This window comes from Mustela lutreola, chromosome 1 (genome assembly GCF_030435805.1).
Source record: "Mustela lutreola isolate mMusLut2 chromosome 1, mMusLut2.pri, whole genome shotgun sequence".
In the NCBI taxonomy this organism is placed as follows: Eukaryota; Metazoa; Chordata; class Mammalia; order Carnivora; family Mustelidae; genus Mustela; species Mustela lutreola.
Genome location: NC_081290.1, coordinates 62,556,283 through 62,844,640, shown reverse-complemented (window position 1 = coordinate 62,844,640; position 288,358 = coordinate 62,556,283). Strand labels below are relative to the sequence as shown.

General features: G+C 47.5%; 2 protein-coding genes across 3 annotated transcripts; one reads left to right on the top strand and one right to left on the bottom strand.

The window, feature by feature from the left end:
• Window positions 1-104,018: 104,018 nt before the first annotated feature.
• STX18 (syntaxin 18) lies at window positions 104,019-220,800 on the top strand. 2 transcript variants are annotated; one of them, XM_059165397.1, is made up of 11 exons: window positions 104,019-104,281; window positions 173,214-173,281; window positions 184,312-184,427; window positions 186,117-186,194; window positions 186,359-186,425; window positions 198,150-198,265; window positions 206,453-206,541; window positions 215,266-215,324; window positions 216,710-216,779; window positions 219,056-219,136; window positions 219,860-220,800. In XM_059165397.1, exons 1-11 carry the CDS (start codon window positions 104,114-104,116, stop codon window positions 219,953-219,955), a joined length of 1,008 nt encoding a protein of 335 aa, XP_059021380.1. In that variant the 5' UTR covers window positions 104,019-104,113; the 3' UTR covers window positions 219,956-220,800. The 2 variants fall into 2 exon arrangements, with proteins under 2 accessions (XP_059021380.1, XP_059021389.1); XM_059165406.1 differs by lacking the exon at window positions 104,019-104,281 and adding an exon at window positions 145,517-145,617.
• A 224-nt stretch (window positions 220,801-221,024) lies between these two features.
• NSG1 (neuronal vesicle trafficking associated 1) lies at window positions 221,025-251,758 on the bottom strand. Its single transcript, XM_059165419.1, has 5 exons — window positions 251,213-251,758; window positions 250,703-250,857; window positions 247,010-247,126; window positions 228,573-228,683; window positions 221,025-222,483 (listed from the first exon to the last, which is right to left on the bottom strand). The coding sequence occupies exons 2-5, from the start codon at window positions 250,829-250,831 to the stop codon at window positions 222,280-222,282; spliced, it is 561 nt and encodes a 186-aa protein (XP_059021402.1). The 5' UTR covers window positions 250,832-250,857; window positions 251,213-251,758; the 3' UTR covers window positions 221,025-222,279.
• Between the last annotated feature and the right edge of the window lie 36,600 nt (window positions 251,759-288,358).

Here is a 288,358-nt window from a genome sequence, read left to right as displayed (position 1 = left end):
CTCCCACATAAAGTGACTCCTAAGATGTGTCCCAGAACTAAATAAGGATTTAGTATGAGGTCAAGTGGGACACTCCAGACAGAGGAGACAGTATGGCCAAGTCTGGGGGTGAGACACAGAGAGGGAGCAAGTAGAAATGTGCAAATCGAGATACTGAAGAGAGCTCCATGTCTACACGATCTCCAGGCTGTCCCCCTGGAACATTTTTCATAAAGATTGTTGTGGTTTTGAGGCACCTTATTTAGTCCTTGTTTAAATGAAAGAGAAAAGGAACTAAGGCACTTACTCTTAATGAGAGTTTGATAGACAAGAACATCAGCCAGTGGGAAGAAAAGAGTCAGTTCCTACTACTTCCCACAATCAAAATGCATATGTCACGTTGGGAGAAGCAAACAGCTTCTCTATACCTCAGTGTTTCCATCTGTTGATGAGGCTGATTATATTTTATGTCTACTCACTTGCCAGGGACCAATAAAAACTTGGTTCCCAGGCAAAGTCACTTTCTGGCGAACGATCCCCTCCTTTCAAGGCCTTGGAGTTCCTCAGGATGAAAGAAAATGCATACATAAAATTCTATGATTCTCTAAGAACAAAGCGTGTTGACCAGTTTGTGGGCTTGTGAATAAACAGGTGGCTCACTGAAGGGGAAAGCAGAGCAGAGCCAGAAAGAAGAGCACACAGTGAAAATGAGGAGTTTATAACAGGAATAAGGGTGGGAAAATAAAGAACATCCCACACAACAGAATGTGCAGCCATCAATGAAATTGGCGTTAACAAAGCCTTTTTAACAATGTGTGAATATGGCCGACAGAATATGAAGAAAAGAGAAAAATAACAAGATACAAAATTGCTTGCATAGAGTCGTGAGAGTCACCCCAAGAAAATAGATGTGCAGGGGGAAAGGAGAGCAAAGAACTTTGTTTAAGGAAAGCATCCGGGTAGTGGAATCACAGCTCTGGATTTTGCACATGATTCTTCAAATTTGCTGAATTTTGTAGGGAGGGCATGCAATGCTTTGAAGTCAGAAAAGAGAAGTGTTTTGTGGCACCCGGGTGGCTCAGTCAGTTAAGCGTCTGCCGGAATGGAGGAGTATGCTGAAAGGACGAAATGCAGGCCACTTCCCCAAACACTGCAGTCCTCAAAGCCTGTGTTCCAGGCACAGCACAGACCCCATAGCCAACAGAAAATAATAGATGAAGACATGCTGTCCACAAAGCTTTGTTCTGGGGAGAGGCTGCACAGTAGAAGCCCATCTGGGTACTTGTGTTGTGTGTCCCCAAGGGGACACAAGGGCTGGAGGGAGATGAGGTCTAGGGAGATCCAGGAAGGCTTCCTGTAGGAGGCAACACTTGAGGCTGAATCTCGAATGAGTTCCAGAAGATAGCCTAATACAGGGAGGATGATGGGAAAGGGTGAGCAAGAGGAGACAGACATCCTTGAGAAGGTTAACTATTGGAGTTTGTCTCAAGAGACGGTCAAAAAGCATATCTTTCTAACTAGGCCAGCCAACATAGGGTCCCCAACATCAACCTGCACATCCTCATCTCTGTGAATTATGAGGTTTGTATTTTTAATCTCATCATATTTGAACAGTGTTTTATATTTTTATACATCATCTCATCTTGTGCTCTGACAAATTTCTCATACAAATAACATAACACTTATCCCTTTATATGGGATAAAATTAAGATGGAGAGAAAAGAGCCCTCGGGTAGGGGAGGGAGGGTGTAGGAACCTCAAATCTGGAGCACACTGGGAGCTGCTGTGAACTGGATTGTTCCCCCCAAATTCATATTGAGAAACCCTAACCCCAAACATAACTTTATTTGGAGATGGGGCATTTAAGGGGTCATTAAGTTTCAATGAGGTCATGAGTGTGGGACCCTGACCCAAGAGGACTAGTATCCTTAGAATAAGAGGAAGAGAGCCCAGCAGCAAGAGTGCTCAGAGACAAGCCAGGTGAGGACAGGGAGAGAACAGCCACCTGCATACCAAGGAGAGAGGCCTCAGCAGAAACCAGCCCTGCCCACACCTTGATCTTGGCCTTCCAGCCTCCAGAGCTGTGAGGACAGGCATTTCTGGTGTGTGAAGTCCCTGGCCTGAGGCACTTTGCCGCGGCAGCCCGAGCTGATGAGCACAGATTTCTAGACTAGCTCTGCCACTGTTCACTCTGTGACTTCAGACAAGGTTTGGAACCTCTCCGTGCCTCCGGTTCCTCCACCATCCAATGGGGACCAGAATGGTCTACAGCTGTTGTGAAGAGTACATGAGTTAATGTCTGTAAAGCATGCAAACACCTCTGGCACATTGTAGGCACTCCAGGAGCGTTACTGGCTTGGTGACTTGTCTGTGGTCACACAGCTGTCAATTTATGGAGCAGAAGCTGGAGACCCAAAGGCCGTCCCACCAGCCCCAGGGCCCTCCCCACCTCCCCTGAGGGAGGGGTCATTAAACCCTTCTGTCTTACAAATACAGAAGTTGAGTCAGATGTCAGGCAGGGCAGATGCCTGGCACACCCAGAAATAAATGCTCAGGCAGCCGGACATTTGGACAGCTACATGTTTCATCCATTTTCTCAGCACATCTCATTGAACATCTATGTGCCAGCCCCAGGGAGGGGTTGGTCAAAACAGTGAACAACACAGACACAGTGCTGTCCTCACGGAGCAGAGGGTCATAGGAATGACACACACTAATTCAAGAGTGACACATGTTAGCACAAAATCACATCACCAGAGCATCAAACACAGAGGACAGACTCATGGGCTCCATCAGCAAGGGGGCTCTGGTCCTGTTTCTTACACTCCCTCCTACCGGTCCTTTATCTCCTGCTGGTGAAAACCCCCATCATCCATCCAGGCCTTTTCTGCTCCCTCCTACCTAGTAGAAAGTTCCACCGCCCCTATAAGTCACAAACACGGTCTCAGTTCAGCACAAAGATCAAATCCCGGGTAATAACCCAACGTCGAGACTCACTGTAAACTTGGGACTTCTCCACTCCCCAGCCTGGGCAGGCTCCAGACCTGGCACCTGTCCTGGGAAGAGGGGGTTTCATAATCCTTTTCTGTCCCTCACTCGCTGACTCCCCTATTTGCTGGCTGCTGTTCCTGACCCCACCAGATCCGGAGCACTGAGAAGGAAGAATGGTAAGGGACAGGAGAACATCTTTCATCGTGAGTACCTCGGTCTCTGCCCCCTTGTGCACCTGGCCAGGACACCTGCTCTGTCGCCACAGGTCTCTTCAGCATCCTCTAGCAACAGCAAGTGCTGATGCTCTGTCCCAGTGATAGGGGCACATGGCAAGCCCTCTGGTGATCCTTAGGGTGACTTTTTACCAGGTTTGGGATTTGTAGGCAGCATTCTCTAATCTCTAGCCCCCGGAGCCAACATCTCTCTCCAAAAACATCTTCCAATTTCTACTCCCTTGACCCTATTAATGTCCTTGCCTTGGATTAAAGGTCCATTAGTTGGGATGCCTAGGTGGCTCATTTGGTTACATGTCTGCCTTCACCTCAGTTCATGATCCTGGGGGCCTGGGATAGAGCCCCATTCAGTGGGGAGTCTGCTTCTCCCTCTGCCCCTCCCTCTCCACATTCTCTCTCTCTCTTTCTCAAATAAAAAAATAAAAAAATAAACTTAAAAAATACATAAATAATGGTACCTAAATCATAGGATGGTGTGAGGATTGGATGAGTTCATATATGCACACCCCTTAGTGTACACATAAGTGTTAGTTATTATTATGCACTGAGCACCTACTGTATCCCAGGCTCTGAGCTGAGAGCCTTCCCTCTGCAACTGCTTCCTCTCTCAATAAACCTATCAGCCCATCTTATCAACTAGCTAAAATAGGTTAATTCATCCAATTCTCTCCATCTCTATTTCTTTTTTTTAAGATTTTAATTATTTATTTGAGAAAGAGAGAGTGAGTGTACCAGCAGTAAGGACAGGTAGAGGAAGAGGGAGAAGCAGGTTTCCTGCAGCAGGGAACCTGATGGGGGACTCCATCCCAGGACGCTGGGATCATGACCTGAGTCAAAGACAGACACTTAACTGTCTGAGCCACCCAGACACCCTCCATCTACATTTCTAACCCTGTCCAAAACCTGGAATGCTTTTCCTCCGGGACCCCTCCATATATTCCTCAGATCACAACTCAGACGTATCTCCAGAGACATTCCCCTAACTTCCTGCCCTCCTCTACTCCACCTATTCTCTATTTCTCACTTTCATGGCACCACATACCTGTCTACCAGAGCTCTATCAGTCAGTATAGGCCAGGCTCTGCTGCAGCAAAAACCAAGCCCCAAAGTTCAATGGTTTCCAAGAGCTTTCTCTCATAGTATGTTTTCACTATAGGCTGGTAGGGGGGAGGGGGCAGGGCTAGCTCCTCATGGTCACCCTGGGAGCCAGGCATCACAGAAGTTCTCCCTCCATCCATGCTCCCACATGGACCAGAGCAGTGGGGAGGGAATGTGGCAGATGGTTCACCAGCCCTCACAGCCCCCACTCATCACTCCTGAGCATGACTCATGCTCACATCTCATTGGCCAAAGCAATTCATGGCTGCATCTAACCTCAAAGGATATGGAGAAGTGCAGTCCTGCCATGTGTCTGACAAGGAATGAGGGAACGGATTCTGGAGAACATCACTGGTAACCCCCATAGTAGCACTTAACCTCCATCGTGAATTTACCTGCATTTCTATGACTGCTTTACATCAGCCTCTCCCCCTAGTTCCTGGGAAGAGGGTCCCTGTCTGGTTTTGCTCATCATTGCATCCCTGGTGCCTTGCACACAGTAGGCACTCAATAAATATTTGCTGAGTCCATTATTGGAAAGTGACTCTCCCAATGTCATTGTATGATAAAATCTGGATTTTACCCACAGCCATCTAACATAATGACTTGTATCTGAACCAATGTTTGAGTTCTATTTACTATAGCCTAAAGTTTGGCACCTTCTCTGGAATTAAGTTTTGTTCTTTTGTTTTGTTTTGTTTTGTTTATATTTCTGAAAGGGTTAAGGTAAGCATAATGTGATTAATTCATGGCTTGGTGGGAATGAATTCAATCTCATTGTCATTTCTCTCAAAGCCTGGCTTAGCTCTACTCTAGAAATTGAGTCTGGGGCAGAGGGTAAGGGCGGACATGGTTTTAATGAGATAAGAATGAACAGGAAGGAGGTACAGTTCGTGTTGGAACCTTTACCACCTGGTTACTTACATATTGAGATGGGATGGCAATCTTGGGCCATTTCCAAGTTTTGTCCACTGTGGACTCTGGCTGTGCAAATGATCCAAGGTTTTTGGACAGCACTGATTCCTTCCTTTGAAGGCTTTAAGAAATGAAACTAAGGAAAACAAACATACAAGGAAGACAAAAAAACGTACAGGAATATAACTTTCTCTCTTCTTAATTGTGGTCCGAAGTCATTTTGCCAAGAATAAGCAGGTCTGGATATGAAATACTTCTACTAAAATTTATCCCACACAACGCCCTGCAGTCCTCAGGGTTGTGTGCAGTGGGGTCCCAAAGCGCCCTCGTGTGTAGAACCTGAGAACTACCAGCCTGCCCTGGCCCTCAATGGCCAAACAACCCTATATCTTGCAAAGGGAGGTCTGGGTTTTGCAAAGTATGTTTCCTAAGACCTTCCCTTTTGTTTTCAGCGACACGCAAATCAAACTCAATTCACAATGGCTAAAAGACAGACATTAGCCTAGCCGTGGGCCTTTAGGAGGGCAGGAAGCGTGAGAAGAGAGCGCCAGAAACAGCTACAGGGCTAGGAATCCTGTATCCCCAGTAAGAAGCGATTCTGATGTTTTCGGTAATTACAAGTTTTCCCAATTGCCAGCTTGAGTTGCACAAATGGAAGAGGAGGAAGAATCTCTTGTTTTTAAGGAAAAGAGTAGATATACTTGGGAAGTGACCAAAGTTAGGGGCAGTGGGGTGGGCGGAGGGAGGGAGTGTTAATGCAGCACAGACATTTTTGCTCTAGAATCTAAAGAATTCAGCAAGGACTTTTTTCCTAGAGTAATAAGCATGTTGTAAAGTGACCTGTGATTTCCTCTCACATCTTCCTTCTCAAAAGCCTGAGTGAGAAGTGCCCTCAGGTAGGGCATTTACATTTTAGCCTGGGGATCTCCTGCCTGTGAAAATATATTTCTGCAGACTTTACTACTTGTGGCTCAGAAGCACTAATATGAATGCAAGAGGTTTTTTTAACCTCAAAGGCAAAACATCCCTGGCACGTCACTGGCTTCATTCTAGTGGCTGATTTAAATTTAAATATTCCCCCAGGAAAGCGCCCACATCCCAACGCCTGCTTGCACCCCAAGCAGAGGGGGAGACCCTCTCCTGCCAACAGTGTCTGCTGAAGGAGGTTCCCCGGCTGGAAATGCCAAGGAAATTCTTATCAAGCCAGAATTTCTTTCTGTGGGGAGGGAGGCCAGATGCTTGGAAAGACTTAAGACAGACAGATATGATCCTGCTCATAAAGAATCCACTACTACAAGGACCATTTATTTAAGAATGTAAGAATAAGAAAAGAGAGACAGAAAGAAGGAATTTTTAAAAAAAAAAACCACTAAAGAATAGAACACTTCTAAAATTAAACTGAGAAAGGATGAAAGACCAATGAGAAAGGTGCGACCATCCTCTGTGTGTACGCAGTTGTCTTTCTTTGGCACGGGGCCACCCTTTGGGAGGTTCCATTCCCGAGGACCACTGCAACATTTGTTATCCACAGTAGGCTGATAACTCCAGGAAAGAAGCAGTAGGCTGATAACTCCCTGGAGAAGCAGTGGTTGTGAGAATCTCTGAAGGTGCAGTGGACAGCCTTTCTGGAAAGTTCTGGAAATGTTTTGCTGTGGCAGTCTGTCCCCGGGGAGGTAAGTGGACGATGTGGGCTCTCTGAGGGCAAGCACTGACCCATCTTAGTCTCCAAAGTTCATTTGAAAAGAGAAAATTAAAATCAACTGCATTTTTTTTCCTTTTTTTCTTTTGGATTGTCAGGTACAAAAGAGTGAAACAGCTCCCGGAAAGCCGGGTGAGTACTTGGCAAAGGGAGCAATGGGAAGCAGTAAAGTCATGTTTCTAAAATACACATGCTCTGGGTGCAGCCTCCCGAAGCCAGACAGGGCACGATGGTCTCAAGGTCACCTGCCACCTGCGGCCATGTGTCACCAACAGAGGTAGGAGCCGGGAGCTCTCCAGGGTGGGTGGGAGCTGAGCGGGTGTGTGGACTCACAGCTGGTGTCCCAGGCTGGACCTCTTTAACGCTATTTCATCTTCGTCCTGAGCTAGATCTTAGAAAAGGACTTCTGTCCCAAGTTCCCACTGGACTGATAGGGCTCCGACGGGCGGTACCGCTCTCAGGTGGTGGGGCCACCTGCCCAAAGCCCGAGAGCCTTCCCCTCCCAGGGGATGTCAGGATCCAGCTGACAGGGTGCACAGACCTCCCTCAGTCTCTGGAAGTGTCTCTGTTCTAAGACGTGCGCAGCAACTCAATGACCGTGAACCTTTCTCTACAGTTTGTTTTTAGCTGGGAAACTAGTTTTTTAAAAGTCTCATTACTTGTTAAGCCCCCTCTGGGGCCGGCTTGTTATTGCTGACTTCATTTTAGATACCAATTAGACCTGATTCTAAAATGCCTTTTCTTTTTCCTCATTATTTATCCTGTTTATTTGAAAAGGACTCTCTTCCTGTGTCTATTTTAGAGTGGTTTCTAGGGAATTGATTGAGCTGTAAATATTTTGGTTTTCTATTCTTTCCTTGGAAATGTCCCCATACAATATGCCTGTCATTTACATTTACATGAAAACACAGAGGCGCCTGGATGGCTCAGTTGGTTAAGCAGTTAGGTGTCCTTCTTTGGCTCAGGTCCTAATGCTAGAGTCCTGGGATCCAGCCCTACATTGGGCTTCCCTGCTCAGTGGGGAGTCTGCTTCTTTCTTTACCTGCCACTACCCCTGCTTATATGCTCTCCCTTGCTGTCAAATAAATAAAATTTTAAAAATCTTAAAAAAAAAAAAAAAACATACACAAACACCTCCCATCTCTCCTTACAAAGTGGAACACTGCGGATATAAAACTAGCCCTAAATTTTGGTGAATGCCTCCTAATTCTCTTAGCTCTAGGCCCAAGGTGTTGTCTGCCAAGGGGAGATATTTCAAAGTTTAGGAACTCCTCTGCAGTGTGCCCCCTAACACCACGCTCCCTCCACCCCCTCCGCACCCCCCCACCCCCCCCCCCACACCAGGACCACAAGCAGCTGCCTCTAAGCCCCCAGCCTGATAAACAACAAAGGGAGGGCTGTACCTTGGTGAGGCTGAAAGCCCACATTAAGAAGTGAGCACAGTTTCCTAACGTACTGGAAGCTGGGCTGTGCCAGGAAGGAAGGACATTTAACCCCCACAGAACAGATTCAGTGGTGTAATTTCAAAAAGACTGGAGGCCAGGGTTAGGGAGTGAGGAGATGACTTAGAGCCCAAGAAAGCATTACCTTTCAGATGCCCCTGAAGGAATCAAGGACAGAGAGAAACATCCTTAGATATTTGTTCTCTTTCTATTCTGTTGTATTATAAACAAGTACATGAAAGCCCCAGGAAGTCAGAAGTAGAAATAATACAACGGGTGGGGAGACGGAAGGTTGGACAGCTGGATAAGTGGGGTGGATAGGCCAGTGGATGGGCAGGTGGACAGGTGGATAGGAGGGTGGACAGATGGACATGTAGGTGACTAGGTAAATGGAGGGAAGAAGAGCGTGTATGGGGAAGAGTGATAATCGGGTAAGTAGATAAATGCCTTTTCCTGTTTTGAAGTTAATCACAGCACCCCCTTCAATATTCACAGGTCTTTTATTTTGAAAATCGCCATCAAACGCTGCATGTAGTAACATAGGTACGGTATGCCCACTGCAAGGGGACAAACACGTTGTTATAACTTTTCCAGATGGTAAAGCTTATCAAGAATATTTAAAAGATTGGTGCACATTAGCGTTCAAAGCAGCGCTACACACGGTAGCCAAGAAGTGAACACAGCGCAAACGCCAATGCACGAATGGATAAATGAAATGTGGTCTATACATACAATGGGATATTCTGCCTTAAAAGGGGAGGAAATTCTTTTTTTTAAGATTATATATATTTTTAGATTATATTTATATTATATATTTTTTAGATTATATATATATATATATATTTTTAGATTTTATTTGAGAGATAAAGAGGGAACACAAGTAGAGGGAGGGGCAGAGCAGGGAGTCCAATGCCCCCCCATCATGACCTGAGCCAAAGGCAGACGCTTAACCGACTGAGCCACTCAGGCACCCCAGAAATTTTGAAAAAATTTTTTAATAATTCAACTGGAAACATAAGACTTGATCAGCTACTGATCTAAGGCTGACCTCTGGTCCTCCATATGTGAACACAGTGTAGCTGACAGAGAATTTTTTCCCCCAAGAATGGGCTTAGATTGGTCCTTTATCATTCCTCCTTGTTATCAAGACATTGCGTTCAGTTTCTGTCTTGTATTGTTTTGCCTTGCTTTGCTTTTCCAGCTTTACTGAAGTATAATTAACAAATAAAATTGTATGTATTTAAAGAGTACAACGTAACGATTTGATATACATTGCAAAATATTTCCAACAATCGAGTTAATTAGCCTATCAGCTTACATAGTTACTTTGTGTGTTGAGAACATAGAAGTTCTTACTCTCCTAGCAAGTTTCAAGTACACAGTACAGAATTATTAACTCCAGTCACCATGCTGTAGTCACCTTTTGGATCCTCAGACTTTATTTATCTTGTAATTAGAAGTCTATACCCAAGACCAACATTTCCCCATTTCTCCAAACCCCAGGCCCTGGCAACCACCATTCTACTCTCTATTTCTAGGAGTTTGCTTTTTTTTTTTTTTTCCCTTTTAGGTTCCACATATAAGTCACATCAAAAAGTATTTGTCTTTCTCTGTCTGATTTATGTCACTTAGCAAAATCCTTCTAGGTTCATCCGTATTATCATAAATAGCAAAATTCCTTCTTTTTTAATACTGAGAAATATTCCATTATGTGTGTGTGTGTATATATAGAGAGAAAGATATGATATATATATCACATCATTCTTATCCATTCATCTGTTTCTATACATTGGCAACTATGACTAACGCTGCAATGAACATGGGAGTGCAAATATCTGATACTCACTGATTTTATTTCCTTCAAATATATACCTAAAAGCGGAATTTCTGGATTTCAATGTTTGGATTGAATCATCTGGATTTGGTGATTTTGAGGAACCTCTATACTGTTTTCCGTAACAGTGGCATCAATCACGCTCCCACCAGTTGTATACAAGAGTTCCATATTCTTCACATAAGAGGGAGGGAATTCTAACACATGCTATGACATGAATGAACCTTGAAGATGTTATGCTAAATGAATTAAGCCAGCACAAAAGGACAAACACTATATGATTCGTTTACAGGAGGTCTCTAGAATAGTCAAACATGTACAGATACAAAGTATAATGGTGGGTACCAACTGTGGGGGAAATAGGAGTCGGTATTTGATGGACACAAAGTTTGAGTTTGGAAAGATGGGAAAACTATGGGTCATGGTGAAGATTGCATAATAATGGTACCTAATGCCATTGTAGTGTATACTTACCAACAATTATAATGGTAACTATCATATATATTTTACCACCATTGAAAAATAAAAAGGTTGGTGATCTTTCACTTTTGTATAGCTACTTAGTGCAATCCATCCTTAGGAAATATTTCAAAATACAGGCAAAGACTGATGCAGTTATATTCATCTGTTACAGGAAACAATTTAAATGCCCAAAATTTGAAGACTAGCTAAGAAATGATGGGACATCTGCAGCAGGGATTACTATGCATCCATTGAGAACAAGATTTATAAAATCATTATAAAGAAAAGGATAATATGTAAGATCATTTATTACAGATACAGGACACAAAATTGTATATGTAAACTACTACTAAGCTCATAAAGAAAAAAATACACTATTATAAAGAAAGAAGCCAGGGCACCTGAGTGGCACAGTCGTTAAGTGCCCTACTCTTGGTTTCAGTTGAGACTGTGACCTCGGGTCGTGGTCCGGAGCTCCCCATCCAGTTCTGTGTTCAGCGTGGAATCTGTTTGAGGCTCTCTCTCCCTGTCCCTCTGCCCCTCCTCACCCCACTCCCTCATGCTCTCTCTCTCTAAAATAAGTGAATAAACCTTCAAAAGAAAGGAAGAAAGAGAGAGAGAAGAAAGAAGCCAGGATGCTTGACTAACTCAGCAGCTAGAGCATGTAACTCATTATCATGGGGTCATGAGTTCAAGCCCCACCTTGTGGATAGAGATTACTTAAATAAAAATTTCTAAATATAATAATAAAGAAGGAAATAGTGGAATGAGGCATAGAAACTTCTTAGTGTTTTGGATTTTTAACATTCTCTCCCAGTTTCCTACAGTGTGCCTGTGTTTCTTTGATGATAGTGGGTAGAAGGCGGTAATGATGGGAGTAAGAAGTATGGGGAATCTGCTGTCTCCTCGGGCAAGCCATTTTCGGATTTATTTGTGGGTAAGGGAATTAGTCTAAATGGGCATCGGGATTTTGTATGCAGAAAAATACATCGAAGGTCCACGCCGGGAGTGGGAGCTAGTTAGTGGAAGATGAGATGGGCGTGGCCTAGAAGCGAAGGTGGGTCTGGTCAGAGCAGGTGATTTAAGCAGTGCTCCTAGGCAATCTTCAGAACAGAAATACTCCTACAGATTTCTTTGCCCTGGGATGAACCGGCTAGGCTGGATATTGAGGGAAAGTCGAAGAAAGGCCTCAGAGAGGAGATGGAGTCAATTAAGAGCTTTTCAGAACAGAAATAACCAGTGGGGCTTTTTATGCTGTAGAAATGGGGTTAGGACAGAGAGCAGATTTTCCAGGGATTGTTGGAAAGGGGAAGCACTGACATAAACGTTTTGGCCATGGAAACTACTCAAGAATTATTATTAATGTTACCTATTTGTTCAACAGCAGTCAAAGAGCAGCATTCAAATGATTCCAATGATAAAGGAGGGGCCTAATACTTGGAATATTGCCTAGAGCCTAATGGCGCACCAGCACATGGCAGGCACATGGCACACTTTGGCAGAATAAATCAGTGCGCTGAGCGGTGAATGAGTGCATTCACCAGTTACTGACAATCACTTGGAGGGTGGAAGGAAGGGGGTTCTAGAAAGACAACTGTACCAAGAAGAGGGGCTTGTCTGTCTGGGGACCTACTGTGTCCACGTAAGACCCCTCCCCCAACCCTGAACACTCAGAGTCACCTCAAAAGGTTACTGGCCCTGCCCACACTCCTTCATCTGTGTACAGGGAACCAGGGCTCATGTCCAGGTCTGTCTCCTCCTTCTATTCCCCTTCTTGGGTGTCCCTGTGGCACTCCTGAGCTGCCCCAAGTAACTGAACCCTCTCTCAGGAATCCAGATGTGTTTGTGGCAACAGTGGCCAACAGCGATGCCTCAGACTGGCCTTTTGTGCATCTTTAACTAACAAGACAGAAAGCCCTCCTAATTGTGTTTGTTTATGTGTTTCTACCTGGTCCTACAAGTTGTTGTCAGTAAATTCAAGGCCTGATGCAGTTCTGGGGGCTGACTAGGTTAAATCCCATCTTGGATGGAAGTCGATTAAGAGTGGCTTCGGGTCCTCCGGAGGGGGCTGCAACCCCCTACCCCAACCCTAAGGCGCTACACCATATCCCTGCTGTCAATTGTCAACGCTATTCTGCTTATAATGATGCTAATGGCTGGTGAGACTGTGCTGCTTGGAGCAACCGTAAATTAGGCCTGGAATTCTCAGGATAAACATCTTCAGGATTTATCACTGTAGCTGCTTTCATGAGGGCTGGTTTTAGATTAATCACAAGCCCCAAAGGAAATGGTCCTGTACATTTTTTTCCCTGGAGCCAGGATTTTGGGAGGAATCTACAGGCACCCTCCCCAGAGCTCACCAGAAAGAAAGGCGCCCTCCTGAATGGATGGAGACTTCTGGTCTGGGAGGGAGTTGGCTATGAGGGTGCAGGTGTGGGGGGTGTTCTCCTGGTCAAGCTCCCTGGCAAAGGTGTTACTTGGACCACTTCTGCTTCGGGACCTGGCTCTAGCCATGACCAATGCAATGCAAAGGGCCTGGGGTTTGGGAGTAGGAGATGGGCTCAGAAGGCCCCGGGAAGACACTGAGCAGGTTCCTCACCTCTCAGAACCACAAGGCCTTCATTTGTAAAATGTCAGCTCAATAAATGGGAAGTCAGCCTGCTCCTGTCTGTGGCTTGTATCAGTCCAATCAGGCTACCATATACAAATCCCAGACTAGAGGCTTAAACAACAGACATGTCTTCTCTCATAGTTTGGAGGCTGGAAGTCTGGGCTCACGGTGTGGGCAGGTTGGATTCCCCTGAGATCTCTTTCCTTGATGTGTAGATGGCCGTCTTCTCCCTATGTCCTCACATGTTCTTCTGTGTCCTGATCTCCTATAAGGATGCCCATCGGATTGGATTACAGCTCACACTAATGACCTCATATAACCTCAAATACCTCTTTAAACACCTTATCTTCAATTATAATCACATTTTTCGGGGTTGGGGGGTTAGGACTTCAACACATGGATTTAGGGGAACACACTCAGCCCACGGCAGGTGCTCATTGGATTGTCTCATCCAGTCTCCAGGATCTTAGACCATTCTTACTGAGCAGCCGCCCCCACCAGGTGTTCTGAAAGATGCACTTCCCAGGGAAAGGAAAGAGGAGCCACGTTTTTGAGCACCTACTGTGTGTCAGACTCTGTGCCATATGTGTTCATGTCTTTGAGTGGAACCCAGTGTGTTAAGAGGTTTCTCCCTTGTGTAATTTGTGGCCAGTGGGAGTGGAGAATGGAAATTTCCTCATAGGTTAGGAGCTCATTGTTGGTTTTTTTTTTTTTAAGATTTTATCCATTTATTTGACAGAGATCACAAGTAGGCAGAGAGACAGGCAGAGAGAGAGGAGGAAGCAGGCTCCCCGCTGAGCAGAGAGCCCTTTGTGGGGCTCAATCCCAGGACCCTGGGATCATGACCTGAGCCGAAGGCAGAGGCTTTAACCCACTGAGCCACCCAGGCGCCCCGAGCTCATTGTTTTTAAAGATTTTATTTATTTATTTGACAGAGAGAGAGTGAGAGAGCTCAAGCAGGGGGGAGCAGCAGAGGGAGAGGGAGAGGCAGGCTCCCCACTGAGCAGGGAGCCCCATTTGGGGCTCGATCCTGAGACCCTGAGATCAGGACCTGAGCCCAAAGCAGACACTTACCGACTGAGCCACCCAGGCACCCCTGGAGCTTGGTTTAGATGAACTCTCAGGCCCCTAGGGATCTGAGAAAATGGGCTTTGTTTAAATGTATTCATTCATCCAAGAAATATACATTGAGTTTCTACTATGGCCAGGATTGTTTTAGGCAAACAATGTGCAAAAATCCCTGGGGTGGAGATTGCATTATAGTGGAAGGAGACAGACAACCATAGGCGCAGTAAGTGAATTGCATAATATGGTAGAGGGAGCAGGTGCTAAGGAGGAAACTGAGCGGGTAAAGGAGATTGGCAGTGACTTCCAAGGTGGCTGGGGATACAGGGCAGATACAGGGCAGCTGAGGATGACTGCTGAGCAAGATTTGAGGCAGGGAGGGAGTTAGCCAAACAGATATTCAAAGGAAGAGAATTCCTGGCATAGGAAACATCCAGGGCCATGGCCCCCCGTGGCCAAGAAATGCCTAGTGTGATTGGGGTAAGGGCAGAAAGGGCAATGTGTCTGGATAGACAGAGCAAAGCTGAGTCATGGGAGGAGAGTACGGGGAGGCAGTGAGGCCTTCCACAGGTTGTGTTCTAGCAGACCTTTTACCTTTCCTCTCAGAGAATTGGGAAATACTGGAGGGTGAGGATTAATGAAAGGAAGAGTCAGAGTTGGTGAAATTCAGAAAAACAGGATGAAAATCCTATCAAGAGCTTCCCCACCATATAGACCATCTGCCAACAGATCACTGAGCAGTGCTTTCAATGTTAGGTTGCTAGCCCATTGCTGGGCCAGTTTAAAAACTGGAGTACCAGCATTTAAAATCTTTTCCAATTTAAAACAGTATCGGGGCACCTGCGTAGCTCAATCAGTTGAACGGCTGCCTTCAGCTTGGGTCATGATCCCAGAGTCCTGTGTTGTGCTCTCTGCCGAGCACAGAGCCTGCGTCGCTCTCTCCTTCTGCTCCAATCCCCTGCTCGTGCTCACTCTCTCTCTCTCTCAAATAAATAAATAAATAAAAATCTTTTTAAAAAAATAAGTAAAAAACAAAATAAAATAGACTATCAGGTGGTATCGGTGTGGATTAGCACAGAGAGCCCTGAAAAATCATTTACCAAAAAAAAAAAAAAGAAAAAGAAAAAAAGAAGGTCACAAAACAGCAGAGGCAAGCAGCACAGTAGTGGTTACATGTTGAGTTCTGGAAGCAGACTACCAGAATCTTAAGGCTTGTTGCTTGCCGTGTAACTCCATGCTACGTAACCCCATGCTACATAGCTTTGCACGCGCAATCTTATTTATAAACGTGAATTGATACACATGGGTACATCTCTAGGCATAGAACTAAAGATCGGGAAGGATGGTCACCGGACCAGGAAGGTGATCGTCTGGGGTGGAGGGGAACAGGACTATGTTGCCCTGGGGTCCCCTCTCCGTGGACTCCAGAGCCTTGCGACTAAAAGCCTCACTGTTCCTCAACACACTCGCACCCTCACTCCCCTGCCGCTCCCTTCCCCACCTCTTAGCCTCCCTCACCCACAGCCCACCCTCTGCAAACAGATAAGGAGACTGTGTTCACCTGGAGGGCAACGGGCAGTAAGCTGCTGATTTACAGGAAATCCTCCAGCTCCTCATCCCCAAGATCCATGCCAGGCTGCTAATCACGCCCATAGTGGGAAGCAGTCAATAGCGCCCTTGGCCCACGGGAATTGGACTTTTGGACAAAAAGTGTAAAATGGAATGGAGAATCAGCTCACACAAACTAGCTGATTCTCTGCATCTGGACCTAACCCCCCGGATAAACCAGTTTCCAGTGACTCACTTCAGACAGGAGCCACGGATCCTGGTATGTGACTCATATAGGGTTTCCACAAGCATTTGTATCAGTGGCCATGATGGGCTGAATTGTGTTCCCCCACCACCCACCCTGAGTTCACATACTGAAAAGCCTTAACTCTCAGTACCTCAAAAATGGGACTATATTTGAAGATAGAGTTTTTTAAAGAGGTATTTAAAGTTCAAAATTGGAAGTTGTTGGAGTACCTTGGGGGCTTGGTGGGTTAAGCCACCCACCGACTCTTGGTTTCGGCTCAGGTCATGATCTCAGGGTCCAGGGATCAAGCCCTGTGTGGGGCTCTGTGCTCAGCAGGGAGTCTGCTTGAAGATTTTCTTCCTCTGTCCCTTCCCCTACTCGCTTTCGCTCTTTAAAATAATAAATAAATAAGTTTTTTTGAAAATAAAAATAGGATGGGTGCCTGGGTGGTCATATGTCCCCGCTAACCCCATGTTAAGTACTTTGTATAGATTGTCTTATTTAATCCTCAAAACTACCCAGTGAAGGCTTGATATGATTCCCGTCTTTACAGATGACAACAAGACCTAATTGGTGAGCTGCCCAGCTGGCATCCCACAGCCTGGAAGTGAAAACAGTGACCCAAGGCCAAGTCTGTTGGACTTTCCCGCCATGTTCCCATTTGTGAAGAGATGGGCCTTTGATTTAAGGACATGGCCTGGGATGGGAGGCAGGAATCCGGGACCCTCTGTCTCAGGGAGGCTAAACTCTTAAGTTAATGGGGGTGCTCACGGGGCACCCGCCATCCATGAATAGACAGGACCAGGGCCTTGGGCTCCCCCTGGCATGTGGGTAGGGAGGATCAGATGCCATCAGGTATTGCCAACAGGAAAAGAGATCTTTGACTAAGGAAAGAGATCTTATTCTGTAGCCCCCAAGTAAGCAAAACACAAACCATAGGAAAAACCAACATTTAAAAAAAAAAAATTTTTAGAGAAATTTCAAGCCCTTTACACTGGGGCCTCTGTCTCCAAAAACTGGGCTCCCCCTCCTGCCTCGGGATCTCACCTCTGTGTGTGCAGAGAGACAGCGGGGGAGGGATGGGGGCAGAAACCAGAGCCTGGGTGTGGCCCAGGTGAGCCTCTCTCTGAGCCTTTGCCTCTCTTCTGCAAAACAGAGCTAGCCGCTCATGCCTGCCACGGCTCTGCCCAAGATCCCCTCTGATCCTGCCGTCGCTGAGGTCCACCTGAACCAAGATGCTGTGGTTTCTCTCATGGAAAGAGCCAAAGGGAGGGTTTGGGGAAGGACTGAAGGCCGAATGTCCCCATGGTCAACCAGGGACAAGACCAAGCATCCACTCCTGGCTCCCATGAGGAATCGGGAGGGCCTTACACCCATTTCTCAGAGTGAGGGTTCCTCTGTGGCTTGACAGGACCACCTGTCCCAGGCTCACCCTCAACTCGGCTTAAGCTCAGCACGGCCAGCCACCTGCACCCCTCAGAACCTGCCACTGCTTGGCCGGACCTCCTCCCTTCACCCACAACAATAACAATGACGGCAAGAGCTGTGAACATTTGCCGTGTGTTTGCTAGACCCCCATGTTAGGAGTCAGAACACTGAGGTGTGGCAAGTGTAAGTGACATGCCTGAGGTCACCCGATGGTGACGGCCAGGATTTGAACACAGACACCCGGGCTATAGTGCTGTCTTCTGCCTCATCGGCCTGCAGGCCCTTTAAGTTCAAGTTCTGTCCTCTCTCAGAAGCTTCTCACAGCCACCTCTAACCACAGCAAAATCTGAATCCATCCCTCTTTGTGCCACTTCTGCAGTCCCCAAGCATCGAGTGTCAACCACACACCAGGCGTTTGACATGCCACGTCACATCCCACCCCCAAAGTCTCCATTAGTATCCTCCCCATTTAATAGTAAGGACCTGTGATTTCAGCACATTTAAGGGGCTTGAGCAAGGCTGCAGAGCTAATCGATTCATCTTAGAGGCAGGATTCAAACTCAAGTCCACCTGACTCTCTAGCCCTTGGTTGGCCGCCATTACACACAGCGTGCCTCTCAAATGCACCAGCCATCACTTGTCACACGGAGCTACAACTTGCCTTTACAGGACTGCCTCTGGGGTGCGGCTCATGCCTGACACATCCCGGACACCAGGAGCCAGCGCTGGGCCTCGAAAGAGCCAACCCGGGAATCAGGGTGCCAGATGCCTGTAGCAAGGACGCTTCTCTTCCCTCACGGAGCTTGTATTCTCCTGGGCAGTCACCCAAACAAGACACAGCTCCATCAGCCGGGTGGTAATGAGCTCTCTAAAGGGATATAAGGCAGCAAGGTGTTAGGCACAGGAGCGGGGCTCACTGTTTCCTGTCAGGGTCAGGGATGGAGAGCATCCAGGGCACGTTTGAGCAGACTTGAAGGGAGTGAGAAATGGGAGGACCCAGGAGGGTCTGGCCAGGGAGCAGCAGTGAAAGGACATTTGAAGACGGAGCCCATGTTGGCCACTATAGGGTGGAGAAAGCAGGGGAGTTCCCAGTGAGGTGCATCAGCAAGGGGTTGGGGTAGGGGATGGGGGGGTGGTCAGAATGCCCCCAGAGCTGAGCCTGGAAATCACCAAGCCCAGACCCAGTGAGTCCCTTTTTCACCCGGGGATGTGTGGGATCCTTAACGGGCCTTGTTCCTTCTGCAGGCTCAGGGCTGGGACAGCACGCAGTGCTCCCGCATTTCTCTGATGCCTGAACCTTGGGAGCAGGAAAAGCAAATCCTGGAAAATACATTGTAAGGATGGAAAAGCTATGATCTGTGGGAGCTGTTTGCTGAGCTAGAAAGGAGGAGGCGGAGAGTTGCGGTCCTGGGGAAACCAGACCCGGTTGGCAGGGAGGCACACCTCCCGGCTTCCCCAGCGGCTGCCCTTGGAGGAGCTTGGAGGCCAAACAAAGCCTGTGAACATGAGCAAGGACCTCAACCTCCCCAAGCCTCAGGCTGAGAACACTTCCTTCACTGGTGTTTTGTGAGGCTCTGATGACTCAGCCTGGGGGAAGCTGTCGGGGAAACTAAGAGCTGAGCGAGTGTGAGTCAGTCCTGCCTGTCCTTGAGATATTAGCTTTCTCAGAATACATTTCCATTTTAACAGGGAATCTGGAAAGGCCAAACTTAAGGATACAAAATTGACCCGAAGGCAGTAATAATGATGAATAGTTAGAACATCAAATACAACAAACATGGGGTGCCCAGCTGGCTCACCCGGTAGAGCATGAGATTCTTGGCCTCAGGGTTGTGAGTTCAAGCCCCACGTTGGGCACAGAGATTACTAAATAAATAAATAAATAACAGCTTTTTACAAAGTGGTTCTTCACTTACCAGTAGTCTGCCTGGAGCCTTTACCGATATTATGTCCATTAGCAGTGACCCTGCGGGATAGACATTAGCGTCTTTATTTTACAGACGGGGCCAAGCCTCAGAGAAGTTAAGTAACCCCTCCAAGGACACACAACCGGCAAGAATGCCACTGGGAAGGTATCCATTCATTCAGGAAATATCTGCCCGCTGCTTTCCCTGACCTGTTCCAGATGTCCCCCAGAGACTGGCCCCACACTGCAGGGAAGTGGCACGCGGGATGATACTGAGATGCAGAAGGTGCTGAGGGGAAGGAGAGGAGAGCTGCCTGGAGGAGGCGAGACTGATGCTGAGCTTTGAAAATAAGTAATTCAGGAGGAGAGGGAGAAGGGCATCCCAGAGCAAAGGAATGGCTTTTGACACCCCGGGGTGAGGGGGACAGCAGTCTGGGTGCTTCGAGTCACACCCGTCTTCTGTCCTATAGCACCCCCATTGCTACAGCCTGGACAGTGAGGGGTCCCCGGAGAAAAATGGGCTCACTCTTCTCCTACCTTTGAAAATGGAGAGTAGGGCAAGCGCTGGACTAGAATTCTGGCTCCGTCTCAGCCACCCAGGAGCAATATAACCTCAGGGGGGGGGGGGGAATGGTTGTGCCTCAGTTTCCCCAGAGTGGGCGTGGGTTTTGGACAGTGGTTTTCAAATTGCAGGGCCCCAGTGCAGCATTGTGACCTGGGAGCTTATGGGAAAACACACGGCCAGGCCTCCCCCTAGGTCGGCTGTGCAATAGGAACTCTATTTTAACAAACCCTTGGGGGGATTCTGATGCCTGAGAGAGTTCCAGAACCACTGGATGCTTGCTACCCCTGAGGAGCCAAGGAGCAGAACTCTGGGACCAGCAGCACCCGCAAGGCCAGGGAGCCTATTAGAAGAAATGCAGAGTCCAGGCCCCCATTTTTCTACTCCTGCCCCCACCCCACTCCAGGGCTCCAGGAATCAGAATCTGCATTCTGGGTGGGACCCCAGAGGCTCCAGTGCAGATTAACATTTGAAAAGCGAGTCCCAGAACAGGATGATACCTCACAGCTGTAAAACAGGATCAGGCTCTCCTGGGAAAATCTCCCAACCTTTTATTTCTCTTTCTGCGCAAACTTTCAGGCAGGACGGAAGGGAAGGCCGTTGGGCTCAATTAGGGCCTGGGGTCCCTTTGATCCTTCCCAATCTCCTGATAAGAACTGGTGGGGGGGAGGGACACGCAAGGGGAGCAGGGGCAGCCCCCTCGCAGCGAGGGGAAAGTGCTTTCCTCTAGGAGGCAGGAAGCCCAACAGCACTTTTCTGCCATCTCGGCCCAGGAATGTCCCCTCACGGAGCCTCTGGAATTGGGAAGAAATTCTCGGCAAATTCCACGGCCATCCCAAGCCAGTGCGAAAACGCGAGAGCAGCCCGGGGTGGCTGGGCCGGGCTCAAAATCGAGTTCAAAACAATTACCAGCCAACATGTGTTTCCTATGAACGGTGCAAGTGTTAAAACGGATTTAATTTTCTTTTGTAAATAAAGAGGCCCATCCAGACCAGCCAGTTTATCTCCCTGGGAGAGATGAAAGTGTTTCATCTGCCAGTAGCCTCTGCCCGCTGCGGACGTGGGGGGCAACTCTCTGGACCCCATGTGTTCTCTATCTTGTAATCCAAAATCATCTTTCCCATGTGGGACTGACTGTTCGGGCATCGCCGGGTTCTTTCTCCCAGCCTTCGTCCGAGTAATCTAAAATGCTCCCCCCTTTCTTCCTTCCTTCCTTCTCTCTTTCCTTCTTTCTTTTTTTTCCCACCCCTTCAACATATTAGTGATTCATAAACAGTAAAATTAGTCTGCTAGGGGCTAGTGGAGGTATTCATCCTGGTGGCGCCTGCTTTCCTGGGTTAGTAGTTAAAATAAATCATTGCTGTCACAATGGAATTCAGGCCGAAAAATCACCTGTAGGAATCCCCACCCCCTCCCTCTCCACCTCCCCCCAGGCCCCCAGAGCATCCAGGATCAAAGCTACCTTCCCCACTCCAGCTGAGGGGGTAAGGGGGGGGGGGGGGGAGGAGGAGGCATAGGAGGAAAGCCCCAGCAGTTACACCAAACCAGGAAATTCATGTCTCTGCTCTGTTGTCGAAGCTAGAAGCACAAAAGTGTGAGGCCCATTGATAATACAAGTGTTTTGAAAGAGAAATACGATTAACCACTTCGTTATGTAAAATTACGTTTCCGCCTATCCTCCTTGTCCTGGCATCCACACGGTTGGGGCTGGTGTGTGTGTGTGTGTGTGTGTGTGTGAGCGCACGCTAGCACTTTTTTTTTTTTTTTTAACTGCAAATTTAATAAATTCCAACATGCCCAAACTTCCTGATTTCCACTGTCCACGGCTGGTATCTCTGGAAACCTCAGTAGTGGGAGATAACTCGTCCAGGCTGCTCTGCCTACCTTGGCGACCCATGCCGTAATCCGGGATCAGGCAAATAAGCTTTCATCTTCGGAGCACTTAAGTTAATTACATGGAGGCTGGCGGAGGCCCCGAGCCGGTTCTGCGCACAGCCCTCCCGAAGCAAACATCATAGGATCCAGATGCAAACCCTTGGCAGCTTAAGTCCAACAAATTTCCTTTGTCAAGAAATGCAAACAGCCAAACACTGCAGCAGAGGCTACTTCAGTGAGCGAGTGGGCCTCCTTCTGGGGCACTAGGCCTGCAGCACTGAGGCCAGACGCTCCGACCAGAAACCGGCACAGACTGGGAGCCCTCAGGGCCGAGCTGTTTCCTAGGTGGAGGAGGAGTTGCTGTATTTTGTTTGGGAGCAAAATGGCTTGGGTAGCCTTTAATCTGACCGAGGTATTTTGATGACTTGGGGATCCGTCCCAGGAGCGGGAACGCCAGGAGGACGCATGGGGGCTGTCTTGCCCAAGTCAGCTCCTGTACCTTTCTCCTCTTTCTGGCTCCTTCCAAACTGTCCTAACTTCAACAGGCACTTCGGATGAATGCCTCCCAACCTCGACCCGGTGCTCTCTCCCCCTCGACCTAGGGCGCGTTCTGCCGTCATCATTTGGGATCTTGTGTGTGGGGCAGCCTTCTTCCCTGATTTCACATTCTGTGCTCCACCAGAGAGACATCTGTGGTCCTCTCCATGCCCCTGTTCTCTGCAGGGTGGCTTGGACCAGGTGGGTGAATCTGCCGATTCTGGGGCAGCAAGAACAAGACGTGTTCACGAACACCACTCTTCTATGCCCCGGAGCTGTAATGGGACTCCAGAGGATACTCAAGTCCAGCTCAAGTGCAGAGCAGAAGGGCAAGCTTCATGAACTTCCTGCTGTGGGTTGCATTGTATTCCCCCCAAAAACGTGTGTCCAAACCCCAACCCCCAGGACCTGCGAACATGACCTCACCTATTACTCAGATATAAGGTATATGCAGATGTCATCAAGGTCAACCGAGAGCATTCGGCATTAGCCTGGGCTCTAACCCCAGCGACGGACGTCCTCAGAAAAAGAGCGAAGTTTGGGCACACAGGGAGAGGATCATGTGAAGATGGAGTTGGACAATAGACTGAAAAATCTACAAGCTGAGAGCACCAAACATTGCCAACAACCACCAAAACCTGGAAGAGGCAGCAAACCTCTTCCCTCAGAGCCTTGGGAGGGAGCGTGTCCCCAACCACACCTTGACTTTGGACTTCCAGCCTCCAGAATAAGGAATCAATATCTGCTGTTTTAAGCCATCGAATTTATGGCCATTTGTGACAGTGGCCCCAGGAAGCCAGGACATTTCCTAAAACCTCAAGATGAATCTCCTGTCTGTGCTCCCACCCAGACTGGGGGCACAGTGAAGCAGGCTGGCCAGCTCCCATCAGCTTTCAAGACTCAACCCAGTGCTCCCTTCTCCAAGGCTCCAGAAGATTCCTGACCCCCTGCATCCTGGCTCCAGGTGGAGGGGGAGGTACCTCCCTCTGTGTCCCCACAGCTCCTCCCTAGCGTGTCTGTCCCACCACTGTCATTGCCCACTTGCTCTGCCCAGCACCACCATTGTCCAAAGGCTTCGGGCATCACCCACCTCCCAGCACACAGTCTCTGCGTGTTGCGTGAATAATTGATTCGTGAACAGGTGGGTACGGTATGCTGGGCAAACATGTGCTGCCCAGGAAACTCAGCCTGCCCTCAAAGACCACAGCCCCAACCTAAGCACAGAAACAGGAAAGAAAACCACAGCATGGCCTGCTGTTGCCTAAAAGGGCAAAGATAAATAAAGACAGAAATGCTCGGAATTCGTTAAGTTGGCCCATTTAAGACTGACTTGAAACATACTGCTTAAGCCCTTGCTTTCAGAGTTTGGGAATATTCTCGCTGGCAGGACCAGAGATACAATTAATTAATTCCTTGAAGGCAATTAGCTTGAGAGGACCAAAGGGGACGCGTGCACTGGAGCACGTCATAGCATTGACACTGGGAGGAAAGTTCCAGATGCAGGTTGGTGTTTCATTTACAGAAGGAGATCTCTGAACCTTTTCTGAAATTTCAATAGCCACTAACTTAACATTTCCCTGTTGAGCACAAACCTTCAGAAGGTTGATATAAAAGTCCCACTTTCATCCTGAACTCTTGCTGAGCCTCAAATATGCGGCTCTCTGTTGTTCCTTTTGCCTGAAACCCCATTCCCGACCTGCCTTGGCCCTTCTGTAGGTCTCAGCTTAAATATGCCCTCCTCAGGGAGGGTCCCTAGGTGAAGTAAGGATATCTGTCCTAGCCACACACTGTACCCCAGCACATAGCACAGCCCCTGGCACAAAGGGATTCTCAATATCCCAAAAGATAAATAGGTTGGCCAGCTCCCCACAGCTCCTGTTTTAGTGATGGGCACAAACCAAGTATAACCAACCATTCAGGTCTGGAAGCTGTAGCAGAAACCCAGAATAATAGAAGCTTAATAAGATAGAGACTCATCTCTCTCTTATCAGGGATCCAAGCTCCCTCTTCTTGCTCTGCTTTAATAGGAAACTTCTACCTCATGGCCCAAAATGGTGTCCCTAGCTCCTGCACTCACACCACCCTCCAGCCAGTAAAAAGAAAGGAGACAAAGGAGGGTATGCTCCCACATTAAGGGCATGCCTTGGCAATTACACGCCTCACATCTGCTTGCATCCCATTGGCCAGAACTTGACCACATGGCTGTACTGGTCTACAAGGGAATCTGGGAAAGTAGTCACTGTGTGGTCACATACCCAGCTAAAAACTCAATTAGTATAGAAGAAGGTCAGAGTGGATCAGAGGGCCAATTCTGCCTCCCCTGAAATCGTCCTGAGCAACCTTCCTATCCTTGCCTCACAGACATTCCACTATCCTCTCTACACCCTTAACTTTTGGTTTTCACCTGCCAGATGTAATTTGCTCTGCTCACCTACCCACTATCCCTCAGCCGAAATGCTGCAGTGGCCTCCTCCCCTTCTCCAGTCCCTCCACTCTCTCCGTGGCCACACTTCCCTCCTCCTGTCCCCCATCTCACTTCCCTCCCCATCTGAGTGTCTGTCTGATAAAAGCCTGTGGTGGGCAGCCTGTAAGAATCTATCAAAAGAGAAAATTCATACCATCTTTCACCCCACAATTCTCTATCTGGGAATTGATCCTACCATCGTCTTCCTTTGCACTGGCTACAAATGAATACCATAAACAGAGAGATTTCTAAGCAATAGATATTTACTGCTCATCATTCTGGAGGTCGAAGTCTAAGATCAAGGTGCCGCACTGCTGGGTTCTGGGGTGAGGACCCTCTTCTGGGCTGCAGACAGCTGACTCCTTGCTGTGTCCTCACCTGGTGGAAGCCAGGGAGCTCTGGCGGGGGGAGGGGGGCCTCCTTTAGAAGGCACTAATGTCTGTCATGGGGGTTCCACCCTCCTGAACTAACTCCCCTCCCAAAGACCCCTCCTCCTTATACCATCCCCCAGGGTGTTCGGATTTCAACATGCAAATTTGGCGGGGGGCACCCAGTCAGACCACAGCCACCATATTGCTGGTGACTTCATCCCATGGTGTTGCTCAGGTAGGGGCAAAATGCTGTTATGCATCGCAGGACAATGTGATTCACTGCGAAGCTGCTTATAGTGGGGAATGATGGAAACACCCCAAAGCCGCCAGTCTGGCTTTGTGAATTAATTGTAGCACACTGGTACCTTGAAACCCCACACTCCTACTTAGAAAAGAGAAAGAGAAAGAGAGAGAGGGAGGAAGGATTTCATGTTCTGACATGGAAAGATCTCCAAGATAGACTATTAGAAAGTAGATTAATGATGGCTAGAGAGTTGAGAGTAGGAGGGTATAAGAGTGACTTTTAACTTGGGATTTCTTTTGGGGGTGACGAAAGTATTCTAGAATTGGACACCAGTCATGGTTGTACAACTACGTGAACAGAGTTGACTATTGAACAACACGGATTTAAACTGTGCAGGTCCATTTACGCACCAATTTTCTTCAATAAAGACCACACTCTAAATGTATTTTTTCTTTATGATTTCCTTTTTTAAACTTTCTTAATAACGTCTTTTCTCTAGCTTCCTTTATTGAGAGAATACAATATATAACATATGAAATATGTATTAATGTGTTCACGCTATCAGCAAGGCCTCTGGTCAGTGGTAAGCTAATAGTAGTAAGGCTTGGAGGGAGTCCTAAGTTATATGCAAACTTTCTACTGCACAGAGGGTCGGTGCCTCTCATCCCAGAATTGTTCGAGGCTCAGCAGTACATGAAAAACCCACTGAACTGTACACTTTATTTATTTATTTAAGTAGTCTCCATGCGTAGCATGGAGGCCAGGGCGGGACTTCAACTCAAGACCCTGGGATGAAGACCAGAGCCGAGATCAAGTGTCAGATGCTTAACCAAAGAAGCCACCCAGCTGCCCTCAAACTATATAGTTTAAAAGAGTGAATTTCTCAGTCTCCGGTGAAAAAAGCCAGGTATAGATCAATGCAAGAATATTTTGTGTGAAGAAGGAAAACAAGAACTTCTCTTCACAGTGGTCTGCCTGCCCTTAAACCAAGCAAGGCTGCACAGAACCTAACCCTAGAGATGGGTGGGGAAGGGGTGGGGCGCTTTGGACTTGGACTTCAGGGATGGCCTTGAACATGTCAGAAGTTTCGACTCCTCTGGGATGGAATGAATGCATTGTGCACAAGAGCAGGACGTGGATTTTGAGGGGCCGGATGTAATGCTATGGTCTGAATGTCTGTGTTCCCCAAAATCCGTATGTTGAAGCCCAAGCCCGTGGGACATGTAATAACTGCACGAAGATAGGAGGCGGGGGACAGGGGGATGGTTCTGGGGTGCTGGTTGCATGGGTGTATTCGAGCAGGGAAAACCCAGCCCGTTGCACATTACGGTCCGTGCACCTTCCAGTGTCTATTTCAATAAGAAATCTTTAAAAAAAAAAATAAATAAAGCCTGCATCTAGAACATGCTTACAAGTACTAAAATCCTAAGGTGGACGAGGAGACAGGTAGACAAGGAGAGGAAGGGGCTGTGATGGGGTGATGAAGTCATGGGTGTGGGGTTTCTTTTTACTATCCTTTTATACCACGAATTTCCCCCTACTTTTCCAGGGCTGGAGAAGTATGCCCAGGCTAGAAGCATGAGGGGCAGTGAGGAAGGAGCTAACCGCCTCTCCCTGCGTGGAGTGACTGAGCCGAGGGAGCGGACCTTTGCCAGGCCCGTGAGGTTCGGCGGTCATCTTGCTCACCTCGTCAAATTCTGTCCACAACACACTATAATGTGGTTAGCCCATTTTACAGAAGAGAACATTGAGGCTCAGAGAGAGAAAATAACTTTCCTAAGTTCCACAGCAAATGAGTGTGGCCCCCAGACTTCAAACCCAGGTCTGTCTGGCCCCCGGGCTGGGGCGCACTCCTGTAATTGAAAGCCACCCCACTCCATCCACCTCAGCCATCTCCTGTTCCTTTGTTCTGAGAAAGACACACGGAGAAGGGGACGGGACTTCTAAGGGTCACATGGCCCACTCATCAGCCAATGCCCACTTAGAGGACCCTGAGCCAGGAGCCTTCATTTGCTGCTCACCCAGTGGCAAATATTCACTCATCTCATTCAGCAAATATTTTGCATCTGTCCCAGGTGCTGCTGTAGACGCTTAGGGTACAAGATTGAATCTCACAGATGGGGCCCTGCTCTTGGGGTCTGCGATTCTAGCAAAGAGAGATGAACAGTGGGCAAGTGAGCGACCAGAACAGGCAACAAGAGAAACAGAAGGACAGCTTGGATGGAAAAATGGAGCAGGATTGGGAGGGATGGGGTATGGTTGTCTGTCAGGTGGCCAAAGAAGGCTCCTCCATGGCTATGACTTAGAGGAGGGGCCTCCACTGCAATAAGCAACATGGGTCTCTGGGAACCATCATTCCGGATGGATGGAAGGGTGTGTGCAAAGGCCCTGTGGCGAGAGTGGGTTTGGTGTGTTTGAGGAAGAGCAAAGAAGACAAGGAGGCCAGTGCAGAGTGGTAGGAGCTGAAAAAGAGAGGGAGCCAGTGTCTAAATTTTGTCACCCCGAGGCCATGGTCGGGATCTTGGAATTCATTATGTGAGATGCAAGCCATTGGGTTTTGGGCACAGGAATGACAAGCAATGAAAATTGCCTGAAGGGGAGTATATTACTTTCTGGGGCCAAAAATCCCAAATCAAGGTATTAGTAGTGTTCATTCCTTCTGAACCTTCTAGGAAGGATCTGTCCCACGCCTCTCTCCAGCTTCTGGTGGTTTCCTGTGATCTGTGGCATACCTTGGCATCCCTGCGATCTTGGCCCCCATCTCCACACAGACTTTCCCTCTGTGTGTCTTCCCCTTCTTTTCTATGGCTTTGGAGCACACCCAGGCAATCCAGGTGATCTCATCTCAAGAACCCTCTTCTTATTTCTTTTCTTTTCTTTTTTTAATTTTAAGTATGCTCCTCACCAACACAGGGCTTGAACTCATGACGTCAAGATCAAGGGTTGCATGCTCTACTGACAGAGCCAGCTAGGTGCCCCTCAAGGTCCTTAACTTAGTTACATTTGTAAAGGCCCTTTTTACAAATAAGTCCACATTCGCAGGTTCTGGGTAGACATACCTTTTGTCTGGGTAGACAAAAGGTATGTCTGGGGGGGGCATCATTCAAGCTGCTGCAGGGGGCTGGGGTGAACATAGGGAGGCCAGCTGAGAGGAATGGTGATGACCTGGACTAGTGGGGGGAAAGTAGAGTGGTGACAGATTTAAGAGGAATCAGGAGGCAGAATCCAAAGCAGGTAAGAACGACAGGTGCAGAGTTGGGCGGGGGGAATGTTAAGGAAGGATTTCAGGTTTTAGCTTACACAACTGAGTGGATCATGATTAAAAAAAAATTTTTTTAATCTAATTCTATACTGCAAAACTAACCCTTATCCCCAGACCCAATTACCCCAGTTCCAAAAAAGAATGAACCCAATCTCTTCAAAGCCAGGTCTTGTCCCCAAAGACATGTTTTTAAGGCTACGGAGCTTCAGGAAACACAAGAAGACCTTCATGTGATTGCTAAGTAATTGCTTTCCAACTATAAAAGTAATTAAGAAATGGCACCAATTTCCCTAAGTGTAATGTAATTAAATCCACTGGTTTGGAAAATCATTTGTGATAAACTGAAACAGCAAAAGATCAGGCCATGGGGAATTAGGGGACCATCTGACATGAGGGACAGAGTGTTCTCTGGGGCTTTTCCCCTGGAGCGGTGGCCTTGGTACTCTCAGAATGTGGCTGGCAAAGGAGGGAGGTGGAGGATGGGGAAAGCCAGACACTGGGCACGCTGCCCCCACTCCATGGTGCAGAGCCATAGTGTGTGACCTGTGGGAACTTGGGGGGTGGGGCATGGAAGCTCAGATGTCAGGCAGATGGGGAAGAAGTGTTACCCTTGGGGGTCAAGGGCAGCTCCAACTTTGGTCAAGAACACAGCTAAGGGAGCAGGATGGACGGTCAGGCTCAAGCAGGTGACATCAGGGTTAGGTTGGGCCAAGAAATCACAGACAGGTCAGGCCAAATAGTTCAAGAGTAGGACTTTGGCCAAAAGAAAGGGGTCAGAGGTCTCTTTTTAAAATGATTCTACCTGCAAGTAAGGAATCTGATGTTTATGGGGCTTGGAGGGCCCAATAGACAGATTCCGAATATATACTGAAACTAACACACATTTTCAGCAGTAAGAGAGAAATTAGAAAGGAATTTTGAGTTGGGCAGAGAGCTCTGGGTTCCAGTCCTGATTCCCCTACTTTGTTATCCTGAGCAGCTTGCTAATAAGCTCAGAGGCTCTGTTTCCTTTTCCATAAAAGAATAATCATCACTTCTAACGTGTGTGCTGTGAAGAGAGTGCGTACGTGATGGACACAATGTGCTTTAGAAACTGTCAAGGTCCGCATGCGGTCCACTGGGATTACTGACAAAGGGCCGTCCCTCCCCATTCCCTGCCACCTGCCTCCAGCTGCGTTGCCTCCTCCCTCACCACATCACCCTCCTCGAGCCCCTGGTCCCCTCCCCTTGACCAAGGCACCTACATTGGGACCCCTCGGTTTCCTCAAACATACGAAGACGAAAAGTAAGGCCCCTCCCTCATTGGGTATTGTAAGGATCAAAAAGGGGGAATCAAAGGGCTAAACATGACCTGTGAGGATGGGGTTTGGCATAGAGCTCCGTGAGTCTGGGGCAGGGCTACAGCTAGAATTATGATTTCAAATGGCAGGGGCCTGAGTGGCTCAGCCGGTTGAGCATCTGACTCTTGATTTAGGCACAGGTCATGATCTCAGGGTCGTAGGATCAAGCCCTGGGTCAGGCTCTGTACTCAGTGGGCAGTCTGACTGGGATTCTCTCTCTCCCGATGCCCACCCCCTCCCAGTTCTCTCTCAAATAAAGAGATAAATCTTTTTCTTTTGAAGATTTTATTTATTTATATATTTATTTATTTGAGAGAGAAAGAGTAGGGGGAGGAACAGAGGGAGAGAGACTAGAAGACTATGAGATGAGATGAGCCAGGAGCCCAATGCAGGGTGTGATCCCACAACCCTGAGATCACAACCTGAGCAGCAATCAAGAGCCAGACACTCAACCAACTGAGCCACCCAGTGTCCCTAAATATATCTTTAAAAAAATAAAAGAAAGGGGCGCCTGATGGCTCGGTGGGTTAAAGCCTCTGCCTTCGGCTCAGGTCATGATCCCAGGGTCCTGGGATCGAGTCCTGCGTCAGGCTCCCTGCTCTGCGGGGAGCCTGCTTCCCCCCCCTCTCTCTCTCTTCTGCCTACTTGTGATCTCTCTCTCTGTCAAATAAATAAATAAAATATTAAAAAAATTTTTAATTAAGAAAAAAGAAAAAGAAAAGAGCAAGCAAAAAAAAAGAGAGAGAGAGAGAGAAAGAGAGAAAGAAAGAAAGAAGGAAAAAAGAAATCACCCCTATATACTCCCACCTAGTAGTAACTATTGTTCACAATTGGGGAATAACATTTCTGGCTTTTAAAAAAGAAATATGCATGTAATTTTTTTTTCTTTTAATTTTCTGGAACTGATCCTATTGGGCACACTGTGTGGGGGGCCAAATTTTGTCAAATAATGGTATGCTGGGAGCGGCTTCACATGCTAGCACACTTTCTGGGACACCGTCCTTTTCCTGGCCACAGTTAGCCCTGGTACTATCACACCCCCGTCCCATCAGTTAGCTATCCCAAGGCTGGCTGGAAACGAGGGTCTCCGGACCTTCTCTCCAGCCAACTCCCACCCCCTTGCTCTGGCCCTGGCTCACCACTCTCCAGTTCTACCTACAGATCTCTGCAGGAGTTAAATACGGTCATAAAAACCTCAGGTCACCCTTGCACTCATACCCCTTCTGGGGCTCCCCAGCCCTTCACAAGGGAAACTGTATCTTCTCTCCCTGGCATTCAAAGCTCTTGAAGAAAATGTCTTTGCAAGTGGGCTTAGCTCCTAGATCTCTTTGTCCTACTCCACACGCCCCCAGAACACCCTCCTCACCCCTGTAGTCCCGGTCCTCACGTCCCCACGTTTCTCCAACCTGCCTGTCTTTCCAAACCCGACCCAAGTTTATTCCTTTCCTCAAAGCTGTGTCTGCTGTCCCATAGTGTCACTCAGGCTCACGTTCAACTAGGAGGAACCGGAACTCAATGTAAATAGCAGTGACCTCAGCAAGACAGAAGCTCGGTCTCCACGGCAGACAAGAGGGACCCAGCTGGGTGATGGAGGGCTAGTGACTTAGCTCTTCAGTCTGCAGCCAGAGGCTCATTCCAGCATCGTGTTGCCAATCCCAGGGGGTATGTTCACCCTCATGGTCCAAAGTGAGGACTAGAGCCCCAGGCATCCTGTGCACCCTCCCGACAGAAGGCTTCTGTAGGAGATGGGAAGAAGAGTGCATGCTCTCTTTCTCAGGAGGCTTTCTAGAAGGACCATACAAGACTTCTTGCATCCCAGTAGTCAGAGCGTGTTTGCTTGGGCGCCCGGGTGCAAACAAGGCTGTCAAATGTAGTGATGTGTCCATTCTGCAGAAGAAGGGACAATGGACACTGACAGACACTCCAGCCCCCCAGGCCAGGAAGGGTAGCTTTCTCTCCCCCTGCAACGCGCCCCCCACCCCCACCCTGCCAGCTCACCTTGTATCCCGTGAGCATCCCCCATAACATCCAGTGCTTACTCCAGGAGGCAGCATGGGATAATGAAAGACGCAGGCTTTGGAGTGAAACCGACCTGGATTTAGATCCTGGCTAGTTGTTCTCCAGCTGGATGATATAGGACAGTTGCTCAATCTCTGTGCCTCAGAGAGGAAGGGAGGGAGAAAGAGAGGGAGGGAGGAAATGGGAAGGGATAGGGGAGAGAGAAAAGCCCTGTGAAGAGGTTGTGGAACCCTAAGAGACAAATTGTCATGGGTTCCAGACCCTTCTGGTTTATACTGTCACCTACATCGTGCAACTTTGTCTTCTCCAAGCCCAGGTGCCCAGCAGATGGCAAGGGCCATTATTAATATTTGCTGCACCAGTTGAATCAACTTGGTCTGTCCCTTCTCTGGGGTTCTGTCTGACCCTGCCTTGGCCGGTAAACTCACAGCCACTGGGGTGCTGGGCGTGAGGCTGACTCAGCTGGTTTGGGAAATGGGGAACTCTTCATCTCCCTGGACTGGAGAATCACTGGTCCAGAAAGAAAGCTCCTTCTGCCTCAGACTCTATAAGCTCTTAACCCAGTGCTATGCATACAGCAAGGGCTCAATAAATTCTAGCTTTTATTGCCATGGTTGTTGTGCTTGCTCTAGCTACCATTGCTGAGTAACAGATGAACTCTTAAGTGTAACAGCATTAAACCACCATCTTACTAGATTCATGGTTCTGTGGGTTGGGAATGTGGGTGCAATTTGTCTGTTCCCAACATCTGGGTCACCACTGGGAGACTCAACAGGGGCTTGAAAGCGGGAATCATCTTGTTTGGCATCCAATGCTGCCTGTCGCTGAACTGTTGGCTGGGACACAGGGGCCTCTCCCCATAGACTGCGTTAGGCTTCCTGACAGCATGGCAGTTGGTTCTAAGAGGCTGTGCCCACGGTGTTCTCATGATCTAATGATCTAGCCTTGGAAGACACGTGGAATTGCGGGCACCACAGGCACCAGCCCACACAGGGTCGCAGCTAGGGAACTGAGACCCCACCGCTCAGCAGGAGGAATGTCAGAGTCACACTGTCAGGGTCTTTAGCTAATACTAGCCACCACTACAACACTGACCATAACAGCCCCTCCAACCACCAGCAGCGATAACAGCAGTCAGTAAGCAGGCGTAAGAATTCATTCCTCCCAAGACTGTCGTGGATCCAAGGGAGAGAACACACTGAGCTCCAGGGCCTGGTACTGATTTTCTGCTCAGTCGGGTGTCCCAGGGTGGGATGAGAGCCCCCCCTCCCTGCAGTCACTTCTGCACCCTCGGGAGACCCTCTGTCAGGGTCAGGGACCATGGGGCCCAGACGAGCAATATATCCTGGCCACCTTTTTTTAACAGACTCATCGTGGGCCTTTTAAACTTCAGCTTCCTGGATGACTGTCCTTTGAAGCTGCCCGCTATGATCTGAGTCTCTCTGGGAGACCATTTCGACTTGCCCCCAGGGAGGTATGTGGTCAGTGATAGGGCTGGAAAGATCCACAGGAGAGACATGTAATATCTTTCTTGCCTAACTTCCCAGTCCTCGAAGGAAAGGCCATGTTTGGTTTGAAAACAGAGCAGCTTTATCGCCAACCAGGACCCTGGACGAAATCTTTTCCCCTAACGCTGAATAAACAGTCCCAGATTCTGCTCACACCCACTTGGCTTATCTAGGCCCTGCCTTCTACCCTGGGCCTGTCCTGAACCCCAGAACAGCAGCTGGGGGACATGCATTCTGCTCCATTTCCTCCTTGTTGGAGGAAAAAGTGACTGGATTCAAGTATCTTCCTACCCTGAGCCTCAGTCTTCTGATCCATAAAGTGGGGACAATAGGGCTGGCTTAGCCTCACTGCCAGGGCCAAATGCCATTATTTGGCCCATAATGCATAGCAAGTGCTCAGGGAGCTTTGCCTTGGTGTGAAGAGAATAGGGCAGAGTGGGAGGCAGAGTCCACGTGGGTTCAAAACCCGTGACTACCACCACAACCAAGTACATGCTGGGTGACCTCGGGCAAGTTCATCAACCTCTGTGAGGCACAGCCTCTTCAGCCTGTAAATGATCTCGTGATAATGAGGTTGCCATGGAGATTCACACAGTGCTGAGCATTGTGCCTGATACCCAGGTCATTCATTAATGGTGGTTATTTGTTTTTATTATTTATTGATCCTTTACATTTCTAGGCAAGGACGAGGTATTATAATTCAAGTATTCTCAACATTTCCCATATACACCAGAAAGCTCCTCAATGGGTCTTTGGATGAAAGCCAATCATTTTTTGGTTCATTTCTAAATTTTAATTGAAATTGAAATTTGACTGAAATCATCGCAGGTTCCCACACAATTGTGCGGAATAACACAGAGAGATAACAATCACAAGGACATCGACTTTGATGTCATCAACCAATCTTATTCTGATTTTCCAGTGTTACTTGTGCTCATTTGAGAGAATGTGTGTGTGTTAAGTGGTGTATAATTTTATTACCCGTGTAGTTTTGTGTATCCACAACTACAGTCAAGATAACACTACGAGCCCCACTTGTATGGGGAGCCTATCATTTTAAAGCCAGAGAAACCCCTAGTTTGAATTTATGAGTCAATGTAGCATATAGATGAAGAGGAGTCCAGTGATCTGCCCACCTGGGTTCAAATCCCAGGCCTACAACTCACAGCTGTGTTGGGGGAGGGGTTAGGGAGAGGTGGGGAGGGGAGAGGAAAAGGAAAGGGGAGGAGTGCTCTTCTGTCTCAGTTTCCCCATCTGGAAAATGGGAAAACAACAGCCCCCAGAACTGGGCAAAAGATTCCTAACTCTAAGCTGTCATTGCAGCTTTCAGAAGTTGGTGATCAAGGCCCCAGAGGCAAAGCTACTTGACCAAGACCACATACCAAGCCAGAGGCACAGCTGAGCCGGCGGGGGGGGGGGGGGGGGCGGGGGGAGACAGGCAGCCCAGTTCTTCAAGGGGGTCAGGGGAACAAGAGTTCACACGGTCTGAAGGTATACCAGAGCCCTCCTTCCATGATTGATCATGCAGGCGGGCCACCTAGCCCAGAGGTCAAGCAGCAGGCTCTGGAGGGGCCTGTCAGGGCAAGGATCCCAGCTCAGGCTGAGACAAACAGCCCCAGTGTCCCCAGACTCACTTGAGCCTCATCTGCAGAGTGGGACGGGCAGCCAGGTTGCAGAGGGCTTCAGGGATGAAGGGGTTAACAGACTCAGCTCCAGGAAGGGTGAGGCTATGAAGGCTAGGCCAATTGCTTTACTAGGTAGTGGAATGTTTTCACTAAGTGTTGAAATCAGAATGGTCGCCCAGGACGGTGGGCTAGGATGGTAAGCGGAGCAAACATGTCGTGTCATAACATCAGATAAGGGAGTCATGGAACGGGACTGTGGAACGTGAGTATCTTCTCTTAGAACCTCAGTAAACACTGGAAACTGAAGAGCTTACCCAAAGGAAAAGGCCAACCCCGTCTCTGGCATTCACCAGGAGCCCCGCATCTCGTTCCTCCCTACAGAAAGCAGATTTCCTTCCTCTCATGGCTGGATTCACTCTTGAATACCAAACACTTCTATCCTCTAATCTGAGTCTGTTGTAAACATGTCATTTCCAAACAAACACAGGTTGCCATCTTTTCTTCTTTCTCTCTCTCTCTCTCTCTTTTTTTTCTTCTCCCTAAGATCAAAGAAGGCATTTGGGCCTTGAAGATAACATTCATCCTAAGAGAGATGGTAATATATGAGATTAATGAAAATTAACATAATCCCTATGAATAGAGGAGAGCTTGCGTTCAATCGTTTGTCCTGCTGTTAATTATGCGTTAGGCGGTGATAAATGCTTTAAATCAAGTGATGCCTTGAAAATCATTTAGATGATTTTCACCTAATTAGTTTCCCTGCCTTGTTCTGAGGCTGGGGGACCCCTCCCTGGCCTGCCCCCCTCCTTTGGCTATGTAACGTGCCAGGGGAGCAAGGAACCCTGAGCTCCAGAAGGAATGTTTTCTAGTTTCCATCGGTCCTGACCCACTCTGGTGGGCCCAGGGTTGAGATTTATTTTTTTCTTATTGGCTTTGCAGATCCAAGATCAAAAGGAAATTTATCAGTTTCTGTCTTCCTTCAGCCTACTCCAGCCAGACTTCATGACAAGACCCTATCAGCCTTAAAGTTGAGGAGGCCCCAGCACCGAGGGGAGCAGAGAGAGAAAGAGAAAGAGAGAAGGCCCCCGCCAACGGTCACTGCTAGATTAGGGGGCGGAAATTGCGGCATGGCACCCAGCCGGCCTCGGGAGGGCGGAGGGCAGAGCTGGACAGGAGGAATGTTGGTCTGTGTAGCTCAAAGCCCCAGGGGGCAGATTCAGAAAGGCTTCCCTACTCTGCCGCTCCCTCTGAAGTTGAAATACCATCTGAGTCTCTTCCAGAACCTATTAAACGGGAACTGGAAGCCCTGGGGAGGAAGGGTCAGGGTGGGGCCCGGAGGAAGAGCAAAACCTGCCAGAGAACCAGGTTCTGTCCCTGGAGGCACATGTGTGGACCCAGAGCTCTTCCCACCACAGTAGGAGCTTCTGAATCAAATGGCCTCCTCCTCCTGGAAGCCCCCAGGATTGGCATCCAGCCCATTCCAGCTCAGGGGAGCCCCATGTCTCCTCAGTCACCATCCCTCTCTCTCTTGCCAGGAAATAGGACGGTAGGTCTCAAGTTCCTTTGGAGGCTTGGCCCTCAGCAGTGGGGTGGCCCAGGGCAGGCCGCAGGACCTCCAGGAGCTCACTTTCCTCCTCGTGGTAAGAGGAGGGGCGCCCCTGGGAAATGCTGCCCTTGGGCTCCAGCGTGGCGTGAGTCTGAGATCCAAAGAGCACACCGATCAAGCGCCGGTATCCTCACCACATCCGCAGGGCCTTTCTGTATCCAACAGGCTGAAAAACCACAAGGGCGGTCCCTCCCACTGGATTGTAACCTCTTGCCCCCCACTCGGAAGCCAGAAGATACAAAAAGGAAAATGAAACAAAAGTACCTCCCATTGATCCCTCTTCTGACTTAAAAAAAAAAAAGGTGGGGGGCTGGGAAGCCAGTTCACATTTGAAGTTAGAATCTTGGTAGAGAAATCCCTCCTTTCATCCCGAACCGTCCTCCCCGTGTGTGCTGCAGAAGACTTCAGAACCCCTGGAGTTGCAATTATGTGGACATTTTTGGAACATGTCTGTTAATGATTTGTGATCCTGAGGACTTATTTTGAATTAATTCCTTTTTTAAAGAGCAGTTTGGTCTCCCAATAAGGGGCAGACCCGGAATGCCACAGCCTCCCCCTTTTGTGCTAAATGAACTTTTTAGAGGTTCCAGATGACGCCTGGCACCGGACAGAGGGAAGCCAGCCAGAGAGGTCAATGCTCTGGGACAAGTTCCCTGGATGATCCCGCCCTGTCCCTGTGGCAGGAAGTGGTGCCCTCCCGGGCGAGGCATTTCAGAAATGCCTTTGAGACAAGAGGCCCGGCCAGAGCTGGGCTCCCAGCAGGAGCAAGGCAGCAGAAGGCCAGAACCCGAGCTGTGTCCCTCCTGCTCATCAGACACCGCCCTCCGCTCCCTCACACACTCTGGCTGCAAAGCGAATCACGGTTTTTCCAAAAGGTCCTTCCTTAATCATTCTCTATCCCCTTCTTCATCGTGGTAAATTGCACGTAACGTAAAATTGACCGTTTTAACTACAAGTAGGTGACATTAAGCACATTCACACTGTTGTACAACCATCACTACCATCCATCGCCGGAATTCTTTGTCTTGGCAAAGCTGGAACTCTGTCGCTGTGAAACAGCTCCCCATTCCCCGCTACCACCAGCGCCTGGCGACCACCATTCTGTGCTCTTTTCTCTGGGAACTTGGCAACTCTCAAGAACTTGTGGACCCAGAGTCATACAGTGTGTGTCTTCTTGTGACTGGCTTATTTCACTTAGCATGATGTCCTCAGGGGTCATCCACAGCATAGTACATGACAGGATTTCCTTCCTTTCTGAGGTTGACTGACCAGCCACTGTATGGATGGACCACGTGGTCATCTGGTCATCTATCCATGGATGCAGGGGTCACTTCCGCCTTTTGGCTGTAATGTGGAAAGGTAATAAGCGAAGCAAAGTTTCGGGTGGAGAACACAGGTGAAATGTCCGAGTTAGGGACGCGTGTTAGAACTCGGGGGGATTAGCACGACCCACTGTCTTTACAGGAAAGGGAAGTTATGAGTGACAAACCAGCAGGAGAAAAAACTGAAAACAACGTGGGTTCGTTCCACAGTCGGACGAGTCTGGCTTTAATTCCTCCTTTGGCCCTCTGAACAAGTTACTTCCCTTCTCTGGGCCGCGGTGTCTTCACTTGTAAAAGCAGGCAGCTAGTAACTCCCAAAAAGGAAGGAAGCCATGAACTCACTGGAAGAACGGAATAAAATATCACACACCCGCAATCATGGATGCGGGGCACGTGGCCCTTGTTATTACCACTATTCTCAAAAAGCTTTAAACTCTGAAGTTCTGTAGGTAATCATCTCCGTCTATGTTAGCTACTTGTACAAAATACCATCCCCTGGGCAACTTGTAAATACTAAACATTGATTTCTCACAGTTCCGGAGGCTGTAAAGGACAAGATCAAGGTCCCAGCAGATTCTGTGTCTGATGAGATCTGCTTCCTTGTCTTTCCCTGTGTCCTTACATGGCAGAAGGGTGCTTGCTACCACTCACCTACCTCGTACATGATACATCATGGTGATTTTGGTCTACTATCTGCTTTCCTTTCCTGCCATTTCAATATAAGCACCTTCAGAAGTGAGACTTCTAATGTGTGATAGCCACTATTTCCCTAATATAGAGAACGGTTCCCAACATACAGTAATTTTTATTATTTTTTTTTAAATGGATGAAATAAAGATGGAGGAACCATTCGGGAAAGACTCTTGTCATCAGGCAGGCCATGGGCTGGGTTCCCTGGGAGCAAGGACACAGTAAAGCTATGGACTGACTCCGATGGAGCCTGACTCTGGTCAAAAGAACACCAGAAATCCATCCTCTGGGTGTGAACACATTGGGCCTCCTGGCATCTCTACCCCACTACCTGTGGCCGGTGAGCTTGGGTCCTGGGTCCATTGGAGGGCTCATCCCCAACTGATATGCTTCATTCTCATCTCTTATGGCATGAAAATAATGTCCCCAATGTGCTGAGTTGTCCTGTGACAAGCAAACTAGGTGGATGTTGTATTTGGACACAAATATGCTTGGAAGCATTATTTTACACTCTCTGCAACCCAAAAGGAGAAGAGCGAGGTACAAGAATCCAACACTTTCTGAGAAGAACGTGCAACATGGACACAGTGGTTGAGTCAAGTCTGGTGAGTCTCTTTACGATATGGAAGTAAACAAGCTTACATCTCTTATAATAAAATAGTAGCCTGATGTGTAAATAAGTACTTAATAAGTTCATGTGCAGTGATGGACACGATTCCAGACTGAAGGTGATGTTGTGACAAGATTTCATAGCGATTCTCTAACGATGATGAAGATCCAGAAAGAACTTGTAGTTCATTGTCTTTCCAGGAAGTTTTTGCTGCATCTCAAAAAACGGGGACAGGAGGGGCGCCTGGGTGGCTCAGTGGGTTAAGCCGCTGCCTTCGGCTCAGGTCATGATCTCAGAGTCCTGGGATCGAGTCCCACATCGGGCTCCCTGCTCGGCGGAGAGCCTGCTTCCCTCTCTCTCTCTCTGCCTGCCTCTCCATCTACTTGTGATTTCTCTCTGTCAAATAAATAAATAAAATCTTTAAAAAAAAAAAAAAAAAAAACGGGGACAGGAGGACTCTTAGAGAATTCAAGTTAAACTGGCCTTTTCCCTTCCTGTCTCAGAAAACTTTGTTTTCTGGCTTCCTTTGGCTGTTGGAATGTAAACAGGCTCACCCTTCAAAGCAAGACAGTGTGAAATGATCAAGTGTTCATCACGGTCAAATTCTGCTGTCCCCGATTTGTGCAATACGATTACGACACAGTTTCATTTCAGTTGAACCAGAGCTGAATCAAAGTGGTCCTAATTTCAGCTTATGCCTTTGAGAAGATCGTGATCACGTGTGCTGCAGCGTACAAAGTTAATCCTAAATGAGCCCAAGGGACAGGCTCCCTTAGCAACAGTACATGGATACGAAGCCTTTGTGATGGCCAGGACTTGACCAGCCTCCTGGAGCTCTCTCCTGCAGCACCGCATGTAATCCCCACAGGCTACGAAGGAAGCCAGGCAGGCGATGGCTCTGCACATTTTGCAATTATTAATTCAACGCAACTCATACTTATTGTACACCTACTTCATGAGCAGTTTGGTCAGGGTTTAGAGCAAAGAATGGCCAGTTGGTGCGAGCGAGAAAGAGTTCACAATTGCTGAGCGCTTGTCTGCACAGGCACTGTTCCAAGCGCCTGCACGTGTTATCTCATTTAATCCTCACAACGAATTTCCAAGCTGGGTTCTTTTAGGACCATCTCCCTGTGACTGCTAAAGAAAGAGTCTCTGTGAAGTCGCTAGTCAAGTTTTGGAAGTCAAATCTGGAGCCCATACTCTTTCCTACTCTAGCTGCACCTCTGACACAGGAAACACGGGTGGTATGACTTCTGAGAAAGCTGCTGCCCCAACCTGAGTGGGGAGGGGACAGGAAGGCAGGCTTTCTGGAGGTGGGAGTCTTGAGCAGAATGGAGTAGGAGTTAGTCAAGAGAAAAAAGGGATCCCGGGGTTGAGGAAGCAGACTATACAATGACAAGGAGGAAAGCTAGTAGGCAGAATCAATGGGAGATGGGAGACACACACACACACACCACTGAGGGAGTGAAAGAAGATTTATCTTGAGAAATTGGCAAGGGAGGCCGGTAAATCCCACTATCTCCCATCTGCAAGCTGGAAACCCAGTTCTCATCCAAAGGCATGAGAAGTAGGCAAGCCAACAGCATAAATCCTAGTCCGAGGGCGGAGAAGATGGGATGAGAGGTCCTAGCTCAATGAGCCAGGAGAAAAAGAAGGGGGTGAATTCTTTGTTTCCTCTGACTTTGGGTTTATCCAACCCCTCAGGGGATTAGATGACGCCCACTCACTCAGGGAGGGTAATCTGCTTTACTCAGAGTCCATCCACTCACATGCTAACCTCCTCTGGAAACACCCTCATAGACACACCCAGAAACAAGGTTTAATCCAGGCACCCAGTGGTCCTTTCAAAGTGACATTTGAAAGTAATCATCGAAGGGGTACCTGGGGGGCGCAGTTGGTTAGCATTCAGTTCTCCCTTTCGGCTCAGGTCATGATCTCAGGGTCCTCAGATGGAGCCCCTATTGGGCTCCATAGCAGGGAATCTTCTTGAGATGCTCTCTCACCCTTTCCCCCTGCCCGCTCATGTTTTTTTCTCTCTAAATAGATGAATAAAATTTTTAAAAGAAAGAAAGCAACCATCACAGCATCACTGTCACCCTTCTACTGTAAACCCTGCAGCTCAGAGGCAGAGGGGGCCGCGGGAGGAGAGCTTTGCCTGTGTCTGTTGGCCCAGGTCCCCGTCGGCCCAGGTCCCCGTCATTTATCCCCTTTACCTCCTCCTTAGTTATGCGACCTTGGGCTAATTACTTCATGACCTTGGATTACACAGCAGTTTCTTAGAGAGGACACCAAAAGCACAAGCCACCAAAGAAAAAAATAAGTGGACGCTACCAAAATGAAAATTTTTCTCTCAAGGGACACTAATGAGAAAGGGTAAAAAGAGGATGGGAGAAAATATTTGCAAATCATGGATGCGATAAGAGTCCCTCTCCATGGGCGCCTCCGTTAAGTGTCCCACTCTTGATTTCAGCTCAGGTCATGATCTCAGGGTCATGAGATCGAGACCCACATAGGGCTCAGTGCTCAGCAAGGAGTCCGTTTGGGATTCATTCTCTCTCTCTCTCTCTCCCCACCCCGGCTTGAAGGTGCTCTCTCTCTCTTTAAAAAAATATAAATACATACATACATGCATACATACATACATAAAAACTCCTGTGTCCAGAATACATAAAGAACTCTTTCAACTCAACAATGAAAAACAACTCAATTTAAAAATGGGTCAAGGATCTGAGTAGACTGTTTTCAAAGAAGATACAGGAATTGCCAAGAAGCCCAAGAAAAGACATTCAGGGTCACTAATCCCTAGAAATGCCAATCACATCTCAATGAGATACCAATTCATACCCACCAGGAGGGCTATACTCAAAAGGATAGATAGTAACCAGTTTCCACAAAGACTTGGTAAGTCCACATGGTCCTCCACTGTTGCTGGGAGCATGGAAGGCACAGCCTCAGTTAACTTGGAAAGGAAACACGGGTAACCTCGTGATTCAGAAATCCCACTCCTGTGTCTATACCAAGAGAACTGAAACATACTGAAACATAGGTCCATGCAGACACTTCTATTATGAATGTTCATGGCAGCTTTATTCCTAAGAGCCTTAGAGTGGAAACAACCCAAGTGTCCATCGATGGGTGAAAGGACAAACAGAATATTATCTTTATCTACATATGAGATCTATATATGATAGCATATATGATATCATATGTAAATATCTATCTCTACGCCATGGAATATTATTCAGCCATAAAAAAGGAAGGAGAGTCTGATTCTACAGCATGGATGAACCTTGAAGTCATACTAAGCAAAAGAGACAAGTCATAGGAAGGCACATACTGTGTGATTCCATGATAGGAAATGTTCAGAATAGGCAAATCAGAGACAGAAAGGGGTTGTTAGGGGCTGGAAGGGGGAGAAATTGGGAGAGACTAACAGGTACAGGGATTCTTTTCTGGGGCAATGGAAATGTTTTGAGTTAGACAGTCCCAATGGTAAATAAACTAATGAGCTTGCGTCACTGGCCAGCCTGCCCCCCCCACCCCCAAAACTCTGGAAACTTCTAGTAGAAGCTTCTGGCTAGCTGTCAATCTTACCTTTCAAAACAAAGTAACAGACTGCCGGGACATGAGGAGACACATGTGAGGAAGACACCTGCTCAGAGGAATCGGGAGTGCCTGATGGGCCAAACAGTTACCTCTGCTTTGTTATAGTGTTAAAATCCCCTTCTGAGTACTCATTCCAAACCCTACTAGGGAGTCAGGACTCTGGAGCTTGTTTCTCATATCCTATTTGCCAGGCAACTGCTCCAGGGTATTCTTTGTCTGTAATTCACCAGGTAGCAGACCCTCTGTAGTCTGGTAACAACAACACACTTTAAAAGGGTAAAGTTCAGGGCACCTGAGTGGCTCAGTGGGTTAAGCCTCTGCCGTCAGCTCAGGTCATGATTCCAGGGTCCTAGCATCAAGCCCTGCATCGGGCTCTCTGCTCAGTGGGAAGCTTGCCTGCCCTGTACCTGCCTCCCTGCCTACTTGTGATGTCTGTCAAATAAATAAATAAACATTTTAATAAAATTAAATAAAAGGGTGAAGTTCATGTTTTATGAATTCTATCTCAATAAAACTTACTCTAAAAACAAATATGAGCAACCAATAAGAGAGCCAGAGAATAAACAGGTCAGTGATGATACAGGGCAATCGTGGTAATGACAGCTCACACGGGAAGGGACAGCAAAGTGTAGGGTCAGCAAGAGGGCAGGGAGCCCGTCCTGAGTGGGAGATACCTGGAGTGAAGGCTGAAGGATGCGTAGGGGGTTGTTCGACAGTGGGGACAGCCCAAGCCAGGACGTGCCCAGCCGTTCAGAGTGGAGACAATGGGGAGGGTACACACCAGCTGAGACCAGAAATGTATCAAGCAGCCACTGGCCTATCCTCTTACTTGTGACTTATATTTAATTATGTGGGTAATTCTGCATCAGGGGGCTTCCTGCTGGACCGTCTGCTCCAGGAGGGTGGCAAATGGGTCCACCTGGCTCACCTCCCACAGCCCAGGAGCCAGTCTGGCACAGGCTGGGAGGAGGCTTCTAGAACTTACATTCATTGTCTGCGTAAACGTCATTTAGGTTCTGCCAATTGCTCTGCAGCCCTGGTCCTGCACAGGTCTGGATGTGCGGGAGGGAGCGTTGTTCAAGCCCCATCAAGTGGGATGCTCATTTAAATGCAGGAATCCAGCCTCAGATGCCCAGGGCTTCCAAAAGGAAGTGAAATTCAAATGAGATGCAATCACAATGCAGATGCAGAATCCTCTAATTCAAGGTCAAGATTACACTGTCCTGAGCCCTTATGGCCACCTCCTGCGCAGCCAGTTGCAGGGGGGAGGGCGGGCATCAAATATCCCAGACTTGTTCATGCAGAACAGATCTGTCTCCTAAACAAACACCAATCAGCAGAATAGCCCAAAGTCAAGTAGACTGACCTCACAACAAACTTAAAGAAATTACTGTGTTTGGGAATGTGGGTGGGGGACACTTCTCATGCTATTTCTTTCCAGAGGAAGAAGAGAAGACCCCAGAAGTTCCTGCCTTGCTGGATGCTTTGCCAAGGCCACCATCCGTACCCTGAACTTCTGGTTGAGGGACCTGGTGGGCTGATAGCTCAGGAGGGCCCCACCTCAAGCCTGGGGAGCAAGCCAGACACTGGGTTTGGTTCTGGAGAACAGCACGTTCACCTGCTTTAGCCCTTCCTGTCCTGCTCTAATGTCTTCAGGGCTGCTCAGTGTGGTCACATGTCTAAGATCGCGAGAATCTGGTCTTGTCCCTGTAACGCTTGGCCTTTGCTGGGGGCAGATGTAGGGGCCGGGGAAGAGTGTCCACGGGGGACCCAGGGCCATGCTGGGCTGCAGTGGAATTTGAGGAGAGAAAGGCTCAGGAATGAGGTGTAAGAGAAGTGGGGGGGTGTCCCCTCAGGGCACCCTAGCATCGCACAGAGACTTCACGTAATAACAGTAACTGTGATATTGGAAAGATGTGAGAGTTCAAAGCCAACGGCCAAGAAAGAATTCTTGAGACCTCTTTGGTGCAAAAAGGTGGTTTTATTAAAGTGTGGGGACAGGAACCGTGGGCAGAAAGAGGTGCATTTGGTGGTGAGGAGTGGTTCGTTATATGCTTTCCAAGTTGGGAGGGGGTTAGGGACAGTGTAAGTCTCTAAGAAATTGGGAAGCAAGGTGTCCAGGACCTCGAGGAGGCCAGCTGCTGTTAGGAAAAGGTCATTGTTCACTTTCCAATAAAACCTTAGTCATGAGACCCTTCAGATGCATATCACGGGGTCAGACGCTAGGGGGATGATTGCCAACATGTATCTTGGGTAGGAGTGGGAGGTAGAGATAAAGGAAGTTTCCAAAGGAAACTTCATTAATGTGATACCGCCTGCCCACATGGCCAACAGGCCTACTCTGCCTGGGCCCAGGGGAATTTCCAGGACCCAGGACCTTCAGTGCTAAAACTGGTTGTCGCAGGCAAACTGGATGGCAGTTCACTGTGGCAGTGAACCACGCAAGGAAGTCAGTGTCCTAATCCCTGGAAATGGTGAATGGCCAAAGGGACTTTGCTGATGAGATTAAGTTAGGGACCTTGAGATGGGGAGATTCTCCAAGATTTTCAGGGTGGACCCAATGGCATAGCAAGGGTCTTTATCATTGGGAGGCAAGAAGGTCAGTCAGAAAAAGGAGACAGTGCCACAGAAGCAGAGTGTAGAGGGATGTCATTGCTGGCTTTGATGGAGGGAGACCCTCAAGTCAAGGAATAGGGGTGGCTTCCAGAAGTTGGAAAAGGCAAGGAATGGCTTCTCCCCCTAGAGCCACCAGAAGGAAGGCAGGCCTGCCATCACCTTGACTTTAACCCAGTGAGACCCACGTTGGACTTCTGATATCCAGAACTATAAGAATAAATCTACGGTCATCTTTTTCAGCAGTAATAGGGAGCGAACTCTGCTGCCTTCAGGCACTGGCCACCGTATTTTATTTTCTGTTTCCAGGACAAGGGACAAATGTTTGCTGAGCATGTACAGGGCTCAGCTGGCCCAGGCACCCTGAACCCAACCCTACACCTTGGGGCCCTGCTACTCAAGGACCTATCTTGTTCCTTCATTCTTTTTTTTTCATTCATTCATTCATTCAGTGAACACCAAGAGAACAACTTCTGGGTGTCCGAACAGTCCCGGACACTGGCGATTCCGAGATGAACAGGACAGAAGCTTTGTCCACGAGAAGCTTACAGGGTAAGAGGCAGTTGGTCTCCAAAGTGGAAAAATGCATGGCAGGGGAAATGTAAGATGATGCATTGGGTGTGAAGAAATGCACAAGAATTTCTACCTTGATTTATTCTTATCTAACAGTTAGCAGGAGTTGGGAAATCAGGCTAGCCTGTGTTTGACGTGTGGGTTAATACTGGTGCCCAGGAGCTCACTGAGTCTGGCAAGTTGATGTGGGCCTCTGACTGGAGAAGTAGGAGTCCTCACACAGTGGGAGGGGAAGGGGTGTCCACACCTCCCCCAGCCTGTTTGGTGTCGTGTACGTCTCTCTCCCCCATAAACAACTTATCGCTCCTCCATAAAGTGGGTTTGCAACTTTTTGTCAGTGCACCATTTACCCAAACTCTCATGGACCCACAGTTGAACAAAATCCCTGCAAACAAACTGTGGATGGAAGATAATATTAAAGGTACAAACCTGAAGGAGAAAAAAACCCAGCAGATTTGGCATTTCTCCTCCTCCAAGTGCGAGCTCTTTGTAATCTCTTAGGTTAAAAACTCTGACATCTCATCAAAAGCAATGGCAATGAGAGAGAGAGAGAGAATTCATCAAGAAAAAATGAACTAAACATGGATTCACACCCACTAACATTAACAACAAACTTCCCTGAATGATTATATTATTGTGCCTGGAGATGTTAGCTATAGATTATATGAAGTTATCTTTTTTTTTTTTTTTTTTAAAGCACTCAAGGGGTGGGAGGTTGAGGGAACCAGGTGGTGGGTATTAGAGAGGGCACGGACTGCATAGAGCACTGGGTGTGATGCAAAAAATAATGAATACTGTTATGCTGAAAATAAATAAATAAAAATAAAAATTAAAAAGCACTCAAAAAATTATTAATAATTTTGGTCTTGGCACTGTGAGTGAATAAAACAATTTGGTTTAATATTTTTAAATGCCCCCTTTGAAATTTCTACTTTGTGTCAGGTTTATAGCATTTGCAACATATTTATGGTTGTTACACATATATAATCTGTAAGTAGACATATAGACGGCATGCTATATGCCTGTGGAGTACATTTTTTAGGGACTAAAGAGTAAAAAAGAGAGAGAGAGGCAACAGTGATAGGAGATGTCAACCATGGAGTTGATAGAACATTACAGCTGCCTCCTCTCTACCTGTCCTTTATTCGTTACTAAGACAATGCGTTTCTCTTTCCAGGTGACAATATGCCTGCTAAAGTCACATGCAGCCTACTGTGCAATTTGAGGTGAACATGTGACACCCTTCTGGCTGATGGCATGTGTTCTGGGCGTCTACTACTGAGCAAAAAACCAACCCCAAACCTCATGACTTAATGCAGCAACCATCATCTATTTGCTCTGTAATGGGGATCAGGCAGGGCTCATCTTGTTCTACCATGTATCCCTGGGGCGGCTCGGTGGGGCTGGAGGATCCATTTCCAAGATGGCTTCCGTCTGTGGCTGGCAAGCTGGTGCTGGCTGTGCCTGGCAACTGTAGGCTAGAGCCTTGTCCGCAGGATGATTTGCCTCCTCCCAGCATAGTGGTTCAGTTCCAAGAACAAGCGTTCCAAGAGAAAGGGAATAGAGCCGTCACCTCCTTAAAGCCTCAATCTGGAAACTTGCTCAGCACCATTTCTGCTGTATGGTGTTGCTCAGGTGGCCCTGAGCCCACCCAGAGTCAGGGTAAGAGGACACAGACCCTGCCCCTCAGTGAGGGCAGTGGCAAGGAATTCCTGGCCAGCTCTAATCTGCCATGATGTATGAGGAGAGCTGGCTAAGTATTCCTGGGAAAGCTTCTACATCCTTGTCTGCTGATGCTTTCTTCTCCCTCTTTTCCTGCATCTCAGGTGGGAGACTGGGGCTGGACCGCCCAGCCTGTAACCAGGAAGTGACCAGCCCATAACCAGGAAGTGACCTTGTGAACGAGGGCCATGCTCTAGAGACGTGGAGCAGAAAGGCAGAAGCCAGAGTACCAGGGAGCATCACTGAGCCACTGTACCAGTCGAGACCACATTTGCTAGATTCCCTGTGCTATGAAGAAACATAAACCTCTCCTTGGTTAAGGCCCTCTGGTGACATTCTGTTACAGAGAGCCGCATGCTGTTCCTAAGTCAGTGTTCAAGGCTGGAGCGGCACAGATGCAAAGAGATGTGTGAATCTGGAGAGGTAGCAAAGGTGGTCACAATTTCCAGAGCAGAAATCTCCATAGCTAGAGCTTCCCTACCTGCATGTGTGGCCCCGTGGCAGCCCCGTGACAGCCACCCATGAGGACCCCTCACTTCTCGGCCCCTGGAGACCCAGAGCCTGCATATCCACCGACAAAATGAAGCATCACCACCTTTGCTCACTTGGTCCCCTCCCCCACTTCTCTTCACACTCAGACTATTCCAGCAGGATGTGTACTGGACAAGGAGCCACTAGGGAAAGATAAGGATAGGAAAAAGGCATCTTCTGGGAACTAGGGCTTGGGCTCTGTGCTTCATGCTTGTTAACTCTTGAAACCACCCTGAGACAAGGACACATCTCCCCACCTCATAGGATGGGGGGGGACTGAGACTCAGAGAGGTGAGCAACATAACCAATGTTATATAGATTGTGAGGAAGGTAGCTGAGCATGAAGTTCAGGCCTCCCTATGTCCCTTCAAAGTGTGTGTTCAGTCCAGTCACCCATCTGCATCCAGGGGCCTTGAATCCAACTCCCAGCCCAGACGCCCACACTCTAGGTGGCTTAAATAATTTATTTCACTTCCTCGAGACTCAGTTAATGCATCCCTAAGATGAGAGGGTTCTGAGGGATGAAGAGGAGCTCTCAAAGGAGATTTCTATCTTTGAAATCCTTTGATCTTATGCAATTTCGGATAACATCAAGGTTTATAAAAACAAAACATCATCAAAATGAGCTTGTAATAAAATTGCAAAGCAATATGTCGGGGGCAAGGACTATAAATCCACAGGATGTCAGTTCCAAGTTGAATACAATTTACAAGAATATGGTTCAAATATCACAAGGTCAAAACAATTTTGAGCTTTCCAGTATTTACAAACATACCTCACTTCATAAACCTTTCCAATCCATGCTACACAATATATACAGGACGTTTTAAAATGACTCTATTTAATTTGATGTGGCTTTAAGTGAGGTCTGTTAGAAATGTGCTACTAATTTTGGACTTTTGTGTTTAGGGGAAAATGCGATTGAAGCTTAATCCAATTTTCTAACACCCGAAAACAGCTACAAGGAAATAGACAGGCATGAAGGAACAATGGCAGATTTTGCCTCAAAAAAACCTTGACTTGCCACTAACTTGCCCTGCTGAAATGTTCCGTACCAAAAAAAGGCTAGCCCTGCAGGCATGAAGGAAAGTTAAGCCATGAAGATAGCATAAAAGTCAGCTTGGCTTTAGAACTCCATTCGACTCCTGACTTGCTTGCCCAAGCAGAGCCAGAGGGGGCTGCAAGCTTCTATGAGAAGTTACGTGTTGCACATGGCGAAGCTATGCTATGGCGAAGCTACGCTTCCAACATGGCGGCCAAGGGCAACAGTGAAGCATGGGCAGAAGAAATGTCTAGATACACTAGTGTCTGGGCACTGCTCATTATCTATGATCAAGAGCATTCAAAGGTCCCCAGAAGCCCCGGCAAGGGGGAAGAGACCAAGGGAACGAATAGGAGCCCAAGACAGCAGGAAGGAGCCACACAACGCAGGATCTTTGAGAACAGAAGGCTAAGAGTCAAGGTCATTTGCCTTGAGTGCCCAGACAATGCCCCAGAAGGACAGCAGGGCCCAGATGCCCCTCATGAGATCCCACACAGGGACCAAATCAGACCAAACTGGACATGTCACCAGAGCCAAGCATGGGGTCATAGAAGCCTCACTTGGTCCTTGTGGATGCCAGGAGAGAAGGAGAAACCCTAACAGCTTAGGCACTTATTTGAAAGAGACTCTGTGACCCCTAAGGAGACTTTTTTTTTTTTTCTAAGATATATTTATTTATTAGAGAGATAGAGAGCAGAGAGGGGGCAGCGGGAGAGGGACCCTCAAGCAGACTCCCCACTGAGCACAGAGCTCGACAAGGGCCTCGATCCCACAACCCTGAGATCACGACCTGAGATGAGACCAAGCGTCAGACACCTAACTGACTGAGCCAGCCCCCCACCAAGTAGACTTTTAATTGTGGGAGAGAAACTGAGATGCCATGACTATCAAACTGTAGACTCCTCTCTCCTTTCTGTTAGTGCCCAACCACACAGGTTGGGGCATTCACAGAAAATGCAGAAGCTACATTCTCTTACCTGTTCGAGGGTGGGGCATAAAACGCAATCCTGCTCTGCTTGTTACTGTTCCATCTTATTATCTCTGTTCTGTTCAAAAGTCCTCTCTCCAAAAGGACAAGTCCTAAGAAAACTAATTTTATTTATTTATTTATTTATTTATTTATTTATTATTTTTTTATAAGTAGCTTCCATGCCTAGCACAGAGCCCAGTGGGGGGCTTGAACTCACAACACTGAGAACATGATCTGAGCAGAGATTCAGAATTAGACACTTGACCAACTGAGGCTCCCAGGTACCAGAAGACTCATTTTTATTTTTTATTTTATTTTTTTGAAGATTTTGTTTTTAACTAATCTCTACACCCAACATGGGGCTCGAACTCACAATTCCAAGATCAAGAGTTGCATGCTCTACCAACTGAGACAGCCAGGTGTCCCTTCCACTCCCCCACTGCCTGCCGAAAACTCATTTTTCAATGGAGGAACGAATTATAGCTGATAAGATGAATTTTCTCCCAAGACCAGTGGAACCTCATTGGTGTCTGAAGCAGGGGAATGGCTGCAGGGATTTGTGATTTAGGAAAATCTGGAGACAGCGAGGGGAAGGGACAAGAATTGAGGCCCAGAGCCAGGGATGTAAAATGGTCCAGAAGAATGACCGCCAGAATGCAGCTTTAGGCAGTGGCCCTGCAGGGAACGGTGAAGGTTAAGGTGAAGTCAAACACACATCCTGCCTCTCTCACTTATTTACACCTGCTCTGAGGCAGGAACCACATACGAATTTCTGTCTCTTCTTCTGTCCAGTGGGGGTAATAGCCCTACCCAAAGCTGCAGTGGCATTGAATGAGATCACAGCTAACGCATCTGACATGATGTGTTCCCTGCCACGACTACTGTCTCCCCCCACGACGTAAGGACCCACTTTCAAACGGCAGTACCCCTGCCTACAGCTGCCAGGAAGACAAACAAAATGCCTCCAACCTCCCGTTGGAGGCGGGATCATCTTTGAAAGGCCAAGCTGGGATCTACAAAGCACAAGAGAATTTCATTACCAGTCTATAAAAAGGCACTCTGGAAGAAAACCCTCCATACTAGCGGCCATGGCCAACCGCATCCAGATGTGTCGTGAGAACGTGCTCTGGGGGATTAGGCAAGACCCAACAGCACCACCGTACAACTAACTAGCTGAGTGACTTTAGCGAGTCACTGTACTTAACCTTTCCATCCAATTTCCCTCCCCACCTGTACAGTGTGGAGAGCACAGGCTCACCCAATGGTGAGAACTCATTGCAGTACAATGAGGAGGATCTTGGAACAGGTGTGCATGTGGCCTCTCTCTGGGTCTTACTTTTTCTTTGTAGGGGGTGGAGAGGGTCTACACAACCTGGCCCCCATCTCATTTCCTAATATTTCCCACCATTACAATCACTCCAAATCTAGTAACCTCAAGCTAGTCCCAGACTCCAATACTGCCAATACCTTGATCTCAGACTTCAAGCTTCCCAAACCATGAGAAAGTCCATTTCTTTTTTTTTTTTTTTTTTTTTTTTTTTTTAAAGATTTTATTTATTTTATTTGACAGAGAGAAATCACAAGTAGTCAGAGAGGCAGGCAGAGAGAGAGAGAGGAGGAAGCAGGCTCCCTGCTGAGCAGAGAGCCCGACGCGGGACTCGATCCCAGGACCCTGAGATCATGACCTGAGCCGAAGGCAGCGGCCTAATCCACTGAGCCACCCAGGTGCCCCGAGAAAGTCCATTTCTATTCAAAGTGCCAGACTGTGGCACTTTGTTATGGCAGCCCAAGCAAATTAATGTAAATCCACATATAGAACTTTTTAATTATTTTTTATGGCATTGCATAATTCGCATTACTGGCCAACTTGGAGGCGGTGTTCTGTATATTTGGTTTTTGTTTTTTACTTAGCCATGTATCAAGGACCAGACTCCAGATAAGTACATAGAAATCTAATTTTTAAAAGGTTGATGTTCCCAAAAGGCGGGGATTGGAACTTATTCAACCTTACTCCAGGCCTGACGGACTCTCCAACAGCTTCCGGGTTTTTGCCACCACAAACATGTGACAATAACATCCTGTTCTCATGGTCTTACATTTTAGGGCTTTCATTTCTGCAGGAGATTGCAGGATCAAAGGGAATGTGTGTTTCCACATGTTAATAGATCCTTACAGGTTACATTCCCAAGAAGCTTTGGCAATTCGTAGGGACCCAAATGTTAACTCCTGGCCCAGCAAACGAAATACAGTATCAGAAAAGACTTTCCTCCCCTTTGGTAGTTAGCGAGTGAGCCTGCTGTCTGGAGAGAAGAGCGCCTCCTCTGAGGTCAGCTGGTCAGGTTTCTGGACAGCATGGAAGCAGGCTGACGGGTCCTGATTCTCAGCTGAATGCCCACCGCAGGTCACTCAACCTTGCTGAGCCTGGTTCCTTGTCCATAAAGGACCCAATTATTGCCCAGCTCACTCCGCAAGCACTTGGCTGGAGAGGGCAGATACGGAAGGGCCATGTCCTGTATTAGGAAAAATCATCCAGCCCCCTGAGTTGGTCTGCCTGGCCAGACGGTTCTAGAGGCCTGCAGAGGCCATGTCTTGGTCCCCACTGAGGGCTTGGCACTGTAGGGGCTGGGCCCTCTCTTTCCTTCCCACCCCACTCCCTGGGCACATCCTGACCTTCTTGCAAGACCTAGGTCCTTCTGAGTCCTCCTGAGTCCTTCCCTTCTCCTGCCCCCTCTCCACCTGCCCCTCCTGAAATCCTCCTGAAACCTGGGCTCCCTCCATGAACATAGGTTTATACATACAAGCAAAACTGCTCTCCTCCTGGTTACAAAGTTAGAGATTCTGCCTCATTAGTTCAGCAAAATAATAATAAGCGCTCATCATTGTTGCATGCTTAGCAGGTGCTGAACGCTATGCTAAGCTCTTGAGCTTGGCGTGAATTTCTTATGTGCTCCCCACAATAACATAACCATTGATAACATATTTCACAGTCTTAGCACCAGGCTTGGGGTCCTTCACCTCCTGCTGCTTTGGTTAACATGCTGTGAATTTCACCAGCCCCCAGACCTGCTAAGCCCAGGCATCCATGTGCCTGGGGACTCACCTTGGTCCACATGGTGGGCCTGATGTTCCTGTTGACCAGGGGGCTCACTCCTTCTGTCCAGGTGGTTCCTCTCTGGCTCCCAAGTTCCAAACAGAATCAGTCAGCCATAGGTTCAACCACATCAGCAAAACATCCTCTGCCCGCTCACCTGTGCGTTGATTCAGCCATCACCAAGAGCGCCAACTACGTGTTGGGTGCTGGGGAAGCAGAGGTAGAGTTAAGCCAGGACCTGTCCCCAAAGGTGTCCAGAGATGTGGGCGATCAGAGCTTCAGGAGCTCAGAGGGGCCCTGGTCTCGCCCCAGAGCAGTCAGGGAAATCTTCCAAGGAAAGTGAGGCTCAAGAGACAAGGTTAATGGGAACGTTGTTCTTGGAAGAGGTGTGGTAAGAACAAAGGCCCAGAGATCCTCAGGAGAGGCCTGTGTCCACGTGGCTGCCCAGGACACACTACAAAGCCCTAAAGCTCTGAGAAGGGTGCTCTGATTCCTTGGTCCCGAACACTTCCCGCTCCTGGAGCCTGGAATTAGAATTACGGTCACGGCTGCGTCTGACATCTGCTCCAGCCAATTCATTATCATTAGGAAATGAATCCCTAATGAATTTCTGCCGCCATTAAGTCTGATTTACAGTAACGGTAATCACCCTTGGAAGCACACGCTTTATCCCTTTAATTAATAATCCCCACTTATCAGCAAACCTAATGATCATGGGACAAAAAATGGAAGAAAGCCTCCCAGCTCCAGCCTGGATTCCCCATGGCACCTTTGGGAAGGGGCGAAGGGGTCAGGTCCCTGGAGAGGGCCTGGGAGTCATGCTGCCAACCTGTGAGGGCATTCACGACCCCGATCCTCAAGCTGAAACTTTGCAGTCCTCCAGACAGTTGTGCTTGAACCCCAAGGTCTGAAGGTCTCAGCCAGCTTTCACCAGCCAGGCTCCTCATTTCTCTGCAGACTCACCCTTGCTGGGAAATATTCTTGCTGCATTCAGGGCTCCTGCCTAGACTTAAACAAATCTGAACCCCCTTTTCAAAACCTTGCAGGGGTACATGTGTGTGTCAAGGACAGTGCCCCAGCTCTCTGCACTCCCATTCCCCCTAAAAAGTCCCCCTGTACCTTCTGGCACAACTGGCACCCCTGCTCACTCTCTTCCTCTCCCAGATACTCTGGGCAGTCTTGTGCCACCTATTAGCCCTCTTCTGAAATGACCTTCCTTCCTATTGTCGCCTCACACATGCCTAGAGCCCTTCCCCCATCCCTCGGCTACGACCGGAAGCAGTGTGTACCCAAAGGATCTGTCTGGGCATCTGGGGAAGCAGGTGGACAAGTCAGTGAGTAGTTTGAACCTAACACAAGAAGGAGCCACCATCAACATGTGTGACCTACAGAGGGGACAGAGGGGAAGAGCCGGAGAACCTCTAAGATATATTAAGCATTCACAGGTGCTGGACTTATAGTATCTCTTGGAAATGTCACATCAGCGATGAGAGGTAAGTATCCTTACCCCCATTGTACAGTGAGAAGACTGAGGTTTGAGGACTTCCAATAAGCCTGAGGTTATATAGAATCTGTGAGTGGCAGAGCTGGGTCATGGTCCCTGAGTGTCTGTAACAAGGTGCACCCTTGTGACAGTACCAGATGGAATTTTAAGATAGTACTGTATCCCCCCCCCTATAGTCCCTTTTTCTCCCCAGCCCCCAAATAAACATCAAAATGACATGTCCTGAAATACTCCAGTTATGGCGAAGAAAGAGAATAGTCAGACCTATGGGTCATTCTCCTCCTTAAAACCCTGATTCAGGCCTTCCTTCAATTTCAGGAGGGTCTCCAAGTTCCTTAAGGCAGCATCTGCCCTGTCCCTCCTGCTGACCCTGCCCACTTCTCTGGATCACTCTCGTGATGCTCTCGACCACGATGCGGTCTAGCAATGCCCCACCCAGGTGGGCATACAGACGTGCACACACTGCATCGTTTCTAAGCTTGGGGACAGTGCTCACTGGTGCCCCCTCTCTTTCACCTGCCCTTGCTCCAGTTCCCCCTAAGCGTGCCCTTCTAAGAAGCGCTCTCTGGCCTTCCTAGACTGTGCATGGAGGTGGTCCTCCATGGGCTTCCACAGCCCCGTGCCGACCCCATGGTGCTAAACTCAGCCACTGTTCTCCACCGACCTCCCAGGGCAGTGGGTGTGCCCCCTGGCTTTCTCCCTGCTGGTGCGAGATGGTGGGCAAATGATCTGGACCTCTCCATACCTCTGGTGTCCCATCTGTGAGTGGGGACCCTGTTAGGATTATGTGGGCACACAGAGCACTGAGAACAGGGCCCCACATGCACCTGGTTGAAAGCTCACTATTTTTTATGACTCTGTACCCCCACTAATGTTCTCCTTAGATCCCTGTGCCCAGCACAGTGATTGAGACCTAGTAGGCACTCAATAAATACTTGAGCTGAATTACCTCCACAAAATGGAAACAGAGCTTGGCTCACAGAGGAGGCAATCACTCGTATTACATATTAGGCGATTTTTCCAGAGTGCATCATGCCAAATATTGTACATTCTTTATTATAGCGAGGGGGAGTGATGTTCATTAAAGGCCAGCACAGTTTCATTAGAAAACCTTACTTAAAAAAAAAAAAGAAAGAAAGAAAGAAAGAAAGAAAGAAAAAAAAAGAAACCCTTACTTTCAGAATTTTATAACTCAGCCACAAAAATTCACTCCAGGCAAAATGCTAACTTTCGTCTGGAAGTAAATGGGTTTATTTTATAAATTTTTATGCATTTTCCACACATAAACAAATGGCCAGATAAACCATTCTTTAAGGGAAGGATTGCAAGAGGAAAACTTGATATTCTGGCATATAAAAGACAAAGACTCAAAAAGACTAGCAAGACGGGGTGGAGAGGCTCGGGTTTGCTTGGCCAGGAAGGTGTCCTTTGCTGGGCGTTTACATAGGATCTTTCCTCTGAGTCTTTTCAAATGCTCCTTGCATTATAATGACCGCTTCTAGGAGGGCTTCATTGGGCCAGCTGTTTTCCTAAGTGTTTTACTTGTAATAACTAATTCCCTAAAATATATCTCCTTCTGAAGGAGGAGTGTATTGGTTGAATAAGTGGTCCCCAAAAGGTACGTCCACCCAGAACCTCCAAATGTGACTTTATTTCGGAAATAGGGACTTCGTAGATGCAATCAAGTTCAGTCAAGGCTGTATTAGATTAGCATGGGGTTGGGTATGGGGACACACGAAGGAGAGAAGGCCCCGCGATGGCGAAGGCAGAGGCTGGAGGGATGCTGAGGATTCCCAGACGCTGGGAGAGGCCGGGCAGAATTATCTGGAAACTTCAGAGGGATCACGGCTCTGTGGACACCTTGATTTGGGACTTCTCTCTTCCAGAACGGCAGGGGAAGAAATGTCTGTTGTTTAAGGCAGCCAGGTTTTTGGTTAATTTGTAACGGCAGCCCTGGGAACTCAAGGAGGACAGAGGTCAGGAAACGTGCCTAGTGCACTCACCGAGTAGGCAAAGCTGAGGTTTAAGGACCGGCAGTGGGCTCCTAGGGCGGACGTAAGCAATATTTGGGGCACTCTCAACCATAAGCGACATGTTTTCCAATGACTTCATCTCTTAATACCTCCCCAGGATCCCACAGGAAAAAATGGGGGAACAAGCACCCCCCTCCAAACTGTACACTTCAGGACGTGTAATTCATCATCCTGAGTTCTATCCAGTCGCCTAAAAACTATCTCTCCTTTGTTTCTACAACACTATTAGGAGATCTGATTAGGTTAACAATAGAGAGCCTTCCGCACATTCGACATCTAGGAAAACAGAAGTCACAGGAAAAAGTCATTTCATCCCAACCCATCCAGGGCTGGAGCCCTGCCCTTCAGCCTCCGCCAAGTGAACCTCCACCCTCTGACCTCACTCTCGGACGGGGTGTTCACGGAAGAGGTACCGGCCACAGGACAGCCATTTCGAATGCTGCTCTCGGTCCACAATTGGTCCACCCAATTGTGGGTGTGGAAGGATGTGTACAATACGTCATAAAGTGAAAAGGCAGCTTCCAAGACGCTGTGGTTTGCACCCATCTTCTCATAAAATACAAGCCTATATACAGACAAAGAGAAGCATGCATGAGAAGGGCAGGAAGGAAAGAGAGTCACAAGGCTAAGAATGAGTAGGGATGATGCCATTCAGGGTCGTTTTGCTACTTTGTGCCTTTACTCACTGTTTGAGTTGTTTTCAATGAATATCTATTAATTTTATAGTTATAAAAAAAGCCCCCTCATATCCAGGAAGGGTTGGAAGCCTGCAAACTCCAGGGTACTGTGTGGGACTTCTCCCCTGCAGGCCGGGCCCCGGAAGCTCCTGGGTCAGGGGGGTCTTGCGCAGCAGAACCCCAGTGGAAGAAAAGCTTCTGTTCCATGAGTGGGTGGCCCGGATCCCCAAGAGGAGCCATCAGCCACTCCCTGCCCGGCTCATGTAGCAGTCCCATGTCGGCAGCCCATTCCTATCCAAAATGCAGAGAAGTTTCTCCAAGTTAATTTGAACTGCCTGCCCTGGAGAAGCAACAGGAAAATGAAAAAATCAAAAATGGTCTACTAAAATCCAACAGGGACAGAGCATTTACATTGAGGGGACAGGCGCACCAGAGGGGATTCTGGTCAAACTGTGTGAGCGATTCACAACAGAGAAATGGTGCTGGGCAGTGACCTTCCAGAGGTGGAAAGGCCCAGTGCTCCTTTCCAGGTGCTTGAAAACAAGGGCCATTTATGCTCTCATAGGTCAGGAGGCCAGACATAAGAAATCAAGGTGTCATCACAGCCATACTTCCTCCCAAAATTCTAGGAGAAGATCCTTCCAGGCCTCCTCCGGCTTCTGGCTGCCCCTGGCATTCCTTAGATTGTGGCCACATCACTCCATCTGTCCACTATCTTCCCATAACACAGCCTTCTTCTCCCTGAACATCTGGGTGTCCTCTTCTTACCAGGACAGTGTCATTGGATTTTGGGTCCACCTTAATCCAGTATGAGTTTAACTTAACTACCTCGGCCAAGGTCCTACTTCTAAACAAGGACATGTTTTAGGTTCCAGGAGAACGTGAATGTGTAGGGTATACTATTCAAATCAATACAGTGGCATCCCCAAGTTCCTGGGACCATGGCTGCTCTCAGCACACACTGAGATGGCCCATCCCAAGTCCCACAACTTCACAGGAACTGGCATCTCACACAACCGTCCCTTTGAGCAACTGGTCACCCATTCAACAGTCAACAACCATCTATGGAATATGGCCAAAGAACAGCCTGGAGGAATTGGGGTTAGACTCCTGCATTCACATGTACTCACTGTGATGGCTGCTGTCATGTGTCAACTTGACTGGGCCACAGGGGGCCCAGATATTTGCATCTGTCCATGAGGGGTTTTGTGGGTGAAAGTGACACTTGAGACAGTACACTGAGGACAGCAGGGGGACCTTCCCAGTGGATGTGGGATACATGAAATCCAATGAGGGTCTGAAGGATACAAAAGGCTGAGTAAGAAAGAATTCTTTCGTTCTTCCTCATGGTATTCAAGCTGTAACATGGGTCTTCTGCCTTTGGACTTGGACTCAGGTGGAAACTTACACCATTAGCTCTCCTGGTTCTCAGGTTTTCAGATGTGGACTGGAAATACACCAGGAGGTCTCCTGGGTCTGGACTTCTCAGAGTCCATAACTGGGTGAGCCAATCCATATCTCTAGAGAGATATCTTTGGATATACAGATGGATAGATAGATCATTACTTCTGTTTCTCTGGAGAACCCTAATACACTCCAACATGAGGGAGACAGCCAAAGACCCTGACAATCTCTCTTTGTCAGAGAACAATGGCTAAAAACAAGATTTAAAAGAGAGGGAAGAAGAGAGAAAAAACCTATACAAAATTCAGACATAGTAAGTCTTTTTTTTTTTTTTTTTTAAGATTTTATTTATTTATTTGACAAAGAGAAATCACAAGCAGGCAGAGAGGCAGGCAGAGAGAGAGAGAGGAGGAAGCAGGCTCCCCGCTGAGCAGAGAGCCCGATGTGGGACTCGATCCCAGGACCCTGAGATCATGACCTGAGCCGAAGGCAGCGGCTTAACCCACTGAGCCACCCAGGCGCCCCCAGACATAGTAAGTCTTGCTTGCACATTTTTGAGGTAAAGTGATTGGCTGTTTTCTAACAAAGAAAGTCCTGGGGCACCATAATGGCTCAGTCCTTTAGGTGTCCAACATGTTTTTGGCTCAGGTCATGGTCTCAGGGTTGTGGGATCGAGCCCCTCATTGGGCTCCATACTGGGCCTGGAGCCTGCTTAAGATTCTCTCCATCCTTCTCCCTCAGCTGCCCTCCTCCCAAAAAGGAAGCCAGTCCCAGCTGTCTAGGCCTAAGTAGACAGACGAGGGGTGCCCAGCAAACCACCACATCAGCTGGGCTCTGGAGGTCTGGCTGGGAAGCACAGGCATTGGGCTGTCCTGCTTGTGGCCTCCTGCTCCGTACCTTCTGCCCATAATGGGTGAGCACGTTCTTCTCGCACCAGCTTCTACTCGATGATGGGCCAGGTGTTTGGACAGCACAGCACAGCCACCTCGGGTGCTTACCTTCTCACATCTGCCTGACATGCTCCCCCACTGCCCTCTTGTCCCAGGTGAACAGCGTTAGGAGACCAAGTCCTCCTCTCCACCCTCACATCCTGGGAGATGCGTGGTGGAAGCAGAGTGCCCTTTGGCTCCAGACTGAGCCGGCCCTGAGCCCCTGCAGTTGGGGGAGAAATCCCTGAGAAGTGACCTTGGATGAGATTAGCACATAGGTGACCGAGGCGTCCCGGCTGGAAGTCTCGGGTCCCGGGAAAGCTGTCAGAGCAAGTGTGCAGGAAGCCTGCTACGGGGGACAGGGATAGAATCGGGACTGGATGGGAAACTGAATTGCCATGCGGGCCCACCATGGCTTCAGACAACCCTGGGGGGCTGCTTTTGGAGCTGGGACTGCCCCTCAGCCATACCTGCAGGGCTTGGATGCCCCCACCTAGACCCATCAGATGCAGGCAACCCCGGGAAGGGCTGTGACCTTAGGTGAGGTAGCCCTCCTCTCTAAAGGGGCTGACAGTGTGCTGATAGCAGCTGGGGCCGCAGGCTTTCACTGAGGTGGGGGAGGGGTCAGGAGGCCCATCAGTGTCCATCCTGCTCTTACTAGCTGTGGGTCTTGGGCAGGTTATCCAACCTCTCTGAGCCCAGTTTCCCCAAGTGAACATCATTTACCCACCTCAAAGGGATGTAGAGAGGATAAATCTAAAATATATATATATATATATATGGAAAATGACTTCAGTCTAATGGGACCTCACCAATGGAATAATTTCTCTCACCTCTGCCTGGACCTAAAATGAAGCTGCAGACAGGCCCAGTTGTGCTAGTGTATCAGAATAATATTAGTAGCAGCAAAAGCTTCGGACCTGGTGCCGTTCTAAGCACTTTCCACATATTAGCACATTTGATCCTCAGAACAACCCTGGGAAGCAGGTCTATTATTACCCCCTTTCACAGACAAGGAAACTGAGGCTCACGGGCTCTCAGTAACTTGCTGACAGTTTGCAAGAGCAAGAGGAAACTTACTTTGAAGGTTTTTCTTTCAAGTGAAGGAACCTAGAGTAAAGCACCTCTGACTCAGAAGAATAAAAGCCAGACATCCATGAGAATATATAAAGAATATATAAAGCCATTAGAAGTCAGTAACAACAACAAAAACAACAAAAAAACCCTAATTTAAAAATGAGCAATGAGGGGCGCCTGGGTTGCTCAGTGGTTTGGGCTGCTGCCTTCGGCTCGGGTCATGATCTCAGGGTCCTGGGATCGAGCCCCGCATCAGGCTCCCTGCTCCGCAGGAAGCCTGCTTCCCTCTCTCTCTCTCTCTCTCTGCCTGCCTCTCTGCCTACTTGTGATCTCTGTCTGTCAAATAAATAAATAAAATCTTTAAAAAAAAATAAAAATAAAAATAAAAATGAGCAATGAGGCGGACACCTAGGTGGCTCAGTGGGTTCATTGTCCAACTCTTGATTTCGGCTCAGGTCTCGTTCTTGGGGTCCTGGGATCAAGTCCTGCATCGGGCTCTGTGCTCAGTGGGGAGTCTGCTTGATGTTCTCTCTCCCTCCCTCTGCCCCTCCACCCACTCACTCATACTCGTGCTCTTGAGCTCTCTCTCAAATAAATAAATAAATCTTTAAAAAATTACCAAAAAATGAGCAAAGGACTTGAATAGATATTTCTCCAAAGAAGATCTACAAAACCCCAACAAAAATATGAAAATAGACACAGCGTTATTAGTTATCAGTGACATGTGAATCCAAACCTCAATGTGATACTACTTCCCACCCACTGAGGATGGCTTTGAGTCTTAAAAAGTAGGAAATAGCAAGCGTTGGTGAGGACGAGGGGAAATCAGAGCCCTCATACGCTGACAGTGGGAATGCAAAATGGCACAACATGGTTGCGATAAACATTTTAACAGTTCTTTGAAAGTTAAGTGTTGAATCCCTTTCGGACTCAGCAATTCCACACTCCCAGGTGTATACCCCAAAGAACTGGAAACCAACAAGAATTGTTCCAGCAAAATGTTGCATGTGCCTATTTACAGCAGCACTCTTCACAATAGTCAAAAGATGGAAAAACCCATGTTTCTTTCACCAGGTGAACAGATAAACAAAATGCTTTCTGCCCATAGTGGGAGCATGAGCCACAAAAAGGAATGTTGTACTCACAAAGAGCATGTACTGTTTGATTCCACGTATCCAAAACATCCAGGATAGGTAAATCCATGGAGATAGGAAACAGATGAGCCGTTTCCCGGTACTAGAGGACAGGGAATGGGGAAAGGCTGCTTGATGGGTATAAGGTTTCCTGGGGGCATGGTGAAATGTGCCGGAACTAGCTGGAGGTCGAGTTTGCACAGCACCAAAAGGATTGAATGTCACTGAACTATACATTTAAGATAGCTAACTTCATTAAGTAAGTTACTTAATGAAAAAATTAAAGTCAAGCAGCAGATGCCAACTCTAGCTCTGACTCCTGGAGCGCCCACTGCCACCCCATGGGGTTAGAGGCGAATTGGAGGTGCCTTGTGTGGGGGAGCATTGGGAAGTCGGGAGTTAAACTGCAGAGAGAAAAGCATCTGGCTAACCCAAAGTCTCTCAGCCAGGGCCCATCATGGTTGTCCAAGCTGTGCACTGCACAATGAGGACCCCTCAGGAGACTGCAATCTAGACTACACTCCATCCCCAAGCCATATGCCCTGAGGGTAAAGCTGCACTGGCCCAGAGCAGTATGTTTCTTAATTCTCACAGAACTACCCTCTCACCTGTGGCAGACCTTCTTGAAGCTGGCTAAACCTTCCCTGCTTCCCCCTACCAGTCCCACAGAAAGAGCTCAGGCAACCTCCAGGGTGAATAGCCTGTGTTCTGAGCCCTTTGGCCTCCTCCATCTCCCACTCTTCATGTATCCAACCAGCTGTTTCTTGCCTCAACTGCCAGCCCAACCTCCCACTGGCCCTTCGGATCTGATAAATGGCCTTGTTCTCCTGGTACAGCCCCTCCACTCACCTCCCTGCTTACCCTCTACACCTGCCCTCAGCCTTTGCCAGCCCCCTGCAACCCAGGTTCCTGCTACTGTGTCTGGATCTAGCCCAGCTCTCTGCCAGCTCCTCACTGCAGCAGGGCAGGGAGCCCACTGCTGCTGTAAGGTAACTTGCAGTCTGCCCCGGCAAAGGCAAAGTGAGGTAACGGAGGTGATCAAGGACTTTGGAAGATCATCTGGGGAAGGAGCAAGGACAGGCCAAGAGGTAGGAGCAGAATCAGGGCTCCAGAGGGTCTCAGAAACAAAGACAAAAGTTTTAAGAAGGAACACTGTAACAAATAGACAAATGAGGAAGAGAACTAATTTTCTTTTGAAAAGATGATAAAGTGTGAAGATGACTAATATAGCTGGGGTCCAGATGGGACCCTCTACAGAGCTCCTCCTCTGGACTCAGGTGATCCAGACCGACACCACCATACGTCACATGAGCACCTGAGACAAGGCAATAATTTCCCTGTGTATTTCTCATCTTCGGATGAGGCGTATCTCTAGAAATTGCTACGTACGTGGTTTCAGCAGAAAGATGGGTTCTGTCTGCAGCCCCCATTTTCCCAATTGATGTTCCCTTTTGTTCGTGCCCACTTCGTCTTTGTGTGAACACTGAGCTCTCATTGAACAACCCCAAAAGAGGGATTGCATGGAGACTCAGCACAGTGGGCTGAAATGTCCCGGAGGGAATGCGCAATCATCTTCAGTGAGTAGAGGACAATGAGGAGGTGTCCTGTTACATAATTGAGGAGACAATGTCTTTTATACTCAGTCTGGTTCACTTTTCACACTAAATTAATCTCAATAAGCATCTGCTTTGAGTAAAGGAAGTTTTGTGATAATTCAACCATGACCTTTGTAAAAGTCCAGATAATTCCACGTTCATCCCTCAGCCCTTAGTCTCCTATTGAAATGGTCCGTCTTTATTTCATGATCATCAGCATGTTAACATGAGCTGATTAATCCCATCAACCTAACTACACAGATCGGACACAGCCCAGGGCGATGACATCATTAGCTTTGGGACGTGAGTGCACTAGATCTCAGGCTGGGCTGGTCCGCTGGTCCCACAGGTCATTTGATCCAGTCTCCTTGTTTCTGAGAATTAAAAGCAGATTCGCCTTCCAGTTTATTCTCTCGCTCCAAGATCCAGGTAAACTTGTCTCAACAAGGACGTCGCGGGAACCTCATCTATGGGCCCAAGGAGCCTGCATCCCTCATGGGAGTGCTTGTGGCCAAGCCACTGGATGCTCAGTCGGGACTTAGCACCTGCTACCATCTGTGGGGCTCAGTGACCAGCATGATCTCCGGTAGATCCTCTTTATCCTCCCATATTTCTGAACGCACTGCTCTCATGGACTGTGCCACACACTTTCTCTAGAGCAAAACCCCTAACTAATAACCTGGCCGCGTGTGCCCTGTCACCTAGCAGCCATGTCCCCCAGCTCCTGGATCACCATGACCTTTTAGAAATTTACTCTTCCCATCAGATATACGCGGTGTGGGAAGACAGTCAAGGAATTCTGCCTTCTCCTAGCCCAGCGGCTCTCCAAGTGTGATTCCGGGACCGCAGCGCCTGCCTCACCTTAGAATGTGTGAGAAATGCAAGTTCCCAGGCCCCTCTCCAGACCTGCTGACTGAGAGAGCCCGGGGCTAGAGCCCAGTGAGCTAGGGTTCAGCAAGCTCTCACACCTGCTCTAATGCACGCCAATGCATGAGGTAGGCACGTGACCCAAAGCTGGCCACCAAGTTCCCATGTACATTAGGGTCTGTCTTTGTGGTGCCCATCCTGTGGGATTTGACAAACGTATAAAGACACGCAGCCACCAATATTGTATCACACAGAGTAGTTTCGCCGTGGTAATGTGTTACAACAGTCACAGGAAACTCAAGCAGTCCCGGAGTGCAGACTGGAAAGGAGCAATGTGACAGGGCACAGGACTGGGGCCCACTAACCTCCTTAATGGGCCGGGACTCGCTTTCCGTCACTCCTTCGCCCTGCATCCCACAGGTGCTCTGATTCCTGCCCTCCCAGAGCCTGCTGTCAGCCTTCCTGTGGCCTCTGAAAGCCTCAACCATCGTCCCAGATGTAGCCTTTCTACGAAAGTGGGTCAGAGTTGGTTCCTAGTGCTTGTAACCGGAGGGCTGTGTCCCTTCCCTTCCAAAGCATAGGTTTGTGGAGAGGACCCACCAACAAATGGTGATCCCTTCATATGAATAAACCGATGTAGAGAAGAAACCACGGCCCAGGGAGGACGGGGGACAAGGCAAACACCAGCCAGCGTGCGCGGCAAGGTCAGAGGCAGAACACAGCCTGCCCAGAAGGTTCAGGAAGCTTTGTAACCACTACTCAGAGATCTCCTTTTTTTTTTCCATGGAAAGTTGTTAGCTTTGTGGCAGAATTGTTCCTCTATCCTGGAAACTGAAATACTTTTTCTTTTTCTTTTTTTTTTTTAACATTTTAAGGAACATTTAACTTTTTAAAATTTTAAATTAAAATTTGGATCTGAAGACATGAACTAATTTGGCTTTCCTTTCATTTGGGATGGGGGACTGGAAAACTATAGCCTTAGGTACAGAGACGCAGTCCAATTTTCCAAATTTACACACACACACACACACACCCCCACACTCCCCAGTGTCACAAGATGAAGTTGGGGTTGGGGGTAGAAATTCAGGAGGACAAGCAGATCGAGGACTGCCCAGGATGACCCTGTCTCCTGGCCTCACTACCTACAGGCCCTTTCAGAACGCCTCGAGCCCACTACATACACATGGCTTGGATTTCTCTTCCTCTGCCTGGTGCAGAGATTTAAACACAAATATCCTGTGAGAGGAAGTGAGTCGGTGCATACTCCCGGACTCACAGATTTGCTCCCCTTTCTCTGATTCTAGCAGGGAGTGAGGGAGTGGAAGAGGCCCACCCAGGTGTGGGGAGAAAACACTGAGCTCAGAGGCAGGAGGCTGGGCTGCAGCCACCAACTTGCTGTGTGATTAGGGGCAAACCTTTACCTTCTCTGGGCCTCCATTTTTACATTACAGAAGGAAAAACTGCATTGTACTGATAGGACATCCCACTTAACCTCTAGGTTTGCTCAGTAAGCTATTCACTGAGTGCCCACCATGGGATGCCCAGAGGCCCGAGACACATTCTTCCAACAAGGACTTATTTCGTAAGGGGAATCTCAGCTTCAGTCTCGGTTTTATCACAGACCATCATCTTGGGGAGCCCTGTTAGGGCTGAAGTATATGACCCCCCACACAACTTATATGTTGAAACCCTAATTCCAAAAAGTTCAGAATGGGATTGCATTTGGAGATAGGGCCATAAAGGATGTCATCAAAGCTAAATGAGGTCACAAGGGTGGGGCCCTTATCTGGTAGCAGGGTGTCCTTGTAAGAAGAGCAAGAGACACCAGAGAACTCACGCTCTCTCTAGGCACAGAGACGAAAGACCATGTGAGTATGTAACAATAAGGCAGCTGCCTAGAAGCTGGAAAAGAGGTCTCACCGGAAACCAGTCTAGATTCCAGACTTCCAAACTCCAGAGCTGTGAGGAACTCGGTTCCTCAAATTAGATCCCTGGATCTTTTTCCTTTTGTCTCCAGGACTCTCGAAGAACTGAATAAAAGCACAGATGGTGGTAGACACGATTGTTGCTTGCAATTTCCCCTACCCACTGAGGAACATCCACGAGAGGGTCCTGAACCCCAGCCGCTCTCTGTACTTCCTGCCTGTCTTACTCTTGCACGGCCCTGGGTTTCTGCACTGACACGGGACAGACACTCTCCCCTCTTCATTCTCAAATATCAACATCCTTATAAGGCAATTAGAACGATTGCATGCTTTGGGGAAAAAAAAAAAATCAAAGAATACTGGAATCTCCTCCTTACTGTCCAAACAGACCATTAACCCTTTTTCATCTGAGAACAGAGCCCACACTGAGTTAGAAATTTTCTGTATGTTCCATACAAAACTTAACTCAGATTTCTTCTGCTGCTGGTGGTAGAAAAGTAGCTGGTATCAGACTAAACTTCTCACTGAGAACAGCTACGAAAACTAAAAAAAAAAAAAAAATGTTTAAATGTTGTTTGAAGGTATGAAAAAAAAAAAAATTCCATGCAGGCCAGACTTGAGGGATCAAGACTGAGAGAAATACACTTAAGTGTGTGTTGCATTCTCAGCTGGTTTGAGCTCTCAGCATAGTTTTCACAGTGTAGGTCACAGAGTCCAGATGGAAAGCAGTGATCTAGAGCAGAATGCAATGTATTTCTGGGATCAGAAGGATAAAGGGAAAAAAAAATAACAACCTAGAGATTGGGGGTAACCAGTACCTATGAAGGAGGGGGACAATACTGGACAAAGGGGATCCACATAGAATAGGCAGTCGCATGGAAAGACTCAGAGAATCCAACTGGGATGCAACAGCTAGAAGGCTCAGTGCATAATTCAGAGCTTGGGAAGCAAAAACTGGTGTTCAGGGAAAATCAAGGATGAAGGTTCCTAATAAACACTTCAGGCTTTTAAGCTGAGATCGTAAAGGGACCAGACCCTAAGAATATGTGTAAATGGGAAACGGGCTCCATTAAAGACAAGTGGCCATGCTTTATCTGTCAATTAGGAGAAAATCAAATTCTTTCTGAAAGAATATGATGATATCATCCAGAAGCCCTAGTTTTTCGCATGTAATTCTCAGCACACATTAAATGTTAGTAAGAAGGTCAGACAACCAGATGAAATACTGAAAATCAAGAGAAAAGTAAAGAGTAAAACCAGGGCACAGAGGAACCAGATACTGGAGTTTTTGAACATAAACTCGAATATAACTGCAATTAATATGCCCAAGAAAATAGAGAAAATGATGGAGAAAAATTACCACAAAATAGCATCTATTTTATAAAGAATCAACTGGATATCCTAAAATTGAAAAATATGTATATATAGTAGAAAATGAAATTCTAATAGTTGGGTTAATAAATATATTAAAAGACAGGATTGGTCAACTGGAAAATAGAAGTATAAAAATATTCAAACTAAAGCTGAGAAAAAAAGAGAATAAAAAATATAAAAAATCAGCTGTGTAAGAGACCATGCAGAAAACGTTAAACAATTTGCAATTGGAGTCCCAAGAATAGAGGAGGGAAAGAAAATGGCATGTAATGGTTAACAGTATGTGTAACATGATTATAGTACAGTGACCCACTATTTGGCCAAACAGTGTCCAGGTATTTTATAGTCAGTTGACTTTGAGTAAAGGTGATTGCCCTACATAATGTGGGTAGGCCTCATCCAATCAGTTGAAGGCCTTTAGAGCAAAAACTAAGGTATCCTGAAGAAGAAGGAATTCTGCCTCAAAACTGCAACAAAGAAATTCTGTCTCCATTTTCAGCCTTTGGACTTAAGACTGTAACATCAACTCTTACCTGAATCTCCAGCCTGCTGGTTTGCCTTAAGAATTTTGGAGTCATCAGCCATCACATCATGTAAGATAATTCCTTACAATAAATCCCTTTAAATAAAACTATCTATCATCTTTCTTTCTTCTTTCTTTCTCTCTATGAAGAGAGATAATGAACACATATATATGAAAAACCTACCTGTTCTCACTAATCAAAAAAAAGAAAGAAAGAAAGAAAGAAAGAAAGAAAGGAATAGAAAAAATCCAAAGAAGATTTTTGTTTTTATAAAAAAGCTGTTACCATACTAATGTAGGTCTTTTTTTTTTTAAGATTTCATTTATTTATTTGACACAGAGAGAGATCACAAGTAGGCAGACAGAGAGAGAGGAGGAAGCAGGCTCCCCACTGAGCAGAGAGCCCAATGTGGGGCTCGATCCCAGGACCCTGAGATCATGAACTGAGCTGAAGGCAGAGGCTCCACCCACTGAGGCACCCAGGTGCCCCTGATGTAGGTCTTTCATAAAAGTGAAGTGACATAATATGAACTTTCAGAAGATAGGGTCTATTTTTCACTTTATGCCATTTTGGCCTATGAAAGGTTTCATAGAAACACTCTACTTTTGGATAGTTGGGGAAACTTGTAAATAACTAGGCATGTTTTATTCACCCTACAGATCTTGAATGGACCTCCCTCCTCCATCCCAACAACTACCCATCTACTTAAAATTCAGTTTGGATGTGGGCGCCTGGGTGGCTCAGTGGTTTGGGCTGCTGCCTTCGGCTCGGGTCATGATCTCAGGGTCCTGGGATCGAGGCCCGCATTGTGCTCTCTGCTCAGCGGGGAACTTGCTTCCTCCTCTCTCTCTGCCTGCCTCTCTGTCTGCTTGTGATCTCTCTCTGTCAAATAAATAAATAAAATCTTTAAAAAAAAAATTCAGTTTGGATGTTGAAACTAATGTTGTTACACATGCACCAATAGGATGGGGAAAAGTTTATTACTCACATAATGAGGCTTTCTGGGGACAGCAGGGCCAGTTCCCCCAAGCAGGTACAAAAAGAGATTGAAAGAGCCAGTTAAAAAGACTGGCTTGGGTTTTTATGGTGATTAGGGGACAGAGCTGAGATGAGGACTCCCACACATGACCCCAGCTTGTGTGATTTGAATTTCCCACTGGTACAAATGGAGGGAGCAGCCAGACTTTCTTAGCTTGCCCAGAGGTGGGGCAGCAGGGGCAGGAGGGGGTCTGGAGCTCAAAGGTTGTCACCATCAAACATCAAAACAAGGAGTCCGAGACTCTCGTACAGCAAATCACAGTCACACTGAACACTAAAGGCAAGGAGCATAAACCAAATAAGTAAAATAAACTTCTGAAAACTAAAGGACAAGAAACTTTATCTTCAAAGGAGCAACAGTGAGACTGACATCAGATTTCTCAACAGAAATGATGGAAGCCAGATAATGGAATGACATTTAAATAGTCATCTAGAATTCCATACCCAGTGAAAATACACCTACCTTCCTTCCTTCCTTCCTTCCTTCCTTCCTTCCTTTCTTTCTCAGAGATTTCACTTATTTATTTTAGAGAGAAAGGGAGCACGAGCAAATAAATAAATAAAATCTTTTAAAATAAATAAATAAATAAATAAATAAAAATGAAGGTGGAAGAGTGGCACCTGGGTGGCTCATTTAGTCAGGTTAGACTGGTTGTGGGCTCAGGTCATGGTCTCAGGGTTGTGAGAATAGGGCTCCATGTTATGTGTGGAGCCTGTTCAAGATTCTCTATCTTCCTGTCCCTTGCTCACACACTCTCTCTATAAATAATAATACTAGTAATAATAATAATAATAATAATAATAATAAAATGAAGATAGAAGAAAGACACTTCAGACAAACAGGAACTTAGAAAATTTGTGGCCAGAAGACCATCCCTACAAAAAATATTCAAGGAAAATGATCTGAAATCAAAGTACAAAGACAGAGGGAGGAAATGAGGGACAACGGGAAGAGTCATACATGGGTGAGTACAGTTGATCCTCGAACAATGCAGGTTTGAACTGTGTGGGTCCACTTCTACACAACTTTTTTTTTTTCCAAAAAGTACAGTATAGGACTGTAGATATATCTTCTCTTCCTCATAATTTTCTTAATATTTTCCATTCTCTAGCTTATTTTATTGGAAGAATGCAGTACACAGTAGATAGGACATACAAAATATGTGTTAATCAAGTGTTTCTGTTATCAGTAAGGCTTTCGATCAACAATAAGCTGTCAGTAGTTAAATTTGGGGGAATCAAAAGTTACATAGGGATTTTCATCTGTGCAGAGGGTCAGAGTCCGTAAGCCCCAGGTTGTTGAACGGTCAACCGTGTATGTGGAATGAAATACATGACAATGCAGAACAAAAAGCAAAGGGGATAAATGGGCTTAAAGTGTTGCCTTATCCAGAGAGTGGTAACTTCCAAAAGTAGATGCAGTCAATCAAAGGGTAGTGTTCTATCCTCTAGGGTAACCAGCATAGGAATGATAACAGAACTTATGACTACCAAGGCAGCAGAGCGAGGAGATGGAATACATTCCAACAAATTTATATTAATCCAAAATTGTCAGACATCTATAAAAGCAGGACTCAGTTATATCGTGATTGTAAGAAACATGTGCCTTACATATAAAGAGCCTAAAATACTAAAATTAGAAGAATAGGAAAAGCTGAGGTAACTCTATTAACATATAGTTAATGAGAATATAATTATGGCTATTATCTATACTGATGTGTAGACATATAAGTAGCTATATGTATTGAACATATGGTTAAAAAGACAATATATTCTTTTAAAAAAATGTTTAAAGGGGTGCCTTAGTGGCTCAGTGGGTTAAAGCTCTGACTTCAGCTCAGGTCCTGATCTCAAAGTCCTGGGATCGAGCCCTGCATCGGGCTCTCTGCTCAGCGGGGAGCCTGCTTCCCCCTCTCTCTCTATCTGCCTCTTTGCCTGCTTGTGATAGTTCTCTTTCTCTCTGTCAAATAAATAAATAAAATCTTTTAAAAAATAAAAAATAAAAAATGTTTTAAGAGAGAGAGAGCACATACATGTGCACAAGAGTTGGAGGGGAAGGACAGAGGGAAAGAGAGAATCTTAAGCAGGTTCCACACCCAGCAGGGAGCCCAGAGCCAACGTGGTGCTACATCTCCCAACTCTGAGATCATGACCTGAGCCGAAATCAAGAGTTGGACCAACTGAGCCACCCAGCTGCCTCAAAACAATATATTCTTTTTTTTTTTTTTAAAGATTTTATTTATCAGAGAGAGAGAGGGAGAGAGAGTGAGCACAAGGCAGAGAGAATGGCAGGCAGAGGCAGAGGGAGAAGCAGGCTCCCTACCGAGCAAGGAGCCCAATGTGGGACTCGATCCCAGAGTCCTGGGATCATGACCTGAGCTGAAGGCAGCTGCTTAACCAACTGAGCCACCCAGGCGTCCCAACAATATATTCTTTAAGACAAGATTTATTACTAGAACTATTTCACAATATTAAAGAAAATAACATAAAAAATATTCTTCTCATTGCCTGTTTTAAGGTTTCGCTTCTCTTGGAAGTTCTGCTAATTTAAAGTCAAGGGTTATTTCTTAGGGATGATAATGTGCCCTCACCCTGGTGTGTTAGGCTCAAGTTGTTGTTACCTTTTGTTTGAATTGTTTGGCTATTCTCATAATGAGCCCTTAGTGCTTCATAGAATAATATTTTATTTTCTCTGGAAAGTACTAGATGAAAGGTTTAATGTAGGGCAGAGCAGATATATAAAGGCAATGTAAACTTAAACAGGGTATGGCAGAGCAAGATTAAAATAAATTAGTGACATTTACTACCCTGCATGTCCAGCCCACTAGCTCACCTGGGTCATAGCATCTAATCCCTGTCACAACCCCAGGCTAGAATTTGGTACCCTTAGCACTCTAATGACCAATCTACAAAAGTTGACTTGGAATTAGCTATTGATTATTGTTCCATAACTGCAGCTGGCAAGGAGCATATCTATGATCCTCTTTATATATATAATCTTCTTACCCACTCATCCATCAGTAGACACTTAGGTTGCTTCCATATCTTTGCTTTTGTAAATGACACAGCAAGGACATGGTGATGTATATGTTTTTGAGTTAGTGTTTTCATTATCTTCAGAAAAATAGCCAGAAATGGAATTCTGTTTTTAATTTTTTGGTGAACCACCATACCAATTTCCCTAGTGGCTGCACCAATTTGCCTTCCCACCAATGGTGCATGAAGGTTCTTTTTGTTCCACTTCCTCACCAACATAGCCTCAAAATAATAAAACAAAAATTGAGAGAAAGGAGAAATAGGCAAATCTACGATCATAGTACAGATTTTAACTACCTCTGTTGGTTATCCGAAGAGAAATCAGAGGTCCCTGGGCGACTCGGTTGACTGGTTGATAGGCTCTTGATTTCTGTTCAGATCATGATCTTGGGGTCCTGGGATTGACCCACAAGCCAGGCTCCACACTCAGCAGAGCGTCTGCTCAATGGTTATCTCTCTCCTCTCCCTCTGTTCCTCTACCTGCTCGCACACACACACACACACACACACACACATGCTCTCTCTCAAATAAATAAATAAATCTTTAAAAAAAGAAAAAAGAAAGAAAGAGAAATCAGACAAAAATTCAGTAAAGCTAGAGAAAATGTGGACAACATGATTGATAAATATGAGTCAACAAAAGTAAAAAAGCACTGTAACAACAACAAAGCACTGTAACCAACAACTTCCTGGTAAATATTCTTTTCAAGAACACATGGAATATTCATAGAAAGAAACCACATACTGTGCAAAGAAGCAAGTCTCAGCGAATTTAAAAGGATTTTCATCATGCAGTTATATCCTCCAATCACAGTGAAATTAGAGTAGAAATCAATAATAACATAACTGGGAAAGTCTTAAATGTTTGGAAGTTAAGATATATCCTTCTAAACAATTCATGAGTCAAAACACAATGGAAATTTTTAAAATATATTGAACTAAATTATAACAAAAATGACACATTTGAAACTTGTAGGATACAACTAACATGGAATTTGTAGGGAAATTTATAAGGTCAAGGACAAATATCAGAAAAGAGAAAAGCAGAGGTGCCTGGGTGGCTTAGTCATTTAGACATTGGGCTCCCTGCTCAGTGGGGAGTCTGCTTCTCCCTCTGTATCTGCCTGCCACTCCCCCTGCTTGGTCTCTTTCCCTCTCTCATATAAATAAATACACAAATAATCTTTTAGAAAAAGGAAAAAGCACTAAAAATCAATGATCTGAGAGAGGAAACAATTAACAAACTTATAGTCCAACAGCCAAATCTACTCCCCTCTCCAATCTGGTTTATAAATAAAGTTTTATTGGAACAGAGCAAAATCACTTGTTTCTGCATTATCCATGTCTGCTTTTTACTATAATGCTACAATCGAATAATTGTACTGGAGTCTACATAGTCTTCAAAATCTAAAATACCTATTATCTGGCATCTTACTGAAAAAAATTTGCTGGCCTCTAATATGAGTTTTCAGATCCAAACCTGGAAAATGAACAGAAAAATAAACCTAAGGAAATTAAAAGAAAGAAAACAAAAAAGACAGAAGCAGAAATCAATTAAATGAAAAGCAAACTTAGGGGAGAAATCAACAAATCCTAAAGTCGATTTTTTAAGATTAATAATACTGATGAATATTGATGAGAAAAAAGAAGACACACATTCCCAATATCAGAAGGATAACAAGTCACTACTATGAGAGTATAAGGCAAGCTGTAGAATGGTAAGAAATACATATATTTTTAATATATATATATGGCCTATAAAATATTCATCTTCAAAAAATAGAGATAACATAAATTATTAAGAAAAAGTTTCATTTCTTTTAAATGGGGAAAAACTTGAATAAACATTTAGGAAGACATCCAAATGACCAGTATGCATATGTATAACTCTCAAAGTCATAGACCATTAGAGAAATGCAATTGAAACCAGTAGTTACCAGGATACTTCCTCCAGAATGGCTAAAATACAAAAACTGATAATACAAAGGGTTAACAGGGGTGTGGAGCAATTGAAATTCTCTTAAACAGCCTGTGGGGGTGTGAATTGGTATAAAAAGTTTGGGTAACTGTTGGGGCGCCTGGCTGACTCAGTCGGTTGAACATCCAGCCCTCCATTTCAGCTTAGGTAGTGATCTCAGAGTTGCGAGATCGAGTCCCACCTTGGGCTCCGTGCTGAGCATGGGGTATGCTTGGAATTCTCTCTCTCCTTCTCCCTCTCCCCTCCCCTTGCTTGCACATTGTCTCTCTCTCAAAGTAAACAAAATCTAATATTTATGGCCGCATTAACCATAGTAACCCCAAATGGAAACGAACCACACGTCTTTCAACTGGAGAAGAGATACACAAGTGGTGGTCTACCCAAGCAATGTAATATGGTGCAGTAGGAAGAAAGAATCAGTACTACTGTACACAGTAGGGAAGGAAGCCAGATGCAAAACGAGAATACACTGTATGTTTTCATGTCCATAAAATTCAAACGCTAACAAAACCAAACCCATGGTGACAGAAGTCCAAAGCGTGGTTTCCTTTAGTGGGACATAATAATTAGGAGCAGACATGAGGGAGACTTCCAGGCCTCAGTGACGCTCTGTATCTCAGTAGGAGTGGGGGGTTTCAAAAGGGTAGTCATCGTTTTGTAAAAAATTCGTAAAGCCATGCACTTAAGGTATGCAAAAATTGCTGGATATGTTTTTCTTCCATAAAAGTTTGCCAAAAAAGAAAAAGAAGCTTAATTCCTAGAAAGGTCAGGTAGTGCTTAAAGAGGCAGATAGGGAATGAGACAGCCTGCGTTCAAATTCTGGCTTGGCCATTTGCAACCTGTGTGTTCTTAGACTATGTCACCTGTCTGCATCCCAATTTCCTTATTTGTAAAATGGGACAATACTAGGATCTAAGCCTAAGGTTGTACTGAGGACTCATGAGTTGATCTATGCAAAATATTTATGATAGTGCTATATGTAGTAAGATCTCCATAAATGTTGCTTTTTTGTTGGTGGTGGTATTTTTATCTTTGCATCTCATCTGGAGGGCCACAAGAAATCAGGGTTAAAACCAAGAGTCTTGGGGTGCCTGGGTGGCTCAGTGGGTTAAGCCTCTGCCTTCAGCTCAGGTCATGATCTCAGGGTCCTGGGATCGAGCCCCACATCGGGCTCTCTGCTCAGTGGGGAGCCTGCTTCCTCCTCTTTCTCTGCCTGCCTCTCTGCCTACTTGTGATCTCTCTCTCTCTGTCAAATAAATAAATAAAATCTTAAAAAAAAAAAAACAAGAGTCTTATGCCCTTGGGCATTTGTTCCAGAAAAATGAAAATTTATGTTCACACAATCACCTGTACACAAATGTTTACAGCAGATTTATTCCTCATACGCAGAATCTGCAAACCAGATGAAAGCACATCCACCTTCAGTGGATGACGATGGAACTGTGGTACCCCCATACCACAGGATACCACTCCACAATGAATAGGAACAAAGCATGGTCATGCACAACAAACTGGGTGAACCTCAAGGAAATCGGGCTGAATGAAAAAAGCCAACCCCTAAAGCATATACATGCATGCTTCCATTCACAGAACATTCTTTTTTTTTTTTTCTTTTAAGATTTTATTTATTTGACAGACAGAGATCACAAGTAGGCAGAGAGAGGGTGGGGAAGCAGGCTCCCTGCTAAACACTGAGCCGAATGTGGGGCTCGATCCCAGGACTCTGGGATCATGACTGGAGCTGAAGACAGAGATTTTAACTCACTGAACCACCCAGGGACCTGCACAGAACATTCTTGAAGCAACAAAGCTAGAGAGATGGAGAATAGGATTAGTGGTTGCAGGGGTTAGGGATGGGGATGGGGTAGAGAAGGTGTGGTTATCTTTAGACAACAGGGAGGGTCCTTCTGGAGATGGAGCCCTTCTTTAGCTTCACTGGTGCTTAATGCACACACGTGCACATACGCTAAAATTGCACAGAACTACACACACACACACACACACACACACACACACAAAAGTATAAGTAGAACTGAGGAGATCTACATAAAATTGGTGGATGGTATCAATGTCAATATCCTGGTTGCAACACCATACAACGGTGGTGCAAGATATTACCCCTGGGGAAGATTGGATAAAGGGATCTCTCTGTATTATTTTTTACAACTGTTTATAAATCTACAATGATCTCTGATAACAGGCATCCAAGCTTTGATGTCCTGAATCTATCACGGACCAGCTGGGTGACTTTGGGCAGGAAGACTCCCTAGAGCCTCAGTTTCCCCATCTGCTAATTGGAGATGGTCATAGTTCCTACTCCCTAGCCTTGTTGTAAGGATGGAGTCATGAGCATAATGTCCCAAACAGCATGCATCCTCAATAAATGCCACCTTCAGGAAAATGATCATTGTAATAAATGAGAAGTTTATGGGAGTTGTGGGGTTGACAGATGAAGTGATTTGCCCCGGGTCCCCCCACAATGGGCCAGGATTCCACCCCTGAAGCTGGATTCTATTTGGTCAGATCAAAAGTGGGAAATCTGGGGGTGGGCATACTGGTTTTCTCCCCCTGACACCGTGTGTGTGTGTGTGTGTGTGTGTGTGTGTGTGTGTGTGTGTGTTGGGGGAGGGGAGAATTAGGATGGGAGGAGGTGCAGCAGGAGACAAAAGAGAAAGGGGTCAGAGAGCAGGCACCAAAAAATTGCTAAGAAAATCAAAGGGCCACTGGGAAACAATAGTTTAGGGGCTATTGTTCTCTTGCCCAAATCCTCACACCAGGACTGAATAGATTCCCTAGCCATGTCCTCCTCTCCCACCAGGGTGCATGCAGGGGTCAGCTGGGTTCAAGGATGTGACAGCTGCTCTGGGCAGCAAAAAAGCACTGCACGATGTTTGTTGTTGGTGATGATCATGGCCACAATGATTTTTGTAACCATTGGTCAAAAGGACCCCTTGGAATTGCTTCATAGTCTGTATCACCCTTGCTGGACTGGAGCTGGGCAATTCTTTATTTGTCATTCTTCTCATGTCTGCTGTCGCCCCAGCTCAAGGTCTGGCCCTTCAAGAGCAAGAAATGAGCCCAGAAGTCTTCCAGGTCCTTGCTACTCAAAGTAGGTCCAAAGTCTGGCAGGAGCAGCCATATCACCTGGGAGCTAGCTTATAAGATATGCAGACTCTCTGCCCTTGCCCCAGAAATCCTGAATCAGATGGCATTTTAACAGGATCCTCAGAGGATGTGTTCGAGAAGCCCTGCTTTAATCTAGCCTTCTGGTTTACTGCCAAGGACACAAAGGTGCAGAGAAGAGCAGGACTGCTCAGAGTCACTAATCATGTCTGCACCAGAGCTGAACAGGAACCTAGGCTTCAGGGCTCCAAGACATTTGCCTTTGGCCCGAAAGCTTGGGTTAAGATGGGTTGGTGTGAAAATGGGGATGAACTTCCTAAGTAAGGAGGAAAGTTCTCTGCCTTCTCTCCTGAAACCTGTCCTGGTGGGAAAGGTGACCTCATTCAGCTTGTGGTTTGGTTACAGGGAAGAAGAAAGTCCACCCAATTTGCAGACGTAAAATCCCTCCTCTTGCAGGAAAAGTTGTGTAGACTCATCACAGTAGGGTGCCTGTGTGGTACAGTCACTTGGTTTGAGCAACCCACTCTTGGTGGAGCAACCCACTCTGGTTTCCACTCAGGTCATCAATTCGGGATCGTGGGATCGAGCCTGCATCTGGCTACACGCTTAGCTTGAAGTCTGTTTGAGAGTCTCTCTTTTGGTTTGCCCCTCCACCAGTACTCTCTCTCTCTCTCCTCAAATAAATAAATAAATCTTTAAAAAAAAAAAAAAAAAAAGAATCACAGCAGCTGGCTTGTGGCTGCCACAAGATGGCTGCTTCCTCTCCACCTCTTTGTGCCTCAGTTTCCTCATCCTGAGAAGACCCCCTTCCGTGATGGCCATGCACTGAGTACCTGTCATGCATGAGGCTTGGCGCCCGGCTCTCAGTAAAAATCCACATGTGCTTACAGCCTGGGGGTCACGCGTGCCACAAGACACAGGCAGGTTGTCCATATCTGCTAAGGATCTAAGGAGGCAATAGAGGGATTGCACCCAGAAAAAATGCAGAAAATCACAAGACACTCCGGTTGCAACAACGACGGACCCCATTTGCCAAAGTCAAGTTTCGAGCCCTTGTTTCTCATGATGCTCATTCAGATGGACCCCAACTGCTTTCTCCGCAAACCCATATCTGCTTGGAGATACGGTAGCCTGAAAAGGACAACAGAATAGAAATCTCTTAGTCCGTCTTCATTTCCCACAACAGAGAGAGAGTCAGAGACCTCCTTGGGGACACACAAGATTGCTAGTCGCACTAGGACTCTCCACCCCTTTCCTGGTATACTGTGTACTGGATGTGCTTCCCCCGTTTCTATAATAAAATCACAATTCAGCCGATATTGACCAGTGTCCTCCCTCCATGGGGTCAGAGGGTAATTGAGATGTAGCTGCATTAGAACCTGCTCTGGAGAAGCTCAGAGCTTAGCAGGGGCTTGACCAAAGGAGGTTCTGTTTATTTAAAAGCCACAACACTAGAATGATGCGAGGTAAACCTTCCCAGTGTGGGGCAGGGGCTGGAGTGGGTGGGATCATTCTAGGAGCTAGCTACCCTCGGGGAGGTACAAGGACTCACAAGCCCCTAGGAAGGCTTTCCAACAAAAATTCTGGAGACCTGGGAAAGTAATTTTTGGCTCCACCATGAGAAATGCAAACGGCAAAGTCGAAACTAATAAATGTATAATTAAATGTCTACAGAAGGTAGCACCATGTCAACATCATTAAAATGTTAAATTAATTATTCTTTAAAGTTTCATTACATGACAAAATGATTTAGATTTTCTCACTTTGCAAGAATTTCCCGGTGTGCCCAATCAGTCGTAAGAAATAGCAACCACTGTAAATGAGGGCCTTGCAGCCAAGTAAAAGGGAAATTAAAATGATAAAAAAATCTCTCCAAAATAATGTAATAAAAAATCTATATGTAATGTTTGTGATGCTGCTCTTAAGAGTGTGCTATGATGGGACGCCTGGGTGGCTCAGTTGGTTAAGCAGCTGCCTTCGGCTCAGGTCATGATCCCAGCGTCCTGGGATTGAGTCCCACATCGGGCTCCTTGCTCCGCAGGGAGCCTGCTTCTCCCTCTGCCTCTGCCTGCCATTCTGTCTGCCTGTGCTCGCTCTCTCTCCCTCTCTCTGACAAATAAATAAAATCTTAAAAAAAAAAAAAAGAAGAAGAGTGTGCTATGATGAGGTCCGAATCCACCAAAACAGAAGAACTTAGCCCAAGCCCCTACACCTTACCACAACTTGGACCCTTAACTACCTCAGGACTGGTGTCAGACTTGCCAATCGGAAATCCTTGGACAAGTCACTTCAGCGACTAGTTCCCTTTGAACTTCAGCTTTTTTCCTTCTGAAATATCCCGGGGAGTCAGTAACCCCAGTGGCTGGGAGCTAGGGAGAACACCAAGGCCTCCAATGCCAGAGAGGAGTCCGTACTGGCTAGGCATGACCTTACTAGGTACAAAATTTAAGAGGGTGCAAAAAACTCCTCACTATCCAAGATAAATAATATTTTAATGCAATATGTTCTAAAAGGTTAAAAAAAAAAAAAAAAAAAAAGCAGAGGAGGAAAACACCAAATCGAAGGACCCTGGAGCCAGCCAGCCTAGGGGCACCACCCTCAGTCCGTGCCAGCATTTTTGAATCTGCACCCTGGGCCAAACCATCACCCGCCACCCCTACCACCCTGGCCTCCTTGAGGGGTTACGGGAGCCGGAAATGGGTTAACAGGAGCTAAGGGATTTAGAAGAGCGCCTAGCCATTAGGCGCTTTAAGTCATAATTACAGTGCAAAGAGACTGGGAACTTCTCACCTTGTAGGAGAAACCCAAGGTCGCAGTGTCATAAACAAAATTTCGCTTGGGCCAGAGCTGGGCAAAGGAGAGTTCGGGAGTGACCTGCGCGGCAATTTGCGGGACAGCGGACCCGGGGCCGGCGCCGGGGACTGGCGGGCCGAGAGGGACGCGGGGAGCCGGGGCACGGGGTACCAGGTGGGGCACCGGGGGCCGGGGCATCGGGGACTAGGTGGGGCGCGGGGTCAGGAGGGGAGCCGGGCGGGCTCCGGGGCGCGGGGTTGGCGCGGCTGCCGGAGACCCTGCCGCGCGCCAGTCTCCGCCTTTGTCGCGCCCCGCTCCGGGAGGCGGCCGAGCGCCCTTTGTCTGCCCTGCGGCGTCTCGGGGCGGCGCTGCCTCTTGATCCCGCGGCCCAGCACGCCCTTCACTAGGCCCCCGCCGCACTTCAAAGTGTGCGCAGCGGTCCGGCTCCGAAGGGGGCCGGGTTGGGATCCATCCCTGCCGCACCGCTCCCGACACCGAGGGGCCGCCGTTGACAGGGCGGTCGGTGGTGGGAGATGGGGGGACGCCTTCCCCAGAATGGCCAGCACTGAAACGCTCCATGTCCATTTCCGTCAAGCTGGGAGCGGGATTATCTTCCATCTCCTCTTTTCCGAAATTGAATAGAGCTCCCCCACCCCCAATCCCTCCCGCCGCCCTGGCTAATCTGAGGCCAGAGCAATCCTGAGGCTGAGGCTGACCAGGAAAAGCGACATAATGGGAGTCGCTTGTCCGGGCCTGGCTGGATTGGCGGGACCTCAGTGTCAGGACAGCCGATCTGTTTGTGTTGTATGTGTGTGCTATGTGTGGTGTGTGTTCTGTGTGGATAGAGTGTGTATATAGGATGGAGTGTGTGGTGTGTGTGTGGTCTGGGAGTGGGGATGATGTGTATGTTTGTGTGTGCTGGGTGTGGGGGGTGTGGTGTGTGGTATGTGTGTATGTTGTGTGTGGGGTGTGTATATGTGCCAGGGTGTGCGATGCGTGAGATGTGGTAGGTTCTAGGGTGAGCTATATATTGTTCTCTGTTTCTTTCCTAGGACCAGCACAGAACCACAATAAATCCTTAAATGTTTAAAACCAGCTAAGCATGAAAATAGTAGCAGAGGGAAAACTGAATAACTAAATGTGGGATCAAGGTTAGGGATAAGAAAGTTTCACAGAGTCAAACCCCTTCGAAGTGGAGGGATTTTATCAATTCTTGGAAAAGCATTCCAAGCAGAAGAAGGATCAGCATGTGCAGGGACAGAGAGGTGTGAGAAGGCAGGTTCTGGGAGTGGGGTCCTTTGAGCTCCAACATCAAATAGTAACTTGTGGAAACTTAGTAATGATGTAATGATTTCAGAGAGGACCAAAGAAATGAGTGCTTTTTGTTTTCTGCTCAGATTTCATTGTAGCCCTTGAAAAAGGCAGAGCTACAGACTATGAAAATAGGTACGACCTTCCAGAAGGAGGGAACTGAGCTGCCCCTGGATGCATTTGAGCTCCGTTCCTGGTTTTCAGTTGCTCAGTATGGCACACACTGTTTCGGGTGGCACAGGTACAAAGAATGGTGGTCTACCCCATTCCCCAGACCTGGCAGCCATGTGGGGGTACTAGGCCATTCAACCCTCAAGGCAGTGTGATGTTGCAGAGGGTGGACATGAGCCTCAATGGTGAGACAGCCTCTGTACTCTGTAGACCTCAGCAGAAGGAACGTGCACTGGAGTTCAGGCTCCAGCTCTTACTGTGTGCCCTTGCACACATGCAATGTGTGCATTGTACATGCACCTGCATCTGAACCCCAACAACCTTATAATCTGTACTGAGCATCGCCTGCATGCTGACCTTTTATTTCTAGGCACTTGGGATATAGTAGTGAATGAAGCAAAGACCCTTGTCCTCAAAATCCTGAATTCCTGTGAAAGAAAAATATAAGTATTATAAATAGGTAAAGCATATAATATATAAAAAAGCAATCCATTTAGGATGGCTATTACAAAAAGAGAGGGAAAGAAACTGAAAATATGACAGGTTGGGGAGGATGTAGGGTAATTGGAACCCCATGCATTATTGGCAGGAATGCAAAGTGGCGGAAAACAGTCTGGTAGTTCCTCAGAAAGTTCAGCAGAGACTTAGCATCTGATCCAGCAATTTCATTATGGGGTAAATACCTAAAATAATCCAAAGAGGGGATTCAGAAACATGTGAATAACCATGTTCATAGCAGCATTACTCATATACCCAAAAGATGGAGGCAAACCAATGTCCATAAATATATGAATGGATAAACAAAATATGGAATCTTATTCCACATATAGAGACAGGAAGTAGAACGATGATTGCCAGGGGCTGGGGGAGAGCAGAATGGAAAGTTAGCATTTAATAGGTTTCTTGAGGGATGGTGCTGATGGATGAATGTCCTTAAGGCTACTGCAGTGATGGATTTCAGAGCACAGCTGCTGGGTTGTCATCTCTTACACTGGTATCCTTGAAGATCTGTGAGGCCCACGCTCAAGGCTGCCACGCATTCCTTAAAATGCAGTAAGGCGTGGCCCAGTGTGGGATATAGAAACCCAAGGAGAGTGCTATATATGAAGGCTGCCCAGTGTGACTGTTGGAGTTCTGGCTGGATAAGAAAAGCCTCCACCAAAAGGGGCAGCTCTGTGCCAAGTGTTGGATACAGACTGTGGAGGGTAACCCTGAAGAGAGGTCAGAACCCAAGCAGGGGAAGGAGGCCATCCATATAGGGAGAATGCCTAGCACCAGGTAACAGAGCCTCAGTGGAGTAAGAAGAATCCTCATAAGGAGGGGACGACCATGGAAAGGAGGACTGTGTGTCCTCCTCACACACAAGGAAATTGATCAGATAAGCAGACATATTAAAGGGGAAAGATTTCTTGTTGTTGTAAAATCAAGTTATAATTATGGGAAGATTCCTATGGGTTAGATTACAACTGGAGGTGTTGATGTGACCTTATGGTTTTCAATAGCTACATACATAAAGAAATAATTAGTTGACCCTTGAGGAACACAAAGGTGAGGGCCCCTAACCTTCTGCCACTCTGCTTGGTTGAAAAATCTGTGTGTAACTTTTGACTTCCCTGAAACTTAATTACTAAGAGTCTACTGTTGACCAGAAGCCATACCAACAACATAAACAATTAACATATATGCTGTATGTTATATGTATTATACACTGTATTCTTATAGTAAAGTAAGCTAGAGAAAAAGAAAATGTTAAGGAAATCATAAGGAAAATACATTTATAAGTACTGTATTATCTTTATCCAAAAAAAAAAAAACTGCTATAAGTGGATCCTCGCAGTTCAAACTCATGTTATTCAAGGGTCAACAGTAAACATAGTAAAATATGTGTGTATATATGTGTGTTCATTACACATATATATTTCATATCACTAAGAGTACGTGAGAGTAATGATACTTCAAAAGCACACAAAGCACCCAGATTTCGGCTTCTAAATACCATTTCAACAAAAAGGAAGTAGGGACCCATGGAGAAATGGCTGGTCCGAGGGTTACAGAAGGATAAGTCTGGACTATCTTGGTGTTCAGAAATTAAGAGCTTGAACAGTGATGGGGACACATCAGAAGAACACAGAAGCCATTTGGCTATATCTAGAACAATTCAAACATTTAAAAAATGATAGTAATGAATTGTAGCCCATCGAATAAAATAGGAAACCGAGAGGCCACATTTGATGTTGTAGGACATGGAAGACCTAACCTCTGTTGATAGATTATTATCTACAGCATGCTAAAATTAAGTTTAAGTAATGTTGAGAACTAGAGTCTGATCAGGGTGTTCAAGTAACTTATCCTTCGTGCTTTTTTTTTTTTTTTTAACTTTAGGTCATTATTATTTTGCTGATAATCTATTAAATAATTCACCACCATGACCATAGCAATCACACTTACCACCTCATCTGGATGAGACCACAATAGTTTTCCAACACATTACAGCACAAGGAATTCTTTTGCAACCCAAATATGCTCCCGTTATTCCTCCAGGCCAGAATGAACCCTATCAGGGTCCCCCTGCTGCCTCCCAAGTCAAGCCCAAACCAGTCTCACATAAGGAATGCCCTGCCACAGTCTGACTCCTTTCAGGTTTCTGAAGCTGATACCCAGTTCCATCCTCCCCCAGGAAGTTGGCACATGTTGCTCCCTCCCACCCTCACCCCCAGGCATGTGGGGACACAGAGATGAACAAGACAAGTCCCCCAGTCCTCTGGGAGTTCTGTCTGGTCTAGTGGGGAAGATAGACAACTGCATAGATAAGGTTAACAAAGATTAATAAGCTGGAAACCAAAGCTGTACTGAGGCCCACAGGTGTCTAAGGAAGCCCTCCAACCCACATTTGAAAGGGGGGAAGGCATGATGGATTAGATCCTTACTCAGCAAATACTAGCTTTTCCTTCACTCCCTATGGGAGGGATCATCTTCCCTGTCAGACTTGGCCTTCTGACTGACATTGGGGTATGAGCAGTTGTGACGCAAGCGGAAGCTTTAAATGCGCTCATGCAGTTTGGTCCTGTGTTCTCCCACTCTGTCATGGGGAGAATATCTCTTAGGTAGCTACTGCTCCTCTGGGTAGGCCCCTGGAATGAGAAACATAAGGAGAGCTGAGCCTGTATCCTGGACCAGAGATACTGCAGCTGGTCTGCAGGCTTGTAAACAGGAAATAAACATTATTGCTATTTGGAAGTTTGTATTACTCAGAGTTCTCCAGACACCAGAATTAATAGAATATGTGGAGAGATAGATAAGAGGAGAATTATTTTATTATAGGGATTGGCTAATGTGAATTTGGAGGCTGAGAAGTCCCATAATTTGCTATCGGCAAGCTGGAGAACCAGGAAAGCTAGCGGTGTCATTCAGTCCAAGTCCAAAGGCCTGAGAACTTGGGAGCTGCTGGTATAAGTCCTGGAGTTCCAAAACCCAAGAATCAGGAGCTCCCATTTCCAAGAGCAGGAAAGATGGACATCACAACTCAATTAGAGAGGGTGCGAATTAATTCTTTGCTTTTTTGTTCTATTCAGGTCTTCAGTGGATTGGATGGTGCCTGCCCACATTGGTGAGAGCAGATCTTTACTCAACCAAATGGTAATTTCTTCCAGAGACACTCTCACAGATGCACCCAGACACAGTGTTTTACCAGCTATCTGGCCTCTCTGAGCCCAGCCAAACTGACAACATAAAATTAACCATCCCAGAGCTCTTTGTTACACAGCATAATCAATCACTGTGACTAGTACAGAAAACTTCCTAGGGAATGAGGGTATCAGGAAGCAATATTCAATAATAGGAAGGAGTGAGTGAGGAGGTTAAGAGAAAACCTGGTTTAGAGCAGGTACATTGGAGTACATTGGAGAATACTCATAACTGGCACCAAACCACCAATAACTCAGTACAAATGAAGGGCACAAGGATGGAGAAGCAGACTCAAGCTGGTAATGATCACTGTGGTAATCACTCTTAGTGTCTAAACACCGTACTTCCTCCTGGCCATGACTCATTGCTGGTATATCAGTCATGAGGATCCTGTCCCCTAGATTTGCAGCTAGGGAATAGTCATGTGATTCAGTCTGGCACTGGAGACTTATACAGAAAACTTTTCATGGGTTTCTGGGGGAAGCTCTCTCTTTCCCAGCCAAAGAGATCAGATGTGGTTAGCAGTCTTCTCCTTTCTCCTGGCTTGAGCAAGGATGCAACTGTTGGAATTATAGCAGCCTCCTTGCAACCACGAGGGAATAGCCAAAACATTTCAGAGACATTGGCCCCATCATCTTTGAGCTGCTGAACCGATGCCTGTGACTACTCTAGACATCTACTACATGAGGAAAATAACACCTGTCTCTGTTTAAGCTACCATAAGGAGGTTTTTGTGTTAAGAATTGTTCTGTATTAACTTAACTTTCTTAGCTAATAAATAGGTATAGATATCAAAAGCCTGGTACTGTGCTTAGAATTTTACAGTCATTAGGCAGCTTAATTTTTTTGACAATCCTATGAGAAAGTGGCATTAATACCACATTAGAATTTTCCCAAAGGCTTGATCTGCTAAAGCTCTTCTACCCAATTTTACCGAGACTCCTGCGGCACAAAGCTTAGTCCATTTGCTCTCACCCCAACACAAGAAAACATGAAGTTTTACTGTACCTGTGTATGGTCTGGACAAGAAAGTGCCTTGAGAAACAGATTTGAACCCAAGTCACCATCTTCCTCCAAGAACAAGGGAGAGAGTTTCAAGTTGAGGCCGGAGAAAGATCGGAGGGTCTTGGAGTTCTGAAGTCACCACTGCATTTCTTTTTTTTTTAATTTCAAGATTTTATTTAAATTCAAGCTCACGTATAGTGTAGTATTAGTTTCAGGGGTAGAATTTAGCGATTCATCAACTGCATGTAACACCAGTGCCCATTACATCCTGTGCCCTGCTTAATGCCCGTCACTCAATTTTACCACTGCCTTTCTAAGCTCAATGAAGTTTCCAGGTGAATAACTAGGATGAATGGAATGCACACTGAGGATTCTCTGAACATTTCTAGATCCTGAAGGTAGCCAGCCTCCTTCTCTAAGCAGCTTCAACAGAGAGGGTTACTTACGTATTGCCTTGAAAGGTCTCTTTGTCACAGTTAGCTGAATCATATAATTCAAAATAAATCTCCACTTACCATATAGCTATTACCGTATGGTATTTCACCAATAAGATTTTCACCTGTGTTAACAACCAGACACCCCAGGGGTAGTTAAGAGGGTGAAAACTATCAGTCATTCACTCCCTAGTGAGGATTAATTTGCTTCCATTTTCTTTCTAATACCTGGGCAAAAAATTTTCAGAGAAGGAAAGTTTTATTAGGGGATGTTGAATAAAGTTGCAGAGTGAATAAATTTGGGTCTGAATGAACTGTATTCACGGAGGAGTGTCCCAAATCCTATGGGTGGGCTTTTCAGAGCTGTAGACAGGAGGTGTGTGCATGCAAACACACACACACACACACACACACACTTTAACAGGAGATGCTGAGCTGTTGAGGTCTTCTTGGGTAACAGAAACAAGATTCAAAAGTTCAAGGAGCTAGAACAAGGGAACTAATGTAATAAGACCAAGTTTAATAAGGGCAGGTGTCGGGCGCTGAACATTTGTCCAAAAGTGCCGCACACGGGGAGGCGACGGGGGAGGCGAGGCTTAGCAGCAGCACATGGGATGAAGACAGGGCACCTGTGGCCGCCAGCTCCAGTGAGTCAGGAGTAGGGCCTGGCTGCCAAAAACATTAATGAGCTTCTGAGCCACTTTAATAAAAGAACGTTCTTTAGCATGGGAGACCCGAGAGGTGCATGAGCCAGACCACACCTGAAGTCGAGGGCTTGGTTCTGTGAAGAAACATGGACACACAGGCACACAGAGACTGAACAAAAAGCCACACAATAGGAGAGGGAACAGGGAAAGCAGGGCAGAGGCGGTGGCCTTGAAGAAGCAAGGAGGCGGGGCGCATTGGTGGCTCAGTCATTAAAGCCTCTGCCCTCAGTTTAGCTCATAATCCTGGTCCTGGGATCGAGCCCCGCATCGGGCTCCCTGCTTAGTTGGGAATCTGCTTCTCCATCATAAGCCTCCCCCACCTCATGCTCTCTCACTCTCTCTCAAATAAATAAATAAAACCTTAAAAAATAAGGGAGAGAGAGAGAGAGAAGCAAGAAGCCTGCAGCGGCTAGAGAGCAGCGAGCAGGTCTGATTCATCTCAGTCTTCCTGGTGCTTGGTACAGAGGAAGGAATACATTGGAGGTTCTGTAAATACTTGCTGAATGAACACATTGGAGCGTCCCCAAATGCAAAGGGATTTTCCAGAAAGGAGAGAGCTCATCATCCACAGGAGTATTTACATCCAACACAGACGGTCCCTGCTGAAGATTTTCTAAGGGAGACCCAGGCATCCAGTGAGGGCTTGGATACTGAACTCTAAGTCCTGAGAATTTTATCCCATTGGTCTCGGTGTTAAAGCCCTCACTGTATCCGCCTCTTAGACATATGTTTCTCTTTTATTACTGGTTTCCAAGGAGAAGGGAGGGAGAATAGGCAGAAAGAAGAAGAACGGAGAGAGGGGGGAGAAAAGAGTAACCTGTGCAAGGCTCATCAGCTCCTGAAGCCATATTTCTCTCTCTCCCCATCCAAGGAGATGCCCTACCACCTGCCTCTGCTCATCACTTCTTCAGAGCAGTCATGGCTTTATCCCAGACATGTTTGATGTCTCTCTTTCTGACACCTGTGTTCATTCCTTTTGTACCATTTTGCGCCAAACACTTGCAGGGTACTCACTGAACAATACCTAGCAATACACATTTGTTGAATGAATGAATGAGTGAGTGAGTGAGTAAATGAATGAATGAATGATTGAATTCAATCCTTTAGACTTGGTTGGGGCTGTGTTTTCCAAGCTGGCACATATTTCCTACAATATTCTAAGGTAGGGTTTGTGTTTATTACTCCCCTGGAGGAAAAAGGAAGGCAGACGGTGGGAGGAGGGATATTCTGGAGAAGTAAAAACTATCCTTGTGGGTTTCAGAAATGTCTGGGATATTATGCCTGCAGCTGAAACATCAGGTCCTACTTACTTTTTCTTTTCTATAAACAGTTGTAGATTTCCTAAAAAACAAACAACAAACAGCAAAACCTCTTGTGATTTTTGTGTGTGTGTGATGAAGTCACATGAGCATGTGTCTGAGATTCTGGGTCTTGATACCTTTTCTTATACTTGCTTTCATTTCCAAGGCTTAGAAAAACTGTATACTGATGTTGTACTTGGTGTGAACATTTTTATCTAGGAAAAGGCCCATAAGTACTTGAAGAAACTTCAGTGAGGGTAGGGCTATCCTACTCCCCAACTCAGTTCCTGGAGTAGCAACTGACATGTAGTAAATGCTCAATAAACACTTAGAGAATGAATAAAACAGTTGTTGCCTGCATCGATGACAGACGTCATCGAATGAACACATTATTTACAGTACTTCTTCATCTATGAACATCCCAGTGGCTGAAAGTGTGATTCTGATCTTAAAGACAAAGAAATAAGTTGAAGGAACTCATTGGTGTGGGTAACTGCGTGAGTCAGGGTGCCGAACCAGCAGCGCACGACTCCAAAGCCAGTGCTCGATCTTTGCCACCAGTTGCTCAGGGGACAGTGGCCTCTGGTCTTACTGAAGCTCATCTTGGGCATTTCCTGCTGCCTGCCCAACCCTTTCTTCCCTTCATTGTTCTTGCCTCCAGATCTCTGGCTACCTTTTTCAAGTGCTTTTGCAAACTGGGTAGGATAGGAGTATGTAACAGATGGGTGGATAGAGAATTAGCTAAGTGAAAGATGGAGGATGGGCAGTAAAACCAGTGGGTGGAGAGCTTATGGTATACAAACGTCGCATCCTCCTCCTGTCCGTACCTATGGTATCAGCCTGACAGTTTCAGTCCGGCAAAACTTCCTAACAGAGCCGATTGGGCTCTAACTGCCAATTCCACCCCCGCCTCCTACCCCACCCAGGATGATACATGCCCCGAGGTCTTGAAAGTGAAGTATACTTTTACACTGCAGTTTTTGCCCAGACCTCATTAATTCAGGAAGATGATACTTCAGCCAGGGAAAGATACCGAATGCGTGCAAAGACTCCTTAATTGTGGGTTTCCTTTTGCTGTCTGCTCCCTTAGTAAATTTGGAAACTCTTTTATGTAAATTACACATAGTTTATATGGGGCTATCATATTTTCCTGTTCCAGGAGCAGGGATGAGGCAGAGCAGACCAGAGGCAAACAACCACCTGGTGAAGATTCTCCTTCTATTGTAACTGCATCTGCTTTTTTACTCTACACCAAATCCCTCTTCAGGATGCTGTATATAAGCATGAGCTTTAGGATGCTGGTGGCAAAGGGAGCTGGAAGTCCAATGGGCAGGCAATGGAATAATGGTGAGGCGGGACTTTTGGCGCTGGAGTAACTCCAATAGCAGAAAGTGCAAACTGAGCCTGGAGATGTCAGGGTGGGATTTGATGGCTACAAAGCAGGGTGCATGGGCGAAAGTAAGTGAAATGGAGAAAAGGAGAGGATGCTGATCTAGAGCTGGAGGAGCAGCCCGGTGGGGAGGTCTAGCCAGGCCAGGAGCCCAAGACGGGGGCGGATAGCCCCCAAATCTGCCTCTGGGTCCCAAATTTCCTACAGCTGCTCTCCATTTCCGGCTGGCTGGCCCACAGACGCTCTTGGCATGACAGCTCTTTCCGTGGGAGGCATTTCAGACAGTGGAGTTGGGCTGCGTGAATTTCACTCTTGCTCGACTACTTGCTAGCTGTGTGACCTTAGGCAAGTGTCTTAACCATTCTGTACCTTGATTTCTCATACCCATAAAATGGGGAATAAGATTACATACCTCATAGGGTGGTGTGATTTACTGCCCATAGAGCACCTAAAATAGCGTTTGTAAGGAAGCCGATAAGTGATACATAAGGACTTACTATTGTTGTCATCACCACCCTCTGTCTCTAGTCATGTCAATTAGTTACTGAAGCCAGAAACTTCAGCTTATTGACTTCTGGGGAATGAATGTTCACCTCTGCTCCCACCCTCCATTTCCTGGAACCTACACCTCCCAAGGCTGAGACAAACAAAGGGACTACAACTCAATATGGAGGAGGAAGAAGACATTGGGTCTCTGGGTGCCTTGGTGGCTCAGTCCGTTGGGCATCCACTCTTGGTTTCGGCTCAGGTCCTAATCTCGGAGTCCTGGGATCGAGCCCCAAATTGAGCTCCAAGAGGCTCCTTCTCCCTCTTCCTCTGCCCCTACCTCCCACCTCCCGCTCCCCTGTATGCTCTCTGTCTAAAATCAATCAATCATTCAATCTTAAAAAGAAAAGGAGGCAGCAGAGCTTACACATGAAGCATGATCGCAAGGTCTGATTCATTTACACAATCAACAGCCCTCCCAGCTTAGACCTAGCGTGAGCAGCAGGTGTGGATATGAATGACAATCCAAGAAAGGGTAAGACCCTATGGGACCTCCAGGATTTCGCCAGACCCAGGAGTGGGGAGGGAAGGACTGAAGGAAAGTCTGAGGGGAGGACGTCTCTTTGCAGACCAGAGGGGCAGCCACAGTGGGATTCTGGGGAAGGGAGGGCTAAGGCCCCACGCTCTGGGATGATGGTGGGTGAAGCTGTTACCTTTGACACTCCTCCCTCTATCGGTCCTCTGTGGGGAGGAACCTGGAGTAAAGGACTACTTGCACATCTTTCTGGACTCTGTGGGGGGATTAACTGGATAAAAGTATGTTCTGTTATGGAAATCACGACTCCTTCATCTATAACAGAGGAAGGAGTGCTGGACTGGATTCATTCGTAGTCCCCAACAGTGTCCTCTTGGTCCACTGGAGGCATCCAACATATGAAAACCCTTTGGTCACAATTAGCTCATGGGGTGCCTGGGTGGCTCAGTGGGTTGGAACCTCTGCCTTTGGCTCAGGTCATGATCCCAGGGTCCTGGGATTGAGCCCCACACTGGACTCTCTGCTCAGCAGGGAGCCTACTTCCTCCTCTCTGTCTGCCTGCCTCTCTGCCTACTTGTGATCTTTGTCTGCCAAATAAATAAATAAAATCTTTAAAAAACAAAACAAAACATTTAGGGTGCTCATAAGTTAAATTAATAGATTGTGACATTTCCAACGAAACACTTTGGGGTCTTTGGTGGCATATTTGGTAGCCACTAAACAATTGATATGCAGGTTCTTTGTTAAAAACCCTGTGTAAGTTACAGCCACTCAACTTTAAATCTATTTTTTAAAAGATTATTTATTTATTTATTTATTTGACAGACAGAGATCACAAGTAGGCAGAGAGGCAGGCGGAGAGAGAGGAGGAAGCAGGCTCCCTGCTGAGCAGAGAGCCCAGCGAGGGGCGGATCCCAGGACCCTGGGATCATGACCTGAGCCAAAGGCAGAGGCTTTAACCCACTGAGACACCCAGGCGCTCCTTAAATCTATTTTTAAATAAACAAACCTAACCCACCACAAACTACTTTTTGGGGGGAAAAACTGAGAACTATTCCCACCGATGCTCACAATGAGACTAGCATGTTCAAGTTTGAACTTAGAGCTCTAATTTGCCTGTCCTTTTAGTGAACAATTATTAAAACCAGTGACTGGCTTAAAGGATTCCTAAATCAACCACGAGAAGCTTGGCTTTCTCAGGAGGGTTGGGTAGAAGAACTCCAGCGGGGCGGCCAATTCCTGGTTATTGATAACTTTTGGAATCCTGCTATGCTGGCCTGCCTTGTGTCGACACAGCAAAGAAAGGTGAAGACAACTAATAATGGAGATCTAAAAATATATCAACAAGAATGAATGTGTTGTGAGGAAATTCCAAGCTTTATTAAATGCACTTTTGGTGCAAGAAGCCCCACAGAGAATTTCTTAATAAATTTTCAAAGAGGAGAGGTGCTTGGTCACTGAACCAGCCTACCTAAGCAATTGTGGTATTTGTGGAATGTTGAACTGCAGATTGCTGGAGGTAATCGTCCAGCTAGTATCACCATCGTTTCTTATGATAGACCAAAGTCTAGGACTGAGGTTTGGGGTTGGCTGGGACTCATGTCCTTGTGTGGGCGGATTGTGTTGGTATCATGGACTCTTCAATTTGAAAGGGGCTTGAGTGTGTAACCACCCTCCATGCAGCCAATGCACCCAGACTCAAAGATCTGTGGCCAGAAGAGACAGTGTCTTGATATTAAACACCTTAGTAACTCATTCCAAAGTCCAGTAACACCCACATCCAGGAAATTCTTCTTCAAGTTTAGCCTAAATCCCTCATGCTTCAGTGTAAGCTCATTTCCTCTCATTCTGTCCAAAACAGAAATAGGGAACAGCTGCTCTCCATCCACTGGTTCATACACTTGGGGACTTTATTTCAACCCTCCCTCCTAAATCTTCTGCTCTTCTCCAGAATAAATACTCCAGTTCCCAGAAACATTCTCTGAGACAGACCCAAACCATGGTAGCCAATTATTCTCTAAGTGCCTCCATTAATTCCAACATTGATCCAAGGTACATTCAGGGGGTGCTGCAGAGACCCAAAAGTAAAGCAAGGGTCCCGCCAATATTTGAAGACGTTCTGCCACCTACAGCTATCCCAGTGCCATCAGCTGTGAAGTTCAATCTATCACCAACCTCAACATTCTCAATGCTACAATGGCTCTATTTTCATTACTAGCTCTGCACCAGATGCTGGGTTACATGTTTTACATAGATCATATCATTTAATGCCTGTAACAACTCTGTGGGTTAGATATTTTTATCTTTGATTCATAGATGTGGAAATATCTAAAAAGATCTCATTACTAATAAGTGACTGGAATTTGAACCTGGGACTGTGTGACTCAGAGCCTAATTCATGCTGATCTTCTCCTGTCTTCAGAGAGTGGGCTAGTAATATATAAAGTTTTGAAAATTTCATTCTTTAGTGATGTCATTTAAAAACAACAAACTCCATTGTTGCACTTATTATGTTTAATTATCATTATCAGTGTAAAGATGTGTCTGCCCCATTGGGCTTTGACCTGTTCCTGGGTGGAACCTTAGCTTTGTTTGTATATTTTCAGTACTAAACACAATGCCATTTACTGAGTAGACACTCAAAATTTGTTTGAAATATGGCTAAATGACTGGGTGGATAGGTGAATGGATGGATGGATGGATAAAACACACACAAATCAACACTTACTAATTACCTCAATTCTTAAATTCAAAAATACTTACAGATTCATATGTATCCCTTTGTATAAATGTCATCCCCCTACCTCCACCCTTATTTTCACACACACACACACATAAATGGTTCGGGGTCATAGGATAGTTGGAAGATAAAGAATGTAATCTCATTTTTCTCGCCAGCTCAATGTGTGATCTTGGACAAGTCACTTGTTTTCTCATCAGAACTATGAGGAGAGTTGGCCTGGATAATATTTGAGGTGCTTTCCAGTCCTAAATTTCCATAATTCTATGGCTATCAACCTACCTTAATCAGACTTATCTAAATAATCACAAAAACACCACTTCATGCTGGAGAAACACAGTCATAATAAACTAAGCAAAACCAAATGCCCTTCAATATCCTGTTGTGAACTATAAAATGTCCCCCTAAAATCACATTTTCCCCTTGAAACAGGATGTAGGAAAAATATTTGCCTATTAAATCCTTTTAAAGTGCAAGCGAAAGCATTTATTCTGCGATTTGCTGTCCAACTCAATAAAAACTAGAGGATTCGGCCTTCTTAATTACAGAAGATACTGTCAGAAAAGCAAAGATGGTAGAAATTCAGGTTGGAAACCAAGATGCCATGCCAACAAAACGATGAGTACATTTTCTGGAGGGAGTTTCCAAGTGTGCATCGAGCAGTTTATTTTTGCCATTATGTTGGGGAAGCCAGTAAATGGGCTTTTATGAGGTGATTTATGAAACTCCTGGGGTGGATGAAGTGAGGGCAGGAAAAAATGGCACCAACTTCCAAACCTGTGGGGTGAGGGCAGAGCTTACTTGAATAGACAACTGCTGGTTACACCGTTGCAAGTCAAGTCCTGCACCATGTTTGACAGAAAGAGCTAGAAAGGGCTAGAAGATTTCAGAGGAACTTCACCTTGACTTAAGATATCTGAAAGCCTCCTACAAGAGTTTATCCTTTAAGGATGACTGTTCAGTTTTCCTTATTGCTGTATAGCCTGGGAGGGTTACAAGGAGCAGATCTAGAAATGTTTGAGAAATGGAAAAAAGCAGGTGGGTCTCTCTGTTCAGCTAGGAAGAAAGCAAGGGGCATCTGCCCAGTTCATCACCATCTTGCCTTTCTGTTGGAGCTATCTCCTGTGGTGGGCAAGATAATGGCCCCCAAAGATGTCCAATTTTGGCCCATCGAGACCCATTTGGAATTTTGACCTCTAGAACTGTTTTTTTAAGCAAGTAAATTTGTGGTAATTTGTTACAGCAGCCACAGGAAACTCTTATACCCCCCCCCCCCAAAGCCTCCAACCAGCAGAGGGTGTCCTGATGGCCATGTGAACCATGTGACTCCAGATGCTGAGCCATAGGTGATTGGACCAGGGGTAGATGTGTGTCCCAAGCTGGACTAACTTTTGTCTGCATGCTTAGAATTTGGCCTTGGGACTGATACAGCTATGACTACTAGCAGCATGACATATAAACTCAGCTGAGGGCAGGGGAGACCCATGTTCGGCCACATGAGCAAAGAAGCAAAGAAAGCTGGTTTGTAGACATAATTATATCGAGGGAGAGAGAGGTAGAGAGAGATAAAGAGAGGTCTGGTAGCATTCTAATTCCTAGCTCTCCTCTGAGGTGAGGTACAGTTTTGCAGAACAGACCCCTCACCTAGTCACTGCACCCCACAGACATTTGCAAAAGAGCCAATGCCCTCGGTTCAGAAACATTGATAGATCAGCTACAAACAAATGAAAAAAAGTAGGCTGGTAACCGTTGCCCAAAAACCAGATGACTAATACTGGCTCCATGGAGAGGAGGAAAGGGGACTTTGGGGGAAGCCCTGCTCCCAGAATCAGCAGCAGTGAATAGATGTGGTGTTCCTCCATTTTTCAGACAAGGCTCAGAGAGGTGAAGTAACTCAGCCCACATCACACAGCTTGTAAGTAGTGTAGTTGGAATCCAAAGCACTCTAGTCTTTCAGTTTCCTAATTTCATATACTTTTTATTTGTTTGTTTGCTTTTCTTATTACTTGTCCTCTGCTAACTGCTACCTGGACCTTTTTTTTTTTTTAAACTAGAAATAACTCAGAGATCTGATAAATGTCCCTTATGTACCCTACAAAAATTCCTTAGATATTAAAACACTCACAGTCACCACGGTCCAGAGAGGAGAACAACGTGCATGCAATATAGTTGAGGCTGGTCCAGGTCTTACAGGGTCCGGGGTCTCCAGGTTGGATCCCGAGGAGGGTTAACAGAGCAGTAACTTCTTACTCCTGTCTGAAGACTTTTGCTCCTTCGTCTCCACCTCTGTGAGGTTCCTGGGGAGTGCATGCCATCAGCTATTGGAGGCTTGGCAGGCCATGGGCCTCTGTCTCTGCCTGATGTCCAGGCTTGCAGTCCTCCAACCAGACTGTGACTCTCACCTTCAACAATCTTTACGGAGCCAAGGACTGGAGTAAAGGGGGTCCTGATAGAGTAGTCTGAACTCAGGGAACTCACCGCCTGCAAAGTCAGATCCTCAGGCTGTGCCAAACCCCGTGCCCGTCATGCTCAGCCCTCCTGCCATGAAGACCAACTTCTACCAGGAAACCATGAAAGTCTTCTAGAAGTTCAGAAGGTAAGGGGGTCTTTCCCAAGACCATTGTTCAGTGGCAGAGATCACAGAAAACCAGTTGGTTAACCCTTGTATTTCACTATCCCCCTACACATACATTTGTGCAAGCACACGTGCGTGTGTGCACGCACGCACACACACACACACCCCTTGTCTTCCTATATGAAAATCAACAAAAGGACTTAGTTTGAGATAATGTTCTGGATAAGGTAAACTCCTCTTGGTGACCCTCTGAGAAGTGACTGGCAGAATTTCAAGCCATAGAAAATGCCCACCACAATTTTACTCTTTGCAACCTTGTCACTTGAAAGGTACTCACATGGATGTGGTGGCAAGGACTTGGAGAAACCAAGAGACACCTTATGCCTATGCCAAGCCCCTTGTCAAGTGGTTCCTGTTCTCTTGCCATATGTTCCTTCCTTAGGATTGACTCTCTTGCAGACCACTGGGTTCTGGTGGCATCTTGTCACTTGTTGGCCCTTCCACCCCCTTCAGGTTGATATGGCTGTATGGGCAAGTGTCCCTTTTCTCTTTTTGCACTAATTTGAACTGCCCAAAGTTGAATGCTTCTTCAGATTGAGAATGGCCGCTCTGGGTAGGAACATTCCCGATGCTCTGAACTACTGCTAGACCCTCCAAACAAGCTCTCTCTCATGTTCTGCATTCAAACAGTTCCTTGATAAGAAGTTGAAAGGATGAGTTGAGTGTATCTACCTTCTCTGTGCCATATGTTGAGAGTGAAGCATCTGGTACAAACCAGTGACCCACTGGACATCCATTCCACTGCAAATTTAGCAAAAGGGATCTTGTGTGTGTTGTTTTGGCCAAATTCAGCTCATTCTGCCCTCCAGCCCTCCAGGTGTGTGTGTGTGTGTGTGTGTGTGTGTGTGTGTGTGTGTGTGCGCGCGCGCACACAGAAGTTACTCTCCAAACATGGATGATGGTGGTAGTTAAAAGAAGAAACAAAAGCAGAAAAGTAGGCAATTGCAAGACAATTAAAACCAGGAAAGATATGGCAGCATGGCAGCTGAGGGGCTGTCCAAACAGTGACTGAGAACCAAGAGGATCAAATTGGAGGGGAAAGGTCCAGGGAATGCGCAATGAAGGAGGGGCAGGAGAAGGGGGAGGTAGTCAAGGTCTATATCAGTTTCCTGAGACTGCAGTAACAGATTACTAAAAACTCTGTGGCTTAAAATAGAAAAAAAATTATTTCTTACAGTTCTGGAGGGTACAAGTCCAAAATCAAGGTATCAGCAGAGTCAGGCTCTCCAAGAAGCTCTAGGAGGTGAGTCCTTCCTTGCACCTTCCAGCTTCTGATGGCTGTCAGCATTCTGGGGCTTGTGGCTGCCTCAGTCAGATCTCTGCTGCTGTCTTCACATAGCTTCCTCTTTTCTGTGTGCGTCTCATATAAGGACCCTTGTTGTTAAATTTAGGACCAACTTGGATAATTTAGAATGATATCCTCATCTCAAGATCCTTCATGGCATCTGCAAAAATCCTTTTTCTGGATAATGTAAAATTCAGGGGTTCTAGAAGTTAGGATGTGGACCTATCTTTTGGGGGACAACATTTAGCTCATCACAGGGTGGGGGATGACAGAAAGTAGGAGGAGATAGATCAGTAGGTTAGGACAAGGGTCTCAGAAACCAAGCCAATAACTGGGTAAGAATAAAGAATGTGGGCACTCCTCTTTTTTGTACTCTGGTAGGGTGTGGAGGGACTGAGGTAGCCCCTGGAAGGGCTGGGCCACAACAGCCTTTTGTGTTTGCCTCCTGCCTTCCCCCTTCCCTCCCTTTTTTTTCTCCTGTAAGAGTGTAGCGAGCAAAATGAAGTCACTCATGTCAGGCAGGGGTCTGTGTCAAGCAATGATGAAAGCAGCCAAGGGCATTGCCCATACCAGACACACTCAGAACTGCTAGCCAGCAGAAACAGAGGAGGTCTGCAAAGACCCAAGACTGATTAAATCCATTTAAAAAGAGAGGATTTTTTTAAGCAAACTGTCAGACTCCTCAGACACTGACCCCTCTATGTCTGACCACTTCAAAAAGGCAACTGCTCCAGAAGGCTCTGCCTGATTGATCTCTGAAAAGAGCGGAGATCCTTCACTGCTGGAATATAATATAATAAGTGCTGAGAACTGACCTGGACCAAATGGGTCCTCATTCAACTGCATGTTCACAGAATGACTTGGAGTCTGATTCATTAACTTCCTACCCCCGTTTTGTCTTGTGTGATATTGTGTGACATTGTGTGACTTGTCTTGTGCTTTGTTTTGTGTGACATGTAAGAAGCCAAGCTAAAACACATGGTGAAATGCCACTGAGTTTGGAATCCTGAATCTGCTTTATGATCATGGTAACCTTGCTTTATGATAGAATAACGCTGGCATTGTAGAAAGACACAACTGGAATGTGTGCCTTCTTCATAGCATGTTCATGACAGAGATCTTCTGGGAAAAATCCTCCCTCTCATTTTAAAAATTTTCATTATTGTGGTAAGAACACTTAACACATGTTCTATCCTCTTAATAAATTCTTAAGTGTAAACACAGTATTGTTAGCCTTAGGCACTGCGTTTCACATTCATCTTGCTTCACTGAAGCTTTATATTCATCAGTCAGCAACTCCCCACTCCTCCCTCCACTTTCTGCCCTGACAACCATTAATCTACTCTCACCTTCTCTTTGACTATTTTAGATACTTCATATAAGTGGCTCATGCAGTATTTGTCCTTCTGCAAATGGCTTATTTTACATAACATAATCTTCCAGTTTTATCTATGTTCTGAATCCTCCAGGTTCATCTATGTTCTTGCATATTGCAGGTTTTCCTTCTTGTTTAATGATGAATACTATTCCATCGTGCATATGTATCACAATTTTTGATCCATTCATCTGTTAATGGTCATTTATGTTGCTTCCAAATCTGGGCTATTGTAAATAATGCTGCTCTGAAGGTGGAAGTACAGTTATCTCTTTGAGCTCCTGATTTCAATTCTTTTGGATATATACCCAGAAATGGGATTGCTGGATTATATGGTAGTTCTTTTTTTTTTTTTTTTAAGATTTTATTTATTTATTTGAGAGAGTGAGCCAGAGAGCATGAGCAGGGAAAGTAGAATAAGGAGAAACAGACTCTCCACTGAGCAGGGAGCTCAATGTGGGGTTTGATCCTGGGACTCTGGGATCATGACCGGAGCCAAAGACAGACATTTAACTGACTGAGCCATCCAGGCACCCCCCCCCTTTTTTTTTTCCTTAAGATTTTATTTATTTGAGAGAGTGAGCCAGAGAAAGCATGAGTGGGGGAGGGTAGCAGGAGGGGCAGAAGCAGAAGCAGACTCTCTGCTAAGCAGGGTGCTCAACATGGGGCTCCATCCCAGGACCCCAGGATCATGACCTGAGCCAAAGGCAGCTGCTTAACAACTGAGCCACCTAGGTGCCTCCCCCTTTATAAAAAAGATTTTATTTATTTACTTTAGAAAGAGAGAGAGCCTCGAGCAGAGGGAGGAGTAGAGGGAGAGAAGAGGCTTAGGGGATAATCTCTAGTACACTCTGAGCTGAGCCCAACCCAGGGCTCTATCCAGAACCCTGAGATCATGACCTGAACTGAAACCAAGATTTGGACACTCAAACACTGAGCCACCCAGGCACCCCTAAGTGAGTTCTATTTTTAATTTTTTGTTTTCAAACATGGTGCCACCAATTTATATTCCCATTGGCACACACAGAGGTTCCATCTTCTCCAGCACCCTGACTTATTAGCTCCGTCTGTTCCTTCTTAAGAACAAAAGTTTATTCTTTGAGCTTCCCATCCCTAGATTCATGGTCCTTTCTAAAGCCTATGAGAAAAAAAATTTTTTTCAATTAATTTCTTTTTTAAGTCAACTTCCTAATTTGAAAATACATGGTCTTCAGTCCTGTCTTCTTTCAGTGTGACTTCTACCATGGCATGGTCAATCGTCCAGGGTTTCTGTTAGTCTAACACTATTGATTTGATCTAGGTGTGAACCAGTAGTCCTTCCTCTCCACGCTTTACCACTGGGAGGTAACATGGTAATGAAGGTAAGTGAAGAATGCATCTAATAGACTTGTTTGTGCAGATATCTGGAGAGAGGTTGTATTAATCAGGATAGGCTAATCATGCTGCAGTAACAAGAAACCACAAATCTCCATAGACAATAAGAATGAAGGCAGATTTCTCATTGCCAGTACCTGTCAGTGGTTGGCTGTGCTCCATGTCATCTTTACTCAGGGACCTAGGCTCATGAAACACTGGAACACTACGGGTTGTCATGGCAGATGGAAAAGAGAGCATAGTAAACCACATGTTATCTCCTACGTTTGTAACACAGGTCATTTTTCTTGGGGAAGAGGAATCACCTGGCCAAGATAGTCATTCAATAGGTCAAAAAGCTATAAACCTCTTCTAGGGAGGTGACATGAATATGAGATGAACAATAAAATAAACTTGTACAGAGGGTCTTCAGCAAGTCCATGATCCTGTGGATCCAAAAAACTCTGGTCTCCCCATTCTACCTACAAGAATTCATACTCTATACAACAGATGCCTGCTTACCATTTTCCCTCACTGAGTGGGTTATAAAACCAACCTCTCTAGAGGATGTAACAATAACAAAAATTTCAATGGCTAACAACAGAATTCTATTTCTCATACGTAGCATGTCTGTCATGGGTTGGGCATTTGGATGTGCAATATATACCCTCTGTTGGAGAGAGGCTGCATTTGATGAGTTCTGTGAGTCCCCCAAAGATTTTACAATCTATCCTGATTGTATGGAGGATGCTGTTATGGGGAGCTACCTTCAGGGACTCCAATATGACTTACTGTTGTTGTTGTTTTAAAGAGAAAAGTGTCTGGCCTAATGAATAGGTGTTATTACTTATGAAACATAATGTATGTTCTATGTCAAACTGGACAGTGTGTAGTTCATTCCCAAGACATTCTGTTCTTCCTTTTTCACCACAGTGCCTCTCAGCTTTATAGGGTTTCAAATGGTTATTGCCAACCTGAAGTCACTTTGCTCTTTGATGTGAAAAGAGCAAAAACACCAAAAACAAAAAGCCCCAGTGAAATATCATAGCCTGTAGTCTGTGTGCAGCCCAAGAGCTTCCTCAAAATGTCTGTGACTTTCTGAGTAATTTTACATACTGCAGTCATTTGTGGTTTTAGTGCCTACCTAATGTTTTAAGCTCACTTGGGTGTCATCTCCACAATCTTCATTTTTGCAGATGCAGATTGAAAACTTAGAACGTCATCCCCACCTTTTTACCTCCCAAAACCAACTGCCCCCAACACAGGAATGCTACAAGGCAGTACTCACTGAAGGTCTGGTGTAGATAGCTCAGTCCTCTCCCACTTGAAAACATTTCTCTAGGAACTTCTTTTTTCCTTTCCTGGCCTCCCCCTAGGATTCTGGTTTCCCCAGCTTTCCCCTAATTCAATCCCGTTCACTTTATTATGCAGAGCTGTTTAATTCTCTTTCCTTCTACTCTGCCCCAGGCTTGACTTTACATAGCCAAAGATTCATTAATGTCTCCATAAAACAAAGGGCCATTTATGCAATACTGAATCACTGGCAGAGATCTAGTAATTTCTTTCTTATTTTCTCTTACTACATGGGTGTAAGAAAGCTGTGTGGACATTTATTTTTCTTCCTAGAAGAAGGCTGAAGTGGCTACAGTTTGGGTTTTAAATAACACTTTCCCTCCTCCTTTCAAGTATATGTGACTTCTATTTCTCATAAACTTATTGAAAACAAACTTTTGGTCTCAGAACTCTTCTACACTCTTAAAAATTATTGACAACCCTAAACAAACTTTGTTCCTACGTGTTTTATCTATTGATATTTACCACATTAGAAATTAAAAAAAAAAAAAACTAAACTATTCATTTAAAAACAAAAATAATTCCATTCCTCATTAACATAAATGAGATCCTTTTGTGAAAAAAATACATTTCAGAAACAAAGTTAGCGCAAATGGCACAGTTTTACATTTTTGCAAACCTCTTTAAAGTCTGGCTTAATAGAAGACAGCTGTTCAGCATTCAGCATATTTGCAATGTCACAAGTCACACGGCTTCTGGAAAACTCAACTGTGTACAACTTGTGAGAGAATGAGAGTGAAGGGCAGGGAGCATCTTGGTGTCAGGAAGATAATTTTTATCTTGGGGACCACGCTTTGCCAACCGCTGTTTTAACGCACCCTAGTCGTGCAGTCTCCTTAAAAAGAAAGAGCAACCAGCAGGTAAATTAAATCTGAGCTTTGAGTCAACATACAGAGAGAACTCGTTGGCTAAGTTGTGGTTAACTTAAATTTCTACGACTTCAGAGGGTATTTAAAAGCTGTATGTCAAGGATGAACAGAAACAGGGGACACTCTTCTGCCCTTGTCTTCGTCTGATGAGTTCCGCCTCATCTTTCCAAATCTGCCTTCTCTGGGTGATGCCTCCTCTGCTGTACTCTTCTTCTCCAACATCAATAGTAAGAAGAATGACAGCAGCGTTCTTACTAATAGCGGTAACTTTTATTGGCCACTGCAAGCCAAGCAGCGCCAAAACACTTGACACGTGTTACCGCCTTCAACTGTCACAATAACACTGCCTTAATTTTACAGATCTGGTGGCTGTAGGCTGAAAAATAATGGCCCCTGTCCTCTCGCTCTGTGCCTCGCTCACCTGCTCGACCGTAGCACGTGGTCATCGACCACGTGCTTTGAGTCCTGAAGGTCAAGGGTCGCCTCCAGTGCACCTCACTCCCCGCACCCACGCCCAGTCAGTGGGAGAACCAAAAAACCGGAGTCATTCTTCTGACTTCCGGATCCTCTTGCTCCCCGGGCCACACGCCCCAAGCCTGACCTCCTGCCCCAAGGCCTCCGAGGTGCCCGGAGAAGAAAGGGGCTGAAGCCGGAACCTTTTGCCTCTCACCGCGGTCACCCTGCGGATGCCGGAACCTTTCTTCTCGCCTCGCGTTGGCGGGGGAGGCGTGCGGAGCCGGAAACGGTCCTCCAGCGGCCGGTCGCACGCCGCGGTCGCAAACTGCTGACGTGTGCCGGCCAGGAACGGGGTCGGGAGCGTAGGTCGCTATGGCGGTGGATATCACGCTGCTATTCCGGGCCAGCGTCAAGACCGTGAAGACGCGCAACAAAGCGCTGGGAGTGGCAGTGGGCGGCGGGGTCGATGGCAGCCGCGACGAGCTGTTCCGCCGGAGCCCCCGGCCCAAGGGCGACTTCTCCAGCCGGGCGCGGGAAGTGGTGAGCTGGTTGCTATGGAAACGGCGGGCGGGCGGGTGAGGGGGGCGGACCCGCGACGTGGACCCCAGGCCCGGGACCAGCCTCTGTCGGGTATTCTCTGTCTGAAGGTGCAGCTTGGGAAGAAAGGGGTCCGAAGTGGGGACAGGAGAGTTGGTATCAGGGAGCCTCCAGCTGTCTTGGGAAAGGAGCAGCCTTATTTCGGGAAATGGGAACTCGAGAGTCTCTTGTATGCAGTCCTTGGGCTGCTTGGCCAGGTTTTGAGGTCACGGTCACTGCAGACTTAAACGTCGGGGGGACTTCCCCACAGGCCTTTCCTATTGTGTGTCAGCACCGACCACAGTGTATTTGCCTGTTCTGTTGACTTGTTTCGTCTCTCTCTTCTTCCACCCCCTTCCTGGCTCAGTGAGATCGAAGATCATATTATACCTGACCTTTCCCTTGCGCTTGCATCCTGCTATAGGTTCAGCGCTACATGCTGGGGATCAGTAGGTCTTAAGACTGGTTTAGGGTAACCTTTCACAAACACTGTTATTTAAAGTGCTTTCTGTACCCTAATAGTAGGCTTTCGTTCAGGAGAGCAGAGAACTTCTCGTTGAAGACAGAAACAGAGCTGGTGTCACCTCAGAATCCCAATGCCCGACCCCTGGCGCTGCCCAGGAAATGTTTTTTGAATGAACGAATGGACAGACGGTTGTCTGTCTTCCCCACTGAACAGGAAACTCTCTAAGTGGAGAGAGAATGTTGGCTTTGTTCACTTTTGTATCTTTGGCCCCAGGGGTGGATCTAGTATTTGTGGAGCTTGAAGCTTATACAGTTCTCTCTGTCCTTTTTAAGAAAGAGGAGTACAGAATCACAGGAAGAGGTTCAGAGCTTTGGAAGGGGCAAGTGAGGGGCCCTCAAACTAAAACTAAATGAATTTCATGGTATATCCCCTTCTCTTTGGCATGCAGTCCAATACCTGGTACTTTGTCGGCCTTCAGATAGTTCTCAGTGAATATATGCACAAGTTAATATGTGGCAATTTGCAGAGGATATGAGAGGGTCAGAAGGCAGATTGGACCAGGTGAAGACACTCAGTCTATCAGTAAACAGCTATTAGGCACCTGCCTTCTGTCCAGCACCTTGTTAGAATATAACAATTTAAAAGGAGTAGTGGGGGAGATAGTAACAACAGAAGCACCATACCTCCTCCTAGATAGTGTGTAGGGCGCTGAGGTGAATGTTGTCTGGTGAATGTTGTCCCCTCTACATGAGGGCCAGGAAAGGCCTTTTGGAGGCAGTGATGCCTGAAACAAATCTTAGAAGAGGAGTAGTTGATTCCAGTACAGAGAATCACGGAGATACTAAGAGTGTGCACAAAGGTGTGGGGATAAGTAAGTTTTGTGCTCAATTTATGTGTACTCAATGCATGTCCATCCATTAAATTGCAAAGAAATTAGTAACGATATTTCAGGGTTTTTTTTGGAAGAACTTATATTGTCTGAATTACTCCAAATAATGATGAGCCACTCTGCAATGTTACTGAATTGTTTTGATAAGCATTTGAGTGTGGCTGGAATGTGGGAACTTTGCTCTAATGGCAGACGAATGTTATGTGGTAGAGAGAGCACTAAAGAAGGAGCCAAGAGACCAAGTTGTTGTTTTAACCCTTCAACTATTAGCTGTATGAGGTTATTAAGCAAGTTTTATGGCCCTAGTTTATTTACCTGTATATGTTCCCTTTTTTTTCCTTCAAACAGCAGAAGACTTTTAAACTGCTTTGATTCCCTATTTATAGCAGATTGAAGGAAGAGCTTCTCTGGTTGAAATGAGAGGAAAGGAAACTAGGATTTTCTCTCTCTACCTCCCCCCAGGTTGGCCCAGGCTCTTCCTGAGGTTCCTCCTGTGGAATTGTGATATGTAGAAGTCACAGTTGGTTTTGGGAGGTCCCTTTCTAACTCTGAAATCACTGATTTATGAGCACTGGGCTAATTTTGGATCCTCTTCTGGAGTAGGGGATGCAAGTGGTAAAGACAAGAAGCACAGCTGGGATGGCAAACTTTAAGGAGGTTTAGGCCTTAGGCCTGTTCCTGAGTGACAAGAGCATGCTTTAGGCTTTTTAAATTTTATTTTATTTTATTTATTTGACAGAGAGATCACAAGTAGGCAGAGAGGCAGGCAGAGAGAGAGGAAGAGAAGCATGCCCCCCGCAGAGCAGAGAGCCCGACATGGGGCTTGATCCCAGGACCCTGGGATCATGACCTGAGCCGAAGGCAGAGGTTTTAACCCACTGAGCCACCCAGGTGCCCCAGACTTTTGAATTAATGAGCCTCAAAGGCAGACCCTGGGGTGCTGAATTTCCTGTTTCCAGAGACAGTTAGTCAGAGGGATGACTGCTTGTCAGAGATGTTGGAGAAGAACTTTGCGCCTTAGAGGGTTAGATTGTGTGCCATTGAAAAGTCCAGTTCTGATACTTGATGATGTAGGTAGATGCTAAGGCTTGGAGAATCTGTGAGGAAGGGGGACATAGGCTGCGTTATTCAGGAATTTTGAGGAATTTTGATTTTTTTTTTTAAGATTTTATTTATTTGACAGACAGAGATCACAAGTAAGCAGAGAGGCAGGCAGAGAGAGAGAGAGAAGAGGAAGCAGGTTCCCTGTGGAGCAGACAGCCAGCCAGATGTGGGGCTCTATCCCAGGGTCCCGGGATCATGACCTGAGTTGAAGGCAGAGGCTTTAACCCACTGAGCCACCCAGGCGCCCCAAGGAATTTTGATTTTTATGTTGTGGTTGCTTTGTGTGTTACCTCCTGTTCTTGCAGCCATTCCCTCCATAATCCCCCTTCCTCAAAATGTAGTATAGAGCCAGTGAGGGGTGTCCTGTGCTCTTGCCACAGTCACATGCATCAGAAGGCTGACTGTTATTTTATTTGGCCTGGATTCCTTATACATAAAAGTCTGGCCAGTGCTCGAACACATAGTCTGGTTCGGGGTTAGCTTTGGTCATCAGACCTAAGGAAATGTAGCAGGTTATAGTAATGCCTTCGGTAGAATGTCTTCCTTGAGTTGCACTCTGTCATTTCTAGGATGCACATTACCTGATTCAGTTCTAGTTCTTCTCATTCCTCATTTTGGACAAAGCATATTCCTGATGTCAGTTTTTCATCTCACTGAATTGTTGTAGAGGTTTTATTAAGATTAATAAAACTGTATTGAGTTTTAATTTCCCCCCATTGGCTAGTTTCTTCAGCGTCACTCCTTTTAAATATTTAACTTTTATGCTCAATTTTGCTGAATTCAAGTATACTCAATGCATGTGTGCCCATTAAATTAAGAACAGATGGTAACGACCTATCTTGGGGTGAGGAACTTTCTGTATCTGAAGAACTGCAAACAATGACGAGTATGCTGCTTTGCAGGGGGAACTGGATTAGTCAACACTTTCATTCTGTGAGGTGAATGGGGACCTTGGGAGTGGACAAAGCATGGGAACTCAGATACAGAAGATGTGGATTCAGATATGGGCTCTGCTACTTGGAAGTGGGTGACTTGGGCAAGTCCTTTTACTTGAGGATCATTTTCCACTGCTGTCACATAGGCGGGATCATATGTTACTGAACTCCTAGGCTAATTACCAGCATCTTCTGAGACTGTGTGTCATAGAGAACCACACTGATTGTTACTGTTCCCCATTGCCCCCTACCTTTACTGCATGTAAGCCATTCAGACATTTTCATCAGTGGCTCTCGGCTATATTCCCCAAGCCATACTTTCCTTCCTTTCTTGTGAAGAGGAACCAAGGAGGTACACGAAGGAACAGTGAAAATCCTGTGCAAAAGCCAGGAGCATCGGTAGTGTGGACCACAGCATCCCTCTCTGAAGGTGAAACTCCGTTATCAGCAGTAACAAATGCAGCTGTGCCTCTCTCTACCTTCCTGTGACCATGGAAACCAGTACTGATTTCCTAGATCTTACGGCTCAGAATCCTTTGTGTCATTATGGCCTAGGCAGCCGTTTTTTGGGCCTGGCAGTCAAGTTGAGATCTGCTTGACATCCTGTCTGACAGAGTGAAAATAGAATCTGTCAGACCTTCCCTGACTGCCTTGTATAAAGTAGCATCCTTTCCCTGCCCCTCACCCTGCTGCATTCTTTTCATTATCTAACATATCTTGCATCTGTTTACTTATGTTCTAGACAGGGCAGGGACCTAGGTAGTCAGTATTTCTTGTTCCTTTGCTTTCAGTTTTGGAGCTAGTTGCTTTAGCAGAACCATGGACTTTTTTTGTTAAGTACTTAAAAGAATCTCAAGTTCATATTGTTCAGGCTTCTCATTTTGTAGGTGGGAAAACAAACACCTGGGTAAGTGAAATGACTTGCTCGGAGTCTTAATAGCTGAGTTATAGAACTGAGCCAGATGTAGAAGCCAGGTCCTTTGACCCTAGTTTGATGCTGTTTATTTCCCATGCTATGTCCTCATACCTTTTAAACCAGACATTTTTTGGCTTTTGAATGGCAGTTGAGTTCCTTCTTGAGCGAATATGAAATTCATAAGTGGATCCTGAATGGGTTTCGAGCAAAGGACCTGAGTTTGAATGCCTTTTACTGTATGAATTTGAAGACCCTGTGCTCACTGTATGGAACTTGGGCAAGTTACTTAACCTCAGTTTCCTTCCTTCTAAAATTGAGTAATAGCAGCCTTAAAAAATTGTTATACAGATGAACTGAGAAAAGGTATGCATGTCCCTGCAGGTGTGTGAATTCTTTGGGTTGTAAGTAGCAGTAACCTAATATAAGCTAACCTGAGCAAAATGGGACTGTCTTGGCTCACGTAACTGGGAAACACAGGGGATAGAGCTTCCTTCTCCAGCTCTTATCCATAAAACCTGGGAAAGGACTCTAGTTGGTTCAGCTTGCATCCTGAGCCCTCATGGCCTTAGGGGGTTAAGGTTCTTCCTATGGCCAAGTCATATGTCCACCCCAACATGTGGTTGGGGTGATTATTCCCTCTCTAGAACTTTGGAAAAGGGAGTGCTCCGAGGAGGTGTAGGCAGGAAGGGTAGGCAGGCAGTACCAACTGAAATGTACTTCACAGCGCCTGGCACAGTGCCTGACCTGCCTTCCCCTCAGCTGCCTGGTTGTCTTCAGCTCTGTGGGGAAGGAAAATGAAGAATGGTGCAAGTTTGTAGGGACAGGCTTTTGGTGTGGGCATTTGTGTGGAGGTGCCTTCCGGTGTCAACTTTTCATTATCTTACCTTTATAAAGGTTTATAAAGCTTTATAAAGATTGCAGAGTCCTGAGGGGGCACCATGTGGGGAACCTGGATGCTATGAGTAGCCAGGCTGGGCCCAGGGCAGCAGGAGCCAATGAGCGGCTCTGAATAGACCATCAGGAGACCTGCACTGTAGTGCAAGGTCTGTCATGAGGGAGTTAGGCCATAGACTCTCTGGGCCTCAGTTTCCACTCCGTTTACACTGAGCACTTGGACTATGTAACTGCAGTGATTTCTTGTAAAACAAAGGTGTTCTGATTCCCTGTCACATAATAGCAACCCTTGGCTCTGGAAATTCTATTTTTGGATAAGGCTAGCAAATGAAGTTTTCTTTGTTTACTACACATTGCTTTTGTGAAAGCTGAACATTTTTAATTTATTTGAGTTTTTAAGGAACTGATTATCTTGAGTGTCTGCCTAAAATTCAAAGTTCTTAGAGTGGCCCAAAGCCAGGAGCTCTGGTCCTGCTGCCTGTCTGACCTCAGCTCCTGGCCCCCCTCCTCTCATTCACTCTGTTCCAGCTGCCCTAACCCCTTTGCTTTTCTCCCGTGAACAGATGAGTTCCTACCTTAGGACCTTTGTGTTTGTCATTCCCTCTGCATGGGACACGTCTCACCCAGATTCTGTGTGGTTTGATCTTCAGGTTTCTGCTCATATGTTGCCTCCATGAGACCTTCCCTGACTGCCTTGTATAAAGTAGCATCCTTTCCCTGCCCCTCACCCTGCTGCGTTCTTTTCATTATCTAACATATGCATCTGTTAACTTATGTGTATCCACTGGAATTTGTACTTTGTGAAGACAAAGACTTTGTGCTGTCTACCACTGAATCCATAGGTTCTAGACAGGGCAGGGATCTAGGTAGTCAGTATTTCTTGTTCCTTTGCTTTCAGTTTTGGAGCTAGTTGATCTCTGTGCAAGGGTCCTTCCAATTCTAGAAATGTGTGATCCTAATATTCCTGAATATTACTCAATATACATTTACACTTAATCCAATATCTGGAATAAATATTAAGTAGTTTCTTATATTATTAAGATTCAGTTCTGACCTCAAGACGTTTACAGTCTGGTGGAGAAGCAGACATACAAATAGCACAACTTTTGAGGTGACAGCTGTTTGAGGGACAGCTGTAACCTCTCAGCATTGAGTCCCCAGGTCCTCCTTGATTCCTTTGACATCACGTGGTTTACCTTGTGTGCCAGTGTAGGGACCCAGAAGTTGAGCTGGGAGGGACCACCTGGATTATCAACCAGAGCAGTCAGAGATAGACATTATTCTAAGGATTGAGTGTAATACGGAACTGGGGATTTCAGTCCAGGGAGCATGCTTCTAAGAAGGACACCAGGCAGCAGGTGCCGGGGGTCAATGAGAAACTGGACATAGGGCCACACAGGACAGGAATAGATCAGGAAATAATGCAGATTTAGGATGTAGGCTGCAAACAGAGCATGCATTTGTTAAATCATATAGATTTTTTTTTCTTTTTTAAAACAGAACCTTATTGCAAATGAAATAAGGAGCAGCTTTGGCTAAGGCTGGAGGGAGGGGGTTAGGAAGAAAGGGATTCATTAGCCAGCCTATCCCTCTGCCACCTTCCCCCTTCTCCTTGAGGAGCCTCTTGGAAATCAAACATAGGACTCAGAGACACACAGGTTAAAAACCACTGTGTTAATGTTCTCCAAGGCCTCTCTTAGTTTCATGATACTGTGTTTTTATGGATCATATTAACTGTGTACTGCAATTTTTGAAATTCTGTTTTTTTCAGTAATTCATTTACTCCCATCATCCTGTAAGTACTGAATGCCTGGTATGTTTCAGGCATTGTGAGGACACGAAAAGCTATGAGACATATGCTTTGGAAATACAGATAAAGGGTAAATAAATCTCCTTGAGGAGTCAGTGAGAGATCAACCTGGACTTTGAAGGACAAGAACTGTTCCGCCAGACAAAGGAGAGGTGATAAATCATGTTCCTGGCCAAGAGAAGAGTATAAGCAGAGGCCCCAATGCACAACAGCAGGGTGATGTGGGGAGCAGAGGCAAGACTGCAGCGGGGAACCCTTTTCTGGACGAGGCCTGGGGGAGGGTCAGAGTGGCAGGAGAGAAGGCTTGGCTGGACTGGATAGAGCATGTGGACAATTTGGCCCAGGGGCCAAGGCTGACCTGCTGCCCACTTTTTGAAAACAAAGCATTCTTGAAATGTGGCCGCCTTCATTTGTGTACATACAGGCTGTGGATGCTTTTGTGATAGAATGGCAGAATTGTAGTCTAGCGGGGCCTGCAGAGCCTAAAATATTTTTTCTCTGGTCCTATAGAGGGTAAGTTTGGCACCCCTTGGGTGAGAGCACCGTCAGCAGTGCTATAGAGTTTGGGCTTTGTGCTCTGAGCTGTGCAAGCAGAGGCATGAAAGGACCATATTTGTGTTCTAAAATAATCAGCAGTATTGAGGGTGGGTTTGGAGTGTCACAAGACTGACCTAGAAGAGCTAACTGGGAAGCTGTTGCAGCCAGTTGGGAGAAAGCAGTGAACTAGAGGCGGTGGGGTTGGCCAGGTGTGGACGGATGAAGTAGATATGCAGCAGGCAGTAACAAGTGGGGTTAGAAGGACGAAGAAGTAAAATAATTCCTGGTTTTCTAGCTAGAAAGTTAAATGGTAATAGGCATCACCATAAATTTCTTTCCGAAGTTAGAGTAGCATTCCAGTTACTCCTGCCTTCTTTTGGTTCTAAACAGTAGAAAATACATCCAAGGAGCCTGATGGACATTGGAGTTTTATGAAGACAGCAAGTGGTGGGGGCACTGGGATGGCTCAGTTGGTTGATAGGCCTACTCTTGTTTTGGCTCAGGTCATGATTTTGTGGTTTGCGGTATCAAGCCCCACATTGGGCTCCATGCTCTGCTTGGAGTCTGCTTGTCCCTCTCCCTCTGTTCCTCCCACCACTCAAGCTTGCTCTGTCTCTCAAATAAATCTTAGGGAAAAAAAAAAAAAAAGACAGCAAGTGGTGGATAAGTCTCCAATGGCAGTGCTTTATGGCAAACCTGAATTGGAGAGCATAGCTGGAACCCAGTGGGATCCTCCCACTTTGTCATATTTCTGTCCTGGAGACCACTGAGTCTGCAAAATAGGCACCTGGGACATATGCCCAGCCAACTGCCTGGAGCTGTGCAGTGGGCCTCACATCCAGCAAACTCTGGCCTGGGCCTTGAGATGGTGAGAAGTGGAAGAAGGTGAGTCAGGCTCACCAGATCGAAAATGGGGATAGAGACTCAGTGGGGCTCCTTTCGATGCCAGGTTCTTGTGCAGAGTTCTCTTCCCCTCAGTTTTGCTTTCTTCATCCTTGAAAGAGACTTGTCTTGGTGGTCATGATTGTATCACGTACTACAGAGATGTGGTGCCCAGGGGTAGTCAGTTGATTTTCTCCTTCATGCCAAGAAACATCTAGAATGGGTCAGACAGTTCTCTCTTTCAAGTTTCTAGTTGGCGGGTCACCAGCAGTTCAGAGTATCACCTACTAGGACAGGGCTGCTGACATGGGTCTCCTGAGGATGACTTATTTATTTACTTATTTATTTGTCAGAGAGAGAGCAGAAGCACAGAGAGCTACAGACAGAACAGGCAGAGCTAGAAGTGGGCTCCCTGCTGGGCAAGAAGCCCAAAGTGGGACTTGATCCCAGGACCCTGGGATCATGACCTGAGCCGAAGGCAGATACTTAACCAACTGAGCCACCCGAGTGTCCCTAGGATGACATTTTTAATGAATTCTTCCTGTTTAGGGTCTGACTGTCACTCAGGCTTGAAAACCAAATTTGTCAACATATTGAGGGTAGAACTATCTATTGGGACAGATATCAACCAAGCTCACATCAACTTGTGTAAAAGTTCGTTTATTTTGAGCAGTGTGATTAGTACTCAAGAGGATACAAATTCTGGAAAGTCAATCATTTTGGGGCTTCTGCTGTAGGTTAGGAGCTCTGGTAAGAACTTGATGTACCTGATCTCATTTAACTTTTATCTTTTGGGAAAGATAGAAATACAATATTATTAAGTGATTTTAAAATGTTGATATTATGAATAATATGATTCTAATGATGGAATTCATATAAACTTGATGTTTGAAGTTTCTTGTTGCATGGAAATCCATATGGGCTCCCTCTGGTGGGCAAAGATCAGTGAAGTCTACAGTGGTTAATTATGGCTTGTATATAGACAACTCATTGAGTTTATGACATAGTAGGTTTAAGACTGACTTAAAAAGAGGCCCCTTCAGATCTGACTGGAAGAAAGTGAGTAAACTGGAGGAATGAAAGGATGATGTGTTGAATGTTGAACTTCTATAACTTAGATATTAAAGCTTGCAGCCCCGTTTTAGTTTAAAATTCAGTAGTACTTTTTTTCCCTGACTTTCAGGTTCTCAAAGTCTGTAAATATTAGTTTCCTCCATCTCCTTGTCACAGTCCAGTGTATGGCTATTTGTCAAAACTCTCTGTTGCAGCACATAAGGTATATGCTTAACCAAGTGTGTGAATCTTTCCATTTCAAACCACTGTACACTTTTCTGTTCACTTTTTAGTTGAATGATAAGAAAACCCTGGTAAATGAACATTTGCATTTTACAGTCTAAATAGAAGTGATACAGCCTGCAGCATATTTTGACTCCAGAATTGAGAAAGGCATTAAAAAGCATAGGTTATGAATTATAAATACTCTAGACTGTCATTAATTAACTGGGTGATCTTAGAAAACTCACCTAATGTCTTTTGTTTTTTTGGTTTTTGTTTCTCGCTTTTTCTTGTTTATTTAGTGAGGGGCTTTGGCTGGGTAATCCTTAAGGACCTTTTCAACAGGATGGTTCCAGGATTCAATACTCTTCTTTCTGAAATTCCCAGGATATATCTGAATATGGTTTTTGCGGTTTCGACTGCTCAGTGTCTTGTGTGACTTTATCCTTGAATTCCTACGTACTCATAATTTTTCACTTAAATGAGACAATGAGTTTGTTTTTCAAAGCTGGAGTTTGGTATGTTTCTTTCTGTAAATACATTTGGTGTAATAGTGAGTCTGTATTCTTGTAATGGACTGTTATCTGTGGGTTATATTTTTGAAGTTCACTATTTTAAATCTATTAAAGTACTAAGTGCTCATTAAACAGAGTAAAGAAGAAAATAAAGTTCACAGATAGTACCACTGGCCAGAGATAGCCCCTACTACAGTCTCAGTACATAGCTTCCAGGCATTTTTCCTATTAAACAGAAAGAATTTTTCTATACTGCTGTTAGGTAGCCCCTCCTTTTTTTCCCTTTAATTGCTTTTTTTTTTCTTAACAGTGTATTGTGAACATTTTTCTATGTCAGTATATATTGTTCTGTGTCACTAATTTATTTGGCTATATAGTCATTAAAAATAGTTTCACATAGTGGCGCCTGCATGGCTCAGTCCATTAAGCATCTGACTCCTGGCTTTGGCTCAGGTTGTGATCTCAGGGTCCTGAGATGGAGCCTCGCCTCGGGCTGCGCTGGGAGTGGTGCCTACTTAGAACTCTGTCTCCCTCTGCCTCCTTCTCTCTAAATAAGTAGATAAGTAAATAGTTTCACATAACTTATTTAACTGAACCTCTACTGAAGGATATTTGGGCTGCTTTCAGTTTATCACTTTTTTTAAAAAATTAATTAATTTATTTTTAAAGATTTTAAAAATATATTTATTTGACAGACAGAGATTACAAGTAGGCAGTGGCAGGCAGAGAGAGGAGGAAGCAGGCTCCCTGCTGAGCAGAGAGCCTGATGCGATGCAGGGCTTGATCCCAGGACCATGGGATCATGACCTGAGCCGAAGACAGAGGCTTAACCCACTGAGCCACCCAGGCACCCCATCACTATTTTAAACAATAATACATTTTCACCAAATTTGTCTCAAGTTTATAATCTCTTCAAAGGTAAAAAAAAAAAAAAATCTATAATTTCACATGTTTTCTGTTTCATCTTTTCTCAAATATAAAAAAAAATTGATGTCCTAATATTGATAAAAGGAAAATTATCCCTAATTTTTTTTGAAGGGAATTTTTTTGAAGGGTTAAATATATTAGAACTTACTATCAGCACTGGAAGAGTATAAAAAAGGGGTAGGTAACAGTTAGGGGTTGGGTAGTCAGAAAAGCTGTCAAATTGGAGCAGAGCCTTGAAGAGCAAGTAATTTGAGTATGTGGTGGGTGTGAGCTCAGAGAATGTCAGTGACAGGAACCTGGCTGATTGAGCCAGTGGTGCTTCTTTGTGAGCAGTGTGAATTAAATCCAGAGCGGTGCTTTATGGTCCTACCCCAGAATCCTCCAGAGCTCTTGTGCAGCATAAATGCACATAAATCAGTGGTCATCTCATATATGAGTGAAAACTTTATAGTAGTAACAAAAATTATATATGAGTGAAAACTTTATAGTAGTAACAAAAATTATTACTAGAAATAGCCTTAATGAGAAATGGAAATGTCCCATTTGAAGAAGACTTCAGAATTTTGTGGAGATATATGGAAGACTTGAGTAAATAGAAACACATATTGTGTACTGGAAGGGAAGAAAAATTATAAAGATATCAATTATTCTGAAATTAATTTGTAGATTTAGTGCAGCTTTCTTCAAAATTGCAACAGAACTCTTTTGAGAGGAACCTGCAAGTGGTTCTGAAATTCACTTAGAAAAAAGTATGTGTGAGAATAATTGCTGAAGAGTGGAAGAGTGTGTGTTGGGGCGAGGATACTAGTTTTGCCAGATATTAAAACATTTTAAAGACAGAAAGTAATGTATGTGTATATGGATTGACCAGTGAAGCATATAAGGCCAAGTGTGTGTGGGTTACCTTTATAAATATAAAATGTAAAATTTATATATAAAATATATATACATATATATATAAGATTTAAAAGGGGCATTGTAAATCAGTAAGAAAAAAAGGTTTATTCAGTGATGATTTGCGGGATAATTGGTTAGCACTCTGAAAAAAGTTCTGGTTTGTTTTTGTCTATATCTTGCTGTATACACATTAAAATATATTTCTAGATGAACTAAAACTTTCATTGCCAAAGCAAAACTGAAGAAAATAAAAATGAATATGAATATTTTGTCTTATGGAAGTAGGAGGTCTTTGAGTTTAAAAACTAACAGCAGTAATTATAATAATAGCAATGGTGATGATTTTAATGACGATTGTGATGGCAACTATCACAGTTACTTTACAAAGAGACAGGTAGCAATATTCCCAAGTACAGGGAAATTATTAGGAAAACATAGCACACTGAAGAGGAAGTCATGGCATGAGGAAAATTGCTTATATTATCACTTTAGTTTAAAAAATTTACTACCAAAACCAGATAGAATCAAAGCTATGTAGGGGCGCCTGGGTGCTCAGTGGGTTGGGCCGCTGCCTTCGGCTCGGGTCATGATCTCGGGGTCCTGGGATCGAGTCCCATGTCGGGCTCTCTGCTCAGCGGGGGGACTGCTTCCCTTCCTCTGTATCTGCCTGCCTCTGTCTACTTGTGTTCTCTGTCTGTCAAATAAATAAATAAATAAAATCTTAAAAAAAAAAAAAGCTATGTATACGAGGGATGCCTGTGTGACCCTGTCCATTAAGCATCTGACTCTAGATTTCAGCTCATGTTATGATCTCAGGGTCCTGAAATCAAGCCCCACATCAGGCTCCCCACTAGCAGGGAGTGTCCCTCTGCCCCTCCTAAAATAAATAAATCTTTAAGCAAGACAAAATTATGTATATGAAATTAAAAAACAAAACAAAACCTCTAGGTGTGGAAAGTAGTGATCAGGAGGGAATACACCACAAATTAACTGTGGCTGTCTCTTGGAGAGGGGACTCAGATGATTTCTTTCTCCTATTTCTATCCATCTGAATTTCTTCAGTGAGCACATATTTTGAAATGAAAGCAAGACAGAAAAAGCAAAACTCCCAGCAGATGAGTTTTTCTTTGCTGTGGTAGGAAATGGAGAAGAAATTAATATCTTTGAATATGAAAAGTGTCATTAATAAGTGGTATCTGATTATATATTAAATGCATGATGGGGGGGCTATTTAAAGGAAGTCTGTGGTAAAACCTTTTGTAAAGGGAGTAATTTTCCTGTAAGTCAGCTGGATTTTCAGCTCAGGCTTTCTGAAGTTCTACAAGAAAATCCTCTACAAATGTTGCACGGATGTTTTTCCTTTCTGGTTTGTCATTCTGCAAACTCCTCAGCAGTAGCCATAGCTCCCACTTGTTGAGCACCTGTTCTGCCTGGCATGGTGCGAAGAGCATTCTCATTTAGTTGACTGTCCTTATGGGTTAGGTTCCTTTCCTCATGAGGAAACCTACGTGCAGAAGGTCGAGTGAGCTGCCCAGGATGAGGCTAGGTTGATGAGCATGCCCTGGGTTCCCAGGCCTTGACTGCACGGCCATCCACGTGGCGAGGAGTGCTGTCCCAGGTCTTGGCATTCCACAGGTCAGATCATTGGTGATTTTTTCCTTGGCATGTTGGCACATCATCTGCTGTCCTCAGGAGCATATTTTGGCCCATAAATCCTATATATTTGGAAGTTCCTGACTAGCTTGTAGGGGAAATAGAGCCACCTCCAACCAAGTTTTCTTTCTTTCTTTCTTTCTTTCTTTCTTTCTTTCTTTCTTTTTTAAATCGACAATTACCCAGGGACCATACATTTCTTATAGGCAGTGTTGTGGTCTGTTTTTGAGGAAAAGGGGGAAAGGTTTATGGTTTTTATCAGTAAAATCGCTGAGAAGGAAGGAAACCCAATTTTTACATTATAGGTACTTGACAAAGTGTTGATTTGTTTTTTTTGGTCTGGGACATTAATTTGTTACTTTGTTTATTCACTCAGTAGTTAGTCCCATGGAGAACTGCAGAACCGAGATGACTTTTCAGAATTACCCAGGTGACGCAAGGGGTCAGGCCTTTGAAACTGCTGTGGTGGTCAGCCATTGGATGCAGGCTTCCCCCAGGGAAGAACCATAATGTTGGGTGAAGCAACTTCCCCTACTGAGGGCAGTTCCTTAGACAGATTTAGCTGGGAGCCATTGGCAGGCAGTTCTGGAAGTTGGGGGTATGAGGACCTTGATCCTGAAAACACAGTTGTGCCGTGCTACATTTTAGGATTGTTGTGAGGATTGAATGAGCTACTGTATGTACAGCTATTGGCACTGAGGCTGGAACATTGTAGATTCTCACTCCACGGCAGCTACTTTTACCAGCTTCTATTTGTCGAGTATCTGGCTGTGACTAAAGAAAGCATTCAGATTGCTATTTAGGATAGATGAGAGAGACTTTCATTTGGCCATCAAATGCTTACACTCTAGAAGGGAACATTCATTCATTCAGTAAATGTTTATTGAGCATCTAGTATAGGCTGTGCCCTGGTTTTGGCTCCTGGATGGACCAAAGTTAAGATAGAATCTATGCTTTTGTGGAGGTTATATTCCTTTTTTTTTTTTTTTTTTTTTTTTAAGATTTATTTATTAATGAGAGAGCCAGAGCATTCATGGGGCGAGGGACAGAGGCAGAAAAAGAATGCCAAGCAGACTCCACACTGAGTATGGAGGCAGAGCTGGGACTCCATCTCACGACCCTGAGTTCATGACCTGAGCGGAAATCAAGAGTTGGATACTTAACTGCCTGAGCCACCCAGGTGCCCCAGTATTCTAATGAGAAACTTACAGTAAATAAATAAACATATGTAAAATACTTGGGTGTTAAGTAAACTAGTAAGTTTAAGACATATCCATAACTATCTTCAGTAGAGGAACTTCAAGAATTGAGAGGACAGAGAGATTACTACTGGGTAGGTTTAACGGGAGACTTGGAGGAAGAGGTAACATTTAGGTGAGCCTCATAGACTTCCCACAGGTGGAAATGGAGAAAGAAGTAGGACAGGAACACGTGACAAGGACTCCAAGGTGGGAAAGCACAGGATGGTAAAATCTACAGAGAAAAGCTCAGTTTAGTGGAAGGAGTGTGAGAAATAGCTAATGGAGTGTGCCTTGTATTTTCCTTTGGCCCCTCCAGATCCATTCTCTACCCTTTCCGACTCTGTTCTTGCCCCAGGTGGCTGATTTTTATGGTGTGTTTGCGTGGGTTTCCTTGTACTCTGGCTTCTGATTGGGTTCAGCCAGTGGGAGGTCCAAAAGGAGACTGGAAGGCTGGAGGGGAGAGGGGTTGGTTTTAAAGTGTGGTTAGGGCTTTGCATCCATAATCCATGACTTAGGATGTCTGCCCACCCTAGAGCTTTTTTCTTATGTCTATCAGGTGTCCTGTGGGGTAGGATGGGGTTAGTCAGTAGGCTGGTACCAGCCAGCAATACACAGGACTGTCTTGCAGCCCCTCTCAAGGCTGACCCTAAAATGTAATGACAAAGGAATTCCTTCCTATGAATAGACCTTATACAGTTCATTTCTATCTTTTTATTTAAGGTAGTTTTCATAGGAGATCTATTTCTCTTTCTCCCCCTTTGTAGCTCAACACTGCAGTAAGGAAAAGTCAAGAATTTCAGCCTCAGACAGATTTTCTTTTAGTGATGTGGCAGTTCATACTTCTCTTCCAAATATGACCTGAAAGGTTAGAGGTGCTAAATGACTCTTACGGCATTTTGACTATAAATCTGAACTGGAAGAGAATCTGTAACCCATTATCAGATTCTGAATCAAGCTGCCTTGTCCTTCTCCTATTTCTGTTTCAGTGGAAATGTGTGTTTTTACTCTGTCAATGGACAGTTTACATACCTAATATACCTAATATTTAAAGGGAATTATATAATGAATACTTGATGTGAAAGCGACTAGTTAAATACTTTAACTCCAAGGGATTCCATTAAAGTAATAAGGAAATTACATTTAATTTTAAATGGTAGAAAGATTTTTTAATGTTATTGCTATTAAGCATGTATTACACATACTCAACCCATTTTTTTGGCAAATGAATTCCCAAAGCACAATTCATCTTTATACAGGTGGAAAGGAAATATTCTTGCAAAATATGTAGTTTGATGTTGCCTTCTTAACTATGGAGAGAAGCATACATTTCCAAAGAATAGAATGTGATGGTTGATTGGAAACTTTTGGTGTTACAGGCTCTTAGCTCTACCTCTTGAAATAAGAAAATGTATATAAATGGGTCCCCAGATGAAGGCGTGGTGGGGTACTTTATAGCCCTAATTGACTCCAGACATAGAGGCTGTGATTTGTAAGCAAGCAGTGACAAGAGGAAGTTAAATCAAAATTAAATTAAGGGAAGGAAGGGAAAAAAAAAAGATATCAAGGAGAGGTGATGAATTTTCTGAAAGCTTCTAAATACCTATCTGTGGGTAAGTGGGAAATCTGTGAATATATCTCAGTTATGTCAAAAGATGAAATCTGGAAACATTTCAGTCCAAAAGAAAGACCTTCTCTCTCTTTTTAAAAGCCTTTTTTATATTCATTACTTGGTACAGCTCAGTCAGTATGGGCATATTTGCTTCTATACTTTTCCATGACTCAAACTGGCAGTAAAAATCAGTATCTCCCATGATACACATGAAGTGATATTTTGGGAGAGTTGGTTTTCTGTTTATATTTTGGCATTTTGTTGTTGTTCCAGTTTGTGTAAATAAAATTCTCAGAATGAGAGCCTACCAGACGCTCATCCACGCTAAGCACTATCTTTGCAGGGGGTTCCATCGGTCTTCTTTCCCTGGACTCCCCCAGCCAGTTAATTCTCAGGCCCGAGAGCACAGGGACTGTGTTGCACTCCCCGTCACAGCACAGAGCACCGTGTAGAGTTCCACACATACTTACTTGGGAAATGAATTAAGCAAAAAGGTGCCTCGGCTTCTTCTTTCTCATCTACTGCACTGTAGCCATGCAGGTTCAGGCCCTCACCATCTTGACTCCTAGCAGTGATGCAGGCAAACTGAGCCCTCCATCTCCTTTGGAGCTGAGCCACTGGGCTGAAAATGCTGCTTTCATCATGTTACTTTGCTCAGAAGCATTCAGTACCGCGCACTCCCCACACAACGAATTCTCAGTTATTTGGCCCGTGTTCAAAGGCCCTTATAAAGCTAATACTATCCACTTTCCCATTTTTACACCCGGTGCCCCCTTGATCATCCCACCAGCTTTAACCAACCTACTCCATTTACAGCCTCCTCTACTTTCTTGTTTTCTTGTTCGGCCTCCCACTGTCTCTCTTGCGTGGCTGGCTCACTCCCCTTCATTTACTCAAATTCTTCCCATCGTGAAAGCCACGTTCTCTCTTAAAGTGGTCTCTTTCTCCTGAATTCAAAGCGTTTGCTGCCACATTATTCATTAAGCAAGGGATTCTGGCTATGACAGCTTTCGTGTGTCTGTTTTCGTGTTCTCATGTAATGATTGCATCGTTGCTTAACTTTCCAGGTGCTGTGGTGCGGTCTCACAAACTGTATTGCTTGCTTTTGGGTATGAGGGGTGGGAAGGGAGAAGTGGGACTCTGATCTGATGCTTCTTTGTCTTTCTCGCCGGGCCCTCATAGCCAGCTAGCACTGCAGCCTTGGGACGGGCAGCCACTTCTTCATCATTTTGGGGTTCCCAGGCCTAGCACCAGGCCTGGCCCACAGGAGGGATGCAGTAGCTCATATGTGAGTACACGAATAGAAGGCATTCTCAAATGTGTGTTTACCAGTTTGACTCAAAACTAAATCAACATCGGTGATTTTCCATCTTTTAAAAGCCATAAAAATCCAGTGTTTCATTTAGCCTTTCTTCATCATTAACAGTTCTCCCTCCAGCACTTCTTCCTTTTGCCTGCCTTAGCTTCGTGCTGAAATGTAAATCAATTTCCTCTAATTCTTTGCCCTGTGAAATTGGAGAACAGCTGTTTAGTCACCTCCTTATAAATAACCCTTCACCAAGTTAAATTGCCTCGAGGACTTGCTTTCTCCAGATTAAATTATCCCAAAGCCTTTTCTTTTTCTCATAAAGGCCTTTTTAAAAAGAAGCATTTGTTATTTTTTTATTTCTTTTTCTCGCTCTTTGTAAAACTTTATTCTTTTCATAAGTGGCCCACAGGCTACCCCTACAAGGGCCTGGTTAGTGCCCCCTGGAATGGCGGGCACTTTGAGTTTCTCTCTTCCTTGTGTCTGGAGCACCCTGTGGACTGTTTTTATCACCTGTCCGGTTTAACTTGCTGCTCACTCTTACCCTGTCTTTGTTCTGCCTCTTTCTGTGCATTTCTTCAAATGTATAGCTTGATTTCTTCCCATAAACACTATCTTACCGCATCAGCAGCCTTATGGCTACAAGTGAGAGACAACCCATTGCAAATTAGCTGGAACAATCGCGGGAATGTATTAATTTGTATCTCTGAAAAGTCTAGTGGTATGATTTAACCTCCGGCATGGTGGGACCCAGGGGACATAGCAGTGTCACCAAAGGCTTGATTTTTTTCTCTCCGTTCTGCCATTCATGGTGTTAAGATCTTCCTGAAGGTACCTCCAAGCTCTTGCTTCATGGTAGCCAAAAGCTGTAGTACTTGCAGACTTTCCTTTCCATACTACTCCATCTGGAGGAAGAAAGGCTTCCACCCGGTACACAGAGCTTCAGAGGAGGAGAAGTATGGTTTCCAGTGGACATCTGGGGAGCTATTTCCAGGAGGATGAGAGCTGTGGATGTGGGGGGCCACACTTTGAACGGAAGGTGTCTCTGGGAATGGATTCTTTGTTCACTTACTATTTATTGAGCATCCAGCATGTGTCATGCATACAAGTAGGTACTGGACATACATACAGACATGGGTGAGACTTGGAGAAACTCAGTCTAGTGAGAAGACCCACCTAGAGGCAAATAATTAAAGCATGTTGTCAAAAGTGGTGTTATCAAAGTATGTAGGGCTATAGAAGTTGACATGAAGACCTCTTCACTTGAGAGGGGCTGAAGGGGGAAGGGCTTCATAGGAGAGATGAGTCTCCAGCTGAGTCTTGAAGAATAAAAGGTATTCCCTAGAATGGCAAAGAAGGGGCATCATCCTGAAGGCCATGGTGAACCATAGCAAGTTTCAGTAGAAGACTGATGTAATCAGGTATGGATTTTAGAAAGATACTACTGCTGGCTAATGGCAGACCCAGCAGAGGTGAGAAGGACTGGCGGCAAGGAGGAAGATCTCTTGAGATGTGGTGAAAGCCTGAGCCAAGCTGGTGACCATCAGGACCGAGAACAGATGCAAGATCTGTTTGACAGAGGCAGGCAGAGAGAGAGAGGAGGAAGCAGGCTCCCTGCTGAGCAGAGAACCCGATGTGGGACTCGATCCCAGGACTCTGGGATCATGACCTGAGCTGAAGGTAGCGGTTTAAACCACTGAGCCACCCAGGCGCCCTTGAGGTTGAGTCCTTAAGGAAGGAGCAAGATTGCCAGAGGGGAACTTCGGGTGAGAAGAGGGCCTCGACTGGCAACATTTGGGAGACCAGCAGAGGCAGGAGTCAGAGAAGTTAGGCATGTGGGTCCCTCCAGTAATGGAGCTCTTATCTTGATAAAGTTCATGTCACCTGGGATGGCTTGTGGCATGGTGGTTTTGAGCAGTGACTCTGCGCTCTAGTACCTGCTGGCAGGTGACGTGTAGATAAACTGGTTTTATCTCATTTCCTGATCTAGGTAATGGTAATAGAGTGGTACCTAATTTTGGAAGGTTGAAAGAGTGAAGCACTTTCAGAGTGCCTGACACATAGGAAATGTGATAAAAGTATTTGATAAATAAACACATGTGCACACCCTGCATTTGTAGCTCTGTCTCTCTGAGTTCCTGTACCACTGGCCAGTAAATCCAAAACCCAAAGCTAGTCCGTTTGGACTTAAATAATTGGCTTGTCTGAAACCTCTGGTGGTTCCAATGCAGTAAGGCAAGTATCAGACTTCTTGACGGTTTTCCAGATTATTTATTGGATTATTCTTTGTATTGGCTATTAATTTTACCTCTGACTTTGATGTAGGTTTGTTTCTTCTACATGACATATTTTTAAATTGTTCCTAATACCTTGTAGCATACAACTTTCTTTTTTGCTTTTCTTTTCTTTCTCTCTTTCTTTCTTTTTTTTTTTTTTAAGCTTTTCCTTCCTCAGAGTCATTCCTAAAGTTCTGGAATGCTCTATTAGTCGCTCCCCCGCATTTTGGTTAGTTACTGGCATGCTACTTTTAATCAGGCTGCTTTTCTCATCCGTCTGTAGGAACTGGCAATATTTTCAACTCCTCTCCATTATGGTCAGGAATATGAACTTGCTGTCTTTTCTTCTTCCTCTTCCATTTTCCCACGTAATGTCTTGAACCGCTGATTAGATCTGTGTGCCCACAATAACATAAGCAGGCATGAAGCTTAAATCTGATTTAAAGGAGTATGTACAGAGTCTATTACTCTCTGAAAGTTTTTTTAGAGTCTAGATGAAAATAGAATGGTATTCAGGGTGTGCGTATGATGCCGAATCTTTAACACTCGTTGAACCAGACATCGTGTGTGTTCATTTTTAAATAACTGGGTGGGTCACCTTTTTATTTATTATGAACACAAACACTGATGCTAACAACCGGCATGTGAAAGGAAAACAGGCGATAGTGATGAAAACCATTTAATGATTAGTGAGGAAACAAATACTGTTTAATGAAAATAAAAACCATGTCTAAAGGGCCTAATGCTGACTTTTGGAAATATAACCATGTTGCGGTCTGTTGTGTACCCTCTGTCCTGTACAGTAGATATTGTTTAAAATTGCTTGGGAACTGGAGCTTGCAATTGTGAGCCTGGAATGTCCTGCAGATAATTAAGTTGTGGTCAGGCTTTGGAAAAATAAAAAGTTCTCGAACTATGATTTTATAAACATGCTACAATAACATTTCTTTATATTTAACAGTTTCTTATAGAAAGCTGATACTCTCATGAGGCATTGATTAAAGGTAAAACATCAAGAAAGAAAAAATATTAAATTAAAACTTCACTTAGGATGTTGACAGTTGGCTTGTAATATTAAACAGATGTGTATGTTCCTGGGGATATTCTTCTTTCTGAACTGAATTGCTAAGTTGTATTTTTTTAATGACAACTACAAATTTTTGATCAGTTAATAATTTTAAATGCCCTTTCTACAGTCTTCTGTATTCTAACTTCATCTGTAGTTTGAGTCCTTTCAATGATATAATGATTGGTGAAACCTTTGCTGCCGCTTCTAAAGTCTTTCATTTTCTTTCTTTCTTCTCCTGCCCCCCCCCGCCCCCCCCCCCCCCCCCCCCCGCCCCAAGCTTAACTGGGCTCTTCTGATTTCATGATGCATTCTTGGAGATTGATTCCTTGAAATAATTTTAGGATCATTGGGTGGAATTCTACCCTTTCAGATTTAGGTCTATACTTTACTTCCATATAAATTTCACGTTGGTATTTGAGTGCACAAGTTGACCTACATTGTGGTATTGTGTTTGTGTGGTCAATTGTAAAGGCTTCATGAGATGTCTGTATAGCCAGCCATGCAGATCGGCCTGTACCCCCATGCTGTGGGGCCAGAGAGATGTCAGTGAGGGACCTAAAGGAAACCAGGCCGTAGAGCAAAAAGAGATTTAGTGAATTCTTTTTGCTTATAAGGATTTTGACAAATAATGTAGAGTCCAATAAAGGCTGTGGGGTGGGGTGGGGTGGGGTGGGGTGGGGTGGGTAGACCTTGGTAAACGGAGGAGGAGTCAGGTTGGATTTTGTAGGATGAGTTGAAATATATTTCCCATCTTCCAAGATTTTTCAAATCAATTTGTAAGACTAGATAAATTGTTCATTGCTGTGTTTGAGCTGGTGAAAAGTTTTAAATTCTGAAGATCATTTTAAGTCTTTGACATGTGGATGTCTCATGTTCTCTGAAAGGTAGATTTTGCTAGGCAGGAGTCTTTGATTAGCCTGGAAGAATAGTTTAGTTGGTTTGGATAGATTTATTTATCTTGGAACTATGTATTGTTTGCACAGTCGTCTTTTTGGAATCAGTGTTTTTTTTTTTTCTCTGCAAATTCCATTTGGGAAGCTCTAATTTGGAGCTTCAGTATATGGAAGGCCTTTCCAATAAACACAAACAAAGGACCACTGGACTGTCTGAGCAAATATGACGACATATTTTATCATAAACAATTTTATTTAAGTTCAAGGATAACAGATTCATTTTTCGTAGCATGTTATTTAAATGTGACTATTCTTTATACCTCGTATAAACAGCTTTTAGGTGTCTTACTAAAGTTTGATTTAAGAGCAGAAATATTTGTTCTTGTAAAAATGTCCGTTTTTGTATGAAAGAATTTGGCCAGTACACATTTCAGGTGTATTGTTTGTTCTCTAGCTCATTGTTCTATTCTTAATATTTTTCATTTTGTATGATTGTGGAAAGAAGAATGGATTTCTGTGTACAGTGTCTTAGCAGTTCATGGAATCACTGCCATATTCTCCTAGAAATTGGGAATGCAAATTCGCAGTGACCTTTTAGAAAGAGTTGGGAACTTGGAGCTGTATGCAAAAGTACTGGATAAGTTTAGCATGATTTGTTACTTTAGAAAGAGCCATCCATTTTAGCGAGGAATCTAATAAGCGGTAAAATATATCTGTTAAGGTTTGTATCAGGTTTGTCTTATACTATTTCATTCCAATTCTCTCCCAGTGTTTTGCTCTAAAGGGGTGCTGTAAATATTTTACATAGTTCTCTCTAACCAGAAGTAATAATAACAGATTTCAGTAGAAAATGTTGTTTCATTTTACCATGATTATTGCATCGTAAGATAACTCTCTGTAAATGATACTCTTTTATAGATATTTTGGCTTGGCTTACCGATCCTAATTTCAGTATTATGCCTGATTTAGCAATAAGCTGCTGTGATCAGCTACAGTGAATTGTATTAGGCAGGCTTTATTTTCTCTATCAGTGTGGTACTGCCATTTCTCCCACCGCCAGATCAGAAAAGCACTTCTATTCTTTTTCAGTTTTAACGTTAAGTAATTCTACTGCAGGAAAAGGGAAAGTGGGACGTTTTCCGAGGAGATGGTGATTGAAGAATAACACCATTTGAATAACTTACATCTTCTGGAAAGCTCACGCTCACCCCCTTTTCTCTGGGCCGCGTCCTCATCTGTTGTACAGATAACGAGTGTGGTTCCGTGAGGGAGGAGGGTTCTGCCGCTCCTGTTGGTGCCTGTTAGTTCGGTTAACTGTGAAGTTACTGATTTGGGACTGGAAGACACTTGTGGGTCCCTAGCGGTCTGAGATTGGAAATGCATCTCCTAAAAACTTCATTAGAACTTTCCATAAAGTTTAACATTTGATTAGAAACAAAAATGTTTAAATAATTTTAGGTAGGTTGGCTGGCGTATTTGAAGTGTTCTTTGAGCCACAGTCGAAGTTATTTATTTTCTTAATCTCACTGAAAACAGATGAATTACACATAGAAACTTGAATACTAGATTAGCACCTGTATTTCAAGCTATTGAGGGAATAGAGGAAACTTCTGTAAAGGCTTATGTAAATGCTAAGTAGATTGAGAAAGATCTGTCAGAAGTTGTCTCTTTGTCATCTCTTTGTTAGCTTTATCATGCTTAATTTTCATGAAAATAATGTGTTTGTTACAGTGGTCACACCGTGATTTAGCTTTGGCTTGTATATGATATTTTATTGTCCCTGTCCTGGAAAATTATAGCAGTTTTTATGAGGAGTGGTTTGTGGGTTCACACAACCCACTTGGAGTGCCATTTACTATAATTCTCTTCTCAAAGGACCATAAAACATCATGTAAATTGTTTAAAAAGGGAAAGGCCTTTTTTGAGAAAGGCTAGGAAGAAATCTTTCCAGGCTTTTGTTCTTACAGTCAGTTTCATGATTTTAAGCTTGCAGTTTATTTGGAACATTAATGTCAAAAAGTAAAGTGCGTGTGTATGTGAGCAAAATGGTTGTGAGCAAGAGCCAGGCTAAACTCGGGCCTCAGTGCGGAATAATGCACATCAATTCAACATGCTATAGTCTTTCAAAATATGTTTTCTGTGGCTGTGGAAATGAAATTACAGAAGAAAGGAAGAGAGGGAAGGAGGAAGGAAGAACGGCATTAATTTATAACAGCATGTATATCTTTTTTCAAAAACCCTCTTAAGAACTTGTTGCATGTTTATAATCGACATTAAAGCACAGTTTTTGGTAACTTATCTTGTGAAACTCCCGTTTAAATTCACAAATGGATTTACCTAAACATACTTACCTCTTTGGCAGTTTTACCTTTTCGGTTGGCTTATTGCTCTCAGTTTTATATACACCCTTAGGAAGAAAGCATGAAGCACACAGTAACAACGCTAAAGTTCTGTCATGGTTTTTTGTACAAATGCCTTATTCTGATATTATCTTAGTTTTGTGTATGAGCTCTATGAAGAGCATAGGCGGAAACTGTTAATAATTTTCTTCAGCATTTATGTGGTACTCTGAGCTTCTAGTCATTCAAATACAAATATATCTTACATTTAACAAATTGTTATAAGAAAATCCAAATATACGTGAAATATAAAATAGAGGCAGCTGTTCATTTTACATTCAGATACAGCAAATATGTAATAGATTTAATTTTTATAAAACCACTTCCTTAGTACATGTGGATCATTATATTTGCAACAACACTTTGTAGAAACACAAGTGAAATGATGACAGCTGTGTTCATGTAAATAGTGATAAAAACATTCGTCTCCCTACAACTTTCTCTCTTCAAATTATTGTGGTTTTAAAAACACAAGGTTATCTGTGTGGTTTAGAAACTTCTTGGTTTTGTGATAAGAGGAGATTATAAGTAGATCACACTCATGCATCTCACAGAGGATCAGTGAGTTTACTACATGGCTGTAAATCTTTGGTATAAACACTTCCTTACATGTGTAAGTTCATGAATTTCAGCGTAAGGTTTTTAAAATGTTTTCATTATTTTATTGAGTTTCTCCTTATTTGTTAAAACACACAAAACTAACTTTCCAAGATATATATTTTTAAAAAACTGTTTGGAACGATTCCTTATTTATTCGATGTGGTCTTCTTAATTTTTTTGGTATTGGGATGTTTCTGTTCCAACGGGATCACACAGTAGCTAACTGAAGTGAATTTTGGGAGTAGAAAATGAAGTTATGATCAGAAAGGAGACTTCTAAAAAGGTGGAGAATCTAAAATTATCCTAGGACATTAAGAAAGGTGGGGATAAAGTGCAGATTGTTCTGGCGACCCCACCACTGCCGACACTGAGCAGCTCTTGGAATTCTGTTGCTCTTCCTGGGGTTGTGTGGTGGGGCCGGGGGCTCCTTTGACCAAGCCTTTAGCCTATGAACCTGTTTTCTGTGGCTAAGTACACTAAGAAAAGAAGACTTTTTATGGCATCTTAACCCAAGCTGTTGGGTATGCCACAGATTTTCATAATTAAAAGTTTTATGTCTAGCTCTATTGAAAAAATTGTTTTAATAGGAGATGTTTGGAAATAGGGTAGACAGTACCCTAAAGGGACCAAAATTCCCAGTTCTCCAAGTTAGATATTATTTTCCACTGTGAATTTATAATACGTTGCTATATAATGATGTCATTAATTGTGATATAGAATGTTATGTGTAGGGGTTTTCTCCTTGTCGGTTAGAAAGTGTTTTTCTTTTTTGTGTTAGCACAGACAGCATACATCTCAGTCATTTAGAGTTATTACATCAAAACGCATAGGGTTTGAGTCAAGTATGTGTTAATTGTGTTTTTACACATTATTCACTTGCAAGAAATCTAAACTTTGCTTATTACTTTTGTCTAAAATGTTGCTGTTTCCTTGTTTCTGTTTTTTCACTTAAGTCAGATAGAAAATACTTTTTCATGGTCTTTAGATGACACTAAATCATTTGTTATCAAATAGCTATGTTTTTTTCCCTGTCTTGGAAATCTCCATCAACACGACCAATTCCTGTCGGAAAAGGGGCACAATTTTTCAGTTTTCCCCCCCAAAACTGCAACTTCAGAAAATATGTAAGAGATATAGCAATTAACCTACATGCACATTTATAATACTAGAAAATGGGCAGCTAGTTACATTCAAAGACAGGATCTGATAGGCCCAAATTGCTTAAAACATCACAGTTATTGAAGATATACCCCAGGGAATTTGAGAAACCATTTAACAGATGAAAGTACATTTTGAAAAGTCTGACCTTACAGGCAATCATAAAATGAATCAAAACAGTGCTTTTTTTCCCCCTGAAATGTACAGAGCCCATCTGTGTCTAATCCAGTAATTATAGACTGTGTTCAATTACCTTTTCAAACTTGGAGCAGACTGGAGACTAGGCAGTGAACAAACATAGGGTTTTGTCTAGACCTCAATTGACCACAGTCTAAAACTTGAATTTATATTTAATTTTATTTTTTGTTTGGTTTGATAGTTCTTAAAGGATTCATTTTTGCTACTTAGTGTTTTACCTTCCTAGATTTGAGATACTGATTTTTCTCGTCACAAAAGATTTTGTATTAGCAGTAGCTTATGTTATAATCAGATGTTTGTTTTCTGAATACTTTTGTCTGCAAATCAATAATTTGCACTGGAGAAAAGACTGTGTAGGGTGGGGGAGGGATCATATCCTCAGAGGTATTTTTTTAAAAAAATAGCCCTTAAATATTGCTGCTGACTAGAACTCTTTTTTTTTTTTTTAATGTGCTAGGAAAAATAATTTATTTTCCTCCTACACTGAGAAAACTATAGTTAAAGTAATTTTCAGATATTTTTTTAAAAATGCAGTAGACTAAAAAAAAAATGCAGCAGACTGCTGTAACATCTCTCTTTTGTCAAATATGTCTTCCAGTTTTTTTCTCTTCACACATTTTTGTTGCATTTGCTCATCAGGCTGGTATCCATTGTGAGATTCAGTATGTAATGTTCAAAAATCCCCTTCAAATCATTTCTCTTCATAAGTCCACTTGTGATTTGATGAGTCTTTGCGTGAGAATTACGATAAATTGCCATGGCCAGTTCAAAATACTTAAATTTTATCTAGGAACCTTGGCAATTCAAGTTTTTCTTAAAACACAAAAAGATGAACACGGTTTTGAGATTGCTTATGCAACACTCAGAGCTCTCCCCCTGCCATGAGTTATTATTCAAGTCATCCACATTCCAATTAGCATGGGCAACAAATGTTTTGAGGTATTTATTGGATTGTAATCATTGCATATTAGACCATGAATTTTTCTAGAAACTTTATGGCCATTCCCAGTATGCCATATTATTTTTTAAAAGTTGTGTTTCATTGGGAGGTTTTAAGGATTCTGTCATGGGGAAGAGAAGTAGTTCTACCAGGTTGCATGAATGTACTTTCTAAGAATTACAGTGGGTAAATTAAACTGAAAGAAGATCACAGATCCCTTATGCTTAATATTTCTGAGACTATTTGCTCAAGAACAGTCGGGAGAATAGAATAACTACCTCCTTCTTATCCCTGTGCTTCTTAGAATCTTCATAGAGAAGGTGAAAGAGTTTTCCAAAGTACGAACTTGAGAGAGCCTTTGGACCCTCTCATTTACTTCCTTATCTAATTCATTAAAAACATTCTTGCTTCTTTCTCCACCCGCTTCCTAGACCAGCACTCATCCTTTCATTATATAACATGTGGACCACTGATGCTACTTTCTTCATAGTGCTTAGCATGGTTTAGATTTTTGCATTTTTTTTTAACCTGTTTATGCCATTCCCACTGGACTATATGCTTCTTTAGATCAAAGGCTGGATGTGTGTTCTATTCTCCCATTGTATTCCAGCATCAAACATAATGCCTGGCTGGTGGTAAGCACTTGCTCCTCGTTGGCTACATGATAGACACGCTGTCTGCCTTTTGTCCTCTCTCCCTGGCTTGGCCACTATATCTTTTTTTTTTTTTTTTTTTTTTTTTTTAATACAAGATCATCCAAGCCCCTCTTAACCAATGCTGGTCTTTCCCTCCCTTCCTTTTACGTGGTTTCACTGTGTAGGTCTGATTTCCCTCACCAGAGAACTTATGCATGGTAATGCCCCTCCATGAACACCCTCGCTTTCCCTTTCAGCCAGCCAGTTACCCTTCCTATTAAAAAAATGACCCAGCTCTCTGAGACATCCCTGTTCCAAACTATACCTCTTTTTAAAACACACTTGTATTTGTCCGGTTATTTATACTTAATTGAACATTGTCTTGGAGAAATTATGTTTTTTATAGTTGAGGACCTTACCTTCTGCTCTGTTGATAGAGACCAGTGTAGTCTTTTGGGTTGTGCTGTTATGGGGCCCATGTGAGGTCAAGTATAGGAAATATTCCACTTTGCCATTTTCACTTGATTCTAACATTCCTTTTAGGAAGGTCTCCATGTTTCATAGATGAGCAAGAGACCTGAGCCCCCAAGAACCCAAGTTCACTTGACTGGAGCCACTAACCCCAGAGTGCCCGGACAAGAATTCAGATCAGGATTTTGTCATTCTAACCCCTATGTTCTTCCTGGTATATCAAGATTCTTTTATTAGTATTTTATTTTATTAGTTTTATTTTTATATACGTTCTGGACACATAGAAAATTGTACTGGTTTGTTCACTGATTGAAATGACACAGTCTGTAATTATGTCTGTTAAAACTGCAACTGTTGACTGGTTGTTTTCCCTGCTTCAGGGCACTGGCCATACCCTGTTTGGTTTTCAGTCCACAGTGCAAGGTCACATAGAAATGCAGAAAACTTTTGTTGAATGAATATAGTGAATCAAGTGAAAGAAATAACTGCAAAGTATAAAGCTTTATTTAACTAGTACAGTTAACATACCTTATTTTTGTTAGAGCACTCTACACTGCACTGGAAGAACAGTTGGGAGGAAAACCATGCTTGCCTTTGATAAGTACATAATCTAAAACAAGTCCCTGGGCCCAGTGTAAGGCCTGCAGTGCGTGTGGTGGTGGACAATGGAGGTGCTGGGATCCAGCCTGCCTAGGTTTCAAGCCCCACGTTTGGCACTTTCTCATTGTGCGACTCAGGCAAGTTATTTTGCCTTTGTGTGCATCAGTTTTCTCATCGGTGAAATGGGGATTCTCATAGTACCTGCCTCATAGGGTAGTTAATATATAGACTTAGGAGTCGTTTCTGCTCATAGTAAATGTTCAAGAAATACCAGCTTTTATTAACTTGGACCACAGAAGGCCGCTGGGCCATAAAGTTAGGCATCCACACATAACAAATGTCAGCATTGATTGTATATAACAATAACAATTAAAGTAGTAGAAAACACTGTGGAGTTGGGGCGCCTGGGTGGCTCAGTGGGCTAAAGCCTCTGCCTTCGGCTTGGGTCGTGATCCCAGGGTCCTGGGATTGAGCCCCGAATCGGGCTCCCTGCTTAGTGGGGAGTCTGCCTCCTCCTCTCTTTCTTTCTCTGCCTACTTGTGATCTCTGTCTGTCAAATAAATAAATAAAATCTTTAAAAAACAAAACAAAACACTACGGAGTTGCTGGAGGGATTTGGGTGAGGGAGGGAGGTCAGTGCGGTAACACTTAGTGAGTATTGAACATTTAGTATGGGAGAACATTCCTAAGGCAACAGTGCATTCACTCAACAAAACTTATGCAGTATGTTCTGCATATACTGCTCCGTGGATGGATATGGATTCCACAAGTCAAGTTTAGGGAGAAAGTGATAAGAAGAGGTCCTTTATCCAGGAGCCGGGACTTTTCCTGGGGTGCGCCTTCAGAAGATAAAGGGTACAGATTGGAATACCATGGATCCCCAGGAAGAGAGAATTTTGATCAGATAATGGGCTAAGAATCATGCAACAGAGGAAAGACCAGGAGGTTTGACCAGGTTAATTGGTTATGTAGGGGATAGTTTCAGTGAAGAGTTGAAAAGCCATGTCCTAAGGGATTAAGATTAAATAAATGGATGTGTTGAAAAATGGAGACAAAGTGGATTATCCATTCAGGGTTTTTAGCATGAAAAGGTTGGGACTGAAGGATTCTTAAAAGTTAATAGAAATCACATCTAAGTAACATTTATACCCCCTTCCCTTTTACCATAACCAAATAGCTGAAAGAAAGAATATTTTTATTTCTTACTCTGATTCTTAAAAATGAGAACAATGAGAAAATGAATTTTACTCATGAAGTCTGTTTTCTATTGAAATACTATCTATCACTGTGCTTGACAAATTGCTTAACTTAATGATTTATGCAACTGTTTTCCCCATCTGCAATGAGAAGTTTGAGAAACATTTCTCTGATTTGTGTATCTCCAAGGCTTTCTGACTCATAAAGAAGCCTTGCAAAAATAATCACTTGGTATGCAGTTACTGAACACTTTCAGGGTGCTGCCTGATGCATGAAGTCCTAGTGTACAGGTCCTGGCCTCAGGGTTTTCCAAGTCTGAGGGGTTACCATCATGTCTCCTTTAGGCTGGGTTCTCCCCCTCAGTGGGAGGTGAAATCTTACAGTTCTTCCTCCAATATTGACTCTTACATATTTGCATGGTTTTCTCCATGCAAGGTGGAAAGAAATCACAGCATTTGTAAGAGCAGTAAGTGAATATCAGTCCTTTATAAGGAAAGATAGAAGTTTGTAGTTATTTAATGACTGCCAACTAGCACGTTATTAGTGCATTAGCAAGAAGATGTCCCAGCCTCTGGCTTTTCAGTGAATCTGGGAGCAGGGTTCACCTTTACCCCACCAGAGGGTGGAGAACCTTGGTTGTTTCTTTCTGTTGGTTGTCTGTTTAAAACAGAGGAATGGGATTTGTAGTAACATTGGGGTTTTAGAGATTTCCGGGGTGCCATATTTAAGTAACCGAGTGGTTGACTTTGAAAATACTGTTTCTTTGTGTTGCTTACTGGGGTGTGTAGCCCCTAAGACCAACTATAACACAGATACAAGAACAAAGAGTGCTGTGACTGTTAGGCCCAGGTCCCACAAAGCTGACCAAGGGGATTCATCTCTTGCTTCAGACTGTTTTCTCTGTCCTTTCTTTGATTATGATAGGTTCCTGACCCAATAACAGGGTGCATCTTCTGGGAGAAGGTGATAAGCAGGTGTTTGAGCTTACTTCTATAGGCTTAAGATTTCTGTCTTATGATCCAGGCCAGAGTGCACCCTCTTTCTGTCCCTCTTAAGGGACAGGTGTTTCTTGAATTAATACAGAACATAATTTTTGGGAATTGCTAATGAGAGAAGCCGGAAGGATTTCCTCTATCCCGTCTCCTCTTCATTTTGGGGATGATCTTAAAAAATTTTAACTTAAAACTGTTTTCTTCATTAAATTCTGAATTGAATGCATTCATGTCCTTTTGATTATCATATTTCTGGACTTTTTATATTATCATATTCCTGGATTTTTTTTTCTTGAATCCAATTGGAAGGTTTCAAGGCAAACATTTGGTTTTATGTTAGCCCACAAATTGGGCAATGGTTGTCCAATTATGGTCTTCCATTGACTTAGGCAGAGTCACATGTTGAAAGTATATTTTGTTAGTAGCCCACAAAGCATACCAATTGTCAGTCCTTTGTCATGTCTGACTGTGGGCAATAATATTATAATATTCCCAGATTTCATCTGTGGATTACTTAAATGTGCCATCCAGAAATTCACTTTAAAATACACCAGTGACAAAACAGCCAAGTGTAGAATAGGTACTAATGGACTCTGCTTGCCCACTTATCCAGAAATTAATAGTGGTCTCCCAGTTGACTCAAATGTTTCCCAGAGAATCTTATTTGCAAACATGCCCAAAATATAGAAAAACAAATCCACTTCAGCATTGTGGAGAACTGTTGATGTCCTGGCTATTTGCAGTGGTTATGCTTATGAGCCAATATTGAATGGTTGTGGTACCTACCTGTTATTTTTTCTTTGTCCCCAAACCAGCCTTTTATCGACAATAGCACCTTCTTGCTCTTCATCTGACTTAAAGCTGGTGGTTTCAGCAAAAGCTGCTGTGTTTCCTGACAACATCTCCCTCCAGGTCCCAGACCAGGGGCAGATTCCACCTTCAAATCCGAATAATCAGAACCCTTCCCTAGGAGTCTTTAAAAATTGGAATTAGGAAAAAGACTTCTTCTTTGTTCAGAGGCCTAGACTTTAACAAGCAAAAGTCAAGAGCTATTGGTGGCCATGTTTCCATTGCTGGGACTCAACAGCTAAAATACAGAGAAAAAGGAATTCAAAGTCGGGCATTCTGGAGGAGTTTCCAGTCTTGGTTTCCAGTGGTTTCAGAGGCCCATCTCTGTTGTTGCTCTCCTCCTGGTGTTTTATTCATTCAACCAGGCTTCTTAGCTGGGGACAGTTCTACCTCCTCTGGGGTTATTTGGCTTTATCTGGAGACGTTTTTGGTCATCACAGCTTGGGGGCTGCAGCTGGCATCTGGGTGGGTAGAGAGCAGTGATGCTGCTGAGCCATTCTGCGAGGTCTGGGATAGCTCCCCTAGAACGTAGAATTATTTGGCTCAGAATGTCAGTGGAGCTTAAGTTGATAAACACTGAATTTTAGTCCATCTCTCAAATATGTTGAATAACCTTACTATCCATTCAGTACTTCTCCCCTCCTTTTGAAACCTAGCTAGAATTAATTTCTGTTCAAGAGAACCTCAGCTAACCTGGCAGTGCACATAAACTAATCTTGGGTGGTGTTCGGGTGTTAGCACACATTTCAGTCCAATATTTAAGATTTTCTAGCACACAGCTGACCTAATATACAGACATGCCATCCCCCAGGTTTTAAGGGACTGTTAATTCACCTGCCACACGGGTTCAAATGGACATTTGTTGGCTCTCTTGGTTGTCCAAAAAACATATATTCCAAACTGTAGAACTTTTGAAGCAAAGCCTATTTATGAGTCACTGTTAGTATTGCATCAAAATTATGCTGTCCTCCCTAAGATAACTGTCACATATGGGGGGATGAAATACTCATTTTTATGAATAGCTATGATTAAAATAAAATGTTCAGCTGTGTAGAACAAAAAACTAACACTGTTATATAACAGCCCTGATGTGCATTGCTGATACAAGGAATAGCCAGCATCTGCATGAACATGGGCTGGGCAGGCAAAATTCCTCTTTGAAACAGATTGGAAGGAAGGTACCTCTGATTCATCTTCTGACTCTTGTTCCTGAATTTCTCAAAGAGCAGGTTGATGAACAGAGTGTCAGTGATGATCAGAGACATGGAGTGTAGCCCTGCAGCTCATCACCTAGATTACGAATCTGATTTAGGATTACCTACATTTTACACTAAATCTTTTATTTAACTTTCTTTATTATCTCAGTTTCTTTCCCCTGTGTTCCCCCCATTGCTCTGGTTAAACTAGAATTGAACCGTAAGGTGTTCTGTGAGGCTGAGTTTCTCTTTCTGTCTGTCTCTTTTCCCTCTTTACACCACGGAGTTGACACACAGGCACTCACTAAATATTTGTTCAAAGAATGATTGAATGGTGATCTCATCCAGCCCTGCAGCTCTATTATCGGAATCCCAGTAACTCCCCAGTTTTTTTCCTAGCTTAGACTTCCCTTTCTAACTTTCTGTTTGACTCCCTGCCTGGCATCTCTGCTTGGAGATGTCCAGTAGACACATGCTAGGAATTCTGTCTTTGGGCCTTTATGGGACTTTAGGGGCCTTGCCCCCTCTACTTGGAATGTTTTCCCCTAGATCTCTGTCTCGCTAACTCTTATCTCTCCTCCTTCAAACATGTCCTTACACATCATCTTCTCAAAGAGGCCATCCTGACTTCCCCATTTAAAATTGCAAGTCACCTCTTTCCCCACACTTCACCCGGATTTTTACCCCGCTCTACCTGGATTTCCCTTCACTTCTACTTTTTCTCCCCATCCCCCATAATGTTCCTCACCATTTAGCACACCTTATTAATATTTTCTGTTTATATTATGTGTTATTTTTAACATATTATGTGCTTGTTTATCAGCTGTTTGGAACCTGGCCCTATTGTAAGCAAAGTTTGTCATCATTCAAACTGAGGTTTTGTGGCTCCCATGTTCAATTCAGTTTTTGCTACAAACCAGCTCCTTCTTATTGACTTCAGAATAATGATCCTGACATTTTGGGATGTACTACTCATGGGCCTCCTGAAGTTTTGGATTCAGTATTTGCTTTAAAGTAATAAACTTTATATATGTAAAACCTGTGTAATTAAAGTGACGTTTCTTTGTGCTTCTGACTGCAACCCAAATAAAACCCTGGATTTTCAACTCTGGAAGTTATGTTTGGTATCATCTAAAGTTAAATACAGGCTACATAGCATAACCCAGAGGCAAGAAGGGGTGATCTAAAGAGAGGTGGTTTTCTTCCAGAGCAGCTTTAAAATGGAAGTGTGGTGTGGCCCACCTGATAGACTGTTAGGACATTGTGAACACACAGAAAACAAAAACAAAACAGCAGTGGTTTGGGATATGAGCCCCAAGTTGAAAGCCCTAAAGCAGGTGCTTTTCAGCTCAGTATTTCTATGTCCTGTACTCTAGGAGGGGTTTTAGTCATGACTGATTGATTTAATGATGGCTCATAATTTTCCCAAGCAACCACGGCCGTGGGGGGGGGGCTTGTATTTACGTGAACAAACACCCTACATTTGGACTCAGAAGACTTTGTACCTCTGGGCTTGGGGGGCCAGAATCATTTGTTCTGAGATCAGTTCTCTGACACGGTGACTTGTGGGTGATAAGCATGCAGTAAATAAGGAATGCTTCCTTTCCAAGACTGGAGCATAAGGTGCTGGGAGGATCCGTGTCTGTCTTCCCAGTTAGCTTCTTTTTTTTCTTAACCGTAGTTTTGTTTTAAAATTAACATACAGTAAAATTGACCTTTCTGCTGTACATTTCTATGGATTTTAACGTTACACATTCTCACACATACCTACACACACATACATACATACATACATACATACATATACACACACTTGGTGTAACCATTGCATAATCAGGATCCAGAATGGTTTCATCACTCCCCAAAATCTGTCTCATGTTATCCCTTTGTAGCCACATCTGTCTTCCTACCCCTCCCCTACCTGGCCTTCCTTGCTATAGTTTTGTGTTTGCAAGAACATTATGTAAGTGGAATCATATAGGAATCTTTTGGGGACTTCTTTTAGCTAGCACAGTGCTTTTGAGATTCACTCTGGATGTGTGTGTATCTGTCAGTAGTTCCTTTTATTACTGAGTGGTATTTGATATGGATATATCAAATCCGTCCATCCATCTGTCACCTCTTAAAGGACTTTTGGGTTGTTTCTTGTTTTTGGCAATTATGGAAAGAGCTGCTACAAATATTTGTGTTGGGTGGTCATAAATCTTCATTTTTCTAGGGCAAATACCCATGAGTGGGATTGCTAGGTTATATGGGAAGTATATACTTAATGTTATAAAAAATACCTCTGTGCAAATGTTCTTAGCCACATTACTTATAATGATCAAAAAGTGAAAATAATCCAAATGTCCATCAACTGATGAATGGATAAATAAAGTGTGATATAGTCATACAACTGGTATTATTTGGCAAGGAAAAGAAATGAAGTATTGATACTACAACACAGATGAACTTTGAAAACACATTAGGTGAAAGAAGCTGGTCACAAAGGGCCACATATTGTATGATTCCATCAATATGAAATGTCCAGAAGAGGTAGATCCATATCAACATAGACAGGTGGACATAGAGAAAGTAGATTGGTTGCCTAGGGCTGGAAGAGTTTGGGGAGGTATGGGGGGTGCCTGTTACTGGATATGGGGTTTGGGGGTGATGAAAATGTTCTAAAATTTATTGGGGTGATGGTTGTACAACTTGTAACTATACTAGAAACCATTGATTAGCACACTTTAAATGGGTAAATTATATGCTGTATAAATTCTATCTCAGGCCAAGGTACTATTAAAAAAAAATTAACTGCTGACTTATTTTCCACAGTGGCTATACCACTTTGTATCATCACCAGCAAATGTGGGAGTTATAGGTACTCTGAATCCTCACTAATACTTGTTATTGTGAGCGTTTTTTATTTTAGCAATTTTCACAAGTATGTAGTGATATTTCATGTTAATCTGCATTTCCCTAATGGCTAAAGATGCAGAACATCTTTCACATGCCCATTCGCCATCTTCAGTGAGGTGTCTGTGCCAGTCTTTTGCCCATTCTAAAACTGAGTATTGTTTTCTTAGTGTTAGGTTTGAGAGTTCTTTATATATTGTGGGGACAGGTCCTTTGCAGATAGGTGATTAGCAAATACATGTTTTCTCTTAGTCTCCCAAGTACCTTCTCTTTTCTCTCTCTCAACATAAATGCTTGTTGATGGGTTGCACGTTCTACCAGGGCTTCATTATCTGTTTACTCCTGTATCTTCAGTGCCCAATATAGTATCTGGCACAAAACAGATGCACAGTTAATACTTGATGGATGAATGAATGAGTTCCTTCTTCTTCCTGATTAGCAACAGATTTTTTTTTCCCCCTGAGAGATAATAAATATATAAAAAGTAAACCTGATTAGGTCATTTCCCTGATTAAAATGTTTCCTTCCAGTTACCTCTTTAGGAAAAAGAAAATCTCTAATAGAGATTGTAATGCATGGCATGGTCCAGTTTGGTTCCTCAAACATTTCATGTTCTCTGTCTCATAGCCTTTACTTGTGCTATTTCCTCTATCTGAAACTGTCTTTACCTCCACAGTCTTTGCCAGGTCAACCCCTTATTTTTATTTACTTCTTAGCTCAAACATCACCTTCAGTCATTTATTCTAGACCCATGGAATATAAGAATGAATAAGAAGGGCACAACACTTATCCTCCTGAGGCTTACTTTTCTTAGCCCTTCCCCCAGACTAGGTTGGGCACCTCTGTTTCATGGCTATAGTCTCCGTCTGTTTTTGCTTCACAGAACTTTGAGTATCTGTAATTATACATGTTAAGTCTTTTTCACCCCACCAGACCATAAACCAGGGACCTTTAAACATTTTCGCTCATTTATCCTTAAAAGAACTTTGAAAAAACTAGGTAACCTTTCACACATAAATATGTTTATGTATAAACACATATGTTTATATTGTGACATCTATAATTTTTCATTGTAAGTTTAAATAGTTGCGAAGGATATAATTTCCAGGATACTATAAAACTTGACATTTTAAAGTGAAACTTTTGATTACTCATTTAAATGTATCCCACAGAATCTAAATACTGTATTTGAACTTACCCATCATTTGTTGAAAAGAATCCGTGAAAAAACTTTATTATAGTTATAAATTTCACAACCTTTCTTTCTCTCCTCGAATTTGTATTTTCACTTCACTTCCCCCACATAATATTACCCTATCTCTGCTTATGCTTGAAAACCTTTTATTGCTCATTCTCTTATATATCTCTGCAATAAAAATGGGTATGCAAATTGAAACTTAATTTTTAAAAAAATTTCCAGCTGTGACCAAGACGCTGAATTGTTCTCTGTTGAGTTACCTTTGTGATTGTTATTAGTGTATACGGATTAAAACAAAAAAAGCCATTTCATTCAGAAAACCTTTTAAGGCAATGGATTTTTTTTTCCCCTAACCAGATCATGTGCAAGTGAGTGAATATTGCTTTTTTCTAGAATCCGACCATGTTCAATAGCAACTGCGTTCTTAGTTTTCATTTCCTGTAACATAAGAGGTAAGAAACCTTGTTTGCATCAACATGTGGACAAGAATGGAAGGAGTTTGTTAGAGCACAGCCACTCCTCTCAGTTCTTTGAACTTCCTCTGAGTTACATCCAAAACTGCCATCAAAACTCTAAAAAGAATCTATCTGGTGGCAACTGTTCGATCCTTCATTCATTTTAATAAGTGAAAAAAAAGGATGCCTCGTAGACCTGGGAGGGGGTTTGTTGTGCAGTCAGGAGCTGTCCCCTCTGTCATCTCAGCTGGGATTTCCAAGTGTTCCTTTGTTAGAGGTTTGGGCACCCAGGATGGCGCCCCATGGTAAGATTCGGGTGTGGGGAGGGCTGCATTCCCTCCTCTTACGAAGTGGGTGAGGTGCTTGTTAAGGGCCAGTAGAGCCAGTGGGCTATGGGTTTCAGCAGATTCCCAGGCAGAGCCGCTTCAGGAGGGGGGCGTTTATGGAGGTGGAAGACCTGGACATCAATCCCCTTAAAAGTGTGCAAGCCAGGTGCACCTTCACAAGTCACCCTGCACCCCCAGGGGTGCCTGCCTCCGCTATGCACCTGAGCACCCAACAAGAGTGCAAAGAGCTGTGTCCTTTTTCTCAACTCAAGGCATCTAATAAGAACTCAGTATTTTTTTTTTTTTTTTTTTTTTTTTTTTACTAAGATCCAAGGGCAGACGTTAAAATTCTTGGGTAAAACTTCACTCCAAATCTACTAACCATTTCAGCTTCCTTTGAAAAGATATAAAAGGGAAAATGTTTTTGTCCCCCAACAGCATTATATGCTATGAAATTAATTTTTAAGTTTCAAGAATAAAAATGGGGTTTTTTTGTGGTTTTTTTTTTTTACAAGTGAAGTTTTTGACTTGGTAGCTGTCTTGCTGACTTAATAATAATGTCACTTTCCCTGATTTGTTTTTCTCTTTTCCTAGTTACGTTGTTTTAGGTAACTTTTTTACTGTTTTTCAAGTAACAGGGGTCTGCTTGAGTTTGCTGCTAAAATAATGTTTAGGGTATTTTTGGTACTTTTTATCCTAATGTAATTTTCATAGGATTAAAAAAATTAGTGTTATTTGTTTTCTTTTTGCCAACAGTGATTTTGAGCTATTTGGTAGGTACTTGTAGGCGCCTTATACCGAGAGTGTAATAGAGCTCTGTGTGCATGCATCAGGTAAATATGCTGTGTGGCTGTTAAGAGATGTGAACTGCAGATTGGCAGCTTTGTCTTTCTGTTACTGTGCAGGTTCTAAATGCTTAGGAGTATCCTGGAGGTTTCTGTTTTTCTGCAGAAAATTTAATACAGGTTTTCGATTGCCTCTAAAAATGCTGTACTTCTCCAGGAAACCTTATCTTCGATATCGCATCTGGTTTGCTGCGAAGTCATAATTTTGAGTCAGAATTTCCAGCTGTTGCATCTAGTTTTATAGAGCCTGAATTGAGAATCAGAAACTAGGTTATGAATTTAAATACCGGAAGTAAATGTTATCTTTCTTTTTATAAAACGGGATGGCAGTTGTATTTATGTATTTCCAATTTGTGGAGTTATTGTTCATGATTTGCTCCAGGAAAAACAAGATGAGTAACAGCTGAATGGTTTTGAGTGACTAAGTTACATTCTTTTCCTGTGTCAGTGTCCTGTGAACCCCAGCGCACATGGTGTCTGTGCAACGACAGAGAAGATCTTCAGATGGTAGAATCAGCACAGTCTCGGGGTTCGTGCAGCCTGACTGTCCTCGCTTTCCAGATGAGGAGACTGAAGTCTCACTCTGCCCTGTGGTGTAGAAAATTATCATTAGGAAATAAATGCTACTCTGTTCTTAAAAAAAAAAAAGAGAGAGAAGAAATTTTTCATTAACCTGAGGCAAAAAAAATTGGGTTTAGTGATATTAGGTTAATCAGGTTGTGGACTGTTTTAAATCGTGGAAGAGAGGGCACTCTGGGCAGCACCACAGCACTGATTTGTGCTTGGGGCTGGGGTGCCGCAGGAGGCAGAGGCTGTCTTCGGTCTAGGATACAGTTTGGTGGTACATGCCGAGATTTAAAGCTGTTGGTAATTTTTTTTTTTAAAAGATTTTATTTATTTATTGGGGGGTGGGGGGAGAGAGCAAGCACAGGCAGACAGAATGGCAGGCAGAGGCAGAGGGAGAAGCAGGCTCCCTGCCAAGCAAGGAGCCCGATGTGGGACTCGATCCCAGGACGCTGGGATCATGACCTGAGCGGAGGCAGCTGCTTAACCAACTGAGCCACCCAGGCGTCCCTGTTGGTAATTTTTGGTCTTGTGGTTCCTCTTTTAAGACTTTACCTTAAAGAATTACTAGAAGATTTAGCAATACTAAATTGCTAAAGATTCAGTATACAAAAATACTCTGGTATGGTTTAGCAAAAAGATGTTCATTACAGCATAAATTATCCCTGTGAAAAATTAGAGGAAACAAGTTAGCCATTTAGCAGTAGAGAAACCATCAAATTACAGTGAATTTTAACAATGAAATGTTATATAGCCATGAAAGTAATTTTTAGAAGAATTTTTAATTACATGGGGAAGTTCTCATTATGGTGTCAATTAAATTAAGAGTATAGAATTGTATATATAAGAAGATTTCAGTTCTATTAAAGGATATGTGCATAAAATGAGTCCTAATGCATCTAAGCGGTAAAAGCTTATTTCTGGATTATGGTGTTATGATGGGTTGATTTTTTTTTTCTTCTTTATATTTTGCATTTTTCACAAAAAGCAGAAAATAAAGGAAATTTAAAATATAGTTGAAGAGGCAAGATTTTTTTTTTCTTGTAATACCAGGTGATGAAGAACCTACTTTAAAATCCCTCTGAGGATAGGATCATAGATACACAGTCACTGATGCTTGTGCTCAGATAAGTCACACACAGCTCTTCCCCGCCCCCCCCAACCCCAGGCATGGATCCTAATGGTGGGGAACAGTGACCCATCTGGACTGTGGGCAGTGGGGTGAAATCCACGAGTAGCTGCTGTTTTAATCAGTCATTTTAGTGGGAGAAAATAAACTTAACAGGCCATTTTCCCCATCGAACTAACATTCCTTTAGTCTTTCATCTAGCAAACATTTTTGAGTGCCCAGTAGTTAGTTATTCTGACTTGGAGGTGACGTTCTGCTGTTTGTGATTCTTTGCCTACTGATTGTTTGTTGGAATTTTCATAAATCTGCTTGGCACAGTATTCTGTTTTACAGGTAACTTGACACAGTTCCTGTTCTCACCTGGCTCAGGTTTAATAATTAAATTGGATTAGCTATTAAATAATGGATGTTTGTGTAGAAGCCAATCAGTGTAATAATACCTGTGAACCTCCAAACCCAACTCTAAACAGTGCCGGGCTTGGTGGGATCCATGTTGCTGTTGCTTTGCAGGACATGGTCAAGCAACTGTGCACACTGAGTGTTGTTTTACTAAAAGGTAAGGCTTTTCCAGAGAATGATATGGTTTTCTTTGCTTTCAAAATTCTTTGAAAAAAATCTATGAATATTTTGAAGTCTTCAATTCCACTTTATAATTTCAAATTAATAACTTCTTACTACTGTAATTTCATACGTTTCATACTACCCCCTAGGAAAAAAAAGTATTTACTTACTTCAGATATCTTACATTGATTTCAGTTGGTCTCATTCCACATTACAATTATGGCTTTCCATTCAACAAGGTATGGCTTAGAGTTGTGTTTCAAATTTGAAATGGGTTGTGCATTAATAAAGCTACTGTTTTTAATTTAAAAGAAAAGATCTTTTAAGGAGAGTTTGTTAGGCACTGGGGTAAATTTTTGAAATGTTTGTTTTATGTAAACTCAGGATAGCCTGAAATTGTCCCTTGGCTAAGAAGTGGCACCTTTTTAATTCATTTGGCTGTTCGGCCTAGTTGTGTATTTTGATTTGAATGCTATAATGCAGGAATTCTAGAGCTGGAATAGGCTGTCTAGGTGAGCTTTCTGTCTTCTTGCAAAAATAGCCCTAAGCCTTGGAAACAGATGATGTTTTAACTCAGAGGCCCTCAAAGAGAGAGGTTTCAGTCTCCCCAGCTTTTAGAGTTTCTCATCCCCCCCATCTTTTTCTCCTTTTTTTTTTCATCTACTATGAAACCAAGATCTTTTTCTTAAAATTAAAAATGCTTTGCTACTCGCCTAGTATTTTGGAATACTAATTTATACCTCTTTGGATATAAGCTAATTGTTCTTATTATCCTCCCTAAATGTCCTGACTGCCTGTGTTTTATAACTGATTGTTTTGTCCTAACAATGGTGTTATTTACCATGAATTAACATCACAGAACTATATTTCTTGGAGAGATTATGAAGTCTTTGATTTTGGTTTGGACCAGTGACACAAATGGCCCAAACACATGTACTTTCTTCTGTTTAGTAAGTCAGTAAATATTGATGGACGACTGGGACTGTGTGCCAGTCATTGTGCCGAGGATGGAAGATGCCAGAACGGGTGAGAGGAGGTGTTTCAAAGCACAGCAAGTCTAGGAGGGAAACCTTGCTGATGGATCGGCGGTGGTGTCCTCATTGCGTGGGGTTTATTATCATTATTGGGCTTGTTATCCACTCTTACTTTGCAAGCAAGTAGAAAAGTCACTTCGAATCTGCTTGTTTTTCTATTTTCTGCAAGTGGTTCCCTCCACTTTTTGTTCTTCAAAAAAAAAAAAAAAAAAAACCATTTCCAGAGAAGACATTTATAAATGAGTTGTAGTTTACGGTAACAAAGTGTGCACTGGGGTTCTGTGGAACGAGAGTTAAGTTAGATTTTCCTTGTTAATATTGTCATTAAAGTTTTAGGTGACTTCTTTAGTAAGTAGAAATTCCCACAGCATCTGTCCATGTCCAGTAATTAGTAATCATACCTCTCTTTGACTCCTATCCTGTACCTTCACATGGAAACACTTAGAAATAGGCTCTCCGGCTGTGATGGTATATTGTCTTCCTATATTCTTGTGTCTAGAAGATAAAGTTAATCTTAGTTTAACTCAGCAGGGTCCATACAGATTTCCTTCTAGGCACAGTAGATTTATCTCAGGATGGTATGACAAGGTGGTTCTGGTGACCAGTGGACATATCTTCTTGGCAGATTTTATAAGTTGTAGCATGTAATAGGCAGTCCTTAAAAGTGAAGATTCTGGAGTCAGATTAACGGGGTTTTAATCCAGCTATGCTGCCTGTTAGCTGAGTGCCTTTGGGCACAGCATTTAACTCTGTGCCTCAGTTTCCTCATGTGTAAAATGGGAATAAGAATACTATTTACGTCATAACGTTGTTTATGAGAATTCCGTGAGTTCATACTTGTAGGACAATGCCACATCGCCTGGTGCCGAGTGTTCTCTGAGGCAGTGAGTGAGGGAATAGATGTTCGGTTGTCTGTCGATGCTGTTGGTATTCCTCACAGAATAGTAAAGCACCGGTTCTGGCTCTGGGGCCCGATGAGTCAATGCTGAGTGAGTTGAATGGTGACTTTTTTCCTAGTTTTTTCTAGTTTTCCTTAGTGCCCCCCTCGCCCCCCACCCCGTTTGGCTTCATTGACCGTGCGTCGTTAACATCTTAGAGACTGGGAGTCTGTGCTCTATGCTGGCATTTTGTCCCATGATCCTGGCAATTCTGCCTGAGCCTCAGAGCTAAATTGGAGGTCACACTATCCTAAACCTGCACCGAAGAGGCTTTCTTGTGTGGATACTGGGGAGATGGGGGGAGTATCATGTCTTCACATCTCCCCGGCTCTGTGGAGCCTGAGAGGGAGTCTGGGCCATTGCCTGTGATCATGCATTCCTACAGCCCGTCTGGGTCGTCATGGATCTGGGCTGGCAGGCCCAGCCACAATCCTCAGAAACCGTGCTGCTGACATGCTGGGTTTATGGAATTCAGTTCTGTGTAAAACATGAAGAAGCCGGTCCTCAGGTTGGCCAGGCACCCTGCAAAGAGACTGGGTAGCTTGCCTTGGTGTGGGTGAGCCTTCTCCCTCCCTCCTGCAGAGGGCACAGAGGTCAGCACTCCACACACCCTTCCTTCACTCAGCGCTTGGAACATCTGTTCTCTGCATGCCTGGAGTGCTTAAGGCTTCTAGAATTGGAATCTGCACCCAACACCATGGTTTAATGTGGCCAGTGGTCGGGTCTTTTCAATTGCAAACCCATGGTACAACAGTTATGTAGCACGGAGAGCGTTAGAGGTAAAACATCAGCATTTCTGCCCACTGTCGTGGAGGTCAGCCTTCGTGGCTAATGATGCTCCATGCTGCGGACTTTCAAATAGCACACTTATCCCAGGCCCAGCTCCTCCCTGCACAGGGCTTGGGCTAGCCCTGCAGCAGATGTGGGAGCGTGGACGCAGCATGGGAGCCAGGCAAGCCTGCAGAGGGACAGCAGTGAGGAGTTGGACGACCAGCAAGGCTGCGTTTAGGAGTCACTCAAGCCGCAGAGTATGCAGGACTTGCCACCGGATTGGCTGGAGCAGTTCAGGGGAGGCAGGATCTGTGACAGGCCCTCCTCACCAAGCCCCTCACTGACGCTGAACTGTGGCCCCAGGATCTCCCTGGGTTGTGTTCTGAGATGGGGGGATGTGAGGGCCGGGAGATGCCCCAGCAGGTGCTGGGTGCTGCTTCCCCCGGCTGCCCAGGCATCTGCTTTCCCCCGACCTCCCTGCCGGGGCTACTGTTCAAGAGATTGTTATGTGTTCCTGGAGCCGTGGCCTTGGGCAGGCCCTCAGACTCTCCATTTCTTCATTTTGGGAATGTATATAGTAAGTGGAGGAAAAAGGAGAAATTTTGTTTTTGAAAGTATAAATGACAAAGAGATCTTGACAAAGGTGCACTTATTTAAAGAACCATAATTCAACTTTAGGATTTTTAAAAATCACGTATTCTGATTATCACTGACATTCTCCTTCACCATCCCAGTGTTTGAGATGTGGCCAGGTTTAGAGCCCATAGTGTGTCTGTTGACAGCACCACTGCGCTCTGTCATTTTTTTTTTTTAAAGATTTATTTGTTAGCACACACATGCACAAGCAGGGGGAGGGGCAGAGGGAGAGAGAACCTCAAGCAGACTCCCCATGGAGCAAGGAACCCGACACAGGGGTTCCTCAATCTCATGATCCCAAGACCATGACCTGAGCCAAAATCAAGACTTGGATGCCCAACCGATGGAGCCACCCAGGTCAGGTGCCCCTGTGCTCTGTCATTTTATTTTGAACTCTTTTTTTTTTTTTTTTAAGATTTTATTTATTTATTTGACAGACAGAGATCACAAGTAGGCAGAGAGGCAGGCAGAGAGAGAGAGAGGTGGAGGAAGCAGGCTCTCTTCTCTGCAGAGCAGAGAGCCCGATGCGGGACTCGATCCCAGGACCCTGAGATCACGACCTGAGCTGCAGGCAGAGGCTTTAACCCACTGAGCCACCCAGGCGCCCTTATTTTGAACTCTTATATCCATTTTAACTTGTTCTTTCTTACTGCCAGGGTACTGTGAGAACTTCCTTTTTAAAAAAAATCTTACTGGTTACAGTTTACTCAACAGATTATTTTCCCTAAAAATCAATTTTATTATTATTTTGTTCCTATTTGTAAATTCAGACAGAGGGGTGAGGGCCCTGGTGCTGAAGTGGGACTGACATAAGGTTACCATTTCCTTCTTGCATCTAAGTATACAATTTAAATATGAAAGGAAGAACGAAAGAAAGAAGAAAAGCTGTCATCTTCTGTCATCTCTGTGTAAGAGAACATTTAACACTGTTGACTTACAGAAAGTCCTTTACTGGGCATCCAAGATCTTCGGATGTTTACGTGGTATTTGTTATATGCTGGACATTTTTCTGAGCCCTTTGCAGAAAATAACCCATTTCATCCTCACGCACCCTAAGAGGTATATACTATTACTTTTTCCCATTTTACAAATGCAGAAACTGAGGCAAAGATCGCTTAAGTAATTGGGGAACAGCCACAGAGCTAGTGACTGATTCCTGAGTCCTCTTTCCTGTGTCCCCACCAGTGGTTCTCGGCCCTGCTTGTACTTTAGAATCATCTGGACAGCTTGTGGAGAGGGCCATGGGGGATGTAAATTTTACCCAGTCCTGTGTGAGGCCAGTGAAGTCTTCCTTCTTCTTCCCGCCTCCAAAGTCCAAGGTCTCTGTTTTTCCAGCCGACCATACCCGTTCTTCCCCTTGATTTCATGGCAGTTGTAGGGCTTTCAGTGGCCTGCTGCAATCCAGGGCATACCCCTTTATGGTTTAGTCCCAGAAGGTGGGGCCCGTGGGGAGAAGGATGTGCTTCCCACCTGTGTGTGTCCTGCCTGGCACAGTGTCATATGCGTACAAAGCACTGGATCGCAGTTTCTCGTTGGGAGATTCAGCATACCATTATTTTGTGGCAGAAAAGAGCCCATGATGTACAGAAAGAGCATGAATAATTAATTGGATAGATCTGATTTTACACCTCTAGCTTGTCTCAGTTTTCTTGTTGATAAAATGGGAAAGTTGATAATAGAGGATTGTTGTGAAGATTAAATATGTGAAAATATGCAATGTGTTCTGCCCTACAGTAGGTTACCAGAAATAAATGCTAGAGGTGCCTGTGTGGCTCAGTTGGTTAAGCAGCCTGCTCTTGATTTTGTGCTCAGTGTGGAGCTTGCTTGAGATTCTCCCCCTCCCAAGATATTAAGTAAGTGCTAAATTCTTTCCCTTGTAAATTAAATTCTAGTTACCCATAAAACTGCGATATGAAAACTTGCTTGAAGACTCACTATTCAGTTTTTAGTCAAATACGAAAATTCATGGAATCTCTGGAGCTCAGATAGGCCTTGGGGATCAGGGACTTGGGGATCAAGGATCTCGTCCTTTTCCAAGCAAGGAGACCAAAGCATGAAGAAGTGACTTGACCAGGGGCATGGAGTGTGCCCAGATGCCTTCTCTGCACGAACACTCCTGTGTCCCCTGTACAAACCGGTGGTTAACATGGACTTTCTTACTGCCAGGATTATTGCTCCTTTTTGCCTCATAATGTCTGCTTTATCACCTCCATCGACTCTTGTGTGTGTTCTGTAATCTTTCTAGGCCCACACTGCAGGCCTAGAATGTCTGAGCCCGAGGCAGGGTTTTGGCTGTTAGGTAAAGTCCTAAAGGAAGCCACTGTGGCACTTGGGGTTAAGGAGGTAGGAGAAAAAGCATGTATTTACCTGGTTGATTTTTCTTACATGAGCAGGAGAAGAGCCAAGAACATACCAACAAAACAGTGGTTCAGTCCACGAACCTCTTTCCAGTTCTTGTGCTTTCTGTGAAAATGGGGTTCTTGTTTCTTTCCTAAGTTCTCACATGTGTAAGGTTAAAAGCAGAGGGAGCTATTACAACTCTGCTTCAAGGAGACATTGATATTTCATTTTTACCAAACATCATGCTGTTAAAGCTTCAAAATGGCATTATGCTTTGAGATTATTTTAAAACTAAAGAGCTTTTTCTACTGATACTTCAGAATAGATATGTAGATTTTGTCTTTGTTGGTGACTATAATTTGAATTAAAAGTGAAATCAGTTCATGGTGGCACTCGTGGTGTCTGATTTGGGGCCTAGTTGCTAGGCGGGTATGCTGCGTGCCATAGAGATAATGAGATGTGTCATTTTCTAATATCACAATCAAAATTCCTGGCCCCTGTGCCCACCCCTGTGCCCCATTTCCCCTCCCCATGTCGTCATCCCCTCCTCCCTGCAAAAGAGTGTTTAGAATCATAAAGCTGAACACATTCTGGTGTCCAATACAGTGGAAACTACCGAGTCATATCATTTATAGTTTTTAATCCCTTTCTATCCCGTTTTGCAACTTACTACCTATACAAGACATCTTGATTCTCTTAAATGCTTGGGGACTTTTTCCTTTGGAGGACTGTGAGATTAGCTATGGATGGCATGGGAAGTAAACGCCAGTGTCTTTTCCAAAAAGCTGGGTTGCTTAGAGAAAATGATTGATGTTTCGCATTCGTAGCAGTGCCTGAACTCACATGGAGAGACACCTATTCCAAATCTCTTCAGATTCTGATTGTGTGAGAACAGAAACATGTATAATTTGCACTTGGTGTTTACAATATCCTGTATGAACATGCATCCTGTATGAACTTTATGAACATGTATTATTTGTTTTTTGACATGATCATCGATATCTTTGTTTCCTGATTCTGCACTAAGCTCTTAACCATTTTTGTATTTGTCTCACTTTTCCAAAACGAAAAGTCGAAATGAGTGGGTTTCAGAAAATATAGTGGAAGCAGAATGTGGCGTAACTTTTAAAAAATACTCATTATGCAGCAAAAAACCTGAAGCTGTAAAATTTAAATCTCATGAAAGTTCACCAGATTTCTTCAGAACCTGCACTGCATAAGCCTTGAAAGCATTGATGTTTGACAAAAGTTTGAGGAGCTCTTGTTGACCGTCCCTCCAGGGCACACATTCTCTCAGACTGCTGGGGAAGAGAGCAGTCTACCCCGGCCCGAAGAACCCGGCTGCCTCCCCAGACGTCCCTGACTGGTTTCTAAATCTGAGCTCAGCTTCGTAGTGAGATGGGGAAAGAATTGAGAATCTGTTTCTGTCTCCGTGCGTGTGAACTCCAGAGAGTGATAGTCATCCCAGGGTGAAGTTTGAGTTAGGAGGTGTTGATCAGTCTTCATATTAAGACGCAGTGAATAATAGTTCCAGTTTCCTGATGAAAACAAAGTGAGTTCTGCTGGGCGTGGTTCTCCTGTTAAATTCTTTGCTTGCTCTTTTTATACCCACATTTAGATAATCTACAAAGAGGGTTTAGGTCCTGTGTGTTTCACTTTCTTTTCTTACCAGACGTTTTCAGTGGATATACTCCCTGAGCAAATCCTTTCCAACAAAGTATTTAGTTTTGTATGCACACAAATTCAAGAGCCAATTAAACATGTGTTTGATTAATTTGTCACAAAGAATGCTACCTTGAGTTAAAACAATTCTACTCTGTGGAGAGAGTTCTTTCTGTTCAAAAGAGGGTCCTTATTTCTAAAGAGCAGAGCTCTGATTTTAATTAAATAAGGAGCATTTTATGCATTTTTTTTTTAAAGCTTAAGATTAATTTCTATGGTTACTAGGGATATAAATCTCTAGATTGCCTTAAAACAAAGATTTTTGTTCAGGAGAGAGTTGACAGCTCCCTTTAAGAGAAGCTATTACTTAATTTTACTTTCCTAAGTTTAAACACATAAAAATATTTGTAATGATACCCCAAAGGCATCATAAAAATGTAAAATAATTGTACTCTAAAATATCTAAAATTACAGGAAATAGACCTCATTTTAAAAAATGAACTGGGATTCGTGGCTGGGGAACTGGGGTGTGACATACTTCAAACCCAGAATCTCTTGTCAGGAGATTTTTTTTTTTTTTTTAATAGTTAAAAAAAAAATCTTTCTGTTGCCAACCATGCAAACTTTAAAATGTGCTCATTCTATTAGGAAATATTTCCTTCTAGTTTTATTACCTTTAATGTGTATTATTGTTTTACATATATAGATGTCTTAGATCCCCTTAGACAAATTTCTGTCTCTGAGATTAAATGGCATCACTTGGCTTGTGGATTAACTATATCACAGTTCTCTTTTAGACCGTTTTTAATGATTATTTAAAAAGCACATAGCCAAGTTTTCTAAATAGCTTTGAATAAGGGCAGCATAAATAGTTTCTAGTGTTTTCCTTACCTTAAGTATATTCCCTCTCTTAGTAGATCCTGTTAACTGATAAATTGCTCCCAGGCTAAAGGTATGTCATATTTAAACAAATGTAGTTTAAAATCTATAGTAGAGGTGCCTATAGGGGAAAAACCCCAACTTCTTAAGTAAATGAGTCAATACTTAACCCTCCTTCCTCCTTTAGTATTGTAATACCAGATTTTTTGCTATTTTCATTTACTAAAATTGTAATTGGGTCTTGCATAGTAAAATGTCTCCTGCTTATTAGGTAAAGTAAAATTAGATTTACAAAATATTCAGTCTGAAGTTTTGAAAGAAATGGCATTTTGTATGTAATATGAATGCTATTGAGACTAGATATGCTTATAGTTTAAAACATTCCTGATTCAGGAATGCTTTGCATTAAATGAGTTTATATTTTGAGAGCAAAATGGGAGAGAAAGAAAACGTTCCCTCTTTTTTTTTAAGCGACGAGAAAATTAAGTTGAATGCAGATATTGAAAGTGCTATAAGCTGAGTTGAGCAACAGAAAGTAAACACTGATTATTGCACATGTACATTTGAACCAGTTTACTTTTATCTTTCAAGCGAAACATTTCCCACAGTTTTTGTGGGTTTTTATTTAAGTTGGGAAAACTTTGGAAGTTTGTGTGAAAGTATAAATTCAGTTTGCAAAAGTCACGATTAGAGTCTGATAATAAACACGCGGGAAGTGATTGGGGAAACTGTGACAGTCAAATGTGACATTTAATAATGTTTTCTCTCCAGACGAAGTTGCCGAGAGAGGGATATTGGTTTCCATGGCTCTGAAACACACACTTTGACTGTAATTGAAAATAAGGGTTAAATAGGAATTCTTCAGTATGGATGAGGTTTTGCATTGTTTTTAAGAGCCTTAGTGATTGTTCTAGGAATCCCTGAAGTGCCCCCTTTGAACGATAGGCATAGAAATTACGGATGTACTTATAGACTCCAACTAAAAAACAAAATACACACTTAGTTGCCAGGAAAATTTAAACAGTTTTGTTTTTGTTTTACAAAATAAGCATTAAATTTTAGTATATATGGAAATTCTTAATTTTGCAAGGAGGGAAAATTTTTTAGTTTGTTTAATTTTGAAATAGACCACAATCATAGAGTCTAAATAAAAATAAAATTTAAAAACTGTGATCTCACCATTAGGACATTGACTTCACAACTGCAAATTGGCATTTTATTTTTAGTTGCTTATTCCCCAACTCTTGGGGTGATGTGTCTTTTTATTTATTTATTTATTTATTTATTTTAATTTTTACTGTAATGAGACTTTAAATGTAGAAAGAGAACACTTTACCCATTATTAGGTTTGGCACTTTTGAAATAGTCATCAGATACTAATACATAGTATAGAGTTTTTGAAGGATTTCTTGAACATTGTAAAGTTTGTCCTTTCTTCGGTATGTTGCTACATGTGTCTCTTACAGTGTATATGTATGTGTTTGGGGGGACAGTTAGTGTTACATTTTGATGACAAATTTATTGCCTGCAAATTGATTATGTGAGTTTAACTAAAATTTGTGTCTGTGATAAGAAAGGAAATTTTTATATATGTGGTGTTTCAGATGCTTTACCTAATGATCTTAAAAATTGTTAAAAAGGATTTAAATAGTATATACTGGTTTTACTTTTAAAACATATAATATAGGGCTTAAACGTTTTTGTGTCCAGGTAAAACAGTAAATCTTAAAAGTAGGGTGAAGAGACACAATTTGATTCTCAGAATCAAAGTTAGTAATGTATAGCTCAGGGTCTAACCATTACTTTTCTGGGTATTTTTATACACAGATTTTTCTCTAGCAAATGATTTCTTAGGAGCTAAATTATTTGATGCTACTTTGAACTTAGGAATCAATTTTATCAGGCTAGTCCCCATTTTATAAAACTTAGCAGTTAGCAGTTTGCTGGGTTTTTTTCTAAATCCCAGAAACCAGTCAGTCTTATTTTCATTTTTCAAGCAGAGGATGTTGGAATGTTTTGTAACTTATTAATTGAAATAATATTTTCTGCCTCTTTTGTTTGTTTTTCTTTGCCGTCTACAGAAGTGCTTTAAGTTTCATGCCTTATTTACTCCAAAGAAGACCATAATGAAGCAAAGGAATCTATTTTTTTGGAAGACAGGGATTGATGAAACAGGTCCTGAGTTTTGCATAGAATATGAACATTTGTATTCCTGATTGAGGCCGGCACACTCTGCATTTTATTCCCATTCACTCAGTTGAAAGATGACTTTGGAGGAAAGGCTGGGTATCTGGTTACCAAACCCTCTTTCTCAGAGCTTCATGATAAAATGCACATTATGTCATTTGCTTTTGTTTTTACCAAGAGAGAAAAAAATATAGTAAAGCAAAGCACTTATGCTTTTGGGGTTTGAATATCATCAAGCAGTATTTTCTGTTGAATGTAAATTATTGGCCTCTATCAAGTGGTATGGAAGTTGAGTGTAGGTTCTCCCTTTGTACTGTCCGTCATTGATTTCACTCTTCTCTTTGCTGATGTGAAGCAGAAACTGGACAAGGTAACAGTTTTGATGATGAGATTAGAGGTAGCCAGGCTGACTGTCTCCTGGCTTTTAGAGAACCTTATAAGCTCAGGGCCACCCTTTCCCCTTGTTTAGATATTACTTGCTCTTTTGAGTTTCAGATTACAGGAGCAATTGATCTGCATGACCTATCTTAAGAACTTTAACTTTGCAGTGGAAACTTAAACCAAATGTATATCCTCAAGAGACAAATCATCTTAAAACCAGGCTGTTGTCATTTTGATGTACTATACTGTTGGTGGAGGAACAGTGTGGTGCAGGTCACCACCTGGTGGACGGGAACGGTACTTGCCGGGATGGGTGGAAGATTCAGAGAACTAATCTATGTTGATGTAACTCTTGCCCTGGGCTTGCAAATAAGGGGAGGATCCCAGGAGAATGAGTGTGGGAGCAGGCTGTGATACGTCATTTTTATTTGTGGTTTTCTCACGTCTGTAGATGTACGTGCTGGTCCTTGTCATCTTCACAAATATTTTTTTCTTATAGTTGGTATTATAATTCAAATAAAAAGATCATTTTTAAAAATGTCAATAGGGCAGCATTTCATGTTTTTGAGTGCATATGTTTAACCTGAGTAATAAAAATCTGCCTTTGGGTAGAAGCTGTTTGTGGCCACAAACTTTATACCCTTGCTAATCTGTTCACCTTTTGTGGAGAGGGTTGCCATTGGTTACCAACTCTGCGTAGTTGTTGGCTGATTGTTACACAGGGGAGTGTGCCTTTAGTGTATACTAAAACATTTGCAAAAACTGTGACAAAATTCTGTATTTAAAAAAGAAAAACTAGTTCTAGATATAGTTGTTCTTTAATGTTTGTTTTAGAATGACAAGTTCTTAATAGAATGTGTCACCCATTCAGCTGACATTTGTGGAGCTAGGAACCTCGCCAGGCTTTGGGAATCCAAAATGAACACTGGATACACACTTTTTAAAGGTCTTGTAATTTTCACCACAAAAAGGAGTGACCATATTCCTGGGATGTGGAATGCACTGCTGTGGAGTATAAATGTGTTTTATGTGCTTAGTGTTTTCTGCCAGGGGAGCTGATAAACGAAACTGACCAGTTGGCAGCTTGGTTGCGGGGAGTTTAGAGTCTGGCCTGTGGCCAGTGGTAGAGGGGCTGCCCAGCCACTCTTCTTTGGTCTGAACGGTTCTTCAGCTTGAGTCTTAATGTTGCAGAGTCCAAATTTGGAGGCACAGACTGAAGAATTTAGTGCATAGGCTTTGGAATATGGACCTTGGCTTTTCAACTTGCTAGAAATATGTCCTGAGGCAGGTTCCTTGACAGCTCTGTGCCTCAGTTTCCTCAGCTGTTTTTCATCTGTTAAATGCAAGGGCTTAATGCCATGCCCTGACACATAATAAACACTAAATGTTTATGATGCTGTGACAATGATCAGTTAGTTCCATCGCCCCTTTTGTACATGTCTTTGTAAGGCAGTTGTGTGGGTGGCTGTCCTGCTTGCCCCCCTCCCACCCCTACAGGCCCCAGGGCCTGTGCCATCTCCAGCCACCCCTTGGCATGACTGCTTAGCATTACCGTTCTGACAGACTCTGCAGACAGACAGCCCACCGCTATCTCCTCATGCTGAGCTGCTCCTTATGTGCATGGGGTCTGCAGAAAGTTTGGACCCTCCTGTGTTTGAGCCTGTTGTACCATGTTTTATCATCAGAGGCTCTTGACCCGAGTTCCTATGAACCAACAGCCTCTGCAGCTCAAAATGGTGAGCAGAAAGTCTGTTTGTATCTGTGGGAATATTTGTTTTCTGTAGGGAAGAGATCAGGCACATAGTTTTTACCAGAGGCTCATAGGCCTCTTTGCCAGGTAAAAAGGTAAAAGACTGTAAATATTCATGATTCTTTTGGAAGGGCAACTCAAGAAATTAAGAATATAACCCCCCCCCCCAAATGAAGCACAAATTTGAATTTTACACTATTTGTTTTGTAAGATACATAAGTAATTTTAAAGATAGAGTTGAGGTTTCAATTTGAAGAACTCAGATATAAATGGAGTCTGTTTTCCTCGTAGCCCTCTTGTCAAAGTTCTAAAGGGAACGGGAAGAGCCAGAGATTAGGAGTCCAACTCTGACACTTACTAGTGAGCCTCTCCCATCTGGAAAGAGGGACTAATGATGGCCCCACCTCAGAGGGTCCCAGTGAGGATTAAGTGGGGTCATCTGACCAAAGCCCCTGTAGCTCTCCTTGGCGTCATAGTAAGTACTGAGTGGTTGCTGTTACTGTTTTGTTGAACATTTACCTAACAATATTTATAATGTGTACACATTAGGTACATCTTCTACTTTTTCACCTACGCCTTATGAACAATTTTATAAATATTTCTAATTTCTTATGACCAGTCTCTCCAAGGTTCTGTCCATAGCTGTGTTGTTCTGAGTCAGAAAATCTGAATCAACGAGGATCTCAAGGACCTAAATCCTTAAGCTCATTCTGAGAAGCTGGGAGAGCATCAGAAGAGTCCAGCATACCTGCTCACGAGCACACTGGGCTTTCCAAGGGAACAGAACGGATATGGGCTGGCTGTGGAGTGCAGGTGTGCACAGTGGTTCCCAGAGACCATGTGTGGTGACTCGGAGCAGAGCACCTGCAGCGAGGGAAGCGGGGAGAAGACGTGGTGGAGCGTGTAGGGCTGCAGGAGGGGCAAGCTGGGCACTGGAGGCGCATTCCTCACACACGGGACCAGCAGGAGGTTATCTGTGCATTCTGCGGAAAGGAAATGCTGATGTCAGTGGTGCCTACTGTCTGACCCTGTGTGGGCGCTGAGCACCAAGGACGGGATGGGGCTGGGACTCGCCGGCCCCGGTGCTGATTCGTTTCCCTAGGGCCTCTGCTAGTAAGCGTATCTTGCTCACTGCCTGGGATCCTAGCATCTGAGAAGGAGCATCCGCACACTCTTCATGGCTCCTAAACTCAAACCAGCCGCTTCCTCTGATGCGCAGCTGAAGAAACAGCCATGGATTCCAAGTGTGGGGGAGATGAGCTGTTTTGAGCAGATTGTTGAAAATGTGTGCTGGAACCCAGTGTAGTCTCTTCTGTCGTAGGGGTGGTGTGTGCTTTTCACCTTCTGCACCCAAGTTAAGCCGACATCAGGGGCAGTCCTCTGTGGAGGTGGTCAGATTACAGCAGGACACACAGCATGAGGCCAAGTGCAGCTCTTTCAGGAGCTGGTCGTACCCAGGGGAGTCATCCCTCAGCTGCTTTCTGGAAGGGCTTCTCCAGATGCCCCGCTCTCGTGGAGCAGAGCCCAGCTCAGATCGCCTGTGCCACTGCCCTTCGCTCGTCACTCTGTGCCCTTGCCTACCTCTGCTCCTGACCTCAGAACCCGCGAGGACCACCCATTACCGAGGTGCAGGTTCACCATGGACTTCCCGGGCCGGAACCTCTGGGCATTCCTTCTGCGACGTCAGCGAGCTGCTGTGGAACCACAGGCTGTGTGTCCAGCCTCCCTTCTGGCCTCGGTTTCCTTCTCTCGCCGGGGGTGACCCCGGCACCCACAACAGGGGTTGTTGTGTGGGTTCAATAGGTTAAGACCGGCGTGGAGTACGCTGCTCAGTCAGCGGTGGTTACTGGTGTGACGGCCACTCGTCTCCTGTCATGCTGGGTTTGTGCTGCATCCAGTTCTGCGGCTGCTTACACTGCTGTGACTCGCCACACTACCCACTGCCACAACTTTGTGAGAGATTCCTGCCTTCTCCCCGCAGCAGCCCTTCCCCTTGCTGCGGGTGCTAGGGGCCTGACACCGAGACAGAGCCTGCATGGACACTGCTCACGTTGATGGCTTGTGGTCGCCTTCTGGGTCAGTTTCCCACTTACATGATCAGAAGTTACAGTTTGAAGAAGTTCAGCGGCTGGCGCAAGGCCGTATCACGGGTCAGTGACAGAGCTGTGGCGGAGCTGGGATCCAGACTCCCATCTGTGTCAGCCGTGCTCGGGCAACCGGGACTGGGAGGAATGCAGCCCTGTGCACACTCCGCACACACACCCTCTACATGTGCCATCGCTACATGCTGTTTCTACACCCAGTCTCCGTGCTTAGCAGACAGTCTCTCCATACCACTCTGCATGCACAGTCTCTCTGTGTATGCTGTACACCGTCTGTGCGCAGTCTGCACACACACAGTCTCTGCACACATTCTGCATGCACAGTCTCTCATGTATGCTGTACAGTCTGTGCACGCACAGTTTGCACACACAGTCTGCGCACATAGCGTTTGCACACGCTCTGTATATACAGTCTCTGCACGTGCTCTGCACGGTGTCTCTGGCCCAGATGTGGCTTGGATGGGATCTGAAAAGCAGTGTGAAGCCATGTAAGACCCTTGAGTTGAAACTTCCTGTTCTCCTCACCCTCCTGCCTCCCTCTCTTCTTCTTTATTACCTCCCATCTTACTGTGCTTGGCCCATTCCAGGTCTGCCATATTTGTCAAGGGAAGAAATGAAAGAAGGTTTCCAGGCACACAGAAAAGAAAGTAGTGAGATTATCCAGCCCTAGCTCACGAAGCAGGGGCCGTATCCGCCGCTAGCCTCGTTTGTGTCCGGTTGCTAGGCAGGGAAGTGTGGGGAAGAGGGGCTTTCAGAAGGCTGTCATAAAAGTCTCCGTGATATTTTTGTTCATTTTAAATGAACTGAAGATTTGTACTGTGGAGGCACATGTGGCTGGTTGAGCTGCCGGTCCATGGGGAGGGGGCTAGAACTCCTTACCCCTTACTTCTCTTTCAGCTCCATTTTCACCCCATTTGTTTAATTGATTATTTTTAGTCATAGATGTCTTTAATGGCAGAATGATGAGAGTGGCAAATAACAGGAAGTGGGGGAAAATAGGACTATAGGGAAGGCATAGATAAGCAGCAGCAGTCATGGAAGAAATGATTATAGTTGGTGTGAAGTCAGCCTCACTCAGTGACATGAAAGTGAGCATGCTCTTGGGTAGCCTTAATAGAAGCCCAGAAGCTAGAACAGGAGGGTGATGTTTCTGCTTTCCTCTGCGCTTCCGGCTGACACATAGAATATTGAGTCAGTTCTGGGAACCGCATTTGATTTTTGAGACCCATTGCAACATTCAGAGGAGATTAGTGAAGGCTTGATGGGGTTGAGAATGTTTAGTTCAGAGAAGAGAGAAAACCGAGGGGTGAGGGGGGGTGGGGAGCTGAACTCAGCTCAGAGTGGGAAAGAACTTGGCACGGTTCCAAGTGGAATGGGTGACCCGGAAGAGATAGTGGGCTCCTCACCATCAGACGAAGCAGGTAAGCATCATCCAGGCCCTTTCTGGTCTTGAGAATCCAGGAAGGAAGAGGTTTACTTGCTTTATACCCTTTGTGTCACACAGCATGTGTGAGGCACAGAGAAAGGCCAGAGAGACCAGGAGTGGACAGAGTTTGGAAACGGGAATGTGCTAGCAATGCCATGTGAACGCAGTTTGGGGTACTAGGAGAACAAGCGTAGGATGCTTAATTAGACTGAGGTATGATCACGAAGACCAGGAGATGTAGAGAGAAAAGTTGAGGTCAGAAGCATGAGGACGAAAAGGCTGGGAAGGTTGTAGGCTTCTGCTTTTTCTTGAAGTTGAAGAAACCTAGACCTGTTTTAAAATGAAAGCTGCACTTAGCTCCTGCGTCGCTATGTGCTGTCTAGTGCTCTTTCTGGTTTCAAGATTATGTCCTACATTCTTTGATGACCTCATTAACACGAAGAATCTAAGATTTTATTTTTTAGTTTCTAAATTTCTCAAAGGGATAGAAGCTTAATGTTAGAAGAAATACTTTTTCAGGTTGCTAATACGAGATATTAGGCCACCAAATTCATCCCAACAAATGTTCGTCTTCCTTGACTCCTAGTTTAACCATCCCAGCTGCCTGCTACTCAAGACTGAAGCCAGAATAGAAGGGTGGAAATAGAAACATCAGTCTCTCTCCTCTTTTGTGCTTACATTTATCGTTCCCCTGTCTCCATGTGTCTGTCTGTCTCTCTCAGCACATGCTGAATTCTGAAAACTGCTGTCTGGTAAGGTTGGTACTGGTTCTCAAGAGAAATCCAGAATAGGTTATTCAGCTACTGATTACAGTTTTCTGTAGGTCATGATCAAGTGTGTCTTTTTTCTAATGAGGTTTCCAAATTGATGGAATAGAGCATTTTCTATATTGAACTAATAACATTTATGTATTTATGCATGTATATTTTCACATACATATATAATGTGCGTAACATATATACGTCAAACTAACACTTATAACATTTAAGTAACAGACATAGAGTGCCTCAAGGAGGGCTTCATGCAGAGAAAGTGGGAGCGAACCCACAATGCCGTGCGTTACTACCTCCTTGGGCCCAGCATGTTTAAGTAGAAGATTGGCTGATGAGAAAGAAGATGTTGCAGGTGGAGAGAACAGTGGGGGCCAACATGCAGAAGCAGTGAAGAGAAGTCTTCATGAGGGAAAGGCTCTGTGGGTCTGGAACGTGGGATGGGTGCAGGAAGGACCGGAGTTTGGACGGTGGTTGAGTTCCAATGGACAGGCCTGGCTGACCAGTTTAGTCTGTGGGGTGGAAAAGAGGGAAGAGTCTAAAATGACCTTTCTAGCTTGAGGCATCACGAGAGAAGCTCTTTCTCTTGGAGGGCGGGGACCAGGAATAGGAAGGACTGAGTAAGCCAGGAGGGAGGAGTGTCCATGGTTGGTTTATTGGTGCCTGGGACACATTGCTCTGGAGGCACCAGCCGGACTCATGGTGGAGGTTATATGCACCTGCCTGGAGCCGGGCAGAGGCAGGTGGATGTGTTCTGTGGAGGGTGAATAAAGCTGTGGATGAGAGGGAGGGAGTCTCTGCGCACACAGCCGTGTGAGCATGCTGAACCTAAGTATGTCTCATAGGTTAGTAAAGGCAGAGGCAGTGGTGAATGAAGGTCAAGAAAGTTTGCCAGAGGTTTAGGAGGAGAACCTGGCAAGAGTGGGGTCCAGGAAGCAGAGGAAGGATGGAGCTTCAGGAGGGGGAGGTTGGGGAGAGGGCGTTAGGAATTTGTGAAGGCAGGCAGGGAGTGGCCAGAATTGCCTACATGACTGTGGCCCCTCCAGTGCCCCCTGGTCATTGAATGGTGGCAGCATCCTGCAATAGAAATCTGGAGGGGGGCCGCCGGGAGGGGCCCTGCCTGTGTGCTCTTGCTTCCTAAACAGCTGCTGAAAGAAAGGAAGCAAGAAAGGAATGGTTCATGTAGGCGGTCCCTTAACAGGCCGGCTGCTGAGACCCAGAGCGCCAGTGGGTGTCTGTGGCCTTGCCAGGCTCTTTTGTGGGTGACTAGTCAGTGGGGAGCTTCTCTCGCTTGGGGACCGGGCGCAGACAGCCCCCGCCGTGACGGCTGCAGGGTTGCCGTGCTCCACAGGCGCCTTGGTTCTGAACTTGCAGCTGTAATTGGTATTGATGTATTTTCAGTTAGGACTGAAGGGAGTGGGTTCAGAATTTAGTTAGTGGGCCTCCCAATGAAACTCGGGAACACAATCCTTGTGAAAAATCATTTTAGCTTATCAGTAGTTGGCAAACATTTATATGGCAGTGGTGGTTCTGGCTGTGCCTTTGGCTGCATACTAAACTGAACAGCAAGCTGTGTCCACTGATTGAATGAAAAAAAATAATGATTTTGTGTAACAGGGAACTTTTTACAATATGCCAGAGGGACCTACTGGAGTCTCTTTAATCTTGAACAATGGTTGTTTCTTGCAGAGGCAAATTATGCAAATCGGTACTTAGTGTTTCATAATCAATCAGGGCTTTGTTGGAAGGGCTGTGAGTGCCAGCAGACAGAATTCCTATCGTGGGGGTGGGGGGTGGGTGGCTTGCAAGTCAAACCACTGCTGTGACCAGCAAAGGACACTTGTGACCGCTTTGAACTCGCCCCACAGTTAAAAGGCAGTCATCCTTTGAGAAGAATCCCACCATTTTGTACCAGGGTTTTTGTTTTACAGTTTATCTTGCTTTGGGTAATTTACACAGCTCCCGGCCAGGAGCAGCTCGCAGGACTGGTCTATGGGGGACACATGTAAACAGAGCTGGGCCTGCCGCCTGGGACGGCAGATGGCAGCCATGCGCCTACAGCTCCCTTTGTGTCCACCGTGCCTCGAGTGCAGGGTTTTCAAGTTGTCTTGGACTCCTCCAAGTGCACGTGTAAGTTTTCAAACAATGTCATTTCAGCTTTGGCCTGCGCAGAATAATTAACCTTTAATAATCCTTTGATTCTAGATCAAACAACAAAGAACCCGAGAAATAGTAAAAGCCCTTGGGAGAAAAGGGTGATGTGTTCTCGAGTTCCTGCTGTTGCCCCAGCGGCAGTCCTGGTGTCGCCATCTAGTGGATAATGTCCAGTATGAGCCGCCGGACTGTGTGGTTTTACCCCGCTCTCAGGTTGTGAAAGGGGTAGAGAATCCGTGCGGTTCAGAACACTGACTCATTGAGGAAGGGCTTTGGGCCGGTGTGTGCCTGAGCGGCTTATATCAGATGGACACAAAAACATTCCACAAGATGCTAATCAGCGTCTCTGAAAGGGGTCGGCTTGCAGGAAGGGGCCTTAACCTGGCCTGGAAGTGGCAGAGAAGACTTCTAAGAGGTGTCTCCCTTAAGCAGAGCAGTTGAGGCAGAAGACTGGAATGGGGGGGGGCGCTTCTGCACTGGAGATGTCCACAGAGAGAGGGACCCCCAGGCCTCAGGCTTAGGCTAGGTCTGATTTGTCGCTAATGGGGAGTCAGTGTACACTTTTAGTCAGGAAGTATGTGGGAAGATTTGCCTTTTTGTTTAAAAACACTTTTTGTCTGATTACAAAGACTATATATACTAATTGTAGAAAAATGTTAAAGTACAAAAAGATATTAAGAAAACAAAATGTCCGAGTCTCACCGGCCAGACAAGCATCAGTTATTTTGATGGGCGATCTTTTAGGTTCCTTTCTGCGTGTGTACAACTTTAGGTGCCATTTCACATATTTTCTGTAAATGGTTCATGCAGTGTGTGTTTCAGACAAGCCGGGTTCCCATCCCCACCCCCCAACAACAGCTTGTGGGCAAACCCACTGTGTTGGCAGCTCAGACTCACCCAGGGTACCTCGCACAATCTCACGAGTGTGCAGACTGGGAAGTTTTTGGTTTTGTTTGGTCCCTCCTAGTAAAACCTTTTTGTGTAAGGACATATGATGTGAGAATCTTTTTTTTTTTCCCCTGTCAAATGCATCTGATTTAGAAACTACATTGCTTTTATGATAAATGGGTTATGGAGAATTTCAGTGTCTTGATTTGGGGAAAGAGTCTTTAAATTTATATAGCTACTTAAAAGTGAACTCAGTTGATGTTCAGAAAACAAAAGGAATACAGGAGTCAGATGAACACCTGTAGTTCTAGAACGCAGTTCAAATCCCTTGTTGGGTGAAGTGTCAGCCCCTCAAAAAAGCCAGATCCTGGCTGATCCTGGAGTGTGCCTGTTAGCTTGGTGCTCTCCCATAGCTAGAGCCCGTGCCTTTAATCCAAACAGCTCTGTCCAGTGTTGGGCATTTTTTATCTCAGAACGATCCATCTACACTTGCAGTAAAAGCAAGTCTCTCAGACCTGCCTTGCTCAGCTGGGACAGCAGAACCATCTTCGTGGGCAGACTCACAGAGACTAAACATACAGGTTCCTGGTGTGGGAGTCACAGTCTTCCATTTCTTCAGAACCATTTCCGCAGAATTATACTTCCATGTCTTCCTATCTGTGAACTGGGATTATAATAGAACCTATGCCGCAGGGTCATGAAGAGTCTATGAGATCATGGGTGCAGAGCATTCACACGGGGGCCTGCCGCATAGTATGCACTCAGTAAAAGCTGGCAGGTAGCTCATTATACTACTGTTTTTTAAAAACAATGTTTACTCCCTCTCTTTGTAGTGAAGCCCAGGGAGATTAAGCAACTTGCTCAAAATTTCAGTTGGCAAAGGCTAAGAGTTTAGGGGAGCTTGTAAAAGCACCCCTTTCTTCTCAGCCCAATTTTGGAACCACCTGAAAGAGAAATACAGGCGTCAGAACTTGAAAAAGCCACATGGGGAACCGGCTTTAGATTTGTAGCCAAATATGGGGAGAGCTTGGGTCAGAATATGCCCTCTCTGCTGGCTGGCTGCTGTGCACAGAGGAGAGGGCGAGACAGAGCCGAGCTTGCTCATTCCTTTCTCCAAATCATAAGGCAGTTACATTGCTGCTCCTCCCCAGTCTGAGGCCAGGAATATTGGTCCGGCTGAAGCCCCTGCATGTAAAGCCTAAGGAGTGGGGATCGGGGTCTCCCTTAGCAGTGGGTGGCGAAGCAGAGGTCAGAACCCAAGAATCTCTGCCCTCCCTGGATTTCCTGCCCATCCCTCTCTTGCCCACTGATCTCCGCCCAGACTGTGCTCCGCCCAGACTATGCTCCTCTGCCCAGATCCTGCCCGAACTGTATGGAGGTGGCCATAGGGGCACTCAGGAAGAAAAGCATTCTGGGAAGTTGTCTTCATTGTTCTTTTAAGCCATGTTTTGTGGTAGTTTGATGATCGATACTCAGAACAAATTGATCAGCATTGCACTGCCGGGCTTCCTGACCATCCTGTTTCCTTGCTTATGTTTGTGGGCCTTCCTCTCCACATCCGAGTAGCTTTGCCAACCCCAAGCCTACTATGTTGCAAAACCCAACACATGGCAGCTGACCTGGAAGGAGAGGACGTGAGCCAGTGGACACATTCCCTTTAAATATGTGAAGTTTCCTACTTAGATACCTAGCATATAGGCGACTTTTAAAATGAGCACTGTGTGTGGAAGCCTTTCTTGGATCTTTCTGTATCCACGTAGTTAAAAAAACATTTTAAATTCAGCATTGAATTTTATTATATTATCGTGAGGAAAAACCCCAAACTTCAGTAAGCTAAATCTTACTAGTCCGATTAGTCTTTTGGCAGGATGATACAGGACGGGTAACTTCACCCTTGAGGCACACACATCTGTGATCCGTCCCAGTTCTGCCTCTCACTAGCCTTGTAACCTTGCATGAGCCGCAGTTTCCATGTGTCTTAAACGGGAACAGGGGTCACGTCTAAGTCGTCCAGTTGTTCCAGCAGAGTGAACGATGGCGCACTTGGACCGAGCAGCTGACGCATGGTGTGACAGCCCCGTGGCGGGTGGTCAGCATGTGGCCATCGCTGTTGGGTGTCTGCAAGTGTGTAGTGCACTGCCGAGTAGGATGGAGGAAGAGAGGATCAGCGTGACGTCGCTCACTCGGGTACCTTCCTCCGTCGTCCCCCTTGTTGGGGGACGACAGTTGTGACCTGTGCACAATCTGTGCTTCGGTTTGGAGGTTAAGAACTCAAGTCTGATACCAGACTTCACTCCCAAGCACATTATTTATCCTGTCTCTGACTCTGTTTTCTCATCTGTAGAACAGGTGTGATGGTGTTCCCTGCGATCACGCCTGGGAGAATTAGGGGAGCAAACGCACATGCAGCTCTGGGACTACCGCCGGGCACACGGCCCCCTCTCACTGAAGGTTTTGGGGTTTTTTTTGCTTTTTCAAAGGGGCATCGGACCTGGTAAATGGAACTTTAAGCAAAGACCGAAAGTACTTAGAGATAAAGTAGGTAGAGATTTCACATGGAATTTAGTTTTTGGTTCAAGTATGGAGTATTACTAGTTTGGCAGCAGCAGATCTATATACTTCCAATGACTAGAAGTGTTAGGGGAAGAAAATGCTAAATGGGAGACTTTTAAAAAATGTTTTTAGGGGCACTTGGGTGGCCCAGTGGGTTAAAGCCTCTGTCTTCGGCTCAGGTTATGATCCCGGGGTCCTGGGATTGAGCCCGCATCAGGCTCTCTGCTCAGCAGGGAGCCTGCTTCCCCTTCTCCTCTCTCTGCCTGCCTCTCTGCCTACTTTGTGATCTCAAATAAATAAATCTTAAAAAAAAAATGTTTTTGTTAAGGGAGATTTTAAATACATACTGAAGTAGACAGAATGCTATAAAGAACCCCCATCTTCAACACGTACTGACTCACGGCCTATCCTGCTTCATCTGATACTCTCCCTCCCCTGTATCGTTTTGAAGCAAATTCAAAACGATAGAGGTGGTATCGTTTCGTTCTAACAAAAAAGTGGTATATTTGACTTGTAAATTTTTCAGTATACATCTCTACAAGGTAAGAATTTTAAAAACATAAAAAGTTAAAGTAATCATAATGCTTACTGTTATCACACCTGAGCAAAAATTCATTATAATTTCTTAATATCAGTATTAAGCGGGAGGTTTTTTCCTTCTTTAACAGGCGAAATAACAGTACACAGCAGGCATGAAAGTAACTTGACCGAAACTAGAAAACACCAGCCTGTCCATTAAGTGACCGCTTTTGAGGGAACCCGTGCTGACTCAGTGTGATTAGGGGTTCCAGCCCCAGCTCCACTGGTAATACCACCTCTCTGGGCTTTGGTTTCTCTCCACCAAGAAAAAGAATCTATTTCAGGGTTGTTGTCCAAGTTCAACAAAACAACCTGCTTAAAGTGACTGGCACAGTGCAGATATTAAGTACATCTTGCCTTCCTCTCTTCTTTTCTTTTTTAGATACAGTTCCATTCTTACTTTAGATGACAGTTTGTGTTAGAAATGAAGGACATGTGTCAGATGATATGGCAGTGTAGTCAGACCACAGGTGTGGTCATGAAAACTCTCCGGTGGTGGGCCTACTGTCAGTCAGACGGGAGGCGATCAGCCTTGTGAGAGATGAAGTGTGTTAGGTTACATGTCTTCAGTTGAGCTTACCTTCTGAAAACACGTGCCACTGACTTTCTGGGAGGATGACTGTCACAGGTAGCCGACATGTTCATCTTTCTTACTTTGTTCACAGTTGTTTAGGTGCAGTCTTGTGATACCTCTGATACCTTTTTGATCCAACTGCTATGTCGGGAGTTATCAGATCTTGAAGGCCTTTCTGTTGGATTTTCAACCCCCACAAACTTCTTTCCCCCTCCTTTCCTCATCCAACGTTTTTCACTCCTGGAGATGAATAGGGCATAGATCCTGACCTCAAGGGAACTCAGTTGAAGTCTAGTGGTCACAGATAAATACTTCTAATGATCTATGGGAAGTGCTGATGGGTATCTATAAAATACTAAGGAAGGTGTTAAGACTTCCTGGAGGAGGTGACATTTAAGTGGAAGCCTGCAGGATGAATAGGGATTCTTCTGGTGGCATGGAGTTGCCATAAAGAAAGTTGTTCCAGGCAGAGGAAGAGCAGTCACAAAAGCACAGAGCTATGAAGATGGTGTGTCTCTTATTTGCCCGAGGCTGTGATAGAACACTCCCTGTTTTTAGCCCCTGCATTTTGTCACCCACTGGTGCCACAGACTTTCCCAGTAACCTCTTGTTTCTTCCCAGGACCCTCTCCCTGCCTCTCCCTCCCCATGTCATTCAGTGACACCAAGATTAAGAAATTGATACTAGTTTTAGATCTTTACAGGGCAATAACACTTTCATTTTACTCTGATTTTCATGTTAGACTTGACACTGGCCTTTCAAATGCCAAAGAGGCATTCTCTTTGGATACACACATATGGGTGGTTCTTTTAAAACTGGCAGTGTGTGTAGAGGTGCTCAGAATTGAAAGCATACAAGTACTCAACCTCTAAAAATTTGAAAACCTAAGGGCCTGTTCAGAATCATATGAAGTATACTATCATTGGCAGTTTATTCTCAAAAATAGGACTAAGCACAACACTAAACAGATCAGAGCTTGGCCAAGAATCTTTACAAAGATGATGGTCATGCTTGTGTGATTAAACTGTCAAATCGTTCATGATGCAGATAGCCCTATCACATAGGGACTGTTCGGGACTTAAGAGTTTCTGTCTATTTAGACACATCAAGGACCTATTGACATATTTTTTTCTTACTGATTGTTGTGATTTTTGTGTATGTGTGTATTTATTTTAGAAATCTAATAGAATTTCAAGGCTGTCAGATACCTACAGAAATCTTTTTTTTTTTTTTTTTAATTTATTTGACGACAGAGATCACAAGCAGGCAGAGAGGCAGGCAGAGAGAGAGGAGGAAGCAGGCTCCCTGCTGAGCAGGGAGCCCAATGTGGGGCTTGATCCCAGGACCCTGGGATCATGACCTGAGCTGAAGGCAGAGGCTTTAACCCACTGAGCCACTCAGGTGCCCCACCTACAGAAATCTTAATGCTCATTTATTTCTTTCTTTTTATGCATTTGAAATATTATTTTGTTCATTTTACTCCTGTTAAGTATCGAATCATACTGGTGATATTGTTGTCGTAATTACGTACTACCTCTTAATTTACCAAGAATTTCATTTTATACGGAACATGCTTCAGTTTAATAAATTTATTTTATAGAAATTTGCCATTACGGAACGTAAGAATTTGGAATCACGTTTGTTATACTTTAAGTGAAACGCCTTCTAGTTTATGTTTTCTGAGATGCCTCTGGGGCCTTCTTGCTGCTGGTGCTCATGCCCGTGCACCGTGGCTTCCTGGTCGAGTGCAGCTAGCTGAAGGTGGGGGTGCTGGGCAGTGAGGGGATGGACTTGTTAAAACTTTTTACAGAAAACTTTATCAGCCACAAAGCTGCCTCTTTTGGCTTCAGCGTATTTTAAATCCAGAATTTACCACTGCCAACTGTACAACAGCCATCCACCTCCCTTGCTTTACTCATATGTGCTATTTACCTGGCCCCTTGTAGGTAGGGGCTGGGGAAGGGGATATAAACCACTGAAAGTTTAAAACAGCAGAGTAACCTTCAAATCATACATGTGGGGCAGTAAATAGCTTGTTTGTACTTCTCTTAAATATTTTCCCCACAGTCTTAAAGGTCAGATTTTATAGTGCTTTTAAGGGGTAGATCGGAGTAAGGGTGTAAGGAAGGCAGCTGTGTTGTGTAGGAAAACACACTGAACTTGAACTCAGACCGTCCTGAGTTTTCCTTTAAGCCTGGCCACGTGCTATATGTGTCACCTTCAATGAATCACTTGGCCTCTGTGAGGTTCACTCTCCTAAACTGGTTACCATTAGCGATGCTGTGCATGCCCACAGCAGGGCCGTGGGGGAGAGGACGGACCTCACGGGGTCAGGGGTGTCAGGCCGACTCTCAGCCCTTGTCTGTTAACTGGGTAATAAGTGAATGTTAGGGCCACACTTCATTTTTAGTTTGAGTCCTGCCCTTCAAATGCCTGGAGGTACTTTTCTGAACCACATTTATTATTCATCTCGACTTTGTGGGAAATTTAACTGAACCCCTATTGACGTATCTGCAGCCCAATGCTGAACATTTCCTTTGTGGTAAATACTATTTTGTATTTAGACACATACTCGTTCCGCAGAGACTTAAGGACCGCCCTCTGTGCTGCATGTTGTGCTTGGAACTGCAGGGAAGCAGCTCAGTCCTGCTTGCTTGGTTCCTAATCCCACTGACGGGGAAGCCAGAGGACAGGGCCCTGTGTAACTTCAGGCCACGTGGGTGGTATGCAGAAGTGCTTTTAAGTTGAGAGCAAAGCGAAAATTAGCCTGAGTTGTCCTTGACAGAAAAACTTTCATGGAAAAGATGAAAGTTCAATGGACCCTTCAAGGCTGGAGTTATGTATGTTTGGAATGAGTACAAAGGGCATTAGGAGGAAGCTAGAGTGAGCAGTGGTCAAAGGACAGAGCAGGCCACCGACTTAGTTAATCATTCTTTCCTTCTGGAAACACTTTGGTCTTCATCAGCCATAGTTGTAGGTTTCTTCCTACCTTTTTAATTTTATTTTACTTATTTTTTAATCCCTAACTCCATGTGGCAGGTGCTTTAGAGTAGGGCTTTATGATACTAGATGCCAGCCATCACAAATAGAGTCCTTTGTACTTTTGTGTCCTTTTTGTTCAGCTGGGGAAGTAGGAAGATGGAGGTTTGCTGTGTCAGGAGCTGTCATTGCCCCTGAAGCTTTTAACTCTGCTGATCTGTGGGGCCCTGTCTATAAACTTGCTATCTCCAGCCTTAGCATCCATCTCCAGGACACTCGGAAGAAGGAGTATTTGTTTATAAAATTTTAGATATAAGACATATCAGGAAAGGAATTGGCCTTTATTGAGCACATGCTGTGTAGGTACTAGACATGCATTACCTCATTTAATCTCAAGGCTCCTTTGAGATTATCTCTTCTAACAACTTAGATCATATCACAACACTTAGAGGAAGAAGGAACTGTCAATGGGAGACTAAGGCCCAGGAATGTGGGTGACTTTGGGCAAGTTAACCAACAAGTTAGTGATGACAGGTGATCCTTGAACAACATGGGATTGAATTGTGTAGGCCCACTTCTATGTGGATTTTACTTTGATGAATACAATACAATCCTATAAATGGATTTTCTCTTCCTTATGATTTTCTTAGTAACATTTTTTCTCTAGCTTGCTTTCTGGTGAGGATACAGTTTATAATAGATACAACATATGAAATATGTGTTAACCAACTGTTTATGTTATTGGTAAGGCTTCTGGTCAACAGGCCACTAAGTTATATAAGGATTTTCGACTGGGAGGGTGTCGCCACCCCTCACCTCCGTATTGTTCAAGGCTCAACTACATGTGAGAATCCAAAACTGAAGTGTTCAGTTTGTAGCTTCAGAATTTGTCTGCAACCTCTATTCCATAGTCTATTAATTTAAAATTTATTGCAGACAAGTGTGACATATCTCTCTATATAAACTCTTTATGTTCTTTTGATTCTAGATTTCACACATTGGCAAACTGAGAGATTTTCTTCTGGAACATAGGAAAGATTATATTAATGCTTATAGGTAAGTGTGTATTTTTTTTTACCGTGTCTTTGGTGACTGAATTCTTTCCCATACCTGTATTCCATTTGAGCTTCTGTCCTTACTTTGTACTTACTAACTCAGAGTTGACTTGAGGAGGATCAGTTTGGCTTTGGCATCTGCAAGTAGGTGGGAGCCCCTGTATCCAGGGAAGGCTCTGCTAGCCCACATGTCCTTGGGGTCACGACATCCTTCTGTGCTGATGCTCCCATGTTTGTCTCTCTTTAGGTACCACAGACATTGTGAAACACATAGAAATGGATGAGACAGTTTCTCAGTACATGCTTATCAAGCAAACAACAGAGCGATGCAAGTCATGTAAACACGCGTGACAAGAATCCTTGCATCTAGGGAGGGTTTGGTTAGGTTGGTTTTTCAAAAGAGGAAAGCATTTTGATCAAGACTTCCAAAGTGGGTTCTGGAATAGACCCCAGCTTTCAGCAGATGCAGGAGCATTACAGGGCAGACGCCTTGTCCCATGGTTGCCTGAGCTCCACTGGCACCTGGTGATGGTAGAGCCTACCATGGGACTGCACTCCAAGTGTCCTATGTGAATTAATGGGAAGGTTGGGTGGGACATGTGAAATGTCATCAATGGCAGCTTTATGCTTCTGAGTGTATTTCATTGTATAATTTTGGAATGTAGTAAATCACTCTTAGTGCCTAGTACCAAGAAGACCTTATTTAAGTTCCCAGTTAAAATACTAGCTCAACACTAGATGGCAGTGTAAACTTTATTTCCAGAGGTGTACATGGATATCAAGTGTATAGTCCATAAAAATGGAAGCTGTAGTCATTTTGGAAAGCTTAACAAAACTGGCCTAAACCTCTTGGTCCAGCTCCTTTCTGTTTGTCTTATGTAAATGTTTGTAGAGGCCTTTCACAGAAAGCCACTGTTCACTTCCCTTTGCCTTCAATAGGCATCCAACAAGGCGAATGTTTTAAATGTTCGTGTCCTTCAGGCCACCCCACTCCCTTATTGGCCTTGTGAACCTGAGAGAATCAGTCTGTAAAACCCAACATCGTCTCTAAACCAGGGGTTAACCAACCACCTCCTGGAGGCCAAGTCCCCCCTGCCACCTGTTTCGTACAGCCCGTGAGCTGAGAATAGCATTTAAACGGCTGGGGGAAAAGAACAAGATTTCACCCCATATGAAAATCAAATGAAATGCCCATCTGAGTGTCTCTAAATAAAGTTTACTGGAACACCACCAAACCCATTCATTTATGTGTTACCTTTGGCTGCTTTTGCACTATAGCAGCAGAATTAAATGATTGTGACAGACTACGTGGCCTGCAAAGTTGAATGTATTTACTCTCAGGCCCTTTTCAAAAAAAATTTGTGGAGTCCTGCTCTAAACAGAGGGTTTGATGACCCCTCACTAGCTCGTTGAGAGATTCACCTAAGACAGCATCATTGAAATGCAGTGCATTTCCACGCATTTATAAGATTATCATATAAGGCTGCTGTTACAGAACAGTAGTAGTTTTAAACTTGTGATTACAATGGTGATACTAAGGCATTTATTTCTCCTCAGCTCCCACACACTGTGTCTCCTGGTTCACAGATCACTCCAAGTCCTCTCCCCGATGTCACTCGTGACAGCTGGCCGCTGGCCCAGGGTTTTCTCTTTCCCAGCTACTGGCAGCAGACGCTCAGACTGATGCCTGGGATCCAGGGCTGATCCTGCTCTGCCACTTATTGGTCATGTGTCTTGAGCGTCAGATAGAACTCTAGCTCCCGGGGCTTTCTTGGTCTTGACGAATCCATTACCTCATTATAGAAACTCAGCCTTACTGCTTTTCCCAGTGGCAGCTGTTCATTGCCAGCTCATGCATTCTGCATCCACTCCTGCCGCTGTGATGGTCCCTTTGACAGAGCAGGGGCCCGGGGCCGGTGGTGGTGGGGGGTCAGTCACACCTAAGTTCAGCCCCATTCCTGCCAGGTCATGTGAGTGCCAAGAGCTCACTTCCCGTCTCGTGCTTGTTCTCTTTTTTCCATGTGGATGACAGTCTCCTAAGGATTAGATGTGCTTTGTGCGAGCTCCTGACACACAGAAGTCCCTTGGTGAAGGGTAACTGGACTGGAACCCCATGTGACCTAGGATGAAGTTAGAGGGGTGGGCAGTTAAAAAGAACACGCCTCTTCTTTCTGCCGGAGATTGGTGGGAGGGAGGGAGGAAGGTAGGTGGGTGGGATACAAGGTCAGGTCAACATGGTGGAGGTGAAGAGTGATCAGCTTGATCACTGGTAAAATACAGAGTGACAGGCAGAGCTTAGGTCTGGGAGTGGGCGGCCTTATTGAAGGCTCCGGAATTAGACTCACTGAGCCATTGCTGCCACTGAACAGTTGCAGTCCCTGGGGGCAGGCCCCTTTCTGGCACAGGAGAGGGAGGATGACAGCAGAGCTTCTGCTGTCTATAAGCAGGCAGATCCCAAAGAGGAGAGAGAGCAAGGAGCTGTGGCTAGGTGCATGCGTGTGTCCCTGCCTGTGCCTGGGTCCTTCTGCCATCTTAACGATCAGAGAAAGAAGTCCCCTTCTCCCCTGCCAGGAGGCTAAGGAAGGCAGTTGGGGGTCACACCAGGGGAGCTGATCCACACAGAAACATGAGGACTAGGGAGCAGGCTTCCCCTCAGCGACCTGCATTCTCTGGATGGAGAAGGGCTGTCCTTCTTGGCTCCCATCATGTTCTCCTCTGGACAGTGGTGGTCTGCAGCCTGCTTCTTGACTGCTCCTGCCTCCCAGTGCTGTGTGCTGGCCTTGGCCGGGAACATTTTGGACGGAGTACGAACATGGAATTGAAAGAAAAATTGCCTTCAGACCCATAAAGCTATGTTAGTTTGACATAATTAGGAAGCTGTAATTTTTTCCATAATGTAGAGCTCAGACTTTATTGACCCATTTAATTTTTTTTAGTAATGACATTTTACTAGAGCAGAACAGCACGCAACGGAGGTAGCCTCTGGCTGGATATCTTGAATGATTTTAATTAAAAATAATGTCTCCACTTTTGGTGGATGTACCTTTTCTGCAATGCCTTGGCAACAAAACAATACCACTTGGGGGGAAAACTTCTTTGGTTTCTGTTTTTACTAATAGAATAACCATACTGTCAATTTCGAGCTTTAAAGGTTAATGTATAATGTTCCTAAAGGAACATCACCTTTTAATTGAGTGATCGGTTTTGTCAAATTAACCTTTAGACCTTTTCAGTTTCACTGGGCTGAGTTTCCATTAAATCAAAATATAGAGTAGAAGGATGTTAATCTAATATTCTTGGAATTAGTCATTTATAGGTCCCTTCCACCCACGGGGCGTGTGTTCACTTGGAAGTGAGTACCTTTCTTGTTTACTTGTCCCTGACCCCTCTTGCCTCCATTCTGATGAGACCATTTCTAGTAGGAAGGAGCACAAGACTGGAGGCCTCCCCCTCCTTCCTGCTCTTTCTCCTCTGCTCTGCCTAGGGAGTTGGGGAGGAGGGACAGAGCATATGCCTTATGTAGGGCATGTTCTCTAAGCATTACCTGGCATTACCATGTGAAGCCAAACTAGGTAAGCAGACGCAATGCTGGGGTGTATTGGGATAGGGAAACACTCACCTCTCATTCTTCCACAATCCGAGAATCGTGGGTCTGATCTGTGGGTCTGTGGGTCCTCACTACCCACTGAGGTTAGGGCCATCTATTTTCCAAGAACCCAGGGGCTTCCTTCTGTCATTCCAGCTCTCCCCCAGAAAATGAGGAGCTAGGATTGGGGGCTAGGAAGGTGCCATATCCACAGGAGACTTCCCTTGTGACTGGGACTGAGAACCCCAAGCTTACTCCTCCCTTTTCTCTCAGGAGGGGCTGTCATCAAGATGGAGGCAATGGCCGGGGCGCCTGGGTGACTCAGTGGGTTAAAGCCTCTGCCTTCAGCTCAGGTCATGATCCCAGGGTCCTGGGATCGAGCCCCCGAGTCAGGCTCTCTGCTCGGCAGGGAGCCTGCTTCCTCCTCTCTCTCTGCCTGGCTTTCTGCCTACTTGTGATCTCTGTCTGTCAAATAAATAAATAAAATCTTAAAAAAAAAAAAAAAAAAGATGGAGGCAATGGGTTTTCCAGGGAAGGCTCTGGAAGAGCTCTGCAAGGGGGTCTGTAGGGTCTGGGAGGGTGGGATAAAATCTGCTGGGGAGTGGCCTTATAAGGAGCACAGTTGCAGCCGGTATCAGGCCTGTCCTACATGTGCTCAGTCAGGCCATTCAGAAAGCTTTTGATTGTGATGTACTGATTTATTAGCCTGCCAGATCCTATGCCTTGCTCTTGATGAGGTAGATATGGCAATGAACAGACAAAAGTCCTTGCCTTCATGGAACTTACATTTGACAAGAAAGAAGAGTAAACTGTGTAGAGTGTTAGAGGTCAGTAAATGCTTTCAGGAGGAGGGGGCAGGGGAAGTGGCTTATGAAAAGGTAGGTTAGGAAAGGCCTCATTAAGAGGTGGACATTCAGTTTATATTCAGTAAATACCTGAAAGAAGTAAAGGGCCAGTTTATCTGGGGAAGGAACATTCCAGAAGAAGGCAGCCGGCAAGTATAAAGATCCTGATGTAGGAGCATGTTTGGGACATCACAGGAGCAGTGAGGGGTCTGGTGTGATGAGGGCAGGAGGGTTGGGGTTGATGAAGGTGAGCTCAGAGAGATAGCAGGAACCACATCTTGTGGGTTGTCTTAAGGATCTTGTGTTTGCGAGAACCTTGGTTTTTATCGTGGCTAGGAAGCCACTGGAAGGTCTTATATGGAGGAGCGATAGGACGCAACTTACTTTTTAACAGGAGCAGTATGGCTGGTATGTTAGGACATAGGACCGTGCTGGAGCAGCAGACATGCTAGGAGACCATGGTTAAGTCCAGGTGAGGGATGGCAGTGCCATTAACCAGAGACATAGCCATGAGTGTAATAGCATGAGGTCAGATTCTGGAAATATTCTGAAGGTAGGGCCAAAGAGATTTGCTGATGGGTTAGGCAGGAATTGGGAGAGAAACAGAGGGGTCAGGAGGACTTGAGGTGTGGGTCCTGAGCAGGTGGAAGGAACAGAAGTTTGGGGAGAGCAGGCCAGGGCTCAGTTGAGGGCATATTCACAAGGTGAATTCGACAACCAAGCGGAGGTGTTGATCAGGCAATAAGATTTGGATCTCAAGTTCTAGGAGAGGTTCAGACTGAGTTACAAGATTGAGACTTGTAAGCATAAAGCTGGTATTTGTGCTGCTAAAGCCACAAGACCAGACTAACTCACCCAGGGAACAGTGTTGACCCTGAAGAGATTCAGGGGCTGAACCATGAACTGTCCATCTATAAGTCTTCAGGGGGCTAGGAGGTGTCCATAAAAAGCCTGAAAATGAGCAGCAGGTACGGTCGGAGGAAAATCAGGAGAGTGGAGTCGTGAAGGGCACAGGAAGAACACAGGCCAGGGAGGGGATGCCATTGGCTCCATCCTGTGTGCCAAGTGACTGGGTAAGGGCTGATCTGGCATGGGGGCCTTGGGGGCCCCTGGGAGTGAGGACAGCTGTGGAGTCAGGGCCCCCAGGAGTGAGGACAGCAGTGGAGTGGGGAGAATAAAGCTTATTTGGATTGGGATCAGGAAACAGTGGTCAGGAAAATGGAGACCGGGGTGCAAACCTGTTAGAGAAGTTTTACCCAGATGAAGGGAGAGATTAGCAGTAGCTGGTAGGAGACATAGAGTTGAAGTGTTTGGTTTGGTTTGGGTCGTGTTGGGAGATAAAACACCATGTTTTCTGGGAAAGATCCAGTAGACAGGGGAAGAGTGCCCTGAGTGACCAATACACATAGTGCTCACTGCACACCCACACTGTCTGGACACCGTGTACACTGCTTCTTCAAAGGTCAGTGGCGCAGGGGAGACACGGAGCACTGTGGGGGCCGAGCTGGTGCCAGGTGGAGGGGCCGAGCTGGAGATGGGCTTGCACTCATGTGAGGCAGAGAGAAGGCAGTGTCTGCGGGCCCAGAGGAAGATGGGAGAGAGCCTGGGAGCAAGCTCAGAAAGCAGGAAGCGGTTACCCCTCATCCTGGCAGTTGGAAGAGTGCACAGGGAAGAGAAGAACAGCAGGCCGGAAGCATGGGAAGGCACGTGCAGCAGGGACATGCAGCACACTTGCCAAGCCCCATTTGGGGACCACCTGAGTTGAGTCATTATGATACAGCCAATGTTTTGATCTCTGTCTGTTCGATTGCTACTTGTTCCTAAGCTCAGCCAAACAGTGAGGGATTAGCTGTTGGTCCTCCAGCTGCCACCCCTCCCCTTCATCTCAGGCTCTGACTCCAACAGTTCCCTCCAGCATGGCTTCCCACTTCTGGCCTCCTCCTCTCCTTCCCGGAGCCAGACTTTGACGAGTGGCCCTCTGGAGATTAGGATTAAAATGGTCAGATCAATTCAGCAAGATCCACGCAAGCAAGCATTTCTTGAGTGCCCATCCCGTGACAGCAGTCTGTTTCTGGGGTTTCAGAGGGGACCTCTGTCTTCCTGTGGTTCAGTTTGTTAGGTTTCCGGCCTGCCTCGGTCTGTGGCCATGGCACTGTGTCTCACAGTGACACCCCTTTCTCCTAGATCCTAGAACTTCAGAAAGCCATCCTTTGTTACTTAAAATCTCCTTTAGTATCCCAGATTTTATCACCAAACGGTTCTAAAAGTCCATTTGCCCTGGTTTCTTTTTTCAAAACAGTGTCGGTCATGGAACATTTGGTCTCCAGAGCGTTACTTCTGTCCTTCTACACTGCATTGTAAGGATGAGCATTATTCGTGGTTTCTTTCTTTTATATTTCCAGCTCTTTTTCTCTTCCTTCTGTGTTCCTTGTTTCTATCCATGTCTGCTGCTCATCCAGGCCCCAGATCCCAGGATCTGATGACACTGGGTTGTTCCTGACAGCTTTACCTCTCAGATCCATCTCCTCTTTCCCGTCCTTGCCACCACCCACGCTCTGCCATTGCTCCTTTCTTAAATTTCAGTCCAACAGAAATGCACTAGCACCTCCCTCTTACACAGCGCTAAGGAGACAGAGATGAGTAAGGCAGGCTTCTCTGCCTTGTTTGGTAACCTATTACCCGAGCTTTCCCCCTCTCCTCCATCTAACGAGATATTGCCGTATTCATCTTCATCAAGCCCAGCCCTTCCAATGGCTACAGAATGAAACTTCGACTAGTGCTGGAGGCCCACCAAAAACTCATTGCTCCACCTGGCCTGGGCTCCAGCCCGATGGAACCACTGACTGTTCTCCAGACAGACTTGCTCTCTCCTGATTCCATTCTGTTATTTCCTGAGAGTGTCCACGCTTGTCTCCCCATGGCCACATCCTGCCTTTCGAGATTGGGTTCATAGGTCACCTTCCTTTCCACCAACTAGTGGGGAAAAAGCATCCTCTCCCCTGAACTCTATTACCTTTTTGACATGAGAGGTCCCTGGGGTGGTGGTTAAGAACGTAGACTCCAGAGCCAGGATGCGTTAGTTTGAATTACAGTTAGACTAATTACTAGCTGTCTAACCTTGGCAAGTTACTTAACCTCTCTATGCCTCAATTGGTTTCTATGTAAAATGAGAATTGTAAATAGTACCCACCTCGTGGAGTTTTGAGAATTAAATGGGTATGTGACACACTTAGCACAGTGAGTAGTATTAATGCACAGGAGGCTTTATGTAACCTTTAGCTTGTGATGTAAAAACGTACACATAAGGCTGTGAGTGTTACCTATTGTGATGTTGTTCATGGAGAGCAGGGTCTATATTCATATCTGTAGCCTAGATATCAGCAGGGTAATCTGTGGTGTGTGTCAGGCATGTACTGTGGACAGGGTCATGTCCTTGCCCTGGTGTAATATTTAGAGCAAAAATAAGATCGTGGCCTTCAACTTTTGTCCATGCCTTTTCAGTAACCTTTGAAAGGGAGTAGAATCATTTACACTGGGCACCTGGGTGGCTCATTCGGCTAAGTGTCTGACTCTTGACTTCTGCTCGGGTCATGATCTCAGGATCATGAGATTGAGACCTGTGTTGGGCTTCACACTCAACGGCAAGTCTGCTCAAGATTCTCTCTCTCCCTCTGCCCACCCCCCATCCACCATACCCCTATATACAAGCTCTTTCTTTCTCTCTCTCAAATCATTTAAAAAAATCATTTACACTATTCTATCTATTCTCTATCTTTAGGAGGCACCTAACTGCATATTCAAGTAATAGGCATGGTGTCAGTGGTATTTTGTAATTTCAAACTTGCCCCTTTATACTGATCATATAATTAAAAAAAAAAAAAAAATCCTTCGAATTTTTGAACCAGTCAATAAACTTACTGCCCATTTTTTTCCTCCCTTTTTCTTAAAGTGAATTGACTAATCTAGACCTATACGTAACTTGGTCTCCTTTAATTGGATCTAGTATTTTGGTAAATTGGGGCCTATAATAAAATTATCCGTCTGTAAGTCATAAAGGAAATAAAATTAAAGTTTGATGAATTTCTGTATGCATGTCCGATGAGAATATATTTTTTGGAATTTATTTGCCAGATAGTTAACCTTTTCAAAACAGTAATAATTCTGTTTTTGTGATAGTTAATTTGGGGCTATGTCACAGGCAGGGCTTCATTACTTTTGATGAATGTGTTTCAAAGGCCCATTTTACAGCTGGTGCTGTTTTTAAATCCTCACAGAAAAATGAGAGTTTGAACTCTCTTTCAAGTTGCTCCATCTCTTCATCTGTCATGTCCGAAACTTCCTGTGCTATCCTTGACCTGACGCCTGAACGTCTATCCTTCCACACCTTTGCCTGCCGTGCTCTGGACCTTCGTCTCTCCTCTTTCCCTTCTCAGCCAGCCAGTCCTTGTTGCTAAAGACAGCTTCCTCAGATACACCATGCCTGCACCCAACACCACCCAGGTTCTGCTTCCATCTACCCCCAGGCTAGCCCCATGGAAAATGCAAACTTTCTGAGGTCCTCCAGTGGCTATGCCAGCCGTCCCCAGCTTCTGTACCTCGTGGGCTCCTCTACAGTTGATAATGGAGTATTTGTATGATTGTTGGATTTGGGGGAAACCTATTAATACTGGAGAAATAGCTGTTGTAGCTTCAGTACAATTTTAAAGAAATGTATATTTATCACAATAGCATTTACATTCCCTTGAAAACTAGAGCAGACTTGCACTAGATGTTCAGTGTGGAGACGCTGACTGTGCACAGGTAGCATGCTGCCCCTTGCAGTGACACAAAGCCCTGAGAATGCCATGGTCCAGCTGTCCAGTGTGCGGGGAGCACCTGGTGCACTCCCGTTTTCCCTTTCACACTCTGGACGATCCTTGTGTGGCCCATGCATTGTATGGTCATTCCAACAGTGACCTGCAGGTGGGCATTTGTAGTAGGTCTTTTCCCACTGTCCCTTGTCCCCTGCATGCACTGACCTCTCACCCCCTGGTCCCCCGTCCACTCGCAGACCAACACTGTCCCCCACAGTTCCTTGTGCCCCTTAATTCTGTGTCAACACCCCCATGGTTTGGTACCTGCCCTCTGCGGGGATCAGAAATAAGCCTTGTTCCAATTGTGGACCCCCAGTCCCTGCCACGGTGCCTGCCGTATGGGGGTTTAGTATAGAGGTAAATGAGTGGATGAATTGCAAGGATTAAATGAGTCCATGAAATACGTACCAGGCATTGAGAGTAGTGTCTGGTGCAAGCGACAAGCTCAGCTACTATTAGGACCCCTGCTGTGTGCTGGACAGCATTTTCGGTTTGGGGAAACAAAGGGAAAATGACAGAATCCCTGCTCTCCTGCAGCTTACGTGCTCCTGGGAGGAGATCAACATCCATATTTCAGGGAGTGGTAAGTGCTGGAAGGAGAATGAGGCAGAGCGAGGGACAGACGGCAGTAGAGGAGTGCCCTAGACCCTGTATCACAAAGCAGGGTGGAAGGGGCCTTTGGATCTCAGTCACAGTAATGTGCTGTCTGGCACAGGCACTGAGGAATCAGCGACAGTGGTCTGTGCAGGGGGAGAGTGCAGGGCGTGGTCAGGGAAGCTGGCTGTGGTCTGAGATCCGAATGTGGTGGAAGCGTGTTGACATCTGTTGGAAGAACAGCTGCTGGATGGCATTCCAGGCTGCAGCAGGGTCAGGAGTGGGTGTGGCCAATCGTGGGCAGCAGAGCAGCCGTGTGGTTGGGGTGCAGGGTAGGAGCGTGAGTATCAGGAAGTAGGTCACATGTTGAGTTGGTACTTTGTGTTTTATTCTCAGGGAGGATGAGTGGCTGGCAGGGCTAGTAGATTGAAACAGAATGAGTTGAGTCTGTACCTTTTCTGAGGTCCCTTTTAACTTGATATTTTGTGATTTTAAATTTCCATTACAACCTCCATTGTGTTTAATTAGGCTCATTAGAATCACTGTTAATAACAGTGCTGCCACACCTGCCTACCTGTTAGGAAGAGGAGCAGGCACTCTAAACCTAGTATCTTGAGCTTCACAGTGCTGCGTTCGTGTAGGTGAGCACCCTCCCTAGCTCACGTTTTCTAACTTAACATCAGGGAAATGAAATGTTTCCAAAAGCTCTTTTATTGTGGGTCATGAGGATTGCTAGTCAACGTGGAAAAAATGGCAGCCTGAATCAGCTTCCCACACATGTCTCAAGGCTCCCGATAGCAGCCCCCGTGATTCTCCCTGTGGCTCGCAGGGTGTTCTCCTGTCCTCGTGTGGCATGGGACCTTTCACTGGCGGCCCTGTGGCTCTTGGAGCCGAAGCCCACACTTCCGCTCGGGCCCATGCCGCCACGCCAGCCCAGTGGGCTGCCCACTCACGGCCTCCGTGTCCATCACCTCCACTGTGTAGAACGCTCCCCCACCTCCTGGCTTGGCCAGTTCGTCTTCACCCAGCCTCGGCTTAATGTCATGTTGATAGGGAAGCTTTCTCTTCCCTTCACAACCCATCCAGACAACATCTGTGGTCATTTGTGGCTGCTTCAAAATTTTGTCCCCCGCCCCACTTTTTTTTTTATTAGCCACGTCATGTCTGAATATGGAAGGATGACAGACACAGAACGAGACCAGATAGACCAGGACGCTCAGACGTTCATGAGGACCTGCTCTGAAGCGATTCAGCAGCTGAGAACTCAAGGTGAGGTGCTCTGAGTGGTGCAGTCCGCCCGCTGGGACTTTGTGAAGCCTCAGCCAGTATTCACAGGGCGTGCCCAGCTAAGGGCTCTCCAGTATTATTGTTCAGGTTTAGGTTTCAAAACTTTAAAATTCCTCTTTTCTTGATCAGCCATGAAAGTAATGAAAAGGCCGTGATTCAGGTTAAACAGTGGGAGGAGAGAGGTGAGGAGGACCTCTCCACGCACAGACATCTCCTAAGGGCCAGAGTGAACAGCTTCTGCGCACCCCTGTGCTCTGTGGGGCATTTAGGGGGTCAGTGGTCAATGGCGTGTGGACAGGGACCGAAGAGGGCATTCTCAGCTCTCTACTTGGAGTAGGAAACTTCCAGAGCAGACTGTCACGCTGAAGAGGAGGGCGCTGGAGCCGTGGGTGCTTTGGTTTGGTGCACCCCTGCCCCAGCTCCACCACCTCCTACCCACACAGCTTTGGGCAAGGCGCTCTGTTGTTGTGCATCTTGGTTTGTCTGTAGTGGAGACAGTTCTAGGGTGTATCTCTTGGGGTTGTTAGGAGAATCCAGTTGAGTTCAGCACATGCTTAGCACTGTGGCTGGCTCCTGGGTTCTCAGTAGCACGTCGTCTTCACTGATGTTTCATTCTCACGGGGGCAGTGAGACAGCCTCCCTAGTCGTGTATCTTCCTTGGCCCTTCTGTGATGTGCTGAGGCAGGTTCCATTAAATAGCACAGAGCTCAAAGTGGCCAGAGGTTGCTGAATTCTTGACGTCGATTTCTATTAGGAAGCCTCCATCATAGCCCTGATGGGCCACTCAGAGTCTGATGAAAGCTATGTATGTTCTTGCCAGAGAAACACACATCCTCACAGAATTTTGTGTATAGTCGCTCATGTGAATGAATCTCAGGTTAAGCAGCCCAATAGTAAAAACATGATTCATGTCTCCTACCCTTAAGGGCCTAAACATTCATTGAAATAATCTAGAAGTACATGATTATGAATAAACCAGCAACTAAGTACCAAACCATGGGCTTCTTATTGACTCTGAACCTGGTTAGCTTCTCTGTGTGTAAAAACTTGGCCTCCAGCTTGCCTTTTGCTTTAGCAGTCATATGTGTCACGTCCCTGCGGAGCACCTGCATGTGGGAGGCACTCAGTCTCAGGAAATGAGAGCTGTCCTACCAAAATAAATGACACAGACCTGAAGCAGACATGTTAGTTCGCAGAAGCCAGGCATCCTTATCGCTAGGAGAGTCGAGGAGGGTTTTGTGGAGAAGGAAGGTTTGGAATGGGAGTAGCTGAGGGGCGAAGACAGAATGTTCTAGACTGAAAGCAGCCCAGACAGGTGGGGTAGTGTGGGGCTTGAGTGCGATTTAAACATGTTACTTGAAGGTCAGCTTGAGCATTGGATACTGGTATTACAAATGGGGTCAGCTCTCGAGAAGTGGGGCACGTCAGGTACCATCCCTGCGTGTTGTAGTAAACCATAAATTCTTTGACTGTAGTTTTAACAAATCTTTTATTCTTGCGAAGCCCAATAAATCTTCCTCTTCTAAAAATGTAATGTCACTTGATGCAGACTTTTCTTATCGCTGTATTTTTGCAAACACTTTGCATACAGAAACTGTTCTGAGGAAGCTGATGAATTGTTCCCTGTGTAGTCGAGTGCAGAGACCTGACTGCTGTCCTTTTCTCTTCCAGCCCACAAGGAGATACACTCCCAGCAAGTGAAGGAGCACAGGAGCGCGGTTCTGGATTTCGTTGAAGATTACTTAAAAAGTATTTCATTTTATCTTAAAGGTTGAATGTGGCATTTCACCATAGACGTGATGCAAAATTTAGTTGTGCTAGCCGAAGACTGTAGTGTCTCCTTATACTTAATGACACCTTTACCTGCGAAATGGTTTTAAATGGTCTCTGTTCTGGTGTTTTCCCTACAACAGGAGTATGTAAACTTTACTCAGAACAGAGAGCCATCCGAGTTAAACGAGTGGTGGATAAGAAAAGACTGTAAGTATTGTCTCGTCTGGGGTTCCTTAATTAATAATAGTTGTGATAGCAACTCTTATGTTTGTAGAATCCTTATGCTTTGCAACATACAGTGCTTGGATATCTTCACTAAATGCTATAACTAGTGCTTACGGAGCCCTGACTGTTGTGTCAGGCAGTGTCCTAGATTGGTGATTTCACTCCGCACCACCTGCCCCGTGGGGCAGGTACCATTCTTATCCTCATTTTCCAGAGGGGAAGGCTGCCACTGGTGAAGCTGGGTAACTCACCCAAGGTCCCACAGCCAGGAAGTGGCAGAACCGTCCTTTGAGCCCAGGCTGTTTGTTCATTCAGAATCCATGCTCTGGCCCATCTTGTGGTAACAGTCCTGTGTGGCTGACACATTTTTTAGCCATCGTATGTCTTTCTCTTTGTCCCCGGTGCCTCTCCTTGCTCTCTTGAAGTCCTTTCCTGAGGCGGGAGCCCAGCAGCCAGTGCGCCCCTGTGAGGCATTCCCTAGGTCATCAGTGCGCACCTCCCTTCTAACAGAGCACTTGATGCCACGTGCTCTTAGGAACCCCCTTTTGCAAGTGAGGAGTTAAAGCCCCTAGGGGGTTAAATGACTTGCGCAAGGCCACAAAGCTAGGAAGCATCAGTGCTAGCCTTTAGTATCTCCTGTGGCATGGGTCTGTTCCCCAGCCTGTCCTCCCCAAAGGGGTGCATGCCAGCTTCTAGAGCACAGGGACTCGAAGCTGCTTCCTTTGCAGCTGGTCACCCAGCCTGAGCTAGGAGTCTTAAAATGAGCAGGCAGTGCTAAGTCCCAGCTTCAACTCTTGACCACTTCTAAACTGGCCTTGAACTATTTTAGGGCATTCTTGGAGAAAGTAACAGAACATACTGCGTGGGGACAAATTTTCTTAATTCTGGTTATGCCGAGACCCTCAGTATAGTCCTGGGTTAGGGGGCGTGCTAGGAGGACTTGCGGAACTTGTGGCTGGGATTTGTCACAGTGAAGAGGTGCAGAGCAAATGGCAAAGGGAACAGGTGATATGTAGAGGAAACTGGGAGTGGGCTTCCAAGAGTCCCCTTCAGTGGAGTCACACAGCATGAGGCTTGTGACAACTCGTGAGAAATGCCCGCTGGGGAAGCTCACTGGAAACTCACCGGCCAGGGATCTCACTGGGGGCTGTTCACAGAGGCCCTTCCTGGTTGGCACACGCCCAAATTCCAGACATACAGCAGTTCAGGCACAGGGAACCCCTCAGCAGTTAGGGCTATGGGAACCCTCCCGAAGCCCCAGTTCCCAGACACCGGCCCAGGGCTGAGCCTGCACATAGGCCTTGCCCAGGAGGGCAGTCTCAGGCCTGCTGTGTTAACTCTTCTGTGCACTGGTGAGGCAGATTTGAAATTGTAATGCCAACAGACAGAAGTATCTGTGGGGATAGTGAGTAGATGATCCAAGTCATCGACCAGCAAGTAGTTACTATTCATTATAGCAAGGTGATAAGGATATGCAGAGAGAGAAAGAGATAGAGTCTCTGCCCTCTAGAAGCTTAGAGTCCGACTGGGTTGCTATGGAAACATGAGAAATTAGCCCACTGAATCAGGATATGTCACAGTTTGCCCATTACCAAGTTCAGGAGGGGGAAAGGGAGCTAAGGAGTAGCATAGTGTCAGGTCTCAGAGCTCACCGTCAAGCTGGACAGCCTGCCTCTGCCACTGAGAAGCTGTGTGACTTTGGCAAGATCACTTGACTTCTCTACACCTTAGTTTCCTTCCTTGTAAAATGGAAAAATTCAAGATCCCCACCTTACTGGGTCATGAGAACAAAACGCACTGGGATGTGCGGAGTGGTAACTAGCTTGGGCTGTTACCTACGATGGCGCATTCACCCTGTGCTTGTTAGCATGTCAGTTCCATTAGATCCTCACAACTACTCTTGCTAATAATACTGGTGTCTGGTTTTATTGAGGACGTCGAGGCCCAGAGAATGTGGGCTCCTTACTCAGCATCACACAACTGAACCATTACCCTGGTTGAATGCCAGGGTAACGTGGCCGACTTCTCAAACAATGGGCTTTGTGCTGGACATGGAAAGAGGAGGGTCTGGGAAAGTGATGACAGAAGATGAAAGCAGCCCCAGCTTGGGGAGGAGAGCAAGTGGTGGGATGCACAGAGCCGTCCTGGAGGAGGAGGGTGGGCCTGGCCACCAGTGACTTACCATCCCCCCCAGGGTGGTGGTCACTCGGCCCCCCACCTACCAGTGGGAGAGGCACCCATTTCTGCTACCTGACCCAAGCGGACCCTGACCCTTGAGACTTAGCAGGTACCCCAGGTAAAAGTGGGAAGAAGCTTTTGCTGCTGCCCCCTCACTTCCTGGTTCTCAACAGAGGTTTCGACAAATTAAGATCAGTCAGATGGGAGTTGTTCTCATTTCAACAGTCAAGTACAGGCTCGACTCCTGCTGCATAGCTGGCCTATACCAGTTACTTTGAGCAAAAGACCTTGAGGGAAGTAGCTATGTGGCCCACACAATGTAGTCCGTCCAGCTCCTCCCTGTTCTTTCCTCACCTCATCCCAGAAGACGACGGCCTAAAACACACATAGAGTGTTACCACTCCCTCACTTCCTGTGTCTTAGAGAAGCTCAGCTTCATAGCATGACATTCAAGGCCCACTACAGTCAGACAGCAGCCTTGGCTTCTCACTCAGTCCCTGTGGATCTCTGCTCTGACCCTACATAACTTTGTGTCCTCAGGAAGCCTTGTTCTTTGAAGCCCTCATGCCTTAGTCCTTGCTCATTTCTCTGCCCAGAATGCCCTTCACCTATCCCTGTACTTTCTGCCCCTCTTTTCCCCATTCCTCCAGCCATCAAACTCCTATTTATCCTTCCAGCCCCAGTTAAGATGTTGGTTGCTCTGTAAAGACTCCCTGGCTCCCGTGGGCCTTGCTGGTGGCTCCTTTCTGTGTGGGTTCCCTGCACACTGTCACGTCGGTGTAACATGTACGTTTCTGGAGAGCTGCTCAGACCCCCGAGCCCATCACGCAGCACGATGCCCATCCCAGTCTGGGGAAGCCGTTCCCTGAGGGCTGCTGGGTGAGTGAAGGACAGGTTGCCCAAAGATAAGTTCACAAGTTGGATTTGTGGGTTGTTTTTGTACTGTTTTGTCTTGATTGGTGATGGGTATTGATAAAAATCATTCCCCTAAACTAGATTGGAGAAACCCGAGTGCTCCCATTTTAGGGCAGAGTTGCTACTCTCATGTTTCTTTTGTTCTTGGCAGAAGTAAAGCATATTTGGTAGAGAGGGAACTGTCAGGCTGTTTATTTGAAGTCTTTCATAGTGTAGAGTGAAAGATACTCTCTGCCGGTGTTCGTTTCATACAGTGATGATAACATGCTGGTCTCTCGTAGCAAAGGGCGCTTATCCCAAAATGGGTGAAATGTTTTGCTCATTAAGCCAGAAGTGGTCTCAGCTGATCTTTCTGCTGTTCTTTCTCTCTCTGTGTTTTCTTAGAAGGGTAGCGCCATTGTCAAGTGTGACTTTTTTCTCCCATTCCCCAGCAGCTGAGCTCTCTGAGTTGGCAGTGGCACCTGCTGCCAGTTGTCTTCAGCTGGACCTGACAGCCAGTAAGAACTTTCTTTTTTTTTTTTTTTTTTTTTTTTTTTAGATTTTATTTATTCATTTGACAGACAGAGATCACAAGTAGGCAGAGAGGCAGGCAGAGAGAGAGAAAGGGAAGCAGGCTCCCTGCTGAGCAGAGAGCCCAACGTGGGGCTCGATCCCAGGACCCTGGGATCATGACCTGAGCCGAAGGCAGAGGCTTTAACCCACTGAGCCACCCAGGCGCCCCAAGTAAGAACTTTCACTGTGGTCTCATGTCTCTTCTTTCTCCTGCACTAAGACCTTGAGCCCTTTGAAGGCAGAGACACTGTGTCTTCCATCTCTGGCTCTCCCAGCACCTTGATCAGAGGCTGCCACAAAGTAGGTGCTCAATTAATGGTTCTTGAGTGAGGGAAGGAGTGAGGCATGGTCACTAATGCCTGGCTCCTCAGGTCTACACAGTCAGAGCCTATAAGTTGAAAAGGTTGTGGACACAACATTGGTATAAGTGACCTTGTCTTCCCAAAAAGGTTTGAAATATGTCCTTTATCATCCTAACCATCTTAAAGCACTAATATTTTGGTTATAATTTAACTATCACATGCCTTCCCAGGAATATACTCTAAAAGCCATCTGAATTAATCAGAAACATTTCCCCTTTTCAGAAAGTAATCAGGTCCTGTATTACTGGCTTTTTCTTGGGGAAGAGGTTTAAGGTGGCTGTCTAGAAACCAGAACAAACCTCCGATGTTCATTTCTGCGAGTTCAGAGGATTGTCTCTGGAGGCACTGTAGGCTAGATAGGAGCCCCGGAACAGATTCAGACTTACACTGTTAGGCCTGTCTCTGTAAATTCTGTTTCTTTCTTACCCAGGGGTGGATTATCTGATCCTGTGTCGACCCATGACCTGGCTTTAAAGTGTGCTGGTTTAGGCCCAGATTTGAACACTTTACTTTCACTAGTACTATGATGTCCTTAGAGTGGGAACTTTTGGCTATTTTCTCCTGACTCAAGGGAGATTTGAGAAGGATCAGACCCACTGCCCGAACTTCTTACATTGGGTGATACGAAACATTACGGAGGAAGGATGAGGCACCATCTGCATTTACCCATGTAGCTCAAAGTTAATTTCCAGAATATTAGCAGATCCTACTGTTAATTCTAATGAAGGGTAATGTGAGAGTTTCCTAAGGTACCTGACGGGATTCTGGTGACCTAAGTAAGTGTTACTCTAAAGATAGTTTCTTGGTCAAATGAGCCTGAGGAACACTGAGTGTACATTGCCGTGCCTTGATTTCCTAAGCCCTGTTCGCTGTGAAGTCCTTCACTCCTGAATCTCGGGCAAGCATACTTCAGGAAATACTGCCTGATCCCGTGGTTGGGTGCTTGACCTTACATTTATTATTTACTCCCTTAAGTTGGTACGAAAGATCAAGATTTCACTACATTCCTTTTTTCCTCCTCCTTTTTGAAAAAAGGCACTGGTGCTCTTGTGACTCATACTCTCCTCTGCTTACTTGATCTTACAGAGTGTACTTGTATTATTATTTATGATTCAGTTCCTTCGTCTCAACTAGATTGGAAGCTTGGCAAGGGCAGCCTTGTGCCTTTTACTTCTTAAAATCCAGCCCCTAACCCAGGACCCTGCACATACTAAGAGCTAAGTAAATTTTATGGGGGAGGGATAGGGATGATGACAAAGATGGAGGAAAACTCTAAGTGATGCCATGTGATACGAGGTGCATAGCAGTGATTTTGCCCCTTGTAAAAATGTCAGATTTACCAAAGTGTAAGTGACGTGACCTCGTAAGATGATGACAGTGTGCGCTTTGGTGATTAGATACAGAGGCACGTTGTGGAATGGCTCCTGCTTCTGTTCATCTCGTCCAGGGGCATACCTGTCATTTCACATATTTGTCTGTCTTTCTTTTTTTGGGGGGTCCGATTGTTTAAGTTCTACTCTTAGCAAGTTTCAGTTGTACAATATAGTGTTAGAACTATAGTCACCGTGTTAGACATCCTAAAATCTGACTCATCCGAGAGCTGAAAGCATGTGCCCTGTTTCTCGACCCATGACTGGGTTGCACTCACTCTCTGGAACTGGGGATCAGCATACCACTGTGTCTGGGCCAAGTCCAGCCTTTTCTTGTGATGGTACAGCCCTCGAGCTGAACATTGTTGTTCCATTTTTAAAGGTTCGTAAAACAAAAAAGGAAACCAAGAATACAAGATGGAGGTCATCTATGTTCTCCAAAGCCTAAAATATGTACCATCTGGCCCTTTCCAGAAAAAGTGTGCTGACCCCTGGCTCACAACAGACCTTCGAGGTGAGGGACTGCTTTTTTGTCATGTGTTGTCTGTTGTCCATCGTACACAGATGCGCACTCCCCGGCACAGGTCAGATTCACAGGCGATGCTGCGGCCAACCCCACCACCGGAGTCTCATCTAAACTCTGTACCCTGTTCCGTGGACGTGTTTCTGATTTTGTGGCAGTGGCAAATTGCTATAAATGTTTCTTGCTCTTGGTTTTTGTGCTTGTCTCTTAGCCGACCAGTAACAAACAATTCGTCATCTGGCACAGGTCTGTGGACCACACTTTGGGCAGTTGGGGCCGGATGCCCAGTAGACACCCGTGTGGGAGTGAGGACGGCTTACTTCCAGCACTGGGAGGCATTCCCTGTTCTGTGTGCGCACAGTGCCTACGCTGGGGTGGGTACCTGCGTCGGAAAGCCACTTCTGGAATGATGGTATCTAATACCCTGTACCAAAAATATCTTCTTTCTACAGAGAGCCTTGATGGGGAGCAGAAAAGAAGTGTTAGAGCCGTACTTAACTCTGGAATATTAATCACTTTTCTTTTAACTTGTGTATAAGGCAAAGAATTTCCTCCACATACCTTCTTGTTTCAAAACTGAGAAGCCTGATTTCTCCCTCTTTCTCTCTTTCTACTCTTCCTAAATTTTAAATAGAATCCCAGGGTTTTCAAATAAGGGACCTGGAAGCAGATGTTGGCCAGGTGGAAACCGTGTTGACTGCAGCTATGAAATGCTCAGCCTTCAGTTAGAGACAGTTTAAATAAATCATGGGGCATAAACTGATCTTTCTGATGACTTTTTAAAAATTGCTTTTTTCAAAGTACCTTCAACTAGTTAATTTGTAATTTCCCTGAGGATTGCAGTAGACATTCTGTGTATAATGAGATCTGTTTTTATCACTTAGGGGAAAAAAATGCTCTCTACTTTGTCTACTGCATTGCAGTCTTTTATTCATTTTAAATTAAAAACTGGCCCATTAGCATACTCTCGACACAAAGGATTATAGACATTACAGGAGCCCTTTATTTAAAAGTCAATTAAGCCCTTCTTCCTAAACAGTTGAGTCCTGCCCCTGTAGAGTGGGGCAGAGTTGGGTGAGTGAGTGCAGGGGTGGGGGTGGAGGGGCACAGTCTCCCAAGACTGGTCACAGCCAGAGTAAGCAGAGGGATGTGCCCCTGTGGGGGTAAGAGTGGCAGTGGAGATGACAGGTTGGTTATGTAGGGGTACCTATCAAATAAGTAAATATATAAGGATGATAGAAGCCAGGTTTCACACAGTTGGGGAAGTGAAAGGGAAGAGGCCAGAATGAACCCTGCGGTGTTGGGTTGGAAGGAAAGGTACCAGGGTATACTCCTGTGCAGTTTGCATAGGTGGAAATAGAAATAAATATTGTTGTCAATGAGTATGTATGGGTGGGTATGCAAATAGGCCTGGAAGCAGGGACACCCCAGTAGCCATAAGCCTGCTTAGCACTCAGATCTTGGCTTCTATGAAGCTGGTTCAGCTTCCAGGAACCAGGGCTCCTTGTGGAAACGGCTCAGTCTGGGGCTGGGGCAGGGAAAGTAGAACATGAACCTGGACCATTTTGTTGCAGCAGACAGCAAGAAAGGGCTCAAAAGATGATGGGAACATGGAGGGAGGACCAAGCCGGTTTGAAGGGGTTTCCACTGGCCAAATTAGAGACAGTTTGAGCATCAAGTAAAAGATAGTAGCAGATGATAACCCACTGAATAAAATAGGACATCGTGAGTCCATCTACATAGGAGTACAGAAGTGAGTACTTTGAGGGTTTGAAATTGATAATTGCTTAGTATCAAAGCTCTCCCTCCCCCATAACTTCTTAACCACAAAGGGGGAAAGCGTAACCTCACAGTGCGGAAGCCTGGCAGCCACCACCTCAGTCAGGTGCTGAAAGTGAAACCATGGGCAGCCTGATGGAATGCACTGAGAAAGAACGTAACTGGAATATCACTTTTTATGCCAAAGATGCACAACTTGAATCCAGCCGTGAGGAAGATCAGACACACTCAGATTAGGGGATGTCTTACAGGATAACTGGCACATCACCATGTATCAAGGTCATGAAACTTGGGGAGAGAGAATAGGAGTGTTTAAACCAAAGGAGCCTGAAGACAAATGACAACCAGATGCCTTTGTGATTCTGAACTGGATCTTTCTATCAGGAAGAGAATCATTGCGACAACTAGGCAAAATAGAATGGGTCCAGGGAAAGGCTGGAAGTAGTGTAGCGACATGAAGATTCGTGATTCTTATGTTGTATTCTGGTTGTATCAAAGAATGCTCTTGTTTTTAGGAAATCCCTAAAATACTCGGGGTGAAAGGGACAGGTTGGCAGGTTACTCTTGGTGGTTCAGGAGAAAGGGTTCTTCAGATTATACTGAAGATCTTTCTGCATGTGATTGTTTCACAACAAAACAAAAAACCAACAAGATACCATCTCATATTTATTAGAATGGCTTAAATAAAAATGACAGATATTGGGGGACAGGTGTGCCGTAACTGGAACTCTCATCCGTGGCTTGTGAAAGTATAAAATAATTTTTTATTAAAATAGCCAATACTTCTCCAGAGTGCAGAGACCATCCTGTGACTCAGTGGCCCCATTCCTAGCTTCCCTGGGCCTACCATATCCTTTCTTCTCTGGTAAAATGTTACTTCTTTCTCAAGAGTACACCCCAAAGTTATCATAAAGCCTTCATGATGAATACTTCTAGCAAATTTGGAGTAGAAGTTGTGCAGAGAAGGTTTATTCCATAGCATTAGGGTGTCCCAACTCTGCACCTTGTGAAGAAACTGGCTGTGGGCCAGTGTTTGGAAGATAATCTCCAAGCTCTTGGTGTATCCTGCGCGATGAGAGGGTGTATTGTTTTTGCACACCTGGAGCCTCAGACTGTCACACCAGAGAGTTTATGCCAACAGTGTGATTTATGAGAGGGGCCTTGGACCAGACTATTTGCATTTGACCTCTGGAGGAACTGAAGGCTAGCTATTTGGATGCTCCCAGCTGCATGACTGACTCCCAGTGAAAAGGCCATATGCCAAGGCCCCAGGGAGCTTTCCGTGGGGACAGCACTCTGTATGTGCATTCATTCCCGTTGCTGAGAGAATTAGGTGCCGTCTGTCGTATTTCAGCGGGAGAAGACAACTGGAAGCTGCATCTAGGTTTCTCCTGGTTTTTCAGGAGTAGAACTGAGTGATTCATCACATCCAGACAGCACCCAGTGGTCACCACAAGTGCCCTCCTCAGTCCCCGTTCCCTGGTTAGCCCATCCTCCACCCACCTCCCCTCCAACAACCCTCAGTTTGTCCTCTGTTGTTGAGAGTCTGTGTTATGGTTTACCTCTCTCTACCCCCACCATTTTCATCTGTTGTGTTTCTTAAATTCCACAAGAACTGACATCTTTATATTTCTTTTTCCCATCTAAGAATATGTCTCTTTCCATTTGTTACAGGATATTTTTGTATCTTTCAAGAACATCTTTTAGCTTTTCACACATGGGTTCGGGCTTTTCTTGTTAAATCTATACTGTGATGTTTGTTGTCCTTGCTAGTCTTTTATCTTTTGTTTTGGCTATTACAAATGGTGTTTTCTCTTTCCCTGAATCTTCTCCCTATCAACCTGGAACTTTTTGGTGAACAATTTAAGTCATTGTTTTGTTATCGTAAATAGTGCTGTGATCAATATCCTTATAACTGTATCTCCGTATTTGTGATACTTGGAGTAGCAGATGTATTTTCCAAATATGGCTGCATCTAAACATATCCCATCCCACATGGTCTTATTAAAATCAGTTTTGACGCTGCTCCACTGGGAGGGAGGTGTGAGGTCTGTGTCCCCTCCCCTTGAGCCTGAGGGGACCATTGTAACTGCCTGGGCCATGGCGTTGGGCAGAAATGACAGCTGGGCAGAAATAACAGCGTATGACTTCTGGGCTGTTATAAAAGGTGCCTAGGCTTCTGCCACAGTCTCAGAGACTGCTTGCTCTGGGGAGACAGTGATGCTCCCGTGGACCCCTGATGAGAGAACGAGGCTCCCCACCGTCACCTACTTGGAAGCCATGTGAAGGAGCCTTCTTGGCAGGCCCCCTGACATCAGGCTGGCATGTGGCAAGCTGGCATCGGGCTGCACTCTTAGAAAGGACCCACAGTCAGAACTGCCCGGCCAAGCCACTCCCAAATTTCTGGCCCCAGAAACACTGATGGAGAGTAAATGATTATTGCTGTTTTGAGGCACTAAGCTTTAGACTGACGCTTCCCAGCCACCATCGCTGGATGCTTAGGGAGGTTGATGTTAGTTACTTTTGGAAAATTTTTTTAGGAATGTTGTAGGAGAGCATTTCCTAAACAGCCTTTCTTATTAGCACACTAGTCTTTTTCCAAAAGCCCCATGAGAGTGGTCTCTGTAGTCAGGTTATTTGGGAAAGATCCTTTTTGGAAATTCAAAATATAGTTTAGCATTATTAAGGGCTCTAAAATTTTGTAAAGTCCCTATCTGGCTTTGACTCGGTTTTCTGATTCATTCTACCAGAAGTCCCTATTCATGGAACATGGTGGGTAGACTCTGCTGTCCAGAGAGCAGCTGTTACGAGCAGCCTCTGACACAGGTTCCTTAAGTCATATCCCAGCCCAGCCATTTATGAAATGGTTGACCTGGGCGAGTTTCCTTGCTTCCATATACCTTGGTTCCTCCTCTGGAAGAAGGTCAGATCATTGCCTACCCTATAGGGATGTATGGCATTAAAAAAATGTATCCATATAGTGTGCTTAGAAAAATGCCCAATACATAATAAGTCCTCCATGAATGTTAGCTGGCATTAACAAGATCATCCTTACATATATTTACATTGTTCCTTTTATGTGTAGTCTTCTTGGCTAGTAATATGGAATTCACCATAGATCTTTTTAGCAATCTACCCATAATTTTTATAGTGCTGTGTGGGTCCCAGGAAATCTGTTATAAGGCTTGTTGTTTCATAATCAACAGGTTTTTTTCTCTTGCTAGCTAATTACTGACTGTCAGAAGATATCCATTCATTCAACCTGTATTTATTAAACACTGAATGCCAGGCACCCATCTGGGACCTGGGGCTGCATGGTGACCATGGCCGACAGCCCAGGAGCCTGCTCTGATAGCGTGCCCTCTTGTGGAGCTAGGCAGGCCATAAACAAAGGAACTAGCGAGGTCATCCCAGATGCTGCCTGCTAATGAAGAAGACAAGGGCTATGGCACAGTGGGACATGGGGGAGCCTGCTTGAGATGGGACAGTCAGGGTAGGCCTCTCTGAGTGAGGTGAGATCGAGGCTCACCCTGAAGGTGGAAAATAGGACAGGCATAGAAGGAGTGCAGAGGCCTTGGTTCCTGAGAAAAGTTGCTTGAGTTTTTGTAGTGAATTTATTTAAGATACTACTTACATATACTACATGATGTGTGGGTGTGTGTGTATTTAGCAACACTTTTGCACTGGTGTGAAACAATCGCGTCCTGGATTTGTTGAGCAGTCAGGCTTTACCGCGCACGTGTTGAGTGTGGTGTCGGTATGTGGGGTGGGTTCATGCGTTCTTGCCTTCAGCACCTACTGACTGCATTCTTACCCCTGCGATCTTCGGTTAGGGTGCCCAGCCTTCCCTGCAGGTGGTGGCCCCGGTCCCTTGTAGTAAGTGCCCCACGGGAGGTGTGTCAGGATAGCTGCTGCTTAGCAACCCTGTTCTCCTACAGAGGGCACAGGACACATGTGCAGAGGTCACACGTGATTCCCTCTGTTGTCTGGTGTCAGCAAATTATATGGTTGCTGTTTATCTGTTTAGATCTAAGCTGGAACCAGAGCCAAATACAAAGGCGAGAGAATCCACGTCTTCTGAGAAAGGTTCACAGCATCCTTCACAAGAGTCTGAAGAAAAACCTGCTACTGAAGAATACCCAGGTATGAACTGAAACCCAAGTCTTGCCTCGTATCTCTTCCTTAGGACGTGTTGGCAAAAATACAAAGCAAAGAAGGGAACACTGTCCCAGACATCTTGTGGTGTTTGTACTTGCATAAAGCAAAGGAAACACAGAAGGACAGCGTTTTTTTCTGTCCCACTAGGAGCTCATATCTATTGGGGCTGGGCAGGATGGTTCCTCCAGTTACCCCAGAACCAGCAGAGTCCAGGAACAGGGCCTGACTTGTGGTGCATCACCATGGTGGGGGCTGGGGACTCTGAACCAGGAGGAATGTAAGAGCACTTTGCTCAAGGAATCTTGCCCACCAGCCCCAGGAAAGGTGGGACACTGCCTCCCCTGCCCCATGTGGTGCCCTGTCTTGCGATCTCAGCATCCTCTTAGCACTGACCCCGCGTGGCCACCCTGTGTAGGCAGCATGTGCCTAGTTTGCTGTATCTGAAGCATAGCAGGGGTGGGATTTTGCTTTGCATGAATCTCAGGATGATGGCGTGCTGAGGCCCCAGGGCCCGGCCGTCTTCCTCAGTCCCCTCGTCCGTGTTAATCACAGTGGCTATTATTTCCAGCGCGTCTCCTGGACGCCAGACACTGCCCTGAATCCATCCAGTCCCCACCACCATCCTTAGAGCAGCCCTCGGGGATGGGTTTTGTGGACCAGTTTTTGAGGTGAGCCTTCTGAGAGGCTGGGAGAGGCTGGCAAACTTAAAAGCTCATAAATGGTGGACTCAGGATTGGTACATAGATCTACACTGCCTCTCCATCTGATTTTCTCCCTGTGTTGTACAAGAGAGGGAATTCAGAATGCAGTGTGGGAATGATTACTTGAAAGATGCCAGCGGTGCTTTCTGTGGTTGGAAACAGTGTCCGTGGGGAGCGGTGGGGAGACCAGCATCCGGTGAGCCCTCCACTGTGCTGGGTTCATGCTGGGCTGTCAACAGATTGAGTCTCATTGGGTCTTGTGAGGTAGTGCTGTCGTCATTTTATGTGTGAGGAAATCGAGCTTTGAAGAGATTATGTAACCTGAACAAAGTAAAAACCAAGAAAGGGGCAGCACCTGGGTTACACTATATACACCCCAAGCCTGTCTTCTCTGGGGGCTGTCTTGATCCCATAGGCCAGAGGCCTTGCACATGTCCTATCTTCACTGTTCCCTATAAAAGAAAAACCACAGCATCACTCATGAACTAATGGGGCCCAGCTTTTCACGAGACAGCATATGGTGATAGCATGTCTAAATTTACTCATGCCACACACAGCACACTCATTCCATCACTCATTCATTTGAGAAATGGTGTTAGGGCTGATGAGAGTGGGGAGAAGCCCATACAGATCCTTGGGACCCAGCTGAGGCCAGCTGTCTGCCCTTGCTGAGCCCAGAGCCCACACGAGTACTGCTGTGCCGGCCACTGTGCTGGGTGCTGGGGATAGTCTTGAGTAGAATACAAGGCCCCTGTGCTTACAGTCCAGCAGGAAACAAGTTAATGGCATAATCACACCAGTGTAGTATACCGTCATTGTACGTGCTGTGCGATAGAGGGTCCCGGTCATAGGAGAGATTAGGCCCATCTGAGAGGTCGGAGAGCTTGAGAGTTCAGTAGAGACCCAGGGGCAGCGAGGAGTGAGGCCTGTGTCTCTCTGAGCAAGAGTGTCACAGGCTGGAGAAAGCACATCAGAGGCCCCGACAAGAGGGCACGCCTGGCAGGGTGGATGAGCAGCCTGGAGGCTGGAGAGCGAGGCAGAGGGACAGCAAGCAAGGACAGGCCAGGGCACCAGCTGCTTGAGGACTACAGCTTTTACTCTGAAGGAGGTGGGAAGCCATGGGGAGGCCAGCACTGTCATAGCCACTGTGTTAGAATGGGGCCCCATAGGTGGCTCAGTTGAAGAAGGGAAATAGGGACAGTGAAGAGGCTGCTGAAGTCCCCCAGAGACAAGCACGACACACATGGTAGCAGGGGAGCAGGGGAAAGTGCTGGAATTCTGGATACGTCGAAGTAGAGCCACAGCATTCGCTTCCGTCTATGGGACAGGCAAGGAGGAGGGGCCAAGGAAGGTTATGGTGGTTTGGACAAGGATGAAGCTTGCTGGCCTTCACTGCGATGCAGGAGATCGGTTTGATCTGGAACTCAGGGTCAGGCATGTTAATTTTGAGATGCCTGGCAGAGGTATTGAGTAGGGAGTTGGGAGTTGAGTAGGGAGTCTGGAGGTCAGGGGGCAGGTCCGTCGGCAGCATCGATCCCCTGTGTCAGGCTAGGATCCCCCCGGAATGAGGGTGAGTAAAGGGCACATGAAGGTCTGAGGCCTCCCAGTACTTCCCACCTTCCCTGCTTTATCCTTCTCCCTGGCCTGTGCCGCCGTCCTGTTTGTCTTACTCATTTATGTTCTTTATGATCTGTCTCTCCTGCTAAAATGTAGGTTCTACGAGGACAGGAAAGTTCTGTTGTTTTTTCACTGCTCTAACCCTGGCCCCCACAAGAGCGCCTGACACAGGAGGCGCTTAATAAATCTTTGAAACAATCCATCACTGAAAACCACGAGAGGCAGCAGGAAGGTGGTCAGGAGTGCCGATTGCTTTTAGTTACTGTGGAAGTGTTTCCTCATGTAGAAGGAACCTCATGCCTCTGGGCAACACGAAATACCCCGTCAGGTTGAAAGAACCCTCTTCCTCACGGTTTATATTCTCATCTTAAAGTCAGTACTTGTTGTTTTATAATCATGAGGTTCTCTCCTGACGCAACCAGCACTCCAGATACTAAGGGCACGCGCTCCAATTTAGCTCAGGAGCCCTGCACAAGAGACAGGATGGTATGAAGTGTGTCTCTTCTGAGGCTGTCATGGTCCCAGCTCTAACACCTCCTGGCACTTCTGAGCACCAGTTCCCCCATTTTTAAAATGAGGGTGATGATACCGACTTTTTAGGGGCCTGGGGATGGTAGGAAGTTGTCACTGGTGTTGCCTTTGCTTACTGCTCTCCTTGCATCTTGAGACACTCCCCGCCACCCCCACAATCTCTTGGTCCTGGGATGTCTCTGAGATGCCCTGTGGCCAGTCCCCTCCTGCCTTTTCCCCCGCACCCTGGCACCTGCCTGCTTCTGCTGGCTCAGCCTCACTGTCCCCGCAACTGCACAGACCACCCTTTCCTTCAGGTCATTCAGTGATGCTTGTTATGTAGTCCCCTTTCCCTTAGGTACATGGCATCCCAAGGACTAGTAAAATCTGAATATTAAAAATGTACACAATTTCCTGTCTGTACAGATTCTTGCCGATATAACAGATTTTTAAATAGTACATGTTGTTGGTTTTTTTCCCAAAAGAAAGCTATTACCATTGTGTATCCCACCTTCATCTGTTTCCTGTTTGTGGGTCTGTAAGGGAAGAGCAGAAACAGGGCTGCAGCAGGGGGTCACGGAAGCGACTTTGGGGTCAGACTGACCTGGTTTCACAGCCTGGCCTCTGTCCTGAGCTGTGACCCTGGACAAGTTATGTAAACCCTCAGTCTAAGCTTTCTTGTGGCACCATGTGGCCGTGGTTTGTTGTGAGTATCACGTGGGCTCGCGTATGAAGGGCCTGGCAGTGTCTGGCCTGTGCAGTCGGTGTTCCACAAATCACCTGTCTTAGGTTGGTTTGTAGAGCTGGTTTGTAGAGCTGTAGAACTTAAAAAGCAACTGTTCCCTTAGAGCACCAAAAAGAGCAAAGTACTTGGGGAATAAGTTCAACCAAAGTATAAAACTTATATTTTGAAAATTACAAAATACTGTTGAAAGAAATTAAAGATGACCCAAATAAATGGAAAAGCATCCCAAGTATGTGGATGAGAAGAATTTATGTTATTTAAACGGCAGTATACCCCACACTGATAGACCCATAGAAACGAAGTGAGCAAATGCTGTTGGAAAAATGGCGCCCATGGACTTGCTTGACTCAGGGTTACCACAGACCTTCACTTTGACAAAACACGGTGTCTGTGAAGTGCAAGAAAGTGAAGCATGATGCAACAGGGGATGTGGCGAAGGTAAAATTTCTCCAGGCAGAAGATCCAGCCAGCGAAGAGGTGTCCGGGGAAATGAGCTTGGCACATGGAAACATGCGTGCACAGTCTGCAGGTGGAGGCCCTAATGCAGACAGCACAGGGACAGACAGGACGGAGCCTGAGGCCTGAGCCTGCAGGCCGTGCGGGCTGTGGTCAAGGTTTGCCTTTCATTCTGTGTGTGGCCAGAAGCCCATGGAGGCTTTCAGGCTGAGAGTGGCAGATCAGACTGTAGTCCAAGCCTCTCCGACTGCTGCATGGGATGGAGCCATGTGAGGAAGAAGTGGCAGCAGGGGGCTTGTCCGGATCTGTTGCTGTCTGGGCGCCGGGTGACAGTGTCACATGTGAGGCAGCAGTGGTGATGGAGGTGGTGGTCGAGAGAATCGCTCCCAACTCCAGCCATACTTTGGATCTGCAGATGAGTGAGTAGGTGAGATGGGAGATGGGAGAGGCAGAGGTAGAGGGACGGAGCACCAGGGCTTGGGGCTCTAGCAGCCTGATGGATGGCCGGGAGGAGGGCAGGAGAAAGCAGAGTCTGGCAGTAGGGCTGGGAGGAGCAGGCGGGGCAGCACCAGAATTCTTGTCTGCGCATGCTAGGCCTGGAACATCTGATGGATTTTCAGGTGGAAACTGAGCCTAGAGCTCAGGGGAAGCCTCAGGGCTGGAGACACTTGGGAGTCATGGGGCTGGGCCATGCAGAGCTCCAGGCCTGTGTGTGCTCACCCGGGAATTTGTGAGGGAGGGGAGAAGCCTACAGCCACCTCTGAGCTGCTGCCCTGTTGTCTGGGGGCCTTTGACATTTCGTCCATCCTGACCTTGATGGTGGCGGTCAGTCTTGTGCCCCCAGCCCTAGCTGCTCCCCCTGCGGGCTTATGCATCTGCCCATTGACTTTGTGCTAAGCGTGTCTACAATTTGCAGGACTTAAATCTGGGCTATGTGGAATCCTTCAGCTTAGCTGTTCTATTTTTCATTCCTCTTTTGAAACATGAGCTATAACTTTGACAAAAAATACTTCAGGAGAGGACTAGGTGGTATAGTTTTGGGCAGAGCTTGCCACACTCCTGTTTTTTTTTAAAAAGCCACTAGTTTGGGGCACCAGGGTGGCCCAGTGGGTTAAGCCTCTGCCTTCAGCTCAGGTCATGATCTCAGAGTTCTGGGATCTCTGCTCAGCTCTCTGCTCAGCAGGGAGCCTGCTTCCCCCTCTCTCTATGCCTGCCTCTCTGCCTACTTGTGATCGCTGTCAAATAAATAAATCAAATCTTTAAAAAAAAAAAAATACCTCTGCCTTTGGCTCAGGTCATGGTCTTAGGGTCCTGGGATCAAGCCCCGCATTGGGCTCTCTGCTCAGTAGGGAACCTGCTTCCTCCTCTCTCTCTGGCCTGCCTCTCTGCCTGCTTGTTCTCTCTCGCTGTGTCAAATAAATAAATAAAAAATATTAAAAAAAAAAAAAAAAAGCCGCTGGCTTGGTTACTTTTCACGCAATCCCCGGTATCAAGCAGCTCTGTGGTCATGCAGCCCTTCTGTCCTCATCAGATGTTAGGCCGCCTTCCATTTTCTTACTATGCCAGAATGAGGTCTGCATGGCCCTGTTTTTTGTTTTTTTAAGATTTTATTTATTTCAGAACAATCGACCTGGAAATAGGGGAGGAGCAGAGGGAAAGAAAATCTGAAGCAGACTCCCCACTGAGAGCAGAGCCCAATAGGGACTTGATTTTGTGACCCTGAAATCATGATAAGCTGAAATCAAGAGTCAGACGCTCAACCGACTGAGCTGCTCAGGCGCCACCTTCCTGTTCCCGTCTACAGTTTGTTTCCTTACACTGGTTTCCCCTAGCGTTAAGATGGGTCTGGTTGTTGTGAATACTTCCTACACTTCTCCAGTGAGCCATGGTTCCTGCCCTCAGGGAGCTCACAATTGATGGGAAGGACAAGATTCCAGCCCCTGAGAACGTGAGCAATGCCTTAAGAGAAGCCACTGGTGGGAAGAACAGAGATCCCCCAGAGGGGCTTCAGGAGGAAATGCCCTAAGAATTGAGTCTGGACCTAAAATGGAAATGATTCTAGACAGAGGGAACAGTGTGTGTAAATACGCAGAGGCCAGAAAGCGTGGAGTGGAATGTGATGTTGGCAGTACGGTGCATGGAAAGGGCAGGAGTGCGGGGCCTCCAGCGGTCAAGGCAGGTGGGGCCTGGCCAGGCAGAGGGCCTGCACATGGGGCCTGGTGCTGGGCCAAGGGAGGGCTGTGTAGAGGGTGGCGGGAAGAGGGCTGTGCTCCCCACTGATTGTTGCCGGGGTGGCAGGCCGGGGTGGCTCCCAACCACTCCAAGGTCAGCAGCCTGCAGCCTGCACACATCCTCTTACCAGACTGTGCGTTCCAGCTCAGAATCCATTTATCCTTGGAGCTGATGTGAATAATGTTCCTGTGTTTCTAATTTTGGTGTTCTTACCCTTGACATCAGAGTAAAAGCTTGACGTGGATACCATAATGAGGTCATATAGGAAACAGAGGGCTCTAGAGGTGGAGGTGGGGGGAGTTCGAAGTGCGAAGTTTGCTGCCTGAAGATTCTGCTCAGAAACACAGCCCCCTAGTTCCTACAGGTGCCTTTAGTCTCTCTTTTATATATCAGTTATATGTTTATTATATTTGCATGTATATTTATTATATGTGAGTTAGATATAAATATGTCTTTTATAAATACAGGTCTAGCAAAATCACCGTTTATTCTAAACTTAAGCCATGTTCTAGATGACATGGAGGTTTTTTGTGATAATGTGTCTGGAGTGATACCTTGTATACGGGGTTGGCCTAAACTGCTTTCTCTGAATTGGTGCTGTCATATGTTCTGTTCCCTTATCAGTCTCAAAATAGAAACTCTGGACTGGTGCCCATCTCATGGGGCTGAGCTCAGCTCTGGGAAATTTCCTGAGGTTGAGGAAGAAAAGAAAAAGAAGTGATACTTGGCAGTCCCTGACAAGCCTAGAGGCAGCATTGAGACACCAGATGCAACATCAGCCTTTAGAAAGAGAGACCCCGTTACAGAGTCTACCAGGGGCAGATCCCTTCCGTCCATTCCCCTGTTCCCTCCGCAGCCCCCTTCAAGCCAGGCAGGCCTCTCTAGCGTGGTCCTGGGTGGTACGGCCCTTCCTAGGAGTCTGAGCAGTTGGTTCACTTCAGAGTGCTTCCATCCCCCCTTTGTGTGATTGTGGTCAAAAAGTTCTCTGGAATGTTCCTACACCTCCACTTAGGAGTTGGTGTTCAACATCTATCCTGGAGTACACCAGAGAGGCTCAAAGGATGGACGGGCACATGGTGCCATTACGGCAGCGGGAAATCCAGGTAACTGAGGTTCCTCTGCAGCGGTGCAGCTCTGCAAGGAGCCTCGTGTCCTTACAGCAGACCGCTGCGTGGCACTTTGAAAGAGGGAACCAGATCTAGGTGACTGAGGTAGGATAGTCTCCTGAGATACGGGGAAGTCAGAAACAGCAACACTGTTTCAGAACAGTATGCTAGACAGGAAGCAGCCCCCCACACACAAAACCCCATGTTATTTCCAGACTGAAGTGTGGGGGAAGCAAGGGCTTGCATCCCCGTGTGTATGTGAACACGCCAGGTCCGGTCTGAGGCCGCCTCAGAGTGCTGACACTGGTTACTTCTGGGAGAGGAATAGGGTTAGGGAGCAGTATGTCATTTCCTGGATCTTCATGAATGAGAAAACCCATATATTTGGCAGTATCTAGAAAGCAAAGGCAGCGTGTGAGTGTGTATTTGTGTTTCGAGGTTAAAATACACTTGAAGACTGGTTCTGGAGACTGTCCCTTTGGTTTGCAACCTCGCTGAATTCACCGTGGCACTGACACTGTGTGAGGTGCCTACTCCACCCACGCACGTGCACACACGCACATGCACACACACATCGAAGCGTGGTAGGGGAACCGTGGTGTGGTGCCTCAGTAACCAGATGTGGAACAAGCCATAGGATCCTGTTCCATCCCATGTTCATAATGTGCCTGCATCCCAAGTCCTCCTCTTCTAAAATGAATTATTTTGCCTTCGGCTTTTCTCCTCCTTCTCCTTCCTCTTCCCCTCCTCTTCCTCCTCCTCTTCCTCCTCCACCTCCTCATTCCTCTTCTTCTTCTTTTAACAGAAAAGGTTCCAGCCGAATCACAATCTGAACTGGGCACCTGGGGAGAGGGCAAAGGTGACGATGAATTATCCCCAGAAGAAATACAAATGGTAAGGTTTTTCTGCCCAGTCAGGTGTTGCTAACTGGTGTTAGTTAGGAGGTCATCCTAAATTCCCTTGCTTTGACTGTTATATCAGGTTTTCAAAGTTATAAATAAATATTTTAGATACAACTTTTCCATCTGATTCTTAATACGCTTTTCATAAGTTTTAAATTTGCAGTAGCATAATTAAAGAAGAAATTGCCTTGGAATAATTTTACTAATAATAGATTTATTTTCAGCTGGAGTAAAAGAGTAAATGGGTCTTTTATAATTACTGCTGGGGTGCTTTTTAATTGTTTGCATTGCCGGTGTTGTGCTAATGTGGAGAAAGCAGAAGTGATGACTGATAAATGAAGAGCAACACTGGAACCGCCGAGTCTAGTTGCCAGTTGTTGTCCTCTCTGGGTGAGTTTCAAAAGGAAACTGATAGGTCTGGCACAGGCCCCTGCCAGCTCGTTTACAACAGTGTCTGTGTACACTTCGTGCAGACGTTGGCATGACAAAGCTGAATGGGTCCGTTTTCCTGGGGCAAGGAGCAGTGTTCCCTAGAGTGGCCCTGGCGTATTACTGTCCTCCACCTGCGGAGCGGGGAACCCACCTCCCACAGGCACACTTTGAGTGACTCTATCTGACAAATGACAACACCTTAACTTGTGCAGAGGTTGAGGGGGGACGGAACTTCACTGGTATCATCATCTCTGTGACCCGGTCACTAGTCACGCTCAGGTGGGGGCACAGCAGCGTCTCCTGTTCACTTGGGCAAAAAGCAGTAGTGTCTGGCCCAAGGTCCTGGTAATAAGTGGAAGAGCTTACTAACCCTCCATCCCCAAATTTCTAACCTTTCTCCTTTTCCAGTAGAGAGAGGGAGTAGAGCTCTGAGGCAAAGCTGTGTCAAGTAAGAGAGGGATCCGGTCTCATCCCAGCCTTGAGCCTCGTGGACTGAGGCATCTGTGTTGCCAGGCTCCTTCTCCTCACTGTTGTCTTCATAGCTTGCAGGTCTCAACTCTTAGATCCTCAGAGAGGCCTTCCCAACCACCCAACCTGCAGTGGCCCCCAGCCCCTCTGTCCCTGTACCCCATTTTATTCCCTCATCCCTCCACTAGAATACAAAGGCCTCGAGAGCAGGAGCTTATCTGCTTTCGTGGCCATGTTCCTAGAGCCTAGAACAGTGTTCTAATGATGAGTGCTTTTGATGAGTAGGATCATCAATATGCATTACTAGAACATTCTAACTCTAAGTTAATACTGCTATTATGTGTACTTATTAATGCCCCCTCTATGCCGAGCCTTCTACGTATGTTCTCTTGTGTGGCAAGCTGACATGGGCAGCCTGGCAGAGGAGACGTCCTCCACTGAGTCAGGCTCCACTGAGCAGTGGTACACACACGGGTCTGCAGCCTGGGCCCCGTGAGGGTGGCCCGGTGCACGAGTCCACTCCCTAGGATAGCAGCTGCCGGGGAAGAGCACTGGCTCAGAATCTTCTTGCACTCCAGACTTGCTGTTTCTTCTCCCAAGGCTGAATAAAGGACTGACCCACGGTGGGGCTGATGACTGAGCGAGCTGCCTGGGAGGGTTGTGTGTCATGGTGCCAGGCATGCAGCAAGTGCTCACGAGTTCCCCCACCTTTCCCTGGCAGCCAGCTGTCTGCTGCTCAGGGTAGAAGAGACTGGCCTGTGCGCAGGCTCTCAGGTCACTGATGCACATGTGCAGAGAGCACTGAGTGAGGGTGATGCACGTGGCAGCTGGAGCTCAGTGGAATTTCATACGTATTTTTTTTTTAAGATTTTATTTATTTATTTGACAGACAAAGATCACAAGCAAGCAGAGAGGCAGACGAGGGTGGGGGAGTGGGGAGCGCAGAGCCTGATGTGGGGCTTGATCCCAGAACCCTGGGATCATGATACGGCCGAAGGTAGAGGCTTTAACCCACTGAGTCACCCAGACGCCCCGATTCATATGTATTTTATACACAATCTGGTTTCACAAACATTTACCACCCCTCTCTCCCAGACAACTGGTTTCCTCTTTAAAATTGTCAGCTTAGAAGCATAGAACTGATCCCAGTGATAGTACTACTGGCTATGACTTTCCTAGGACTTGCTTTGGGGTGTTCCCTCAGAGCCTATGGTATTTGCTTTGGAATACCAAGCAGAGCTATCTTTGTTCTTTACAGGCAAAAGTGATTCTGAGTTAAGGGACTAAGTCAACAACTTCAAGTGGCTTTGCCAAGCCCCTGCCTTCCTCTAGATTCTCCGGTGTTCCAGAGTGCACCCTCTGAGTAGGTGCTCCGTGGTCCCCAGGCCCTGCAGATGTGGCAGCCGGAAGCCTTGAGTATGGAGGGTGGCTGGGGAGGGACTGTGGTGTGGATTCTAGTTAGTCAGCAACGAGAGGTGCGTCCGGGCACAGCTGTGGAGGCAGGAATGAGAAAGGTGCTGGGGGACTAAGCTGGACTGGGAGGAGGAGCCTGGAGCTTTCCGACTTGGAGAAACGATGCTGGGCAGGGCAGGGGATGCCAAATTCCATTTTAGACACCCTCTGGGACATCCGTGGGAAATGTCTGGTGGGCAGTAGGAGTGGAGGCTCAGGCTAGAGATGTGAATGCGGGAGACATCCTACTGCTGATGTTTGAAGCAGTGCGTCCCGGGGAGAAGGAGCAAGGCAAAGGACAGTGCCTTGGGGCCTCCACAGGGAGGAAGGCTGAGGTGCAGAAGCCGGCCTGTGGACGCGAAGGACGGTCAGACCATACTCCCTTCTCCTATAACCAAATGACGGCAGAAGTTTCTTAAAATCTCAGTTTCTCTTCAGTTTGTACAGAATTTTATTAATGAAAGTAATGATCTCACGTTCCCCCAAATAATGTAACAGGACCCGCATTTCTTTGCTGGAGAAAAAATACGCAGAGTTCTGTCCCTTGAATGATTTGTACGCCGGCAGAATTTACCTTCTGTTAGGTTTGGGTTGTTTTTTTTTTTCCCTTTTATACACTTCATAAATGAAGTAGCTTGAGTAAGAGTCAGAAGTTTGCCTTTCTCCTGTAGGAGGTGGTGAGCAGCAGAAGTTTGTTAACCTTTGCTGATGCCTGACCCTTAGAAGCCTCTAAAAGCATGCTGGGATGGGCCAGAGAAAGGCTGGTAGCAAGGACATCTGTAATCCACTGATGCCCTATCCCAGCAAGAGATGACAAAAGTGCGCGGGCTCAGGGACTCGATAGAGTCTGTTACAAATCCTCTTTATATCACTGTCTGTCGGTGTAATTTGGGCCAAGAAGATTTGCCTCACTGGACTTGAGTGTGGCAAGAACCACCACCCCACAGAATTGCTGGGAATGCAGAGTACCTGGCAGCATGCAGGGTCCATGGGAGCTGCTCTGCTCGTGTTGGCCCCAGGGCACACCTGCGTTCACTGCGCCTCTCCAGAAGGGGATGTAGACAACGCAGAGGAAGAGCAAAGGGTCCCGACATTAGGCTTTTCTGTACTCAATGACTGCTGGTGCCCCATCCTTCCACTTCCTTGTTGGGTCCTGAGTCCCCGTCTATAAACGTGCTACCAACCGTTCCCAATCTGATCCCAGAATCAGTGACTGAAGCCATCGGAACCACCAAGACCTCCCTAATTTGTTCAGAGCTCCTGCAAGTGGATTGGGCAGAAGGAGGTGACACTCAGAACTTTGAGGGCTGCCTATTTAATGCTCACTTAACCTCTCCCTTAATTGGGAGTGATGGCCAAGTTCCATGTCTTACAGTCTGGCCAACCCAAATCTTACTTAATACACTCAACCCTGAACATGAAAAGAAGCAGGGCACTATTGGTTTTAAATTGGCAAGTGTTGTAGCAAATTGTGGTCATAATTCATAATCACTGTTTTGGAATTTTTCCTCAGGGTAAAATAGTGAATTAAGCCCTATAATACCAATTTAATTCATTATTTCACCCATAGGAGCAGTTGTTACATGTTCCAAAATGGTTGCAGAGTGTTATATGGTTTGCACAGTAAATTTCCATTTATAACCCATGATGCAGGTATATTAACGTTTGAGTTAATATAAGCAGATGTTTTGTGGTCAGGCTGAGTGAAACCAAATTGTTTTCTGATGTTACTTAGAGAAAATACCTCCTTTTCTAAGGCTGCATTCATTCTTCTTGCTTCAAGTGAAACCACCTGCATTAATTGATATATTCCTCAGCATGATTTTTAAAGACGTGCGTGTGACTTCTGTTCTCAAATCTGTCTGAAAGGTGTCCCTAGCCCCTGTTCCCTGTGCTAGCCCCTGGAAGCACCAGGTGCCTGGTTGGCAGGGCTTGTGATCTGTGGCTGCCCTCCTGGTGAGAGTTGTTGGTAGAATCTGGGCACTACACAGCTGAGAGCTGAAGTCCACACCTTGGGGAGGTTTCGGGTTCACAGGGGCAGACGTAGGGGTGGAGGTGAGAGTCACAGAGCCATGAGTATGAAGCTGTTTGGCACAAAGAAATCCTATCTGGAAGACCCCTGAGAGGTCCTGGGCCAAGGGGACAGAGTGCTTTCTGGGCTGAGTCCCTGTGGGTTCCAGCCCCTGTGGGTTCACAGTCTTCTGTTCAGTTTGCTGCTCTTGCCTCTTTGCAATGCAGATAACCTCTTCTGGCCTCGTCTTATACTCAAAGGCCTTTGTAGGAGTGATTTTCTTCTTAAAACTATAGTAAAGAGGATTAGATTAGAAAAGGATTTCTGTAACAATGTATTCACAGTGTGGCTTTGTAGCCTTTAAACCAGATTATAAACCCTTTTGGGGCCCCCTATTTGGAAGTCTAACTGACTTTTGAATGGAGTCAAGCGGTTAAATAATAGTGCCTAACACACATGTAACACACACCACATGCCAGGTACTTGAGCCTTCATTAGTGTGTGCTACCCGTGTGGTAGGTTCTGTTGCTGGCCCCATTTCATGGAGAGCTCCCATTCCTAACCGTTAAATGTGGTGCCTTCCACAGTAGTTGAGGGGTTGGGGGAGGTTGCTGGGGGCGTTGGTCTGTGCTGAGAGCAGACGCTGCATTTTGATGTGAGACCAAACAAGATGGAGTGGAAAGAGCCATGGCAGGAGGCCCACAAAGTCTGGCTGCTGTCATGCCTCTCGGGCCCTCCTTGTCCACCTTACGCATCATGTAGGCCTCACATCCCCCTCTCCAGTGCCTCACAGAGATGGGTGACACGTATCTTAGACCCCCAGGGGAATTTGCCTTCCCAGGGCCTATAGGTACCCCTGTCCTTGGTGCTGACCATGGAGCCCAGGCCTTGCTAGGTACCGCTCCTTGTGAAGTCCCCATCCTCCTGGGGGACAGATGCCAGCAGCTGCCAGGGAGCCCCAATGACTGTGGTGTAAGTGTTTCTCATGCTGGAGCAAGTGAGATGACCTCAAGTCACAGCGGCTCTCTAAAGTTTGAAACCAGAGAGGTGGAAGGGGCCTTCAGAGCATTTCATGACTCATTTTGCAGATCTGGAATCTCACTTCCAGAGAAATTAAATAATAATAACTTGCACTCAGTGAGAGCTTCCTGTGAGCCATGCGCTTTGTAAGCCACTTACATGTATTCACACATCTTCCTCTTAAGAACTGCTAACTAGGGCACCTGGGTGGCTCAGTGGGTTAAAGAACTGCTAACTAAGTCGTATTAGCATCCCGTTTTAGTGATGAAGACAGCACAGGAAATTAGCTGCCCAAGGGTGTCCAGCTTAGAAAGTAAAGGAGCCCTCCTTCCCCACCCTCGGTTTCATCACCACCTCTCTTGACGAAGAGGCCTGGTCACATGACAGGCCCAACAGAAGCCAGTGACCAGTCCAGGGTCATCTAGGAGTTGCCACGAGGCTGTAGGGGCTGGCTCACTGAAGTCCCAGGCATGTCCCCAACCAGCCCCTGCCGGCCAGCATTTGCCACTCCCTGTCTTACTCAGCAGATGAGAGGAGAGGTGTATGGGTTTGCCACTGAGACAGCTTTGGAAACTACCCTGAGATCTGGTGCAAGGAATGTTGTCAGCGGCCTGGCCACTGCCTGATCTGCCCGAGCGAGACCCACCAGGTCTCATGAACTGACCACCTTGCACTTGGCTGTGGGAAAGAGGTTTTGTCGTTTTGGAAAACACACTGTCATTGTAACTTCCACCCCCAGTGGAGGCCGCTTTCCATGAAGGTCTTAGCCTCGGCGAACCTCTCTCCTCAGCGCTATTGCTGCTTGATCCCTTGAGGCATTAGTTTCTCCCACTTCCTCCAGGGACTGGATGCTTGCCAGTGCCCTTAAGAACCCAAGGCTTGAACGGAAATGAGAGCCAGAATCTGGTCCCACTTCTGAGCAGGGCTGGCAGGAGTCTTTCAGAGGTAAAAGTTACCTGGAGGCCTAGAAGGATGTGCAGCAGGGGCCACGTGCCCTGGAGTTGGGTAGAAGAGAGAGCTTTGTTCCCAGGGGACATTCCCGTAATAAACCATCTCAAACCCCTAGTTAATCTTGCTTAGGAACAGTTTAAAAAGCATAAAAGGGCTGAGGGTTTAAAAGGACAGGGCCATATTTTGTCTTTAGAAAAATAAGAAAATGCCACCAGCAAAAAATGAAAACCCTAAGTAGTACCTGGGAGAATTATTGAAAATAAATTAGCTCCTACAGGCCGAAGTAATTGTATTTTTTCCTCATTAACTGTTGACCGTTAACTGAGTTGATACTTTCAAAGTCAGAAATGAAGTTTCTATTCCCGTAAATAACCGGCTGCATGCATAAGGAGAAGGGCCATCTGGGTGCATTGTCAGCAGCCAGCAAGGCAGCCTGCCGGGGGCGTTAGGGCGGCCCTGCATGTGCTTCCCCAGCACTTCTCCCTTTCTACAAGCTGAGCCAGCCCCCTGCGTCCCTGGTCTTCTGACCCAGTGGGTCTGGGGTAGAGCAAAGGTGTCTTGGTGTTCGAACAAGCAGTGGGGCTGGGGACCAGTGCCATGGAGTGTGTCAGGCCCTGCCCTGCGCTGAGAGGCCAGAGAAGAAGCCCCCGCCCCAGGAGGGAAGACGCCAGAACGGGGGCAACAAGTGCAGCTGATGGGCCAAGTGCAGAGGAGCTTTTGATAAGAGGTTGAGGAAGGTGATTCATTCTGCCTCAGGTGCCTGGTCACTAGGAAGGTGCCTAACAAGCTCTCCGCCAGCCTGTGCAGAGGTGGGGGGCAGCGGGCCACAGGAGAAGGCCACACCTCTGCACTGATCTGCAGGCCACGGGACAGGGCTGGTGTGCTGCCACGTGACGTGACTGGCATCTTAGTTCACTTTGACCCCTCAAGGAGTGGGAGGGAGACGAGAGGAGACTGAAAGATGATGAGGACAGAGCTTAGGTGCCAGGCAAAGAATGGGTGCAGCAAGGGTGTGGCAGATGGGACAGAGGACACCCGCGTGGAGGGCGGGAGGGACGAGTGGAGGACTGTTAAGAGGCCCTGCCCGTGGAAGTTACCCCACCCCCACCAACCCGTGTCTCCAGTGAGTGGGAGTAAGCAAGGCACAGGGAGGACAGGGAAACCCAGGGAGGGGTGAGGAGGTGTAGCAAAGGCAGCAGCCTGGGCAGGTACAGGGGTGAGCGAGCACAGCTGCTTCCCTTCCTGTGAGGGAAGCCGGAAGGAGTGGCAGGGAAACCGTGAAGTGGGAGCCGGATGGAGGGGCCGGGAGACCGTGAGTCCCTGCAGGAGCAAGGGGTAGCGGGATCTTCAGTCAAATGGCAAAGCCTCTGGATGGCGAGAGCTTGCTTCCACTTGTTCCCTGCGCAGCGCCTGCCACAGACAGATCCTCAGAAAGTTTCTGTGGATGCAGCTGCAGCTTTAACAGAGGTGAAAGGAAGAATGGGTGTGTGGCCTTTTCAGAGTTAGGTTTGACTCCGGTCCCACCCTCAGGCAGCTCACAGTCCCACAGGGAGTTGGGGATGTGCACAGCCTCCGACAAGGCCTGAAATATGCTAAGAGATGTTCGGAAGGTACTAGGCCAAGGTTAGAAAATTGAGAACTAGCTTCAAGCCTGGGGGCCCGGGATAGGTCACGGAGAAGGTGGCCTTTGGGCTGGGTCTGTGGGAACCCTGCCCCAGGGTTGAGTGGTCATGGGAAGGCGGAGTGCATGGTCCTGTAGGTGAGGGGGAGGAGATCGGCTGGCCCCACACCATGGCGAAGCTTCAGACACACTGTCCTTTGTTGGGCCAGAGTCCAGCTGGCAAGAACGGCTGGGGAGAGCTGTCTGCTTCACAGAGTCAACGAGTTCCCACGTGTTAGGGCAGCATCCTTACCCGAAGTGCATCCTGAAGCCTGATTGCTAGCCTGAGCCCTGGGAACACGGCTCCTCTGGCTCCTGGGCCTGTGTTCTGGTCATGGGGTTGGCCAAGCACAGCTCTGAAATCACACTGCCCTGCTCTCAGCTAAGCTGCTGGACCTCACCACTCCACTTAAAACAGGTGGACCCAGCGGCAGACAGCACAGGCCTGTGGGAGCCAGAGGAGAGCAGGGGGAGGGATGACAGCTTCTCCCCACCCCCCCACTCCAGCCGTGCCTCCAGGCTCACCTTCATGGGCATCAGAGCAGCTTGCAGGCGGGGACAAGTCCAGCCGCAGGGATGTTGTCACGCTGATGCTGGAAGGAGGGACTCGGTGGCGATCCTTAGAGAGCAGATCAAAGATTTCTGTGCAGAGGCCTTGCTAGACACTTGCCTCTGGCTGTGTTGGGTATGACATCACCCTTCATGTGTTTGTTTCCTCACAGTTTGAACAAGAAAACCAGCGCCTCATTGGTGAAATGAATAGCCTGTTCGATGAAGTGAGGTGTGTATGTGGTTTCTCCGGGCTGCTGGCCTCCGTGATAGCTTTCCCAGAAATGGGGAATAAATTCACTTTCGTGCCATGGTGTCCGCTTGTGGCCCTGGCCACATGCACCCCCCCAAGCCATTTGGAGGTGAAGGCAGGTGCCCAACTTTACTGATTTCTGTCACCTTGTGGGCCCCCCTTTCGTCACCCCTTTCATGCTGTTCCCAGTGACCTCAAGCAGATTGCACCAAATACTGTGGAGGGGGGGCTCATGGGGGTTGTTTGCGCCTCATGACTCCCAGTGAGATGAGGGCCTTGTGATGAACCACCAACCAGAGGCAGCCTCCTGCACTTGGCTCTGCCAGGGTCTGTGTGCTCCCTCAGCACCGGGGTCGGCAGCACCAAAGGCAAGTGGCTGTGTTTGCCCATGTGAACCATCGCTGGCTGGTCCTTTGGGGCCTGTTCCCCCAAGAATGTTTGAAGCATCTGAATGGGAAGCCCTGCTGCTCTGTGGGCTCATCCCAAGAGAAAATGCCTCCCGGCACTGTACCCACACAGCCCTGGGGACTCCGCATGCAGGTGTTTCCCTCTGACAGCACCCGGCCTGTGCTCTTCTGTAGCCTTTGTCTGTCTTCCGTGGGCCTCCTGGTCCTTGTTCTGACACTCCACCCTCACCACCCCTGCCCCTGTGCACCTCGCTCGCTCTCCCTTCCCACACCTCGAAGCCCTGGGATGATTGGCTGCCTCTTGCCCTTACACAGCAGGCCTCTTGGGCTGGGAGCTCATCCTCATTTCTAGGCCTGCTCGAGCCCCCAGGCCACCCCTGGGACACCCTTGCTGCCCCTGAACAGGAAGCCCAGACACTTGGTTGCTGAACCCAGATAGATTTTTCAGACGGAATCAGAGTTTTTCCTTTCAACAGGAAGTTGGTTAGAGTGGCAGAAAGACTCTCCCTCAACCTACTGAGCAGTAACAAAGTTGAGTTGTCAGCACATTCTGGTGCTTTCTTTTGAATCCCCACCATGTTATTGTGGTTACTAGGCTGGGTACAGGCCTTCTAGAAGACTGCCTTTTGTAACCGGGGCATGGACTCCACGCCAGGGCCCTGCGGGTCAGCTTCCGGGGGAGGACGTGGTTCCAAATGGCACAATACCCTCCAAACTGGGAGACTTAAGAGGAGAGACGAGAAGTAAACCGTCTGTCTCCTCCCCCAAGCTTGACAGGGTGCCCCGTCCCTCTCTCACGGGTGACACGCTGTCCCTTTCCCTCTCTGGAGGCTGTGGTGGTGTCCCCTCCATTTCTCACTTAGACAATCCCTTTAGAAATGCATAGCATTCTTGTTAGAACTACAAAGTATTAATGGTTGTCTGTAACCTCTTTTTTTTCATTTCCCCCAAATGAAGGCAAATCGAAGGGAGAGTGGTTGAAATCTCCAGACTCCAGGAGATATTCACAGAGAAGGTTTTACAGCAGGTAAGAAAGAAAAAAAAAAATTGTTGTTCAAAGTGTTAGCTTCAAAGACTGAATGTACTGTGAAGTCCAGCCGTTCCTTTTGAGCTGGCGTGGTCTCTGCACCCGAGCACCCAGAGCCCTGTGCACGCGGCCCATGGGTGCTCAGAGGGCTCCTCAGGGGAAGGCCTCCTGTCCCCCTGGTGCAGCCTCTGTGCATGGCAGGGACATCTCTGCTCTCGGGTGGCCCAGACCCAACTGAGGGCCCAGCCAGGCTGTTTGGTGGAGCACACGAAGGTGGCAGGAGTCAGGTCGCTCTTCGTTCTCATGCCCTCAGGGAACCAGGCCGGCCCGCTGGCTCTGCAGGGCTGTGACCCTTGCAGGGCTGCTGTAAGTCTCAGAGGTGGGCCCCCAGAAAGCCCCCAGCACAGCACCTGCTGGGGAAGTAGCTTCTGAGTCGGCCTTTCCGAGAGCCCAGACTTGGCCCTCTCCGAGTACCAGGTCTGTGCCCTCAGGTGTCACATCCACACAGCAAATAGGATCATTCTTCTAAGAGGATTTTATGTTATGTGTACCTGCCTCCCCTGCTGAAATTTCTCCAGCCAGTAATGCAAAGCTGTTAGAGACCTGATCGGTTTGTCCTTTTGTTTATAATACCCACAGACCATGGAAGAGTTTCAAAGACAAAATCACTTTGCTCCATTGTAGGAAACTGGGCTCATTGGCTTAAGATACCCTACACCCAAAACCTGTCCTGAACCTCACAGCCAGAGTCGAGTCATTGTAAATTAGGTACATGAAGCCTAACAGTTTGGAAGTTCAGGTTCATAAGAGCTGTCCTTTTAATCAGCCCGCTGAAGGAACTCTTCAGGCATCTGTATGCTAACCTTCACATAGAAGCCTCCTGATACATACAAAAGTGAAGTCAGCTGTCCCTGTCAGAGCACACGCCTTGTTTCTAGAGGCATCTCAGCGTGGGAGGAGAGCTCAGAGGTCAGGGAGGGTCAGACAGACTGGCTCCAACCCAGGGTGCCCTGAGCTATGCCACCCTCCATAGAGCGGAGCAGGTGTCCCCTGTGACACCCTTAGAGCTGGTATAGAAAGCTGCTCATGGCAGCCTGTCAGTACATGGGAGCTAATGTTTGTACATTTTAACTTCTCCCTTTTTTTTTTTTTTAAAGATTTTATTTATTTGACAGAGATCACAAGCAGGTAGAGAGGCAGGCAGAGAGGAGGGGAAACAGGCTCCCCTCTGAGCAGAGAGCCCGACACCGGACTCGATCCCAGGACCCAAAGACCATGACCTGAGCCAAAGGCAGAGGCCCAACCCACTGAGCCACCCAGGTGCCCCAGATCCCCCTTTTTTTAAAAGGTTTTATTTATTTACTTGAGAGAAAGAGAGATAATGACAGATAGCAAGAGCAAGCACAACCAGGGAGGAGAGGGAGAAGCAGGCTCCCGCTGAGCACGGAGTCGGACATGGAGCTCCATCCCAGGACCCTGGAACCATGAGTTGAATGGAAGGCAGAAGTTTAACTGACTGAGCTACCCAGGTGCCTTAGTTTTGTGTTTTGTTTTTTTTCCTTTTCTAAGAGAGACACAAAATGGTAAAGCACAAAGCACTTTCCTGGAGCTGACGTGGGATTTTTTTTGTATTGTTTGTTTTGTAATTTTTTTTTTTTAAGATTATTTATTTATTTATTTGACAGAGATCGCAAGTAGACAGAGAGGCAGGCAGAGAGAAAGGAGGAAGCAGGCTCCCTGCTGAGCAGAGAGCCCAATGTGGGGCTCGATCCCAGGACCCTGAGATCATGACCTGAGCCGAAGGCAGAGGCTTTAACCCACTGAGCCACCCAGGTGCCCCAAGGAGCTAATGTGTTTTAAAGCATATGTATTTGGAGGCATTTGTCTCTGGACGTCCAAAGAGTAAAGAGTGGAAGAAAAGCCCCTGGCTTTTCGTGGCTACTGTGTAGTAGGCAGCTCTCATGTTTGTCCCTTCTTGACCAGCAAGAGGGACAGCAGGTGGCAGCTGGGGATACATGGGGCACAGGCACTGGGTTCCAGTCCTGGTCCTGCCACATGCTTGCTGTGTGACTTCGGGCAAGTTACTAAACTTCTCTGAATCCTAAGTTTCCCTTTTGCAAAATGGGGCTGCTGCTACCCCTCGGGGCACTGTGAGGACTCGTAGGCTCATGTGTGTAAAGTCCCATTCCTCCCTAAGTGGCAGCTGCTGGCTTCTGATGTCTGTACACTTAGGGAAAGAGAGCGTGTTTTGGTCACCTGTCACTGTCCTTCCACAGGAAGCCGAGATTGACAGCATTCACCAGTTAGTTGTCGGAGCAACTGAGAATATCAAGGAGGGTAATGAAGACATCAGAGAGGTGAGTACTCTTGGGCCCCCCAGGTCTCCCCAGTGTGGCACCACGTCTGGGCAGCAGCCGCCGTCTTGCTGGCATGGCTGCCTGAGTGCCTTGCTGGGGCCCAGCCCCCAGGGCTCACCTGATGGCACCACACAACCTCATCTCCATCCCCACCAAACCCTGGGCCCCCGCTATTACCAAGAGACATGACTCACGGCCCTCCAAAGGAACAGTGAGAGGCATATGAGGTCACTCTTGGCAAGGGCTGGACCAGCTCCTTAAAGCCAGGGGTGGGCTCCACTGGAGAAGCTTTTTGAAACCGCTCCCTACCCCAAGGGCCAGAGCCTTGGTTCCTGTTTTTTGGGGCCACCACAGTGGACTCTGTCCTCTGGGTACGGTGCTCAGGCTGGGTTGACATGGGGCCACCACTGGCACTGTACTCCCGGGGGCCGCGGCCTGGCCAGTCATGGTCGGTGCACTTGGTCTGTGCATGTAGTTTTAACTCTGGGACACACATGGACCGTTTCTGGGTGTTTCCTGGGAGAAACAGGGATATACCTGTTTGCCTACAGATTCTAGACCCACTCTGTGGTTTTGCCTAATAATTACGGCCAGCATAAGCTCCAGCAATACACTGCTCCCACCCAGTGGAGGGGGAGTGTGCAGACAGGTGGAGTGCTGGAGGGCTTTGAAACCAGGTTCCCCTGTGACGCAAATCCCTGTGCTCCTCCCCACCCCTCCCAGGCCATTAAAAACAACGCTGGCTTCCGAGTGTGGGTCCTCTTCTTCCTGGTGATGTGCTCCTTCTCCCTGCTCTTCCTGGACTGGTATGACAGCTAGCCTGTCCTGGCTGCTCCTGGCGGATGGCGCGTGGTCAAGGGTTGCCGGGATCGGAGCAGGACTGTGAGATTTCATCACTGCGCCGTTCAGGGGGGAGGGGGCTGGGACAGAGGCACACTCTCACAGAAGGAACACCCAGGCCTGTGGTTTTAAGCCCATTTGGTAGCGGAAAGAGAAAATAACACAAGTGGAACGTGGCCTATATAGCAGCAATCCTGACTTGAGGTGGGTGAGGTGGGGGTGAGGGGGCTCACTGGCTGCACCTACAGCTGGAGGCCCGGGGCTCAGGGAGGCTCCTGCCTTGCCCTTCCAGTGGCTTCGGGGAGAAGTGCCGGTTGGTAACTTCTCACAATGATCATTTCTTTGTTTCCTGTGGCTTCTTCTCTGCCTGAGCCCTGTGATAGCCTCACTATATTCTAGAAGCAAACCATTGTTCTGTTAATGTAATAAATGCACCTAGAGCTACTTTGTGTCCTGTCAGTGGGTCACAGAAGTGCAGCGGACACCTGCCTGCTGGGTGGGGAAGAAGGGTGGGGACAGACTCTGGGCACTCGGGGGGTGGGGGGGCACTGGAGCTTGTGTCCAGAGCTGGAACCTGGCCTACGGCTCCCCGACCTGTGTGCCTGACCCTTGAAGAAACAGGAGCACTGGTTTGCAGTGGGAAGCTCGAGACTTCTGGAGCCACTTCTGTGCAGAAAGCTCGCTGGTGGTCCGTGGGGCCCCACACCCATGTGCGATACTGACTCGCGCAGCTGCGGGCTCCTTGTGTTCCTTGTTTGCACAGAGCGGAAGTGTCAGAAGTTACCTGTGAGTGAGTTTACAGCCAATAAAACATCTAGATGGTACCAAGGAATGTGTTGCCTTAGCGGTGCGCATACATGGCCTGGCCACGCTCACAGACGTGTGGTCCCCGCTCGCCAAGGGACCTCGCAGCCTTTACTGCATGCGCAGCTCAGGCTCGCTACCTGCCTGACTCCCAGCCCCAAGCCCACAGCCCTGGTTTCAGAACACCCTTGATAATGAAATCGGGTTTTGGAAACAGTAATGGAGTCGACTGTGATCACCATGCTTGTTTGCAACAGATCTTGCACTAGTTGTCATTTATTTTTGATCTACTAAAAAACAGTGAAATGTTTGACATGTCCACCAGAAACAACACATTCAAATAACATGGAAGAAAATGTCTGTGAATGTCTTTTTTCTATTTAATCGTCTTACATACTTATCTAACTGGTAATTTTGTAAACATATACTTTAATGTCAAGATTCAGGTTGAAACATCATTTTCTTACAAAGATTGTGAATTGAAATGTCGTCATTGGGTTTGCAAGTTGCCACACCAGCCCCTCTCAGCCTTTCCTGCCTGCTTCTACAGTAAAGGAGTTCTGGTTCACAAAATAAGTCAGTCTTGGCTCCCCAGCAATTACATTTTCACTTTTCCAACACAAATAAGTTTTGAAAACCAACTTGCTAACAGGGCTACTGGTGCAAATTTATTCATAACCAAAGAGAACAAAAGACCAAAGCGGTTTTGTTCCTATTCAACACGTCACAGAGCAAACAGACTACCTATGGGGGGACAGAGTCCTGGAGCCCGCAGCCCAGGGACCACTCTTTCCACAGCCTCACGTGCACTGGAGCGAAACACGGTGCTCTCCACCCAAGATGCCAACGCCGGTGGGGCGGGGGGGGGGGGGGGGGGAAATAGAGACCCCAAGTGTTCGGCAGCGGGACACATGCACACATAGGGATGAGCACAGGGAAAGAAGGGGTACATCCACTCCCGGATGTCCTGTTTTCCTTCCTTCTCTATACCTCTCACTACTGTGCGTCTCAGCAATGGCACTGTTGCTGCCTGACTGAAGGCTGGAAGAAATTCTGAAGGACAGCTTGCTCTTAGCAACGTGGGATCACTCTGAATATGGCTGTGAACTAAGGACTGCAAATGGTGAGGGCGGGGGGGGGCGGGGCATGTAAAATAAATCAATTCCACAAAATGCATTATTTGTCTTAACCCAAACCCCTTGCATATCCAGTGTAAATTTATTTTTTGATAGCTTCCAATAAGTCCCAGTAAAGTACTAAATGAAGATTCCTTAACATGGAAAGTGGTGTCAGAGCTCTTTAAGCAACGCTGATATGCACTTGGTTTTATGCCCATGAGTGGCCGGCAGCAAGTTGTATTTGCAAAGCAGCATCAGCAAACAGAAGCAGTTGCACCATAAATGAGTAACCTCTAAAGTATCGGTAATTATATTTAATGAAACTTCCCTCCGAGTCCCTTGGTTACCTTCAAGTGACACCTCGTAAGGAACCTGCCCGTCTCACTGAGCGGACTTCTCGGCGGCTTCAGTCTCCTGCTCAGACAGCTTCTCTTCCGACAGAACAGACATCCAGGGGGAGACCGAGCGCGTGATGCTCTGCTTGGCCAGGTTGTAGTGGTTGATGACGGTGTAAAACTTCTCCCGGGCGCTGGAGTCTTGCTCCGCATAGTAGCTCTCCAAGCCTTCTGGAATGCACTGCGTGTTCTGCAAAACAAGAGGCCACTGAGACGTGGGCACTGAGGCTGGAGGGGAGGCCAGTGTGTGTCTCCAGGTAACACCTCACAGATGTTTACCGAGCACCTTCCCAGGGCCGAGAGGAGAAAAAGAAGGATCTGCAAAAGCAGGAAGGGGTCCTGCTTGGCACAGCCCAGCAACCACCAGACACCGATTTAGGGAGATGACAGGGTCAGCCTCCCTAACAAGGCCAGGACACAGCAGTCCTTGGGCTCCTGGGGCATGTGTGTAATGACTTTGGGCCTTCCTGCTTCTCTAAAGATCTCACCCTGGTTGTCATTTATCTTCCATCTACCAGAAACCACCTAGTCAAATAGTGAAGGGAGGGAAGTCGGAAAGGCCTCCTGGGAGCTAGGCTTTTAACAGGGGAGGCGGAGGGAGAGCGCTGGAGGCAGAGGAGACCGGCCTCGCAGACAGTCCACAGCAGCACGAGGAACACACTGGGAAGAGTGGCCTGGGTCCCAGAGGCAGCCACACTAGGCCTGCAAGGTCCTGTGAGGGAGCAGTGTGACCTTGTGATCCAGAGAGCAGCAAGATGTCCCCGAGGACCCCAGACAGCATGTTGGGGTGGGGAGGGGCTATCCCAGACATCTGTTGACAAAGGAAGAGGCTCTGCCCCCTACAAGAAACAGAACCCTGGGGAGATACGGGGTGGGGAGACCATCAGCTCCATCAGCTAGTCAACGGTCTAGGACCCCCAAAAGTTAAAACCCTGCACCCCAGGCTGTCTTTCCTTATCAATCTAGGAGCCAAGCTAGGCCACTGCCCCACCACGGCTGATGTGGCCAGCCCACACGACAAGAGGTGGAGCTCAGGCCCACAAAGGAGGTGCGTGGGGCTGTGGGTTGTCTTCCACCAGCCATCCCCCCAGAGCTAAGCAGGCACTTGGCGCCCAGCTAACATGTCCCAGCTCTCCTGGCTGCCAGGTGAGGCCATGGGACCACTGGCCAGTGGAGTTGGATGTTGGCTCTCTCCTGCGGCCCTTTCTTGGCTGCCTTTGCCCAGGGAAGAATACCTTGGGAGCTGGCAGGGCAGCAATGAGACAGAATCGGGGCTCCAGGATGACCTCACAGAACCTCACCGCCTTCCAGCTGGCCCATAACGTGAGAGAGGTCAACTTCTACCTTGTGGAAGCCATGTTAACCTGCGTGTCTAAGCAACCAGAACCATGCGTGAACACCATGGCGCCTCTCTCAGATGGTGAGGGGAGACTGCAGCTAAGATGGGTGCCTGGCCTTGGCCACCTCCATGGTCATCAGGAAGGGTTTCAACAGCCCAGATTCTCCGCCAGCCCCGAGAGATCTAACTCAGCACATTTGCCTGGGAGCCATCTGTATGTTCAAACATCCCAGATACTCTGAGGCTCAGTGCCCTGAGTGCCATCTCTCTGGCCTGTCTTGGCCGTAGCCACCCAGCTGGCAGGTGCACAGCCAGGATCTAAAGACCAAGCCCAACCCACAGCACTCCAACCACCTCACGGGGCTCAGCAAGAAGCCCAGCTGCTCTAAGTGTCCATTCACCTCCCCCGGGCAAGCACCATGTGGACACTGACAGGACCTTTGATGACATCTCTGGGCACCTCAGGCCACTGCTAGGATGGCCAGCCACGGCTGCTGCACCGTGGATGTGGGTGCCAGGAGACCCCAGGGCCACCCTGGGATGCAGCCGGGGAACCCCCTCCAGGAGCCTCGCCCTGGTCTGGGGCCAGCTCTTGCTCAGTCTCTGAAAGCTAAAGGCAGATTGGGGTGGGGGCCTGCTCCTTGAGGTCTTCTGTAGATTCAAGGTCCACCTGCCATCTCCCTGGCAAAAGCAAACAGACTGGGGTTTTTGCCTCCCACGCTGCTGTTCTCCCCCTCCTGACCTTCTCTTCATCCCTGACAGCTTGCCAAGTGCTTTCTGAACCAGGTAAACACCACAGCCTGCACAACTTCCTCTTGGGGGACAGACTGTAATGTCCTCTGAACCCAGAAGCCTCCCCAGCGGGCAGGTCCAGGTCCTGGCGGTTGCCTGGCGTCCAAAGCAGAGGCACAGGGCTGAGCACTTGATGCTTGCCACCCCAGTCGTGGAAAAGCTCCTGTGCACTCAGACGTGGCAGCCTCTCATGATGAAGGTCCCTCTCCCCCAGGATGCTTCTCCCAGGACGCTGGGCACAGAAGTGTCAGTGTGAAGTGACCAGGCATGGCTGAGGACCAGCTCTCCCACGGGTGGACTGCCCAGCATGCCAGGCACTGGGGATGCCAAAACACCAGGCCGAAGCCCAGGCCACCAACCCTGCTAGCCCCCTGCGCCCACCCTGTGGCCCTCCCCTGGGAAGCCCAGGCTCTGTGGCTCCAACACCAGGAAGTGGCAAGCCTGGCCTCAGCAGAGCACGGTCAGTGCCTGCCTGGCGTGGCTGGTCCAGTGCCTGGCCTGCAAGGGACTGCTTCCTCACTGGTGGATCTGGGAGGGTAGTGAGGGGGTGAAAGGTCAGCGTGGGCTGCAGGGTCATGTGGAGAGCACTGGGGTCCAGCACAGTCCACAGCATGTCCACGTGTCTCTGATTCCCAGGCCAGTGCCTCGTGTGTTTTCCTGCCTGGGCGACTGAGAGAGGCTCCGAGCTGCTGGCTGGTTGGTTATGGGACATAGTCACCACGGGCCTTCCCTTCAGCCCAGGACTGTCTGCCCCACAGAATACAGGCCTCCTGCCTCCTCCCTGCTCCCTACTGCCCGAGATACCAGGATCACACCTACCTACCGGCCCTCAGGGAACACAGGGAGCCATTTCCGGGAGAGGACAGTCTGCAGCGTGCTGCCCACCCCAGTCTGCCTGTCCAGGGTGTCAGTGGGGGCAGCGGGAGCCATGCCCTGGAAAGAGCGTGACCATGGAGGCCTGCCCATGCCATAGGTCATGTCTACCGCAGCTCCTTCTGCTCCCAGCCTCAGCTCCCCTGCCTACGACATGGGGCAGAGGAGCCCCACCTCCTGGGTGGCCATGAGGACCAAAGGCAGCGATGGACCGCTCAGGTAAGAAGCTGTGATATGTCTGTGCTCACACAGTGGACAGAGAAGATCAAAAGCTGTAGGGGCACCACCAAAGGGACGCATGCATCTCAGCAGCAGCTCAAACCCGGCTATGTCTGGGGGGAAGCAGCAGCCCCCGTCCAGCAGGGCAGGCAGCCACCCTGTCCCCAGCCAGCGCTGCCACCGGCCCTTCACTCTGTCCTCCCCTCCTCCACTCGCCAGCACAGAGTCCTGCAAGAACCTGGGCCATGTGATCCTCCACGCCAGGCTAGGCTGGGGCCTCTAGACCTGACAGCATGTCTCCCCTCCCCCTGCCCTCTGGGCGCCGGGCCAGGGAGGATGGACGGTTCTGCTGCTGCCCACACGGACTGCTGGAGGAACCTGCGGGGAGGCACTGAGGTGGGCTGGTGGTAGGCGAGAACCCCAGTTCTGGGGGGAGCCTGAGGCCAGGGGCTCCCAGGAAGTTCTGACCCAGCCTGTCTCAGGCCAGACATTGCAGCCTCATGCCCCTCTGTGGGCGAGTGTGGGGAGGTCACCAAAGCTCCCTGCACCTCCACCCTCAGATAGAATGACCATCGGCCCAGCGAGGTAATCCAAGCAAGCGCGTTCCAAGCAGTCCCTGGCCCATGGACAGCATTCATCAGTGTTCCTCGTGCACAGGTGAGAACATGCACCTTGGTGCACCACAGTGAGAATGTGTGTGGACAGTCTACAGGAAATACCCACAGTTCAAAATGGGCAGCTTGGGCAAGTTCCCATTCCTTTTAAAGCCTGTCCATAGTACTCCCATAATAACTTCAAGGTTTAGGAAAAAGGCAGAAACCGAGCATCCCCGCAGCCCCTATCTGCCTGCCTAAATCCACCCATGACGCTCCCGGTGGGGGTGGCCTGCACCTCCTCACCCACAGCACAGGTGGCTGTCCTCAGGCTCATGCCAGGACTTCTGTGGCCCCTGTGGGGTCCCTCTGGCTCTGGGGGTCCGATGGGACCCCCCCTTAATGCACACCTTCCACCCACCCCCAGCTTTAGCCAAGGGCTTTTAGACACAGACTAGCAGCTCCTCAGTCCTCCCAGCCAGGGTTTCCAGGAAGGACATCTGCCCCCAATTAGATGGAAAGGCCAGTGGAAAATGCTCAAGTCCCGGGAGATGCAGTGACAGAATGTTACTGGACTCTCAATTCCCAAGGCTGACTGGGCCCCAGGCTCACCCACAGAGCCTCTGAATACCCAGAGACCTGCCCTTCCCCCTGCAAGGGCTCCTCTTGTGGGCTGGGCAATTTAGCCTGTTGCCTCCTCCACGCAGGCAGCTTGCCCTGGTCCAGAGAGAACAGTCCGGAAGCAAACCCTGGGTTCTCCCGATGGAGTTGCCAGCCTGGTTGTTTGTAAGCAGTCTGCCCAGTCCCCAGGAAGCTGTCCTCTGTGCACCCTGTTCCCATCAGGGCACCACTCCTGCATCTGCTTTCCTTCCTCTCCATGACATCAGCTACTCTGCTTCACCCAGCTCTGGACCACGTCCTCCCCTCCTCCTTCCCTGCACCCCATCCCCCAAGTCGTCTCTCCGTCCCCAGCACCCTGAGCAGGCCAGACCCTTCTCACCCCAGGCTCCCTGCAGCAGCCTCCTGGGTCATCTCACCAAACCTCCAGCCTCCACAGGCAACCGAGTGGCTGTGCCCTCACTTCCCCCTTGCCCTCCCCCAGGGCCTTTGCCTGGCCCATAGCTGGCTCACATCCCCCTGCCCCCAGTCTTCCAAGCTAAGCAGACCTGCACAGCCCTGCTGTCCCGTGTGCACCGCTGCACCCCTAGCCAGCTTGGGTTGGCCCTGCCAGTCTCCAGCGTCTGCTAATGAGCTTGCTTGGTCAAGGGCATCCCTCCCCTCCTTGAAGCCCCCAGGCCCTCTGGGTTGGCCTCCTTTAAACCATGGCATCTCCTGAGCTTCCAAGCAGACCATAACCTCTCCCAGCCCATCCAGGAGGTGCACGGGTTCATTGAAGACAGCATGGGGGGGGGGCACTAGGTGCCCCACACAGTTGCCTCACTGGCCTCCTATGAGCTTTGCTCAAACTGGACCACTCTTCTAGAAACTGCAGTCCCCAACCCTGCTTTGCTCTTCTATTTTCCATTGCTTATAACCTAACTCAGTATACGACTGACTTTACGTTTCTTTTGAGAATAGCAGGGAGCTTCCCAAAGGTGGGGACCTTCAGCCAATGGGTCCTGCCTGGAGTTCAGCACCTGGATAAGAGCAGCCGCAAGGGGCCCATGGCAGGCATGACATAACGACATACACACTTGCAGTGCAGAGAAAGGGCTGAAGGGCAACATGAGTTCTGGCTTCGCCGGCTAACTCATGCGAGGGTTCTGTGGCCCTTGAATCACCCAAACCGAGCAAAGTCACTGGGTCACAGGTGACAAACCAAGCCCGTCCGTGTGTGTGCTCAGCGTGGGCCACTCCTGCTTTAGTTCTGGCAACACCAGATCCAGGAAATCATCCGTTTCCCTCTTCACAATGGCTCTGGAGAGTTCAGAACCAAATGTGGGCCCAGATGCTGAGTGTGTGGGAAACAGGAGCAAGTGAACAGCGAGGCCATCTTACTTCCTCATGCTTCACCTCTTCCCCCTCACCTCTCCCCACCCCTGCCCTTTTTTTGTCTTCACTTAATCCTTTTGCCCCTGGTGTATGCTTCTGTGCTCCTTGCAGACTTTCTGGAACGCAGAGGCATCAGAGCAAAGCAAGCATTTCCACGTGCACAGGGAGCCCAGCCAAGCAGGCACCAGGGGGAGCAGGAAGCCAAGGTGTGTGGGAAATGTGCCCAACCCTGCCCCCGGTCCCCCTCATGCAAGCCCTTCCTCCCTCAGGGCCTCTGCTCCCCCAGCTTGAGGTCAAGTCCCAGGAGCTGCCTTGCTACAGATCGCCTTCTCCCCTGCCCCTCTGCCTCCCTTCCATGCTCCCTCCTCCCCCCACCCCCAGCTTGACGGAAGAAGCAGGAGAAGCCCCCGCTTCTCACGTGCCTATCCCCTCTGGGAGGGTGCCTGGGGCCTTGGGGAGGCGGAGCCTTACCTTGAGGACAAACCCACCGGGGCAGGCACGGTCATACTTGTACACCTTGTAGACAACCAGGAAGACAACACAGGTGAGGAAGGCCAGGGCGAAGAGGACCAGCACGGAGACCTGTGGGTAGAGGTGGGGCCCATCAGGGTGGCTGCGAAGATCCGCGTGCGGGTGCAGCCAGACAGACACACGGACACACTCCGGTGCACGAAGAGACCGTCTCTAGAAGGAGTCCCAGGAGGCTTCGGGGACGAGAGGTCAGCAGAATCACTTGTCACTGAACAACTTTCTCACCACATCCACAAACTCTCTTTATTGTAAATGCCCTGTTTTTAGTCTTCCAGGTCCTGTCTGGGGAGCTCGGGATACAGACACGATAGAGACTTATAGACACTTGGAAGCATGGTTGAGCCAGGGGTGCGGGTTGCCTTTCTGCTGCGGACAGTAACCAAGGTGACTCATCAGCAAGCAGCTCATAAGCTATTCCAGATGTCTCCTGAGCCCGGGCCACCAGCTCTGCGTGGGGCCAGGACCAGCGAAGCAGGAAAGCCAGACTCTCCTGGGCCCCCGTCACCTCTGCCCTTAAGCTTCCTGCGTGGTCAGGTGTGCCCCCTCCCCAGAGAGCCGTCCCCACTGGTGCAGGGGCACGCCTTCTTCACCGCTGTATGCCAGGCTGGCCGGCACATAGCATGGGTTCAGCCAACCCATGCAAATGGGTGCGGGACAGGAGATCCTGCCCCAGCCCGAGAATGCGGAGCACGGGGGACAAAATGACATGGGATCTGAGCACCAAAGCTGCTCGCTTGGCTGCTGGGAGCCCCCTTGGCAAGGGCAGGGCATGTCCGGAGGCTAAAAGCTCATGCAAAGGCTCGGCAGGTCAGGTCAGGGGAGCCTCCCCACCCTGCTAGCAGAGACAGCTTTCAGGGGAGAAAGTCCGAGGCAGTGGGGCCCTGGGTGCTGGCACAGGACAGGGGCTCTGTAAAGGTTAGCTACTCCCCTCCCCCTCCCCTTCCAGAGTCCCCTGAGCTCCCTCTCCACACTGCACATAGCTCCAAGGCTGCTAAGCACTGGCAGAACTCCACCACTCCCTGGGGCTGTGAAAGAGGCTTGGGGATGAGCCCCCAGCAAGCTGGGCATGGCCTCAAGCCAAGCGCACTGAGCCCCATCTGGGCTTCGGGAACCCTGGACAGACGTCCCCTCATCCTGCAGGGCCCCGGTTACCATACTGGCTCTCTATCTGTGAAAGGAGAACAGAGTAGCTCTGAGCCACGTGAGAAGATGTGTGTGAGGAACGCTCACCCAGAGGACAGATGGACAGACAGCCGCCCCATGCGTCCCCATTCCTCTGCCTCAGGCACGGCACCGTGGCCCCAGTTCCACTGTAGGGCTGTGGTGGTCCCCAGTCCCCTCACCCATGCCACAAGACAACATCTCCCCACCTCCCAGTTGCTGTGAGGGTAGGAAGGAGGCATGGATGGGCAATACCCGCAGAGAATGGTGGTGTGTCCCATGGTGAGCACCGCCCCACCCCAGGGCCCTGCCTCTGTTTCCCAGACTCCTCGTCACCAGGCTTTAGGGTCCTCGCCAGGCCTGTGTCGTGGTGGCCAGGAGCCCTGGCTGGGGTCAGCGCTGGGCCACTCAGAAGCAAAGCACGTGGCCTGCCATGCTGGGGCCAGCCCCATGGAGCGCCCTCCCGTTCTGGCACTGGGTGGGCACGAGACACGCTCCAGGTAGCCCCCACACCTGAGGGCCCACGAGCACCCAGATCCTCCCTTCCCTCGCACGCCTATCCTGGCCACCCGCCTTCCCTCTCCTCCCCAGCTCACGCTCACAGCAGCCAGGGCAACACCTGTCCCCTGTGTTCTCTGGCCCAGGGAACAGCCCTTGAGGCCCCAGGCAGGCAAGAAGCCTCTGCATCACCTCCCATTAGGCCCTGCCTCCCCATCCCTAAGTCCCACCCGTCCCAATCACCATCTCCGTCCTCCACCCGCCTTTTCCCTTTCTGTGACCTTCGGGTACCCTCCCTCACCTGGACTGTCCGGGCCATGACCCTCTCCAGGTCAGAGAAATCACAGTCTGCCTAGACAGTCCATGCCACACAGGGAGCCCAGGCCCGACGCATGGGCACAGGATGAAGTCACAGATAGTTTGGGGCCCAAGGTGCCCACGGGAAAGGCACCACGGGGTTCTGGGGGCCACTATGGCACATGGCAAGCCACAGACCCAGACAGTCCAGGGAGACTGCAGAGGCAGCAGAGAGCTGAGCTGAAGGAGGTCAAATCTGCAAGGAAGGAGAGGGGATGGCAGACCGAGGGCCGTACGGTAACAGAGGCAGCAGCCAGAACCCTCGTGCTTTCCAACGAGAGCAGCAGCCTTGTTGATGCTGACACGGGATGGGCACCTCTGGGCAAGGTGCTCAGCTCCTCTGAGTCTGGTTCCTGTCACCAAAAGGACCCAGCTCTCCAGGCGGATTAGAAGGCTGAAGATTTGATGCAGTCTGACTGAGGCCAGCCCCTGGGCACAGTGTGCACCGTGCTAAGAAGGATTTGCCCTTGTTGCCGCTGCTGTCATGCTCGTCACCCCTGCCCTCACTCGGGTCACAAGGCTACCAGAATGTGGGCCTACCCCAACCCAATCTCCATGCCTAGGACCCCACCACCTACTAGTAGACCCTTGGGGTAGCATGGCCCGCTTCAGGGGCTCTGCATTGTCCAGGGCTGCCAGGCTGCCTTCCCCAAGGTGGTCTGTGGCAAGAGCTGTATCTAACAGAACTGGATTCCTTCATAACCCTCTGTATTTTTTTTTTCCTAAGTAGGCTCCATGCCCAGTATGGAGCCCAACAAGGGGTTGAACTCACGATCTTGAGCTCAAGACCTGAGCTGAGATCAAGAGTAGGATGTTTAACTGACTGAGCCAGCCACATGCCTCATAACCCTTTGTATTTTACTTTAGGTATTTGAAAACATTCCAAAGGGGCCCGTGGCACAAAATAGGTTAAGAAGTCCTGTTAGAATATTATCTCCTCAATGAAATATTAGCAAACTGAATTCAGTAATACACTGAAAGGATCATACACCATAATAAAATGGGATTCATTCGAGGAATACAAGGATGGTTCAATACCCGCAAATCAATGTGATCCATCATGTGAATAAAATGAAGGGTAAAAACATGATCATCTTCAAGAGAGGCTGAACAAGCATTTAACAAAATTCAACATTTATGAAAAAAACAAAGTGGGTATAGAGGGAACGTGCTTCAACACAATAAAGGCCACCTAGGATGAGCCCACAGCTAACATCGTCGTGGTGAAAAACTGAAAGCTTTCCCTCTAAGATCGGGAACAAGACAAGGATGCCGACTCTCACCCCTTCTATTCACCACAGTACTGAAACCCAAGGCAGAGAATTAAGAAAAAGAAAAGGCATGCACATTGGAAAGGAAGAAGCAAAACTGTCACTACTGTAGGATGACATATTACATATTAGAAAATCCTGAAGATTCCACCAAATTCCACTCTCAGAACGAATCAACAAATTCGATAAAGTTGTAGGACACAAAACCAATACACAAAAATATGCAGTGTTTCTATACATAATAGCAAACTACCAAAAAGAGAAAGTAAGAAAACAGCCCATCTGGGGCACCTGGGTGGCTCAGTCAGTTAAGCATCTGTCTTCAGCTCAGGTCTTGATCTCAGGGTCCTAGGATGGAGCTCAGCCTTGGGTTCCCCCCTCAGCAGGTAATCTTCCTCTGCCCCTTCCCCTGCTCATGCTCTCACACTCTGTGTTCTCTCATAAATAAATAAAATCTTTAAAAAAAAATCTGTAATTGCATCTTAAAGAATACCTACAAACCGGTGTAACCAAGGAGGTGAAAGACCTGTACACAGAAATCTCTAAGACACTGATGAGAAAACGTGAAGATGACACAAATAATAGAAAGATACTCTGTGTTCGTGGTTTGGAAGAATATTGTTCAAATGTCCGTTCTGCCCAAAGCAATCCACAGATTGAATGCAATCCAATCCCTACCAAAATTCCAGTGGCATTTTTCACAGAAACAGAACAATCTTCAAATCTGCATGGAACCACAAATGACCCCAAATAGCCAAAACCATCTCGAGAAAGAAGAACAAATCTGGAGGTATCATGCTCCCTGATTTCAAACTATATTACAAAGCAAAAGCAATCAAACTGGTATGGTTGGGACATAAAATCAGAGTACAGAACCCAGAAATGAGCCGACATACGTTAATTTACAACAAAGAAGCCAAGAATGTACATGCAGCAAGGACAGCCTCTTCGGTAAGCAGTACTGGAAAAACCGGACAGCCAAATGCAAAAGAATGAAACCGGACCACTTTATTACATGAGAGACAAAAACTAACTCAAAAGCAATTAAAGACCTAAACATAGGACTTGAAAGTATAAAACCCCTAGAAGAACACAGAGGGGAGTTAAGCTCCCTGGCATTGGTCTTGGCAATGATTTTTTTTTAAATCTGACTCCAAGAGCAAAGGCAACACCTGCAAATAGGCAAGTGGGACATCAGACTAAAAGTGGGACAACAAAGGAAACCATCAACAAAATGGAAAAGCCAACCTCCTGTGGAGGAGAAAATATTTACAAGCCGTACGTATCTGATAAGGGGTTAAAGTCTGAAATACATAAGGAACTCCTACAACTCAATAGCAAAAAACCAAACAATCCAATTTTTATATTGAGTCTTTGTGTTACACCGTTGAAATCACCATAATGGTGTATGTCAAACAATTCTCAGTGAAAATACGCACACATGCACACGCGCGCACACACACACACACACATAATCTTACATCCTAGGGCGTTCTTTAGCCTGTCCCTTGAATTTGGAAGCCACAACTGTGTTTGGTTCCCAGCGCCCCATCTGTTTAGGTTTAAAAATAAGATCCAAAGGGACACATGCACCCGAATGTTTATAGCAGCAATGTCCACAATAGCCAAACTATGGAAAGAACCTAGATGTCCATCAACAGATGAATGGATCAAGAAGATGTGGTATATATACACAATGGAATACTATGCAGCCATCAAAAGAAATGAAATCTTGCCATTTGCAACAACATGGATGGAACTAGAGCGTATCATGCTTAGCGAAATAAGTCAAGCAGAGAAAGACAACTATCATATGATCTCCCTGATATGAGGAAGTGGTGATGCAACATGGAGGCTTAAGTGGGTAGAAGAATAAATGAAACAAGATGGGATTGGGAGGGAGACAAACCATAAGTGACTCTTAATCTCACAAAACAAACTGAGGGTTGCCGGGGGGAGGGGGTTGGGGAGAAGGGGGTGGGATTATGGACATTGGGGAGGGTATGTGATTTGGTGAGTGCTGTGAAGTGTGTAAACCTGGTGATTCACAGACCTGGGGATAAAAATATATGTATATAAAAAATATATGTTTATAAAAAATAAAAAATAAAAAATAAAAAATAAAAAAAAAAAAAAAAAAAAAAAAAATAAGCCCCATCTCTCAGCGAGGCTGTGGGGAACCACTTTCTCTGGGGCCTTCCTCCTGGAACCTGGCCTGGGCCTTTTATCTGGGATTTCCAGGCCTGATGACTGAGGAGCTCACAGAACCAAGAAAAGAGAACATGACAGTTCCAGGAATAGTCAAGGGAGAGACGCAAAGAAAGAAATCCATAGACAGGCAGGAGGAGATGCCCGGTGGGGCAAAACCCCTTTCCTGAAGGCTGGCCCCACTCTTCTTCCCCCACACCTTGCAAACCTCAAACCTCTCCTTGTCCCCATGTCTGCACAGACCTGGGAAGTGCCCCATGGTAGGAAGAGAAATGTGGGTTTCCTCTTTGCTTTGTGGCATAATGTTCCCCTGTGGTTATCATGGCCTGAGGGGAGAGCATGGGCCTTTCCAGAAAGATCCCCAGACGGCTCAGAATTGAATCCCAGCTCTGCCACCTGCCAGCTGTGTTCCTAAGAACATCACCTGCATATCTCATCTCTGGAGAGGAGAACAAAGCCTGGTGCTCTTACACGTTCACTGGGAGAATGACTAGGGATCAAGGGTTTGGAGATGTCAGCCTCACGTGCTAGGCCCATTAGGGGTTCAACTCTTTCTCCCCCTCCCCAAAATAGGGAAGCCCTACACCTTGGTACCTTTGAATGTGACCTATGGGGTCTCTGCAGATGTGATTAAACTGAGGTCATTGGGCCCTAATCCAATGTGACTATGTCCTTATAAAAACAGGAAATTTGGATACACACACACACGGAGAACCTTGTGAAGATGGACAGCTGAAGGATGCGTCTGCAAAGCCAACGAATGCTAGGGTCACCAGCTACCACTGGAAACTAGGAAGAGGCAACAAAGGATTCCCCTCCCAGCTCCAGAGGGAGCACAGCCCTGCCGACCCCCCCTGGACCTGGGCTTCTGGCCTTTGGAATGGCAAGACCATCAGTTTCTGCTGGTTAAGGCGCCAGTCGTGAATTTGTGAGCTCTCGAGCACATACCACGAGGTTTCTAGCCCATCACTCAATGGCCCAGAGTGAACTCACACAGCCCAGAATGCCAGAGCTCTTTGAGCCGGGCTCACAGCTGGCTCACCTCCCCTATGGGTGTTCTTTGTCTGCTGTCATCCCTGTCTCTCCCCAGCATGCCAGACTGCATCACCTTCTCTCCCCTTCACCCTCCAAAACCCTGACCAGGCCCACTGCCTCCAGGAAGGCTCTGGAACATCCCAGCCTCTCCTAACACCAGCAGCACATGCACAGACCACATAGCCCAGCATCTCCTCTTCCTCAGTGAGTCAAATGAAATGAAATAAAAGAGTGTCCCAATTTGGAGAGTTTCACAAACCTCCCCTTCTCCCATGAGACAACTAAGAATATTCCAGGAAAAAAAAGTGTGAAAATTACCTACCCAGACATACCTGTCTCCTGGGAGCATTCTTTTTTTTTTTTTTTAAGATTTTATTTATTTATTTGACAGAGAGATTACATGTAGGCAGAGAGGCAAGCAGAGAGAGAGAGAGGAGGAAGCAGGCTCCCTGCTGAGCAGAGAGCCCCATGTGGGACTCAATCCCAGGACCCTGGGATCATGACCTGAGCTGAAGGCAGCGGCTTAACCCACTGAGCTACCCAGGCGCTCCCCCTGAGAGCATTCTTCAGGCTTTCTCAGAGGTCAACAGGCCCTGACCAGAAGCATTCTGGAGAGCCCTAACCACCAGCAGCCCCACCTTGTTGCACAGCGGGAAGCCTGATCCCACACACTGTTGCAGTGCACGTCTGGCCTGACGGAGGCTCAGTCACCCAAAAGACCCCACCTTCAGGTCGAGCCACAAGACCACCACATGGTGCGAAGAGCCCAGGGGTGCCTATGAGACGAGAAGCAGCAGCCACATGCAGGGACCCAGCCTTAAACACAAGGGCTCTGCCTTAGCTGTGTGTGAGAATCACAGGACCCCCCCTGAGGATCCCAGCAAGGGGACCCCAGACGGGACCCCAGCAGAGCCCCAGCAGTGGAATGCTGGGAGCAATACCTAGGCCCTGGTATTCCTTAAAACTTTCCAGATGCTTTGGGACACAACCGAAGCCCAGCACCATGGGGTAAACAGAGGATCCCCTTCTGCACAAAATTTCTGGAGCCTCAGGGCAACTAAGCTCCCACCCCAGCCTTGGCCCCCTTCTGCCAAAGTACCCTATGAAGAGTAGCTCCAGAGACTTCCACCATGCTCTGTGCCGAGGCAGGCAGTTTCAGTAAAGCTGGGATACACCTCAGGACAGAACCCGAAGACACTACTACAGACTGCATTTCTCCAGCAGGGACACTGGGGCTTAGCCAGTGCAGGTGACCAGTGCAAGGCAAGCCAGCTGGGTCGACTTAGCAGTGTCCCCTAAAGGCACCCAGGTCCTAACCCCAGGAACCTGTGCATGTTGCCTTATATGCAAAAAGTGACTCTGGAGATGGATTTAATCCAGGTCTAGAGATGGGATGTTCTCCTGCATTATGCAGGCGGGCCCAAGTGAAATCCCAGGGGTCCTTACAAGAGGGATGCAGAGAGAGCAGACACTGGAGGACGCTGGGCTGCAGGTGAAGGAAGGGGCCCCAAGCCAAGGAATGGGGAGATGGTGGGAGCTCAAAAAGGCCAGGAAACAGATCCTCCCCTGGAGCCCCCAGAGGAGCCCCCTGCCAACACCACGATGTGGCCCAGTGACGTGGATTCAGGGCTTCGGAGCCTCCAGAACTGTAACAATAAATGTGTGTTGTTCTGAGCCGCCCCGCTGGTGGTGCTTGGTTCTGGATGCCCCATGGAGCTAATTCACTTCCTTTGGAGCCCATCTCCCTGGTGCCTACCGAGGGAGGGAGCGTGTGGAGGGATCCAGCTGGCAGGCCGCCCAGCTCCATCTTCTCCGGGGGCACTTATCCAGCCACCCTCGGGTACCCAGAGCCAACCCAGAGCATCTCCGAATCCAATGGGACATGAATTCAGTTTGCTGAGGTGCCAGTCTGTCTGGGTTTTCCGAGGGAAACGATCACGTACGGGAAGGAGGCGGGACCCGGGATGCTGGAGGCCTGGAGAGCCTGGGTCCACAGCCAGCGCCGGTCCCCACCCGTGCCCCCGGGGGCGGAGGCTGGGGAGCTCCAGGGGCTGGGGAAGGGGACTCACTTAGATGCAGGGCCACTTCCTCTACGAGGCATGTGAGGCCCAGGCCCAGGACTGGGGCCTGTGATGCTCTCAGCGACCCATGAAAATGGTTTTACTTTTGTTAGAAAACTGGAAATAATTATATAATAATCGTGAATCCTTTCTAGATGACAGTCTTCTTTAGACCAAGGTGGTCATAAAATAATGTCCTTTCTTCTTCCACTTTTTTTTTTTTTTAAAGAGGAAGGGGCCCACAAAGAAAAGCAAAAAGCCCCTCAGGGCCCAGGCCCTGGCCTTCTTCCACCTTAGAATCCCCCGGTGGCCAGTGGACATTCCCAAGACAAGACAGAGCCCCCCTTGGCGTGTCCTTGGCCGCACGGCTTCAACCTGGCCTTTCCTGCAAGGTGGTGGCTTGTCACAGCTCCTCTATAGTGGCTGGGGGGGGGGTAGTGGCAGACCCCCACAGTGCTGGAAAAGACTTGGGCTGGGGGAGGGGAGAGAGTACGTCTGGGCCTCAAAGGAAGAGCAGCTCTTTGGGGCAGGAAGGGTGGAAGGGGTGTGCTCTGAGAAAGAAGGCTGTGCCAGAGCCCAGAGGCATCAAGGAATACGGTGCATTCGGCTCGTGTGGCTGGAGCAGCCCGTGTCCTGCAGGAGGGGACCCCCATCCCGGTTTGCCCCATTGAGGAGAGGAACCCACCAGGCACTGCACGATGCTGGGAGGCAGCTGCCCCTTTGGGACAAATAACCATTTCTCATAGCCCGCGGATGTGTGGCCAGTTGGCTGGAAGACGTGTTTGCTACCAGTGTGCATTGGGCGGGGTGGGGGAGCAGATTCTCCATAATCCACAAATTGTATCACTTTTGTGCAGATGTCAAGAAGAGCTTTGCAGCAGGACACAGCGGGAAGATGTTAGAGCTACTACGTGGGAGTTATATGCACTTGGCATCGCCCAGCATGTGATCTGGGGTAGCCCTTGGTGGCCTGGGCCTCACGGCTGGAGGCAGTGGCCTGGAAGGGACAGTGTATGAGAGCAGCAGGGATCAGGGAGAGCCTGGGGTGGGGTTTCCATATAGATAAGTACACATGTGTTTGTGCTTGTTTATTAACACAGCAAACACCAAGATCTCAAAAATACTGTGATTTCAAATGAAAGAGGAGAACACCCCTGTTCCAAGATTCTGGCAGCAGCAGCAGCTGGACACAGACCCCCGTGTGAGCCGCACTGGCCACAGCCTCAGGCAAAGTGGATAGTGCTGGAGTTCACTACCTCCAGCAGAAAGAGAAGGGCCTCGAACAATGTGAACCAGAGGACACTACTGGAAGAGGTCAGAGACCCAAGTGAATGGAAAGATGTCCTGTGTTCACAGACTCTAGATTCCATGTTGTGAGGATGAGACTACTTCCAGACTGATCTGCAGATTCAGCGCAATCCCTAGCAGAATCCCGACAGCCTTGTTTGCAGAAATGGAAATTGCAAGGATCCTAAATAGCCAAAGCCATTTTGGAAACAAAGAGTAAGTCAAAGTGCTCATCTTTCCTGATTTCAAAACTTCCTGCAAAGCTACAGTAATTAAAACAGTGTGCTAGGGTGCCTGGGTGGCTCAGTGGGTTAAGCCGCTGCCTTTGGCTCAGGTCATGATCTCAGGGTCCTGGGATCGAGTCCCACATCGGGCTCTCTGCTCAGCGGGGAGCCTGCTTTCTCCTCTCTCTCTCTCTCTGCCTGCCTCTCTGCCTACTTGTGATCTCTCTGTCAAATAAATAAATAAAATCTTAAAAAAAATAAAAATAAAAATAAAAAATAAATAAATAAAACAGTGTGCTACTGGCATAAGAATCACCATGTAAATGGAAGAGAACAGAGTCCAGAAATAAAACCTGATGTCCGTGATCGGCTGGTTTTCTTAATCTAGATGCTAAGACCATTCAGTGGGGCAAGAAGTCTCTCAGCAGATGGTGTTGGGACAACTGGCCATCTACACCAGAAGCTCGACCCTTACCTCACACCATATACGAAAATTAACTCAAGGGCGCCTGGGTGGCTTGGTTAAGCCTCTCTCTGCCTTTGGCTCAGGTCATGATCTCAGGTTCTTGGGATCAAGCCCCACATCAGGCTCTCTGCTAAGTGGGGAGCCTGCTTCCCCCTCTCTCGGCCTGTTTCTCTGCCTACTTGTGATCTGTCAAATAAATAAATAATTTTTTAAAAAAATTAACTCAAAATCGAATAAAGACCTAAATATAAAAGCTAAAGCCATAAAACTCTTAGGACAAAACGAAAAGGCAAATCTTCATGACCTTAGACTTGGCAGTGGTATCTTAAATCTGACACTAAACGCACAAGCAAGGGAAGAGAAAATAAATCGTACTTCCAAATCTAAAAATTGTGTGCAAAGAATAGGAGGAGAAAACTGAAAAGGCATCCACAGAACAGTAGCAGATATCTACAAATGATATGCCTGACAAGAACGTGGTATCCAGAATACTACTGAACACCACAAAAACCACCCAATTAAAAATGGGGAAGGCCCGGAATAGATGTCTCTCCAAAGATACACAAATGGCCGTCGGGGCACAGGGACAGATGCTCCCTGTCACCAGCCATTAGGGAGGGGCAAATCCAAACCACAATGGGATACCACTTCGCACCCACCAGGCTGGCTATAATTAGACCGAGAATGACAAGTGTTGGCTGCATATGCAGATGCTGGGAGCCTTGGACTTTACTGGCGGGCTGGGGAATGGGGCAGCTACTCAGTAGGTCAGACATAAAATTACTCCACAAACTCGTGGGTACATACCCAGAAGGACGGAACAAGGATTTTTTGAACAAAAAGTTGTACATGAGTGTTTGCCACAGCGAACGCTAGAGGTAGTCTAGTCTAGTCACTAGTCAAGAGGTAGAAACAGCCCAAGTGTCCATCGCTGGATGAAGGGACAAACAAAAGATGGTCTAGCCATACAGCTGCATGTGACTCAGCCAGAAAGAGGAAGCACTGACCCCTGGACACGCGCGATGTGAAAGCAGCAGTCACAAAGGACACGTACTATATGACTCCACTGATGCGAAATGTCTGGAACAGGGACATCCAGAGACAGAACGTAGGTCGGTGGTCGCCTAGGGTTGACAGGAGGAGGAAACGGGGTGACTGCTGACGGGTAACGGGTCTCCTCCCTGGGGTGCTGAATTGTTCTGGAACTAGACACTGGTGAGGGTTGGACAACACCACAAAGGTACTAAATGTCACTGAGATGAACACTTAAAAATGGGGACGCATATGTCACGTCTATTTTATCACACTAAGGATTAATGGGTGAGGGGAGAGAGACGAGGCAGGGGAGGCGTGGGAGGCGTGGGAGGCACAGGCCTGGGGGTGGGGGTCCTGGCAGGACGAGGAGTCCCAGCCCCAGCAGTCCTGCCCCAGAGGCAGAAGGGATGTTTTCTGGAAAGAACAGCCAGGAAAGGAACTAGCAAATAGGCTAGGGGCCTCGGGGTGAACTATATAGGGAGTTTATAAGGGGGACCCTATCTCCTGGATGCTTATTAGGACAGTCTTGGCCGGTGGTGCCTGCCCTCACATCCCAAATGCACAGTGTCCACTGTGCTTCTCCGGAGTGTCCCAGTCCGAGCCGTGACTCATACAGCCACTCGACTTACAAGTCCCTGGTCCACACACCAGTTTTCACCGTGCTGCTGGGGAACTGACAGCTCCCCTACTTTACAGACAGGGGGCTCGAGCGGTATTTGAGTCTGCTTGTGGCCATCTGCTCTTCCTGGCCTGGGGGTTCTCCTCTTGCTGGGGGCTTCTTGGTGGGCGGAGGGTGGGGGGGTTCCACTGCCTGGCTGGGGTGGAACCAGGACATCTGAAGCAGGGAAGAGCCATCCATGGCGCTCATGCAGCGGCTGGTGTGGAAGACAGAGCTCGTTGGGCTTCAGGGTGTCAGGTGGGTGTGGGACTGAACCCTACGTCCACCCCTGGTTAGCTGGCTGACCTGGAGTTGGCTCCTTAACCTCGCTAACCTTAGTTCCACACCTACAAAGTCAGGCCAGCAAGATCAACCTTCCAGAGTGTTACGAACATGAAAAGGAATGACACTCCTGCCACTCAGAGCCTCCGCAGGCACCGGGTCGATGGCGGCTAGGTTATTCCTCCTCCCTTCCCACTGCCTTCCCCCCAGGGAGGAGGGAAAGGAAATGTGTTTTCTGCTGAGTAATGCAGTTAAAAAAAAAAAAAAAAAACTTGGAAAAACAGGATGAATCCTGACATCTTCAAGCATGTGCAACACTAAATATTTTAGGTAACCCACAAAAAAAGTGAACACACAGACACCCCCTCTCCAGGATGATTCAAACCACTTATTATTGGATTCTGGATGAGGCCCCCACTCTAGAGCTGGGCCAGAAAACCGTGGGCTCTGTGCCCGAGGACGGCTACGGGGTGTTGGTAGGCCATTCTAGGGTCCCCAGTGTCCCTGCATGAAGACCTCCCCCGCTGCCGAATGCCAAGGAAATGGTGTTGCCGTTCATAAATATTTAACAAGTGCATCTTGAAACATGCCGGGGGATTACTGGAGAGTGTGGAAAACAGACGGGCGCGCAGGAAGCTCAAGGTCATTAAGGATGTGAGAAAAAGATACAAACCGCCCACGGAATCATTTGTGACAGGATGCAAAGGGACACCCCCGCTGCAGCACCACCAGCCAACGAGGGGAGTGGGGAGCTGTTCAGACCAACTCGGTTTATCCTCCCAGCTCCGTGCGTACCACGAAAGGTGCCCACGTGCAAGGCCATGCAAGGCTGGCCCCAGACCCTCCGGAGCCCTGAGCTGGCGCCAGGTGAGAAGGCATGTGGGTTTCAGACACTTCGACAGCTCTCCGCCAAGGCAGCCACAAAGCAGAACCTGATGGAACCTTCCTTAAATGGACCTAATAATGGCCCCTCCAGCCTCTGTGCTGGGAAAGGGGGCTCAGCAGCCCCCAGCCACACCCCGACCCTCTGCTCTGCCGAGGGGGAGGGGACAGCAGGAACACGTCCCCAGAAGAATGTTTAGGTTTATTTAATTTGAGCTACATCTCAGCCTGTGTTTATTCTCAGCATAAATACACCTTCAATTAATTAAACGAGCACTTTTCCTCGTTGACACTACCCTCTTCAGAAGCCTGGGCTTCTGGCCGCTGCCCCCGGGTGAGTCATCCAGCGATCCCAGTGTGGCGGAGTCTCACAGAACCCTCCCCACCCCCAGCGGTTACCTAGCAACCAGCCTAGCAACCCCAGAGCCAAGAGCTTCATCCCCGGCGCTAAGCATAAAGTAACGTCCAAAAAGACATCTCGTCTCAAGGATGCCATCCAAAGGTATATAAAGAGGAGGCGCAAAGCAGCCGGCTCCCTCCTCCTGAAGTGGGCAAATTAGAGACAAAAGAGGACACGTTCTGTACTTGTTGCTTCAACAGCCAAAAGACACAATCACATCCTTGCTGTTCACACATAGAAATGAAAAGGACCAAGGAATAACTGGGCGGGCGCCACACAGAAGCTGCCCAGGTCCCTGGCAGGATGAGGAAGACCTTCTGTCCAGACCACAGCCATGAGAGAGCGCCTGGCACCACCAGGGCTGGGGGTGGGGAGGCAGGTCCTCCTCCTGCCTCCTGTGGCAGGTTCATCTCCTGCGCCCCCCAGCCCTCCACCAGCTGCCCCCTCACAGGAGAAGCAGGCCCTATTGTGTGCTTTCCTCAAAGATGCCAAACACATAACTGGGCAAGAAAAGGCTGGGAGAACACTCCAGAAGGGTGAACGAACGCCCTTGGCATTTCCCAAAGGTGTCAGTCCTCCTGAGCCTGCCCGCCACAGATTCAATGTGTCACCTGCAGAGCTCATTACAGTGTTCGTTCCCAGGGTCCTGGGTCCCTCTGTTAAAAATCAACCTCCAGGCGATTCCAGTGCGAGCAGTCCCCACCACACTCAGAGCAAGTGCCCTGCGGGCTGCGTCTCCCACACAGACCTCATGGCAGATGTGTGGGGGACCAGGTACACATCCTTCCCTGCTCAGAAGGGTGTTGGAACTGAAGCCTGATGTGCCCATGGAACGCAGGGCATTCAGCTGTGCGAGTCAGTCCCCCGGGCTCCCAGCCAAGTGAGCCAGGCCACCCGGTTCAGGTCACGCCCTGCCACTGACTCTGACCTTGGGGGTCATTTGCCCGACCGGGTGGGAACTGATGAGTTAACACCTGGAAAGGGCTTACATCCACACACGGCCTAGAGAGAGGGATCCCTAGGGAGCTGCTTTCTTCCACAAGCGAGGGTCCCACAGGCAGACCCTGGAAATCTCCCCAAGTCCCCGTGCACTCCAGGCCAGTGCCATCACTAGTCACCCAGTGACTTGTCAGGTTATTCCTGTGCCAGGACATACCCCCAGAGAGGACAGGCTCTTATCCTGGCTGGCAGAGGGGCTGCCCCTCTGGACCTCACCAAGATGCCTGGTCACACCTGAAGAGAAGCCTGGACCCCTCACTGGGGGAGCCTGGACCCCATGACATGATGGAAGAGACCAGAGGAAAAGTACTGAAGAACTCAAGTACATGGCCTGCCCCACATCCCGCGGCTGCCAGGGAGGAGGGGGATTTGTGTTCTGTATGGCTCAGGGGACAGATGGAGGCCCCAGGGCAGAGGTCACCAGGAGGGGTTCAAATCAACAAAGGGGCAAAGGATTCTTAGAAGTGCAATAGTCCAGGGGCGCCTGAAGGGCTCAGTCAGTTGAGCCGGTGACTCTTGAATTTGGCTCAGATCATGATCTCAGAGACGTGAGACTGAGCTCCCGGGTCAGTGGGCTCCACACTTAGCACAGAATCTGCTTGGAATTCTCTCTCTCCATCCCACCCCCTGTGCTGGCTTTCCTCTCTCTAAAATAAATTTTAAAAATCTTCATAAAACAAGAGAAAAAGCAGCACCATGGGCTGCCTGGAGCGGGGAGCTTCCCAGGGGAAGCCACATCACCTTGGGGGGTTACGGCCAAGTACACGCTGCCAGGGGCCAAGCTCTCTGCCTCAGTTTCCCCTCCACTGTGAGATAGAGATGACAGGGCACACTTCACAAGATTTTTATGAGGATTAAGTGAGCTGAGAAGTCTCACGAGCCTGCCCCAGGGTGTGACTCATGGGAGCACTCCCTGTTTTTATCCTGTTACTGCTCCTAACAAAGGACAGCACAGGCCTCAGGAGGGTGAGGTCAGTCCCCGGAGGCTTCATGGTGGAGCTGGTGGCTGAGCTGGCCCTGGAAGGAGCTGGAGGGTGAGCCTGTGCGGAGGTGAGTATGGAAGAAGGGGAGGAGAGGTACTGGCCTTGGAGACACAGACTAGTCATAAGTCTCCTAGCCTCCCGTGAACACCTGGGACTCGAAGGCCTCCGCACTGTGCCCTTCAGTGTGGCTGTGAACCCAATGGAGGCCATGGGCACTAAGCACATGAACGTGCCCAGACAGTTTAACGTGTAAGACTGGAGACTGTGCTCACTGCGATGCAGTGCCCTACCAATCACTTACTGTATACATCACCTTCTTAGACGTCCCCCAGGAGGTGCAGGCAGAGATGAGGCAGGGTTCTGCCACCACAGCCCCATCCACAGGGACAGGCTCGGATCCTCTGAGCCCTCAGCTTCTGGTACCCGAAGCCAGGTAACCACACCGATGCTGCCAAAAGCCCCAGTGGCCCGTATGCGTCACCCATGCCTTCCACAGGGGCCCCGGGGACCTGGACCAGGTGAGCATGCGGGAAAAACACAAACAAAGGACACGGGAGCTGGGGGAACAGAGCCTGGCACACAACGGACCCCAAAAGACAAAGGACAGCATCTCACTCTGGGGGAGGGGGGTACCTAAAATGCCAGGGCTGAGAGGAACAAAGGTTACATCAGACATGAGAAACCCAGACCCACTCAGATATCCAGATGGCCTCCACCATCAGAATGATGGATAGGATGACCTTGAAATTGAGGTCACTTCTGCCTCCGCCAGGAGGCGATCCGCAGGGCATGGGCTATGCAGGCCATCTGAGCGGAGCTGGCTGACCAGCGTGAAAGAGAGATGTCAATCTTGGGTCAACCCAATCTGGTCCTGGTGAAGAACTTAATGGTACATGTAGACTGCACAGCCAGGAGCCCCCCGAAGAGCATCTCAGCTCCTACACCATCCTTAACCACTGGCAAGAGCCCAGACATGGGGCTTTTTGCGCCTCAACACTGCCACTGCAAAGAGGGGTCTACCAGCCATACCAACCTCTCGGGACAGCTAGATCACCCGGCAAAACACCCCACAGACAGAAAACACTGCGACTCCGGGGGAAACCACTGCGACTCCGGGGGGTCCGCTAGCCAGGCAGGCCTGGCACAGTGTTCTTCCAGCCTGTGCGGCCGGTGGGAACGACGCGAAGGAGGGATTCAAGGTCACGCCCCATCCTGGCATCCCTCCCCGGCCCGTGAAGCCACCTCAGCTCTGCAAGCTTTGTGTGCAGCTAGGAACCAATCCATGGAATTTCTAGGACATGGGACAGGACACTGTATGCAGAGGTGCCTTGGGAAATGCAGGCATCGGGGGGCCCAGGTGTCTGTGCTCCCAGACATCAGCGATCTGCTCACACAGCCACACAGAGCCACAGGAGAGGCGGCCACGGCCACTCTGCAAGGTCGGGGCGACCACTGGTATCTCTCAAATCACCCCTCTGAAACTGGGTGAGGGCCACCATTTTACCATCTCTCATGTGTCCTCAAAGAACAAGCTTTCAGAAGATCCGTATCCAAACTTTTTCCTCCACTGCAGCCGTCTCCACCCTCGGAGGCACCCAGATGTTAGGGGAGGCTCCACCCCCCAGCCTGGTTGGAACCCTGCCCCTTCCAGCAGCTCTTCCTCCCTAGACAACTGTCCGGAGCGAGGGCAGTCCTGACCTCTGGGGAGGCTCCCTGAGCTCAGAAGCTTAGAAGCACGAGGAAGGGGCCCTGAAGCGGGTCTTGCAGGTAATAAAGAGGCTGCCTTACCTTTGTGTGAGCCTGCGTCCTTCCTGCAACTGTGAGGTAAGGATCTTAAAGTTTGGTAAGTGATTTTTCACATGTCTGTTAGCCATTGTCTAAAAGAAAGTTTAGGGGTGGGTTTTCCCTGTTATTAAAACTAAGCGAGGGCTGCCTGGGGGGCTCAGTCGTTAAGCGTCTACCTTCGGCTCAGGTTGTGCTCCCAGGGTCCTGGAATTGAGCCCCACATTGGGCTCCCTGCTCAGTGGGGAGCCTGCTTCTCCCCCTGCTTGTGCTCCTGATCTCTCTCTCTCTCTCTCTGTCAAATAAATAAATGAAATCTTTAAAACAAACAAACAAACACCCCCACAAAATGAGACTCTTAACTCTAGAGAACAAACTGGCGGCTGCAGAGGAGAGGGAGGCCAGGGCAGGGGTGAAGTCGGTCAAGGGGATGAAGAAAACACTTACCCTTCCAAGCACTGTGTCACAGACAGACTCAAATCACCATACTGTGCACCCAAAACTCACATAACACTGTGTATTAATCATGCCAGAATTTTTTAAAACAATAAATTAAAATTTAAAAAATTTTCAAACCAAAAAACACTCCTACAAACTTGTATATGGTCATTCCGGAAGACGAAGGAAAGAAAGAAGAAAATCTGGAAAACCACAGAGTGGGTTCTGCACAGCTGGGATCGGCCAGACAACCGGCATCCGGTCCTATCACTCCAGGGGCCAGACAACCGGCATCCGGTCCTATCACTCCAGGGGCCAGCTTGCCCTCCACCCACCGCCAGGGCCACTCACCTTGAACCTCTCGGTGACCCCCTCAGTGATGCTGACAGTGAACTCCGCTATCTTGGGAGGACGCGCTTTGCCTTTCTTGCGGTCAGGCTCGTACTCGGTCTTCGTTTTCACAACCACCTTGGCCGGGAAGCAGAGAAGCACAGCGTCAGCGGTGTGGTCCGAAGCCCGTGGACATACCTGTCTGGCGAGGATGGGCATGGGCACCCTGGGGGCCCAGCCAGCATTTCACCCACAAGTATTTCACAGAAAAGAACAGCCGTCCTTGGCCTGAAATCTTGGGGCCAGGACTTTCGGAGAAATGGCCCATGAGTAATCCCGAGAGCAGCCCCAGGAAGGAAAGACGGTCACTCCCGGCTGGAGAAGTTAAGCTCCTCGGCCAGAGGTCCCCCAGCTAAGAGGGGGCAGGGCTAACTCCTGCCACCACGCTCCTTCCACCACCCAGGATGCCACAGAAGCCCCGGTGGTCCAGGGGGTGCCCTCGGCTTCCATGGGTCTTTCGGTGCCACTGTGGGTATAGGGAGGGAAGAGGCAAAGAGATTAGGAAGGAGCAGGCCTCCATCTCTCAGCCCCCACCCTGCCACCCTCTCCCCCCTCGGCCCCTGCAATGGCCCCCAGAGAATCTCCCTGCTCTTCTTCCCCTGCTCTCTACTGCGAAGTGAAGAGGTTTCTCCCCCCATGCACCTGCCCCACTCTGCCCCATACACACCCTTCCCTGCTCCCCCAGCAGCTTCCCACCAGCCCCCACCCACCCTCCATCCTCCCCCCTCAGAGGCTCCAGCCCCTTCCTCCACTCGCCTGTCGGACGGTTTCTTGCTCTGTCCCCACAGGCCAGGGAGGCCTCAGGGTTTCCACTGCTCTAGTCTCCACTCCTCCACCTCAAATCCAGGAGACAAGAAGCGGCAGCAGGACTGCAGAGGGCCAGTCACCCATGCCCCCCCCCCCACCCTAAGACAGCGGGGTTGGAAACCGTCTCTCTGCAACCATAGGCCCCAGGGAAGAGCCAGGGGAGAATCAGGATAGCGAGCCATGGGGGCTGCCGGAGGGACTCTAGGACTGAGCTGTGACCCTGGATCCAGCCGGGAGAAGGAAATCGGGAGAGAGAGTGACCCATGCCAGCTGCCACCGAAAAGTGATCCACGGGCCACAAAACCTGTCATCAACTCCTGCCTTCCCTCCTTCAGTCCCTTCCATGCACGAGGCTCTCTGGATGCCGAGAGGGCGGGCACGCCGAGTGTGACCGTGCGGGTGCCCACCAGCTCTGGAGGGAGCATTTGTGCATTCCCCTACTGTCCTCAAATCCCAAGTGTCCCTGACTCGCTATGTGACCTTCAGCACCTGCCTGGCCTCTCCCAACCTCAGTGCCCTGACCTGTGAAATGGGACCACGGCCTATCTCAGCCCACTGCAGTGAGGAGGGGGCCGTCCACGCAACCCTCAGCACAGTGCGAACCCGGTCGATACTCTACCGGCCCGGATTCAGCCGCCTTTGCCGCTAACACGCTCGGTGACCTCGAACTAGACCCTCTATCTCCACATGTGTAAAATGGGGGCCATGACAGTAAAGTTACTCAACAAATGTCAGGCGAGACCGGCCCGTGTCTTGCTCCCAGCTCCACTGTCACCAGCAACCCTCGGCCCTCGGTGCTCGCTCTCAGGACAGGCTCCACTCACAACCCTGGCTGTGTTACCTGACCCCACCAGCCTGACCCCACCAGCCACAGCACCTGGGACAGGAGACATCACCTCCCCTGAACCCTGCCTGTGAGCAGCACAGCACTGTTGTGCGTGTTAAGCGAGGTCTTGCATGAGAGGTCACGTCCCAAGCAGGATGGAGCGTGGGACCCTGCCAGAAGCTTCTGTACAGAGGGAGGGGATTGTGGCCTTCCACTGTGTGACCTTGGGCCCATCCCCCGAACTCTCCGAGACTCAGTCTCCTCATCTGTGACCTCAGAAATCTTCTAGCCCAACCACTGGTTCCTGGATGCCCCAGAGGGGGTTCCCTCCCTCTGATTGAACACTCCCACCAATTCCCTCCCTCTGTTTGAACACTCCCAGGGATGGGAGACTCACTACCTTTCAGATCTACCTAGGCTACTTCGAAATGGCCCAATTGGTTGGCCAGGATTTCATACCTACCTGAAATCCACCACCCCACCCCCCGCTGGTAGAAGACAACTGTGTGCCAGACAATTCTGGAATGCAATAGACTGAGGGCAAAAGAGGAGACTCAGGCTGAGCGGAGGGAGTCACCTGACAGAGGTGCTGCCTCGGGACACAGCCTTCCTGGCACAGGCCACCACCACTCTGGGGCTGAGGAGGGAGGGAAAGGTGGGGGGATAGGCAGCTGAGCTAGCCCAGCAAGTCAGGGAAGGGGGATGCGCCTCTGGCAGCTGGCTGCCCTGCCCGACCCCTCCCCTAAAGCCTCCTCTAGACTTTCAGTACCCCAAATTGGCCCCACATGGCCTAGGTGCACAGGTGTGCCCTGCGGATCCTCTTTCTGAACCGAAACACCTGCCATCAGCCGCCTCTCCTTCTCCACCCCCCCACCCAATACACAAACAATAGAGTTCGGGGGATGGAAACCACTCTACTCTAGACAGCTGAGTAAGTCAAAGGGTGCACCTGGGAATAAAGGAATCTTCCAGAAGGGAAGGACCCTCTGCTGCCGCCAAGATATCCCCCTATCCCCGTCCGGTGGTCAGCAATCACCAGCGAGCAGGAATAAAGGACAAAGACCTGACTCAGAATGTCCTCGCTGGAGCTAAATGAGACAATAAATGGAAACGCACTTCGGGGAATAGAATGAACTCGCTCGCGGCTGGGTGGTTTTTAAGCGGCAGCAAGGTGGTCAGAACGGATGCTGTGTTCATTATTCTAGGTTTGAGCTTTGGAATACAATTGTCGAGACTTTCAATCATTGCCATTTACCTTTTAAGACGTTAACTCCTGAAAAAATTATCCTTCACATACAGAAACTACTTGATTGGATACTCTACTCAGGAAAAGAAGGGGCTCTAAATTCAGAAAAGGAAAGACCACTTTGGGGAAACGATGATGAAGGGTTGTCCCCAGTTAGGCTAACACCCGGCCAGCAGAGCACTTACTAGAAGATTTCACAAAAGGAACAAAGAGAAGAAGGAAGCTCCCGAGAAGAACAGACGCCCTGCAGCATCTACAGCCGGCCTGGGAGGGGCAGACGGTGAGGGTGAGGACTGGAACCCAGCCCCTTATGGAGGGTCCACCTGGCCAAGGAGAGGAGCCTCCTCACCCGCACGGGGCGAATCGGAGGGGCGAATCCGACGGAAACCGCCCCACCTGGGCAGGCGCACGGGGCAGCCGCGCCCCAAGGCTCACCCCACACCCACAGTCCCCTGCTATCTTGGCAGGGGGGAGTATGGGCGGGGAGAAGCAGGGCCGGGGCCGCCGCGTTGGTACCGGGGGCCCCTCTCGGACAAGACTGCTACAAAAATCCAGAAGGGACCTTCCCCCGATTGCGCTCCCTTGTCGGAACGGAGCTGTCTCCGGATCCGGAATCCCGCGCCAGCACGCGGTCCTCCCGGGGGGCTTCCTCCCTCCGCCCGAGCTCGCCCCCACTTCCTATCTCCCGCGCACGCCGCGCGTCTCTTTTGTTGCGGCCGCCGCCCGACGCTTGGGGTGCGCACCGGGCAGCGCGGGGGTGCCGGGGGGCTCTCACCTTGTCCGGGGGCGGAAACTGCAGCTGATTGACATCGAGGGGCGTCATTAGGGGGATGGTGTCGAAGCCATCCTCCAGCAGCGGCTGCTTGGTGCCCTTCTCTGCGAAATTGTTCCCCAACTTCACCATCGTTCCAGGAGACCCGAGGCTGCCGCCTGCGAGGGAGGGCCGGGCGGGAGTCACCGCGAGCTCGCCGGCTCCCCCTTGGCCTCCGGGGAGGAGGGATCGGGAGGACGCAGCTGTCGCGGGCCCGGGACTGGGGAAGGAGGGGAAGGAGGGGGTCCCAGGCCCTCCCCCCCGCGGGACCCGAGTGCCCGGCTCAGGGGCGCACCGCGGCCGAGGAGGGGGCGCGCCCCGTCCCGGCGCCGGGGACCCGCGCGGAGCACCCCGGTTCCCCACCCACCCACCCACTGGGTGACCGGTGGCCCGCGGACCCCGCCTCGGAGGGAAGACTCGGGCCCGCGGACCTCGCCCTGGGGTGGAAGGCTTGGGCCCGCGGGCCGCACTCACCCACGCCGGCTCGCAGGTCTGGCTCCGAGCGTGCAGCGAGCCTCCGCGTCGGCCGCTCCCGCGCGCAGCAATGGCGGAGGCGGCGCCGCGCGGGGCCGGGCGGGGGAGCCGAGCGATTGGGCTCGCGGCCGCTCCCTCCTCCCGCTCGCCGCCTCCCTTCCTGCCGCCCCCGGGGCCGCCCGTGAGCGGGTGAGTGCGCGCGTGTGGCGGCGGCGGCAACTCCGCCCTGACGCAGCGCGCGGGGCAGCACAAAGGAGCCCTCCCTGGGGACCCGAGCCCGACCCGACTACGAGGGGCGCGCCGGGACCCGAGGCTCGGGGCGGCTGCGGGGGGCGAGGCGCGGCGAGAAGGGGGAGAGTGGAGGGATGGAGCGATGCGCCAGAGTGGGGGGCACGGGAGCGGGCCGGTGGCGCGCGGCTGGGCTGGGAAGGGGGCCCCGAAAACAGGGCATAGGGTGTCCCCGCGGGAAGGAGGCGCGAATGCTAATGCTTCGGCACGAGGGGGAGAGCTCTCCTGAGCAGGGGACGGCGCCCGGCTGAGAGGACGCCGCGGGGCTGCCTGAGGGTTGGGTATTCAGGGCAGAGAGAGCGCTTGGCGCGCTGCGCCGCGTTGGAGGGAAAGGGAAAGGTTTCTCTGGTCTGTTGGTTAGAGGAAGAGGAAGGGGGGGTTTCCTCGCTGCAGCCACAGCCTGGAGCATCCAGGTCGCAGAGGATGGGGGGCGCTGAATGAAGGGCGGGGGTTTCCAGCCGCTATCGCAGCTGCCCAGATTAGGGCGTCATTTTGCGGACCTGGAGCCAACCCTGGCTGCAGGACTCCCCAGACAAGAAACGCGTGGCGTGCGGGCAAGACCAGAAGCTGGCGGCAGGCCGCTGCAGGGGAAGTACCTTGCAGGCACCTGTCTCTTTCGGGCCCTGCTGGAAACACAGAGTAGGGGTTCCCGAAGTCTTACTTCCATTCCACACCTCAGTTGCACGACTGAAGGCTGAGGCCGCGTCTTTTCCATCAGCCAACTGAGAACCATCACTGGAACCTGCCTCCCCTCCCCTAGAACCGCGGGGATTACCCGGAGATGGCGGGAGCAGCCACTGCCTGCCTGTGCCCTGAGCCTGCAGCCCAGTCTAGAAACCTGGCCCTGGAAGCCCCAATTCCAAATCCCCAGGAGGACCCCACCCCTTTGACACATGAGGTCCCCACCCCTTTGACACATGAGGTCCCTGGATTTCACCACTTGCCCCAGCTCCCCAACAGGGTTTAAGTGGGCCTTTGACTGCAGGGCAGCCTGGTGGGACCCAGGATCTTGGCAGACACTACCCTTGGCCAGCCTGCGGACAGCAGGTGTCCCAGGTGCTGGCCCCCACCACAGGCCTTGGGTGCGGCCGCCAGCATCTTTCTGGCAGAGGCTTTTAAACCACAGCACCGGACCCAGTGATACCTGTGAAGTGAAACCCTATGTGCTTCCGGGAGGAAGTGGCTTTGTCCCCATCTCGGGTGTTGGCATTTTACTGACCCCAACACAGGAGCCACACACACACACACTGTGGCTAGAATCTCACACAGGGAGCTGCAGGGTGAGCCTCCCAGAACCCCATGTGTGCCTCTCCTGCCCTCAAAGGCTCTGTGAACAAAGGAGGACAGGGACACAAAGGACCCATGGTTCGACAGAGACAGCAGGGGACAGTCTTGCTTTTTCGTGCTGTCCTGGGTTTTCACGCAGACTTTGCAGTCTCAGTTTGTGTGGTGTCCAAGTGGCATCTGGCCGGGGGAAGGATGCAGGGAAGGACTCGGTGAACAGACCTACAACCCAGCCAGCAAAAGCTTGGGGGTGAGTGCCTAGGTGGACAGGGGACCCACCAGAGGGTCACAGTCACTGCCGGGAGGCTGTGGACAAAGTGCGACAGCCCCAGGGAGGGCAGAGGGAACGCAGGGAGGAAAGGGATGTGCAAGACACTTAGTTTCCTGGCCGCCATGGCAAACCACCGCAAACTGGGGGCATAAAATGTATAGTCTCTCAGGTCCTGAGGCCAGAGGTCCGAAACTCAGGTGTCAGCAGGGCCACACTCCCTATGGAGGCTGCAGGGGACAATGGTGCTGCCTTCTCCAGCCTCTGAGGCCCCGGGAGTCCCTGAGCTTGTGGCCTGGTTTCCCTACCCCCAGATCAGTCACACTGTCTCCTCTTCCCTGGGTGTCTCCCACGAGGACGCTGCTCGCTGGATTTGGGGCCCAGTCCATGACCCAGCATTAGCCATCATTGCATGACCTGTGAGATACGTTCGCAAGTCCTGGGCGTTGTGCACGGATGTCTTGAGGGGCCACACCTGGATTTACCTGGGTACTGAGCCTGCGGGGGGGGGGGGGGGGGGACCACAGTTCAAGGGGCTCAGGGGCCCCAGGTGGCCCTGGGGAGACAGGGTCTGGGCAAGAGATCTGCTTGGAGTGGCGGGGGTCACAGAAGTGGGGCCAGCTGAGCCAACAACAGTGCTTCTGGGACCGATTTTGGGTGTTTTAAAGCATACACAGTCTCACTGGAGACCTCCTTGCAAGAATTTTTGTCATGTATTTGGTTTTCCTAAACGACTCTGTGACACACACCCACCGCCTCTTGGACAATGACCACAACCCGCATCCGGCCAGGCTCCTGTTCACAGGGCAGTCAGCTGCCACTTGGTGCCACTTCCAAGTTCAAGCCTCTCCCTGACGTCCTTGCCCAGAGGCTCAAGTCCAGACTGCATGGCAGTGGGGTGGAGGGTGGGGGACAGTGTGATAGCCTGATTTCCAGTCCTGCTGCTCCCACTTCCATGCTCTGTGACTTCTGACAAGTTGCTTGACTTCTCTGGGCCTCAGTTTCCCCATCCATAAAATGGAGATCGTCATAATACCTCCATCACAGTGGTGCTGAAAGACTCAAACGCACTACTGCATGATTTTAAACAACAGCACCTACTCTGGCTGCGGCCACGACTTTGAGTGCTACTCGCTGCTCTGTTCCCCTTGATCTTGATTCCCAGGAGACTTACGTGGAGCCAGGATGAGGCGCCAGGCACTCATTGTGAGCACAGGATTCGAGCTCACAGGGACTGAAAAGGTTCTCCCTAGCATCCAGGTGAGCCTCTCCGCAGCTCAGAGAAGGAAATGCCTGGACCCAGGCCATGGAGGGGGCGGAAGGGTGGAGCCCAGGCAGGGGTGAGGCTGCCCTGCAGCTTCCCTGCTAGCAGCCTGGCCCCTGGCACAGGTGAGGGCCACCCGGGGCCGAGGCTGCAGGGAGGAGAGGGGAAAGTCCAAGGCCCGACCATGTCGATTAAGGATGGGGCAGACAAGTTTCACCCCCAAGTCTTGTTTTTTTATTAATTGAAAAATAATCCACGTGCCACAAATTTCACCATTTTAAAGTATATACATTGTTGAGGTTTTTAGTATACTCACAGGGTTGTGCAACCATCACCATTAATTCCAGAACATCTGTATGGAACATCTGTATTCCAGAACACCTGTCCCTGTTATCAGCCCCTCTCATTCTCCCTGTCCCCCAGCCCCCCGCAACTACGAATCTACTTTCTCTTTCAGTGCCAAGACCCTTTCTTTTTAAAAATTTTCCCCAGCTTTACTGATATAAAAGTGTGTCTATTATGGTGTACAACCTGGTGATTCTATGTACGTATAGATTGTGAAGCTATTTCGACAATAAGCGTAGTTAACATGTCTAGTACCTTTGTGTGGGGGTGGGGTTAAGAAGTTTAAGACCTACCTAATTACTTTCTCTGGACTTGCCTATTTGGTACACATCCTCCTTTCTGATGGTTTCAAGTCTCTCTGCCCCATCCTTAATTCTGAGTGGGTTAGTACACTGACATGGACTAGGGAGAGAAGCGGGGCCCACCTGGGCAGTCTTCCCTGTCTCTTCTTGGACCCTGCACTCCAGCCACACCCACCTGCCCATTCCCAAAGCACCTGCCTCCAGGCCTGGGCCAATACTGTCTCCCTGGCAGGGAACAGGTCCCTCATCCCCTCTGCATTTCACAAACTCCTCCTCATCCTTCAAAGCCTAGACCAAATGTCACCTCCTCTTTGAGCCTCACCTGGCCCTTCTCTGTGCTTCTCTCCTGCTGGGTTCTCGTATTTATACCTTTTCCTGAATCGTGAGCCAATCCTGGTGGAACAACTTAATCTTTCATTTTTACATCCCCTGAGACTAGAACAGAACCCAGCCTATAGCAAGGACCTGGAAACAAACGCGAAACTGGCATCCCTTCATTTCACATTCACAGTAGATTCAGACATTTAAATGTCAGGTTTGTAAAGCCAAGCTCGAGTATGTAGTAAGGAAATCCACGGTCTAATTCAAGCCAAAGGCAGGCGTGCCCATGACATCACGGTGACATTCTCCCCCCAGATTCAACCTTGCTGCAAATGCTCACTTCTGGAAAACTCCAAACCTTATTTAAAAATACCTAAGGTATAGACAAAATCATAAATTCAGTTCCTACTGGCTTCAGTGTTTTGTTTACCTTCATACTCCATCCCCGACAGTTAACGCCTACCAAGGACTCAGGCAATGGTTAGGAAATGAATGAAGGACATTTTTGTTTCTTTGTCCTTAGACAAACTGAGTAAATAGTATTGTGGGGCTCATCGTCACCTGGTGACTCATTACATAGTGAAACAGAGCTCTGTGTATGTGTGTTTGTGTTTTAGATTTGGGGAGTTTTTGAGTTTTGTTTGGTGTTTTGTGTATGTAGTCTTCATGGCCCACTCAGCCATTCCCCACGCCTGTCCCCGCCTCAGCAAACAATCCCCTTGACATAAATCCCCCTCAGACGATCTGCCCCCCTGGTGCCTTGACAGAACTCAAAGGGAGAACATTCTTGCTCTTGCCTCCATCCTCCCTGGAGCCGCTAGGAAGTCAACCCTTCCCGAGCCTCCTCCAAGGTGAAGAATTATGTGATCTCGCTCTGCCATCTTCTTCTTTTCTTTCCAAGCATCACGGAAATTCTGAGGGGGAAGGGGCAGGTATTTTACAGCTCAAGGAGCCATCACAACGGGTGGACATGACCCTGTGAGCAAGGACTCATGTGCAGGGAGTGCTGACGGGCACTTTCTGTGCTCTGTTTCTCAGTGCCCTCCAACCATCTCTGGGGGGGTGGGGCTTCTGGTCTTATAGAGGCCATAGGGGCTTAGGTGACAGTGTTGTCAAAAAGATGCTTGGAGGACTCATTGGCCAAAGAAGGGAGAATACCAGATGCTTCAAGAACTTCAGACAAAACTGCAGCCCCTCCTGCCATCCAAGGCCCAGCCCTGCCCCACGCGGGTTGCCAGGGACCCTGAGGACCTGGCTACGCCTCTGGTGTCCCAGTTCCATGGTCCACTTAGACCCCCAAAACAGGGGTGGGAGTGGGGAATTCCCTAAACCTGAATATTGCCCCCAGGACCAGCATTCATGGTGCCTTCACTCCCTTAATCGTGGGCAGGCAGGCCATGCTGGTGGTGTGGCCGTGGACAGCACAGGGGCCCTCCTGGGCCTCAGTTTCCCCATCCACAAAATGAGAGGATTGGGCTAGAATGTTCACTTACTCCCCTTCCAGTTTAGAAGTCCCCGTCTCATTGGTCACAGTCACCATGGAAAGTACAGCCCAAAGCGAATCAGAGTCAAGATTACCGGGGACATGTGGAGGTCAAGGCACTGCACGTGACCTGGGTCATAAACTCTGGGGGCCGCATCATTTCATTCAGCTCTTCCCCTGCCCTGTTCCAGAGTATTCCGTGATTGCCAGCACTGGCTTCTGCACCAGCGTTCCAGCGTGTAGCGATAACTTGGACTAAATTATTTAGCTGGTAACTGATTATAAAAGCACTCTGCCAAAGTAAAGAACCACAGAAAGGCCAAATTCTAATAACAACACCGCCATACGCTTGAATTAATTATTGAATTTTTTAAAAGCCCACAGATGGATGAGTGCAATTCATTCCACGCTCCGCGGAGCCAGGGTCCCTGAGAGAGTGTCTAAAATTCACAGGCTCCCCGGGGTGTGCTGGAGACAGCATAGTGCAAGCCTGAGCTGCATTGCAGGCAGCTTGGCAATGACCTCATGGGGCTTTTCCATCCGCGATGTCTCCGCTCAGCAGCTGCACTGGGCTGGGCTGGGCTTGGGTCGCAGCAACATTAGCACGCTCTGAGTTGACCCAGGATTTCTGGCCGTGGCACCTTTTTTTTTTTTTTTTTAACATCTATAATTTATGACCTTTTCTCTGTCGGGCAGGCTCCCCTGTTTCTCTCACCCAGCTAGGGAAGGGGAGTGGGATCCTTGTGAGCGGATTTTCCAAATTGAAATTTTACCTCTCACGGTCCAATGGTCCTAATTTTGGACCCAGTTTATTCTACAATGCAAGGCACATTGCCCTTGCCTTCTGAAGCAGAAGATGTTGTAAAGAATCTTATCTTTTCTTGGAAAATCAGGTCAGCTCTCTGCACAGAGCTGGGAGCCCTCACACCGGGCTTGGTCAGTGCTGATTCTGTTTTGGGGAGCTCTGTGACCTCCAGTCCTGCCAGGGGACCGCCTGGGACCTTCCTCACTTCTCACCCCATCCCCAGTATTTGCTGGGAGCAGACATTCCAAATTGCCTCATTTATTAGAATCACATAAAAAAAAAAAAAAGAGTAAGGAGACTGCAGTGGGTTGATGTGTCCCCTAAAACTTTGTGTCCTTGTGGCACCTCAGAATGTGATCTCAGTTGGTAACAGGGTCGCTGCAGATACAATTGGTTGAGGATCCTGGGATGAAACTGCCCTGGATTTGGGTGGGCCCAAAAGCTAATGGCTGGTATCCTTCTCTGAGGAGCAGAGGACACAGAGAGACAGGACAGGTGACGGCTACAAGCCAAGGAACACAGGAGTGCCCCCAGCCACTGGAAACTGGGAGAGAATCACACCACAGATCCTGCCCTAGAGCTATGGGGGAGGGGACCATAGACCTACTGACACCTTAATTTTGGACCTCTGGCCTCCAGACCTGAGAATAGGTTTCCATTGTTTTAAGCCCTCCAGTCTGTAGTATAGAGGCAAAGGGTAAGCTGCCCCCAAAATGTACTGCTTTGGCATTAATTATAGCCCAGCATGGGGCTCAAACCCAGGACCAAGAGATTAAGACTTAAGCTGAGATCAAGGGTTGGACGCTCAACTGACTGAGCCACCCCAGAGCCCCGGCATTATTTTAAACAAAAGTTACAAACAAGAGATAGCAAGTGCAAGGACATGCAGACCACCCCTCCGTCCCCCGAAAGCAGGGATAAATCTCCCTGTGAAAAGAACCCTCCCAGCAGCAGGAGGGACAGAGACACCCCAGTCACCAGAGGTAGGACATCTGGAGCTGGGAAGGCTACAAAAGCAAACCTGATCACTTTTTACCACCTGACTACCCCGGCCCAAATTGTTTAGAATTCCTCACTCACGGAAGCTCCCAAGCTCCAGTTTTCCCTATCCCGTCAGGACCTCACCGATGTATTATCTCTTTGCCTAAAAAGAATAAAAACTGCCTGCTTGGTCACTTCTTTAGGTCATTTATTACAGGTCCTCCGCACACGTGTCATTAAACTTTGCTTTTCCCTCCTGGTAACTTGGCCCCCTTCATTTTCATGCTTCCTGCAGCCGGAAGACCTTGAAGGTCAGAAGAAAGTCTCCCTTGCCTACAACCATCATTTATGATGACGGCCCTAGAAACTTACACAGAAACTCTACAGCCCAAAGAGCTGACCTGATGCTTTTAAGCTTTACATCTTCATCTATTGAATATGTTGACATCAGATGCAGTTTTAAAATATCCACTTGGAGTTTCAAAGCATCTCCCCTACCCTGGCGTGAATTTGCATGATTGAAGCCTGATAGAGGTAAGGGGCATGGCTGCTGGTCTCTGCAGGGTGATCCTCGGTCCTCACCGGAGCTTGCCAACTCCTTGTCCACACCCTGCCTGTGGGTGATGCCTCTACCCCTGTCTCCCACCCCAGGGGAGCAGCTGCATTTTGGATGTTAGAATCCTGAACCTGTATTCCTGAGCTGGAGTGGACTCTAGAGAGTGTTAGCCCAGGGCTGTGGTTTCCAGAGTGGATCCCCAGACCAGGGACATCAGCCTTACCTGGGGACTTGTTAGACATGCAAACTCCTGGGCCCCTGCTCATGCTCACTCTCTCTCAAAAAAAGAAAAAAAAAAATTGCTTTTATTGGAAAGCAGGGAGATTTCACAAAACATCCAGATTCTACTTTCTTTCGAAAATCTGAGACATCTAACAACAAAGACATTGCCATAGAGCAAAAATCTGCTGCAAATGATAATGGCTGCCTGCCCCCCACACCTGCCCTCCACGCCCCCACCCCACAGCTGCCTCACCCCTGCATTAGAGGAGCTTCTGTTTCATTCACTGGGGCCACCTAACCTGCTTGGCACCTGCAGACACTTGAATGTGAGACCCTAATCTAACCCAGACCTCATTTTACAGGTGGGGAAACGGAGGGACAGACAGGAATGAGCACGTTCCTGGGCTATGCCATGGTCCACACCTGCCCGCAGGGTGACCCAGCAGCTCAGAAGCCTTTGTTGGCAAACAGAAGAAGCTCATGGAGGGCCCCTGGGAATCCTGCAGTCCCAAGGAAGTGAGACCTGAAATCAGAAACCCGTGGTGGCACCCCGGGACCTGAGGAAGGGAAAGGGGGGAGGGGCCAAGGCCGTGATAGGGAGGGGGCAACACAGGAGATACCCCATGGGTGGTGGTGACCACCCCCAGCACCAGAGGACAATGACAAATGTTGGCAGAGAGGTGAGGGACTCGGAACCCTAACCCATGGCCAGTGGGAGTGTCCTGTGGCGTGGCCACCATGGAAAGTGTGGAAAACAGCCACATGTCCCCAGAAAGTCAAACACAGATTTGTCATCAGATCGGCAGTTCCTCCTAAACTGGCGCCCAGCACATGTGCATGCAAACAGTGGAGCACGATGTTATAAAAGCAGACTACAGAAGCCAAAGGGGGGAACAACCGAAGTGTCCCCCAGCTGACAGAGAGATACACAACACGTGGGCCATCCCTTCCACCGAGCGTGGCCCGGCCACGGAAAGGAGGGAAGTGTGGATGCGGGCTGCGCCCTGGATGGACCTTGGCGACATCCTGCTGGGCGGAGGTAGGCGGCCATGGAAGATCGCGTGCTGTACGGTTCGCTGATGTGACATGTCCAGGAAAGGCAAGTTCGCGCAGACAAAAAGTAGATTTGGCGTTGGGGGTAGCAGTAGTAGTAGGCGTTGGGGATGCGGGGAGAATGGGAGCGACCACCAGCAGACATGGGGCTTCATTCAGGTGTGAGGATAATATTCTAGAATTAGGCAGGTATGCTGGGTGCATTGCTCCATGAATACACTAAAAACCAGGGAATGGTACGTTTAATGGTATATGAGTTAAGTCTCAAAAAACAAAACAAAACAAAAAAACTGGCTGGTCCTAAATGGCTGGAGCATGAGCAGTTGGGGACGGGGCAGCATGACAAGGAGGGCGGCGACAGCATGACTCAGGCCCAGCAGGACCGGCTGCTAACGTCGTCCAGCACCCACCGGGCAGGCACGCAGCTAAGACCTGGCGGACGTCCGAGGCTTGGCACGCGGTACCTGCCGCAAGCATGCTCAGGAGGGGTTGTCCGCCGAGCCGTTCACATGTGGGGAAACCGAGCACAGGAGGAGTGGCTGACACCCCTCCCCAGATCCCTCCTTGCCACTGTGGTGGCCAGCGGCGTGACGTGGTGACAGTGCATATGCGTGTGAGCATGTGTGTATACTGAGCTGGGGTGTGCGTGCGCACACACGGGAACTCTGCACACACGTGTACTATGTCTTGCACACCCACAAGAAGCTACCCAGGCTGCCGCAGCTCCCCGTTCCTAGGACACCCCGAGTTCCTCGCCTCCGCCACCATGACAAAGCACCAGAGACTAGGGGGCTTAAACACTACAAACATGTCTCCCCACCCTGGCCTGGCGGCTGGGCATCTGAGACCCGGGCGAGGGCAGCCCTGGTTCCTTGTGAGGCCTCTCTCCTTGGTGGCAAATGTCCATCTTCTCCCTGTGTCTCACGTGCTCATCCCTGTGCGTGTCTGTGTCCTGTTCTCCTTTTCTTGTAAGGGCACCTGTCCTAATGGCTCGGGGCCCACCCAGATGACCTCATTGTAACTAATCACCTCTTTAAAAATCCCATCTCCAAGCACAGTCACATTCTGAGGTCCTGAGGGTTGGGGCTTGGGCATGTGAAATTTGGGGACACATAATTCAGCTCACAACTGTTCATAGAGCAATGTCGCAGAAGAGAGCTGTGGCTTCCAAGCCAGACCGGCCAGGCAGGGCTCTGACCTGGATCTGGTCGCTTTCCAGTGAAGTGTGAGTCACTTGCCTTCCCTGAGCCTCAATTCCTGCCTCTGAGAAGTAAGAGTCATGAGGAGACCCCAGTGAGAAGACTTCCTGTCTTCTGCTGCTGACAGGGCCCACTCTCCAGCCTCGGGAGTCACCCAGGTTTCGGTTCCTGCCCCAAGCTGGGGGGTGGGGTGGGGGGACGGGGGGAGGGCGGCTCTGCAGACTTTCATCTAATCCCCCACCCCCAGCCCTGGGAATGAGGGAGGCACCTTTACATGCTGCATGTTACCCCTGAGGAAACTGAAGCTTACCAAGGTGAAGTACTTGATCAAGCTTGCACAGCTGGGGCTGGGCCCGTGTCTCAGGGGCCCCTGTGATCGGAGGCTTCCTCATAAGCCCTCCAAGCCTATCACTGAGACTTTGTGGAACAGGTTGCATGGAAGTGACTTGAGATAGACAAGAAATCCGGCTGGGGGGATGGAAGGCCACTGCGTTCGTTCTGTTCTCTGGGTCATCTTGGCTTCCAGAGATTGTTTTTGAACCTCTAACGATGCCCCTTGAATGTGAAATGAAAATATTTTCCCAGTGAAAGACACATTGGTCCGTGTGCAATGGAGGTCGAGCTGCTAATGGCTCAGGCGTAGCAGCTCCCCGCTTCACCCCACGTAGAAGGAGAGGAGATTTATAAACGATACAGCTAATTGTGTTTTTCTACAAGATTAATTTTATTGTCCCATTATCTGCTCCTTCCGAATCCATTCAGGGGTGGATTATGTCTTCGCTTTCATCTCTGTAGCGTTCATTAATAATTGGGTCACCTTTCAGGCAGGAGCCCGGGATGGCTCAGGCCAGGGAATCTTCCAGCCAGAACGGAAACCCTTGGCATGTTACAGTGTTCTCAGTGCTGATGTCAGGGTGCCTCCGGGTCAGGGGAAACAAGCTTCCTCCAACATCTGTTGTCTGTTTGGGGTTTGCTAGATCACAAATACTGTACCTGGGACACTTCTTCTCGTGAAACCTCATGATAGTCCATTGCACAGAAGAAGGGCCAAGAGTCGCCCCAGCAGGATGATAGAGCGGATGTCATCCAACGCCCGCATGACCCAGGGACAGCCTGCCTCAAAGCCGGTGCTGCCCCGACCCTGTCCCAGAGCAACTCTCCCTCTTGAGTTTAGAGATTGGGAGGAAAGAGTTTCAGCCAGTTCTGCATAGCTTTGGTTGGTAAAAGATGGGGTGGATAGTGGGTGGGCTGTAGACTAAGAAGCGTGACCACTGACTACACACTATTTCTTATCTCTGGTCTTCACCATAAGCCTAAAAGATAAGTCCTATTTTCTTCTGTTTTCCAGATGAAGTAGCAGAGGTGCGGGAGTCAGACACTGAATGACTGGCACACTGTTTGGGCCCCAAACAGCACATGTTGAACACACAGGATGGTTCTGATTTTCCACACTGAGAAGCCATACCGTAATGGACATCTTTAGTCATATGCCGTTCTCAGTGCCCAGCTTTCTTGTTACAGAAATTCCTGGAAGTGAAATCGGTGGTCAAAGGGCACAAATATTTTTTATCTACTATCTGATAGAAGGCTGGAAAGTGAAATCCTTGGTTTTCCAGACTTCCTTCCATCTAGAGAAGCCATGATACTCAGTTCTGGCCAATAAGCAAAACACACACACATCTTCTGGGAGTGTCCGTGGGAAAGCTTTTGTTTTCCTGTTGACGAGGGACATGCAGGTTGGCGGTACTCTTCATCCTTCTTCCTGGCTTGAATGCAAAAGCAATGCTTGGAGCCACAGCAGCCTTTTTCTGTCCATGAGGCTCTAAGTCTGATGATGGAAACCAAACCTCCAAGTGTGGTCATCTTCCAAGTGACTAGACTGCACCAGCAAGCAAACACTTCTTGTTCTCAGAGAAAACCAAGCTTTATTTGCTCAGGCCCTAATGGGGCAGGATTTTTGTTCCTTGAGACTGAGCAATTTCTAACTCACAGAGGCTCAAACAGGTTAGGTTTACCAGAAATGAGAATTATTCCCCAATGTACATTCTCCCCTTCTTTGATAATAAAAATCTCCTTCAGGCACATGTCTGCTCAGGTTAAAAATGCCACGGTTTCATATTCCTTGCAAGGAGGCATGACCTCACAGTACATTCTGGAAAGTAAGTTCTGGAAAGAGAAGCGTTGCACGGTGGCTGCTAGTCACCATCTAGGTGCCCACTGCTTGCCTCTGTCCCCTCTGTCCCTTCCTCCCACCTGTCCCTCCTGCTGCCTGTTATGTGGATACTGCCTTCCTGGAGCACGAGGATAAGGGCCCCAGCGGGGATGGTGCAGCTGGGGCAGGAAGAAGCTGGGCCCCCAAGGACTTCATGGAGCCTCCCACAGCCCTGGCCCCTTAGCCTCCATACTCTGCCTCTGGCTCTTGCCTTTGAGCTGCTGTTCTGTGGGATTTTCTGTCCCAGTCAGACCTAATCCCGACTGTATTCGTTTCCAGGGGTTGCCATAGCAAACTGCCACAAACTCACAGCCTTACAACCATACAAACGTCTTCTCTTACAGTTCTGGATGCCAGAAGCCTGAAATCAGCCTCACCCAGCCAAAGTTGAGGTGTTGGCAAAGCTGTTCCCTCCCGGAGGCTCGTAGGGAGAATCTGTTTCCCTACCTGTCCTACCTTCCAGTGGTTTCAGTTCAAGCCCCCTCCCTCTACCTTCAAAGAGTGCACTCCAATCTCTGCTGCAGTCACACTGGCCTCTCCTGTGCCCCTGACAAGGTCCCCTTGCATGGGGACTCTGCTGATCATGTGAGGCCATCTGGACAATCCAGGATGATCTCAACCCCAACTCAACCCCATCTCAACCCCAGCTTGATCTCGTCTGCATTGTCCTTCATTCTCATGTAAGGCAACATTCACAGGTTCCAGGGATGAAGACACACTTAGGTAGAAAGATACTGTTCAGGCTTACCACACTATTATGGACTGAACATTGTGTCCCCCCACATACATGGTCTTCTCCAACGGGGAGACGCTCAACCAATACTCAGATGTCACTGCCGATTTCTCTCCTTCTCTCACCACACTCCCATCTGGCCCATCAGCAAATCTTGTTGTTTCCACCTCCAAACACAGCCCCAGTCTGACCAACCCTCCCTCTCAATGGCACCCGGCCTTATGCTCACCATCTCTGCCTTGTGGATGACTGGTTGTTCTTCCTGCTTCTACTCATCTTCTCTGTGTAGTCCTTTCTCCAAACAACAGCCAGATGGGGCTTTCTCCTGTCACATGAAGCATATTTTTGTAAAATTCACTTTCTGAAGGGGTCAGTTCTATGAGCTGTGTAACCACTACCACTGTGGGAATACAGAGACGAGTTCATCACCCCCAAATTCCTTTGTAGCTCAAACCTCTTGTCTCTAGTCCCCTGGCCACCACTGGTCTGTTCTCCATGTCTATAGCTTTATCTTTTCCAGAAAATGAAATCACAGAGAATAGACACCCAGCTTGAGCTCCCATAGCAAAACTAGCATGGTCTGGGGGGCTTAAGTCCCATAAATGTAGTTTCCCACATTTCTGGAAGCTAGAGCCCAGGATCCAGATGCCAGCCAGCTATGGACTGAAGGTTGGGGGGTCCCCCCAAAATTTATGAGTTGAAACCTAATCCCCTAATTCCCACCTGCAATGTACATGGGTTCCATCACCCTGCATCCTCTCCAGCACTGGCACTGGTTGTGAGTGTGTGTGTGTGTGTGTGTGTGTGTGTGTGTGTGTGTTTTAGTCATTTGAATGGGTTTTTAGTGGTATCTCATTATGCTTTTAATTTGCATTTCTTTAATGGTTAATGATGTTGAGGATATTTCATGCATTGGGTGTTCACCTATTTTCCTTGGCAAAGTGTCCACTCAAAATTTTGCCCATTTGAAAAGTTAGGTGGCTTGTTCTTTTGTCATTGGTAACATTGGGAAATTCCTTAGTATCCGAGTAGAAGTTCTTTGTTAGATGTGTGATTTGCAAATATTTTCTCCCGGTCTGTACCCTTCCTTTCATTTTCTTAGATATGTCTTTCAAAGAGCAAAAGTTCAAATTGTGATAAAGGTAAATTTATCAGTTTTTTTTCTTTTATTGTTAGTTGTTACCTAAGAATTCACTGTGGAACTGAAGCCACAAAGATTTTCTCCTATGCTTTCTTCTAACCATTTCATAGTTTTTTACATTTTACATTTAGGCCTATGATCCATTTTGGATTAAATTTTTTGTATAAGGTGTGAAGTATAGGTGGAGGTCTTTGTTTTGTTTTGTTTTTGTACAAGGATGTCCAATTATTCCAATAATTTGCTGAAAAGATTATTTCTTCTTATTGAATTGCCTTTGTCCTTTTGTCAAAATCAGTTAAATATCTGATAAGGGACTTGTATTTAGAACATATAAAGAACTCTTACAACTCAATTATAAAAGACAAATAACCCAATTAAAACGAGAAAAAGATCTGAATAGATATTTCTCCAAAAAAAATATACAAATGGCCAACAAGCACATGAAAAGATGCCCAACATCATTAGTCATCAGGGAAATACAAATTAAAACCACAGCGAGATACCACTCTACACCCACTAGGATGGTTATAATTAAAAAGACAGTTAATGACTAGTGTTGGCCCAAATGTAAGGAAGTTGGACTCTCAGGCTCTGCTGCTAGAAACGGAAAATGATGCACCTGCTATGGGAAGCAGTTTGGCAGTTCCCTACAATGTTAAACTGACTTAACTATATAACCCGGCAGTTATACTCCTTCGTGTATACCCAAGAGGATAGCAGCATGTGACCCCACAGAAATGTGTACGTGAATGCTCCCAGCAGCACTGCTCCTAACAGCCAAAAAGTATAAACAACTCCAGTGTCACCAACCGATGAATCGATGAATAATATATGATATATCCGCACAACGGCATATTATTCACCGATAAAAAGAAAGAAAGCACTGATACACGCTACAACATGGAGGAAGCTTGAAAGCATGGCACCACGTGAAGGAAACCATTCCTGGAAGACCACCGATTGTATGGTTCAATTTATATGAAATGTCCAGAATAGGTAAATCCATAGAGATTTGTAGATTAGTGGTTGGCCTAAGGCGTGGGTTAGGTAGGGAGGCAGAATGATGGCCTGAGAGATCAGAGTTTCTTTTGGGGGTGATGAAAACATTCCAAAACTGATTATGGTGATGGTTGCACAACTCTGAGGTTATACTAAAAGCATTGAATTGTACTATGCTTTCGATGGGTAAATTGGGGCTGCCTGGAAGTCGCAGTCAGTTGGGCATCTGTCTCCTGGTTTTGGCTTGGGTTGTGATCTCAGGATCGTGAGATCGAGAGCCTTGTTGGGCTCCATGCTCAGCTTGGAGATTGCTTGAGATTCTCTCTCCTTCCCACTCTGTCCCTCCTGCTCTCTATCTAAAATAAATAAATAAATATTTTAAAAATTAAATCGGTAAATTGTATGGTATGGGAATTCTATCTCAATGAGGTATTTCCCAGAAACAAAAATCAAGGTACCATATATTTATGGACTTACTTCTGAACCCTATTCTGTTCCACTGAACTATGTGTCTATCCTTTCACCAATACCACAATATTTTGATTATAGTATTTTGATTGTTTTCAGTCTTTAAATCAGGTAGTGTCAGCCTCCAGCTTTGTTCTTCTATTTCAAAGTTGTTTGGGCTGTCTTTTGTTCTTTCTCATGGAAAACATGAGAATTTTTTTCCATATAAATTTTATTTTTTTTTAACATTTTATTTATTTATTTGACAGACAGAGATCACAAGTAGGCACAAGTAGGCAGAGATCACAGGTAGGCAGAGAGGCAGGCAGAAGGAGAAGGAGAAACAGGCTCCCCGCTGAGTGGAGAGCCTGATGCGGGGCATGATCCCAGGACCCTGAGATCATGATCTGAGCCAAAGACAAAGACTTAACCCACTGAGCCACCCAGGCGCCCCTCCATATAAATTTTAAATCAGCTTGTAAATAACTACAAAAAAAACCTGTGCATATTGATTGGGATGCGTTATGTATCAATTTGGTGGGACTCGGCAACTTTACAGTATTGACTATTCCAATCCATGAATATAGTATATCTTTCCACTTATTTATATATTCTTTGATTTCTTTCACTAGTATTTTTGCAGTTTTAACATACGGGTCATGCACATATTTTGTTGTTAATACCTAATTATTTATTTGGGGCAAGAGTAATTATAAATAGCACCATTTTTAAAATTTTAGTTTCAAAGAGTTTGCTTTTAGTATATAGAAATATGATTGAATTTTGAATACTGACCCTGTGTCCTGTGGCCTTGTTAACTTTTTATTTCTAGAGGCTTTTCTATGTCCTCTGTAAATAGGGATAGTTTTATTTCTTCCTTCCCAATCTATATGCCATTTCTTTCTCTAACCTTATCGTACTGTCTAGGACTTCCATTATGATGTTGAATAGAAGTGGTAAGTGTATATAACTTTGCCTTTTTCCAATTCTGAACATGAAAAGCATTCATTTTTCTACCATTAATTGTGAATTAGTTGTAGAATTTTTGAAGATATCTTTTTTCCCAATTAAGGAAGTTCTATTCTATCCTAGTTTGGTAACAGTTTTTGGTTTGGGGCTTTTTTTTTTTTTTTTTTTAATCATGAATAGATATTGATTTTTGTCAAATGCTTTTTCTTCATCTGTTGATGTGATCTTGTAGCTTTTCTTTTTTAGTCTTTAACATGGTGAGTTATAAGGGATCAGTTATCAAATGCTGAGCCTTCCTTGAATTCCACTTAGAATTCCTTAAATTCCTTCCTTAAATTCCACTTGGTCATGATATAGTATTATTCATTTTATATATTGCTAGAATTGATTTGCTAATGTCTTGTCAGTGTTTACATCTACATCCATGAGAGATCTTGGTCTGTAGCTTTTTGTTTTCTGATATTTTTCAAAAGGATTTTATTTATTTATTTATTTATTTATTTATTTATTTATTTAAAAGATTTTATTTATTTATTTGACAGAGAGAGATTACATGTAGGCAAAGAGGCAGGTAGAGAGAGAGAGGAGGAAGCAGGCTCCCTGCTAAGCAGAGAACCCGATGTGGGACTCCATCCCAGGACTCTGGGATCATGACCTGAGCTGAAGGCAGCGGCTTAACCCACTGAGCCACCCAGGCGCCCCTGTTTTCTGTTTTTAACTTGTAATGTTGTCTGGTTTTCCTATTAGGTCATGCTGATCCTATAAAATGAGTTGGAAAGTGTTTTCCTTCTTCAGTTTTCTTGAAGAATAGTAGTTTCATCCTAATGTGTTAAGTAAAATAAGCTGATGAAGCTATGTGGGCCTGGAATTTTCTTTGTACCACATTTTAAACATTGAAAGTCTGTAATAAATAGGACAGGGAGGAGGGACCTAGAATAACAGGTTCTTAGTGCATGAGTTGGTAGTTTGTAGATCTCAAAAAGTTGGTCCATTTAATCTATTAATGTCTGTCATCCCGTCTTTCATTCTGCATATTGATAATTCATCTTCTCTCTCTTTTCTGGGTCAATCTGGTCTAGAAGCTCCTCTCTCTCTCTCCCCAACCAATATGCTCCAGGGGCCAGACCCTCTTTCTCCTCCTAAAACACAGTAATGCTCCCTGAGCTCAGTGCTTGCTGGCACCTCAGTTAGGGATCCCTGAGTTGGGCTCCTTAAGTGACTCCCGGTTGGGCTCCTTCTTAGGGGATGACTCCAGCTGTGTGAGTATGGTTCCCACCAGGGACCGAGCTCACTCGTCATGCCATTTTTTCCTACCGTGGTCAACTGTGCTAGTCATGGGCAATAACAGCTACTGTGTACCAACAGTGATCATGGGTCACATGGCAGGGGTTGAGGGGGACCCCATCTGTCGCTCCAGCAGCCACTTCCCTGGACACTTCCCTCTGCCGAGCTCTGGTTTCTTCTTAGGTCTGTGCTCTGGAGCTCCAGGCTCACCCTCATGCCCTCTTCTCTGTAACATCGTACCGGATAACACCTGTCACTGGAGCTAGACTGCTCTGGGTTGCTCACCTTGTGGAAATTACTAAAATCTGAGCCTCTGTGTCCTCATCTACCAAGTGGACCTGATCATGGTTTCTCCCTCTTAGGGACATCATGGGGACTACATTGGCACCGTCATGTGGCTGGGACAGAGTGAGACCTCAGTCAATGCTAGCTCCAAGCTTTCATACTGACCATCGGAGAGCACTTCTGCTCCTGACCTGTGTCTGTTCTGGGCATTCTTGGCTCCTCCAGCTGCTCTCACCTGTCCTATCCCTTTCTTTCCAATCTCCTACCTTCAAAGTCATGTGCTTGTTCATGGTGTGTCCCTCCCATGGTAGTCTGGAACTGACACGGGGGGATTCGGATGCTGTGGATGAGGGGTGCAGATAGACTGCTCTGGGGCCACCAGGGAGGGACAGCCAGGGAGGCATCACAGAGGTCCCCAGAAGGAGGAACCCTGTGGAAGGGAAGGGAGAGCATTCCAGAAGGAGGTCACTGGCCTCCCTGAGCAGGTGGAGCATGTGGGAAGGTGAGGAGCAGAAGCTGCAGAAGGAGACAGAGGCCAAAGCAGGAGGGACCTAGAATAGCAGCTGTGGTGAGCTGAATAACAGCCCCCTGGTATTCTGGTCTGGGTCCCTGGAACCCATGCCTGTCACTGTATATGGCAAGGGACAAGCAGATATGATTACACCGAGACTCTTGTGAGGGGAAGGTTACCCTGGTTTATACAAACAGACTCTGTCACTGCAGGTGTCCTTTGAGGAGGGAGGCTGAGGGAGATTTGACACAGAAGGCAGAAGCTTCTGCTTCTGCAAATGGAGGAAGGGGCCACCAGCCAAGGAATGTGAGGCATGTGGGGCTGGACACTGACTCCCCTGGATACTCCAGATGGAGCACAATCCCACTGACACCACGAGTTTGGCCCTGTGACACTGTGTTTGGATTTCTGACCTCCAGAATTGCAATAAAACTCATTTCTGTGATTTTAAGCCACCCAGTTTGGGGTAATTCATTCCAGCAGCCCCAGGAAACTCATATACCAGGCTAAAGAGGTCTTAGCTTTCTCCCAGGGTCTGCTCCCATGAGGGGTCTGAGCAGGTGTCCTAGGAAAATCGTGCTGGTGACAGGATAGGGGAGTGATTCCCCTTGGGGGCTGAGCAGGTGCAGAGGGCTCTGTATTCTGCAGGCGCACACATCACCCCTGCACCCCTCTGCCCCTGTCCTCTACCAGCACCTGCCAAAGCCACAGTTTCCCTTCCTGCCCCGTCTCGGGGCCCCATTTTTGTATGATCTCCTTGCCATCTCTCAGAGCCCAGCAGGAATGCCACTGCACCCCAAGACAGTGAGGTCCTGACACCCCAGCTGACTAGTAATCCCTTCTCGCCCTGAGGGTGTGTCTCCATGTTTGCTGAGCCCTTCTTGCTGGCCGGATGCCTTTTCAAGTGCTCTGCACAGATCAGTAAGCTGACTCCAAGGAAGCCGCCAACATCCAATTATTTCTGACTTGTAAAAATGGCAAGTTGATATAATTCAGCCTAAATACTTGGATCAATCCTTAGGACAACTGTTTAAGTTCGGTGTTATTTACAGGGGAGGGAGGCTGAAACCTGTAAGACTCAGGGGTCCTTGCATGTCACAAAGCTCAGGATTGGCTTCCTGCGGCGACGGGAACCAACACCACAGGGTGGGGGGCCTTACAAGGACAGGGATCGACTCCCTCAGAGTCTGGGGGCCCAGGGCCCAGATTCGGGATGTCAGTGGAGTTGTGCTCCCTCCAAAAGCTCCAGGGGCGGGGGAGTCTTTCCTGCTCTTCCCTCTGTGAGAGCGGCCCCATCTCTCAAGTTCAGCCTCCTTCTCTGTGTGCTCTCCCTCCCAGGAGGACACTTGTTCCTGGATCTTGGATCCAGCTGGATAATCCAGGATTATCTTGCCTGGAGATCCTTATCTTAATCCCACCTGCAAAGACCCTTTTGCCAAATAAGGTGAATGCAGAGGACTGAGAAGTTCAGCCCACTGGCTCCTAAGTGGTGTCGTGGTGTGTGGGGTGCTGTGCCCCTGGGCACAGCCCTGACAATGGTGTGATCTGCTCTCCTACCACCCACCCCTGCCCCCGCTGTGTCCATGCGGCAGCTGCCCAGCCCCAGACCCGACCCGGAGCCCCAAAATCCGCAGCCTCCCCCGCACCCACACCTGACACTCCACACGGAAAGCTTCTCTCCCTCTTTTTGTTTCTCCTCCGGAAACACGTTGAAAGACATTCACTGCTTCTTTTCACAGGATTCTAACAGCCACGTGTGGGAGGAGCCCATGCGGACGGGTGTGTGAATCCCCGGCAGCAAGGACTTGATCAGCGAGTGTTTGCTGGGCACAGCGGGGTTTCTGACTCGGGGACCTCACTGGCGGGTGGGTGTGCAGCCCCCACAGCATTAGCTATGGTCCGAGGCAGAAGGGGCCCACACGGGCGAAGAGAACGGGAGGTCTGAGGAGGCTGACTGTATCTGAGGAGGAACCAACACTCTGAGTCCTCCCTGAGCTCACTGAATTCACTCGGAGCTCCTTTTTGGAAAGCATCATGATCCCCGCTTTGAGGAAGAAGTTGTCCAGAGACGGCAAGTAACTTGATCAAAGTCACACAGCAGCAAGCAGGGAAAGTGGGTTTTGAACCCATGTCCCTTTGGCTCTTCTCTTTATGCTAAGGGGAGTGGACAGGATCTGGGAAAACTGTGTCATGGAGAAGGGGACAGGAGTACAGAGCTGGAAGTTTCGGGGTGCTCAGGGTATGTGGGCGGGGGGCAGCCCCTGTCAGAAGTTTTCCCCCACAAAGTTCAGCATCCATGTTCCCACATGTGCGCCTACCAGGCCGAGGATGCAAGTCTGTGGTCCCCAGTCAGACCCACCTCTGCCCTGGGGGGCATCTCCTGGGTTATTTCCTCCCAGACAATGAACCAGGCAGTAAGGCATGGACTCCAGCCGTGTGCAAAGGGCTCAGCCACCTCTGTGAGCTGCGAGGCAAATGCTCCATACAGACAGCCAGGTTCCTCCCTCCCAGGGGTACAGGCTGGGGCAGAGGAGGAGCCCCAACCGGGGATGACCAAGTCCTGGGCAAGAAGGCATGGGGGTCACCCCGTGGGCAACATCCCCTCCTGCTGTAGGAGGTGTTCAGCTGCTCGTGGGTGGCATGCTTTCCGACGTGGTGCTGTCCACCCAACCCCTAATTTAAGACAAGCTCACGGGCTTCTCCAACAACCAGCAAGGACGAACCATCATCAACTCTGTTTTACCTAGAAGAACGTGAGCACACGGGAGTTACCCACCTGCAATCAGCCGGGGAATAAGGCATCACACAGGGCCACAGGCAGCCTGGCTCCAGAGTCCCCCGGCTTTTAACCTTGGCTAAACCTCTTCATTTGGGGACTTTTTTCATGACGTTACCAAAATGCCCCAGCTTTTCATGGAAGCGGGGGGTGGGCAACACTTGGCTCTGCTCTTGGCCCCCGTTCCAGGGAGCTTCCAAACACTGTGGGCACCCTAGCAGCGTCTCAGCATGTCTGTTAACTTTAGGATGGCTTCGAGGGACAGAGATAGGTCCCATTCTGGCTTAAAATGAGTACTGCCCTAGGTGTCGATAAGGGGCTTGCAAATGCTTAGCCACTGATTTCACAGTGGCCCAAACACAGGGCAGGGGAGACAAAAAGGTACAATGGTCCACCTCGCCGCCTCCCAGCAGGACTGACCATATTTGGCAAAGCCTCCAGGCCCCCCACCCCACCCGCGTGGGACAGCCTCCCTGGCTGAGATACTGGTTCCCAGGAGTCTGGCCCCCTCGTGTCCCCTAACCAAGCCCCAGCCCACGGCTTTTCGAGGTGTGCCTCCCTTGGCGTCTCTAACAGGACACGGAGGTCTCCCCAAGCCTTGTTTGCAGATGCGGCAGGGGGTGCCAGCCGACCTGCCCTTGCGGGAGCACCCCCCATTCCTGGTCACATCGTGTCTGGACCCCAGGAGGGCCCGAGACTGTGGCCCCAGCACCTGGAGCTAGCTGCCTGGGCTCCAATCTCAGTGCTGCTGTTCATTAGCAATGTGACCTTGGGCAAGGGAATTAACCTCCCCGTGCTTCAGTTTCCTTGTCTCTCAAAGAGGGATGATAATAAAATCCTGCACTTCCTGAGGCCGTGGGAGGAATGAAGGGGAACGAACCCGGGAGAGCTCCGGGTTCCGCCTGCGGGTAATGCAAACTCCAGACGAGTTCACCCTCTCCGCTCTGCAGCTGTTGAAGACTGGGAGCCCCACGGCCATGTTCGTGGGACTCAGGTCCTGAGAGTAGAAAGCCTTTTTATGAGGAGCTGGGAGGCCACAGCAAGGTCACCAACCTGCCATATCTGTCTGGGTCTGTCAGACCCTGAATGCTTCCCATTCTTTCTTCTTGGCATATGCCGGTTGGTGGCCTGTCCCACACAGGTGGAATTCTCTTGGTGACTGAGGTGCCACTCCTCTGCGTGCACCTGTATGTAGGTGTGTTTCTTTTCCTTTCTTTTCTTTTCTTTTTTTTTAAAGATTTTATTTATTAGAGAGAGAGATCACGAGCAGGCAGAGAGGCAGGCAGAGAGAAAGGAAGAAGCAGGCTCCCCGCTGAGCAGAGAGCCTGATGTGGGACTCGATCCCAGGACGCTGAGATCATGACCTGAGCCAAAGGCAGAGGCTTAACCCACTGAGCCACCCAGGTGCCCCTATAGGTGTGTTTCTAAAGGGACACCTGGCCTTGCCCTCTTGGGGCTGACAGATAGCTGTGAGCCCCTCTGTGAGCTCTGAGGAGGACATTCCCAGGATGGGGAGGAGTCCCCTCACCAGCCTATCCAAGAGGGACCACCCAGACAGAAGGCCACACCCATGATCTCTGATGCTCACAGGATCTCAGCAGGTACTGGGTAAGCCTTGGAGAATGCAGGTCACCTTCCTGAGGCCACAAAGCAGCCTCACGCCACAAGCCTCCTGAGCACGCTCCCAGCCCCCCGGACCCCGCTCGGCACCCCAGCCCCACACCAGGGAGGGGACCCTTGACCAGAGCACATATCAATGGCCATAGATGTGTTGATTCCCTTATCCATTCACTGAACTGCACCACGAATCAGCGGGATGGATAGCTTTGGGTCAGAACGACCAGAGACACCATATTCTCAGGGAGCTTTCGGCAGAGTCAAGAGATGAATAAAACACCCAGGGTTCCAGCCTTTCCTCCTTCCTATTCCTCTCACACCCTCAGGGATTCACTAAAAGGCACTTAAGTGAGTCTGGACAACCAGGACATCTTCCTGTAGGAGATGGCACGTAACTGAATATTGCTGGGCAAAGCCACTGGGTCAGGCAGAGGAACTGGCACAAACCAAGACTGAAGTCTCCTTGTCAGGGGCTCCCAACAGAGCCAGGGTTTGGTGGGGGCAGGGCAGGAGAAGGTGCTGGGGGACTGGAGAGGCCTTGGATGCTGCTGAGGGAGCTCAGCTCCCCTGCGGAGGATGGGGAGCCCCAGGAGACACCAGGATCCAACATTTGCAGGCCTCCTCTGCTCGCTGAGCACTGCTCTCCCCGCCCCCTCAATTCTCACCTAAAACCCTCTGGAGTACAAGGAAAAATGGGGCAGCCACCAAGGGCCATCCTCTGACTGTTCCTCTAGAAGCTAAACATAGATTTCTCCTATGACCCAGCAGTCTCACCTCTGGAGATCTAGCCAGTTCTACTTCTGGGTATCTACTCCAAAGACTTAACCAGGAAGAGAAAAGAATCCAACAGAGATCTGCATGTGAAGTTCCCAGCAGCCATCCTCCCGCCAGCCAAGAGGGGGAAACAGCCCTAGTGTCCGTGGATCGGTGGACGGAGAACAAGACCTTCAGGCTCAGCCTTTTGGGGGAAGCTCTGACAGCTGCTTCAATGTTGAAGGACCTCCAAGACAGGAGGCTAAATGAAAGAAGTCGATCCCGAAAGGACAAACACTGCTGGGTGCACATCTTCGAGGTCCTGGAGCCGACGAACCCTGCTGTGGAGAGGAGATGGTGGGTGTGGCGGTCCGGAGTGTGAACAATTTCATGGGGACAAAGTTTCACTTTGGGAAGAGGAGGAAGTTCTGGAGATGGATGGTGGTGATGGCTGCACTGTAGTGCGAATGTATTTCATGCCGCTGAATTGCATACTTAATGATGGTCGAAGTGGTAAATTCGAGGTTCTATAGATTTTAGCTCAATTTAAAGAAAAGCCAGTGAAGCAGAGGTGACCATTATCCCCATTGTACAGGGGCGCACGGGAAGGCTCAGAAGGAGGTGGGAGGCCCAAGCACAGGGGCCCTGCGGAGCATACCACTGGGGCTGGAGAAATCACTGCAGCTTCGGGAATGAGTGGGATGTGGGAGCCTGAGGCAGGGGTCAGCATGGATGGACAGAGGAAAGCGAGTGTGCGGTGAGATGTGGTTCCACCTTCCAGCAACTCACAGTGGGGCTCCCCGGGACTTAGAATCTGGACCCCAGGAGCTCAGGGTGGAGGGGCTGAGAGAGGGGGTCCCAGTGAACTCGGTGCTCTTAGAAAGAGCCACAGGAACTCTCCAACTCTGAAGGATGGGCAGGGAGATCTGTATGCGTTCACCCTTCATCATGTCCTTGGACTGTCTTTTCGGGATCACAATGGCTTGGATCACAGTGGCTCTGGTGGAGGCCAGCAAGGAGGAGAGGGCAGGAAGAACCGAGAAAGCTTTTCAACTAGCTCATGTGCTAACCACTAACGGAGGCCAGTGGGAGCAGGTGTGGAGCATCACTGCGGGCTGGGTCGCCCTTTTCTTTCATTGTAAAGAGAGTCCGGTGTCATAGTCCTGGGGCGGCCCCAAGGACACCATGAGGCAGCCACAGCCCAAGGGCTTCCATTAGGAGGAGAGAAAGGGAAGCCAGCCTGCAGACACTGGGTCCTGGGGAGCCTGTGGTGGGTGCGGGTGGGGAGGGCAGAGGGCTCTCTGAGACCCTGGGGGTACTCAGTCCACTTCGCAGAGCCCAGCTGCCAGCACCCTGGGGGCGGGGGTGGGCCTCTGTGACCGAAGCGCCAGCCGCCTCCTGCAGCAGCTTCCACTGGACTCCGCCAGGAACCGCCACCCAGGGCCTTCACGAGGTTGTGCCAGGGACATTCCGGTCCCTTGGCTCTTCCTCCTCAGCCCCCCGACTGGGCTCAAGAGTCACTTTTTCTGGCAATCCCACCCCGTTGCAGGCCCACAGCTGCCCCCTCCTGGAAGCCCCCCTCGTCAGAGTGGGGACCCTTTCTGGGGAGGGGACCACACGGCTCATGTCTGGAACTTGGTCAGGCCTGGTCCATGGCAGGTGTTTAATCAACACTGAGGGAACTGAATTGGGTTCAAACGAAATCTACTCCATAGAAACAAGACGAATTCCATCAGAAATTCGGGAGCTATAGGTATATGTCACGAGTTGAAAGTTGACTGCCCAAAAGAGCCGTCTACACCCTAACCTCTGTGGACCTGGCAATGTGACCTTATTCGGAAAAAAGGGGCTTTACTGCCTCAATTACCTGGGTGGGCTCTACATTCAGGGGCAGCGTTCTTTTAAGACACTCGCAGGAAGGACAGATGAGGCTGTGCAAAGTGGAGGTGGAGATGGGAGTGACGCGGCCACGAGGCAAGGAACACTGGGAGGCACAAGGAGCTGGAGGAGACCAAGAAGGACTGTCACCAGGGTCTCTGGAGAAAGCTCGGCCCTGCAGGACACCTGGTTTTCAGGCCTGTGGCTCCGGGACTGTGAGACACATTTCTGTTGGTTTGAGTCCCCCAGTTTGTGATGCTTTGTTCCGGCAGATCCAGGTGTCGGACAAAGAACATGAGCTGTTTGGATTCAGACAACACCAGCTCTGCCTCTTGCTGTCTTTGTTGGGTTCTTAAACAGGTTACAGAAGCAGAGGAGGGAAACTCCAAGTCCCTTGGGGATAGTCAGAGAAAGGTTCACAGAAAAGACAGGAACCAATCTGGGTTTTGAAGGATGCATTGGAGTTTTCTAGGAGTAAATAAACAAGCAGTGGATTTGGGACAGAGGGAAGAGCATCAGCAAAGGTGCAGAGCAATGGAAGAGCATGGCCTGTGACTGGCAGGGAATGACGAGGCTGGGAAGACAGGGAAGCTCACTACAAAGCACCTGGCCTTCCCACCCAGGTTTGGATTTATCCTGTGAGTTGCTACAGAAGGGTTTGGGGGCATGGCAGAGCAATGACTAGATTGTGTTTTGGAAGGATGACTCTGCCTACACTGTGGAGGATGGAGGAAGGGAGGGAGACAGAACCTGAGGGGAGTAGGCATGGGGATCAGGGTGGCTGTGATCCCCAGTGCTCCAGAACCACCCATCCTTGGGTGCCCCTGGTCCTTGGGGACAATGGCTAGGCTGCCACTGCCCACCCTGCTGGGGCCCACGTCTGTCCCAGAGACAGTTCCCCTGTTCTATAGAGAGATGGGGATGCCTGACAAGGCTCAATATCATCAGCTCCCAAGTCCTCGATTTGCATTCAGTCTTACACACCACCACAGTCCTGCCGATGTGCACTCGGGTCCATGTTTCACCAAACACGGCGTTCTTCTCCATTAGTCCAGGCTCTCTGGGAAACACCTTCCATCAGGGTGATAGGCCATTGTTTACTGGTCAGTCACTTCTGATTAGACACTGAAACTCCTTCCAATTTGTTTTTCACCATGAGCTTTTAAATGGCTATAATAACATCTTCGTATGGAAAATGTGACCACATCTCTGATATGTCCCAAGGAGAGATTTTTAAAAGTGGAGTCACTGAAGGGAACAGTAGGACTCCTTTGGCAGTTTTTTTTTTAACTTTTTTTTTTTTTTTTTAGATTTTATTTATTTATTTGACAGAGATCACAAGTAGGCAGAGAAGCAGGCAGAGAGAGAGAGGAAGGGAAGCAGGCTCCCTGCTGAGCAGAGAACCCGATGCGGCTTGATCCTAGGATCCTGGGATCATGACCTGATCTGAAGGCAGAGGCTTTAACCCACTGAGCCACCCAGGCGCCCCATCCTTTGGCAGTTCTTGGGAAACATTATCAAATTACTTTCTAAAAGAAGCCACGAGCATTGCGTGAACATCACTGTTTCAGCACATCCCTGCTGGCACTGGCGATTACGGTAAGAAAAAAACAAAAACATCCACTAATTAGAAAGACAAGAAATGGTATCTAGGTTCAAATTGTATTTGTTGGGCCAACAGGGTGACGGACACACTTCAGCCTTGGTAACTCACAACATCTCCCTGAGCCACCCTTTGCTCCCTTCTCACGAGCACGGCAACAGCCCGGGAGCTCCCAGCCACAGATGGCGGGGAAAGGCCCGGAGGGGACATTTGAGAAAGGATGGTGATGCAACCAAGAGGAAAAGTCCCTGTTTTTTCAAGACAGAAATGCACAGCTGGCCCCGCACATGGCTCTGTGGGGTCCATGGGTGGCTTCCCCAACCCCTCCTGGCTTCTTGTGTGGTGCTAGGGCCTGGGGTCCAGACCAGACAGACAGCTTATCCTGGGCTGAAGAGCATCCCCATGGGATTTCCATCCATGTGGGTCCTCAGGATGCGGCCCCATTTGGAAATGGGGTCTTTGCAGACATGATTCGTTCAGATGAGATCACGTCGGATCGGATAGGGCTGGTATCCTCGTAGGGAGAGGAGACAGACAGACACAGGGCAGAAGACCACGAGACAATGGAGGCAGGGATCAGAGTGGGCCAGCCACACGCCAAGGAACACCCAGAGCCACCAGAAGTTGGAGGCCAGAAAGGGTCTTCCCCTTGGAGGCGTCAGACAGGACGCAGGTTTGCGTACCTTGATCTCAGACTGCCAGTCGCCAGGATTGGGAAGGAGGACATTTCTGTTGTTCCAAGCCAGCCAACTGGTGATGTTTGCTGCAGCGGCCACAGGCAGGTAGCATCGTGGCTGGGCAGGGGTGAGGGAGCAGGTGGAGAAGCAGGTCACTGAGGGGCCCCAGCCCAGACTCTGCTCAGGGGCTGTGCATGTGTGGAGGCCAGAGACCCCATGATGATGCAGGCCCAGCGCTGCCTTCTTAGGGCCCACTGATGACTTGGGGCCAGTTTGAGAGCTCCCGTGCCTCAGTTTCCTCTAACAAGTGCACCATGGTGCTGCTCTGAGGACAGCAGGACAGGACATTCTTCTGGCACACGGCCGTCACCCAGAAAATCTCAGTCCTTTCCTGCTCTGGTGTTCTGAGTGCAGTCTACCCCTTGGTGAGTGCCTAACTTCCCTGTGCCTCAGTTTCCCCATTTGTAAAAGGTGCCTATTACTCATCAACAAGACACTGCGCCCAAAGCCCTTAGGATGTTCCACTCCCAGGAAGGGCTCAGCAGAAAGTAGTTGTTGGGGGACAAAGGGAGTGTCAGAGACGGTGAGGGAGGAGGTCCTTGGGCATGCCGCCCTCACCCCTCCCTGGGAAGCCGGCTGGGAGTGCAGACTCAGCAACCCCACCCCCACCCCGCAAATTGCTGCATTCCACTCTGCGTCTAACCCGCCCCAGGTAGTTGTGTGCACACATGGAAATGCTGTGTCTCCTAAACTCAGAATTCCCAGGAACAGGCTGGGACCACGTGCTCCCAGGCTCCCCCGCCTGGACCAGAGGGTTCCACGGCAAGTGGGGTGGGGCCTGCCAACTCCCAGGTGTTCCTTCTCCTCTGGGGCGGCTGAGAAACACCTCTGGATGAGCATTCTCTCCTCCAGGTGAGAAGCAGCTGGCTGCCCTGTAGGGGGGAGTCCTGCCATTCGGTGGGCATCAGGGCCTGGGGGAGGGTTACGGAGCTCAAAGGAGGCGATGACAGCAAACCAAGGTAAGGAGAGTTGCAGAGGTGTTTGTTGACTGACTGATTGAGGGAATAAATGAATGAAGGGCAACAGTGCCATGTGGAAGGCGGGAAAACCCCCAGATTCTGGCAAGAGTGTTCTGGGCCCTTGTGGGAAGAGTATCTGGGCAGCCAAAGCCTGCATGTGATCCCACTTGTGTGTCATGCCTGAATGTAGGTAATGTGTACGTGAAAACCTTACACACGAGTGTACACACACACACGCTCGCGTGCAGGACTCGGGACCTGGCACGCTGCCCTCCTACCTCATCCCCACACCAGCTCTCTGAGCGGACCATGTGCCCCCCACCCCAGCCTTGGTCATTCTCTGAAAATACCTTGCTCGTTCTTTGCTACTTGGCTCCTCCCACTGAACGGAGCCTCCCTAGGATCAGAGTCTCTCTGCTCCCCACATCGCACAGCCTTCGTCCCCTGCCTCTCTTGTAAAGACCCCTGTGATAACACAGAGGGCCCAGACACATAATCCCGGAGAACATCTCCACCCCAAGATCCTTCCCGTCGTGACACCCACAGAGTCCCTCCTGCTCTCTCCGGTGGCAGTGGGTGGGGGAGAGGATCTGGACCATGCGGCTGGCCGTGGGGCTCGCAGGTGGGCGTCTGGGTGGGCTGGACCGCTGGGGGCCCAAACAGGTATTGCCCGCGGCCGTGGGCTCTGGTTTGGGGGGGGCGGGGAGTGGTGGGGATGAGGCCAGGGCCTGGAGGGATGGCAGGTGGGACATGGGGGTTGGCCACAGCTGGGGCATTTCTCAGCTGAGAGTGAACGTGAGCTCTGGCAGACTGTCCTGCTGTCGGGCTGGGGGAGACTGGCCCACCCAGGGCATGGGAGACCCCTGCCAGACGAGAGGGGGCAGTGGAAACTCAGGGCACACCCTCCACCCCCAAGAGCCAGGCTGGAGAGCGCTGATCCCGATATAACGGTGAGAAAAGTTACAGACCCACCTGGAGTGCACCGGACAGATTGGAAGGAAGCAGACACTTGGTTCCACTGTCTCTCACTGTGGGGCTGTGCTGTGTGCCTATGGGGCTTGCACCTCCTCCTGGGGCGCTGGGGAGACCTCCCTTTATGAGCACCTGGTACCAGTCCCCTGGTCCCCCTGGGGGAGAAGAAGCCGGCGGAGGCATCTTCCTGACGGGGGATCCTCCCTGGGCTCCTACCGCGAGGAAGCCGGACCCTGAAGATCGGGTTTAATGAACAACAGCAGCGAGGCCACTTTATCCTGATGAATCTTTTATACAAGAGCATTTGCCTGTCCCCTGCCGTCCTTCTCACTCTGCTTCAACACTCACTCGCGTGTTGAACACGGATGCGGATGTTGATGAAGCCAAGACTGGCTCCCTTGGGAACCTCTGGGCACCATGGCCTGACTGGTTCCTGAGCCTTTTGTTCCAGCACATTCATATCAGGACCAAAGGTGCCACACAGATGCTGGGGAGTGTGGGGACCCTGGCCGGGGAGGCAGGTGGTGCAGGGAGGGTGAGGGATGATAGCACCCAGCAGGTGGCCTAGACCAGGCCCTAGGATGACTGTCCCCTTGGCCAGAGGAGAGGCCCAGGTGCCGTTCTGAGGCCGTCTCAGGCTCCAGGAAGGGTGGACATCTGTCGCCATGCCCCAGGCTTCCTCCTGCTCCTCTCCCCGAGCCGAGCCGAGGAGGAGCCAGTCTGGCGAGTAGAGCCGGTCTCCCATCAGAGCAGCTGGATGGGAGCCCAGCCTCCCTGGATCTGGTCTGTACGGGTGGGAAATCTGTTTGAAAAGCTTGGATGCCATCCTCACGGCCTGTGGGGGATTTCCAGGAAATGCCAGACGGCTTGCTGGGGTGCTGGCCTGCGGCTGTGGGGAGGCTGGCACTGGCGGGGAGGTGGGGAACAAAGCAGCAGGGGTCTCAGGAGAGGAGACACTGGGCCCGACGTCCAATCTTCCTCACCTTTCAACAGCTTTGGGACCTGCTTGGAGTTACTAGAGAGCCCTCCGTCTTCCCTATGGATCTGTCCAGGGCCCTCGTCCAGCATGTGCACCTAACAAACGCTGGTTCTCTTGCCCTCCCATCCCTCATAAACGTTTTGCTGGGAGGTGTGAGAGGACCAGCCGCTCCCTGGGGCCCTGCACAACACTTGGGTTGCCACCTCCTCAGACCTCTCCAAGGCTCGGTGGTTGCTCCCTGCCATGGACTCACTTATGCACCAGTCCCCTGAGTGTTATTCAGGGTCTACTCTGTGCCAGGAAAAAACCCATAGGACAGCACATCTGGAGTCCAGCCTATTCAAGTCAACGATAATGAATTCTACCTGAGCCCCGCGCTCCTGGAAAACAGCAAGGATTCAGAAATCCTCCCGCCCTTTGGTGTTCTGGAAAAAAACAGCTTACTGCAAAGCACCAGACTTCCCATGTGACTTCGATCTGACTCACAGATGTCCCCTTGTTTACCTGTGACAAGGCCAGAGACAAACCATCCAATTCCCATTCTCTGTGCATGAAAGCTGACCTGTTTGTCCCTACTGTCCAGTCTGTCCCTTAAGGTCCCAACGTGCCCCACCCCCTCACCCCATGAAGCCTCTCTCCTCCCAGCAGGCTGGCTCCCAGCCTGGCCCAGCGTGCAGTGCCCCGTGGCCTCCTGAGAACACCTGGTCAATGACAGGCACCAGGAATGATGCCCTCTGAGATACTGTCCCCACCCCCATCAATATGACCATCTCACCACCCCCCCCACTGGTTCCTTCCAGCCAGGACAAGAAAGCCCTTCTCTGCCTGGCCTCAGGGTGTTTGCCAGGCTGGGGGTTCAAGCCCTTTCCCCAAACCAATCACCCCGTTCGACAAAGTCCTTGTCTTAAGTCCAGAACTGGTCGTTTTTCATATGTGCTTATCTCTTCTTTTAGAGTGGGAGGGGCAGATGGAGAGGGAGATAGAGAGAGATAGAGAGAGAGAGAGAATCTCTGCACACTCTATGCTGAATACAGAACCTGACCCGGGGCACGATCCTACGACCTGAGACCATGATCTGAGCTGAAATCAAGAGTCAGGTGCTCAACTGCCTGAGCCTCAAGGTTCATCTGTGTGACAGCATGTGATGAGATTTCCTTCCTTTCTGCGCCCAACAGCATTGCAAGGAAGGCACACCAAGGTTCCTTCCTTCGGTGGACAGACACCTGGCTTGTCTCCACCTCGGGGCCCACAGGACCAACACTCCTCTGAACACGGGTGTGCAAACCTCTCTTTGAGCCCCAGCCTTCTGTTCTTTTGGATATATGCCCAGGAGTGGGTTTGCCGGACCCCTCTGGTCCATCCGCCCACGTCGTGTGTGCCCACTGGGGCTGGTGGTGTCCTAAGCTCCCAGAAATATACGTGGCTCTTTCCTCGTGAGCACAAACCATCTGAGTCTGGAGGCACCAGCGCCTGAGCGAGCCGCAGGGGTGTGAGGGAGGGCGGCGGGGGCTGTGAGGCGCCCCCACGTGCGTCCACTGGGGGGAGGCACAACCTAGTCAGAGATGGTCAGACCCCCAAACACAAAGACCGCCTCAAAGGCCCACCAGACTGTGAGAACAAAAACACAGATGATAAGAAAAGCCGTGGTCAGGGGCCCATCCCAGAAATGAGGATGTTCCGGAACATGCACTCCTGATGGAGCTTTACGGATCATGTCCTCTGGGGGCATCAAAGACCTTCCCTTTGGGACAACCGGTCTGGCTGCAGTGCTTGGAGCATGGTGTTGAGAAGGATCCCAAAATCCATGTGAACTCAGGGGTTGATCGACTGGTGGGTCTGCCCGAAACGTGGGGCTGGGTGAGCCCAATACGTGCTGGAAACTCCTGATGGTCTACCCCCATCACTTCACAAAGGAAGAAACAAGGCCCAGAGAGAGTGCATGCTTGCCCCAGTGTAGCACAGCTGGAAGGAGCAGAATTCAAATTGTCTGAGGACACTTCCCTCAGCCACCTGGGAAGATGACCGAAAGCACATATCTGATTCTGATGCTCTCCCCATCGCTAACCTCGGGCCACAACCTCAGACACGGGGACATTCACCTCACACACGTCTGGGGAACAGGACCCCTCTCTCTGCATCGGAGCCTGGCTCTGCCTGGCCCTGTGGCTTTGCCCAAGCCCACAGCTCACACGGATCCCTTATCAGCGACTTCTCTGGACTGAAAACCAACATTAGCCACTAGAAGAGGATTATAAAATCTAAAAGTGCAGAGCTAGAGGGAAATTTAGGCAGCTTCTAGTCTACTGTTTTCCAAAGGGATGATATTTGGGGGAAAAAATTCAGTGGCTAGAAAATTAAAAATAAGAAAAATTAAGAAAAATAAAAACGCCAGGTAACACTTATTTTTCAGCACTACCTGGGTGCTAGACGCTGCTCAGAGCACTCTGGACCTAGCAGTTCTCTTAAGATGGCCAGCTTAGCACACAAGTGCTACTCCAATTCCAGTAAGAGAGTTCTTCTTTGCTTTGGCCACCAGGAAGCTCCTGGCTAAAGGTGAAGCTCATGGTTGATTGGCAGGACCGCATGTACATTCCTCAGTCTGTCAGAACAAAATCCCACAAACTGAGAGGCTTAAACAATGGAAATTTATGGTCTCACAGTTTGGGAGGCCAGACACCAGAAGACCCAGATCAAGATGGCCGCAGGGCTGTACCCTCTCTGAAGGTGTAGAGAAGGGTGTGTTGCAGGCTTTTCTTCTAGCTTCTGGTATTTTCTTGGTTTGGGGTGGCAGAACTCCCACTTCCACATGGAATTCTCTCCGTGTGTGTCTGTGTCCAAATTTCTCCATTTCTAAGGATACCGGGCATCCCAGGTTGGGCCCACTCTACTCCAGTATGGCCTCATCAAAATGACTTGACTTGGCTCATTATATCTATACAGCCCTATTTCCAAAGAAGATCGAGTCTGAGGCTCTGAGCGTTAGGACTTCAGTGTAACTTGGTGTGGGACAAGCCTCCTTCCTGCTCGCCGTGTTCTCATGCAGACGTTCACGGTGTGTGTGGGGGCAGGGAGGGGGCTCTCTGGAGTGTCAGCCCCCCCCCCCCCATGAACTTTTTAATCTTAATCATGTCATTAGAGGCCCCATCTCCAATACAGCCACACTGGCGGCAGGGCTTGACCAGGTGACTTAGCGTGGGGGGTTGGACAGAAACACAGAATGCATCACCACCCATCACCATATGTTAAACATTCCCATGTAACAACCACGCTCCTGGATTCCCCTTATCCCCGCCTCCATTTCTCCTTGTATACTTAAGAAATATAAACATTTATTTGTATTTCTAGGTTTTTTGGGGGAGGGGTGCAAAGCAGGTCTTGACCACAAACGATGAAATAATGGAACTATTGTGTGTTGATGTACGGGAGCCCAAATGGCAGGAAATGCGGTGTCGTGCAGGTCTGGTATTTCCCAGCCGTCCCTTTGGTCCCTGAGGCCTGCGGTCTTCCCCCTGTTCTCTTTGGAGTCCCCAAGCCCCCTCAGGGTCTGTGGCAGTGGGGACAGTGATGAGGGGTCCGGCACACAGGGCTCAGGGACCCCCTGCTCCCTAAGTCAGAGCGTCTCGATTCTTCTCTGTGCACTGGGCTCCCATGTAGCCTGTTACGCCTGAGCCCATGGCCTAGACTGTTGGGAAAATCCTGAGGTCAGAGCAGCACCGGCAGATCAGCCAGCAGGAGGAAATGTCTCTCCTTAGAGCTGGCGGTCCACTCTCTCTGCCCATCTGCCTACAGCCGAAGGGTCGGGCAGTCCAAAGCAAACGCACTAAGAACATCTGGTCGTCTGAGATTCTGAGAGACCAAAAGTAAAAGGACCAGATCTTTTAGCAATTGGACTTACGTGTTGGTAGCCTGGCTGCTGATTCCCTCTCAGGTCTGGGAGACACAGGCGAACTGATGAACTGGGTCACCTGGCGTGATATCCGGGCCAGGCCCTTCGGGGTGTTCCAGCGGCCGCCTCTCCGTGTCATTGACTCGAGCCCACCCTGTCTCTTGCACCTTGTCACCGGCTGACTTGTGTCCCCGCTGAATTCAGATCCGAGTCCAAATCCCCAGTGCCTCTGAATGTGACTGTAGGTGAAGACAAGGCCTTGAAAGAGATGATTCAGGAAAAATGAGGTCATCTCGGTGGGCTCTGATCCAATATAATCCGTGTCCTTATTAAAGAGGAGGTCAGGACATGGACACAGGGAGAAGACGTCTGTCTCCAAGGCGAGGCCAGAATGATCCAGCCCTGTCCACACCTTGATCTCCAAATTCTGGCCTCCAGAATGCTAGAAGAGTCAATGTCTGTTGTGTAAATCCCTAGCCTGTGGTATTTTGGGATGGCAGCCCTAGCAAGCGAGTACTTTCCGTGCTTGGAAACCTACCAAATTCAGGCATTGACAGTAAACAAGAGAAAATTTTTGTCTACATCTGGACCCTTTCGGAAGTCTGTTAAAAATAATTTTCAGAGAAAGGTGAAATCCTGCTTCTCATACAGATATGACTATGCATATGTGTTGAAGGTTTTATTTAACACATTAATCAGGGAGAGAACCGGGCAGATGTTCTAACTGATTCAAAAGAGAATCCAAAGAACAGACACATCTTCAGATGGGGAACATTGACATGAATATGAAGTGGAGAGAGGACTGGCTCCTCGCTGCGGAGAGCGGCCCATTGAGGCTCAGCTGGACAGGACGGAGTCTACCTGTCCACAGACAAGAATTATTTTGTACTCCTGCGGCCCCAGGCTGAGTCAGGTTTATGCTTTAACTGGAAGGGTGCTCTTTCGAAAATCATTAATTTTATTCTCTTTCACTTCCGAGAACACGACTGTCCTCCTTGATAGCCAGAAGCATCCATCTGCCTTGGGTGGGGACGGGAGGAGGTTATAGAAGAAGCAAAGAGAAAGACCAAGGGATTGAAGAAGATCTGTTCTAAGAGGCAGAGAGACAGGATTTTCAGAACTCCTGTCTCCTGTCCGTCGGCTTGTCACAGGCTAGGCCCAGCTGGAATGTTCTCAGGTGGTAGTGAGGCCAGTGGGATGTTTTTGTCCTGAGGGTAGAGGAAGGAGAGAAGGCGGTTTGACGTAGGGGGATCAGACAGGTGCCCCATTCTCCCTCTCCGGGGAGCAGAGGGGAGCCCCACTTCCTGATTAGCTCTGGCATCTCTTCTTCTTTTCCAAAGTTCTGTGGGATAGGACCCCAGCCTTATGGCCTCATTTTGGGGGGATGGGGGAGTAGACAAAATTCAGTCCACAACAAGCACTTTCTTTCATTCCAGAATGTCTTTACCCCAAGTGGAAACCCCAAGCTCGTGAGCAATCACTTCCAATTACCCCTCCCCCAGCCCCTGGCATCTGCTTTCTTTCTCCGTGGCTTTGCCTGTTCTAGACATTCCATGTGAATGGAATCACATCACGCAGGCCCGCCGGGTCTGGCCTCCTTCACTTTGCATCATGTTTGTGAGGGTTACCCATGTGTTAGAGCTCTCATGTAAGTTCATTTGTACAGAGACACGGAGAAGCCAGGGAACTGGGCTGAGTTCACAACGCTGTTGAGTGGGGGCTCCTCTTAGAGCTTCTGGGAAGGGGGAGGGCCCAGGCTGTGGGGCTCCCAGGGCATCTCCTGGGTGAACACTGGAGACTAGGACACGGAAGGACACTCAACAGGGACAAGTGATCCATGACCAGGCAACTTCCCTTCTTAGGACGCATCCCTCCAGACTGGGGGAAGAGAACACTGCTTTGCCAGCAGATGGCTTGGGAGGCTTGAGGGGGTTCAGGAGGGTGAATGCACTTTGCCACCTGCAGGGTGCTGCGGAGGTTGGGGGGGATGCCCAGCAAGGAGTCTCCCTGCGGGAAGGCTGAGGACCGCACCCC

What these genes read in the sequence shown, in the direction of transcription:
- STX18 (XM_059165397.1), top strand. Translation starts at nt 104,114, where the DNA reads ATGGCGGTGGATATCACGCTGCTATTCCGGGCCAGCGTCAAGACCGTG. An exon ending in TCAGCAGCTGAGAACTCAAG is followed by an intron (nt 184,428 to 186,116) that starts GTGAGGTGCTCT and finishes TTTCTCTTCCAG; the next exon opens with CCCACAAGGAGATACACTCC. An exon ending in TGCTACTGAAGAATACCCAG is followed by an intron (nt 198,266 to 206,452) that starts GTATGAACTGAA and finishes TTCTTTTAACAG; the next exon opens with AAAAGGTTCCAGCCGAATCA.
- NSG1 (XM_059165419.1), bottom strand. Translation starts at nt 250,831, where the DNA reads ATGGTGAAGTTGGGGAACAATTTCGCAGAGAAGGGCACCAAGCAGCCG. An exon ending in GGGTCACCGAGAGGTTCAAG is followed by an intron (nt 228,684 to 247,009) that starts GTGAGTGGCCCT and finishes CTCTACCCACAG; the next exon opens with GTCTCCGTGCTGGTCCTCTT. An exon ending in CCGGTGGGTTTGTCCTCAAG is followed by an intron (nt 222,484 to 228,572) that starts GTAAGGCTCCGC and finishes CTTGTTTTGCAG; the next exon opens with AACACGCAGTGCATTCCAGA.